Source organism: Oncorhynchus nerka, linkage group LG21 (genome assembly GCF_034236695.1).
Source record: "Oncorhynchus nerka isolate Pitt River linkage group LG21, Oner_Uvic_2.0, whole genome shotgun sequence".
NCBI classification, from domain to species: domain Eukaryota; kingdom Metazoa; phylum Chordata; class Actinopteri; order Salmoniformes; family Salmonidae; genus Oncorhynchus; species Oncorhynchus nerka.
In genome coordinates this window covers 19,263,891-19,552,248 of record NC_088416.1, presented here as the reverse complement: position 1 = coordinate 19,552,248, position 288,358 = coordinate 19,263,891, and the positions used below count along the sequence as shown (strand labels likewise).

At 42.9% G+C, this 288,358-nt stretch overlaps 8 protein-coding genes, 1 long non-coding RNA gene, 1 other non-coding gene and 1 pseudogene across 19 annotated transcripts; 4 read left to right on the top strand and 7 right to left on the bottom strand.

Annotated features, from left to right (window-relative positions):
- Positions 1-4,199: 4,199 nt before the first annotated feature.
- Positions 4,200-5,186, top strand: LOC115103589 (interferon beta-like). The gene is made up of 5 exons (XM_029624429.2): positions 4,200-4,325; positions 4,422-4,508; positions 4,641-4,790; positions 4,876-4,968; positions 5,071-5,186. Exons 1-5 carry the CDS (start codon positions 4,200-4,202, stop codon positions 5,176-5,178), a joined length of 564 nt encoding a protein of 187 aa, XP_029480289.1. The 3' UTR covers positions 5,179-5,186.
- An 8,090-nt stretch (positions 5,187-13,276) lies between these two features.
- Positions 13,277-25,918, bottom strand: LOC115104033 (RAD52 motif-containing protein 1-like). The gene is made up of 5 exons (XM_065006720.1): positions 25,848-25,918; positions 24,336-24,424; positions 22,914-23,077; positions 21,794-21,919; positions 13,277-16,798 (listed from the first exon to the last, which is right to left on the bottom strand). Exons 1-5 carry the CDS (start codon positions 25,916-25,918, stop codon positions 16,712-16,714), a joined length of 537 nt encoding a protein of 178 aa, XP_064862792.1. The 3' UTR covers positions 13,277-16,711.
- A 1,496-nt stretch (positions 25,919-27,414) lies between these two features.
- Positions 27,415-30,846, bottom strand: LOC115104032 (somatotropin-2). Its single transcript, XM_029625179.2, has 6 exons — positions 30,769-30,846; positions 30,159-30,298; positions 29,904-30,020; positions 29,303-29,458; positions 28,192-28,338; positions 27,415-27,971 (listed from the first exon to the last, which is right to left on the bottom strand). Exons 1-6 carry the CDS (start codon positions 30,776-30,778, stop codon positions 27,909-27,911), a joined length of 633 nt encoding a protein of 210 aa, XP_029481039.1. The 5' UTR covers positions 30,779-30,846; the 3' UTR covers positions 27,415-27,908.
- Positions 30,847-45,407: 14,561 nt separating this feature from the next.
- On the bottom strand, positions 45,408-84,334 carry LOC115104030 (sodium channel protein type 4 subunit alpha B-like). Its single transcript, XM_029625177.2, has 23 exons — positions 84,250-84,334; positions 83,907-84,035; positions 82,185-82,276; positions 81,496-81,792; positions 79,858-79,921; positions 79,533-79,674; positions 79,107-79,319; positions 78,613-78,837; positions 77,816-77,936; positions 77,148-77,386; positions 76,784-76,957; positions 74,441-74,797; positions 73,155-73,631; positions 59,338-59,464; positions 58,018-58,172; positions 57,747-57,920; positions 57,449-57,571; positions 56,883-57,164; positions 50,430-50,483; positions 50,189-50,326; positions 49,929-50,033; positions 49,278-49,548; positions 45,408-49,141 (listed from the first exon to the last, which is right to left on the bottom strand). The coding sequence occupies exons 1-23, from the start codon at positions 84,327-84,329 to the stop codon at positions 47,841-47,843; spliced, it is 5,340 nt and encodes a 1,779-aa protein (XP_029481037.2). The 5' UTR covers positions 84,330-84,334; the 3' UTR covers positions 45,408-47,840.
- LOC115104421 (U7 small nuclear RNA) lies at positions 70,563-70,616 on the bottom strand. The gene has a single exon (XR_003859726.1). It is a non-coding gene; the product is annotated as a U7 small nuclear RNA (small nuclear RNA).
- Positions 84,335-87,207: 2,873 nt separating the features above from the next.
- Positions 87,208-107,258, bottom strand: LOC135563585 (sodium channel protein type 4 subunit alpha B-like). The gene is made up of 4 exons (XM_065006416.1): positions 106,801-107,258; positions 88,780-88,920; positions 88,425-88,562; positions 87,208-88,128 (listed from the first exon to the last, which is right to left on the bottom strand). Exons 2-4 carry the CDS (start codon positions 88,909-88,911, stop codon positions 87,871-87,873), a joined length of 528 nt encoding a protein of 175 aa, XP_064862488.1. The 5' UTR covers positions 88,912-88,920; positions 106,801-107,258; the 3' UTR covers positions 87,208-87,870.
- LOC135563586 (uncharacterized) lies at positions 106,305-110,038 on the top strand. Its single transcript, XR_010460398.1, has 2 exons — positions 106,305-106,860; positions 109,028-110,038. It is a non-coding gene; the product is annotated as an uncharacterized LOC135563586 (long non-coding RNA).
- Positions 110,039-126,093: 16,055 nt separating this feature from the next.
- Positions 126,094-131,484, top strand: LOC115103489 (myosin light chain 3-like; annotated as a pseudogene).
- A 7,206-nt stretch (positions 131,485-138,690) lies between these two features.
- On the top strand, positions 138,691-182,136 carry LOC115104029 (microtubule-associated protein tau-like). 6 transcript variants are annotated; one of them, XM_065006410.1, is made up of 14 exons: positions 138,691-138,843; positions 158,537-158,737; positions 159,973-160,059; positions 164,267-164,296; positions 165,774-167,060; positions 168,627-168,670; positions 169,123-169,302; positions 169,579-169,669; positions 170,122-170,357; positions 170,790-170,882; positions 173,904-173,985; positions 174,175-174,281; positions 178,073-178,240; positions 178,834-178,923. In XM_065006410.1, exons 2-13 carry the CDS (start codon positions 158,554-158,556, stop codon positions 178,229-178,231), a joined length of 2,580 nt encoding a protein of 859 aa, XP_064862482.1. In that variant the 5' UTR covers positions 138,691-138,843; positions 158,537-158,553; the 3' UTR covers positions 178,232-178,240; positions 178,834-178,923. The 6 variants fall into 6 exon arrangements, with proteins under 6 accessions (XP_064862482.1, XP_064862481.1, XP_064862483.1 ...); XM_065006409.1 differs by lacking the exon at positions 178,073-178,240 and having other exon boundaries at positions 178,834-182,136; XM_065006411.1 differs by lacking the exons at positions 159,973-160,059; positions 178,073-178,240 and having other exon boundaries at positions 178,834-182,136.
- A 167-nt stretch (positions 182,137-182,303) lies between these two features.
- On the bottom strand, positions 182,304-262,318 carry LOC115104028 (KAT8 regulatory NSL complex subunit 1-like). 4 transcript variants are annotated; one of them, XM_065006408.1, is made up of 16 exons: positions 262,234-262,318; positions 260,984-261,433; positions 229,433-230,809; positions 195,518-195,659; positions 194,864-194,956; positions 194,159-194,265; positions 193,201-193,396; positions 190,453-190,624; positions 188,957-189,145; positions 187,910-188,092; positions 187,391-187,551; positions 187,134-187,258; positions 186,738-186,795; positions 186,336-186,448; positions 185,296-185,593; positions 182,304-185,051 (listed from the first exon to the last, which is right to left on the bottom strand). In XM_065006408.1, the coding sequence occupies exons 3-16, from the start codon at positions 230,713-230,715 to the stop codon at positions 184,779-184,781; spliced, it is 3,393 nt and encodes a 1,130-aa protein (XP_064862480.1). In that variant the 5' UTR covers positions 230,716-230,809; positions 260,984-261,433; positions 262,234-262,318; the 3' UTR covers positions 182,304-184,778. The 4 variants fall into 4 exon arrangements, with proteins under 4 accessions (XP_064862480.1, XP_029481027.1, XP_029481028.1 ...); XM_029625167.2 differs by lacking the exon at positions 262,234-262,318 and having other exon boundaries at positions 260,984-261,829; XM_029625168.2 differs by lacking the exons at positions 260,984-261,433; positions 262,234-262,318 and adding an exon at positions 258,667-259,098.
- A 1,040-nt stretch (positions 262,319-263,358) lies between these two features.
- Positions 263,359-286,587, bottom strand: LOC115104026 (cell division cycle protein 27 homolog). Of its 2 annotated transcripts, none has more exons than XM_029625165.2 (19): positions 286,368-286,587; positions 284,944-285,019; positions 284,259-284,406; positions 283,854-283,979; positions 282,975-283,072; positions 282,547-282,716; positions 278,973-279,190; positions 277,847-277,958; positions 277,493-277,611; positions 277,108-277,207; positions 274,851-275,055; positions 274,377-274,549; positions 272,315-272,467; positions 271,885-272,093; positions 266,469-266,586; positions 266,149-266,277; positions 265,936-266,010; positions 265,317-265,479; positions 263,359-264,955 (listed from the first exon to the last, which is right to left on the bottom strand). In XM_029625165.2, the coding sequence occupies exons 1-19, from the start codon at positions 286,392-286,394 to the stop codon at positions 264,867-264,869; spliced, it is 2,508 nt and encodes an 835-aa protein (XP_029481025.1). In that variant the 5' UTR covers positions 286,395-286,587; the 3' UTR covers positions 263,359-264,866. The 2 variants fall into 2 exon arrangements, with proteins under 2 accessions (XP_029481025.1, XP_029481026.1); XM_029625166.2 differs by having other exon boundaries at positions 263,359-264,952; positions 286,368-286,585.
- Positions 286,588-288,358: the final 1,771 nt, after the last annotated feature.

Here is a 288,358-nt window from a genome sequence, read left to right as displayed (position 1 = left end):
GCCCATGTCTCCTTGCTTAATAAAGGGTTATATTTTGTGCCTACAACTCAGTGCAATGATTTTGATGTTAAATTAAAGATCCAGGCAGCCTCTCGTTTTAACAATCATTTGTCGAGGTCACCCCCTCTCATAGGGAGGGTGACATGTTCGATGCCAATATAACGTAGAGACGAAATCGAGTGGTTTTCTTCCAACAAGTGGGCCGCAACTGGGTGTCTAGTTTTTGCACCTAATGGTGCTCCGAGATACGTACTTTTAATTCGCACTTTGTTTTACCCAGATCATTTTTACCACAAGGACAAGTTATAAGATAAATAACTGTCTAAGTGGAGCCCGTGATGACTCCTTTTGATTGGGATCTGTTTCCCTGTTTGGGGGTGTTTTAAAGGATCTACATTTATAAGTGCCGTTGCATTGAGCACAGCCATTGCACTTGTAGTTTCCATCCAGTAGGGGAGCAAATAGACGTTGTGCAGGGATATCTTGGGGTGGTAAATCAGAGTTTAGATATTGATCGCTGAGATTTCTGCCCCGCGAGAATACGACCAAGGGAGGGTCCTAAAACACATTACTATCATCGGATCTTTGAATGTGCCAATGTTTATGAACGATTGTTCAGAGCACTTTGAATAATGGGTAGTTAGAACGCAAGAATGAGTCTTTTTGCGAGACTTGACCTTGAAAAAGGTCATGTCTCGTTTTGTTTAGAATTTTCTCAATGGCAGTATTAATCTGTCCATTTTTGTACCCCCTCTCCTTGAATCTGCTTTGCGTCTCAGCCATATTTCTGTTGAAATCTGATTGTTGTTTTTTTTCAAGGGAAGTGGGTGACAACTGTCAGCCCTCAACAAACTGTTACGATCAGTAGGTTTCCTGTAAAGATCAGTGTATAAAAGATTATCTTCACACAAGGTCAGAAGATCAAGGAAACTGATTTGATGTGTATCAGATTGCATAGTAAATCTCAGATGCTCAGAACAGGAGTTAAGAAAAGCATGGAATGCCTGGAGCTGTTTTGCATCACCCCTCCATAGAACAAAAATATCATCAATATACCGTTTCCAAATAATAATGTTACGCTAGAAAACATTTTTGAGAGGATTGAAAATGGACTGTTTCTCCATGTAACCCACATACAAATGAGCATAGTTGGGAGCCATGGTGGATCCCATAGCAGTACCCTTCGTCTGAATAAAGAAATCATTTAGAAACATGAAGTAGTTGTGTGTGAGTACTATTTCATGGATGCACTGGAAGGTAGTTCATTAGGGTCACGTTGCCGAAGAAAATGTTCCATCGCTTCAATACCGACCTCGTGTGGAATATTTGTGTGTAACGACTCAACATCAAAAGCAACTAACAAAGTATTCTCAGGGAGGATCAAGAGATTCAACAATAGAGATCATACTGCTGGTGTCCTTTAAGGACTGACGTTTCTGATTGTAAATCAAGCAAAGGTTGTTTTTCATCCTTAGGTAAATTATGGAAAGATATGTTTGTTCTTAAGGAAATGAACAAGATAGTTTTTCAACGAGTCTATTATGTCTCAATAGAGTGATTGCGATTGGCTGGAGTAATAAAATAACTTACTTCTTAATGGAGTCGAAGTATGTGCAGGTGAGCAACCTACATTTTCAGTAGAAATATCACGATTGGGGGAGCTAAAGTATTCCCTTAAAAGGATGTTTCTTTAAAAAAACTACCTTAAAGACCCTTGCTCCCTTCGGTCTCAACGTAGACTTTGATCTGAAGCCATTCTTGTGATTATTGTGATTTCGCCTATTGTAAATGTTTGTAGGCTTATGTAGCCAAATGGTATCTATGATCGTATGCTATCCATTTCTGTTTTTTGTATGCTTTTTTAATATATGAGAATTAACCAACGATATCAGGCCACACCCGGTCATGATTATAGGCACCTGTGTGTGTCCTTTGACACTATATAAGCTAGTCACCCCGCAGTGTTTGTCATTACAACCTGATGAAGACAGCTTGTCTGTCGAAACGTTGGTTATCAGGTTATTCAATTATTGCATCTGAGCTCCTAGAGTGTGCGGCTCTCTTTTAATTTTTCAAGCGTTCTACTCCGCTAGCCAGCACCTCGCCTAAATAGGTGTACGTTTCTTTCGCCTCTAGATTGTACACTGAGTTGACCTGATACCCCTCTTCTTAACACACCTCTCCCATCCCTCCTTTTCTACCCCTTTACCTCTCTGCCATGCAACTGCACGCACAGGTTAAGGTTTGAACGTGTATTGAATAACTTAATATACGTAATAAATCTTGTAAAAATATAAGGAAATCCCTAGGTAATGTCTGTTATTTAGATTTTTTTGCTGGAAAAATCTTTATTTTCACAACCAATAATAGTTACATTGAGAGTAAATTTTTGTAATATTATGATAGTTTTCTGTTTTCTAGCTTTATTTTGTCATCAATTAAGTAGTTGTGTCTGTTTTTTATCTGACCAATTCTCTATTTTCACAAATGATACCAGTTGAATTGAGAGTAGTTTTTTGTAATATTATGACAAATGTCTGTATTTTTGTGTAACTTTGGCATCAATTAAGGAGTAATATCTGTTTTTTTCGATGAACAATTATCTAGTTTCACAACTGATGCCAGTTAGATCAAGAGTAGGTGGTTGTAATATTATGACAATTATCTGTATTTTTGTGTAACTTTGGCATCAATTAAGGAATAATTTAATTCATTTAGACGACCAATTCTCTGTTTTCACAATTTATACCAGTTATATTGAGAGTAGTTTTTTGTAATATTGTGACAAATATCTGTGTTCTAGCTATATTTTGTTCAGGAGTAATTTCTGGGTTTAAGCTGTCTAATTCTCTATTTTCACAACTGATAACAGTTCGATTGAGAGTAGTTTTTTTTGTCAAAAATTATGATCATAATCTGTGTTCTAGCTATATTTTGCCAACAATTAAGGAGTTCTTTATGCTTTTTAGCCGGCCAATTATTTATTTTCACAACCAATACCAGCAAAAGAAAAGAGGACTCAATGTAAAAAAATAGGAGTTCATGTCGTAAAACTGCAGCAATAAACTTTATTTGATGGAAAGTAAATCACCGTTTTTATACAGATTATATATGTTAATTTTTAGTCTGTAGTTTTACAGTCTATTTCCGGCACCCATGCTGCCAGACTTTTACCGTATATTAACAGGATGTTTTTTTTTTACGGTGTAGCACGTCCAGGAGGATTGCATGTTGTAGTAGGCCTATTAGAACGTTTTAAATGTTTTACGTAATTTTCTGATAAATCTACGATAAGGTTATCGCAACACACTGGCCAACTGGTCTATTTAGATAAGTAACGACAAAAAATATATAAAAACATGTTCATGTTAACGCAGAGATTTGGTTCTAGTTTGCCGATATTATTCCGATGATTAACGACATATAGAGGTCTACTGTGTGGATATTCTCTCTTTCTCTCTCTCTCCCTCCATCCCTCTCACCCTCTCTCTGTTTTAGCAATGTTTGAGCCTTCGCAAGGCTGATGAGTGACATTGTTTAGACCTAGCCTACTGAGTACATATTAGGCACATGATGAGAGAGAAGTCTTAACGCTAAATTGTAATTATTTCGCCTCTATGGCCTATGTATTGCCTTACCTCCCTTAATCTTACTACATTTGCACACACTGTACATAGATTGTTCTATTGTGTTATTGACTGTACGTTTGTTTATGTGTAACTCTGTGTTGTTGTTTTTGTCGCACTGCTTTGCTTTATCTTGGCCAGGTCGTAGTTGTGAATGAGAACTTGCTCTCAACTGGCCTACCTGGTTAAATAAATGTGAAATAAAATAAAATAAATAAAGTGGAGGATGCGAAAGGGAAATCCGGTAGGCCTATTTGCGGTTTTGACTAGGCCAAACGTTCCCAAATTCATTCATTTTTTTTACTTAAACTTAGTGAAAACCCCTTTCACTATTTGTACATCCTTTAAATTCTTACAATTTAAATGAAGCCGCAGATATGGGCTCAGAACACAAAAAACAAAATTATGACTCTATCAGAAGACAAACGACATTCTGAAATGTGTACTATTCTGGCAACAGGTGAGTCAGTATATCATTTGATCATTGCTTCAGGTTTCAACGAATGAATCATTTTCAGGATTATATTCAACTAACAATGACCATCTGCTGCAGATCGTCTAACTACCCTAAGAATGGCACATCAGACTATCACTTGGATGAGCGCCTTCCTCTGCCTCGCGCAAGTTTTCTCGATGCCCATGCCTTGCCAGCTACAACGACATCTTGTGGGAACAACCTACAACCTACTGAGAGACATGGTAGTTTTTATAAATGACTTTTGACTTGAGATGTATTATCCAACTATGTTTAACTGAATAGCTCAACGTGAAAAATGTGTTTTCTCTTTCTTTCAGGGGGGTCATTTTCCACTGGAGTGCCTGCAGGATAATGTCTTCATGGCATTCCCAGCCACTGCTTTCGCATCCTCCCGCGAGCCACAGGTAAGCGCATGGGCGCATATCCAAGTGTCCTTTACAGCATGAAAGAGTATTTGCAACCGTTAGGATTAGAAAGTAGACAGGCAACTTTACGATGCCATTTATGTTATTTGAAATTATTGTTGTCCGTTTCAGTTGAGCAGCAGTGGTGCTAAGGCTATTTATGAAACATTGAAGAACATCAACACATTGTTTGGAACTGACGAACTGCCGACAATGTGGGACCAACAGAAGTTGGAGTATTTTCAGAACATTATCTACCGTCAGATTGAAGAGAGCGAGTGTGTGAGTACCTACCTATGCCAATACAGATAGCTTAACTGTTTAAGAGTGGTAGAGTGATGTTTGAATTATTTTCTTCTTGTGTCAGATGATGGGGAGTGTGGATACACGTGATTATCTAATCAGGGCAAAGATGCTGAATACACACTTTAGGAACATCGCGGCTGTCCTAAAAGAAAAAGTAGGGTACAAGCAAATACACTATAATGGAAAAAAATGTTTAGATACTATCTCTGTCAAAAAAAAACTACATTTCCTTAACAGTACATTTTTATTTTCACAGAATTTCACTTACTGCGCCTGGGAAGTGGTTCGAAAAGAACTCCTGTACACCCTAGAATTCATTCTGATACACCACTCTGACAGCCTTCTGTGGTCCAACAGAACATGAATTTGAACTTGCAGAACTGATTTATATACTGTACTTGATTCTGATAGTCTACCATTCTACAATTATGTAATGTGCCATGTCAAACTGCAATATAAGACATGTATTTATTTGTCTTTCAAGGTTATATATTTATTTACATATTTATTTATTTGACAATCGTGCCTATTGTTGCTGAAAGGCTGGTCATGGCTCACATCAACACCATTATCCCAGAACCCACTCCAATTTTCATACCGCCCCAACAGATCCACAGATGAGGCAGTCTCTATTGCACTCCACACTGCCCTTTCCCACATGGACAAAAGGAACACCTATGTGAGAATGCTATTCATTGACTACAGCTCAGCGTTCAACACTGTTGTGCCCTCAAAGCTCATCAATAAGCTAAGAACCCTGGGACTAAACACCTCCCTCTGCAACTGTATCCTGGACTTCCTGACGGGCCGCCCCCAGGTGGTAAGGGTAGGTAATAACACATCCTCCGCACTGATCCTCAACACAGGGGCCCCTCAGGGTTGCGTGCTCAGCCCCCTCCTGTACTCCCTGTTCACTTATGGCTGCACGGCCAGGCACGGCTCCAACACCATCATTACATTTGCCAATGACACAACAGTGGTAGGCCTGATCACCAACAACAGCGAGACAGCCTATAGGGAGGAGGTCAGAGACCTGGCCGTGTGGTGCCAGGACAACAACCTCTCCCTCAACATGATCAAGACAAAGGAGATGATTGTGGGCTACAGGAAAAAGAGGACTGAGCATGCCCCCATTCTCATCAACGGAGCTGCAGTTGAGAGCTTCAAGTTCGTTGGTGTCCACATCACCAACGAACTAACATGGACCAAGCACACCATGACAGTTGTGAAGCGGGCAAGACAAAACCTATTCCCCCTCAGGACACTGAAAATATTTTGCATGGGTCCTCAGATCCTCAAAAGGTTCTACAGCTGCACCATCGAGAGCACTGGTTGCATCACTGCCTGGTATGGAAACTGCTCGGCCTCCGACCGTAAGGCACTACAGAGGGTAGTGCGAATGGCCCAGTACATCACTGGGGCCAAGCTTCCTGCCATCCAGGACCTCTATACCAGGCGGTGTCAGAGGAAGGCCCTGAAAATTGTCAAAGACTCAAGCCACCCTAGTCATAGACTGTTCTCTCTGCTTACCACACGGCAAGCGGTACTGGAGCGCCAAGTCTAGATCCAAGAGGCTTCTAAAACAGCTTCTACCCCCAAGCCATAAGACTCCTGAACATCTAGTCAAATGGCTACCCAGACTATTCACATTGCCCCCCTCTCCCCTCTCCACACCACTGCCACTCTCTGTTGTCATACATACTACCTCAACTAACTGGTGCCCCCACACATTGACTCTGTACCGGCACCCCCCTGTATATATTATTATGTTTTACTGCTCCTCTTTAATTACTTGTTACTTTTATCTCTTATTCTTATCCGTATTTATTTTAACTGCACTGTTTGTTAAGGGCTCGTAAGTAAGCATTTCCCTGTAAGGTCTACACCTGTTGTATTCGGTGCATGTGACTAATCAAATTTAATTTGATTTGGATGAGCAATGGCTGAGCGGCATAGGTAAGATGCAATAGATGGTGTAAAATACAGTATATACATATGATATGAGTAATGTAAGATATGTAAACATTGTTAAAGTTACATTTTTTTAAGTGACTAGTGGTCCATTTATAAATAAAGTGGCTAACGATTTGAGTCTGTATGTAGCACTCTCTGTGCTAGTGATGGCTGTTTAACAGTCTGATGGCCTTGAGATAGAAGCTGTTTTTCAGTCTCTCGGTCCCAGCTTTGATGCACCTGTACTGACCTCATCTCCTGGATGGTAGCCCCTGGTGATGCGTTGTGCGGACCGCACCACCCACTGGAGAGCCTTGCGGTTGAGGGCGGTGCAGTTGCCGTACCATGCGGTGATACAGCCAACAGGATGCTCTTGATTGTGCATCTGTAGAAGTTTGTGAGGCTTTTAAGTGACAAGCCAAATTTCTTCAGCCTCCTGAAGTTGAAGAGGCACTGTTGCGTCTTCTTCACCACACTAGCTGTGTGGGTGGACCATTTCAGTTTGTCCGTGATGTGTACGCCGAGGAACTTAAAACGTTCCACCTTCTCCACTACTGTCCCGTCGATGTGGATAGGGGGGTGCTCCCTCTGCTGTTTCCTGAAGTCCATGATAATCTCCTTTGTTTTGCTGACGTTGAGTGAGAGGATGTTTTCCTGACACCACACTCCGAGTGCCCTCACCTCCTCGCTGTAGGCTGTCTCATCGTTGTTGGTAATCAAGCCCACTACTGTTGTGTCGTCTGCAAACTTGATTGAGTTGGAGGCGTGCAAGGCCACGCAGTCACGGGTGAACAGGGAGTAGAGGAGGGGGCTGAGCACGTGCACTTGTGGGGCACCAGTGTTGAGGATCAGCGATGTCGGGATGTTGTTTCCTACCTTCACCACCTGGGGGTGGTCCGTCAGAAAGTCCAGGGGTTCTCATTTATCAACGTTGCGTAAAAAGCTTCTAAAATAATAAAAACATTTGCAAATACAAAAAAGTTGGTATTTATCAATTGCTCATACGCTTGATTTTACACGCACTTGTAAGTATTTTGCCTTGATAAATCAGACACATTCTAAAATATTGTGCTAGTGCAAATGAAGTCTCAATTACATAAAGAACCACCCTAAATGACAATTTATGGTCACAAACCTTCCTCTTAAAGCTGCCAAAAAAAAATCAATTGGGAGCAGGTTAGAGCTGTGGTAAATTCTGCCTCATCTGAGTGCAGAACAGTTAATGAAATGAAAAAGCAATGACTCTTCACTGTTTGCTATGGACCAGCGCATTTACAGCATAATTGGAGAGACCTCAGTGTCTGGCATCATTTTTGATGGTGACACTAAGGACCCTCTCCCAGACCCTGAATACCAGACACACCAACTGATGGTGAGGCAATCTTTATTTTCGCAACCATATTCAGACATGGACCACAAAAATAAAAAAAATCTTGACAATAAATAACAAATATATGACAAAATAAATGTAACAAAATTAATAAAAATGAAAACATGAAGTCGTCACAGATTTGGGTGATTTGCCTGGCCCCTCAGCCATCCTCAGGCCTTATCAGAGATGAAGGTAAGACCCAGGTGCAGACCACGGCGGATAACCAATAGTTTAATAATCCCAGAGGGGCAGGCAAATAGACAGGTCAAGGTAAGCAGGGGTCAATAGTCCAGAGAAGTGGGAGAAAGGCACAAGACGGCTCAGGGTCAGGCAGAGGTCGGTAAGTATGGCAAAGGTACAGGACGGCAGGCAGGCTCAGGCAGCGTGGTCAGGCAGGCGGGCTCAGAGATAGGACATGCAAGGGTGAAAACCAGGAGGGCGAGAAAAGATTGACTGGGAGGAAAAGCAGGAGCTGAGACAAACCGCTGGTAGGCTTCAACAAAGAAGACGATCTGGCACAGATAGACAGAAAACACAGGTATAAATACACAGGGGATAATGGGGAAGATGGGCGACACCTGGAGGAGGGTGGAGACAAGCACAAAGACAGGTGAAACAGATCAGGGTGTGACAGGCCTACCAGAAGGGTGTCCTCGTTGGTCGAGCGCTTCAGCTGCGCCGCATATTTTGACTGACGCAGTCATGAAAAAGCAAGAAGAGATCAACACATCAATTCCTGGACCGAAAAAGCATCTGGAGGATGTATGCAACGGCCTGAGAGAGATAAATCAATCATTGAAAGAACTTGTTGATTGTGTCAAACATTTACATTTACATTTAAGTCATTTAGCAGACGCTCTTATCCAGAGCGACTTACAAATTGGTGCTTTCACCTTATGACATCCAGTGGAACAGCCACTTTACAATAGTGCATCTAGGTCTTTTAAGGGGGGGGGGGGGGGAGGGGGAGAAGGATTACTTTATCCTATCCTAGGTATTCCTTAAAGAGGTGGGGTTTCAGGTGTCTCCGGTGTGAGACAATTAAATCTGGTGCAATGTAAATGTGTTTTCCTTGTCGATTTGATTACAATATTTGGAAGAACAGATACTTAAAACCATTTATTGATATTGACTGGTCGTCAGTGCCAGGGCTACGGGTGGTGGGAAACACTCCCTGTCAGGCATGGGCTCATCGGGTCTGGGTGGATCATTCAGTGGAATGTCATTTTTGATTGCAACGTTGTGGTGCACATTGCAAGCCTTCACAATGTAGCAAACCTAAAAAGGAATTTTCACATTGTATTACATTCATGTAATGGCATTTGAAGGAATGTCATTTCAGAGGCAAACCTTGCTAGGCTGGTATTGATTTCAGTGTGCTTCGTGTCCTAGACAAGCACAGCCAACGCCCTTTTCAGCAGGCCTATGGTGCGCTCCACTGGGCTTCTTGTGCGTACGTGCGTGGGCTTGGTTGTACCTTGAGGGGTTTGTGAGGGGAGCCCTCAGCCATGTTTTTAATGGGTCGCCCCGGTCTCCTGCAGTTATGAACACAACGTTCAGATATTGTTTCCCAGTAGAGGTCAAGCATGGCAAATAAAACATAAGTCACTTACCAATAAGCCATCCATCCTCAACAGCTCCTTCCTGGAGGTTAAGGCCGACTGAACTGTTCTGCACAATGAATGAATCATGTGTCCCACCTGGCCATTTGGCCACTACATTCAACGAAGCCAAACGTGAATCACAGATGACCTGCACATTGACCGAATGGAAACCTTTTATTTTGACGAAGTTGACTGATTCGTTCACTGATGGTGCTTTTACTGCGATGTGGGTGCAGTCAACTGCTCCAATGACAATGACATCCAGCTACGGTATGGAAATCCCTTTTCACTCTGGCCTGTTGCACAGCAGTGTACGGACACTGGATGTATTGTGGGGGTCAATGAAATAATGCCACGAAGGACTGCAGGCAATATTCGGCTCCTGGTTGGTTGTGAAATGCCAGACCGATCCGCAATCTCCCGTTGGAATGATCCAGTGGCCAAAAATCCCAGGGTGGAGAGGGTTTGTGGATGGAGAGGGTTTGTGGATGGAGAGGGTTTGTGGATGGAGAGGGTTTGTGCGTGGAGGGTTTGGGTTTACACTGGGATGTCATGGGTGCGTTTCGTCTCCCTTTCTAATACTGGAGAGAGTTGGATGCAGAGACACAATAAAATATGCCCTGGAAAAGGAAATCTACTTATAAGCCAAGCGTCGCTCTCAGTAAAAAAAATCTGCACGCTCATTGAAAACACGCTCCCTGCTTAATGCAGCTTGTGCCAGATCCTCCATCAATGCAACATTTGTATTTTGGACAAATCACAATGCCTCAGTGTTGCCTTATATATTATTTAACTGGTTTAACTAAATTGCCTCCAACTTACAATCAACTCTCTTTCTAATTGACTTTATTATTCAATTAGGCTTAAATGGTTTCATGTTCATGAATTCAATAAAATAAACTATTCATGTATTATCTTTTTCTCTTCATAGTTTATGATTTGGTCCAGTATGTCAATCCTTTCTCCATTTGGGTGGTGGTATTTCATTCGCAGTTTGACTTTCCTACCACAAGGTGCTGTGGGTACGCATGGTCCGAGGTGTGCTTCAATTTACGCACATTCTCAAGTATAAGTACAAATGGATAAATCACACACTTTGCTTAGAAATGATCACACGCATGGTTTCCGAACATTTCTGTTCCTACTCAACATTGATAAATGAGGGCCCAGGACCCAGTTGCTCAGGGCGGGGTTGAAACCCAGTGCCACAAGCTTAATGATCAGCTTGGAGGGTACTATGGTGTTGAATGCTGAGCTGTAGTCAATGAACATCATTCTTACATTCACGGCTGGCAGTAGAATTTGGCCTATAGCCTAATAAACAAGTCAGATGTAACAACTCAGACTATAGTTAGGCTATATTACAAGCCTGCCTTCAATGAGGATAAGTAAACGGGTTTCAGCATGGCTCGCCTGTTTTGGACACAGTACTTTGAGCTCTTACGAATTCCGTTTCAACTCCCTCCATGAAATTGCATTCCACAATAACGTAATCAGAACAATATTCGTTGAATAGAAATAACAGACGCATAGTGAATTCACAAGCAGTGAGGAATAACAGTTTTCCCTACTGTTTCCTTTTCCACTTTCAGTTTCAATTTCCATTTCCTCAGTGTCTTCAGGAAGTATTCACACCCCTTGACTTATTCCACATTTTGTTGTGTTACAGCCTGCATTTGAAATTGATTAAGTGCTATAATTGTTTCCCTCACCTATCTACACAAAATACCCCATAATGACAAAGTGAAAACATGTTTTTAGATTTTTACTCAATAATAATAATAATATGCATAACAAAAACTAAATATTTTAGTTCTCAGTGTTTATCATGATTTTAGTGGCAAAGCAGAATAAAAAAATATATATATGAGGTAACCTCCCAGCAGAGCCCCAAGTCCAATGGATATATCCTCTGGCGTGTTGATGTTAAAATGTTGATATTCTTCGTACCCATAGCCAGAATGATTTTGCAGTTTGTGGTGATGAACAGGTTTCCTGTTATATTCATTACATTTACATTTAAGTCATTTAGCAGACGCTCTTATCCAGAGCGACTTACAAATTGGTGCATTCACCTTATGACATCAGAGGTGTGGGGAGGGTGAAGTCTGTGAATCCCAAACATAGTAGTTATACAGATGATTAACAACATGACAGAATTCATACCAACTGACATACCTTTGTTTGCCTCCTCGTCTGTATACCAGCAGACACAGACACAAAAGAGAGCAGTTCAGTCATCTGCACCCAATACATCTAGCCTTCAACATAATTCTTATAGCCTACATAGTCTTACCATTTTGATGATTTGGATCTATTGAATTGTGTCCATTTTCTGTTTTTTAGAAAGATTTGCACAAAAACGAAACGATAGATGGTATCATCATAAAACAACATCACTTTAGACCACACAAGGGGACAAACCTTACCTTAACCCTCCTGTTGTGTTTGTTTCATGTTAATGAATTCTGTGTTCCCGGTCCAAAATGACCACCCCGTTATAGCTGATTGTAAATCCATAATAATACATATATTATCACCTAATGTTGTGTTAGATCTTTTTAACAATGTAAGTTCTTGTGAACATTACAAGTTTTGAACTTCTATTTGCTGTTTACCTGAACTCATACAACTAGTTTTTGAGTCAAAAAAGCATAATGTATGGATTATTTTGACCAATACTCAGATGAGACATATTGTGCTATTGTCCTATAAGGGGGAGGTGTGTGTGTGTGTGTGTGTGTGTGTGTGTGTGTGTGTGTGTGTGTGTGTGTGTGTGTGTGTGTGTGTGTGTGTGTGTGTGTGTGTGTGTGTGTGTGTGTGTGTGTGTGTGTGTGTGTGTGTGTGTGTGTGTGTGTGTGTGTGTGTGTGTGTGTGTGTGTGTGTGTGTGTGTGTCCAAACACACATGTATGTGGGGGTCTGGGAGAGGAAGCGTGTCCATCTAAGTCCATCTAATGAATGGGCATGTGCCTGAACTCAATTTTATACACTAATTGTAGTTTCACCCATTCATTTATAATGACCAGTCATTTTTGACCAGGAACACCACAGTTGTACAAAAGTTCATTAAATGAAAAATGAAAAATCATCAAAATGTATTTTGTGTGTTCAGATGCCCTGTATAGACAAAGTCATAGAACCTTATGACAAACAGATTAAATGAACTACATTTTCCAGAGAGAAAACCTGTAAATCAGTCCAATTCCACCAGAACACAGCAGGAGGTTAAATTGAGGAGATCTCTACATTTTTCAGTTAAGTGCCTGAACCTGCTGTCCTTTCAAATTCAAATCCAAATGTTCCAGTTGGGCAGTTAGGTTCCTACAAGAACCCCCACCAACTAAGGAGGTTCCTCGATGAACCCCACCTCCTATGGGGTTCTTGGAAGAACCTTTTGGGGCCAAATTTCAGTGCCAAGAACCCTAAGGTTCTTAGAAGAACCTTTGTCGAACCCTTCATTTTTAGAGTGTACTTATTGACTCGAGACATTTTAGCTTTTCATTTTTTATTAATTTGTAAAAAATGTGAAAAACATAATCTATTTTGACATTATGGGGTATTGTGTGTAGGCCAGTGACAAACAAAACATCTAAATGTAATACAATTCAGGCTGTAACACAACAATAAGGAATAAGTCAAGGGGTGTGAATACTTCCTGAAGGCACTGTACATGCATGTAACCTATTGCTGTAGTGTTCATGTCAGGTTACAGCCAGGTGTAGTCTGATCAAATGGTGAGGTTTGACTGAGGGCCCGTTGAGCTTATTGAGAATCAAAGGATTTATGTCTAGTGGAACCAGACGGGTAAACAGAATGACACACCCTGCACCGCTCGTTATGTAAACCTGAAATAGAAACATGGAGGTGAATCATATTTTATAGTATATGATTCACTGACTTGAGATTGAAACCGACCTATATCAAAACACCACGGTTAATCAACAGGTGTCAAGGTGTTGAAGTGTTATGATTCACCACATAGACGTACATTATCACAGGTCTGATTTTTAAGCACTGCTGGCTAAAACAGAAATATCTCATCTGATTCACAGGGGATCATTACTGTAGAAGTTCATGAAGGGGCTATACATGCTGTGGTACATCTGTATGAGAACTACACCCTAGAATATGACAAGTTGGATGGGTCTGACACTGAATTAGGGCCAAAAGTCAACATTTGACAGAATATTGCTATTCACTAAACAAAAGTTATTAACTGTTCGTTTTTCATCTGGCTTTTTCTCATCATCACTTACCATTACATTTTGATTGACAATTAAAGATTACATTTAAATGAATAGCCTTGCGCTATTGCAGTAGTAACGTTTTATTTTTTTTTAAAGTCAAAGTTATGGATTAACCTTAGCACAGCTCATTTGACTCAATCATTCAAATGCTAAAATATATGATTGAGGTGGAAAAACGTTCACAAGGTCAGGAAACAGCGTCTGGTTTTGTAAACCTCAGTCTCTTATAGGGGATTTATTCATCTTCTTCTGAGGTCAAGTATTACTCATCATCTTGGCCCAATAATTGTCTTTAAAATCCCGCCAGTCTGCCACATCCACAGAACGTGTGTTATTAGTCGCTATTTAGCAGAACTAGTGCTACGAAGGTAGGTGTGAGCTGTGAAGTGACTCACGGCTTCAGCCCACACCTGTGACACCAACAAGGTAACCCTGGAAGATACCACAGACCTGTGGCTTTAGGCAGCCGACAATAAACCACTTCTTTTCTAATTCTCAAATCAAAAAGGTGCTGGCCAATACAGCCAAGTCCATAATTATTGTCACCCTTGATAAAGATTAGCAAAAAATACTGTATATAAAATACAGTAAATAATTTAAATACTGAGCTACAGTATGCGAAAAGAAAAATGTGGAAATTATATTGTTTTATACTCATACAATTGCTCAGAGAAAGAGATCTGAGAATACGTTGCGAGGGATCTTAGATCATTCCAGACCCTTGATCTCCTTTGTCTGCTCTGATGGACTGCCCCCTCAGGTTTGAGGTATAATGTAGGTATGAGGTACTTTTCTGCATATGCTTCCATTTTTCGGTGCCAAAGAGCTCTATTTTTATGTCATCTGACTATCTGGAGTTCTATAAACGGCATTGACACTTTGATTGGAACCGGTGCTATGGTCAGATGACAATAACATTTGAGCTCATTGACCTTGAAAATGACCTTATACCTACAGTAAAATATGGTGGTGGATCTTTGATGTCATTTGGATTCCACTGGTCCTGGAGCCCTTGTTAATTGACCACAAAATCAACATTTTGCAATGTCCATCTCAGTCTCTGTACTTGAACCTCATTGAAAACTTGTGGTTTGAATTGAAGAGGGCAGTCCATTCTGAGCAGAAGAAGGAAAGATCTGGAAAGATTCTGTGTGGAGGAATAGTCTAAGCTCCCTCCCAACATCCAATCTCATAAAACATGTAACCAAAAAGGCTCACTGTTGTTATCCTAGAGTATTGAAAACAGTGCCAATAATGTTGATCCCCCCCCCCCCCATCTTCAACAAAAACAAACGCTACTTGGTAAACAACATCTGTTTCTCTGAGCAATTGTATTAGTATAAAATTATATAATTTCCCATTTTATTTCTGAGCACACAACATAGCTCAGTATTTTGATTCAGTATTTTTGCTCATGTTTATCAAGGGTATCAATAACTATGAACCTGACTGTAAGTCTTCTCCCAAACCATCCATGGTTGTCTGGTTATTCTTCATCATACCAGTGTGGTTAAGTCTGAAGTCTAATGCTGACTAATATAGATTACGGTAAACTTTACAGACAACAGATTGAAACTCCAACTTTTGACACATCCTTCCCATATTGGGCTGCCAAAATGGGTGGATGGTTGCCTGGTTACATCTCCTCATTGGATTCCAATACTAGGGCTACTGCTCATCATACCGGAGTGTGGAAAAGCTATGATACAAGTCTAATGCTGACTAATACACATTACTGTACACTTCATGCCAACAAATTGAAACGTTCTATACCTGGTGTTTGGCTGTCAATCACTAAAACCTGCTAATCAAGAGGGAAAACGTACTACTACTAGATGTGTCACTGACTGCACTTCGTTGTAATTCAAGACCAAAACCATGACAACTTCAAATAAAAAATGTTTACACTTTCATCCGACAGTAACAGAGTATCGTAAAATGACGGATCCGCCACAGTGACTTCCAGTCAAACAGTCTGCCGTGCACTCATACACTTCTGATGACACAGAGGCAGATTAGAATAGGGAGGGGTTTGGTATCCATGGCTGCAGATGTTTAGATTAGAAAACGAATACCAATGAAAGGCAAAAAACTAAATGAAAGAAGAAAACTCCCTTTGATACATTGTGATATGATCTCGTGGCATGACATACAGTAAATAGCGCTGGTGAGATTGGCAGCGGCTTGAGGAAGCTAGCTTCCCTGGGGCGGGGCACACACACACGAGCCAATGCTCAGTGCCTGCTGGCGGATTGTGACTCCTTTACTGCCTCATTGTCATAAATCATCCACTTAGATGATTAAGCACATTTTACCACAAAACATAAACACACTGACTGGCTGCTCTAGTTCTCTCTCTCTCTAAGAGACACAAACACTTGAACATAATAAAAGGAAAAAACCACTTGTGCTTTCAATAAGACATTGAATTGTCAAAAGTTCATAAACATTTACAGAATTTCAAAAGCATGTTATATGCAGTAGTAGTACGTCAAGATATACCGTTTTACAAAACATTCCATACAATTTTTCCAGTTACATTCTTTAAAAAGTAACAGGAAATGTCAAGTTGTTGTTTGGCACCAACTTGAACACAGTAAGTGCAGGTGAACACAGGTGAATTGTCTCCAGGTACATGTCACATGTTGACACTGAGTTCCCACGGTATATCCTCATTTTCCTCCTGGTCGTCACAGGGTCAAATTGTCTCCAGGTACATGTCACATGTTGACACTGAGTTCCCACGGTATATCCTCATTTTCCTCCTGGCCGTCAGGGTCAAATTGACTCCAGGGTATGTCATTCACCTGACAAAGAAATAAAAAGAAAAGATGTTGATTCCTGAGATCAGATTTGATTTAGATTTCATTAACGCTTGAGTTCAACAAGACTGTTATGCAGAATACACAATGACATAAGCAGTCACATAAAGTCATAAAGTAGAATACTAAAGTTAATATTACATACATTTTACACCAGTGACTGTCCAGTGAAGTTGCCAATAATGTAAACTGCACTTTTTGTAAATACTACAATGGCCAAAATACATAGACTAAGCAACCCATGTGGGTAGAAAACAATTAAAAGAATACAATGGCAATCCAATGTGTGGAATAATTGCTGTAAGAGAACAGTGTGGTACGAGTTCTTCCAGATCATCATCCTGTAAGACATAATCTCGCTCCATCCTGCATCCAACGACAACTTTCCCATTGCCTGGAAGACAGACTTTTTTTGTGTGATTACATTTGTATTCCCTTATGGCAGAGAATATCCCTGCCTATGCCTCTACTGTGCACCTAGAATACATGAAAATATGCTGAGCTGATATCTTCAAAATGATTCCAATGATTAGTTCACTTAGAGTTCAGGGCCTTGTTTCCCAGAGCCTTTGTAGCGTTAAAATCCTTTTTAGAACCATTTTAGTAGCCAATCTGTTTCCCCAGAGCCTTCCTTAGTAACGATCTTAAAAACCATTGCACATCTACAAGTGATCCAGACCACTCGTAGAGTAGCCAAAGTGCATCGTTAGATGTTTTTTGCCCTTCCGCGTCACTTTATTCACAGAAGATATCTGCTAAACATAGAATCAAGATGTTGAGGCTAGTCATCTGTCTGACATTGACCACCAAACTACAAATACAAAGTTGCCAAAGTATTTCCAATTGAAAGATAAAACCATCGACAGGGCTGTAGTGGAGCGGGTCGGGAGTTTAAAATTCCTTGGTGTCCACATCACCAACGAACTATCATGGTCCAAACATATCAAGACAGTCGTGAAGAGGGCACGACAAAACCTTTACCCCCTCAGGAGACTGAAAAGATTTGGCATGGGTTCCGAGATCCTCAAAGGTTCTACAGCTGAACCATTGAGAGTATCCTGACTGGTTGCATCACCGCCTGGTATGGCAACTGCTCCGGCATCTGACAGTAAGGCGCTACAGAGGTTGGTGTGAACGGTCCAGTACATCACTGGGGCCAAGCTTCTTGCCATGCAGGACCTATATCATAGGCGGTGTCAGAGGAAAGCCCATAAAATTGTCAGAGACTCCAGTCACCCAAGTTCGACTGTTTTCTCTGCTACCGCATGGCAAGCGGTACAGGAGCACCAGGTCTAGGACCAAAAGGCTCCTCAACAGCTTCCACCCCCAAGCCATAAGACTGCTGAACAATTAATTAAATCGCCACCGGACAATTTGGGGGGCATGCAGGTGGGCTGCAGAAGACAATACAGTGGTATAGAGCAACACGGGTGGGGCATGCAGGTGGGCTGCAGAAGACAATACAGTGGTATAGAGCAACACGGGTGGGGCATGCAGGTGGGCTGCAGAAGACAATACAGTGGTATAGAGCAACACGGGTGGGGCATGCAGGTGGGCTTCAGAAGACAATACAGTGGTATAGAACAACACGGGTGGGGCATGTAGGTGGGCTGCAGAAGACAATACAGTGGTATAGAGCAACACGGGTGGGGCATGCAGGTGGGCTGCAGAAGACAATACAGTGGTATAGAGCAACACGGGTGGGGCATGCAGGTGGGCTGCAGAAGGACTAACAGTTCTTAGCAGTTCTTCTGGAGAAAGTTCAACATATTTGCCTTCTCTGGCAGAAGTCAGGACCTCTCCTGGCTTATCGTGTTCCCTGCAGTCGAAACTACCCTCTCGCTAGGGGTGGAGGAGACTTGAGCACAGAGGTAGCTTGTTGCAATGTTTGTGAGGAGGGGCAGAGTAGCTCTATTCTCCCACCACCACATCACAGGATCTTCAGCCATGGGGATGGGAGGCAGGCCTTTGTAGAGCTTGACCTCTAGCCCAACACGCTCACTGAGGGACGAGGTGTCCTGTTAGATTGTCAACCTCAACTCCCTCTCAACTCTGAGAACATCTCCTCCAAGACACTGGTTGTTTTGTACAATGGAGGGACTGTCTCCTCCATTTCCTCTCCTTCAGACTCCTCCTCCTGTTGCTGGTGCTCTGTTTTAATCTGCTCCGGCTCCTCTGACAGCCCTGGTGTTGCTCCTGTCACATTGGCCTCAACAGTTGCCTTCCTCAGCCTGTCCCAGGTGGCGTCACTCACCGGCCTCCCTTTAAATCTGGGGTCCATTGCTGTGGCCTCATGCAGGAAGGCTTGAATGTCCTCATCCTGATAGCGCTCGGAGAGGTTCTCCCATACCTTCTGTTTGATGGTTGCCACAAACGTTGTGTCTTCATGCTTCACAGTGAAGTGCTCTTCCAGTTTTTAGAGGATGGGTTTGATCTGTCCACAGGTGGCATTCTTTTCACATGACACAGTGTAGACGTATAGAGGATTCTCATGAGCTGGACAAACTACTCAGCCTTATGGAAGTCCTCGTCCTTCAGACGGTCCAGGTTGTCCTTGGTCATTGCTGTTCGCAGTCGTGGGTCCAAGGCTGCTGTTTGGTTCTCTGGATACTGCTCCATGAATCTCTCATTAGATAGTGAGTTCCATTTGGTCTTGACATCAGGCCTGCTGCTTGGTTCTCTGAATACTGCTCCATGAGTCGCTCATTAGATAGAGTTCCATCTGGTCTTGACATCAAGGATGAGTGAATGTTGCAGAAGGCCTGAAACAACATATATTTAATTACCGCACACATGAATATTGAATTAAATAGTTAAACGTGGGAATTTCTAAATAATACTTTAATAGATTGAACTGGCTTCTTACCAAGGAGCTGCTGCTTTTCCTTCTAGACTGTTTTGGACATCAAGGATGTCTTGAACCACACGCTCACTGCTCTGATTCGGGCTGTCCATTTATCAATGGAAGTCATTTTGTAGATTTTCTGTGCTGCCAGATTCAATTATTCAATTATTATTTTTAGGATGTGTAGCCTCTTGATGGCAACATCCAGATTGCCAGCATTATCAACAGTCACAGCTACAATCTTGGTCGGCTATATCTCCTCTGCCTCTACTCCGCCAGTTTGCGATTTGTACACTGCCCTGGTGTGGATGACCTTCTGTTTTACACTGCCGTGGTGTGGAGGACCTTCTGTTTTACACTGCTCTGATGTGGAGGACCTTCTGTTTTACACTGCCCTGGTGTGGATGACCTTCTGTTTTAAACTGCCCTGGTGTGGAGGACCTTCTGTTTTACACTGCCCTGGTGTGGAGGACCTTCTGTTTTACACTGCCCTGGTGTGGAGGACCTTCTATTTTACACTGCCCTGGTGTGGAGGACCTTCTGTTTTACACTGCCCTGGTGTGGAGGACCTTCTGTTTTACACTGCCTTTGTGTAGCGGACCTTCTGTTTTACACTGCCCTGGTGTAGCGGACCTTCTGTTTTACACTGCCCTGGTGTGGAGGACCTTCTGTTTTACACTGCCCTGGTGTAGCGGACCTTCTGTTCTTCTTGCTCATCTCTGGAGGGAGGAGGGTTGAGTGCCTTGCTCATCTCCCATTGGCCTTTTCAACACCTACAGTAAAGAAAATATAGTTTTCATGCGTTCAATTATCATTATTGAATTGTTGTTGTTGTGTATTGTATTGTGGAGTGATGCAACCCTTTTATACTACTATATCCTAAAAAGTAATACAACTCAATAAATACTGACAGACTGTTACCTAAAGCCCTTGGACTCCAATGTTGTGCAAAGGGGTGTAGGCCTTTCACTATGAACTTGGTCACGGCTAGGTGGCACTCATTCACCCTCTCCTCAGTCATCCTCCCACTAGCTGACAGCGTGAAGGGACTTTGGGCTTGTCTTTGCCTTGGACCAGTGGTATTAGAGGGAGGAGTGGGATGGATCATTGCAACTGCAACTTTAACAAAAAAGTTGCAAAATCTTTACATGGGTGATTAAATTTATGAACGCACCCATAGCTAAACAATCAGCTGGCTAATGGTTACTTTTGATCATGAACCCATGTTCGCATAAATGTTGTAACTCCGTGTGTGGGCTCTAGGCTGCTAGCATACATACATAACGTAGATCGGGCAACGAGAGATGAACTACGAGCTAGGCAGTCGAAAATTGTGCATTTCTCTGTCTGTACATGGACAGATTGCTTGTGAGGGCGGAAACACGAGCAAAAGTCTTGTTGCACTTGTAGCAACGAGCATTGTCAGCATCGACTCTGGTGAAGTGTAACCACACTTTAACGTGTAGCTCTCTCCACCATCGTCACTGATTAAGAGCAGCGTGCTGTAACGTGTGAGAGACGCGAGAGAGAGATCTCTTCTGGGTTGGAAAAAGCATCATAGACGAATGTCTTAATTTTTATTGCAAATTAGAAACGGTGGGTGAGATAAAATGTGCAAGATAACGTTTATGTAGCAATAATAAATAGTAAATGTATTTTCTTAATGTATCCAGTACCGAAAGCAGAACCGATAACGTCGACGCTTATCGATACTACGGCCTTTCATAATTTAGCCCCGGGGCCCGTTTAATACCTGGTTTCGGTGTCATCCCTATTCCTGAACCTATATATTGAAATCATATTGAGTGTTATTTTGCCACTAGAATACGATCACATTTTTGCCTCAAAGTGTCACGAATGACACGATGTGCCCAATCAGCCGTATGGGAAATACTCAAGTGGTGGCGGGAGCTTGGACTATCGTTTTCGCGTTCTCCCCAATTTAAATGAAGCTTTACTCACATTTTTTTTAAACAAAAATACTTTAAATGTCTTGCTCACACAAAGCTAACTAGCTAGCGATTTCACATTGGCTACACCCACCTAAACAAACAAATATTGTATCTGTTGTATCATAATATAACATTGTATTGGAACATAAAAGAGATCAATCTGGGGGCATTGCTGCTCCTTACTGTAACAATGTGGGTGCGCCATCCATTAAATCCCATGTAGTGATTGGCAAAGTCCTGACACTTGCTATGGCTCAGTGGCTTGGAGTTGTGAAGGAAGTTTGGGTACTGCTTTGTGCTCAGCTTTACCTGGAGAACAGACAGAGAATGTACAATCAGTTGTAAATGTCAATCATTACAATGGTTATAACTTCACCGTGAACAGTGGTTAGGGCAGAAAGTGCAGCAGAGCAGAATCAACTAGCAAGAGGCCGGTCTACAAATCATCATGGAGTGGTAAGACATTGCCATCTACAGGTCAAGGTCTGGTATTAGTTATTGGTCAAGTGTTAATGTGATGGTTCACAGCAGCTTATGAGAAAAAGACTACTCAGGGGCCTCGAAGTTGTTTTAAAATGGGGAAAAAAGTGCTTGGTTGAAAATATACACATATGTCACATAAGCAATGGTCTTATGAAATATGAAATAACACAATTTAATCAAATCAATTTGGAGAGTATTTTGATATCTCTTTGGAATTTATGTTTGATAATCCGTGCTTCTACACCTGCATTGCTTGCTGTTTGGGGTTTTAGGCTGGGTTTCTGTACAGCACTTTGAGATATCAGCTGATGTAAGAAGGGCTATATAAATAAATTTGATTTGATGAGCACTACAAGCACTAAACTGTACAATAGAGTACCGCAGTATGAGTCAATACTCATAACATAAAGTGGTAAACAAGGAATCGTTTTCCCACCAATTTCTCCCATATTGGAGAAATATGGGATTTTAGAAATACTTAAAATAAGGGCTGTGTTTCGTGTAAGCTTACCCTGGCGAGACAATTTGATAACCGTGTCAATCTCTCTAGGACAAGGTGACTTTTATCAATATATTTGCCTGTATTTAACCCCCAAAAATGAAATGCTAATTAGCTGCTAATGTGGCTATCATAAAGAACTACAAATGATCTGGACAAGACTGACTTATTTTAAGGGTTTCTAAAATCCACTATGGGATAAACGAACAGTGGATAAACCATTTTCTCGTTTGACCGCTAGGTTTTATGGGTATTATGACACCTCCACTGTGGGGCTCTATAGTCTACAGCATGTGAGTAAGTTTCTCTCGGTTCCTTTACCTTCAAAGGAGAGCTCTGTAAAAAGCCTCTTCCGTGTGTGGCTCTCTGTGCTTTAGATGCCTTGGCTGCGGAAAAGTACTTGACTGGAGCATAAAACCCTGGCTCGACCAAGGCAGCATTGGGACACACCTTTACCAGATACAGTGGTCCAAAGTTACAGAAGATGCATATAACGCACCCACAAGCTACAGGTGGCTGAAAACACAACCATAGAACGAGTGACAAATTTCCGGCCAAGGGTGGTCCGTTTAAAAAACATTCCTTCCTCCCTCGCGCCTTTGTTTTTTATTTGTATTTTTTAAATTCATAATACATAAATCAACAACTTACATTGCTACAACAAACATGTCTAACAAAACAAAACACAGGTATTAACAAGAAAGTACTAAAACATACAACAAATATCAATAAAATAATTTCTATAAAATTTAAAATTCTAGTTGTATTCACTATAAAAAAAATCTCATTATAATGATTCAGGAAGATGTTATTCTCGTTGTTGTTCATTAGGGATAGTGTCTTAACAAGATCATTAAATTCGATCAAAAATGTGTAATTTTGGTATAGAATTCTGGAATTTTTGTTTGTGTATAAAGTATTTGGCAACAAGAATAAAATCACAATCATTTTAATGGTCTTGTTATCATTGCAAAAGTAACATATTATATACTTCATGTCAAAAACATGGGTAATGTTCATAATGGTAAATAAGAATTCTGCTCCGTGGTCCGGGTGATTCCGTGATCATAGCTAATACAATTGTTAACAATTGTTAATTTTTTAGTAACTACACACAACATACATTAGCCCAGACCAGTGGGCAAATAAAGGACCAACAGTCACTGTATTGCCGTCTTTTGTGAGGCTTGGATATTCCGCCTACTGTTGTCTTTCTGTCGTGTTCTTCCCATTCAACTTGACAAAAACAAACTCTAAACTTGTTCTATGTCGCTAACACAAGTAGTTTCAACATTGATAGCCAATATTAGACTGTTAACCACCTAACCCTCAAAATGTTGCTTTGACGAGCGAGAAAACACTCCCTCACAGCAACGCCATCTTGGCTCCCCTCCCTCGCCCTGCAAGTGTATACTCGTCAGACGTCATGTAACGTCAACAGAAGTGTCCACTTAATTTGAGGGCTGAGGGGATAGGGTGTGTCTTTTAAGCGTTTGGACCGCACACTAGGTATTCTACCTTGCTCTCCTATCAAAGATTTTGTATCAAAGTTGCATTAGTGTTCTGCAAGTTAATTGTATAATGGAAATGTGTCCAAAACAAAGTCTTAGATTGATTTAATGTCACTGTATGTAATGATGACAAATAAAACAGTCTCACTCGTTTTTTTCTGAATTAAAAGTGTGGCGATGCTCAAAAGTCATTAACTAAGCTAGATAACTACTGTATTAATCACTAGCAATGCATTAATGAGACTTACGTAAATAAAAGCTTCTGAAAATGTGGATAGAATATTCCAGACAAAAAGTGTTTTGATATTTTCAATAGGTACCCTGAACTCTTACGTCCATCTCGACCTCCATTGCAGTAGTGAATTCTGGCTAGAGCAACATTAATGTAGGCTACTGCTATTCTCTGCCAACAGTGTTGCACGAAATGTTGCAGGTTGGTGTTAATGCCCCCCTAGTCAAGTCTTTTCGGGAGGATATTATGAATCAATCTATTGCAGACGCTTTGATATGACGTTCATGTTTACGATGACTTCAGCACAAGAGCCTCTGATAAAAAAAAAAAGAGCCTCTAATTTCCCCGCGCTGAAAACGTCATTTGTTACGCAGTAGATTTTTTTCTTCTTCTATGCTATTATGGCGGTCCGCAAACACACAGTAGAGGTGCATGCCGCCACCTACTGTATGGGGTGAAAACTGGGGAACTTTATGCAGCAAAAGAAAGGTTGAAAAAAACAATGTTTCCGCCGTGAAGTCCTGAAGATCCAATAACCTTTTTGCCGCTTTCACAATGATATCCAGTTTCTTCTATTTTTTTTATTAGTTTGTCCTGTACAATTAATCACCTGCACAATGAATGGAACAAAAATCCACCTTCTTCACCATTAGTATTTCAGGATCTTTTATCTGATGAATGATATCAATAGGCCGCTTGCTTGTCATCCACTGCCAAAGCTTCATCATCTCTACTCTCTCCTTCAACAATGTTCACTGTCTCCACATAGGAGACCTGATTGACAGCCTTGAGCCTCGCTACTTTGACCTCCTTCACCCTAACAGGGCACTCAGGGAACTCTGGAAAATGCTTTCCATCACATTTGCAGCATTGTGTATCCCCAGACTCTTCAACACTTATATTCCATCTGCAAATACTTGACACGTGGCCAAAGATGTTACATGCATGACATTGCTGTTACTTTTGTACATACATTGGCACTGCACATCTCATGTATCACAGCTTTACATGGGTCAGGAGAGACTCTTCATCAAACAGACTTCTCCTCCTTCTTTCCTTTCACAATAAGGGTTAAGTGATGTGAAGCCTCGATATCCAGCGAGATGACACCTTTCTTCTGTGCCCTTCTCTTGAAAATCACAACTCTCCACTTCGTATGTTGACAGTTTATAGAGCCACAGAGCTGTCTCCTTTTGCTGTTTTGATACACATGAAATCACCATCATACCGCTCCTGGTCACTCTGACTGACTCCGCCTTTCTCAATTTGTCCTTCACCATCTTTGTAATCGCAAACAGGTCTCCCAAAAATAAACATTATTATTCATGAATGGTACTCCAACCAGAAACTGCTGTTCATTTTCAGCTTTAGCTCTTTTAGCTCAATTCTTCTTTATTACCGTGGTCCAGTCATTCTTACCAACCTTACTCGCGCCAACAGAATCAAACATTGCATCAGCTTCTGCCCTTGCACGACCTGTCACCACCGGGCCAGATTCAAGTTTGTCCACACCTTCCATATTCCTCTACTCCAGAAACCCTCATCCTTCTCGTCCTCTCGTTGTATCTATCTAGCATCTCCATTCCGTCCAATATTGTCCTCACTTGGCGCAACCAACAAAATAGTTAGACCACCGAACAGTTGATATAGCTGTAAATGTTAAACAACAGTTTATTAATTGAAGAATTTGAGAAAGCTCTGACTTTACCCCTACAGCAGATTTTCTGTACCCAACACAACCAATGAGCTCGAGCACGGGGCAGTGCTTGCAGCTGCGTAACTAATGAAATTGCGAGTGCTGGGACACTCCTTCATCTGGTTAAAGTTTGTTGGGGCCACCAAAAGGGTTTGGAGTTGCCCATGATCGAAGACCTGAGGAAAGTAAAATAATCTAATCGTTTTAGCTCACAATTGAAGTCCCTTAAATACCTGTAGAACCATAATTGACTCAATATATTCAGAGGTTGGTAGGCTAATTGTCTGTTGGCAACAAGGTCAAATGTTCCTGTGGTAAAAATGTTAACATTAGCATCGCATTCTATTTCCCGCCCCCTGGCTATGCAATTGGTCTTGCTCGTACCTTGCAGGGGAGCCTCGTGAATCCACTGTACGCCACTGCTAATGGCATTGACGTTAACGATGAATGGTAAATTATAACACAGCTACTAGTACTGAAGGTAAGTCCATAGATTTAGTTATGGTGGGAGTTGATGTGAGGTGGTGTGGTGCTTTTGTAAATATAAGATTCTGGTACTACTAAGACTCAACTCACTTCATATAACACCGAAATGTTCATTATGTTTAATGCATGGAACTTGTTATTCATGATGCACCGACGCTATCCCTCTGACATCCTCAGCGCGCAAAACTCCATTGCCAAAACCTGAAAGCTAGCTTCACATCCACTGTGTGTCATGAATGTTGAATAAAATTCCATTTGAACTTACTCTGACAATTGTCCATGGGTTTGGTTTTTGTATAGCGTGGAATTTGAGACAAAATATCTGAAGGAACATGTCAATAAACAGGTCTGCTGCATATACCCATCTTCCTCTCTGTCAAAATAAGTCTGGCACAAGTTATCGCTTGCTTGCACTTGCATGACTTTTGTTTTGACATGAGGTGTTTTGACATATTAGGCACCTGCAGGAGACCAGCCTTTTTATGTATGTTCCTTTGGCTATATTTTCTCAAATTCCGAGCTATATAACAACCAACTCTATGGACAATCGGCAGACAAAGTTCAAATTGAGCTTTATTCAACATTCGCAACAGACAGGGGATATTTATGTACAATACGAATGTACGTGACTATGGGCTGTTTTCAATCTGTATTGCCGAAGAACAGCGTAACATCTTTAAGGTCATTTCCCGAACGAGCCTGACATATGCAGCGTTTGCGGTGAATGCCGTCTCCACGAACGCAGGGAACACTGTCTTGACATTTCAATGGAGCATCTGCGATAAGAATTAAATCCAGCCTTAAGTTGTCCAAGGGACACAATAGGAATGTTGGGGCTAGAAACTTGTAAAAAAAATGTTGATTTGAAAGATAGCAAATAGTAGCCAAGAGATCATATACTGCAGAGAAGTTTATTGAAAACAAATCACTATTCGTTTCAAACAGTAAGATAAAGGAATGAAAATACGTTTATATTATCCATCTGTGGACATACCTAAAGATTGGAGCTCTACATGTTCCCATCTCACCCCTAAATATTAATTTATACATAAATGGCACCACCACCTTGAATCATATATCTAAATAAGACATATTTATAAACCGTTTCTATAAATGTACTAATCTAAAATGTCCATGGATCAGTGGTAGCTCCGAGTAATGGAGTGAAAATCATAGAAAGTTGATTTCAGAGAACAAAAATGCAAAATGCTTGAAAACCCCTGGAGCCAGGCTCTACCAGATCCAAATGAAATCTACTCTAGACTAAAAAAAGCATGCCTAATGGAGAATCCCAGTTGAACATGCTCTTCAGTGCAGGGCAAGGTCTCATCTGTATCTGGGGAACCGAACCCTGGAGACAGGCTCTTGCTGGCTGCCACTCCGGCCCACGTTTACAGAGTGCAGTTGGCCTCCAGTGACTTCCTGCACTTAGCGACGGTCAGGTAGGTCTCAACCTTGGGACAAGAAGAATAGGTTATTAGTTGACACATTTTAATGTGCATGTTCTAAGTCACCAGGACTTTCTCGAGACCAGTCTTGATCAATGAACAATAATAGTAATAACATATGGGTTGAAGACTCAAAGATACTTCACAATAGAGATCACAAAAAAAAACAATGCACTGTAGAAAATATAGGAAGGCACATGCAATTGAAGGCAACATGATCTTCCACCTTATGCATGTCCTTCTTGAAGCAGGCCAACAGTTCGTAGTTCCTCCTGACGTTGCCGTCGCCCCCCAGGTTCTGGTAGTAGTTCCCGTAGGGGGGCAGATGCTGAGAGTCATTGTCATCCAGGCTCAGTATGCCTTCCTGGCTCCCCTGTGGGAGACAGAGAGAGATGCATGGTGGGGTGGATGTGTGCATATCAATACTTGTTTATTTGGCCATTCTACAAGCACATATAGAAAAAGACACATGCATTTTCTAACTAGGAAAGCATAGTTGTATTTCACTTTCATGTCAGTGGAAGATAATAACCACATTGTAAACCCCAATATGCTGTCATTACTCAAAACTTTTGAGGAAACCGTTGCACTTAATATACAGAATCTGACTACAGTCACTTAAAGTGATTTTTATAGTCATTACTCAAACCTATAGAGTCGCCCTGTAGAGGGTTGAGATTTGAGTGGTATCAGCTTGACATTTTTTAGTAATGCCCCCACTAAGCCATGTCTCCAATATAATTTCCAAGTGTGCCTTGCCTTTTGAGTGAATTGTAGAGTTATCATGTTTGTTGTCATTAATTTTCAGTCCTGTGGCCTTCAAGTGATTTTCTAGGCAAATATTATCATTATAGTTAAACTCTTTATAACAATATATTACATATCTTATAAGGCCTTATTTTGAGGTGTAGCTTTACCCAAATACAGTGGCCTGAAACTCATGGTTTACAGGCCACATCAGGCCTGCAAGTAGGTTTGCAAAATTCCAGTACCTTGTATGTTATTTATCTTTGTGAAAATGTAGAAAAATGTACGTTATATATCTGTGTGTAGCATAAGATGAATGAATGAATCAATCACTCAATGTACTGTACATGCAAAAACACAGATATTAAAAACAATTCCAAAAAATCTACCTGTAGTAGAGCGTGCTGGGTAAAAAGTTAATTTGTTATAACTTTAAAAAATTGCATTGATGTGACTCATTTAGATTTGAGCCAGTACCACATAGACATTTGAAGTAATAATGACTTTTCATTGACTGACTTCAACTTACTAGAAGTATTTGAGTTAAAAATGCACAAAGTGCGGCACCACAAATGGAAATTGACCATTACCTCGATGAGCAGGTTGATGCCCACTTTGAGGTCGCTGAGCTTCTCAGAGATCTGGTTGGAGTTTCTGACCATTAGGCTGTTGGAGATGGTCAGGGTCTGGCTAGGGTACTCCCAGGATTCAATCAGGCGGAAAGAGATACGGAGCAGCTTCAGGACCTGTGTGTGTAGATGTAGAGAAACCACAGATTATTAGAAAATGAAGTTGAGTTGTAATTGTACAGCTTGAGATGCCATATCATTTACATGACACATTGCTGGAGAATGTAGACGTAGAGAAACCGCCGATTAGAGAGTGATGGGTTTTACTTACAAGGACTATGACATGTGGTTGTTTTTGAAGGCACTGAGGTATAGCAACATTTTCCTGCCGATTTTAAGTGTACAATTTAAAACTCCCTGTCATGGCTAGATTTAATTTCTACCATGCATGATGCTGGTTCTTCTTATCTACAGTATATATTTACCCATGGAGTTTAGACAATCGGGGATCTGCTTGCCCAATAACTAATGACTAAGTTGTATCGATTGTTCAACTTGAGATGCCCTATTATTCATGTTGGAATTGTGCATCATGGAGGATTGTCTCAGCCCGGTAACTTACTGAACTCTTCTGAGTCTCCTGCTTGTCGATGGGGCTCACGATGGAGTCAGAGTTACAGAAGTCCAGCAGGAATATCTTGTTCAGCTGTCTGCGTTCATCAGACAACAGGGTGCCTTCCTGCACAAAATCACAAAGACGGGAGAGAGAATGTTTTGCCGCTCGGTTTGCGTGAAGAGGACACTTGTCTACAAAGAAGAGGAACCACCTCTGAAACATTATCTGCTGTGTCAAAAGAAGATTCAAAAGCTGTCTTACAAAGTCGTTGAACATTTTCTGAGCCAATAGGTGGAGGTGTTGCACCCGGTTGACTGCGATGTTGAAGAGCCGTTGGTTTTCCATCGCCGCCCCTTGACTCAGGAAACAACTGACCAGTAAGACTGGCATCAGCAGAAACACTAAAAGAGAGATGAAAGAAAATAAGAAATGTATAAAAACGAGTAAGTCAAATTATGTTGCGACATGTTAGTAAGACATTCTCAGCCTTTGTACATCAATAGCCTAGTGATTAAGAGCGTTGAGCCAGTAACTGAAAGGTTACTGGTTTGAATCCCTGAGCTGACTAGGTGAGAAATCTGTTGATGTGCCCTTGAGCAAGGCACTTAACCCTAATTGCTGTAAGTCGCTCTGGATAAGAGCGTCTGCTAACTAACTCAAATGTAAACCTAATAGATCACGTTGTTAATTAAAGGAAGTGGTTCTGTGTAAGTAGATTATACCCTCATGGCAGTACATTACTATTAGTAATTATTAGTTCACTCTTTCTCTGCCTTGTTGGCTCCTGCCTCAGTGATTAAATGTTCAAGTTAAATGGTATTAAATGGTACACTGACTTCCCACTTAAAAAATAAAATAACAGCTGGTTTACCTTGTCCCATTTTCTCTCTTAATTGCCAAGGATGATTTACTTCACTTGAAAGTGTGGTGGTCGGTTCAGTATGTTGCCGCTTGTTTGGGGCCACTGTTTTTATAGATGGGGAATACATGTTTTAATGTATCAACAGGAGGACACATGAGATTTTCTCCATGTACCACCTCTCGCCGATGGGACCTGTTTTTGTATGTGACTATGGAAGAATCAGTATAATGCGTCAAATCAATCATGAATTTTTCCATGAGTTCGGGAAGAGGTGACTCCTAAAAACAACAACGTACTCGATGACTTGACAAATGAGGGGCAAAACACATACGACACAAACCTCTGTTGTCTAGGACATAATGAATGAACAAAAGTTACACTCAGTCATACAGACAGACACAACCCCTGTAACTTGACAACAACGCCGGTTATTCTGCCGTCCCGCTGTGGTACTGTAGATGACAGGCATTATTTGACAAATATATTATATTGCTTCTTTATTAGCAACAATATTTGATTGTTTAATGTCAATTGAATGTCCTATGGTATGAGCACAGACCTCAAGGTAGACACACAGAGAAGGACCTATCAAGGACTTGAGACGCACATCTTACAAAGTATGTCTTTTGTTCGTTTACATAACATAAACAGCCACTTGATCAATGCCCGTTTTGTCTTTTTGTGTGAGAGCCTTTGTTATACCCGACGAAGCCCAATAAAAGCGATCTGTTGGAGCAAGTGTGTAGGCCCTACTTCATTGATTGATTGATTGATTTTGGGGTAAAAAAAAAATCGATGTGCCTTTAATTTAAAAAAAAAGTACACATCTCAGTGGATAACACGTGAATCCATGCAGCCTAGTAGCATGTGCGCTTGACTACACAATGCTACTAGCCCAAAGCCTTCGCTCTGTTTGTGCCGCACAACCTTACTGTGTTGATTTGATGCGACACGGGTAGGTGCAGGTGTACTGTGTCTTGACACCTGCAAAGGTCACCTGGTCAATAGTCATGACTGTAATGAGATCATGGTTGATGCGTGGCGTTGTGGCATACGGGGAGAAGACTGATACGTTGTGAACGAGGTCCATATTCAGTGTTCAGGACACGGAGACGTGCTGAATGTCAGGCTAGGCCCAGCACTGTCCTAATCCCTTCCTGGCGAAAACAGAAATCGATCTGTTAACCTGCATCACTTTTTTGGACGGGCGGCTGCGAGTGTATTTACTGTCCACATTACCTTGTTGAATATGTGATAGCTGGCATTTAAAAGAGCATTATACAATGGGTAGTTTTGGCCACGCTATTTGACTGGATGTAGTGATGACTTGTTTTTGATAGTCCAGCAAATCAAAAATACTGTATGTACTGCATGTATCAATAAAGATTTTATTCCATCAACCAACGTCTCATCATCTGGCCCCATTGCGGGATATGTATTGCCAGTAGCAAAATGTCAGAAATCACTCAAAATGTTCAGTTGTTGTTTAGCTTTAGTCATACTGCATCACAGTGGTTCCTAAACTTCTCTTTCCTTCATACCCTCATTGACCCTTATGCAACATCCACTTCCTGTAACCTGAAGTTGCAAGTTGAAACCCCCGAGCTGACAAGGTAGAAATCTGTCGTTCTGCCCCTGAACAGGCAGTTAACCCACTGTTCCTAGGCCGTCATTGAAAATAAGAATTTGGTCTTAACTGACTTGCCTGCTTAAATAAAGGTAAAATAAAAAATGTAATCCCTTGCGAAGTGTTCCAAAAACACGTGATCACGTGATCTTATGGGAAGTTAATGTGATAACACGCGACAGCATGTAAAGTAATATGTGTGAAGTGTTCCAAAAACACGTGATCACGTGATCTTATGGGAAGTTAATGTGATAACACGCGACAGCATGTAAAGTAATATGTGTGAAGTGTTCCAAAAACATGTGATCACGTGATCTTATGGGAAGTTAATGTGATAACACGCGACAGCATGTAAAGTAATATGTGTGAAGTGTTCCAAAAACATATGATTTATTTTCCACGTGTGAAATCACGTGTTCTTTCTCTAAGGGGAGCCTCACCAACTCTCTCCGTTATGTTATTTTACTCAGTCGGCTGTATGGCCTCATACCCATTTATGTTTTAACATGTTTCAAATGATCTGGATTAGCCCATTTCCAAATGAAGTGGAAATGATTCTTGAACGTTATTATCACGCTTATAGAAGAAAGATATTCTATATTCCAGAAAATGTCCTGCATGGGTAATGTGTGATACTGTTTTGAGCAATACATACAGTTGAAGTCAGAAGTTTACATACACTTAGGTTGGAGTCATTAAAGCTCGTTTTTTCAACCACTCCACCAATTTCTTGTAAACAAACTATAGTTTTGGCAAGTCAGTTTGGACATCTACTTTGCATGACACAAGTAATTTTTCCAACAATTGTTAACAGACAGATTATTCCACTCATAATTCCAGTGGGTCAGAAGTTTACACACACTAAGTTGACTGTGCTTTTAAATAGCTTGAAAAATTCCAGAAAATGATGTCATGGCTTTAGAAGCTTCTGATAGGCTAATTGACATCATTTGAGTCAATTGCAGGTGTATCTGTGAATGTATTTCAAGGCCTACCTTCAAACTCAGTGCATCTTTGCTTGACATCATGGGAAAATCAAACAAAATTGTAGACCTCCACAAGTCTGGTTCATCCTTAGGAGGAATTTCCAAACGCCTGAAGGTACCATGTTCATCTGTACATACCATAGTACGCAAGTATACACACCATGGGACCAGGCAGCCGTCATACCGCTCAGGAAGGAGACGCGTTCTGTCTCCTAGAGATGAACATACTTTGGTACGAAAAGTACAAATCAATCCCAGAACAACAGCAAAGGACTTTGTGAAGATGCTGGAGGAAAACAAACATATCTATATCCACAGTAAAAATGAGTCCTATATCGACATAACCTGAAGACCGCTCAGCAAGGAAGAAGCCAATGCTCCAAAACCGTTTGGCCATAACGACCATTATCATGTTTGGAGGAAAAAGGGGGAGACTTGCAAGCCGAAGAACACCATCCCAACTGTGATGCACGGGAGTGGCAGCATCATGTTGTGGGGGTGCTTTGCTGCAGGAGGGTCTGGGGCACTTCACAAATAGATGGCATCATGGGGAGGGAAGATTATGTGGATATATTGAAGCAACGTCTCAAGACATCAGTCAGGAAGTTAAAGCTTGGTCGCAAATGGGTCTTCCAAATGGACAATGACCCCAAACATACTTCCAAATTTGTGGCAAAATGGCTTAAGGACAACAAAGTCAAGGTATTGAAGTGGCCATCACAAAGCCCTGACCTCAATCCTATAGAACATTTGTGGGCAGAACTGAAAAAGCGTGTGTGAGCAAGGAGGCCTACAAACCTAACTCGGTTACACCAGCTCTGTCAGGAGGAATGGGCAAAAATTCACCTAACTTATTGTGTGAAGCTTGTGGAAGGCTACCCGAAAAGTTGGCACAAGTTAAACAATTTAAAGGCAATGCTACCAAATACTAATTGAGTGCATGTAAACTTCTGACCCACTGGGAATGTGATGAAAGAAATAAAAGCTGAAATAAATGATTCTCTCTACTATTATTCTGACATTTCACATTCTTAAAATAAAGTGGTCCTAACTGACCTGAGACAGTGAACTTTTACTATGATTAAAATGTTAGGAATTGTGGAAAAAATGAGTTTAAATATATTTGGCTAAGATGTATGTAAACTTCCGACTTCAACTGTATATTATTGATTTACGTCTATAACACAACATGTAGGGAAGTGTTCTACCCATCAAGGTTCCCTTGGCTTAAACCTACCAAATTCTTTGAACACGTGTGTCATGACTGAGTGTATGAGGTTCATGTTAAATTAGTGTGTGCTCCTTTAAGAGTGCACAATATTTATAGGCTACGGGAGAGATAACCAGAGCAAGAAATGGAATATACAATGTAAGACTATAGGACAGAATGTAAATAAACGAGCCCAGGATTCACATATTCCTCACACTGGATTCCCCTCTTATTACTAAGAACAGCTACACTAAGTGCAGTATGTCTATGTACAGCAGCATGTGCTTATGGGGTTATCACAAATCACAGGTGTGATGTGGTTATAACTCACTCCAACTCTGCCTGGGCCTCTATGCCACATCACACTGACCTTATAAGTAGGAAGTGTAATGGCACACTATAATACCTCTCTGTGAAATGAAATTACGCTGAACCAACCTGAACTAGAAGTTGAACTGACGTCTGTGCCCACTGGGTTGTCTTGTTCCACTTACCGAGATATAGCGCTTGTATTTACATCAAGGGGATAGAGGTGAGCTACCTCTACACTGTTCTAAGGAATGAAACTGCAGCCAGGTGCCAGTGGGTGATTATATCACTCAGTTCAGCCTCAGCTGCTCAACACCAATGAGCGAGGTACACGACCCACCGTCACTCTGTGTCAAACAAGCCTGAGACCCTGAAGCAATCAAAGGTGATATGCACATCCGAAACTTGAACCTCAAACCCTGACAATGACTTGGAGCGGAAAAGCCCATGGCCCCCGTAGCAAACACCAATACTCCCCCACCCTCGCATCCCCTGGCAAAGAGCGGTCCTCCCTGGCCCCTAGAGTCTCTCAGTGTTTGGTCCCAGGCCAAGATGTCTTCATGCCTTCTATGCTATTCAGTCCGCTGTGCCAGAGACTGTAGCAGGAGCTACATGAAGGAGAGAAAGAGAGGATAAGTGCATGGTCAGCAGGCAGGGTTTTGCCTTGTGAGTACTCTTATGTAAATCAAATGTCAGCTCCTGATATTGATTTGTAGTTTCTGTTCTTGACATATTGAGTTGTTCAGTATTTGTATACACTACATGGCCTAAAGTATGTGAACACCTGCTCGTCGAGCATCTCACTACAGAATCATATGGAGTTGGTCCCCTCTTTGCTGCTATAACAGCCTCCACTCTTCTGGGAAGGCTTTCCATTAGATGTTGGAACATTGCTGCAGGGACTTGCTTCCATTCAGCCACAAGAGCATTAATCGGTCACTGATGTTGGGCAATTAGGCCTGGCTCACAGTCGGCGTTCCAATTAATCCCAAAGGTGTTAATTGGGGTTGAGGTCAGGTCTCTGTGTAGGCCAGTTAAGTTCTTCCTGACCGATCTCGACAAAAAATGTCTGTATGGACCTTGCTTTGTGCACAGGGGCATTGCCATGCTGAAACAGGAAAGGGCCTTCCACAAACTGTTGCAACAAAGTTGGAAGCACAGAATCGTCTAGAATGTCATTGTATACTGTAGCGTTAAGATTTCCCTTCATTGGAACTAAGGGGCCTAGCCGGAACCATGAAAAACAGCCCCATACCATTATTCCTCCTCCACCAAACTTTACAGATGGAACTATGCTTTGGGGCATGTAGCGTTCTCCAAACCCAGATTCGTCCGCCGGACTGCCAGATTAGGGAAGCATGATTCATCACTCAACAGAACATGTTTCCATTGATCCAATGGCGGCTTGCTTTACACTACTTCAGCTAATACTTAGCATTGTGCATGGTGATTTTAGGCTTGTGTGTGGCTGCTCGGCCATGGAAGCCTACCACTTCGCGGCTGATCCGTTGTTGCTCCTAGAGGTTTCCACTTCACAATAACAGCATTTACAGTTGACTGGGGCAGCTCTAGCAGGGCGGAAATTTGACAAACTGACTTGTTGGAAAGGTGGCATCCTATGACAGTACCACGTTGAAAGTCACTGAGCTCTTCAGTACAGGCCATTCTAATGCCAATGTTTGTCTATGGAGATTGCATGGCTGTGTGCTCGACTTTATACGCATGCAACGGGTGTGGCTGAACTAGCCTAATCCACTAACTTGAAGGGGTGTCCACATCCTTTCGACCATCTATTAGCCTAAATCATGAGATTTGTTTTCATCCTGATCAAATGTAGCCTATTAAACAAAGAGTGAATGTCAAAGATAATGTCCAACCTGAATTTTGATTCTTCACAACAGTGGTGATTTTAGCATGTAAATCTTGGTGGGGCAAACACCTTTTTTGGGAGGAGGGGGGGGGGGGGGGGGGCAAAGCCATTACACAACACAACACTAAACAATACATTAATTGCACTATATTCTGAATTTACAATTCTGAGTTGGAGGAAAGTTCAAAACGTATTTTACCAGTTGTAGCTCGTTTTTCCCGAGTTCCCAGTTGTCTTGAACTCACTCAAGTCAGATTTTGCAGTTCCAAGTTAACAGTTATTCTGAGAGCGGTACAAATCATGCTTCATTGACAGCATGGACAATGTTGATTGTTTATAATTTTAATAAGGAAGGAGACCCTTAATCTTAGACCTGGGACCACACAGCCACTCCACTGAATAGCAGGCTAATGATTGCTTTACAATGCTTGCAGTTAGCCACTGATTCCTTCTGTCATGTTCTGACCTTAGTTCCTTTTTTATGTCTCTGTTTTAGTTTGGTCAGGGCGTGAGTTGGGGTGGGCATTCTATGTTTTTGTTCTAGGTTATGTATTTCTGTGTTTGGCCTGGTTCCCAATCAGAGACAGCTGTCGATCGTTGTCTCTGATTGAGAACCATATTTAGGCAGCCTGTTTTCCCACTATGATTTGTGGGTAGTTGTTTTCTGTTGTGTGTCTGGACCAGCAAGAACTGTTTCGGGCATTCTCTTTGTTGTTATTATTATTATTATTATTATTATTATTATTATTATTGTTATTGTTGTTGTTGTTGTTGTTGTGTTCATTAAATAAATATGGACACATACCCCGCTGCACCTTGGTCCTCTCCTTCCAACAGCTGTTACACCTTCCAAACCACTCATTGTTGAATTTGCGATTTCCAACTTCTTGTGTAATGTTAATGTCCAATGGCCAATGAGCACTGATACGTTTTCTAAGTATTTTTTTCTTCATTATTTCTCTTCATATGACAATGATTCGTAGATTGTCAACTTGATTCATGATGATGTCCAATCAAAGCTATTGTTGACATAATTTTATGTATTTTTATCTGTGGCCAATGACCTTGAGCCTTCTTGGATGGGCACTTCTAATGTAACTCTATGCAGCACCGAAGGGGCTTGAATTTTCTAGCTCTACCCTTAGACTTGGCGGTGACGTAGTGTCCTCATGAGTGACAGAACACTGAGCCAATCACGGCGCAACGCTCTGTATTTTCTGGCGACTTGCCCTACCACCACAGAAAGCATTGAGCTAGGCTGAAAAGCATACATTTTGGAGCTGCCTTACTCAAGAAAACAAGAGACCATGTTTGTATGCGGTTTTATTAACTCAATGATATATTTAAAAAATTACATTGTTTGCAAACTGATATGTGACACGTATTAATGCCAAACATAAAATGCAAAATAGGCAAGTCCCCCCAAAATTGCTAAAAATATGGGTCTCAAAACAGGTGAGACTCTGTACCACTTGACCTGACGGGTCGCCACTGCTTCACAACCACCATGACTTCTATCACCACCTTACGTCTTGAACTTTGATTAAGATCTTTCAGCAGAATAGAATATGAGGATGTGATACTATAGAATCCCCTATCGAAATCTAGACAGAGAGCTGAGGAGCAGCAAGGCAAGCAGTAGGTCATTAAAATTACAAGATCTATATAGAGACGCCTGTCAGAGAATATGCTTCCGCTGCTCAGTGCTCACTGTCACCCTCGGCATCCTAAGCGAGGATACCATTCAAGGGCGTATTTAAGTTTGGGAAGACTACCAGGCTTCGGTATTTGCTGGCACATGTCCAATGTCTTCCAGGGTGTTCTGCAGGTTCCAGTAAATGTGCTGTGATACCCTGCGAGGTCTCCTGTCCCCATACTCTGTTATCCAATCAATAAACATGTTGGTTGGTTGATGGACAGGAACGTCACCAGGATTGGGCTTTTGGGGCTTTAGCCCTGAATGATTTTTAGTCCGTCCCAAATCTTTTGCGCTGCTGCTGAAAAAATAAATAATATATATATATTTACTGAATGTGTTGCTTAGTTCATAGAACCGTGGTTAGGTGAAACTCCCAAAGTCATCCAATCGTTATAATAAATGTAAAGCAATTGCCGTGTGTGGTCAACTAGATGGTAAGTAGATGGTTTGATTGAGACAAGCATGGGAGTTTGCCTTTATAAATCAATCAATGGCAACAACAACAAAAAATCACTGAATCTTCGTTTGGATATTTGGTTACAGTTAGGCCGGGAAATGTTAGCTAAGTTGAGTACTCATGATCATTCGTCTAGCAAATAGAAAGTAATGCAGATCTTCTCTACACACACAATTAGGCCTATATAGCCTACTTGATGAGCTTCCCTAATGTTTTCCTGAACATTCCAATATTTTTCTGATGCATTTCAGTCACAGCCGGTTTCGAAAACACATTTGTACACTTTTCCCATTGGCTATTCAAGTCATTTGTCATCTTTTCTTATTAGCCTTATGAACATAGCAACCAGTGGTGTAAAGTACTTAAGTAAAACATACTTTTCAGTACTACTTAGGTATTTTGGGGGGGTATCTGTACTTTACTTTACTATTTATATTTTTGGCAACTTTTACTTTTACTCAACTACATTCCTAAATATAGTAATGTACTTTTTACTCCTTGCATTTTCCCTGAGACACAAAAGTACTCATTATATTTAGAATGCTCAAGCAGGACAAAAATATGGCACCTGTCAGTATAACACTTTGTTATCCCTACTGCCTCTGTTCTGGCAGACTCACAAAACACAACTACTGTGTTTGGAAATTATGTCTAAGTGTTGGAGTGTCCCCTTTCTGTCCATAATTAAAAAATAATACAAAATAGTGCTGTCTAGTTTGCTTAATATAAGGAATTTGATGTATAGCATTTACTTTTACTTTGTATGACAATTTAGTACATTTTCTACCACTGTACTTAAGTACATTTAAAACCAGATACTTTTAGACTTACTTTTACTCAAGTAGTATTTTACTGGGTAACTTTTACTTTCTGTTAATTAAGATATATTTACTTTTACTCAAGTATGAAAATTGAGTACTTTTCCCACCACTGATAGAAACTGTGTTACAATGGTTAAAAAGTTCATAAGGCCTACATCGTTTCTATAACGATTTAGCTGAAGCCACTATTGGCTCAACAGGGAAAAGCAGTGATTAGATAAAAACATTTGTTCATTTATTTACTGAAATTGTAGGCTGCTTGCTGATAGACTATTTTAAATATTATTGTAACAGTACTGTAGGCCCGCCTATGCAATAACCTCATATTTCGTTACTGACCACAATCCATTGAATTAATACCAAGTGCTGAGTATTTTGCATTGGGTAGTGTTACATCTGCGCCTGCCACTCCCTCTACTGCTCATCCTGTGTCTCCCTAACCTGCTTTCCCTGGCCTGCACTCCATCTTCCCCCTGTTTTTCAACAAATACCATGGTTACCTTATCCCAGTCTCCTTGTCTGAGTCTGCTCTTGGGTTCACCTGCTCCGCACTTCGTAACAGGTAGAGAACAACGCATGGAAGAAAACATAACTGTGGTAAGGGGTTCTAGAAGTGCTGCAGATACATTATATAAATGTTCCTAATTATATAATTACTCCTGTCTGTACAGAAATAAATGAAATCATTGAAAACACTACACCAAAGAGCATAATTTAGCTACAGATGATCAATAACTTCTTTTTTTAAATGCTGTTGATTGTGTTTTGTTACATCATCAGCTCATAAAAGCCTACAGTTGGGAATCCGGCAATTGGGCAGCCTGCGGGAAATATCAAACACCTGATTGTTGATTTGTGGCTGTCAATGTGACTGTCAAATGAACAGAAGGCAGCAGTTAAAGGTCTTTCACAATATTTCAAAATGCAAAAAACTGTGTATGAGTGAGTGCCACTGGAAAATTGGTGGACTATAATTTCCTCATATTGTACAATCTGTGCCTCTATTTTCCCTTAGCCTATATGCTATTGGTTGCATTTAAGACAACCTGTTCGTTTTTATTTTTTTTATTGATCTCAGTATGTCAGAGTGGCCTATTTAAAAACACACTTGTAATGTCTCCATGTCATGTAAAATTATGTAGAATTGCATGAAATTATTTTACAAAATGCCATTTTTCTCGAACCTGCAAATACAATGATATGCAATGCAAGGACTGAGCCCCGAATGTTATGAAACTCTGACGCCACTGTTGGTGGAGCTGGGAGTGAGTCAGTCACGTGGTAGAGTAGGAAGCTAGCTAGATAACCACCCAGGCATTTCCTTAACAACTAATGGGGATTGCAAAGCAGCGGGAAGAGTTCAGTGTCATTCCATGTTAATGAGTGGTTATGTTTCCCTTACCACGCCACAGGGGTGTGTTTTTCTAACTCCTTCTATGAATAGGAAAGGGGGGCGTGGGGAGGGGTAGAGTTGAATGATCCCGATTCCAGTTGTCTCTATTACATGCACCATCACCCACCCATCTGCCCACCTTCTCCTGAAAGTGCAAAGTTAATGTATAGTGCCATGTCGTGTCCCTTTTAGAAGTGACTCCAATAACTATTTTAGACAACTATCAAGTATCTCTCCTATTAACATTGGAGACTGTTAATTTCACTCCTTTTACATGGTAATACAAAATTTAAGTTTACACACTCCCAGGAATGTCATATATGATGGATCATTAGCTTATACACTAACTTTCACACATCTAGATGGCCGGGCAGGGTGGGTGTGGAGCCAGAGACAGCAGGGGTTCAAACTGTAGATCCCAGTTCCTACATTTGTAAATAAAAATTGATTTTCTCAAACAAAACTATGCTACATTTTATCTCTGGGACCCTCAGGATGACAAGTCAGAGCAAGATTACTGAATGTAAGTACATTATCTCAGAGGTGAATGTATCAAACCAGTTGCCATGATAAACGTGTTTTGTTGTCTCCTCAAACAATAGCCTGGCATTTTTTCACTGTAATAGCTACTGTAAATTGGACAGTGCAGTTAGATTAACAAGAATTTGAGTTTTTTTGCCAATATAAGACATGTCTATGTCCTGGAAAGTTTGCTGATACTTACAACGTCATGCTAATCACATTAGTGCACATTAGCTCAACCGGCCCGGTAGAGGGACACAGACCCGTAGAGGTTTTAAGCTAAAACATTTTGAAGTAGCTTACATTTTTGCTACATTTGTAACATCTGTCCCCTACACTAGAACAAGTTGTGACTCGAGAAACCCTGGAGATCCTCAAGGAACCTCTGGAGTTCGTAAAGGAACCATTGTTAGTAAATGGTTCATATTTGCGCCGTTGTTTAGTTGAGGGTGTTCTTGGGAGGAAGCTTTAATGGTTCAATGTAACAATGGGTTTCTGGAGGAACCCTGGAGTGGGGGAGTGGCTTAGTAAGGGTGTGGATTTTTGGGGGGGAGCACCCGTTAGAGTAAATGTCATTCCTGTTCATCTGTTCAGTTGTATTGTCATCACATGTTAAGGTTGAACACTGACAACTTTGTAGCTTCAATAAGTTCCTCAAGAGCCTATGCAAATCCCAAAGTTGTAATAGTTACTACTTTATTACTGTATGCAATCATCAATGTTAATATTATTCATGTTATATCACAATATGTAACATGCATAAATATTCAAGGAACATTTACATTTGCAGTGTACAAACTTAATATGATGAACAGGAATGACATTTACGCGGGCGATGATAAATAATTATCTGAAAGCCCACCTCTACAATAAATGATTAAAAAGGAAAACATTTTTACCCCTCCCATCACTAAACCCAAAAGTTTCTTCCAGGCACTTTTACTTCTAAGAGTGAGTGTAAGGTATTTCATAGCTTCACTCCACAAAGTCAATTGTTACTGCACTAAGTATTTTATACTTTCTATATATTTTTTATATTTGCCCCTAATTCGTAGTAGACATGTGGTTGGGTTTTAAATGGTGTCATGTTTTATGGCTGCCATTTTTACGTCTCATCAGAGCGGCGGAATGGTACCTACAGTGTGTACCATGCACTAGCTGGTTGACTTCTGACCCTAATTGCCATCGGAGATCTAGGACTGGGCACCAGCTGGTCCCAGAGGGGACATACCCTCGTACCCTCTCCTCTGATCCTCTCACCCCTCCTCACTAACACCCCCCCACCCCCACCCTCTCTCTCTACCCCTCCCGACTATAACTCACATTAGAACGCTTGATCCCTTTCGCTTTCCCTCTCCACACGCTAACCTTCCTCCCACTGGTCTGCCCCTTCCTCGTTCCCTCCCCCTCAGTCTTACATCAAAACACCTGTCTCCTCTCATATTGCGACTCCCAGGAAGCTGCTGGGACTCTGGTTTGGAGAAGATTCCACGTGTTGACAGGACAAGCCCTGCCAGTGCTTCACTAGTCTCACTACATTGGGCGAAATCCACGGCACTCTCTGGCTATGTTATCCCCCCCCAATCACACACACACAAGCATGTATACACACTTACACACACACACACACTTACACGTCAGCGTAACGCTATAAAAACGTAAAGTACATCGGTGGGGCCGTGCTCCCACCCATCCAGGAGACCTACTAAAACAGTGCCATAGGAAGTCCCGCAGCATCACCAAGGACCCCACACACCCCAACCACAAGCTGTTCACTCCCTTATCCTCGGGGAGATGGTATCAGAGCATGAGGTCTGATACCGACAGGCTCAGAGACAGTTTTATCCACAAGCCATCAGACTGTTGAACACTTGAACTGACCATCTGGACTCACTCTCCACACCCTTAGCACACAATGCAATCACTCGCACACGCATCACAATTGTGGTTACCAACCTCTTCTATCGCACAGACTCAGATTTAATACTGCACAATTTAAACATCCCCCCCAAAATCCCTTCCTTCTCTCATACATGTGTAAATGTTGTACTGTAAATTGTGCATTCCTGTATTATACTTACGCTAAAATATTTATTATATTCTACTGAGCCATTTACTTTATGTTTGTATTCTTGTCTTTTGTTATTTCTTATTCTTGTTACATTGTCGAGAAGGAACCTGGCCATAAGCATTTCGTTGGATGGTGTATGCCATGTTTATTCTGCACAACCCACTAATAAAACTTGAAACTAAACCTTGTCCTAAGTGAGTGTAAGGAAAAGTCTCACAGCTCAGTGACTGTGAAGTGAAAACATATAGACTACACAAACAAAAGTTACACTGAAATGGCTTTCTCTAACCCTTTATAGAGCACTTATACATGACACATCTTGCAATTGATTCTTTAAATTAAATGATAACATGATAATGGCACCATTTGTTTGTATTTTGAAACACATTTATGACACTATCAGATAGTTAGACTAGTAAGTTATATTAGCTGGCAGGTGTAATGTGATATAATTTGAGTGAGCCTCTATTTTGCTCATTATGGTCACCACACCCAAGCCCCTTCCCTCCAGTCATCACAAGCATGTAGATAACATCTGTAGCTAATCTCCTTGACCTCCTGGTCGGTCATAGGGCCAAGCTCGGCATGTGTACCAGGGATTGGTCAGTCAGTGTGAGGAGTGAATGGGTGTAACATTATAGTCGTGGTCCCACTCCTGGTCTTGCAAACTAAAGAGAGACATGTGGAACACACAGACCCTCGCTGTCTTAAGGTCGTTACGCACCGATGACCCCTGACTTGTGCTGTATGCTTGGAACTCGGAGAGGAATAGTCCGGCAGACACTTCCAGCCAGAGGCCCCATTGCCCCCACCAGTCTCCTAAAGGAAGGGCCTGGTTAGAGAGAGAGAGAGACCAAAAGAGAGAGTGTGTGTGTTTGTGCGCTTGTACATGTGTCTGGGGAAGAGGGGAGGGCAACTGCTCCAAACCCAACGGGTTCTGATTACAGTACTGCTGCTGCTGCAGTCATATGCCTGCTGGGTGAGACGTCCTGAAGGCACAGCTTAATGTTTTTCATGTGAAGTGAACACAACCAGAGATCAGCACTTGGAACACAGCGTTCTATTTGGTTTTTGAAACGTAATGCTGCATTGATAGTGTTGGCAGGAAACCAACTAAATGTTCTACCACTGTTTAATTATAAATTATGTATCTCTTGGGTTGAGTTATACATCCATCATATGCATAAGGGATTTTTACAACATTTAGTGCATCCCGTATACTGTAAGTCTTTTACAATGACAGATAAAGCTATGGTATGGCTGTGAGAACTATCTAATCAATGTCTTTGAGGCACGATAATAAGGTGAGAGTATTTATGGACTGTAAACTAAGTCCTAACACTATAGGTTTAAATAGATATCTGACTGCTGGTTAAGCACTGCCCACAGGAAATAGAGAAATGAACTAAATCTACAAAATCACAAATGCCTAAGGGATTACATATATTCTTGTACTCCAGAGGAAAAACGTCACATCTGGAAATTGCTAAGGATCGTAACCGGGAACAAAGATGTCGTGACTCGTAAAAGTGAGATAACTGAAAGCTACTCGTGTCAGGCAGTCAAGTTGTGACATGCATAGCTCTCCAGCAGATGGCATATACAGTGTGCCTGTGAACAAAGACATCATAAAGATCCCTCCCAAAATATTTTAGAAATACAATGCAACTGGCAGAGCACCCAAACCCATATTTCTTTTTTTATTTGAAATGTATTAGAATTGTTAGAAAGTAAAGCTTTAAAGCACAATATGTACCGCTGTGTATTTGCATTTATAGTTTATCATTACATGAATGAAATGCTCTTTATGTCGATAACACAATCTACAAAAAACTCCACAATTGAGTATTGAACATACAATATTTACAGGCAACGCTGACAGCATATTGCATTCAGCCTCAGGAAGAAAAAAATACAATATGACATCCTTCTCTATTTCTTTCACACAGTATTAGTTTTTGTAAACAATGGTGCATGATATATATGTCATTTACATTTCACAATTCCAAGGTCCTCTGCTTGAATGTTCACACTGTGCATAGAACCTGATTTAGAGGCAAACCCCTCTCACCTGTGGATGAACTGCTGTTGTAGGTAGCACTGACATATAGGCACACTTGGCTTAACAAACATGGAAGAGCTTGTACAAAATGTAAGCAGTTGCTAACTTAGCATGTGTCCTTAATTCAAACTCAAGACCCCCTTGTAATGAAGTGCTAATTGGTTAGAATGATTGGATCACTGAAATAAATAGGACATGTATATATGTGATCTAAATTGTCCTCCACACGCTGTTTTCAAAACGCAAACGGACACACATTTGATCGTGCAGTTAGGAATTGTAGTACTAACTCAAGCTGGTTCCATGCATGTGTAATTAATCCATGTGTTTCTCATACAAGTCTCCAAAGAAATCGCAGTGTGCTTGATTGCGCTAATCGGAGTGTATTAGTATCAATAGTCAAATGTGCCTCTCCAAACAGAGATTGTGTAAGATACTGTACACACATTTAGGTGAGATTGATATCAAAGTATCATTAAAAAGTAGTTAACATGACACTTTTTAATGAATAAACTGCATTCCTAACAAGGCTTCATTCTATAGTACAAATTATGTTGCAAGGTGCTGTCCTACTGCATTCCCATGATTAAGACATTTCTGTGTTAAGACTTGTATGGTCATTTTAGCTGAAGCTTTTATCCGGAGCAACACAGTTAACACATATAGTATGTGCCCCTTGTGAAAATCAAAACAACAACTCTGGTGTTACAAAGCCCCATGTTCCAATAAACAGACCAGTACATTTTCAGCATGTGCACCTATTGTGAATATATGTAATTATTCATTTCTATCATCATACTGCTTAATACCATAAATAATTGCAGATTAAAAACCGAACACTGTTAGTAGTACTTGTGTTAGGTTACTTGTGTTACTACAATGAGAAAAAATAAAGTAAATTACCTTAAAAATCAAATCAAAGGAAATATACAGAAAATTAAGAAATTCGACAATAAAAGAAAAATGACCTTGTAAAAATTTGACACATTAAGTGTTATTCAGCAGAATTAGTTGATTATTGCAAATGCTAATTATTTCTCCATCTGTTTTCTAAACCTTCATCAATTAAAGTGTTTTCTCATTTAATATGTTAAAGGCACAGGTCATATTTATTATTAAATATATTTTGGGTAAAAAAAAATATAAAATCCTTTGTATATACTGTACATCCTAGTGTGAGTATTTGCTTTAATACCTTAAAATTAACAGACAAAAGTTTTGGCCAAATACGTCAAACCAAACAAATAATAACTTTTCAAAATACAATTGTATTCACTGAAAAATATATTGAACATTTTTATTTGACATTCTTGTACAGGTATTTGGGAAATGATAGGGCAGAAATAAAAGTTTTGGTTAAAATGACAGAGGTACCAAAAGTCATAATTTCATATGAAAAAACTGCAATACATTTTGAGAATCCTGTTTTTGGAGTCATATTTCAACATTGAAGATACAGCTGAGAACATTGTTCGCCTTTTTTTGTTGCAATTGAACACTGCAAAGTGCAGATTTGATTGGAAGAATACATCTTGAATAAAAAAAAGGCATAAAAATATGAAAAGGAACATATTTATTAAATTACTTTCAGGGGACTGAAAGGTATATTTTTGCGAGACGGAGTTTTATAGACTTATTGTTATCTTACACATTGCTACCTATCTCTTAGGCTATTTCATTCTCAATTGATCTCAACTATATATTACAAGGGGTCTGCTTCCACAATTGGGCTTACATCCATAAATGGGCCCAAAACTTTCAGCTCAGGCTTTGGTGATTGTCTTGCCAACAATAGCTATGATTTCTCAGTCAATACATTCCAGGTTATCATCATCAACATCAATTAAATTGACTGCTATATTTGTTCTATCATCATCTCTTTGATTAAGTGGGCTGGGCTCAATGTGTCCCTCAGAGTCTTAGTTAGCGAGAACCCTGTCTCTGACCCAAGCCAAACATACCAAAGTTGGACTTTGGAGATGAACAAGCAGTCTCATCGTCAAAGACAGAAGACCATGATGATGCAGTGTTTATCCATTGGTTGCACTAGCTTTTCAAACATGGGACTCTTTCAGCTGTGAGATACGGATTGAGGCCGGGATGACAAAGGGGGCAGAGTGCAAGATGATCTCGTTCTGAAGCTCCACAGGCAGCGGCTCTTCAGTAGTCTCCACAGGCAGCGGCTCTTCAGTAGTCTCCACAGGAGGTTGTGTCTCTGTCAGTTCTTTGCTCTCCCGTTTTTCATGAGAATCCATATCTACAACTGTTTCATCCACTCCGAGGGATTGTTGGCTTCCATACAGTTTGTTCATCCTGATGGCAATCATTCCCTCCGTCTCTGGCGGCGCTTCGTCCTCCTTGGTTAACGCTTTCTTCTCACGGTACTTGTAGGAAGCGAGTTTCAATGAACGTCTCAGCAGATGCTTACGATAGGCTCTCTGAATAACAACAGCTGCTACCTCCTCCTGCTTTCGCCTCAGGGTGGTGGTGATTGGCTCGTATGACACTTTAGAGGGGTTGTTGGCCATGAACTTCTCCTCCATGCTTTCTTTCATGGCATCCATCTCCGCTGACTCTCCCAGCACCTCTGTGGTCAGCGCCAGCAGGATGTCCAGACAGTGGATCTTATCCCCAGGGACAATGGGAAGGTCCATGGTGATCAGCTTGATTGCGTTGGGTTTGGGGATCCTGAGCGGGTCTTTAAGCGTGTCACAGAACTCCGACAAAATGTCGTAGGCGATGAATTGTGACGCGTCAGGGTCGAACTTCTCCCAGGTCTCGTAGAACATCTCGAAGTCTTCCTCACACAGGGGGTCGCCACTCTCCTCTGTGGCCACATTGAAGTTCTCGAGGATAATGGCAATGTACATGTTGACCACAACAAGGAAACACATGATGATGTAGCTGCAGAAAAAACAAATTCCCAAACCAGGGCTGCCACAGTTGCCTCTTACATCTGTGCCAGGATTTTCCACGTCCGGGTCACAGTCCGGAGCTCTACTATTTAGAATGGGTGAGAGGAGACCATCCCAACCGGCTGAGGTTGTGATCATGAACAGACAAATTATACTGTTGCCAAAAGTTTCAAAATTGAACATATCGTCTATCCCGGCCTCCTTCTTGACATACGCAAAGTTTGACATTCCGAAAATGGAGAAGATAAACATGATAAGGAAGAGCAGGAGCCCAATGTTGAAGAGAGCAGGAAGTGACATCATCAGGGCAAACAACAGTGTCCGAATGCCTTTAGCTCCTCGGATGAGTCTCAGAACTCGACCAATCCTGGCCAGTCTTATGACACGGAAAAGGGTAGGTGAGACAAAATACTTCTCTATGAGGTCCGCCAGCAGTAAACCTGGAATGGAAAGGAAATAACAACATTTTAGTTTTCACTGTAATTACTATGTTCTTCAATCATGTTTCGTTTCAGAAAAAAATTAAGAATTCTGTAGCTACATGACTAATGAATACAATAATTTCTTCATATTTACCAACGATGGAGAGAATGACGACGACAAAATCAAAAATATTCCATCCGACGGAAAAAAAATATTGTCGCAGTCCGATCAACTTGAGGATACACTCTGTGGTGAAGACGATGATAAACACCAGGTTGATGAGGAAGAGTATATCCTCCTTCTCCTTGCTCTGGCCGTCCGTCTCCACCATCATCGTTACCATGTTGAGGCAGATCAGCACCATGATGAAGATGTCGAAGAATTGTTGGGTGATTAGGTCGAAAATAAGGCCTGCAAATTTGTTCTTCAACCACCAATCAATAGAGACCAAGAGAAGGAGAGGGTAAAACAGACTGAATTAGAGGTATGTTAGGTCAATGACATGCACATGAAAATAACAGTATGTCTCTATACTTTGGAAGGAAAGATATTGTCATGGGGGAGGAACAGAAGCGGACAAGAGCAGATAGTGATAAAGTCTGGGCAATACCTTCTCATTGAGTGGTATTTAGCTGGATGTTGTCCTCTTCAACATTGGTGATGATACACTTGTATTTGAACTAAGAATACTGTCAATGAAATGACGTGTCGGGGTGGGTCACGTACAGTAGTACAGTAGATGCTATGGAATATACATTATTTTGTTCTTAAGGCAATTAGCCAGTAGCCCAAGAAGATGCTTACCTGGGGTCTAGGAATGGGTTTCTGTGGCTTCTTGGAACCAAGCTTTTTCATGGCATTGTAGTATTTCTTCTGTTCCTCTGTCATGAAAATGTCTTTCCCTCCAAAGTATAGAGACATACAGTTATTTTCATGTGCATGTTATTGACCTAAAATATTAGTGATTTATACGTGCATCATATTGTTGTGGTAATGTGTTTTAGAAATGTATTTCATGCTGCGTTTGGTATTTAGTGATATTAGGCTGTAGGACAGCTACTTATCTTTTTTTTTTGTTGGTTGAAGTTGTCGATAATGACACCAATGAAGAGATTCAGGGTGAAGAAGGACCCAAAGATGATGAATATGACAAAGTAGATGTACATGTAAACATTATCCTCATATATGGGCTGGTCTTCCACCTTGTTGGAACAGAGAGTATACAATCATAATAAATTAGTTGGTTTTCATACTCCTTTCAAAGTGTATAATTATTATTACAGGATTAAGAAGGAAGTGTCTTACAAAACGTGAATCCACAGCGCCATACATTATATCCATCCATCCTTTAAACGTTGCCTGGACATGGGGAAAAAAATGTATGCTGTAAGAAACCGCAGTGGTGTAAAGTACTTTAGTAAAAATACTTGAAAGTACTACTTAAATCATTTTTTGGGGTATCTGTACTTTACTTTACTATTTATATTTTTGACAACTTTTACTTCTACTTCACTACATTCCTAAAGAAAAGTATGTACTTTTTACTCCATACATTTTCCATGACACCCAAAAGTACTTGTTACATTTTGAATACTTAGCAGGACAGGACAACGGTTCAATTTGTGCACTTATCAAGAGAACATCCCTGGTCATCCCTACCGCCTCTGATCTGGCGGACTCACTAAACACAAATGCATCTTTTATAAATGATGTCTGAGTGTTAGAGTGTGCCCCTGGCTATCCGTACTTTTAAAAAACAAGAAAATGGTGCAGACGTCTTTGCTTAATATAAGGAATTTGAAACGATTTATACTTTGACTTTTGATACTTCAGTATATTTAGAACCAAATACTTTTAGACTTTTACTCAAGTAGTATTTTACTGGGTGACAGCAGCTTTTACTTGGGTAACATTCTATTAAGGCATCTATACTTTTACTCAAGTATGAGAATTGGGTACCTTTTCCACCACTGAGAAACAGTAGGTTATGTACAGTGAGGGAAATAAAGTATTTGATCCCTTGCTGATTTTGTACGTTTGCCCACTGACAAAGAAATTATCCGTCTATAATTTTAATGGTAGGTTTATTTGAACAGTGAGAGACAGAATACCAACAAAAAAAATCCAGAAAAAACGCATGTCAAAAATGTTATAAATTCATTTGCATTTTAATGAAGGAAATAAGTATTTGACCCCTCTGCAAAACATGACTTAGTCTTGGTGGCAAAACCCTTGTTGGCAATCACAGAGGTCAGACGTTTCTTGTAGTTGGCTACCAGGTTTGCACACATCTCAGGAGGGATTTTGTCCCACTCCTCTTTGCAGATCTTCTCCAAGTCATTAAGGTTTCGAGGCTGATGTTTGGCAACTCGAACCTTCAGCTCCCTCCACAGATTTTCTATGGGATTAAGGTCTGGAGACTGGCTAGGCCACTCCAGGACCTTAATGTGCTTCTTCTTGAGCCACTCCTTTGTTGCCGTGTGTTTTGGGTCATTGTCATGCTGAAATACCCATCCACACCCCATTTTCAATGCCCTGGCTGAGGGAAGGAGGTTCTCACCCAAGATCTGACGGCGCATGGTCCCGTCCATCGTCCCTTTGATGCGGTGAAGTTGTCCTGTCCCCTTAGCAGAAAAACACCCCCAAAAGCATAATGTTTCCACCTCCATGTTTGACGGTGGGGATGGTGTTCTTGGGGTCATAGGCAGCATTCCTCCTCCTCCAAACACGGCGAGTTGAGTTGATGCCAAAGAGCTCCATTTTGGTCTCATCTGACCACAACACTTTCACCCAGTTGTCCTCTGAATCATTCAGATGTTCATTGGCAAACTTCAGACGGGCATGTATATGTGCTTTCTTAAGCAGGGGAACCTTGCGGGCGCTGCAGGATTTCAGTCCTTCACGGCGTAGTGTGTTACCAATTGTTTTCTTGGTGACTATGGTCCCAGCTGCTGTCACGACTCCCACCGAATGTGCCTCCCCTGCCTGTTCGGGCGGCGCTCGGCGGTCGTCGTCGCCGGTCTACTAGCCGCCACCGATCCCTTTTTCCTTTTCTGTTTGTTCTGGTCTTATTGGTTGCACCTGTCTCTTATTTCTTCATTTATGTCTATTTAAGCCTGTTAGGCCCGCCTATGTTTGTGCGGGATTGTTCCTCTGTTAGTTTGTGGATGTGCATTTTGTAATTTATTTTCTCCGGACTGTTTGGGTCCTGTGTTTGGGCCGGTCAGTTTTATGCGCCTGGTGTATTGGCATGACTGTTTGTACCGGAATACAATACGATGGAACGGCGGCTGGGTGCCAGGGGTTCCTACTACAGCTGGAGCTGTACCTGGCTACCGTTTGTCCGACTCCCTCGGCGGAGGAGAGCGTGAGCGTCCTCGTCTCCTGTCTGACGGGTCGAGCCCTGGAGTGGGCCAACGCAGTGTGGAATGGCCCAGAGTTTACCCGCCGGTTCCAGGCCGCGTTCGACCACCCACCGGAGGGCCGAGCGGCGGGTGAACGGCTGTTTCACCTGCGACAGGAGACGAGGAGCGCACAGCACTTTGAGCTGGAGTTCCGGACCTTGGCCGCCGGGGCGGGTTGGAACGACAGGGCCCTGATGGACCACTATCGCTGTAGCCTCAGGGAGGATGTCTGCAGGGAGCTAGCTTGTTGGGACTCCACCCACTCCTTCGACGAACATATTGACATGTCCATCCGACTGGACAACCTGCTGGCTGCCCGCGGGCATCCAGAACGGGCCCTGTTGGTTCCACATCCAGGCCCTCCCGCTCCAATCCCCATGGAGTTAGGGGGGTCCACATCAAGGGGGACCTGAGGAGGAGGCTCCTCCTGCACCAGGTGTGGTCAGAGAGGACACTGCCGATCGGTGCTGGAGGAGCTTGTCTGGGAATCGGGATGGTAGGCAGAGCACTCCTCGTTCACCCCAGGTGAGTCAGCACCAGACTCACCCAGAGCTCCCTGTTGGTCATATGTTCTTACTAATTTCTTTTTCTGAGTTTTCTCCCTCTCTACAGCATAAGGCGCTAGTCGATTCAGGCGCAGCTGGGAACTTTATGGATCGTGGGCTCGCGTTAAGGCTAGAGATTCCCCTGGTGTCGTTAGACCAACCTTTCCCCGTGCACTCCTTAGATAGCTGAACATTAGGGTCAGGGCTGGTCGGGGAGGCCACGGTTCCACTGGACATGGTAACACAGGGGGGTCATAAGGAGCGGATTAGTCTCTTCCTTATTGATTCACCTGCGTTTCCAGTGGTGCTTTGGATTCCCTGGCTGGCTAATCACAATCCTGAGATTTCATTGGCTCTCCGACGGTGGTCAGAGGAGTGTTCAGGCAGGTGCATAGGAGTTTCCATCGGTGCGACGACGGTGGAGAGTCCAGTTTCCCGCTACCTCTCATCGCCACGGCGGTGGAATCATTTCACGGGGCGCGTTTCTTCGCAAAACTGGACCTTAGGAGTGTGTATAATTTGGTGCGTATCCGGGAGGGAAATGAGTGGAAGACTGCGTTTGGTACCACATCTGGCCATTATGAGTACCTTGTCATGCCGTATGGGTTGAAGAATGCTCCAGCCATTTTCCAATCTTTCTTAGACAAGATTCTCAGAGACCTGCACGGGCAGGGTGTGGTAGTGTATATACTGATTTACACTGCCACACGCGCTGCGCACGGGTCTCTGGTGCATAGGGTACTGGGGCCGACTGCTGGATCATGAACTGTACGTCAAGGTTGAGAAATGTATGTTCTCCAAACAAGCCGTTTCCTTCCTGGGTTATCACATTTCCACCTCTGGGGTGGTGATGGAGTGTGACCGCGTTACAGCCGTGCGTAATTGGCCGACTCCGACCACGGTAAAGGAGGTGCAGCGGTTTTTAGGGTTTGCCAATTACTACCGGAGGTTTATCCAGGGTTTTGGTAAGGTGGCTGCTCCCATTACCTCACTGCTGAAGGGGGGGCTGGCGAGCATGCGCTGGTCAGCAGAGGCGGGCAGAGCTTTCAGTCGCCTGAAGGAGCTGTTCACCGACGCTCCCGTGCTGGCTCATCCGGACCCCTCTTTGGCGTTTTACGATTTCCTATCGACCAGGCTTCCTCAATACGAAGGCCGACGCGCTGTCCCGCCTATATGACACCGAGGAGCGGCCCTTCGATCCGACTCCCATCCTCCCAGCTTCATGTCTGGTAGCACTGGTGGTATGGGAGGTGGATGCGGTGTCACACCCTGGCCATAGAGAGGCTTTTTATTCTCTTTTTTTGGTTAGGCCAGGGTGTGACTAGGGTGGGCGTTCTATGTTCTTTTTTCTATGTTTTTGTATTTCTTTGTTTTTGGCCAGGTATGGTTCTCAATCAGGGACAGCTGTCTGTCGTTGTCTCTGATTGAGAACCATACTTAGGTAGCTCTTGCCCACATGGGTTTGTTGGGTAGTTGTTTTCTGTTTTGTGTTGCTGCACCTTACAGGACTGTTTAGTTTTTTTATTGTTTCTGTTCCTAATAAATAACATGAGCACTTACCACGCTGCGCATTGGTCCGATCCTCGTCAGAAAAGGAGGAAAATCGTTAAACGCGGAGATCGAGCGGGCGTTACGGTTGGAACCTGCACCTCCTCAGTGTCCAGCAGGTGTTCAGTACGTGCCGCTTGGTGTCCGTGATCGGTTGATTCGATGGGCCCATACACTACCCTCTTAGGGTCACCCTGGTATCGAGAGGACAGTGCAGAGTCTTAGGGGGAGGTACTGGTGGCCCACTTTGGTCAAGGACGTGAGGTTTGATGTCTCCTCCTGCTCGGTGTGCGCTCAGAGCAAGGCTCCTCGACACCTGCCTAGAGGGAAGTTACAGCCCTTCCCCTCTCCACAACAGCCGTGGTCGCATTTGTCGGTGGATTTTCTCACCAACCTTCCCCCGTCTCAGGGAAAAACCACCGATCCTGGTTGTTGTGGATCGGTTTTCTGCCGTCTCATCCCATTGCCCGGTCTCCCTACGGCCCTACAGACTGCGGAGGCTCTGTTTACCCATGTCTTCCAGCACTACGGAGTGCCTGAGGACATTGTTTCTGATTGGTGTCCCCAGTTCACGTCCAGAGTTTGGAGGGCGTTCATGGAATGGCTGGGGGTCTCGGTCAGCCTGACCTCGGGTTTCCACCCCGAGAGTAATGGGCAGCTGGAGAGAGTGAACCAGGATGTTGGTAGGTTTCTGCGGTCGTATTGCCGGGACCGGCCTGGTGAATGGGCGAGGTATGTCCCATGGGCGGAGGTGGCTCAGAATTCCCTCCGCCACTCCTCTACTAACATCTCACCATTCCAGTGCATGTGGCATCAGAGCCAGAACGAGGCTCTTGCGGTGGAGGAATGAGTGCAGCGCTCGAAGGAAACCTGGAGAGCCGTCCAGGAATCATTAAAACAAGCTAGTGGAAGGCAGAAGAGGAGCGCTGACCAGCACCGCAGTGAGGCCCCCGTGTTCGCACCGGGGGACTGGGTCTGGCTTTCGACCCGAAACCTGCCCCTCCGCCTGCCCTGCCGGATGCTGGGGCCTCAGTGTGTGGGGCCATTTAAAGTCCTGAGGAAGATAAACAAGGTGTGTTATAGGTTACAGCTTCCTCCTTACTATCGTATTAACCCCTCGTTTCATGTGTCTCTCCTCAGGCCGGTGGTGGCTGGTCCCCTGCAGGAAGGCTCCTGCCTGTTCGGATGGCGCTCGGCGCTCGTCGTCGCCGGTCTACTAGCCGCCACCGATCCCTTTTCCCTTTTCTGTTCGTTTGGTCTTATTGGTTGCACCTGTCTCTTATTTTGTTTCTGGATTTATGTCTATTTAAACCTGTTAGGCCCGCCTATGTTTGTGCGGGATTGTTCCTCTGTTAGTTTGTGGATGTGCATTTTGTCATATATTTTCTCCTGATTGTTTGGGCCGGTCAGTTTTTTTGTGTGCCTAGTGTTTTGGCGTGACCATTTGTACCAGAATAAAATACGATTGTCCAAACCCTCTGCTCTCTGCGCCTAACTCCAACCCACTTCTCCTAGAAGACGTGACAGCTGCCTTGAGATCATTGGCAAGATCATCCCGTGTAGTTCTGGGCTGATTCCTCACCGTTCTCATGATCATTGTAACTCCACGAGGTGAGATCTTGCATGGAGCCCCAGGCCGAGGGAGATTGACAGTTATTTTGTGTTTCTTCCATTTGCGAATAATCGCACCAACTGTTGTCACCTTCTCACCAAGCTGCTTGGCGATGGTCTTGTAGCCCATTCCAGCCTTGTGTAGGTCTACAATCTTGTCCCTGACATCCTTGGAGAGCTCTTTGGTCTTGGCCATGGTGGAGAGTTTGGAATCTGATTGACTGATTGCTTCTGTGGACAGGTGTCTTTTATACAGGTAACAAACTGATATTAGGAGCACTCCCTTTAAGAGTGTGCCCCTAATCTCAGCTCGTTACCTGTATGAAAGACACCTGGGAGCCAGAAATCTTTCTGATTGAGAGGGGGTCAAATACTTATTTCCCTCATTAAAATACAAATCAATTTATACAAATTTTGACATGCATGTTTTTCTGGATTTTTGTTGTTGTTATTCTGTCTCTCACTGTTCAAATAAACCATACCATTAAAATTATAGACTGATAATTTCTTTGTCAGTGGGCAAATGTACAAAATCAGCAGGGGATCAAATACTTTTTTCCCTCACTGTACATGTAACCCAGGCCAACACCCGTATTACCACTTTAAACAACTTCAACTATAGAATGGTAGCAACCTGTTTTGAAACTCACTATTTGCAGGAGGGAGAGGTAGCCCATGCCCACGTTGTCATAGTTGACCTTTGCATTCATCCAGCGCACGTCATCATTACCCTCCATTAGTTGATAGCATTCGGTCTTGTTATTGACAACGTCAGCAGAGAACCTCTCCTCAGACGTGGTGTTGAAGCAGTAGTAGTACTTCCCAGCAAACAGGTTTACACCCATGATGCTGAAGATGAGCCAGAAGATGAGGCACACTAGAAGCACGTTGAAGATGGAAGGAATAGCCCCTACCAGAGCATTCACCACCACCTGTGGAAAGGTTTAGGGTTCATTTTTAGAAAACCTACACATTTGAGGAAACCTACAAGTCAAATCCCTAGTAAAAGAAGAGCTTGTACAGTATGTGAAAAGGGATTCATGTTGAACAGCTGAGACCCATTGGAGTGAAATACTCTTTGGATTGTTGATCCATTCTCGAAAATGTATCAGCAAATGCATTTCATTTCTAGGGCCACTGATTTACATGTTTGGGACTCAAATACACCAGCTCTCCTGTTTCGGTTTTCTCGACTTATGAAAGACTACTCACTCACCCTCATTCCCTCAAATCTGGACAGGGCGCGGAGGGGCCGCAAGGCCCTTAAAGTTCGAAGAGATTTGATCGGTCCAAGTTCAGCATAGCCCAGGATGTTAGCCGTTAAGCTAATCAAAGACACCTAGGAGATTTGGGACGTGACAACAACATGTGAAGATAAGCTTTCTCAAATTAACTGAAATATTGCTCATTTATATTGATTAAATATGACATATAAATGTTGATAAAAATAAAATATAGCTTATTATGACGAGGATGCACTACACAGATGGGCTGGGGTTAATACTTTGACTTACATCCACAATGAGGAAGTCCAGCCAGCACCATGCGTTTGTGAAGTAGGCCTGGAATCCGTAAGCCACCCACTTCAGGAGCATCTCAATAATGAACACGTAGGTGAAGACTTGATCAGCATATTCCAGGATTATTTTTATGGTCCTGCGCTGCTCAATGTATATGTCTTCAAAGGCCTGTGAAGAATGGAGCAAAATATTATGGACAGCTGTTTCAAAATACCGTATGTCGGTTAGTTGCGTTGCACTGAAAGAAGGCATCAATCGATCTCACCAAAGCGCCGCTGCTCATCAGGATCATGAAGATGATGAAGGTCTCAAAGTAGTTGTGCTCCACAATGAGGAAGCATGTCTTCCTGAAGTTCCACCAAGTCTTTCCTTTGCCCGCGGTGATGTCAAAATCAAGGCACGGGCATCGTCCAATGCATTCTACCAGAGATTTGAGGAAGGAGAACATATTAGTAAGAATAGGCAAAACAATCCTCGCACCCCATCTACCAGTACTATCCACATTGGTCAAATCAGGGATTTCAGAACTACAATCAGTGCAGGTGAACAAACACATTTAATTAAAGGAGATGAGTGGGGTGCTAATGAATTCATATTCACTTAAAGTGTTTTCTACCATTTGAACCATACAGGGAACCTCCATTTAAATAGGCAGTATAGCCACTGTCATATCAACCAGGGAAACGCAACATGACTCAAACAAATCTACACTAAGTAAGCGAGCCCTGCTCTCCCTCCCTCCCTCCTCCTGGATAACTAAGTAAATCATTGGAGGCTGATGTAGCTGAACTACAGTATACTGAACAAAAATAGAAACGTAACATGGAACAATTTCTAAGATTTTACTGAGTTACAGTTCATATAAGATTAACGGCACGGCAATGGGCCTCAGGATCTCGTCACGGTGTCTCTGTGCATTAAATTACCAACGATAAAAGGTCATTGTGTTCGTTGTCCGTAGTTTATGCCTGCCCAAACCATAACCCCACCACCACCTTGGGGCACTCTGTTCACAACGTTGACATCAGAAAACCGCTCGCCCACATGATGCCATACATGCGATATGCGGTTGTGAGGCCAGTTGGACAATTTCTCTAAAATGACATTGGAGGCAGTTTATGGTAGAGAAATTAACATTCAGTTCTCTGGTAACAGCTCTGGTAGACAGTCCTGCAGCCAGTATGCCAATTGCAAGCTCCCTCAAAACTTGAGACATCTGTGGCATTGTGTTGTGTGACAAAACTGCACACATTAGAGTGGCCTTTTATTGTCCATGTATTGTCCACAGCATAAGGTGCATCTGTGTAATGATCATGCTGTTTAATCAGCTTCTTTATATGCCACACCTGTCAGGTGGATGGATTATCTTGGAAAATGAGAAATGCTCACTAACAGGGACATAAACAAATTTTGTGCACAACATTTTAGAGAAATGTGGTTTTTGTGCATATGGAACATTTCTGGGATCTTTTATTTCAACTCATGGAATATGGGAACAACACTTTACATGTTGCGTTTATATTTTTGTTCAGTGGATATTGACTCCCATGGCAGCATCAAGCCTGTAAGAGGGAGATCCTCTTACTCTCGGTCCAGCAGTTCTCAGGGTTGGTGGTGTCTGCCTCTTCTTCCTCCTCTTCTTCCACTTCAGGGGGATTGTCCACTGTGCTGCATATTGAAGAGGCATTGTCCGGTGCAATAGGTTTCTTTAACTGTAGTGGGAGAGACATCTGTATTAGATAATATGCGATATCCCATATGTAGCTAATCTTATAGCAAAAAATAAATAAAAAACATAAAATGTGAACAATCCCTTTAAATAAATTGTATCTTGAAATCCGAGGTTAATCATGCCCACTGGGTTGGACATTAAATGTAATTCTATATCATCAACTTAGTAAGTGACCTTTATGACCTTTATTTACTCACTGTTTTGAGCAGATTGTATAAAGATCTAGACGCTTTTGCTGAGACACAGCACAAAACGATTTGGTTTAGTAAGAGGAGGAATGACTTAAGTTACCTATGTGTCTATAACTCTTTGCCCAGTCACAGATTCATATGGTATCTCTCTTTCACATACAGTGCCGCTTGTGACATTAGACTAATGAGTAAACACACTGTGGGAAAGAAGTAGGACATAGCAACTGTTGCCCTACAGTCTCTTTAAAGTTTGTAAACATGTCAGCTCCAAAGAATTATTCAACCCCTGCACTTGAGAACATAAAATGTAACTCAAAACGGAAAAAAGACTGGCTTTGTTTATTTATACCGTGCGTCAATATGCACTGTCTGATAATTTGACAAGATGTGGTGTCTTATTTCATGTTTTGTTTATGTGATCAAACTATTTATTTACCCTTTTATAATTTATTTACACCATATTCTGAGAAATGGGTCTCAGCTGGGGTAGCTAAAGCAGAGGTCAGAGTTGAAATGCCATGGGTTTAGCCGTAAGCGGAGCTGTCATGTGAAACATGTCATTTGATCCATTTTAGAGGCACGCCAAAGGTATGCATTACTCAATCGTTCAGGCTTTAGCTCCTGAATGAAACAAATGTTATATGATTTGGCCTGCTGAGGAACTGACAAAGGCATGCTCTGTATATACAAGACACTGAAACAAATATACGAGGTATATATATATATATATATATATACATATATATATATATATATATATATATATTTACCTCGTATAATTATATACAGTACCAGTCAAAAGTTTGGACACACCTACTCGTTCAAGGGTTTTTCTTTATTTTTACTATTTTCTACATTGTAGAATTATAGTGAAGAAATCAAAACTATGAAATAACACATTTGGAATCAAATACAGTACATTATACATTTGAGATTTTTCAAATTAGCCACCCTTTGCCTTGATGACAGCTTTGCACACTCTTGGCATTCTCTCAACAAACTTCATGAGGAATGCTTTTCCAACAGTCTTGAAGGAGTTCCCACATATGCTGAGCACTTGTTGGCTGCTTTTCCTTCACTATGCGGTCCAACTCATCCCAAACCATCTCAATTGGATTGCGATCATGTGATTGTGGAGGCCAGGTCATCTGATGCAGCACTCCATCACTCTCCTTGGTCAAATAGCCCTTACACAGGCTGGAGGTGTGATTTGGGTTATTGTCCTGTTGAAAAACAAATGATAATCCCACTAAACCCAAACCAGATGGGATGACGTATCACTGCAGAATGCTGTGTTAAGGGTGCCTTGAATTCGAAATAAATCACAGACAGTGTCACCAGCAAAGCACCCCCACACCTCCTCCTCCATGCTATACGGTGGGAAACACACATGCGGAGATCATCCGTTCACCTACTCTGTGTCTCACAAAGACACGACGGTTGGAACAAAAAATCTCAGATTTGGACAGATTTTCACCGGGCTATATTGTACTCGTGTTTCTTGACCCCAGGAAGTCTCTTCTACTTATTGGTGTCCTTTAGGTTTCTTTGCAGCAATTAGACCATGAAGGCCTGATTCTGAACAGTTGAGTCTCCTCTGAACAGTTGATGTTGAGATGTGTCTGTTACTTGAACTCTGTGAAGCATTTATTTGGGCTGCAATCTTAGGTACAGTAAACTCCAATGAACTTATCCTCTGCAGCAGAGGTAACTCTGGGTCTTCCACTCCTGTGGCGGTCTTCATGAGAAACAGTTTCATCATAGCGCTTGATGGTTTTTGCGACTGCACTTGAAGAAACGTTCAAAGTTCTTGAAATGTCTTAAAGTAATGATGGGCTGTCATTTCTCTTTGCTTAAGTCATATCACATCCACCTTACATCATATCACCTCCACCTTACCGGCCACCCTAGACCCACTTCAATTTGCATGCTGCCCAAACAGGTCCACAGACTATGCAATCGCCATCACACTGCACACTGCCCTATTCTATCTGTACAAGAGGAATACCTATGTAAGAATGCTGTTCATTGACTATAGCTCAGCATTTTATTTTTTATTTTTTCACCTTTATTTAACCAGGTAGGCTAGTTGAGAACAAGTTCTCATTTGCAACTGCGACCTGGCCAAGATAAAGCGTAGCAATTCGACACATACAACAACACAGAGTTACACATGGAATAAACAAAACATACAGTCAATAATACAGTAGAACAAAAGAAAACGTCTATAAAAGTATACAGTGCCTTGCGAAAGTATTCGGCCCCCTTGAACTTTGCGACCTTTTGCCACATTTCAGGCTTCAAACATAAAGATATAAAACTGTATTTTTTGTGAAGAATCAACAACAAGTGGGACACAATCATGAAGTGGAACGACATTTATTGGATATTTCAAACTTTTTTAACAAATCAAAAACTGAAAAATTGGGCGTGCAAAATTATTCAGCCCCCTTAAGTTAATACTTTGTAGCGCCACCTTTTGCTGCGATTACAGCTGTAAGTCGCTTGGGGTATGTCTCTATCAGTTTTGCACATCGAGAGACTGACATTTTTTCCCATTCCTCCTTGCAAAACAGCTCGAGCTCAGTGAGGTTGGATGGAGAGCATTTGTGAACAGCAGTTTTCAGTTCTTTCCACAGATTCTCGATTGGATTCAGGTTTGGACTTTGACTTGGCCATTCTAACACCTGGATATGTTTATTTTTGAACCATTCCATTGTAGATTTTGCTTTATGTTTTGGATCATTGTCTTGTTGGAAGACAAATCTTCGTCCCAGTCTCAGGTCTTTTGCAGACTCCATCAGGTTTTCTTCCAGAATGGTCCTGTATTTGGCTCCAACCATCTTCCCATCAATTTTAACCATCTTCCCTGTCCCTGCTGAAGAAAAGCAGGCCCAAACCATGATGCTGCCACCACCATGTTTGACAGTGGGGATGATGTGTTCAGGGTGATGAGCTGTGTTGCTTTTACGCCAAACATAACGTTTTGCATTGTTGCCAAAAAGTTCAATTTTGGTTTCATCTGACCAGAGCACCTTCTTCCACATGTTTGGTGTGTCTCCCAGGTGGCTTGTGGCAAACTTTAAACAACACTTTTTATGGATATCTTTAAGAAATGGCTTTCTTCTTGCCACTCTTCCATAAAGGCCAGATTTGTGCAATATACGACTGATTGTTGTCCTATGGACAGAGTCTCCCACCTCAGCTGTAGATCTCTGCAGTTCATCCAGAGTGATCATGGGCCTCTTGGCTGCATCTCTGAGTCTTCTCCTTCTTCAGTCTTCTCCTCCAATTTTAAGTCGCTCTGGATGAGCTGAAAGTTTAAATGTAAAGGGAGCGGCCAGGTCTTGGTAGATTTGCAGTGGTCTGATACTCCTTCCATTTCAATATTATCGCTTGCACAGTGCTCCTTGGGATGTTTAAAGCTTGGGAAATCTTTTTGTATCCAAACCGGCTTTAAACTTCTTCACAACAGTATCTCGGACCTGCCTGGTGTGTTCCTTGTTCTTCATGATGCTCTCTGCGCTTTTAACGGACCTCTGAGACTATCACAGTGCAGGTGCATTTATACAGAGACTTGATTACACACAGGTGGATTGTATTTATCATCATTAGTCATTTAGGTCAACATTGGATCATTCAGAGATCCTCACTGAACTTCTGGAGAGAGTTTGCTGCACTGAAAGTAAAGGGGCTGAATAATTTTGCAGGCCCAATTTTTCAGTTTTTGATTTGTTAAAAAAGTTTGAAATATCCAATAAATGTCGTTCCACTTCATGATTGTGTCCCACTTGTTGTTGATTCTTCACAAAAAAATACAATTTTTATATCTTTATGTTTGAAGCCTGAAATGTGGCAAAAGGTCGCAAAGTTCAAGGGGGCCGAATACTTTCGCAAGGCACTGTATATACAGTGAGTGCAAATGAGGTAAGTTAAGGCAAAACATAGGCCATTACAATATAGCAATTAAACACTGGAATTGTAGATGTGCAGAAGATGAATGTGCAAGTAGAGATACTGGGGTGCAAATGAGCAAGATAAATAAATACAGTATGGGGATGAGGTAGGTAGATAGATGGGCTGTTTACAGATGGGCTATGTACAGGTGCAGTGATCTGTGAGCTGCTCTGACAGCTGGTGCTTAAAGCTAGTGAGGGAGATTTGAGTCTCCAGCTTCAGAGATTTTTGCAGTTCGTTCCAGGTATTGGCAGCAGAGAACTGTAAGGAAAGATGACCAAAGGAGGAATTGGCTTTGGGGGTGACCAGTGACATATACCTGCTGGAGTGCGTGCTACAAGTGGGTGCTGCTATGGTGAGCAGTGAGCTGAGATAAGGCGGGGCTCTACCTAGCAGAGACTTGTAGATAACCTGTAGCCAGTGGGATTGGTGAAGAGTATGAAGCGAGGGCCAACCAACGAGAGTGTACAGGTCGCAATGGTGGGTAGTGTATGGGGCTTTGGTGACAAAACATATGGCACTGTGATAGACTGCATCCAGTTTGTTGAGTAGAGTGTTGGAGGCTATTTTATAGATGACGTCACCAAAGTCGAGGATCGGTAGGATGATCAGTTTTACGAAGGTATGTTTGGCAGCATGAGTAAAGGATGCTTTGTTGCGATATATAAGAAGCCGATTCTAGATTTAATTTTGGATTGGAGCTGCTTAATGTGAGTCTGGAAGGAGAGTTTACAGTCTAACCAGACACCCAGGTAGTTGTCCACATATTCTAAGTCAGAGCCGTCCAGAGTAGTGATGCTGGACGGGCCAGTAGGTGCGGGCAGTGATCGATTGAATAGCATGCATTTAGTTTTACTTGCGTTTAAGAGCAGTTGGAGGCCACAGAAGGAGAGTTGTATGGCATTGAAGCTCGTCTGGAGGTTAGTTAACAGTGTCCAAAGAGGGGCCAGAAGTATACAGAATGGTGTCGTCTGCGTAGAGGTGGATCAGCGAATCACCAGCAGCAAGAGCAACATCATTGATGTATACAGAGAAGAGAGTCGGACCGAGAATTGAACCCTGTGGCACACCCATAGAGACTGTCAGAGGTCCGGACAACAGGCCCTCCGATTTGACACACTGAACTCTATCAGAGAAGTAGTTGGTAAACCAGGCGAGGCAATCATTTGAGAAACCAAGGCTGTCGAGTCTGCCAATAAGAATGTGGTGATTGACAGAGTCGAAAGCCTTGGTCAGGTCGATGAATATGGCTGCACAGTAATGTCTCTTATCGATGGCGGTTATGATGACGTTTAGGACCTTGAGCGTGGCTGAGGTGCACCCATGACCAGCCCTGAAAGCAGATTGCATAGCGGAGAAGGTACGGTGGGATTCGAAATGGTCAGTAATCTGTTTGTTAACTTGGCTTTCGAAGACCTTAGAAAGACAGAGTAGGATAGATATAGGTCTGTAGCAGTTTGGGTTTAGAGTGTCACCCCTTTTGAAGAGGGGGATGCCACGGCAGCTTTCCAATCTTTGGGAATCTCAGACAATGCAAAAGAGAATTTAGTAATAGGGGTTGAAACAATTTTGGTAGATAATTTTAGAAAGAGAGGGTCCAGATTGTCTAGCCAGGCTGATTTGTATGGGTCCAGATGTAGCTCTTTCAGAACATCAGGTATCTGGATTTGGGTGAAGGAGAAATGGTGGGGGCTTGGGCGGGTTGCTGTGGAGGGTGCAGGGCAGTAGGGGTAGCCAGGTGGAAAGCATGGCCAGCCGTAGAGAAATGCTTATTGAAATTCTCAATTATAGTGGATTTATCGGTGTTAACAGTGTTTCCTAGCCTCAGAGTAGTGGGCAGCTGGGAGGAGGTGTTCTTATTCTCCATGGACTTTACACTTTACTAGAACTTTTTTTGAGTTAGTACTACACAATGCAAATTTCTGTTTGAAAAAGCTAGCCTTAGCTTTTCTAACTGCCTGTGTATTTGTTCCTAACTTCCCTGAAAAGTTGCATATCACCACAGTACCCTCCAAGCTCATCATCAAGCTGGAGGCCCTGGGCATCAACCCCGCCCTGTGCAATTAGTTCCTAGACTTCCTGATGGACCGCCCCCAGGTAGGAAACAACATCTCCCCCTCGCTGAGCCTTAACACTGGGGCCCCACAAGGGTGCGTTTTCAGCCCCCTCCTGTACTCCCTGTTCACCCACGACTGAGTGGCCATGCACGCTCCAACTCAATCATCAAGTTTGCAGACGACACAACAGTAGTGGGCTTGATTACCAACGACAAGACAGCCTACAGGGAGGAGGTGAGGGCACTCGGAGTGTTGTGTCCTCAAAACAACTCACTCAACGTCAAAAAAACAAAGGAGAATGATCGTGGACTTCATGAAACAGCAGAGAGAACACACCCCTATCTACATTGAAGGGACAGCAGTGGAGAAAGTGGAAAGTTCTAAGTTCCTCGGCGTTAACATCAACAATAAACTGAAATGGTCCACCCATACAGACAGTGTGGTGAAGAAGGCGCAACAGTGCCTCTTCAATCTCAGGAGGCTGAAGAATTGTGGCTTGTCACCCAAAACCCTGACTAACTTTTACAGATCCACAATCGAGAGCATCATGTCGGGCTGTATCACAGCCTGGTATGGCAACTCCTCCGCCCTCAACCGCAAGGCTCTCCAGAGGGTGGTGCGGTCTGCACAACGCATCACCGGGGGCAAACGTCCTGCCCTCCATGACACCTACCTCACCCGATGTCAGAGGCAGGCAAAAAAAGATAATGAAAGACAACAACCACCCGAGCCCCTGCCTGTTCACACCGCTACCATCCAGAAGGCGAGGTCAGTACAGGTGCATCAAAGCTGGGAAGAAGAACAGCTTCTATCTCAAGGCCATCAGACTGCTAAACAGCAATCACTAACTAGAGAGGCTGCTGCCTACATGGACAACAAATCACTGGCCACTTTAACAAATGGATCACTAGTCACTTTAAACAACATCACTTTAAATAATGCCACTTTAATAATGTTTACATATCTTATATTACTCATATCATATGTACAGTATATACCTGTCACGTCCTGACCTTAGTTCCTTTTTTTATGTCTCTATTTTAGATTGGTAAGGGCGTGAGTTGGGGTGGGCATTCTATGTTTTGTTCTTGTGTTTATCTTGTGTTTCTATGTGTTTGGCCTGGTATGGTTCCCAATCAGAGGCAGCTGTCTATCGTTGTCTCTGATTGAGAACCATACTTAGGCAGCCTGTTTTCGCCCTTGAGTTGTGGGTAGTTGTTTTCTGTTTCGTATCTGTACCAGACAGAACTGTTTCAGTTTTGTTTGTTCACGTTGTTGTTTTTGTATTTTTCAGTGTTCTATTAAAATAATTATGAACACGTACCACGCTGCACCTTGGTCCTCACCTTCTTCCACCAACGACAACCGTTACAATACCGTATTTTCTACCATCTATTGCACCTTGCCTATGCCGCTCGGTTATCGCTCATCCATATATTTCTATGTACCGTAATTGCTGGACTATTAAGCGCACCCGAATATAAACCGCACCCACTGAATTATTAAAAAATATGTATTTTGTACATAAATAAGCCGCACATGTCTATAAGCCGCAGATGCCTACCGGTACATTGAAACAAATTAACTTTACACAGCCTTTAAACGAAACACGGCTTGTAACAAAAATAAATAGGCTTTAACGAAACACGGCTTGTAACAAAAATAAATAGGCTTTAACGAAACACGGCTTGTAACAAAAATTAAACAGTAGCCTACCAGTAAAGTCATTGGTCACTATCTTCCTCCTCTTGTGCACTGAAACCACTGAAGTCATCTCCTTCGGTGTCGGAGTTGAATAGCCTCAGAATTGCTTCATCCGATGTTGGATCGTTTTCATTGTCGCTCTCGTCACTTTCATCCGGAGGCAAATACCCTGCTGAGCTCATGCTGCCCCTTCAACACGCAGCAGTCCAGCCTTTCGAAACCCGTTGATGATAGTGGATTTTTTGACAATGCTCCACGCTGTCAGGACCCACTGGCAGACTTGACCATAAGTTGCTCTTCGCATGCGGCCCGTTTTAGTGAAGGATTTCTCCCCACTTGTCATCCAAGCCTCCCACTGAACATGGAGCGCCACCTTAAATGCACGATTTACACTGATGTCGAGTGGCTGCAAATACTTTGGGTCATCTGCTTTTCTTCCCTCTGAAAGGTTTGTTGTCTTTTTGCACTGAGTCAGTTCCTCACGCTTCTGTTTACAAAGTCTTATAATCGACTCATTAAGGCCAAGCTCCCATGCAGCAGCTCTATTTCCTTTTCCAACAAGCCAGATCGATCGCCTTCAACTTGAAAGCTGCATCATATGCATTTCTCCGTGTCTTTGCCATGATGAGGGTGACAAAATTACTACCGTAATCAGAATGATGGGAAGTTTGAGCGCGCGCGATTTACGTCACATTATGTGACGGTGCTCAGTTTTTTGGTGGCATGAATCTTGTGAAAGCGGGAAAAATCCATAAATTAGCCGAGTCATTGTATAAACCGCGAGGTTCAAAGTGTGGGAATAAAGTAGCGGCTTATAGTCCGGAAATTACGGTACATGTTCTCATTCACCCCTTTTAGATGTGTGTGTATTATGTAGTTCTTGGGGAATTGTTAGATTACTTGTTAGATATTACTGCACTGTCAGTACCAGAAGCACCTGCATTAAGCTACACTCGCATTAACATTTGCTAACCATGTGTATGTGACCAATAACATTTGATTTGATTTGAGCTGTTCTTGCCATAATATGGACTTGGTATTTTACCAAATAGGGCTATCTTCTGTATACCACCGCTATCTTGTCACAACACAACTGATTGGTTTAAACGCATTAAGAAGGAAAGAAATTCCACAAATGAACTTTTAACAGGGCACACCTGTTGATTGAAATGCATTCCAGGTGACTACCTCATGAAGCTAGTTGAGAGAATGCCAAAAGTGTGCAAAGCTGTCATCAAAGCTACTATGAAGAATCTCAAATCTCAAATATACACTGCTCAAAAAAATAAAGGGAACACTTAAACAACACAATGTAACTCCAAGTCAATCACACTTCTGTGAAATCAAACTGTCCACTTAGGAAGCAACACTGATTGACAATAAATGTCACATGCTGTTGTGCAAATGGAATAGACAACAGGTGGAAATTATAGGCAATTAGCAAGACACCCCCAATAAAGGAGTGGTTCTGCAGGTGGTGACCACAGACTACTTCTCAGTTCCTTTGCTTCCTGGCTGATGATTTGGTCACTTTTGAATGCTGGCGGTGCTTTCATTCTAGTGGTAGCATGACGTTTGGCATTTGCCAGAGAACACCAAGATTGGCAAATTCGCCACTGGCACCCTGTGCTTCCTCACAGATGAAAGCAGGTTCACACTGAGCACGTGACAGACGTGACAGAGTCTGGAGACACCGTGGAGAACGTTCTGCTGCCTGCAACATCCTCCAGCATGACCGGTTTGGCGGTGGGGTGGCATTTCTTTGGGGGGCCGCACAGCCCTCCATGTGCTCGACAGAGGTAGCCTGACTGCCATTAGGTACCGAGATGAAATCCTCAGACCCCTTGTGAGACCATATGCGGTTGGCCCTGGGTTCCTCCTCATGCAAGACAATGCTAGACCTCATGTGGCTGGAGTGTGTCAGCAGTTCCTGCAAGAGGAAGGCATTGATGCTATTTACTGGCCCGCCCGTTCCCCAGACCTGAATCCAATTGAGCACATCTGGGACATCATGTCTCACTCCATCCACCAATGCCACGTTGCACCACAGACTGTCCAGGAGTTGGCGGATGCTTTAGTCCAGGTCTGGGAGGAGATCCCTCAGGAGACCATCCGCCACCTCATCAGAAGCATGCCCAGGCATTGTAGGGAGGACATACAGGCACGTGGAGGCCACACACACTACTGAGCCTCATTTTGACTTGTTTTAAGGACATTACATCAAAGTTGGATCAGCCTGTAGTGTGGTTTTCCACTTTAATTTTGAGTGTGACTCCAAATCCAGACCTCCATGGGTTGATACATTTGATTTCCATTGATCATTTTTGTGTGATTTTGTTGTTAGCACATTCAACTACGTAAAGAAAAAAGTTTTGAATTTTTAATAAGAATATTTCATTCATACAGATCTAGGATGTGTTATTTTAGTGTTCCCTTTATTTTTTTGAGCAGTGTATTTTGATTTGTTCAATACTTTTTTGGTTACTACCATATGTGTTATTTCATAGTTTGGATATCTTCACTACTATTCTACAATGTAGAAAAAATAAAGAAAAACCCTGGAATGAGTAGGTGTGTCCAAACTTTTGACTGGTACTGTATATACAGCATAAAAATATCTAACTTTCACAGATTTTTATTTGTACCCCGACACAGTAAGAGTATGAGTGGTGTGAAGTGTTTCCTTTAGGAGTGTGTGTGAGCATGCAGGTAGCTGTGTGTGTGTCAGGTTTGCTAAACATGCTGCGCTGGTCTTCTTTCCCACGCTCCGTCTTACAGTCACATGGTCTCTCCTCTCTTTGCAACCAGACGATCAGAGATAGATGGATGTTCTCTCTGTAGCAGAGGCAGTATGTGATCTTTATGAGCTTCTATCTGGGTCTGATGACACTGATCCCAGTAAATTGTTTTGCAGTCTTTACAGCAGTATTCACTGAAGTGTTTTTGTGGAGCAAAGTCTGCTGAAACTATACAGTGAATACTGTAGTGTATGCAGTTAACTATAATATAATTAATGTAGTTAAAGAAAACTGTAGTATATAGTATAGTAATTTAATGTAGTGTTTTTGCGGATTGTAGTATACTGTAGTATTTACCGTAGTGTTTTTGATGACTGTAGTATACTGTAATATTTACTGTAGTGTTTTACTTTTATCTTTAACATAGAAGTGAAGGCCTTCTCCTTTAGGAAACCTACTGGAGAAATACTAAAAGAGCAAATTTCCCATAACCTGCAGGTAGGTCGGTAGGACTGGGGTCTGAATGGATAGTTCAGAGCTTCTGCTCTTTTCTATAACTTATAGGGAACATAATATATGACCTATACTTGGCATGTAGGTTTCTCACTTGTCACAAATTGGGATATGGGGGGAGGGGAATGGGTAGGGTATATGCAAATTAAATACTGTAGTATTTACAATAGTCGTGTTTTTGCGGACTGTACTGTTTTTGAGGACATGACTGGAGTATTTACTATTTGGGATCCACGGTATATCGGTGAACATATCGGAATCGGACGATATTAGCTAAAAATGCCAACATCGGTATCGGCCGATGTTAGAAACCTATGTCAAAGCTACCATGCATTCCTATATGACGTAGATACATGACGTAATAATGCCACATAGAATTTGGCGCTACACGTGCAACACAGCATTCCTAACCTAGCCCACACAATGCCTGCTGTGCGGATCGAGCAGTCAACAAGCGAGACAACTCAAAGGCGAAATCCATTAAAGATAAGATAATGGAATTCATTGCCCTTGAACGGCAACCATTCTCTGTCGTGGGTGATGTTGGCTTTCGCCGACTGGTCGAGCACCGGTACACAGTACCAAGTGCGCTATTTTTTAAATGTTGCCCTATCGGAGTTTCACAATAATAGCGTCACTGCTATTAGCTTCACGACATACATACTATGGAATGCCGTTTGGGTCTTTGCATGTTAAACAAAATACAGTAGCACTGTCAAAGCTGTACAAAAAAGTCTGCAAACAAGCAAACACCGGCCACAAACGATGTGTTTACAATACCGCTTTGGTAATAAAGCATCATTTGTTCGAACGCAACTTCTGGGGTATCTAGCTTTAGCTTGGTATCTAGCTAGCACTAATACAACCAGCCTGAAAACAATGACCAGTAGAAACTGCAGTCATTTTGATTATTCTTAGCAATGATTTAGGAATCTTTGTGAGTAATATTAGCTAGGTTGCCGCTAGCTGGCTGCTTATAATGTTAGCTTCGGGCAACAGGGTTAAGTAGCTGGCTAGCGATTTATTTTCATGAACTGAAGTTCAATTTCAATAGGCGAACAACATCTGGCTAGTGAGGCTCAACCAGACAGGGTTATGTGTTGTGAAGCTAGCTGCAATAATGATTAGGAACAGTAGTGGAATTTGCGGTTTGCCTTCAAAATAAAATAATGTCATTGACAGTGATGCAAATAAATACAAATAGTAGAATTATGCCATACTTTTATTTTGAAGGCTAATAGATGGGTCCGACCACCATTAATCAAATAAGATCTGTCTTATAAATTAGGGTTATTTTAGATGATGACACCTAGCTATATAGTTAGCTAGCTAACTATAGTTACTGAAACAGATGCCGTGTCATTTGACAAGTCAAAAACTGTTATTTGACGTGTATCTTTTTTGACACAGAAAGACCCAAACGGTGTTCCATAGAAATCCTGGTTGAGAATGAAAAGACTGAACAAATGAACAACGAAGCAGCACAGCAAGTAAGTGAAAGAAATTGGTTTTGATTATGTTTTACTGCTAATGGGGAAACACGCAAATGCCTCAAAAATAACTTCTTGGTCATGTGGTGTGTGTGTGTATGTGTGTGTGTGTGACCTTTACAGCCGAATGTGAAACAGCCTGGATTCGAACCAGGGTCTGTAGTGACGCCTCTTGCACTGAGATGCAGAGCCTTATACCGCTGCGTCCATGTGTGTGTTAACTATTTCACTGTACTAGAATGCTTAAAAGGCCGCAAAAATTTAAAATATTGGTTATCGTAATCGTAATTGTTTTGTTTTTTTGGCAAGGAAAATATTGGATTTCGGTATCGGACAAACATGTCATATCGGTGCAATATTGTAGTATTTACTATAGTTTTCTACAGTATACAGTGCTACAACATTCTGTAGTAAGTACTACACATGATCGAGGGATACTACAGTGTGCAGTACAGTATTCAACAGTATAATACATATTACTACATAATTCTATAGTAAGTACTGTAGTATTATATAGTAAACTGTAGGATTTTTTTTATGTGGGTAGTCTACCCTGCATGTCAGCAGCAGACATAATTATTTTGATTGTCACAGCAGAACAAAAATACTGTAGTTTGCTTCAGTGATTTGGCTATAAGAAACCAAAGACCCCATAAAACGTACCAAAAGGAAAATGTTCTTTATCTTATCCACATTACAATAATACTGATACTGAATAGAATAATACTAGTACTAATAAAATTGGCAATTGATAACAATATATGATGTGCATATGCTTGTATATTGGTTATTTCTCTTGTCAGTATGAAGCCTTAGTCTTGATAACTCTCTATATTGCTTGTAATAAACGCTCAAAATATAACCCACTGGGCACAGACATCAATTCAACATCTATTCCACGTTGGATCAACGGAATTTCATTGAACGGACATGGAAACAATGTCGATTCAACCAGTGTGTGTCCAGTGGGAACGGATGTCTGTGTCATGTTTTACTCATCAATAATGCAAAAGGTCTTACCTCAGTATCCTCTTTAGCATCTCCATTTGCACCTTCTCCTTCTTCCTCTTCAGAGATGTCATCCTCATCATCATCCGACTCCATTTTGGCAATAGGTACATCCAGGGTCAAATTGTCATTTGTAAGAAATCCACTTGGGTTAACATCATCTATCCAAACGTCAAGCATTGTGAGCTCCAAATCAGCCTTTGGGTTGTCACTGGAGATTATATTTTTCAAAGCCAAGCTGCCCTTTGGGAGGCCGTCCACATCCCCATTACTACCCCCATTACCGTCAGCCCCGTCTCCATCCTCCTTAGGCTGCTTCCCTATGATAATGCAGAACTGCTGGATGACGTAGGCCTTGGCCCAGTCGATGCCTCTGGTGATCCTGCCGGTGGCGATCTGCAGGTTGTTCATCTCCCCGTCCTCATCTGGAGCCGCCAGGTTGTCACCGCTGAATGAGCTCAGCAGCAAGGCCAAGAAGAGGTTCAACACCTGGATGGATAGTTAGAACAACTGGCATTATTTTTTTGTTATTATTGTCCCCCATGCTCTTGAACCAGGGTAGTGAAATGATAATTTACCAAATTATTTTCTGGTTAATAGTGTTAAAGGTTTTCTAAAACGTTTTCCAGAGGTCAGTCAGACAGTGACTGTGTAACTTTACCTCTCAATAGTATCTAACAGTGGTATTGGACTGACCTCAAACGCCTGTTACATCATCAGTAGACTTAAGGCTGCCCCCTCCATGATTCCTGTAAGCCCTCTGCTATTTTCTCTATGCCACCTGCCCCAGTGGATCCCCAAACACCCCAAGGTCAGAACTGCTGGCGAATATCATGGAGCTAATAATAGCCCCTCCATTGAGTGAATGGTGTGTATCCTATTCGATGCCCCTGTTAGTCTATGGGATTCTCCCGGGAGTTCAGACAGAAAGCCCTGTTTGTCTTTGGCACATCGTTTGTTGTCAGGCTTTCGCTACCTCAACTGACATAGCTATTTCCTCTCTTCGTCCTATGAATAACCAAAGAGGAAACACAACCAGTTTCGTTTACAGTGAAGTACCGCCTGGTATCCATCAAAAGAATGGAGCTGGCATAATCGACTCAACATCTCACAGCAACATAAGCGCTGCATCTGTGGTATGTGCACTGTACGCATGGAGCGCTCCACCGAACACGCTCCCTGATCTCTCATTGTGTGTATATTACACCTTTTGAGAAATCCATGAATTAACTAAACAACAAAATAGTTCAATGCCCAACCTCCAGTGCCCACATCCCATGGTTCAATGCATCACTCACCACTAGGTTACCGATGACCATGACCATCATGAAGACAACGAGACACATGCCCTGTCCGGCCACCTCCATGCACTCCCACATGGTCTCGATCCACTCTCCGCACAGCACCCGGAAGATGATGAGAAAAGCGTGAAAGAAGTCATGCATGTGCCAGCGAGGCAGCTCGCAGTCCAAGGAGATCTTGCAGACACACTCTTTGTAGCTCTTGCCGAAGAGCTGCATGCCCACCACGGCGAAGATGAAGACGATGATGGCCAGAACCAGGGTGAGGTTACCCAGTGCGCCCACTGAATTACCGATGATCTTGATTAGCATGTTGAGTGTGGGCCAGGATTTGGCCAGCTTGAAAACACGCATCTGCCCCCAAAACAATCAGAGACATTATTAGGTTACATCGGGCTGGTTTCCCAGAAACTTGATTTTCCATTGAGCTGTGTCCAGAAAACTGGCCAATAATTAGGTTTGTAGAGTTAGTATCACTGCCTAATGTGATGTTAATCTTGCATAGGGTTGCAGAGGGAGGGCATATTACGGGTCACTTTTAAAGTTTACCAGTATACGACCAACGTTTTTTGTAACTTTCTAGTTTTTTAAAAGTTTTTTTAAAATCACATGACATCTAGTGATCTTTGTGGGTACTTCAGATTATCACAGATGTCTGGAATTATCTATGGCCCTCTGTGTGGCTTTATCACATGTAAACTATTTACTGAACAAAAATATAAACGCAACATGTAGTGCTGGTCCCATGTTTCATAAGATGATATAAAAGGTCTCAGAAATGTTCCATAAGCACAGATTTTGTGCACAAACTTGTTTACATTGCTTTTAGAGAGCGTTACTCCTTTGCCAAGATAATCCATCCACCTGGCAGGTGTGGCATATCAAGAAGCTGATTAAACAGCATGATCATTACACAGGTGCACCTTGTGCTGAGGACAATAAAAAGCCACTCTAAAATGTGCAGTTTTGTCACACAACACAACGTCACAGATGTCTCAAGTTTTGACGGAACATGCAATTGGCATGCTGACTGCAGGAAAGTCCACCAGAGCTGTTGCCAGAGAATTTCTCAACCATAAACCACCTCCGATGTCATTTTAGAGGATTTGTCAGTACGTCCAACCAGCCTCACAACTGCAGACCACGTGTAACCATGCCAGCCCAGGAGCTCAACATCCTTCATTCTTCCTCTGTGAGATGGTCTGAGACCAACTACCTGGAGAGCTGATTAAACTGAGAAGTATTTCTGTCTGTATGTAATAAAGCCCTTTTGTGGGTAAAACCTCATTCTGATTGGCTGGCCTGGCTCCCGAGTGGGTAGGCCTATGGCCTTCCAGGCCCACCCATGGCTGCGCCCCTGCCCAGTCAATGTGAAATCCATAGATTAGGGCCTAATTGATTTCCTTATATGAACTGTAATTCAGTAAAATCATTGAAATTGTTGCATGTTGAATTTATATATATATATTTTTTTACAGAAGATTTAAAACATGCAATATACCTGCAATGAAGCCTCTCAACAACTACATCACATTAGTAATCTAACAGACTCACATCCAGAGCGACACACAGAAGCAACCAGGGTCAACTCCCTGCTCAAGTGCACGTCGACAGATCTCCCAAAAGGTCAAAAACGGGCACCCGAACCAACGATCCATCAGCAACCAGCCCAATCTCCCAACCGCCAAGGTCACCAGCCCGTTTATATATTTTTTTGTATATATAAAATAATAAATAATCAAAAAAATGTAACGACAAAGCTGCAAAACATGATCCTAAATATAAACCATCAATTTAGTGAATGCAATTGGTGTTTGATATGAGGGTGGCAATATGTTTACAAAAGATTTTCACACCTATTTATTTGACTGTCAATACATAGTGTTTTACTATGTCTTTATTGTAAATGTTGTAGCGTCAAACTGATGGCAGTTGTGAAAAAAGGTCAATAGTTGGAAGTGTTGCAGAGTTGACTAAAAATAATGCCATTGTTTATTAGACGCTTCTATCATTAATTAGGCTCTTTTCTATTCAACCATATAGTCTATCCACTAGACATTAATGGACAGTATGGACACAGATATACAAAATGAGTCATATGAATACATAATATACATGCTATTCAAGTATAAATGACCAAAGTTACCACAGATTGCCATAGATGACCTGCTAATTACCCAAATTACAGAAGATTCCCGTAACTTTGGTAAATTACCCAGCAGTTTGCAACCCTACTCTTGCAACTATTTTATGAAAATGCTTTGATCTATCGGGATCCATTCTCACTGCACAGTTACACTGAGAGAGAATGTTCTAAACTTTGGGTGGAGTTACTCTCACCAGGCGGAAGGAACGTAGCACGGATAGACCTTCGACGTTGGCCAGCCCCAGCTCCACCAGGCTCATTGTCACAATGATGCTGTCAAAGATGTTCCACCCGACCTGGAAGTAGTAGTACGGATCCATGGCGATGAGCTTCAGCACCATCTCTGCTGTGAAGATTCCTGTGAAGACCTGTACAAGAGATGAGAGAGGGGAGCCTCGTGACTTATATTGAAAACTGTGCCATGTGTAGATATGCAGATTCTGCACTGTGAACCTGCATTTTTAACATGATCATTTTGAGCGAGAGATTTCTAAGGTATCCCTGTCATGGCTTCAGAAGAGGTGAAGTGGAAGAGCATCATTAATGAAGGTAACTCACCAAGTTCCCCACACTCAGCACTTCTTCAAACTCTGGCGTCATGGGGTAGTGCTCCATGGCCATGAACATGGTGTTGAGTACAATGCAGATGGTGATACCCAAGTCCACGAATGGGTCCATCACTATGAAAAACATCCACTTCTTGAAAGTCACCCAGGGCACACAGCAGTTCCATTTCAGGAAGATGTCTGAACACTTGTACCAGCAAGGCGGACAAGGTCTCAGTTCCTCCTCCAAATCTGTTGGAATGAGGGTAAAGGAGGAGGGTGTTAGTTATTTTGTACACAACCCTTCACGATAAGGATTTTTTGAATGGGTTCATGATTTGTTTTCAACCTTTATTTATTGTTTGCAGCACCTAAAGTTCAAAAATATTATTAAAGTCTATGTAGGTCTTGTAACGTGTAAGGCCTTGGGTTGTAGGTCTTATAGCTGAAGAAGCTGACACAATACGCCATCAGTGCATTAGATGGGAAACTTTGATGCTGAAACTCTGCATAACTCATAAAATAATATAAAAGAAACCCTTGCTCTAACACAGTGGCCAATTGGAACACGGGTATTGGTGGATATCACAGTCCTATACATCACATTCCAGTCCCACACAAGGATTCCTTAGGACATTTCATTTCGCGTATACAGATCCATTGCGATTTGTGACAGTTTACCATCCATGTCATCTTGGCTGTAGACACTGGATGAACTGGGCGTCTTCTTCTGGAGGCCTACTACTTCCAGCTGGTCCTTACTCCCCTTGGGTCCACTGGCCCTCTTCAACACAACAGCAGACTGTAGAACAAAGAGAAACAAGACACACTTATCCATCAGGCGCATAGCAACACACTTTTTAAAAAAATCTGTGTTTTACCCCCTTTTTTTCTCCCTAATTTCGACCTTGTCTCATCGCTGCAACTCCTCAACGGGCTTGGGAGGCGAAGGTCGCGTCATGCGTCCTCCGAAGCATGACACGCCAAACCACGCTTCTTAACTCTCGCCCGCTTAACCTGGAAGCCGGCCGCACAAATGTGTCGGAGGACCTGACGACCGGCCCGCCCCAAGGAGTCGTTAGAGCGCAATGAGCCAAGAAAGCCCCCCCGGCCAAACCCTCCCCTAACCTGGATGACGCTGGGCCAATTGTGCGCCGCCCTATGGGACTCCCGATCATGGCCGGTTGTGATACAGCCCGGGATCGAACACGATACAGTGCCTTAGACACTGCTGCGCCACTCGGGAGGCCAGCAACCCACTTTTTCAGAGCCAAACCGAACCTCACCAAACCAAACTGTACTGAGTTGGTTACGCATTCATTGATTATGCATTCATCATTGTTCCTGAAACCGCCCTGAAAAGGAAAATGTGAATAAACAATATCTGAGCCAGCGCAGTTTGGTTCAGGTCGGCACATTACTGTGAAAAGGGTCATAACATCAAGAGCACAGCAACCCATCTGAGCCATGCAGCTCACCTCCTGGTCTGTCAGGACCTTGTTGGCGTTGGCACTGATCATTAGGCCTCCATTGGAGTCCTTTATAGCCTCGCTATAAAGGCTGGAGGACGTACACGCCTCATCATCAGCAACCTCTTCATCTGTCTTTTCACCTGTCTCTTTCTTAGATGTTCTACCGGACAGTGACGTCTGACTGCCAGCAATTTCAGCATGTTCATGGTGTTCATGATGCCTGTCATGTCTCTGTCAGTCAAATAACCAGAATCAAACAAACCAAGGACGAGAACGACCAACATGAGCAATAATCTGCAAATTAACACTTAGTATGATTACTAGGTATTTTTTGAATTCATCAAGTTCGTCAGACATTTGAATTGACTAACGAAATCTTTCTCTATCAACCATCATCTGATCAAAGAGTGCAATTTATTGTTTGTTGATTGGATTTATATATAGGGCCTTTTCTTCCCAGATGCTCAAAGCACTTTACATACATAGTAAGTTGATCACACCTCTTTGACCTCTGCTTCTCTCCTTTCCTTCAGCTGCACCATGATCATGGCATACTCCTCCTCCTTCTCCTTGGCCTCGGCCATGGTGGCCTCGTTCTGCTCGGCATACGCCATGGCCACCACAGCCAGGATCAGGTTGATCAGGTAGAACGAGCCCAGGAAGATCACCACCACAAAGAAAATCATATAGGTTTTCCCTGCTGAGCGAAGAGTCTATGGGTAAGGGGAGGGGGAAAGGCCAGTTAACTCACCAGGAAACCGAGTGAGTACTCTTTCTGTATCAATATCCCTGATGACACATAAGATTGCAATCTCTCAAATTCAAACCTGGTCTACCGGCTGATGTTACAGATGTAAATTTCAGGAAATGTCAGGAGCAAATACAGCTCTATGTCGTTGTCATCGAAGCACATGACGTATACGCACCAGCTGGAATAGATTTTCCCAGAAGTCCTGTGTCATGAGCCGAAATAGGGCAAGGTAGGCCCATCCAAAACTGTCGTAGCTTGTGTATCCATAGTTGGGATTCCCTCCGGCCTTCATACACGTGTATCCTTCAGGGCAATTTCTGTCAAAATGCCAATGAAGTGGCACAACAAATTGAATGGGACTTATGATCTTCAGCATTCAAAGATATGTTATATTTGAACTATGTTGAAATAATTTACACCATATATTGCATTATCAACAGAGACAAGGCAAGGCTATATAGCTACCCATATGCTCAACTCTGATATCCCCAAAAACCTACCCAGCATCAGAAGCGTTTCCACAAAGAAGAGGGTCTAACATTCCAGGAAGGAAGTAATGGTTCACTGGGGTAAAACAGAGAAGGGACCTCCATTAGAAAGTGCACCAAGTTGATATAACGCGCATTCGGAAAGTATTCAGCCTCTTTGACTTTTTCCACATTTTGTTAATTAACTTACAGCCTTATTTTAAAATTGATTAAATTGTTTTTGTTCCTCATCAATCTACACACAATATCCCATGATGATGAAGCAAAAACAGGTTTTTATATTTTTTTGCTAATTTATAAAAAAATAAATATATATATATCACATTTACATAAGTATTCAGACCCTTTACTTTGTTGAAGGCCCTTTAGCAGCAATCACAGCCCTGAGTCTACTTGGGTATGATGCTACAAGCTTGGCACACCAGTATTTGGGGAGTTTCTCCCATTCTTCTCTGCAGATCCTCTCAAGCTCTGTCAGGTTGGATGGGCAGCGTTAATGCACAGCTATTTTCAGGTCTCTCCGGAGATGTTCGATCGGGTTCAAGTCCGGGCTCTGGCTGGGCCACTCAAGGACATTCAGAGACTAGTCCCGAAGCCACTCCTGCGTTGTCTTGGCTGTGTGCTTAGGGTCGTTGTTCTGTTGGAAGGTGAACCTTCGCTCCAGTCTGAGGTTCTGAGCACTCTGGAGCAGGTTTTCATCAAGGATCTCTCTGTACTTTGCTCAGTTCATCTCTGCCTCGATTCTGACTAATCTCCCAGTCCCTGCCGTTGAAAAACACCCCCAAAGTATGATGCTGCCACCACCATGTTTCACCGTAGGGATGGTGCCAAGTTTACTCCAGACATGATGCTTGGCATTCAGGCCAAAGAGTTTAATCTTGGTTTCATCAGACCAGAGAATCTTGTTTCTCATGGTCTGACAGTCTTTAGGTGCCCTTTGGCAAACTGTCATGGGCTGTCATGTGTCTTCTACTGAGGAGTGGCTTCCGTCTGGCTACTCTAGCATAAAGGCCTGATTGGTGGAGTGCTGCAGAGATGGTTGTCCTTCTTAAAGTTTCTCCCATCTCCACATAGGAACTCTGGAGCTCTGTCAGAGTGATCATCGGGTTCTTGATCACCTCCCTGACCAAAGCTCTTCTCCCCCAATTGCTCAGTTTGGCCGGGCGGCCAGCTAAAGCAAGAGTCTTGGTGATTACAAACTTCTTCCATTTAAGAATGATGGAGGCCACTGTGTTCTTGGGGACCTTGAATACAGCATAAAGGTTTTGGTACCCTTCCCCAGATCTGTGCCTCGGCACAATCCTGTCTCGGAGCTCTACACACAATTCCTTCGACCTCATGGCTTGGTTTTCATGTAATCATGTAATCAAATCATCAGAGCAGCTCACAGATCACTGGACCTGTACATAGCCCATCTGTAAATAGCCCATCCAATTACCTCATCCCCATACTGTATTTCTTATTCAAATGTGTATACTACTTATAGAAATATATATACTTATACAGATTTACATACTTTTTTAAAACTATCAGTAAGTAAGTAACAGTAAGTGCCATGATAAATTCCCAATTAATATAATGTAATGGTTCATTAGGCCACTATCAACTCCCCTTCCACACATCAATGTGCCATCATAAACCTGTCAATACCTTTATCGTCGATGTATGCCTTGAAGTCCCACGTACTGTTGCTGCTGTTTGTGCCATTGTAGTCCATAACGTCATTAAAACCACTGGTGTCGTTGAAGGCCATAGTGATGTTGTCCATGTTGGTAGAGTTTAAACGCCATTCCACAGGGGGCCAGTAAACACACTTCTGCTTCAGGTTTCCCATGAACAGTTGAAGGCCGACCAGAGCGAACACAGCCAGGCAGAACACTGTTAGGATCATCACGTCAGCCAGCTTCTTCACTGACTGGATCAAAGCGCCCACAATGGTTTTCAGACCTTAAAATAACCACAAAAAAAACATTCAAATAATCTGTGATCTGAAAACTATTTGTCGAAGAATGAATAACATATCGTTGAGAATATTTGATTGTGCTTGATATCCTTGTTCTCTGTATGGTGTCATTAATAACCCATTTTTTATTGTGTAGCTTGCGGAGCATTGTGCTTATAATATAATAATAACAGATGCAATTTAGCAGATGCCTTTTTTCAAGGTGACTTACAGTACAAAACAGTGCGGGAATACAACCCAAAACAACCCTAGGGTTGCTAGCACCACACACTTACCAACTGAGCTACACAGGACCCAAAGCAGGTGTTCAAAAGCAGGTGGTGCAGTAAACAAACACACCCCAGTGGGATTTTGGACCTTCTTATGTGACACGTACCGGGAATTACGGTGATTGTTTTAAGGGCTCGGAGCACACGGAACGTCCTGAGGGCAGACACGTTGCCCAGGTCAACGAACTCTGTGAGGTACCTGCCGAGCACAAAACATGACAACACAACCAGCACATTAGAATAGAGGAGTTGACAGTTGATGTGTCAGTTGAACAAAAAAATCTGTTCAGATTCATGGACTTTAAATGTACATTTAATTCAATACCATTGGCTCAGTTGTTATTCCAACATAGAGGATCAGAGGGTTGCTATGGTAAAAGATATGGTTTAGCGGAGGATATGTTTAGCTCGGGGTAACTGTCCACTTCTAGAGCCAAATGGCAGTGTTATCTGTAAACTGACTGCAGAAGGCAGGCGTGCGACTAGACCAGTAAGACACCATATGGAGATTTATTTATGAAGTGGCATACGTCATGATGTGGCTGGGACTCACCAGCAAAAGTTTCAATGTTTGAAGGAGGATGACACTTACAAAAAAGACATTTGAAAGAAACTAGATCACATTGGGCTCCACAGAAACAAGGTCTGTTTCAGATTTTGATAGCAGGATCCTTAACCCACTTCTATGTACAGTAACTCAAATATTTGTAATATTTGATTTACATGATTGAAACTAGCTGGATGAACTGTATGGTGTTACTTTTCATCGGGGCTCCAAGGCCATATATAGTACAGTCACAGTGCAGCATTTTGGACCGCCACAGAACTTCAGCCATTTGGTACTGGGACAAACAAAGCCCGGAAGGAGGTGAGCACCTATAAATAGACCCAGAGTGTGGTGTGTGACCGTCCTTTGCAAGTGGACAAATATTTTCATTCATTTGGGGCTCCATGATAAAGCGAGGCAAGTGGTGTAGAAGGGCATTATGGAGAGAGAAAGGGATGGAGAGATATATTTTATATTTATATTTGAGTCATTTTGCAGACGGTCTTATCCAGAGCGATTTACAATTAGAACTCCTTAGCCAAACAAAAATGAAAACTTAGCTGCTTTAAAGAAAAGGAAATACATGCAAGCTTTTTACTGTTTACAAAAGACTAGTCGATCTGAGTCACAGAGTTCACACTTTTAGCAAACATCTGACCCTGGACGAGACACGGGGCAGGGAACATGTCCACAATAATGACAGGGAAGTGTCATGGTGGCAGACAGTTCCATTTCAGTCCAGTCATTTCAGGAAATGGATTGACATTCCCGTCATGAATTAAACGTTTCCCAATATTTCAACTTTGGTGAATAATGAATTTCACCTCACATTCTGAATTGACTGAGTTGAAATAGGACTCGACCTAAGGTGAGTGCACAGGTGTGAGGATCGGAGGCAGGGAGGACTAGCCCTTTCTAGGTGGTTTTGAGCGAATAAAGTTGTATTCTAGGTGGTTTTGACCAGGTCGTGGACGTGGAAGTCATCATCGTCGTATTTGATGTGGTAGACAGAGGGTTTAGAGAGGGAGTGAATGGGGAGAGAGAAAAAGTACATGGGGTGCTGGGGCCTGGGGGGAGGAGAGATAAGGAAGCAGACAAGGCCAGGGTCAAACTCATTAAGCCATTGGAGATGTCCTTTGACCTTCCTGACCTTTGACCTTACTCCTTCACTCATGCACACAGACACACAAAGAAACACAAATACACACACACTCTAACACCTGCCCCCGTGTCTAATGGTACTGCGCTGACGACTGACGGCAATCACTCTCCAAATACTCACGCCATGCTGATCACCATAAAATCCAGCCAGTTCCATGGATCTCGAAGGAATGTGAAATCTCCAACACAGAAGCCTCTGGAAAACACTTTAATTGTTGCCTCAAAGGTATAGATACCAGTGAAAACATATCTGTAATGCAAAAAAAAGGGGAAGAGAGAGAAGCTTTATAAAATAGCTTTTGGGGAAACTTTGTAGTGGTCAAAATGATTCTCAATAATGTTATGACCAACCTTTTAAATAAATACAAAAAATCACTGATATTTATATGAACATTTACATGTTTTTTTTTTATGTGCCCCCACCCCAAAACATTAATAATCTCCTACGTAGGTTTGAAACTTACTCAACAGTTTTACTCCATGCCGGAGGGTCACTCATCGTCATGAACACACAGTTGGACATGATTGTTAACATGATGAACATGCTAAATAATGTACCCATATTAAGGAAATAACATGGCATTATAATGGTATTCAAATCTAATTCTATGGACCAATTTAATTAGTTCATTTTTTAATAACAATTTTTATTTTATTTACATAAATTCATATGAATATAGTAATCGGTAGTCGCTAATGGGTGACATACTGGATTGTAAAAATCTTTAATATTACTAAAATCACATTATAAAATCACTACCTTTTCCCATCGAATGGCAGCTTCTGATACGAGTAGGGGGAGAGGTATGTTTCCTCATCAACAATTCACGGTGTTCCCGAAATTGAAAGCATCTCGAGCTCCTGTTCACCGGACCGGTAGTTTCTGATGCTAAAACTCATTCTTAATTAGATCAATTAGGTGTGTTGCAACTGTTGCCAAATAATGACATTAACATATATTGCTAAGGACGTGTGAGTAGGGTGACTCGCCTAGGTCTCAAACCCGAGCCACCAGCGCCAATGACGAACACCCTAACCACTGTCCCAAGAAGGGATATCTCTAAGGAATGTGCTTATTGGGCCAGTATAGTTAGGCCCTGTCCAGAACAAACCCTAACTCCTCCTCCCTACGTACATCTGAAAGAACTTAATATGCATAAATAACAAGGTGAATGCACTTTGAAGCAAATCTCATCTCTGTTAAAAGTACACCCAAGACAAACTTTCATTGATCCTAGTGATTCCAGAGTATCCTTAAAACAGGTCAATATGCCCCAACCAACATCAGACAGCTATGCAGAAAACCCTTACATTTTGAAATAAGTCAATCAAATCAATAATGAGAGAATAGTCAAATTAACTGATAACTGACACAGACATGATGGTGTAGCAGGAGTGACAGTGAGTTCAAATTCCAGGTGTTGAATAATAATTACATTATACACTGAGTGTACAAAACATTATGGACACCTGCTCTTTCCATGACATAGTCTGTCCAGGTGAAAGCTATGATCACTTATTGATGTCACTAGTTAAATCCCCTTCAATCAGTGTAGATTAAGCGGAAGAGACAGGTTGAGTGGAGTATGTTTTGTGGGACATTGATGGAAAATTCTCCAAACCCTCAGAAAACTGGACACTCAAACACTATGGGAACATTAAGGGTAACATTTCAAAAACGGTCTTTCTCCCTAGTATTGTAAACTGGGATGTAACTAAAAAATATCTATGATAAGTACAAAGCCATCCCCCTTCCCCACTTCAGCCAATTAGATCACGTCTCTCTGTTCCTACTCCCTAACCTACAAGCAGAAACTCAAGAGGGAGATACCAACACAGAGAATAGTGGGGCGCTGGTCAGCGGAGGCAGACTCAATGCTGCAGGACTGTTTTGAGAATGCTGATTAGAATATATTCAAAGATTCATCCACTCAGGACTCATCCACTGACATTGAGGAATATACACTGCCTACTCATTCAAGGGTTTTTCTTAATTTTTTTACTATTTTCTACATTGTAGAATAATAGTGAAGATATCAAAACTATTAAATAACACATATGGAATCATGTAGAAACCAAAAAAGTGTTAAACAAATCAAAATATATTTTATATTTGAGATTCTTCAAATAGCCACCCTTTGCCTTGATGACAACTTTGCACACTCTTGACATTCTCTCAACCAGCTTTATGAGATAGTCACCTGGAATGCATTTCAATTAACAGGTGTGCCTTCTTAAAAGTTAATTTGAGGAATTTCTTTCCTTCTTAATGTGTTCGAGCAATCAGTTGTGTTGTGACAAAGCAGGGAGGTATACAGAAGATAGCCCTATTTGGTAAAAGTTCATATTATGGCCAGAAAAGCTCAAATAAACAAAGAGAAATTAAGTCCATCATTGCTTTAAGACATGAAGATCACTCAATCCAGAAAATGTAAAGAACTTTGAACGTTTCTTCAAGTGCAGTCGCAAAAACCATCAAGCACTATGATGAACTGGCTCTCATGAAGACCACCACAGGAATGGAAGACCCAGAGTTCCCTCTGGCGAAGATGATAAGTTCATTAGAGTTACCAGCCTCAGAAATTGCAGCCCAAATAAATGCTTCCCAGAGTTCAAGTAACAGACACATCTCAACGTCAACTGTTCAAAGGAGACTGCGTGAATCAGGCATTCATGGTCAAATTGCTGCAAAGAAACCACTACTAAAAGACACCAGTAAGAAGAAGAGACTTGCTTGGGCCTAGAAACACGAGCAATGGACATTAGACCTGTGGAAATCTGTCCTTTCGTCTGGGGTCAAAATCTGAGATTCTTTGTTCCAACTTCTGTGTCTTTGTGAGATGTGGTGTGGGTTTATGAATGATCTCCGCATATATACATTTCCCACCGTAAAGCATGGAGGAGGAGGTGTGATGGTGTGGGGGTGCTTTGCTCGTGACACTGTCTGTGATTTATTTAGAATTCAAGGCACACTTAACCAGCATGACTACCACAGCATTCTGCAGTGATATGCCATCCCATCTGGTTTGGGCTTAGTGGGACTATCATTTGTTTTTCAACAGGACAATGACCCAACACACCTCCAGGCTGTGTAAGGGCTATTTTATCAAGAAGGAGAGTGATGGAGTGCTGCATCAGATGACCTAGCCTCCTCAATCCCCCGCCCTCAGAGTGAAGGAAAAGCAGCCAAAAAAGTGCTCAGCATATGTGGGAACTCCTTCAAGACTGTTGGAAAAGCATTCCAGGTGAAGCTGGTTGAGAGAATGCCAAGAGTGTGCAAAGCTGTCATCAAGGCAAATGGTGGCTATTTGAAGAATCTCAAATAGTTTTGATGTCGTCAGTATTATTCTACAATGTAGAAAATAGTAAAAATAAAGAAAATCCATTGAATGAGTAGATGTTCTAAAACTTTTGACCGGTAGTGTACATCGTCAGTCACAGGCTTCATTTGGAAATGTGTTGATGATGTTGTACCCACAGTAACAATCCGGACATACCCAAACCAAAAACCCCAGATGAACAGAGATATCTGTACCATGCTGAGTGTCCATACTGCAGAATTCAATGTCAGCAAAACAAACCCAGATGACTTGGTGGCTTGCGACACGTACAAGGCAAGAAGATAAGAGCTCCACAAATCCATTAGGGAAGCAAATAGACAATACAGAATCAAAATGGAATTGATGCTTGACAACTCACATGTGACAAGGACTAGACTATCACGGACTACAAAGGCAAATCCAGCAGTGTGGTGCCCCCCGAAGCCTTCCTCCCAGATGAGATTAACACATTCTATGCTTGCTTTGAGACAGACAATACCGAGCCTTCCAGGAAGAGTCTAGCTGCTCCGAACGACCAGGTGCTTTTGCTCTCCGAGGCTGACGTGAGGAAAACTCTCAAAAGAGTGAATATTCTGGCCCAGATGGCATTCCTGGGAGTGTGTGCTGACCAGTTGACGGGTGTCTTATCTGACATCTTTAATCTGTCCCTGTCCCAGGCTGTAGTCCCCACCTGCTTCAAAGAGAATTCCATCGTCCCCTTGCCCAAGAAAAACAAGATAAAATGCCCAAATGACTATAGTCCCATCACGCCTTTGCACACATGCACACACGCACACACGCACACACACAGTAGCACATTTCTTGGACTCTGAACATTAAGCAAGATCCTAAGTTATATTTATGTATAATGTAGATCAGTGAGATATTTATATTGAAAGGATATGAATGTATGAGAATTTTGATGGATCCTCTCCTGAGAATACTGAAGGGTGTTAGAATATAGCAGGCAGGCTCAGCATTGAACCTGAAGATTGTATTCCCTTTGGTGATGACGATAAAGGTCTGAAAAACAAGAAGTAAAGATCAGTGAAGAAATATTTGAAGTCCAATATTATCTGTACTTTAATTGAATGTATTGATGTTTGTCTCAAGGATATTAGCAACATAGAGTGTGTAGTAATTGTTGTAAATCAGAGGGCATTTACCCTCCGAATAATAACAATATAATAATATTATTTGGAATGTGTAAATCCACCTCTGATTTGAGCTCAGTGTAAAGGAATTGACTTTGTGATGTTGTCTGGTTATGTGGACACTCAGCCCTCAGGCCACTAAGGGACATGGGCTGCAGTGCTCACTTTGTGTGATTTGTAGAAAGGATCCAGTTCCTCCAGAGGCGTGTTGAACAGCTCAGGTGGCGGGTCTCCGTAGATGAATGGCAGGGCCTTTCCGGCCTCCAGGTCGACGGCTGGCTTTGGCAGGTCCTCCTCTGCCACCTCCGGAAAGGATTGAAAAAAACATGATTACAAACACTTTACCATTTCTTACGAGCACTGATTTTGCGGATAGCTGCTATTTTGAAAGCAAGTTTAACTTGCAATGGCTTGACTGTGATATATGGACATTTGAATTACCTCACTTAAATCCACTGATTGTGAAGTCACTCTGGAATCTGGATAAGTGTCTGCAAAATGACTGAAATGTTAAATGTACCTCAATGTTCAGGGCCTTTTTTCTCTCCTGCTCCTCTGCTTCCTCGGCCATCCGCCTCTCGATCTCCGCCAGCGACTCAAGGGTGAAGCGGCGAAACACTTCGGTGCCTGTGGGAGGGAGCAGGGCGACCATCTTGGCATTCTGCTGGGCGAGAAATGCAACCACACCGGGGTCTCTCAGCAGGTTTTTTTTAAATGAAATGTAACCTTTATTTAACTAGTGTGCTGTGAGTTGGAGGGATGGATCAGGAAGATGAAAAGATATTAGGCATGAAAATGGAAGTTGAAAAAATACATCTTTAAAATGCATTATTTAAAACATGTTTTGGCATATTGTTTCATTGGGGTATTTCATGGAGAGGGACAGGTACAGGAAAAGACTGGGTGAGGACACTGTGCGGCAGCTTCAGCTGAAATGTGAACTCAGACATGTGGGTCCTTTTCTGTGTTTTTGAGCAGCCAAGCCTTCATCTGCACTTTTTACAACAATCCGTAGCCTTGAAACCACTTTACAGAATCCTCTTCCCTTTCGTCAACGGAAGCTCCTTTACAATGACAAGACAACTTCGAAATAATATTATTTTGACCGTACCAAGGCAGTGTGGCTGGTGGCTCCACAGGCATGCATGCCAGCGGTAACCAGTCATTCAGGGCAGGACTGGCTTTGAGTCCCACATTTTTTGCCAAATGTTTTTCCCCCCAAAAAATATAGACATTCTTTGGGGGGGGGGGGGCTTGCCTGTTTTGCATGTTATTTTAGCATTCATCCGTGTCAAATATCAATTTGCAAACAATGTAAAATATATATACAGTGGGGCAAAAAAGTATTTAGTCAGCCACCAATTGTGCAAGTTCTCCCACTTAAAAAGATGAGAGAGGCCTGTAATTTTCATCATAGGTACACTTCAACTATGACAGACAAAATGAGAAAAAAAATCCGGAAAATCACATTGTAGGATTTTTAATTAATTTATTTGCAAATTATGGTGGAAAATAAGTATTTGATCAATAACAAAAGTTTATCTCAATACTTTGTTATATACCCTTTGTTGGCAATGACAGAGGTCAAACATTTTCTTCACAAGGTTTTCACACACTGTTGCTGGTATTTTGGCCCATTCCTCCATGCAGATCTCCTCTAGAGCAGTGATGTTTTGGGGCTGTTGCTGGGCAACTTTCAACTCCCTCCAAAGATTTTCTATGGGGTTGAGATCTGGAGACTAGCTAGGCCACTACAGGACCTTGAAAAGCTTCTTACGAAGCCACTCCTTCGTTGCCCGGGCGGTTTGGGATCATTGTCATGCTGAAAGACCCAGCCACGTTTCATCTTCAATGCCCTTGCTGATGGAAGGAGATTTTCACTCAAAATCTCACGATACATGGCCCAATTCATTCTTTCCTTTACACAGATCAGTCGTCCTGGTCCCTTTGCAGAAAAACAGCCCCAAAGCATGTTTCCACCCCCATGACCAGTAGGTATGGTGTTCTTTGGATGCAACTCAGCCTTCGTTGTCCTCCAAACACGACGAGTTGAGTTTTTACCAAAAAGTTATATTTTGGTTTCATCTGACCATATGGCATTCTCCCAATCTTCTGGATCATCGAAATGCTCTCTAGCAAACTTCAGACGGGCCTGGACATGTACTGGCTTAAGCAGGGGGACACGTCTGGCACTGCAGGATTTGAGTCCCTGGCGGCGTAGTGTGTTACTGATGGTAGGCTTTGTTACTTTGGTCCCAGCTCTCTGCAGGTCATTCACTAGGTCCCGCCGTGTGGTTCTGGGATTTTTGCTCACCGTTCTTGTGATAATTTTGACCCCACGGGGTGAGATCTTGCGTGGAGCCCCAGATCGAGGGAGATTATCAGTGGTCTTGTATGTCTTCCATTTCCTAATAATTGCTCCCACAGTTGATTTCTTCAAACCAAGCTGCTTACCTATTGCAGATTCAGTCTTCCCAGCCTGGTGCAGGTCTACAATTTTGTTTCTGGTGTCCTTTGACAGCTCTTTGGTCTTGGCCATAGTGGAGTTTGGAGTGTGACTGTTTGAGGTTGTGGACAGGTGTCTTTTATACTGATAACAAGTTCAAACAGGTGCCGTTAATACAGGTAACGAGTGGAGGACAGAGGAGCCTCTTAAAGAAGAAGTTACAGGTCTGTGAGAGCCAGAAATCTTGCTTGTTTGTAGGTTACCAAATACTTATTTTCCATCATAATTTGCAAATAAATTCATAAAAAAATCCTACAATGTGATTTTCTGGATTTTTTCCCCCTCATTTTGTCTGTCATAGTTGAAGTGTATCTATGATGAAAATTACAGGCCTCTCTCATCTTTTGAAGTGGGAGAACATGCACAATTGTTGGCTGACCAAATACTTTTTTGCCCCATTGTATATATATATATATCATTGAGTTAATAAAGCTGCATACCAACATGGTCTCTTTTTTGTTTTCTTGAGTAAGGCAGCTCCAAAATGCAGGTTTCAGCCTAGCTCAGTGCTTTCTGTGGTGGTGGGGCAAGCCAGCAGAAATCACGGAGCATTTTTGGCTCAGTGTTCTGTCACTCATGGGGATACTACGTCACTGCCAAGTCTAAGGGTAGACCTAGAAAATTAAAGCCACTTGGTTTCTGCCATAGAGTTACTTTAGAAGTGCCAATCCAAGAAGGCTCAAAGTCATTGGCCACAGATAAAATGACGTCAAATCACGTTATATGTACAGTAGCTTTGATTGGACTGATCATGTCAACATCATACTTTCAAAATCTTAGCTATCACTCATCATTATGAATCAAGTTGACAATCTACTGGCAAATCCTTTCTATTCCTTGTCATATGAAGATAAATAATTAAGAGAGATTATAGATAAAACGTATCGGTGCTCATCGGCCATTGGGCACAACAACTTGGAAATCTCTAATTCAACAATGAGTGGTTTGGAAGGAATCAGTGACAGTGGCTAACTCGGCAAGTATTGCTAAGTAATCACTAGCCTGCAATGCAGTGGAGTGGCTGTGTGGTCCCAAATCTGGGATTAAGGGGCTCTTTTCCAAGTTTAAAATTATAAACATTTGACATTGTTTAACAACTGTTAACACGGAACTGCGAAAACTTGACTTCAGTGAGTTCAAGACAAATGACAAATCAGGAATAAACAAGCTCCGACTGGGAAAATACGTTTTGAACGGTCATCCAACTCGAAATTGTAAATCTGGCATCTTTCTAGAGCTACGGCCTGAAGATCAATGACGTCATCATGATTGGACCTTGTTTTTTCAGAGTTCCCTGTTGTTTTGAAACCACCGTAAATCCAGAGAATGATAGACTTTGATGACAAAATTTGCACGAAGGACCGCTGTGTCAACTTCCTGATCAAGTGAGCACAGCACAAGAAGGTGACTCCAAAAATGTATTGTATGCTGCTGAATAAATGATGTAATATACCAGGGAGATATGTATACTGTAGCCAAGAAAGTAATACTAGGTGTATGTGTAGTACGCTGTTAGTAGCCCATGTGCCTCACCCTAATAATTTGGTATATTTTCACCTTTTAATTTCGCCTACTGTTTTGACTTGGTGGTGCACATGTAGCCTATAACCTGTTTTAGAGAAATGTAATCATTGAATATTGTAAGAGCTTTCATAGTCTGTTTATATGCCCCCTTTATTTATCCTACGGTTCTGACTTGTACAGGGAGAACACTGTAAGAACAGCCCATGTTCTGAATTCTGTCGCTGTACATTTCAAAAGTGCTAAACAAATAGTTATATATTGTCCATCCTTAGCTCGCAAATTAATGTCTTAATCGAAATGACGGAATTCCTCTTATTCGCTTGTCGTCCCGTTATGCCATAGTTTGTACATCTCAATTGTCATTAGAAACCACATTCGTTTAAACAAGTCAGCCATATCTGCAATGTTTTTTTAAAAGGCAGTAAATGTGGCTGAATGAAGTGTTTCGCTGCCAGACAAGGCTCCGCTGATAGCCAGGTGTAGCAGTAGTGAGATGTTGGGACTGCTGTTGGGACTTTATGTAGGCCCTAGCAGTTTGTGGATATTGTTTGTCACTGTTATAGTGCAATTAATGTATTGATTAGTCTTGTGTTGTGGCTTTGCTGGCATGCATCCCTCTTTTATTTTTATTATTTGCTCCACCAAGATTTACAGTTGAAGTCGGAAGTTTACATACACCTTAGCCAAATACATTTAAACTCAGTTTGTCACAATTCCTGACATTTAATCCTAGTAAAAATTCAGTCTTTGGTCAGTTAGGATCACCACTTTATTTTAAGAATGTGAAATGTCAGAATAACAGTAGAGAGAATGGTTTATTTCAGCTATTAATTCTTTCATCACATTCCCAGTGGGTCAGAAGTTTAAATACACTCAATTACTATTTGGTAGCATTGCTTTTAAATGGTTTGACTTGGGTCAAACGTTTTGGGTATCCTTCCACAAGCTTCCCACAATAAGTTGGAGGTAAGTTCCTCCTGACAGAGCTGGTGTAACTGAGTCAGGTTTGTAGGCCTCCTTGCTCGCACACACTTTTTCAGTTTCAATGGGTTTGAGGTCAGGGCTTTGTGATGGCCACTCCAATACCTTGACTTTGTTGTCCTTAAACCATTTTGCCACAACTTTGGAAGTATGCTTGGAGTCATTGTCCCTTTGGAAGACCCATTTGTGACCAAGCTTTAACTTCTTGACTGATGTCTTGAGATGTTGCTTCAATATATCCACATCATTTTCCTATTTTGTGCACTAGTCCCTCCTGCAGCAAAGCAACCCCACAACATGATGCTGCCACCCCCATGCTTCAGAGTTGAGATGGTGTTCTTCAGATTGCAAGCCTCCCCCTTTTTCCTCCAAACACAAAGATGTTCATTATGGCCAAACAGTTCTATTTTTGTTTCATCAGACCAGAGGACATTTCTCAAAAAAGTACGATCTTTGTCCCCACATGCGGTTGCAAACCGTAGTCTGGCTTTTTTTTGGATCAGTGGCTTCTTCCTTCCCGAGCGGCCTTTCAGGTTATGTCAATATAGGACTAGTTTTTACTGTGAATATAGATACGTTTGTACCTGTTTCCTCCAGCATCTTCACAAGGTCCTTTGTTGTTGTTCTGGGATTGACTTGCACTTTTCGCACCAAAGTACATTCACCTCTAGAAGAAAGAACGCGTCTCCTTCCTGAGCGGGAAGACAGCTGCGTGGTCCCATGGTGTTTATACTTGCGTACTATTGTTTGTACAGATGAACGTGGTACCTTCAGGCATTTGGAAATTGCTCCCAAGGATGAACCAGACTCGTGGCGGTATACAATCATTTTTCTGAGGTCTTGGCTGATTTCTTTAGATTTTCCCATGATGTTAATCAAAGAGGCACTGACAGTGAAGGTAGGCCTTGAAATACATCCACAGCTACAGCTCCAATTGACTCAAAGGATGTCAATTAGCCTATCAGAAGCTTCTAAAGCCATGACATAATTTTCTGCAATTTTCCAAGCTGTTTAAAGGCACAGTCAACTTAGTGTATGTGAATTTCTGACCCACTGGAATTGTGATACATTGAATTATAAGTGAAATAATCTGTCTGTAAACAATTGTTGGAAAAAATTACTTGTGTCATGCACAAAGAAGATGTCCTAACCGACTTGTCAAAACTATAGTTTGTTAACAATACATTTGTGGAGTGTTTTAAAAACTAGTTTTAATGACTCCAAACTTCCGACTTCAACTGTACATGCTAAAATCTCCACTGATGCACGCACACACACAGACGTCACGCTAGGTTACTGAACAACAACAACAACAAAAAATGTAAGTTATGTTCCAGTTGATTAATCAAGGAAATACAAATTTGTATCATATGATTTCTCAAAACTTCCAGTTGCAATAATTGTAAAATAATGTGTTAAAGATTGTAAAATAATGTGTTAAAGATTGTAAAATAATGTGTTAAAGATTGTAAAATAATGCGTTGAATATCTGCTTTGCTTTACTCATCACAAAATCCAGGATAAAATCATCACAATAGAATATATGTAGATAAAATGTTACTTAGCACAACAAAACCTGTCGACTTTGGCTGAGACAATCAAACCCATTTCCTCTTGCATACAACCACCAATGTGGTCCATTCAATTTAGGACATTATTGGCAATTGAATTGTTTTATTTTATTAAAGTTATTTTCTGAGTGTACCAACCATGTCGATAATCGAGCACTGACTACCATCACATCTTTAAGGACAAACAGAGAACTTCTAACTCGCAACCTAACATTGAGACTGTGGAACCCCAATCACCACCCTCCTCCTTAAATGTGAATATCCACAAGGGCATCTTTTCAGGTCTTTAGCTTTCTTCCTCAGAAAGGTCTTGTGCCTCTCCCAGGCTTCCAGTAGTGTTACCTTTCGGGTCAGCATGACTGCAGAGCCCTCCGCTATACATTCACTCTATGGTTGTGCCTTTCTTTACACATAGACCGGTTCTGAAGGAACCCCTTTTTAGACTGCTGGACATTTTGCTGGATTAAGACAAAAGTTCCACCTCCAGCCCCATACAGGTCGGAAAAAAAGTTCACATTCTAGTTGCACACCCGCCCCCATAGTCTAACTTCTCTACCCGAGTGGATGTGTCGTAGCAGGGGGCACAGGGACATTTTTCTACTGAATGGAGCCACTTCATGATGGGTAGTTCTTAGAGAAATGAAGGCCAGTGGATCACTGGGTTACAGTCAAGTCACTGAACAGACACAGTCTGGAATGTAAGGAGTGAATTGTTGCAGAAAGCTTCCTATATTATGGCTAGTTAAGTTGTCTTTGATGTTTATTACTGCAATTACTATTTATGTTAATTGCAGCTGCAAGACTTATTGGACATGGCAACAAAATGTGTATAAAATCTCAATATTATCTAGTTCAAGGGAAAGTACATGTTCACGATCGCAGCACTTCGAGGTGACTGTATGAGAAGTAATTACAGAGCTGTCAGACTGTCCCATATTGTCCACAACTCGAGGACAGTGATTTTGTCCTTACTTGGACTGTCCCTAATACTTCCTATCGACTTCACAAGTACGTGATTCTATCCACACAAGGGCTGTGCTCAGTGTAAAAGCCTGCTCTGCGCCAAGCTCAGCTTTGGATCACAGGAGGATCAGAGATCAGAATTGCAACACTATTGGGCATGAGGGATTGCCTCGATGAGTTAAATCAGTCAACTAATTATTTTATGCAGTTTGCATAGCTATAATGACGGATGATGAGCTTGTTCTACATCATTATTCTAATAGTTGTTTTATGTATAATCTTTAGACTACAGACTGATGATTTGATTATCTCCCCAAATCTATTTACCAGTAAGCATGTTAGGAAGATAACAATTGTGTGAGGTTAAATCCAAAGCCCCAAGTCTTTGCAGAAAACCTCAATGATAAGATTCTGTCCCTCTGCAACAGAGAGGCTCATGGTCCCCCTGCCATCGAGCTTTTACAGGATGAACTGACGTGTTATCCACCCAATCAAAGGATCAGAGAATGTCTAGTACTGACAGCATAAGATAAAGCTAGCTAGCACTGCAATGCATAAAATGTGGTGAGTAGTTGACTCAAACAGAGAGAAGGACAATAGTTTTGAACAAATGAATTTCTTCCAAAATTAAGGTGAAGCAAGAGAGAGAGGGATAGAGAGTTAGCTATATTTCGTAGTATATATACACTACCGGTCAAAAGTTTTAGGACACCTACTCATTCAAAGGTTTTTCTTCTACATTGTAGAATAATAGTGAAGACCTCAAAACTATGAAATAACACACATGGAATCACGCAGTAACCAAAAAAGTGCTAAACAAATTTGAGGTTCTTCAAATAGCTAGCCTTTGCCTTGATGACAACTTTGCTTACACTTGGCATTCTCTCAACCAGCTTCACCTGGAATGCATTTCAATTAACAGGTGTGCCTTCTTAAAAGTACATTTGTGGATTTTCTTTCCTTCTTAATGCGTTTCAGCCAATCAGTTGTGTTGTGACAAGGTGGGGGTGATACAGAAGGTAGTCCTATTTGGTAAAATACCAAGTCCATATTATGGCAAGAAAGGCTAAAATAAGCAAAGAGAAACAACAGTCCATCATTACTTTAAGACATGAAGGTCAGTCAATACGGAACATTTCAAGAACTTTGAAAGTTTCTTCAAGTGCAGTCGCAAGAACCATCAAGCGAGATGATAAAACTGGTTCTCATGAGGAACACCACAGGAAAGGAAGACCCAGAATTACCTCTGCTGCAGAGGATAAGTTCATTAGAGTTACCAGCCACAGAAATTGCAGCCCAAATAAATGCTTCACAAAGTTCAAGTAACAGACACATCTCAACATCAACTGTTCAGAGGAGACTGTGTAAATCATGCCTTCATGGTCGAATTGCAGCAAAGAAACCACTACTAAAGGACACCAATAAGTAGAAGAGACTTGCTTGGAATAAAAAAACATGAGCAATGGACATTAGACCTGTGTAAATTTGTCATTTGGTCTGGAGTCCATATTGGAGATTTTTGGTTCCAACCGCTGTGTCTTTGTGAGACGCGGTATGGGTGAATGGATGATCTCAGCATGTCTATTTCACACCGTAAAGCATGGAGGAGGAGGTGTTATGGGGCGGGGGTGCTTTGCTGGTGACAGTCTGTGATTTTTTTAGAATTCAAATTAAACTTAACCAGCATGGCTACCACAGCATTCTGCAGTGATACGCCATCCCATCTGGTTTGGGCTTAGTGGGACCATCATTTGTTTTTCAACAGGACAATGACAAAACACACCTCCAGGCTGTGTATGGGCTATTTGACCAAGAAGGATAGTTATGGAGTGCTGCATCAGATGACCTGGCCTCCTCAATCCCTCAAGACTGTTGGAATAGCATTCCAGGTGAAGCTGGTTGAGAGAATGCCAAGAGTGTGCAAAGCTGTCATCAAGGCAAAGGGTTGTTTTTGAAGTATCTCAAATATAAAACATATTTTGGTTTGTTTAACACTTTTTTGGCTACTACATGATTCCATGTGTTATTTCATAGTTTTGATGTCTTCACTATTATTCTACAATGTTAAAATAGTAAAAATAAAGAAAAAACATTGAATGAGTAGGTATTCTAAAATGTTTGACCGGTAGTGTATGTTGTAAACTTTCATTCGTGGGCTAGGTTGTAGAAACCTCATGATGGGTATAGGGAAAATTCAAGCATTGAGCTGGGTGAATGGAATATGAATGACAGTCATCCAATATGCTGTAATAGAAACAGCACCGACCACCAATGGTTGGGATGTTGTCATGATGAGGGTGAGTGACTATCCAGATTTGCATGATTTTTTACCCCTGAGGTCAATGTAGGGACCTCACGTTAGAGGATGGAGTGGGCCTGCCTGGATCATATCATGGCTGGCCTAGGAAAGTAAATGGTTCCAGGGGAGCGTGGTTCTTCTACCAGTACCCTTCTCTACATGGTGGCTGCCCAGCTGCTACAGACAATCATGGTAAGGTGTCGGGTTACAGTACCGGCGATGACTCTGCTCATTCCTAGCTCCTCACCCGCTAGCCCTCCGCTCCCTCCCTGCCTTACATCGTGCCGATAAACAGGCCGTTGGCATTCCGGCTCAGAGCTTTCTGACAGCTCAGAACTCTGCCACATTCTATTTCGCATGGGGTTAAAATCCTATCCACTCTGTTTACACGTTCTAGCCCCCTCCACCCCCTCCACCCCCATTTACCCCTGCCCCTCTCCTAGCACTTGACTGCTTCCTTCAACACACACACATGCCAACCCCTCCCTCCTTAATGTATGTGCCTGGCCTGTGACAACCCCTCTATCCTCCCCTCCCCTCCTCCTTCCAACATGTCGCTCCCAATTTGTCTTGCGTTTATCCTGGCAGAGATGGATGGCTGCCTCTGGTTTCCCACAACTATCAGGCTCCATTCTGGTCCTGGTCTACTGCTATGAAACAGGCCACTTCCAGATCATTCACTCCTGTGAAGTGTGCAGCACGCACCCAGCACAGCAACAAGACATTTAACATAATCAAATCAAACATGCTTTCTAAAAGAGTCCTATCGGTCTGTGGTTCTGTCTGTCTGCTTGCCACCCTGTCTGTCTCTGTTTGATTCTGTCTGTCTGTCTGTCTGTCTGTCTGTCTGTCTGTCTGTCTGTCTGTCATTCTATGGAGCCTACAACACACACTCTGCACCCAACCAGACCTTTAAATAATTCAAATCCCGTTTTCATACAGAGGTCTGTCTGTCCGTCTGTTCATCTGAGAACGAGCAGAACTGATGTAAATCGTGTGAATTTTTTCCCAGTCCCACGAAAACCGCAACGATGCACCTATGCAAAGCCCTCACTCTGTCACTCAGATACGTATTCCAGTGTCTGCCTGCCAGCTGAAAATCCTTTCCAGCATGTGTGATTGTGTAGGCTACCTGCACCTTCCAACCTCTCTCGCTCTCTTCCCACCCACCAAAGTTCAGCCGCATCTGCGCCCTGCACTTGTCTTTCCAAAGCATGTAAACATCTATAGCTTGCAAGCTCCATAGCAAGCTGCTCGAAGTAATTCATTGTCAAGCTAAATGTAAAACAAAGAAAGTTTTAAAAGGAACAGAGAGGAACGATATAAACCATAACTTTTTTTTTAGTTTGAACCAGTTCAGAACTTATTTTTACTGGTCGGAACATTGAAACAAAAAAAAATATATAATTTTGGTTCCAACCCCTACTACATAGTATTACTTTTGACCAGAGCCCTATGAGCCCTTTCTGTGTCAGGAGGCCTCCTTCGCGGAGTTGTTAACATGTGTAACTACCCTTTAGTTGTAAAGCCCTGGGCCCCAATGTGTGACCTGCAGCCAGGGGAAGGGGCGGGGGGCCGTAGACGAAACTGAAGTCATCCAAACTGGGCACTATTTGATACCACAACATTTGATACTGTATGTAACAGCCGAGCAACAGGCAATAAGACAAACAGTGCAAAAACGTCTCTGCCGCTCAGCATCAGTTATCTGGGGCCGTCAGCATATGCTATAACAGGAAGAACAGGCACCTTGCAGAGAGCTTAGACTTTGTGTTCTACAGGGTGGTATTTATGCTTGAGTCAGCCCAGTACTCTAGAGATGCGCTTGTATGAAGTGTTGTGTCTCTCTTGTTGTGAGGAGTGTTTTGTCCTATATATATATATATATATTTTTTTTTTATTTTTTTTTTTTTTTTTTATGCCAGGCCCCCGTCCCCGCAGGAGGCCTTTTGCCTTTTGGTTGGTCGTCATTGTAAATAAGAATTTGTTCTTAACTGACTTGCCTAGTTAAATAAAGGTTAACTAAATAAAATACAATAAATTAAGGGAGATGTTTACACCGTTAGCCAAACACTTGCATGCTCTCCATATAGTCCCTCAAATAGACTCAAGATTACAGAAACCAATTTTCCATCCAACTATTTCATGCGATCGAATTACCTGACGCATGAAAAAAGTCATGACGGGGCCGAAGAAACTATTTTATAAATGCTGACAGACAATTTGTTCGACATGGTGGGATATTTTTGTGTCGGTAAAATGTATTACGCAAGAAATGGCGTGGAAACACCTTTATACGCAAATATTGATATAATAACCATCAGAGTCACGCGATGATATGTTGTGTGGTCCTCCCACTACGGCTCAGGAAACCATGCAGTTTATTAGGATACAGATGAAATAAGTTATGATGCGCTTCATAGGATGGTGAATGTGCAAAGTGATGAGCTTAATGCTCCTTTCCAATAAATATCGAGGGTCTTATTCTGCTGACATGACGATGGACGCTTGGCTGCCATTTGACAAATAAAAATAATATTGCTTTTATCCATAATAATCTCATAATGTACATAGCCTACTCGCACTGTATCTGCGAGCTGTTGGCTAGAGCACATGTGGCAAGACCAGAGTGGGCACGTTTGCTATATAACGCAATAGTGATGGTAGTTTACTGGTAAACGTCAACGGTTTCCAGTAATATACCCTCCCTTTGCAACCCTAGCTGCATACAATGGATGTCATAGGGTGAACGCACCAATTTGTAAGTCGCTCTGGATAAGAGCGTCTGCTAAATGACTTAAATGTAAATGTAATACAATGTGGCCTATAAACTACTTTCAAGCTAAGAAAATGTACGTAAATGTGTAATTTGAATATCACCCCTTTAAGATATTCTACACCCTAAACGTCATCTCAAGCATGGGCTAAGCACGGAAGTTTGCCTAAGCTATTATATAAACTTCATCTCAAGCATGGGGCTAAGCAGTATGCACGGAAGTGCACTATACGTTGTGCATGTCAACATGCCGCGGTCTACAGGAATATTCTGACAAGAGACATACCAGAGGGATAGAAGCGGGTGGAAGAGAGGATACAGAGACCCGATGTGTGTTACACTAGCCAGCCAGGGAATGCAGAGTGATGGTATTCCTATCCGGAAACTAAGTTACACAGCTTTAGGCTTCTGGCTCCTGCGCAAAGATAATTTGGTAGACATTAAAGGCTGCCGGCGCTGACACGCAAGAGCGACAGGGGTGGGGGAGAGTGGGGGAGGCGCTCTGGAAGGACTGGGTACATATCCATGTTTCTGAGGCACGGGAATCAGGGTCAACTTCAACCACGTCCAGAAATATCATCCACCAGCCGAAAAAGTTTGATGTTTTCCTCAGGAGCAGCGACTGACCCCTTTACCCCCTTAATACCAAGAAAACATTTTGTTAACATTTGAATGGACCAAATGCAGAAGACACTCTCCTAGCTTTTGTCTGTCCTTCCTAACTGTCAAGCGCCAAGTCATCTCATGGCACCCACTCCAGACCCACGAGCCCTCGCCACGCCAGATAATGCATGTGAACTCCATGAGATCATGTCGTCCCCGTTGTTCCACCGCGTGATATGAAATACAGCAGGACCGTCATCTCACAGGGGGCCACTCGTCACCGACATGTCAGAAATACACTTATCGCTGCGATAAGGGACGCCACACACCATGCCGGGGAGCGTGTCGTGTCGGCCCAGGCTGTAAAGGACACAAACACTGGGAACTATGTTCCTTCTCTCTGTCCTCATGGCTGGCTGGTAGTACTCCCCCCAGAGGGTACACAGCACAGGGGTGGCGTTTCCTGATTCCCCCCCCCCCCCCCCGCCTGTGAGTTTCTCTTTCTTTTCTCCTGCTCTCATGGGGAGCCATATCTCATACCTCTCGTCCCTCTCTTCAACGCCCTGTCACCCACTAGTCAACCCCACTCAGCCTCCTCACTCAGCAGAATGTGTTCATCTAGACTAGATGTAGCTGAACGACCAGCTCCAGCACACTCAGGCCAGAGGACACTGAGGCAGCTGCGTGCTGTTCTCCAAGCCCTTGCCCACCAGGGATTTTAAGTCCCTTCTGGCCTCTTTAATAATTCTGTACTGTACTGTATAGTAATACCTGAACTGTTCTGTGCTGGTTCAGACATGATCTTTTCACATTTGCCTTTCCAGCCTGTTTCCAGCAAATCTGACGCATGTAAAAATGTGTAATAACATTTAACATTTAAGTCATTTAGCAGACGCTCTTATCCAGAGCGACTTACAAATTGGTGCATTCACCTTATGACATCCAGTGGAACAGCCACTTTACAATAGTGCAACTAAATCTTTTAAGGGGGTGAGAAGGATTACATAACCCCCAAACAGGTATCACAGTCATAAACAGAACATACACACATCAAAAAGAATAACGAGAATAGCACATGGTTGAGTTTGCAAAGTAGAGCCATGATGTGTGTGTAGTGCACATTATGCTGAAGGAGGAGCTATGCATAAATAGGTACAGTAGGTGTGAGGTTTAGACCTCGTCTTCAGTTGGTAAACCAATTCTCAGATTCCCCTTTTTCTATGGGGAGCTGACCAGAAGAGAAAACTGATTCCCTAACAAACTCTCACACACTCTGGGTCCAAGTGTACATGAGGCATCTGCCACTCTCCATGGCGCCTGCCTGCCTCTCCTGTTACCCCCTCTGACCCTCATCCTCCACCCAGGGGACACACCCTGTTCCCACTACTGAGCTGAGCCAAACCAAGCTGTACTGCACAAGCCTGGTTATGCATCTACCATAGTTGCTGGAACCATGCTGGAAAGGACAATGTGAAAGAAAATATAATCAAGCCAGCACAGTATTGGTTTGGATTGCCATGAAAGCACGAATTGCGTAAGTAATTTTTCTACTCTATCCCACAACAGAGACCAACAGCTATAGGAACCTTAGAAACACATCAGGTTATCCCCAAAACCCAAGTACCCCATACCAGCACAAGTCAGATGGCCTTCTTTAACTGTCACACACAGCCCACACTCAACAGAGAACAAAAAGTCCCCCTTGGCCCTCCTCGACTCCACAAGTGCCAAATAGTTTTCCCTTACAAACTGACAAAAAACTCCATGGATCCCCACAGGATCCTCTTGCCTCCGTCAGTGACCTCCAACAGGAAAGCCGCCAAATGACAAAACGACGTGTTTTTGCCAACATCGTCCCCTGGAGGGAAGGCGAACAGGAGGATGGCGCAACACAAGAGGCAAGGCCGTAGGACAAGGCCCAAGGCCTCTCCACCAGCAATGTGACTTCAACGGAGGGGACAGTGCTGACAGTTAATAATACAGAAAAAGAGTTACAACCTGATCTACTGTACATGTCTAATGAGGGCAATCGAGGAGCGGCGCAAGGCCCCCGGAGACGTGCCTCCTCCGTCTGTCTTGGACGCCAGAGGCTCCGATTTGCATGGTTTGGCATAGAGGGCTGGAGGAGCAGCGGTCAAAGCTTAGACACACGTATGCAGCATCTCTTCACCCCCCTCCCCTTGTGGCTGGAAATGAAGCCATCATCTCTATAAATAAGACAACTGGGCCTAGAGGGGCAGGTGAGACAGGAGCCAAGCTGGGGGAGACAGGTGCAGGTGTCCTCTAGGCCCCCCCAACCCCCTCAACACCTCCTCCTCTCCATCACATGTACCTGTTTGTGGGGGCATCCCGCCAAGCACCAGAGACTTCTGAGAAGATCTTACTCACCCATACCAACTTCTGACACTGTCATACTCACTCATACCGCACGCAGACATTTTGTGCGTTTTCATCTTTGAATAACTCTGTCAGACAGACACACACACGCTCGTGTATGCACACACGCTCGTGCACACACACACACACACACATACAGACAGACAGACAGACAGACAGACAGACAGACAGACAGACAGACAGACAGACAGACAGACAGACAGACAGACAGACAGACAGACAGACAGACAGACAGACAGACAGACAGACTCTAGCCCTATACACTTAACTTTCACATCTAACTCTTTTAACCTGTAGCACTGGCAAAGAATCACTCTCAATTTCACTTGCTGTTATCACTCTAAGCCATTGCTGTCAAAATCACTCAAACCCCCACACATATCTTCTGCCTGTAACAGAAGTACTGCACAGCACTAACACACAAACACAGTCTAATATGTGCCTCCCTCTGACACCGATGCGATGCACCAGCACGGCAGCACGGTGGGCCGCAACACAAAACCAAACCACAGAATGCCCGGCAAACAAAGCCAGCTGAGAGGCATTTCCCCTGATGCAAATAGCACCACTGATATGGACAGAGATTGGATACAGGGTTGTCAGGATATAATGGTATCATTATCAAAGGGAATTCCCCTCCAACCACACACACACACACACACACACAGTGAGATCCTCCAGCGAGATGAGATACAGTGTCCTGTGCTTTTAGTGCGCTCCTCTCCCTTCTAATCTGAGAACACACACACACACACACACACACACACACACACAGACAGACAGACAGACAGACAGACAGACAGACAGACAGACAGACAGACAGACAGACAGACAGACAGACAGACAGACAGACAGACAGACAGACAGACAGACAGACAGACAGACAGACAGACAGATATAGGCAGACATGTCTCCTTCTCCTTCAGTCTGAGATAAAAATAATAATAATAATAAATCTGATGGAGCGCCTACGCAAATAAAGCCCAGCTAGCTGCCTACTGCAATAGGATGAGGCGTTAAAGACTTCAAACGACGGACACTGTGTTCTAATGTTCAGCTTCTGCTTCCATCTTTCACATTGCAGAAAGAAACGCGCATGTGACAAATTGGGATTATGCTGTGTCCTTTGACTCCTGACCTGTGAATTTGATAAGGCCTTGATTGTTTTGATAGAGGCTCCCGGCCAGGGATGTGTCATTGAATTCAAGTAGAGGAGATTGAAAAGGAAGTAGACATTTTAAATCCATTTTGATGATCTATACCAGGGGTATACCCTATGAGGCCCGGAGCCTGCTAGTTTTCTGCTGATAATTAATTGCACCCACCTGGCGTCCCAAGTCTAAATCTGTCCCTGATTAGAGGGGAACAATGACAAAAATTTGTTGGAACTGGCTTCGAGGTCCAGAGTTGAGTTTGAGGGATCTATACTATACTGGAAGTTCCGAATCACAATGTGGCATGCACTCATCCATCATCTATGACGTACTCTGTAAAACAAAGGTGAAAACCTAACAAACGGTACGCGCTCACCATATGCGAGTTAAGATGCACTCTAAATTGACCATGGCTGGCCAGACAACGTTTCCACCATTGCCTGCTCTACCTCACGTTAAAGGGAACGTTCTGGTTATTCACTGACGCCAATCTTGATGCTTTTCACACACATACCAGTAGTAAACGCCTAATTCATTTTCTGTAAGGGACATACACAGTTGTCCCCTGTGTCACAGCAGTGGCTATTGCGTAAACGCCGTGCTATGTCCATGGCATGTTAACCTGCTGAGCATGCCATTTCTACAACTCACATCTCACAGCAGCCAGTACAGTACTTGTGTTATGGTATCGATACTTTGATCCAAGTTAAGACGTCCCAAATGAGTGTGTGTGTGTGTGTGTGTTGCTGTATGTTTACATCCAAAGGGAGATTTGTCTTCCTGGTAAATGAGAGAAACTGCAACAGAATCTCAAATGACGGATGACTTACGGAACGGACAGAGAAAGATGGTTCGTTCATGCAATTACCAGCAAGTGTAGGCTATTGCTGGAAATTCTTGGCTAAATCCAAAAACCTCTGAACGTTGTGCCATTTGGCTTATAAGAGAGAACCTTGTGTTGTATTTTTGATAACACAGTCAACTATGACACATGTTGAGAGAAAAAAAAACACGATCAAGGATATATCATAGTCTTAATCTTTGTTGATATCCACGCAAGTGGACCAAAAATGTCCATATATCCAGTATACAAAACGGTGTTGGGAGGACCTCCTGATGACAGCTGAAATACCATGAAACACATCAGAAGACTATGAAATTACATCACAGAGCAAACTTATACTCCGTAAAGTCCAATATGGTTTCACCCCATGCTTATAAACTTGTGTTCACGATATCCCATAATTAACCAGCAACTGCAGCAACATGGTTAGGCTATGAAGCACTGGGGAAGTAATGACCCGTGGATGACTCCTAACGTCTTTAGGAAGCTTAATAATATACATGTTCAATATAAATGACCAATGTGTCAGTAATTTAAATCATGATATCATAGAACTGGATCACAAGACGAGTAAACTAATCGACTGTAGCCTTTCTTGGGTGAGACAGGTGTAGGCTTGGCTATGCAGGAAACCGGCAATAGCCAAGGCACTACACTTGTTTCTATAGATAGGCTATAAAAATAACTTCAAGATGTCAGTGATTCAATTATTTACTTGGCAGGAATAAATTCAATCTTGTAAAGCCACCGGCCATGTTGTCATGATCGCACCACACTGTAAACATAGCAAGAAGATTATGTGAAGTTCAAAGCCCCAACTGACAGACTGACTTCAAAAAGTCCAACGCAAACGAACCGTGCCCCACCGCGGCGCTAAAAGATTACGGACAACTCGGTGTTTTTGTTTACCCAACCTGGTTTACCTTGTCCTGTCAACAACAACAACAAAAAATGTATTCCCACAAAAGCCAAGTAACCCGGTGGTAAGTCTTCTTTCAAGCCTTCGCTGATAACCTTTCCTCCTTCTCAGAGATCGTCCACGCTGCAGGACAGCTGTTGCTGACGCATGGTGTGTCTTGAATGAAACCCGAGAGTTCGTTCAGGTAGGATCATCACTTAGTCCAAACTTCTCACACTTTTTAACCGCGGCTCGTTTCTCGTGCTTGAGTAAAGATAGGCTAATGCACTACGAAACGTTAATTTTAGTAATTTTATATACAATTGAGGACATGACAGCAACATTTCCTACAGGAATAGTTAAATAGTAATGCAGTCATGACTTGAGGAGTATTTAACCCGCTCTTCCAAAACGTTGTGGGATGCAAGAGAACATTCAAGACTATCCATTTCTGAGGTCGTCATTTAAATATATATTTTTTTAAATTAAAACTCTACAGGCGAGGAATATGCTGCTGCCTACCACTCTGACTGGCCTGATCTGCTTTTCCTCTAGAGTGGCCTAGATAGATTGTCAATGCCAGTTTTCAAGTGGTAGTCTTTCTAAAGCTCTCTCTTTTAAAAAAAAAATGGTGTTATACAATTTAAGGGACATTTGAGTGCCTGGCACTTGAGTTAATGCAATGTTATAACCTACACATGCATGCATATAGGCTACCTGCACTCTAACCTATATAAAATAGCACATGCAGTCAATCACTGAATCCTACATTACACAAATATTATAGAGATTTCGTAAAATGTTATTAATTTTAAGAAGGCATTATATAACTTTGAGAACGGTGTAAGGCCTAAAACTCTTCAAACGAGGGAGCACTTGTAAAGGCATCTCCCCGTAGTTGCTATCTGAAAGAACGACTGTCTTGTTGTGAAGTGTGTCTGCCTGGCTGGGTACACAGTGGGAGCCATAGCCAGGCCTAAATTAATAAAACTTTACACTCTGAGCTTGCTTCAGATGGCTGTCATTAAATCTGAAGGATAGCTTTAGTTCCCAGGTTTTGTATAGCACACATTTTGAATAATCATCTTAAATTGTAGTTAATTATATCAATTACGGCATGTCACATTGTGCATAAACACATGTTTGACTGTATGAATGTACATAAAGTTGCTTTATAAATGTACTCAGAATGTCATCAAAGTCCTGATTAATTAAATATATATATATATATTTTTGTCTATTGCACAAGCATGTTTTTCCATATTGCTAGCATGGTAAATGAGTAGTTTGAAGATGCAGTCTTTTTCTGTGCAAACAGATAGTATTTAATCTCGCGACAAGACAAAGTCACATTGTAACATAGCAATTATCACCAAGCAATCCAAAAATTATGACATAATAATCTTAAACCAGAAATCTAAACATAATATTTATTTGGATCGAGTTGATTTATAAGGAGTCTATTTGTGGATATGTTCTTTGGCTTACATAAATCCTTCTGGTTTGTCAATAACCAACAACTATTCCCTTGGTCAGTACAACTCCAGTAATATGATCTACCAACATTCGGGTGAGAACATACCCAGTTTCTCACCCAAGAGCAAGACAGAACAAAACCATCAATGGACCTTATAAAAGAAAGCAGTCCAGATACATAAATGTCAATGACACATTTTTATTCCATTTATTCCAAAATAATTATGATTACTAAATGTTACATGAATTGTAAATATGAAATATCAAAACCAAATGTACACCCCTTTGTTAATATGTATTAGCAATAATTAACTAAATGGAAATATGTGTAGGTGATTTGAGTCATGCTTCTTCAGTATTGGAATAAAGACATTTAGCACTTGAATGTTGTAAATAAATACTGTGATGTAGGATTGTTCAAAAAAATTGATTATATGACTGTCCATATTTACCCTTAACCTGTACTGTGTCAGTACTGTGCCAGTATTCATCCCATTATCATTCTCCTTGTGGATAAAAACAGGATTGAGACAATTAGTATGAGAGAATAGGGTGCATTGTAAATGGACTGGATGAATTCCTTCACATGGATAACATGTATAACCCATGTATGGAATCAGAACAGGGTGCCTCATGTTGTTTTCTCTTCCAACTGAAAAGTCTTTGAAGGTCAAATGTTATCTGCATCTCACTATCTTTTAATGTAATTCTCTCTCTCTATCTATCTCTCTCTCTCCGTCTCTCTGTCTCTCTCTCTCTCTCTCTCTCTCTCTCAGAATCTTTGAGAGTGCCAGAATCTTCCCCCGGCTCCTGCCACAGATAAAGCAGCTGAGCAGAAACGTAATCCTGCCCACCATCTCTCCACATCTGATAATGTTGCCATATCGTAACATAATGAGCACACATATTCTCAGAAGGCCTGGAGCGTTCCTGCATTGACACTTGCTCCTGAAAAGACAGACTCTCTGTGTGTGTGTGTGTGTGTGTGTGTGTGTGTGTGTGTGTGTGTGTGTGTGTGTGTGTGTGTGTGTGTGTGTGTGTGTGTGTGTGTGTGTGTGTGTGTGTGTGTGTGTGTGTGTGCGCGCGGGCGCGCGTGCGTGTCTGCTGACTCTCTGCCTCTCTCTGGTTGCACAAAGCTGCTGCAGGCATCATGTTCCGAAGAGTAACCGTCTGGCGTCGTGTTGAATACAGACCCATGTATTAGATACAGGCAGACATGTCCACAGGAATTGTGAAGCTGTCACACTACTAGCTGAGGGGTGCTGATTGCAGAGATTTATAGAAAACAATTTTAAATATTATGCCTATTGCTTTAAGTTAGGAACATGACTAACAAGTCAATCCGGTTATGCTACATGTGTGTTAATCTCATTCAAAGTTGCATCATTGCAATAGGGAAACTTGTTAGAGCAGCTTACAGCACAGACAGATCATACTCAAAATAGCACAACTCACTGGTGACATTGTAAAGTGCCCTCAAAAAATATTCTAATCAAAGCAGAGAGAAGTCTCGAACTTTCAGTTGCATCAGATCCAATAGGTTAATCATACAGATATTTTCTGACTCACTATTACAGGTAATAGATTTAAGCCTTTACATTTAAACCTGATTTCCTACTTCCTGTTCATAGCATATATGTCTTTCTTGTTTAGAAAGTAATTTAAGTCATATAAAAGTCATTGTATACATCCCTTTCCTGCAGTCGATCGCCCTCTAGTGGCCTCATAGGTGGAATGTTATTCATATTTTTCATAATTAATAAACTATGTCGAACTGTTGTGTTATATTTCAGTCTTCTGGGATGTATATAAAGTATACTATTGGGATGCAAAGTCAAAATTTTTAATACATTTCAACTCTATATCTGACATGGTACAGGTGTCTTCTTGTTTTAAACCCATAACCATGTGTGTGAGATGTATACTTTTGTTTCAAAGTAGATTTGTTTAAGACTACCAAGGAACACTCTGTATGACCCTGATTTAGCCCACTGCAGTAAAAGGTTTAACCAACTTTAATCCATTAACTCTGATGGAACAAACATGTCGCCCGGATAAACGCTGGCCCATGGTGGGTTGAAGCATGGGGCTGGGCCCGGTGGGAGATTTATGGAAATTTACGGTGAATCACATTGCTTGGTGTCTCCTGGGATGGCCCGACACGTCCGCCCCGTTACTGGCCTGTTACCTGGAGCTGATCCCAGAACCAGCTGGAGGGCCAGATCTGACACAGAGCCCACATGCCAGGACCCCAGGAGCCAAACAGAGGCTGAGTCTCAAATAGCACACTATTCCCTACATAGTGAACTAAAAGTAGTGCACTATATAGGGAATAGGGTGCCATTTGGGACTCACAGAGAGCGGCAACTGGTGCACCCCGACCCTGCAAGCCGGATAAACAGATGGCTGGATCTCTCACACCTTCCATCCCAGCGGGTCAAGCAGACACGCACACAACCTTTAAAGAGAGCAGAGAGCGGAGATCAGCTCTGTCCCAAACATCATGCAATGAGAGGAAACCATTTAAGAGTATTGGCAGGATGGTAGTCATAGTTTCTAATGATCATGTGAGATATTTAGGAGCCACGAATGGAACAAATTCCATATTGAGTGTAGTATCCCTTACGGAAAAACCACATGAATTTCACGTGATCATCATGTAAAAGCACATGTGAAAGTGCAAATTCGATTTTCACAGTGAATGTTTTTCACAGAGGAAAATGCAATTCCACAGGAGAGTTAGGTTTTCACGTGAAAGTTCAATATTTAAATTCAATATTCATGTGAAAATTGTTCACGTGACGCTGCAAATTCCATGTGAGTCTGCAATTCATGTGAGGTGAAAACATGTTATTCTTCTCACATGAAAATTGTGGTGTTAACATGTGAACTCTAGATTGAATACATGTGAACACGGTTTAACATGTGTAAAGATATAATGGCGCCAGAGGGGATGGCTGCCGATTTATGGGCTCTTAAACAACCGTGCTATTTTGTTAGTTTTTTTCGCATTGTTTGTAACTTATTTTGTAGATCATGTTGCTGCTACCGTCTCTTATGACTGAAAACAGCTTCTGGACATCAGAACAGCGACTACTCACCTTGAATTGGAGGAAGAATTTTGATTTAATGAGTCGGAAGAGAGGGATTTACTCCAGACACCCGACGAGGCCCTCATCCCCGGCATTCGCAGGAGAAAAATACGGAGATATCGCGGAAGGAGATCGGGGTGCCTTGTAAGGATCCGGCAACGAGTGGCTAATCTGCCTTCGCCATCAGTACTATTGGCCAACATACAATCGCTGGTTAATAAAGTGGACGAACTACAAGAACGTATATCCTACCAACGGGACATTAAAACATTAATATCTTATGTTTCACCGAGTCGTGACTAAACGACGACATGAATAACATACAGCTGGCGGGTTACACACTGTATCGGCAGGATATATCTAAGGAAGTCTTAAGGTTTTGCTCGCCTGAGGTAGAGTATCTCATGATAAACAGTAGGCCACACTACTCTACCAAGAGAGTTTTCATCTGCAGTTGAAGTCGGAAGTTTACATACACTTAGGTTGGAGTCATTAAAACTTGTTTTTCAACCACTCCACAAATGTCTTGTGAACAAACTATAGTTTTGGCAAGTCGGTTAGGACATCTACTTTGTGTATGACACAAGTAATTTTTACAACATTGTTTACAGACAAAAGTCAGCCAAGACCTCAGAAAAATAATTGTCGACCTCCACAAGTCTGGTTCGTCCTTGGGAGCAATTTCAAAACACCTGAAGGTACCACGTTCATCTGTACAAACAATAGTACGCAAGTATAAATACCATAGGACCACGCAGCCTTCAATCATTCCCAGAACAGCAGCAAAGGACCTTGTGAAGATGCTGGAGGAAACAGGTACTATATCGACATAACCTGAAAGGCCGCTCAGAAAGGAGGAAGCCACTGCTCCAAAACTGCCATAAAAAAAGCCAGACTACGGTTTGCAGCTGCACATGGGGACAAAGATCATACTATTTGGAGAAATGTCCTCTGGTCTGATGAAACAAAAATAGAACCTTTTGGCCATAATGACCATCGCTATGTTTGGAGGAAAAAGGGGGAGGCTTGCAAGCCGAAGAACACCATGAAGCACGGGGGTGGCAGCATCATGTTGTGGGGTTGCTTTGCTGCAGGAGGGACTGGTGCACTTCACAAAATAGACAGCATCATGAGGCAGGAAAATTATGTGGATATATTGAAGCAACATCTCAACACATCAGTCAGGAAGTTAAAGCATGGTCGCAAATAGGTCTTCCAAATGGACAATGACTCCAAGCATACTTCCAAAGTTGTGGCAAAATGGCTTAAGGACAACAAAGTCAGGGTATTGAATTGACCATCACAAAGCCCTGACCTCAATCCTATAGAAAATTTGTGGCCATAACTGAAAAAGTGTGTGTGAGCAAGGAGGCCTACAAACCTGACTCAGTTACACCAGCTCTGTCAGGAGGAATGGGCCAAAATTCACCCAACTTATTGTGGGAAGCTTGTGGAAGGCTACCCAAAACATTTCACCCAAGTTAAACAATTTAAAGGCAATGCTACCAAATACTAATTGAGTGTATAGAAAGTTCTGACCAACTGGGAATGTGATGAAAGAAATAAAAGCTGAAATAAATAATTATCTCTACTATTATTCTGACTTTTCACATTCTTAAATAAAGTGGTGATCCTAACTGACGTAAGACAGGGATTTTTTTTGAGTTTAAATGTATTTGGCTAAGGTGTATGTAAACTCAACTGTATTCTTCATTGCTGTCTATTTACCACCACAAACCGATGCTGACACTAAGACCGCACTCAATGAGCTGCATACGGCCATATGCAAACAGGAAAACACTCATCCAGAGGCGGCACTCCTAGTGACCGGGGACTTTAATGCAGGGAAACTTAAATCAGTTTTACCTCATTTCCACCAGCATGTTAAATGTGCGACATTTGGAAAATCTTACCATAATTCTATCCTCCTGATTCCTGCTGACAAGCCAAAACTAGAGCAGGAAGCAAATCAAACCATCAAATCAAATCAAATTTTATTTGTCACATACACATGGTTAGCAGATGTTAATGCAAGTGTAGCGAAATGCTTGTGCTTCTAGTTCCGACAATGCAGTAATAACCAACAAGTAATCTAACTAACAATTCCAAAACTACTGTCTTATACACAGTGTAAGGGGATAAAGAATATGTACATAAGGATATATGAATGAGTGATGGTACAGAGCAGCATAGGCAAGATACAGTAGATGGTATCGAGTACAGTATATACATATGAGATGGGTATGTAAACAAAGTGGCATAGTTAAAGTGGCTAGTGATACATGTATTACATAAGGATGCAGTCGATGATATAGGGTACAGTATATACGTATGCATATGAGATGAATAATGTAGGGTAAGTAACATTATATAAGGTAGCATTGTTTAAAGTGGCTAGTGATATATTTACATAATTTCCCATCAATTCCCATTATTAAAGTGGCTGGGGTTGAGTCAGTGTCAGTGTCAGTGTGTTGGCAGCGGCCACTCAATGTTAGTGGTGGCTGTTTAACAGTCTGATGGCCTTGAGATAGAAGCTGTTTTTCATTCTCTCGGTCCCAGCTTTGATGCACCTGTACTGACCTCGCCTTCTGGATGATAGCGGGGTGAACAGGCAGTGGCTCGGGTGGTTGATGTCCTTTATGATCTTTATGGCCTTCCTGTAACATCGGGTGGTGTAGGTGTCCTGGAGGGCAGGTAGTTTGCCCCCGGTGATGCGTTGTGCAGACCTCACTACCCTCTGGAGAGCCTTACGGTTGAGGGCGGAGCAGTTGCCGTACCAGGCGGTGATACAGCCCGCCAGGATGCTCTCGATTGTGCATCTGTAGAAGTTTGTGAGTGCTTTTGGTGACAAGCCGAATTTCTTCAGCCTCCTGAGGTTGAAGAGGCGCTGCTGCGCCTTCTTCACGATGCTGTCTGTGTGAGTGGACCAGTTCAGTTTGTCTGGGATGTGTATGCCGAGGAACTTAAAACTTGCTACCCTCTCCACTACTGTTCCATCGATGTGGATAGGGGGGTGTTCCCTCTGCTGTTTCCTGAAGTCCACAATCATCTCCTTAGTTTTGTTGACGTTGAGTGTGAGGTTATTTTCCTGACACCACACTCCGAGGGCCCTCACCTCCTCCCTGTAGGCCGTATCGTCGTCGTTGGTAATCAAGCCTACCACTGTTGTGTCGTCCGCAAACTTGATGATTGAGTTGGAGGCGTGTGTGGCCACGCAGTCGCGGATGAACAGGGAGTACAGGAGAGGGCTCAGAACGCACCCTTGTGGGGCCCCAGTGTTGAGGATCAGCGGGGAGGAGATGTTGTTGCCTACCCTCACCACCTGGGGGCGGCCCGTCAGGAAGTCCAGTACCCAGTTGCACAGGGCGGGGTCGAGACCCAGGGTCTTGATGACGAGCTTGGAGGGTACTATGGTGTTGAATGCCGAGCTGTAGTCGATGAACAGCATTCTCACATAGGTATTCCTCTTGTCCAGATGGGTTAGGGCAGTGTGCAGTGTGGTTGAGATTGCATCGTCTGTGGACCTATTTGGGCGGTAAGCAAATTGGAGTGGGTCTAGGGTGTCAGGTAGGGTGGAGGTGATATGGTCCTTGACTAGTCTCTCAAAGCACTTCATGATGACGGAAGTGAGTGCTACGGGGCGGTAGTCGTTTAGCTCAGTTACCTTAGCTTTCTTGGGAACAGGAACAATGGTGGCCCTCTTGAAGTATGTGGGAACAGCAGACTGGTATAGGGATTGATTGAATATGTCCGTAAACACACCGGCCAGCTGGTCTGCGCATGCTCTGAGGGCGCGGCTGGGGATGCCGTCTGGGCCTGCAGCCTTGCGAGGGTTAACAAGTTTAAATGTCTTACTCACCTCGGCTGCAGTGAAGGAGAGACCGCATGTTTTCGTTGCAGGCCGTGTCAGTGGCACTGTATTGTCCTCAAAGCGGGCAAAAAAGTTATTTAGTCTGCCTGGGAGCAAGACATCCTGGTCCGTGACTAGGCTGGATTTCTTCTTGTAGTCCGTGATTGACTGTAGGCCCTGCCACATGCCTCTTGTGTCTGAGCCGTTGAATTGAGATTCTACTTTGTCTCTGTACTGACGCTTAGCTTGTTTGATAGCCTTGCGGAGGGAATAGCTGCACTGTTTGCATTCGGTCATGTTACCAGACACCTTGCCCTGATTAAAAGCAGTGGTTCGCGCTTTCAGTTTCACGCGGATGCTGCCATCAATCCACGGTTTCTGGTTAGGGAATGTTTTAATCGTTGCTATGGGAACGACATCTTCAACGCACGTTCTAATGAACTCGCACACCGAATCAGCGTATTCGTCAATATTGTTATTCTGACGCAATACGAAACATGTCCCAGTCCACGTGATGGAAGCAGTCTTGGAGTGTGGAGTCAGCTTGGTCGGACCAGCGTTGGACAGACCTCAGCGTGGGAGCCTCTTGTTTTAGTTTCTGTCTGTAGGCAGGGATCAACAAAATGGAGTCGTGGTCAGTTTTTCCGAAAGGGGGGCGGGGCAGGGCCTTATATGCGTCGCGGAAGTTAGAGTAACAATGATCCAAGGTTTTTCCACCCCTGGTTGCGCAATCGATGTCTCTGATGTCCCTCTGGAATGCTACCCTTGCTCGGATTTCATCAACCTTGTTGTCAAGAGACTGGACATTGGCAAGAAGAATGCTAGGGAGTGGTGCACGGTGTGCCCGTCTCCGGAGTCTGACCAGAAGACCGCTTCGTTTCCCTCTTTTTCGGAGTCGTTTTATTGGGTCGCTGCATGGGATCCATTCCGTTGTCCTGTTTGAAATGCAGAACACAGGATCCGCGTCGCGAAAAACATATTCTTGGTCGTACTGATGGTGAGTTGACGCTGATCTTATATTCAGTAGTTCTTCTCGACTGTATGTAATGAAACCTAAGATGACCTGGGGTACTAATGTAAGAAATAACAAGTAAAAAAACAAAAAACTGCATAGTTTCCTAGGAACGCGAAACGAGGCGGCCATCTCTGTCGGCGCCGGTGCCTGGGAGACTCAATCAATAAAGTGACTCAATCAATAAAAAAGTGGTCAGATGAAGCAGATGCTAAACTACAGGACTGTTTTGCTAGCACAGACTGGAATATGTTTCAGGATTCTTCCGATGGCATTGAGGAGTACACCACATCAGTCACTGGCTTCATCATTAAGTGCAACGATGACTTCATCCCCACAGTGACTGTACGTACATACCCCAAACAGAAGACATGGATTACAGTGTCGTGTCTTTGGCTATGCCGGATTAAGTGATATGACATGCTATTCTATAAAATAATTTCTCCTTAATTAATATTACCTGATTGAGCTAATCATGTAAATGTAATTAACTAGAGAGTCGGGCACCACGAAATAATATTTATAGAGCTGTTATCTTCCGAATAAACTCTTAAAGACCTCGTAGTATTTTACACCAATAGCAGTCAATATTAATCGTCATCTTAATTCAGTCTCATCTGAAAGTTGTAAATTCTTGGTTATCTGCACGAACCCTGGCTAACAATTTGAATCAGCAATACAAAATTGGGTTTAATCATTTATTTACTAAATACCTAACTAATCACACAGAATTACACATACACGTAATTAAATCATAACTTGATTACAAATGACATCATAAAGGAAAACGTCCCTAGCGGGCGGAAGAGAAATGACAGCTTGTTACACAAAAGACAAGGGTCTGGGTTTGAGTGAAAGAGCGGGAAGACTGAGGAACAAAGGCCGAAGCTGTGCTATCGTAAATACAGTATCTTATGCATTCTAAATTACCGGCCATTTGGAAAAGGAAAATGCAATAAATATTTACTCTGAGCTGCGCTTCGGTAGGTTGGTGGTAGATGGAAGGCCGTGTTGCCCAACCGAGTCCTTTGAAGAATGTCTCTGGTGTTCAATTGGGTACGTTGTAGTAACGTCGTTGTGTGGTAGACGGGATACTCTGTCTGTTCCTTCCTAACCTGTGTTTGCAGCTGCTGTTGCTAACTCAACGGCTAGGAGGTATCCCTTGAAGTGACATTACGAGGACATCCTAACGACTTCTTGATTGCAGGGAATCATGTGAAATGTTATGTGATTACGTGAAGTGTTCCAAAACCAAATTTTACGTGACAGGTTGTGATCACGTGAAAATCCAAATGGTTTTGGAACACATGTGATGATATTTCACGTGTACAAAACATATGGACATTTCACATGTGAAATCATGTGATTTTCCACATGTGAAATCATGTGGTTGTTTTCTGTACGAGAGGGAATAGTTCCATAGGTGACAGGCCTTGCAAAACGAGACATTGTTGTATTTCAACAAATACAACTGGTTTCAGTGATGCCCTGATAACAATGCAACAAAACCAGATTCAGTGATATTCAGGTTTATGCATGAATATTTGTTTCACCTGTTTTATTTTGTATTATTAAAATAAATATGTCACTTCAAGGGATCTAGTTAGTAAGCAGTCTAAAGACCAAGGTTACTCCAGATAGCTTTGCTCTATAACTGGGTAACACTGTTCCTCACAGATGCAGTGCTCTCCAAGGTGCTGGAAAATGCTTCTTCCAGGCATCACTTTCCTTGAACCTTTACTCCAATTAACATCTCATACAAAATGAATGACAGAATGTTGAGTTTCTTATCGATCCTCACACAGCAGCCTCCCACCTAGAGGGCAGAAACAAAACATTAATCAATGTGAAATATTGGTCTTACAGCACCACCTTGTGATGAAAGATGTTCAGTCCAAAAACGAAAGCGCCAACATAAAGTGTCTTAGGGTGTTGGGCCACCACGAGCCTCCAGAACAGCTTCAATGTGCCTTGGCATATATTCTACTTAGTGTCTGTAACTATTGGAGGGATGCGACACCATTCTTCTATGAGAAATTCCATAAATGTTCAAATGGATTAAAATCTGGTGACAGACAGACAGACAGACAGACAGACAGACAGACAGACAGACAGACAGACAGACAGACAGACAGACAGACAGACAGACAGACAGACAGACAGACAGGCAGGCAGGCAGGCAGACAGGCAGACAGACAGACAGACACACATTTTTTATACATGGGCCTGATCATGATGGGATGTTAATTGTTTGTTTAATTAACTCATGAACCACACCTGTGTGGAAGCACCTGCTTGCAATATATACTTTGTATCCCTCATTTACTCAAGTGTTTGCTTTATTTTGCCAGAACCTGTACGTTGTACTTGAAGATCTTCGAGTTGTACAAATACAGTGAGCTCCAAAAGTATTGGGACAGTGGACAATTTGTTTTGTTTGTTTTGGCTCTGTACTCCAGCACTTTGGATGAAATGATAATGACTATGGAGGTTAAAGTGCAGACTATCAGCTTCATTTGAGGGTATTTTCCTCTATATCGGGTGAACCATTTAGAAATTACAGCACTTTTTGTACATCCTCCCCCCCATTTTAGGGGACCAAAAGTATTGGACAAATTCACTTATATGTGTATTAAAGTAGTCAAAAGTTTAGTATTTGCTCCCATATTCCTAGCATGCAATTATTACATTAAGCTTGTGAATCTACAAACCTGTTGGATGCATTTGCTGTTTGTTTTGGTTGTTTCAGGTTATTTTTTTGCCCAATAGAAATGAATGTTAACTAACTTAATGCCAAATTAGAGTCAGTTTTATTGTAAATAAGAATAAAATATGTTTCTAAATGTTCTATGTGAATGTGGATGCTACCATGATTAAGGGTTATGGATAGGGTAAGGGTAGGTGTTAACATTAGGGTTTAGGGTAGTGACTTCCCAAGGACCTGTATAACACTGACCCTAACACATGGGCTGACAGGAGTTTATAGTTACTATGAACACTCTACTGGTAGCATACTTTCTAGTTTCTATGCACTTGGTGGACTTAAGTGACTCAATTTAGAATCAGCTGTGTACAGCAAGACCACAGAACCTTTCTCAATCCTCTAAAATGAGCATACCACAGAGAAAACAGTAGGTATAAAAGTAAACTGTTCTCTCTCACCATAAAGGTTAGAGGTCAGATATCAGAGTGATGCTGTCCCCCTGTCCATCAAAGCTGCCACAAGAACACTGTATTGAGTAATGTCATTCTAGATAACAGACTAGTTATAATCTACAAACCTGATTGCTTGGACAGTGAATGGGGATTCCAAGACCTTCACATTCTCTCCAAAGGGGGAACTCAAAGCCTGTTGGATTTTCCACCAGATGGCAAGAACACAGCCTTTTGGGCCGGGGGCATGGTAGTGGGAGTGGAAATTCTTTTTGTCTTTGAATTGTATTGTTTTAATCAAATAATCACGTTAATAATAGAATCAACGCAGCCCTGAACAATGCATTGGTTTAGAGCTGAGACTCTAGGTGTCACGTCCTGACCTTAGTTCCTTTTTTATGTCTCTATTTTAGTTTGGTCAGGGCGTGAGTTGGGAGCGTTCGTAAATTCACTCTGGCTATCTACTCCGATATCAGGGCACACTCTTCTGAGTGTGCCAGAGCGCAGAATAACTGATGAATTTACGAACGCTCAACACGGGTTGAATATGGCCGGTGTCAGTAAATGTCAGCAAAAAAACGTAATTACATTGTTGCCAGCAGCACGGTTTACAGTCACCAACGCTCTGGATAACATGATAACAACGTTTGTTTTGATATTTCAACCTGAGTGTCCTGATGGTGTCTGGTTTGGGTGGACAAAATCAACATGAGCGCAAGCGGTCTGGTCAGCATGTGTAAGGATCAACTGTCATAACAGGCTGCCTCTTACTGCCAAGTGTCGACCGCTAACGTTATAGCTAACGTACAATGGTCGTGAGAAGCCACTGGTTGGGGTATAGAGAGAGGAGCTAATAGTTTGAATGGTAGGAAAATGCTAACATTTCTATCAAAATGTTTAAAATATATACAGTTGAAGTCAGAAGTTTACATACACTAAGTTGACTGTGTCTTTAAACAGCTTGGAAAATTCCAGATAATAATGTCATGGCTTTAGAAGCTTCTGATAGGTAATTGACATCATTTGAGTCAATTGGAGGTGTACCTGTGGATGTATTTCAAGGCCTACCTTCAAACTCAGTGCCTATTTGCTTGACATTATGGGAAAATCAAAATAAATCAACCAAGACCTCAGAAAAAAAAACAACATTTTAGACTTCCACAAGTCTGGTTCATCCTTGGGAGCAATTTCCAAACACCTGAAGGTACCACATTCATCTGTACAAACAATAGTACGCAAGTATAAACAGCATGGGACCACGCAGCCGTCATACCGCTCAGGAAGGAGACACGTTCTGTCTCCTAGAGATGAACATACTTTGGTGCGGAAGGTGCAAATCAATCCCAGAGCAACAGCAAAGGACCTTGTGAAGATGCTGGAGGAAACAGGTACAAAAGTATCTATATCCACAGTAAAACGAGTCCTATATTGACATAACCTGAAAGGTCGCTCAGCAGGGAAGAAGCCACTGCTCCAAAACTGCCATAAAAAAAAGCCAGACTAAGGTTTGCAACTGCACATAGAGACAAATATCATACTTTTTGGAGAAATGTCCTCTGGTCTGATGAAACAAAAATAGAACTGTTTGGCCATAATGACCATTGTTATGTTTGGAGGAAAAGGGGGGGGGGGGCACCACCGTGAAGCACGGTGGTGGCAGCATCATGTTGTGGGGTTTCTTTGCTGCAGGAGGGACTGGTGCACTTCACAAATAAATGGCATCATGGGGAAGGAATATTATGTGGATATATTGAAGCAACATCTCAAGACATCATTCAGGAAGTTAAAGCTTGGTCGCAAATGGGTCTTCCAAATGGACAATGACCCCAAGCATACTTCCAAAGTTATAGCAAAATGGCTCAAGGACAACAAAGTCAAGGTATTGAATTGGCAATCACAAAGCCCTGACCTCAATCCTACATTTGTGGGTGGAACTGAAAACACATGTGTGAGCAAGGAGGCCTACAAACCTGACTCAGTTACACCAGTTCTGTCAGGAGGAATGGGCCAAAATTCACTCAACTTATTGTGGGAAGCTTGTGGAAGGCTACCTGGCCCAAGTTAAACAATTTAAAGGCAAGTACTAATTGAGTGTATGTAAACTTCTGACCCACTGGGAATGTGATGAAAGAAATAAAAGCTGAAAGAAATAATTCTCTTTACTATTATTCTCATTATTGGTTAGACATTTCACATTATTAAAATGAAGTGGTGATCCTAAATGACTTAAGACAGTGAATTTTTACGAGGATTAAATGTCAGGAATTGTGAAAACTGAGTTTAAATGTATTTGGCCAAGGTGTATGTAAACTTTCGACTTCAACTGTAAGTAGTGAGTCACAAACAAAAGACGTGCTATGCAAATATAGAATGCAACTTTTAAATAAACTCAGTCTGTAAATATGCCCATATAGTTTCACAAACATATGCCATGATCCAAAAGCAAAAGTGTCCTCATTAATAGATTTTACGTCTGGTTCCTTAGCATAAACATAACAATAAATGTGACTAATACTTTTTTAATGTACTTGCGCAAATACATTTTATAACGTCACTATTACTATTGTACATAGTCCCCCCCCCCCCCCCCCCCCCCCCCCATTTTGCGTAATTTACAGTTATTTAACTCTCTCACCAGTGTAAATAAATGTAAATATATATGACATTTAGTTAAGGATCCCTGATCACCGTAAGGACAGAGAGGAATTTGTTGCTTTGTTACTTTCTCGGACTGAGAGGATCAACTGTCAACAACCGGCTGCCCCTTTCTGCCAAGTCTCAACCGCTAAAGTTACAGCTACAACAGTCGTGAGTAGCTACAGTACTGCTTGTGGTAAAGAGAGAGGAGCTACTAGTTCAAATGGTATGGAGATAGATTTAAATCAAAATGATTCAAATATATAAGCAGTGAGTCAGAAACAAAGGTTTCGCAAATACAGAACGCACCTTTTAAATAAAACTCACAGTCTGTAAATATGCCCCTATAACAACTTTCACAAACATATGCCATGATCTAAAAGCGAAGGTGTCCTCAATCTCCCTAGGGGGGACTTTGAGAGGTTCTGGACCGGTTACAACTGACATTTTGGTGTACAAAACGTATGTGAACGCCAAAGGGCGCCTTATAGTGGCAGAAACCCCCATCTGTCTCTGCTCTCCGCTCCAACTCTCTCAGCAGAGTTGACTTGAAGTGTCAGGTTTCGGACCCTACATTTGCATGGGGGAGACGTTTCAAATGATTTCCCGTGCCTGTAAAATGGAAGAGTCTACTCTAGAGGATGCAACAATAGTAGTTTCATCTCGCTGTGATTTTCATAGCCAGAATTTTCACAGCCAGCTAGAGCTCTCAACATAAAAAATACTTGATCATTTCGTAGAATTGAAGCAAGAACACTTTATCTTGGTCACTGACAGACAGAATCACAATATGCTTAAAGCTCAAGCTGAAGTTGTAACAAGTTTGAATGGCATCTCGGCATCACTCAGCAATGTTAGGGAGAAAATTCTCTGTCATCAATTATATGAAATAGTGCCAATATTTCATGTTTATTTACAATTATAAGACAGGGGATATCTTATAGTAAGTTGTTTGAAGCTGAAGAAATTCGGCTTGGCCCCTAAGACCCTCACGAATGTCTACGGATGCACCATTGAGAGCATCCCATATAAGCCTACAGCGCACCAAGACCCATATAAGCCTACAGCGCATTTTATTATTCAAAGACATGACAAAACACTGTGTAACACAGTACGTTATGAGAGTCAAAATATTTACTATGTATTTACAGTAACTGTAGAGTTTAGAGCATTCAAATGCTTATGCTTCGGTGCCTACCAGGCCAAGAGCTCAGTCAGTTCATTTCAGTTCACTGAGCACACCAAAGGCCAGGCCATTCCTTCCCTCATTATCAGTGTCTCCCTCCTCCGTCCTTAGTCAGCTGTTCAGACTCTGCATCTGCCCTCCCACAATTCTTCCCCCTCTCCAACCCCAAACAGTCCCATCAGGCCTCTCCCCCCATCTCTCCCCCTCTCTCTCTCTCTCTCTCTCTTGCTCTCTCTTTCTCTCTATTGGGAGTTGTGGGCAACTAAGTTAAGAGAGGAAGATAGTTTAAACATCTTTAAAAAGACCCCTTCCTCCATACTCCCTTGAGTAATGTCCTGCTTCTCTAATTGTAGCTAAGCCACTGCCCCTCCATACCCGACAAACATACTGAGAGGGAAATAATACTTACGGCAAAATTGAACCCACCAATTCTGGATCCAGAGGAGCCCAGGAAGCCCGAATTTGACCCCAAAAGCATTGTGTCCAACTCGTAGAAATAGAATGCATGTTGTGATTTCATGGTCTAACCTCTCTGAGTCTTTGCTGCCATCTCCTCTCATCCACCTGTGTTTGTAGTAGAACTTATGACGGTAAGTATGAGAGAAGAGGATGCTATCCTTAGTTGACGAGTTAGTGCTGTGTTAGTTGTACAGGGATGTCTGTCAAAAGTTGAGGAAATTGCCTAGTGAAAAAACCCATTGTTGTATTAGTTGGCAACATTTCTTGGCGTGGCTATCCTCTGAAAATAATTTCACATTTTCAGTGATGTAACCTTTCAGGTTAGTTATGTTCAGATCATTAAACCATCTCTGTTTTGTACAGCATTACCTGGTCTTGCTCCTACCTATCTCTCCGATTTGGTCCTGCCGTACATACCTACACGTACGCTACGGTCACAAGACGCAGGCCTCCTTAGTGTCTCTAGAATTTCTAAGCAAACAGCTGGAGGCAGGGCTTTCTCCTACAGAGCTCCATTATTATGGAATGGTCTGCCTATCCATGTGAGAGACGTAGACTCAGTCTCCACCTTTAAGTCTTTATTGAAGACTCATCTCTTCAGTAGGTCCCATGATTTAATGTATTCTGGCCCAGGGGTGTGAAGGTGAATAGAAAGGTATTGGATCGACGAACCGCCCTTGCTGTCTCTGCCTGGCCGGATCCCCTCTTTCCACTGCGATTCTCTGCCTCTTACCCTGTTACGGAGGCTGAGTCACTGGCTTACTGGTGTTCTTCCATCCCGTCCCTAGGAGGGGTGCGTCACTTGAGTGGGTTGAGTCACTGACGTGATCTTCCTGTCCAGGTTTGATGCCCCCCTCGTGTTTGTGCCATGGGGGAGATACTCGTGGGCTATACTTAGCCTTGTTAAGGGTAGTAAATTGGTGGTTGAATATATCCTTCTAGTGGTGTGGGGGCTGTGCTTTGGCAAAGTGGATGGGGTTATATCCTGCCTGGTTGGCCCTGTCCGAGGGTATCATCGGACAGGGCCACAGTGTCTCCCGACCCCTCCTATCTCAGCCTCCAGTATTTGTGCTGGCGTCCCTCACGACGCCAGGACAGCGGAGTCAATCACCACCTTCCGGAGACACCTGAAACCCCACCTCTTTAAGGAATACCTAGGATAGGATAAAGTAATCCTTCTCACCCCCCCCCCCTTAAAAGATTTAGATGCACTATTGTAAAGTGGCTGTTCCACTGGATGTCATAAGGTGAAAGCACCAATTTGTAAGTCGCTCTGGATAAGAGCGTCTGCTAAATGACTTAAATGTAAATGTAAATGTAAATGCAATAGTTTATGTGTCGAGGGCTAGGGTCAGTCTGTTATATCTGGAGTATTTATCATGCCTCAGGACTACCTGGCCTGATGACTCCTTGCTGTCCCCAGTCCACCTGGTCATGCTGCTGCTCCAGTTTCAACTGTTCTACCTGCGGCTACGGAACACCTGTTCACCGGACGTTCTACCTTGTCCCGGACCTGCTGTTTTCAACTCTCTCACTCTATCTCACCTGCTGTCTCTAACTCTGAATGATCAGCTATAAAAAGCCAACTGACATTTACTCCTGAGGTGCTGACCTGTTGCACCCTCTACAACCACTGTGATTATTATTATTTGACCCTGCTGGTCATTTATGAACTTTTGAACATCTTGGCCATATACTGTTATAATCTCCAACCGGCACAGCCAGAAGAGGACTGGCCACCCCTCAGAGCGTGGTTCCTCTCTAGGTTTCTTCCTATGTTCCTGCCTTTCTAGGGAGTTTTTCCTAGCCACAGTGTTTCTACATCTGCATTTCTTGCTGCTTGGTGTTTTAGGATGGGTTTCTGTACAGCACTTTGTGACATTGCCTGATGTAGAAAAGGCTTTATGAATACATTCGAAATGTGATTGATTATTGAAGATATCTGAATGATGTTATGTAGGAGGTACATCAAAGTATATTATAAGCGTTCCTAATCAATGACATATTTTTTTTCATTTTCTGTTCCTTTGGCCTTGGCAAACTGGCCTTCACCGTGCGCTCAAAGACTTGTTGGCGTAGCAGTACACATCCAACAAAATTTTCCAGACACAAATGGGGTGTCCACAGCTGACCTTGTAGGTCTTCAAAGAACTCCCCTCATGTCATGTACATACACGCCTTGGATGCACCTCATCGTTCACAGTAGAATTGCTCAAATGTGCTTACAGTGATGAGCTGGGCAAAACCAGTAGCAATATTCTCACTATTGAAGTGTTCTTTTTTTCTATTTCAGATTGAGTTCACTGCAGACCAAGTTGCTTGCTTTAAAAATCCAACATTTTTTATGTCAATTTTACTATTTGTTATGGGGAAAGTTTATTGGATGACCTGACCTGTTGATGGCTTGCTAGTTTCCCCAGCTAACCCTAATGATCTGTGTGCTTCCCCAGAGTTCAACGGGGCCTCCATGTTTTTCGACAGGACCCCTAAAAGCGAGATGAAGATCTCTTACGCCCAGTGTGGTGACGTGATGAGGGCGCTGGGACAGAACCCCTCCATCGGAGAGGTCATGAGAGTCCTAGGGAAACCCAAGAGCAAAAAAGTAAACAAAACAATATGGGGATGAGGTAGGTAGATTGGATGGGCTATTTACAGATGGGCTGTGCACAGCTGCAGTGATCGGTTAGCTGCTCAGATAGCTGATGTTTAAAGTTAGTGAGGGAGATACAGTGGGGAAAAAAAGTATTTAGTCAGCCACCAATTCTGCAAGTTCTCCCACTTAAAAAGATGAGAGAGGCCTGTAATTTTCATCATAGGTACACTTCAACTATGACAGAAAAAATGAGATAAAAAAATCCAGAAAATCACATTGTCAGATTTTTTATGAATTTATTTGCAAATTATGGTGGAAAATAAGTATTTGGTCACCTACAAACAAGCAAGATTTCTGGCTCTCACAGATCTTCTTTAAGAAGCTCCTCTGTCCTCCACTCGTTATCTGTATTAATGGCACCTGTTTGAACTTGTTATCAGTATGAAAGACACCTGTCCACAACCTCAAACAGTCACACTCCAAACTCCACTATGGCCAAGACCAAAGAGCTGTCAAAGGACACCAGAAACAAAATTGTAGACCTGCACCAGGCTGGGAAGACTGAATCTGCAATAGGTAAGCAGCTCGGTTTGAAGAAATCAACTGTGGGAGCAATTATTAGGAAATGGAAGACATACAAGACCATTGATAACCTCCCTCGATCTGGGGCTCCACACAAGATCTCACCCCGTGGGGTCAAAAGAACGGTGAGCAAAAATCCCAGAACCACACGGGGGGACCTAGTGAATGGCCTGCAGAGAGCTGGGACCAAAGTAACAAAGCCTACCATCAGTAACACACTACGCCGCCAGGGACTCAAATCCTGCAGTGCCACATGTGTCCCCCTGCTAAAGCCAGTACATGTCCAGGCCCGTCTGAAGTTTGCTAGAGAGCATTTGGATGATCCAAAGAAGATTTGGAGAATGTCATATGGTCAGATGAAACCAAAATATAACTTTTTGGTAAAAACTCAACTCGTCGTGTTTGGAGGACAAAGAATGCTGAGTTGCATCCAATGAACACCATACCTACTGTGAAGCATGGGGGTGGAAACATCATGCTTTGGGGCTGTTTTACTGCAAAGGGACCAGGACGACTGATCCGTGTAAAGGAAAGAATGAATGGGGCCATGTGTCGTGAGATTTTGAGTGAAAACCTCCTTCCATCAGCAAGGGCATTGAAGATGAAACGTGGCTGGGTCTTTCAGCATGACAATGATCCCAACCACACCACCTGGGCAACAAAGGAGTGGCTTCTTAAGAAGCATTTCAAGGTCCTGGAGTGGTCTAGCCAGTCTCCAGATCTCAACCCCATAGAAAATCTTTGGAGGGAGTTGAAAGTCCGTGTTGCCCAGCAACAGCCCCAAAACATCACTGCTCTAGAGGAGATCTGCATGGAGGAATGGGCAAAAATACCAGCAACCGTGTGTGAAAACCTTGTGAAGACTTACAGAAAACATTTGACCTCTGTCATTGCCAACAAAGGGTATATAACAAAGTATTGAGATAAACTTTTGTTATTGACCAAATACTTATTTTCCACCATCATTTGCAAATAAATTCATAAAAAATCAACCACAACTGGTGGCTGACTAAATACTATTTTGCCCCACTGTATTTCTCCAACTTCAGAGATTTTTGTCATTCGTTCCAGTCATTGGCAGCAGAGAACTGGAAGGAAAAGTGGCCAAAGGAGGTGTTGGCTTTGGGGATGACCAGTGAGATATACCTGCTGGAGCATGTGCTACGGGTGGGTGTTGTTATGGTGACCAGTGAGCTGAGATAAGGCAGAGCTTTACCTAGCAAAGACTTATAGATGACCTGGAGCCAGTGGGTTTGTCGATGAATATGTAGCGAGGGCCAGCCGACGAGAGCATACAGGTCGCAGCGGTGTGTGGTATATTGGGCTTTGGTGACAAAACGGATGGCACTGTGATAGACTGCATCCAGTTTGCTGAGTAGAGTGTTGGAGGCTATTTTGTAAATGACATCGCCAAAGTCGAGGATCGGTAGGATAGTCAGTTAACGAGGGTATGTTTGGCGGGTGTGTTTGGCGGCCACTTCTACACTGTATAGTAGAAGTGGTCACTGGTTACATGTTCACACAGACAAAGACATCAATTTGCTCTGCAAGTGTGTCCATCAGGAGCAACGTTTTAACTGATGGCATCACAGTTTGTAGACGAATCTGCCTTTGGACAATGACTCCAGCCTTTGAACATGTGCATGGCCACACCATTGCTTAAGACGCCATCTTTCCGTTATCTCTTCATTCACCTTGAACTCTGTAGAGGCTTGTATGTTGATGGGTTGGGTTGGTTTCATTGAAAGGAACTCCTTCCCTTGCTCACCGTGCCACTATAGAAATTAACACCAAGCTGATTGGCTTTGAGACCTTCCTACCAATGTTCCAGCACATCTTCAAGTCCAAAAACCTGGGTACCTTGGAGGACTTTGTGGAAGGACTGCTTGTCTTTGACAAGGAGAGTAACGGCACCGTCATGGGCGCCGAGTTGCGTCACACACTCGCAACTCTTGGTTAGTACCCATGTTCTATGTAGCTATAATCTCATGTTTATGATGTGATTATAGATGTGTAATGTATGATCTATGAAGGTAATGTGAAGCCCCTGAGGGTATCTGAAAGGAGGATTGGTTTGGGGTTTGTCTTCCCTTATGGAAAAACCACATGATTTCACATGTAACATTTAATTTCACATTTGATGATCACATAACCTTTCACAAGTGGATTTATATTTTCACATGTGAATTATCTTCACATGAGATTTCACAAGGGATGCCCTTCAAACAAAAATCAGTCGTTAGGATGTCCCGGGAAAGTCAAACATTGTTTTTGACTTACATGTTTGGCACACTTTTGCATACATTATTATAAGATTTATTTATCAGGTAATTATTACTCAACATGTCCTCACCTGGGATTTGAACTCACAACCTCTTGGTTCACAGCATTCAGATCTTCTTGCTATGCCAGCATTTCTGCGTCAATTACTGACTTCACCTGTATTCCTACACTTTGGACTTCAAAGGAAATCGTTAAAAATACACGTTAAAATTACACTCAAGAAAAACTATTATATTTATCATAGTGATTGAGGACTAACATTAAAACAAAATAATATTGCACCATATACAGAAATACAGAAAACCCTCTAACTGCTGAAGTTCTGAGCAGGTTATAGACTTCGTGGCGAAAAAGATCAGCATAACCTAAATCCAGAGATTCTGCGTTCAGATTTTCACATTTAAAAACTGTCACATTTGAAAAACATTTCACGTGAAAATCTAATTTGCAGTTTTACATGTAGTTTCATGGTATCACATATTGAAATGTTGCATCCTCGTGTTGTCACATTTATTTTACGTGAGATCATGTTTTCACGTGTAGTTTCATGTTATCTATCACATGTTTCTTTTATATATTGTCATATTATCACATAAGTACACGTGATCACATTATGTTATGTGAGATCACATGTGAAACATTCTCTCAACCAGCTTCATGAGGTAGTCACCTGGAAAGCATTTCAATTAACAGGTGTGCCTTCTTAAAAGTTAATTTGTGGAATTGATTTCCTTCTTAATGCGTTTGAGACAATCAGTTGTGTTGTAACAAGGCAAGGGTGGTATACAGAAGATATCCTTATTATTTAAAAGACCAAGTCCATATTATGGCAAGAAAAGCTCAAATAAGCAAAGAGAAATGACAGTCCATCATTGCTTTTTTAAATTTTTTAAATTTGACCTTTATTTAACCAGGCAAGTCAGTTAAGAACACATTCTTATTTTCAATGACGGCCTGGGAACAGTGGGTTAACTGCCTGTTCAGGGGCTGAACGACAGATGACCTTGTCAGCTCGGGGGTTTGAACTCGCAACCTTCCGGTTGCTTTAAGACATGAAGGTCAGTCAATCTGGAAAATTTCAAGAATTTTGAACGTTTCTTCAAGTGCAGTCGCAAAAACCATCAAGCGCTATGATGAAACTGGCTCTCCACAGGAAACGAAGACCCAGAGTTCCCTCTGCTGTAGAGGATAATTTCATAGAGTTACCAGCCTCAGAAATTGCAGCCCAAACAAATGCTTCACATTTTCAAGTAACACATCTCAACATCAACTGTTCAGAGGAGACAGTGTGAATCAGGCCTTCGTGGTTGAATTGCTGCAAAGAAACCACTACTAAAGGACACCAATAATAAGAAGAGACTTTCTTGGGCCAAGAAACACGAGCAATAGACTTTAGACCGGTGGAAATCTGTCCTTTGGCCTGATGAGTCCAAATTGGAGATTTTTGGTTCCAACTGCTGTGTCTTTGTGAGACGCAGAGTAGGTGAATGGATGATCTCCACGTGTGTGGTTCCCACCGTGAATCATGGAGGAGGAGGTGTGATGGTGTGAGGATGCTTTGCTGGTGACACTGTCTGTGATTTATTTAGGATTCAAGGCACACTTAACCAGCATGGCTTCTACACCATTCCATCTGGTTTGAGCTTTGTGGGACTATCATTTGTTTTTCAACAGGACAATGACCCAACACACCTCCAGGCTGTGTAAGGGCTATTTGACCAAGAAGGAGAGTGGTGGAGTGCGGCATCAGATGACCTGGCCTCCACAATCACCCGACCTCAACCCAATTGAGATGGTTTGGGATGAGTTGGACTGTAGAGTGAAGGAAAAGCAGCCAACAAGTGCTCAGCATTTGTGGGAACTCCTTCAAGATGGTTTGAAGAATTGAGAGAATGCCAAGCGTGTGCAAAGCTGTCAACAAGAAAGGGGTGGCTACTTTGAAGAATCTAAAATCTTTGTTTAACACTTTTTTGGTTACTACATGATTCCATATGTGTTATTTCATAGTGTTGATGTCTTCACTATTATTCTACAATGTAGAAAATAGTAAAAACCTTCAATGAGTAGTTGTGTCCAAACTTTTGACTGGTACCGTATGATCACTTGAAGTTAGTGTGTTTTTTCCAAAAGGGTAGTGTCTGAGGATTGTTTAACACCATTTGAAATGTCTCACACCCCTCTGTTACACCTACAGATAGAGAAGATGACAGAGAAAGAAGTCGAGGTAGTGATGGAAGGACAAGAGGACGGCAAAGGCTGCATTAACTACGAAGGTGCGGCAATAGACTACTTTATGCAGTGTGCTGTGGGCACCTATTGTTCATACATTTTCTGTTTCTATCGCTCTATTTCAGCCTTGGTGAAACACATCGTGTCTGGGTGAATGATCAAGTGAGTACAGTGTTTTAACCCTAAAGTACATGACCTTTTTGCCTGCACCCTGAGTCCTGCATCAAAATGTTCGAACTGATGTTAATGATAGGCGTCTCTCTCTGTTGCAGAATTCAAGATGTCGCTGACCTGAATCTTTATTTTGTTCCTCTCCCCTTTTGTTCAAATCTTTGTCCTCAATGTGTGTGACTCATTCTGTCTATGTGTGTGTGAGTGGATGTGTGTGTCACAACGTTTTTGACAATGAAAATAAATGTTCAGGGTCAAACATCTAGGTCCAAAGCAATGTTAATCTTTATTTCCATGGTGTGGTTGAGTGACTGTTGCAAAGTGACAATATTGAGAGATGGTAACTATGTCCTATATGGTGTGCACTTCCTCTGAAATAGGAGTGCGGTGTAATACCTAAAGTGGGGGAGATCCTCTCCTTCTTTGGTGGTCCCATTGAAATCCATTACGTAATGGGTCTCTAGCGCATTCTTAGGTTTCACATGTCAAAAGCCTGCGTCTGTCACGTACGCATATTTAGACTAGCTAATGGAGCGATGACTTGATGACATTCCAAACAGGTGAGTGACAACTGTGCTTCTGTTTGTTAACTCCATATCTGTGAGGGTTGAGGATTTAGAGGGCGGGAGGGAGAACAGCCTATTATGTTGCTAAATAACTGTTTTCTACTGGTTGAACATTAAATAGAAACAATTACTTTGTATCTACGTAAATTCAGTCATATTAGCATGATATGTTATGGGACCTCATTTAAAACTAAGCACAATTCATAACACTGAAACCATGAACCAAACTGATTATTGCCTCAATGGTAATGCGAACTGGCACCAGAACAGTTGAAGGGTGTAGCTACTGTAAGTCAAAGTAAATTAACAATAATTGGAAAATCCCGAGCCTTGGTGGGAAGATGGACTGATTTGGAGGATTGAGAGGATCTGACCCTATACACAGAGGATGAGACAACTATTAAGAGCTCTCCCTATTCAGTGAGTGATGCCAGAGCCATTGGGTGCAGCTGCTGTTGACCTAAGCTGGAGCTTAGGGACTGTTGTACCGTCCGACTTAACACTCAAGTATAAGGATGCCCAGCCCTGCAGACGCAGAATCGTAAAAGCTGACACACACACGCACATACACACACAAACACACAGACACATTTTCCTTAAACAAATATGTTTTCATGATCTAACTTCTCATTAAACGTCCTGTCTGTCTGCCTCCCTCCACCTATCACCTGTTGGTTATGATGAGACACCCTTTTTGGCATTTTTTCACATGACAGTAGCTAATCCACATCAGCTGTTATTTTCTCTTTGTTACATGTAAGGGTTAGATAATATGTCATAGTGTGTGAGTAAGATGTGCATACCGACACCTCTTGTCTTTACCCATTGTATGAAAGAGGAATCTGGAGAGGGAGGGGAGAGGGGTCTGTGACAACACAAGTCTGGAGGGAGGGTAGGAGGGTAACCTTCCTGTATTCCAGTGTTTTACTTGCTATATTGTATTTACTTTGCCATCATGGCCTTTTGTTGCCTTTACCTCTCTTATCACACCTCATTTACTCACATCGTATATAGACCTGTTTCTATGGTATGTTTGTTTTACTCCGTGTGTAACTGTGTTGTATGTGTCAAACTGCTTTGCTTTATCTTGGCTAGGTCGCAGTTGTAAATGATAACTTGTTCTCAACTTGAATACCAGGTTAAATAAAGGTGAAATAATTTTTATTTTATTTTTTAAAGTCTATCATTGGTTGCCAGATAATCTTCAGGGACAATAGCCTTGGCCGGTAAACAGTCCAACAGCCGCATCATCTGCCCACCCAAAATACACCCTTGACCTCTCCCTGAAGACTGGGCTAGGCTTGGGCCGGGAAAGGAGAAGACAGACATCTTCCTAGCATGGCTAGTCAGTTGGTGTAGCACTCTCCGTTTTTTTTTTGTTTTATAGCAGAAAAGATGATGGGATGATGTGAAGAGTTTGAGTCACTGACCAGTAGGACTTCAATGCAGTAATGCTAGTGCAAAGTATTGAGTGTCACTAATACACTATGGTTAGTATGCATCTGTCAGGGTTTTCCTGTGGTGAAGTAGAGGACCAAAATGCAGCGTGGTTATATTGACTCATGTTTAATAAAAACAGATAAACATGAACACTACAAAACAATAAACATGGAAAACCAAAAACAGCCCTATCTGGTGCAAAACACAGAGACAGGAACAATCACCCACAAACACACAGTGAAACCCAGGCTACCTAAGTATGATTCTCAATCAGAGACAACTAATGACACCTGCCTCTGATTGAGAACCATACTAGGCCGAAACATAGAAATACCCAAATCATAGAAAAACAAACATAGACTGCCCACCCAACTCACGCCCTGACCATACTAACTAAATACAAAACACAGGAAATAACGGTCAGAACGTGACAGTACCCCCCCCCAAAGGTGCGGACTCCGGCCGCAAAACCTTGACCTATAGGGGAGGGTCTGGGTGGGCGTCTGTCCGCGGTGGCGGCTCTGGCGCAGGACGCAGACCCCACTTCACCATAGTCTTAGTCCGCCTTATTGTCCGCCTCCGTGGCTTTCGAACCATGGCCACCCCTCTCAATGACCCCACTGGACAGAGGGGCAGCTCGGGACAGAGGGGCGGAAGCTCTGGACAGAGGGGCAGAAGCTCTGGCGGGAGACTCCGGCAGCGGCGCCGGGCAGGCGGGAGACTCCGGCAGCGGCGCCGGGCAGGCGGGAGACTCCGGCAGCGGCGCCGGGCAGGCGGGAGACTCCGGCAGCGGCGCCGGGCAGGCGGGAGACTCCGGCAGCGGCGCCGGGCAGGCGGAAAGCTCAGATGGCGCTGGGCAGACAGGAAGCTCAGATGGCGCTGGGCAGACAGGAAGCTCAGATGGCGCTGGAGAGGAGGAAGGCTCCGGCAGAGCTGGACAGGCGGAACGCACTGTAGGCCTGATGCGTGGTGCTGGCACTGGTGTTACTGGGCCGAGGACACGCACAGGAAGCCTGGTGCGGGGAGCTGCCACCGGAGGGCTGGTGTGTGGAGGTGGCACTGGATGGACCGGACCGTGAAGGCGTACTGGAGATCTTGAGAGCAGGGCTGGCACCAACCGCCCTGGCTGGATCTTCACCCTAGCCCGGCAGATGTGGGAAGCTGGGGTGTAGCGCACCGGGCTAAGCACGCGTACTGGGGATACCGTGCGAACCACCGCATAACACGGTGCCTGACCAGCACCACACCTGCCACGGTTAGCACTGCTAGGAGCACTGTGGTGCTGAGATGGCACAGGACATGCAAGGCTAGGGAGATGCACAGGAGGCCTGGTGCGTGAGGCTGGCACGGTCTTCACCAGACCCCTAGCACACACCTCAGGATGAGTATGGAGAGCTGACCCAGGTGCCATTAAATCCCTGACACGCTCCGTCGGGCGAATGTCGTGCCTCATGCACCAAACCAGCAACTCCCTCATATCTCTCTCCTCCAATTTCCCCATTAACTCCTTCACAGTCTCTGCTTCGCTCACCTCCAACACCAGCTCTGGTTCTGAGCTCCTCCTTGGCTCCTCACGATAAACGGGGGAGTTGGCTCAGGTCTGACTCCTGACTCTGCCACACTCCCCCTGTGCCCCCCCCCAATACATTTTTGGGGCTGACTCTCGGGCTTCCGTCCGCGCCGCCGTGCTTGCTCCTCAATGCCGCCTCTTTGCTTTTGCTGCCTCCAGCTCGGCTTTGGGGCGGCAATATTCCCCTGGCTCTGCCCAGGGTCCTTTCCCGTCTAGAATCTCCTCCCAAGTCCATTTCTCCAAGTAGTGCAGCCTCTCCCACTGCTGCTACTGCTGCTCCTGCTGCTGTTTTTGCTGTTGCCCATCACCACGCCGCTTGGTCCTGTTGAGGTGGGTGATTCTGTCAGGGTTTTCCTGTGGTGAAGTAGAGGACCAAAACGCAGCGTGGTTATATTGACTCATGTTTAATAAAAACAGATAAACATGAACACTACAAAACAATAAACGTGGAAAACCAAAAACAGCCCTATCTGGTGCAAAACACAGAGACAGGAACAATCACCCACAAACACACAGTGAAACCCAGGCTACCTAAGTATGATTCTCAATCAGAGACAACTAATGACACCTGCCTCTGATTGAGAACCATACTAGGCCGAAACATAGAAATACCCAAATCATAGAAAAACAAACATAGACTGCCCACCCAACTCACGCCCTGACCATACTAACTAAATACAAAACACAGGAAATAATGGTCAGAACGTGACAGCATCAATGCATGTAACTGTGGTAAACCACACAAAATACTTATACGAATACTCTACAACTGTATGTTGTTTAGTACATTACTAGCAGTAATGCTAGTGCAAAGTATTGAGTGTCGCTAATACACTACGGTTAGTATGCATCAATGCATGTAACTGTGGTATACCACACAAAATACTTATACGAATACTCTACAACTGTATGTTGTTTAGTACATTAATTTATCAATTATCAAAAGTTACAGTAAAATGCATGATTATAATAATTAATGATAGTACGCATATCATTTAAACACATTCCTCATCCTTACATATGGGACAGCCCCCCTCTGACACATTGCACAGAAAAATGGTTCAGGATAATGAAGATGTCCATCTCTCTCATCCTTTGTACACCACTTGCAACGCCTTCCTTTTACAACAAGGTTTGTGTACATGAACAGCCATTAGAGTCAGGTGCTGGGCCAAAGACAGGAAAACCCTTATTTAATATGTCAGTTAAGAACAGAGTCTTATTCTATATGACTGCCTAGGAACAGTGGGATAACTGCCTGTTCAGGGATAGAATGACAGATTTGTACCTTGGGGATTTGAACTTCCAACCTTTCGGTTACTAGTCCAACGCTCTAACCACTAGGCTAGCCTCCTGCCGCAAGATAGTCATGACAAGCATATCCTCCTCCTGGTGTAACTCCATATAGGCAGTTTGGGTTTCCAAAAGGACAGTCAAGTGGTCCTCCAAGAGCATTGTATGCTTTTCCATATCTATCTGTATATTGTCCAGGAGCCCCAGGCACAGGGTTTACTATCACCGGTGGGTTGTAAAATACCTATCGCCATCTGTTTTACTGCAGTTTGAAGAGATTTCAACAAAGGTAGGACACCGCAAAAAAAAAAAACATTTCCCATTGCCACCAGTGGACCATTCTTGATAAACTGTTTGAGCATGTGTAAACCGATGCGCCTGGCACCTACTACAACACCCTGTTTCAATGGCACTTAAATCTGTTGTCTTGCCCATTCACCCTCTGAATGGCACACACACAACCCATGTCTCAATTGTCTCAAGGCTTAAGCATCCTTCTAGGATCTAACAGGTGATTATGGCTTTCACCTGGATTAACCTGGTCAGTCGATGTCATTGAAAGAGCATACTGTTTTGTACGCATTGAGTAAGTCTGTACTGGGGGATGTTATCCAGAGAAAGAATGCCACCCTGTGGCAAAAAAATCAAGGAGCTTTTTCTCTGTTCCTACTTGACTGCCTTTAGTTGAAATCTAACATAAATCGGTCTCACGTGCCTAAAACTAAACTAGAGCAGAAAGACATATTCTGTCTTCTTACACTTACAGTGATAGACTAGTGTCTTGTCCAAGCTGCCTCACGCTATAGAAACAGCCAGGGCTAATGCAAGGCTACTTACTTACTTACACTAATATGGCAATTAAATATTGCAATTAAATGAACAGTGCCGTACCATAGCCTACACACTATTATGCAAAGCTATATGGCATAGACAGAACTATTTCAAACCACACAACTGCAGATGGGTTTTATCTTATTGTGTTTGGCTTTGAAAGACCTTAACCAGTAGTAAAATATTAAGATTTATTTCAGGGTATGTTAAGACCAATTGTTATATATCGTTTACAGTTTAAAATGAGGAACAATGTCAAATCACCTACAATAAAATGCAGACCAAACACACCATAGTAATTTCAGACGTGTACCATCTGCCTCTTTCTCACCCTCTCCCTCCTTTGTCCCTAACTGCAGAATAAAATGCATGCTTTTTCTCGAGTGGTCTGGTTGCTAAGCAACTCCAGGGGCTAACCTCAACCCTGCCTCATGGTTAAGACTTTGTCGATAAAATGTATGACACAATGCAATGCTTTCTGGCAACACTCTGTATGCAACATGTATTACACATGCAAACCCTTGCTTTGCAAAATATCAGTATGTGTTTCTAGGAGGCTCTATCTCCTAATAAACATACCAGACCTAGGGTGAAATATGCCAAATATGTTCATATAATACACTTGAGATGTGCTTGATTTAGCTTGGGGTTTGCACTTTGGGGACTATTCCATTGGTTCCATAAGGAAACAAATTATATTCCATACACTGTACGTGTATGTGTAGTCTAGTTACACGTAATTACACCATTGTAACCAATTACTGCCCTCTATGGTTGGTTTAGTATGGAGGAGTGTTAGATCAGTCAGTCTGCCAGAGCAGTAAAGGCCTATAGATGTTTAGAGGTCACTAACAGTGGCAAGCACAGTGCTTCCCTTGTTATACCCCAGCCACAGGTTTTACGGCAAGGGGGGTATTGCCACTCCAGATCCCTCTAAGCAGATTTTACAGTAATTCTTATATAATCATTGGTAAATTGACACTAAGCCAGGCCTAGAGGAATGGAAATTCAAATATATTAGATTAGATGAGACATTGGTTTAATGTGAGAAAATAACAAAAGGTGGCCTATTGGTAAGAATTGTGTCTGTCACCTATTACATAGGACAGAAGGCTATTTAACAAGTTAGGTCTACCATTGTGTCATTCGGTTGGGTAAGCATTGTAGATCATCTCTGAAGACCTGCAATTTGTTTATATCAGCTAAACTAGTTTTAATGTCATTATCTTCTAACACCATCTTATCAACAGATCAGACAGAGGGGGCTGGTGGGAGGAGCTATAGGAGGACGGGCTCATTGAAATGACTGGAGTTGAATAAATGGAAAAGGTATAAAACACATCAAACATACGGAAACCACATGTTTGACTTCGTTCCATGAATTCCATTCCAGCCATTACAATGAGCCCGTCCTCCTATAGCTCCTCCCACCAGCCTCCTCTGAGATCAGTGTCGGCCTACCTACACACAAACCTCTTTAATTCCAAGCATCAGTGCAGAACGCTCAGGAAGAATTTCAGAACAATCTCTGCCTGTACTCTGGCGCCCTCCTCCCCTTAAGGCCGCCTAGCGAACTACTCGTCTCTGTCGGGTGTCCACTGAGTGACTGCAGCTGGAGAGACAATAACTGTCTGCCACACAGGTAAGAGAGAAAGACGCTTTATCTATTTTTAGCAAACCTAGTACATTCCGCAAGTCATCGCTCCTAGGTGTCTTCGAATGATGAAGAATTCGAGCAGTTGGCTTTTTTTTCCGGGGCAAAACAAAAGCGCCATTCATGCTTGTCATGTAGCTTAGAGGCACCGAGCGTATCCTTTTTTCCGGTTGCCTACTGTAGGTCTGGGTGTGAGGAGAGGTCGGGCCTGGGTACTGTCTTGCCTTGGCAAGCAAATTCATCGCACCAGGCAGGAGCCCCAAACAAGCCATGTGGATAATTGGATCAGAAGTGGCTAAATGGATTTGTCCATGAACATGCCCTTTGTAGTTTAATGTTATATATTTTGACTTTTACATTCGTTATTTAAATATGACAGTTGTCATGATGCGTAAACTGAGGCTAAGCTAGCTAATTGATGTAGCCAAGGGGTGTAACTTAGCTTGCAAGCTACAAATGATCTAGCAAGCTACCAAACCTATTAGCTGAGCGTTAGCTATCTAAACTCGCCAATTATAATGGCCACGGATTTTTAGCTATGATTTTAAGATAGTGGGGCCCTTCTGTTTTTCTTACTTGGGGCCTGTCTTTACTTTGGGTAGCTTGTCTTGCTTGAGAAAACTGAAAGAAGAAATCACACAGTGTTCCTTACAGGATAGTTTAAAAAAAGCTTTTATATAGTATATGTTTTGATCCATGTACAGACGGTAGCAAACTTTCATAGCTACATCAACACTTGTGAATCATAGGCATTAGCATTGCCTCTGGAGCCTATGAAATTGGATTTCCGCAGCTGTGCTTTCCGCTGTCAGTGGTGCTGATGTTGGCTTATCAGCTCACCACTTGCACCTTATCACCAGGCCACTTATTGTCAGTGGCTTGCCTGGCTGTAGTTACTTGCTGTCCCACTATAGAAATCCAAAAGTAGACTGTGAAATGTTATTTCACCTGCGTATTACCTCATTTGCTAACTAGCTAATTATTCATATTTCAGGAATGATTTGTAGCCGCACCTCCCTTTCCAGGGATGCATGCGATGTAAAGTATTGCTATTGCAACTTTGTAATCAAGTAGTAGGCCGGGTATTATTTTTAAGCCACTTTGTTAGAAAAATGTAGGCCTCTATATCTTGGCTCAAAGTCCAATCTAATTTTTGAGGAGATGCATTCCGCGTGCCCTTGCCATGTGGTGCTTTGTCTGAAACAAATCGATTCACTGTATCATCGATACACCCTTTTCCCGTACTATTTCGATATTATTCAGCACATTTGTAATTTTCATATTGAGGTCTATTTTTGCCAAACTGAGCCATAACATGATGGCGTTTTTTTTGTCGGTGTTTTCTATGTTGCAGACACGCCTCATTCTCGCTCTGCTCTCCGCATTTTTTCATAGCTCTTGTGCTTTGAGTTGCAGTGAGAGATGAGCATGCATGATCTCACTCCGATTTCGCTACTTGCCGATAGGTCTGTACATTTGTTAGATGAATCAACACTCTCCATTATCCCTCGACTATTTTTGCTCGAGGTCGAAAATCATAGGTAGAGTCCATTTCAAAGGAATATCGAGGGACAAAGGCTTATCTCAATCTCTCTCCTATCCAATTCCTCCTCCACGCCCATCTTGTTAAACGGGTCCTGGAGAATGCTGTAAGAATTGTTCTTCCCTGATCTCATACGTTGGAAATCTGTAGAAATGATGTTGTCCTGTTTGAGTAACACTTTGAGAACTAGACCTAATTTTCATTAACATTGTATTCTATGCTCATTAGTATTGGGATATAGCCTGACTTAAGAAAATAAGGTTTATTCCTAGCCATCATTTTATGGGGGTTTTTTAATACAAAAAAATGCTGACAAATGGCCCTCTGCTCTCTGACAAACCTTTTAGTTTTCAAATTTACATGCATAATTTGATTGGACCGCCCAATTAGGGAGCTCTGTAAAACATATCTAAAGCCTAATTGGATGAGCTGGTCTGCAGGCTACATGCTACTGCAGTGTAGTATGATAGTCATACTATATACTATAATTAAATTATGCCCCTAATTTATGGCGGTGAGTTGTTGTTCTGTGTTCTTGGCAGGGAATTTACATCTGCACTCATCCATTTTGACCTCACTGAATGGGATCAGAGGCAGGGACCATAATTCAGTTAGCCCTAGTTCTACAACGTAGCCCCAGTAACAATGCTTTTAGGGTTCATTTTCAAGTTAAGATTAAAGACTAAACTAAATTGACAATCGCATAACTCTTTATATAAACAATGTCCACAAAACTAGAGTGCATCATTGTGATTGGATGACGAAAAAGAGATCCTAGCCAACACTAATTGGCATTGGTCCAATATTTAGCCAAGGTACTCCTTACTTTCTGCACTTCTACACATGTCAGGGTGCACTATGAATCAAAGAGTTGTCTCAGAGACCCATGCTGAGTGCGTTAGCATAGCCTGGCGTAAGCTGCTGCTGGACCCCAGCTGTAGGGAATAGGGTGCCATTTGGGACGCTGTCTGTCTGCCTGCCCTGCCACAAGCAGCTGTACACATGCCTCTGTGCAGTCATCAGCGGTCCATGCCATCAGATGTCTCTCACACTCAACCCCTAGCCAGATGAACAGGACATGACTTGTTAGCGTAACGTGATCTCTCGCACCCGTGAAATAAACCTGAAATCTCATACACGCCAGTCCATTATTCTTAAAAGGACATTGGGTGTAGAGGAGACCAATGTTACCAAGTATGTCATGATTGACAACTCTTACGAGCTGTTGGTTGCCTTTGAGGGCATGATTAAGGGACTTGGTTTCAAAGCTGTCTATGTCCTTGCTTTCTCTCTTGCACTCTGTTATAAGATGTACCTACATATAGGATTAGTATTGCTGTTATTTTTCCTCGGGGACATTTGCAGTACAGGATATAGGTAAATGCCAGACATTCTTTGAGGGCCACTCTCACTGATTCCCTGCGCCATGAGCCTCTGACATCTTAGCATATAAATACATAATTACTTGCATGTGCTAGCTAGGGCTGGGCGATATGACGATATATATTGTGTGACTATATGAAAAACGTCTATCGTTTTCACATTCTGCTCTATCGTTTATTTCGTTGTGTCGCAAATCACACTCTTTACGCAAAGCAATTGGATGTTGCTTTGCGTTCTTCCACACATGCCGTGTGGAAGGAAATTTGCAACACAAACAAACATGGAGGAGAGCGAACGTGACACAGAGCATGGAGATCGTACCTAAAAGAGGGGCTACTTCTGTCACATGGACGTGGTTTGGGTATGAAAAGTCTGACACGGACCAGAAAACCGACCTCTGCAAAATATGCCGCAGGCCGGTCCCGACAACAGGCTCAAACACCACTAACCTCTTTTACCACCTACGCAAGAATCATGTGAAACAGTACGGAGAGAGTCTACGGCTGAGAACCCAAAAAGTATAGTTGAGTGCTCAAAACAAACCCCCGACTCAGACGTTGCAAGAGGCTTTTGCCCGCGGCACAGCATATGGCAAAGAATCACGAAGATGGAAGGAGATAACAGCTGCCGTTACAACTTAACATCTGCAGAGACAATGCCCCAATTTACACGGTCGAGAAACGGGTGTTTTGTGAGTTGGTGCTAACACTTGACCCAAGGTACCAAATGCAAATTGATATGTGACACATTAATGCCAAAATAACATGCAAAACAGGCAAGCCCCCCCCCCCCCCCAAAAAAAAGAATATATATATAATGTATATATAGATATATATTTTGTTTGCAACTACGTGTTTTCTATTTACCATTTTAGATTTTACACATTATTTTATATTTTGTTACATGCTTTAGTTGAAAATTTGCACAAAGGTTCAAAATAAAAGGAGAAATAATCAAATATGAGTAAGTACCTTTTATTTGTTGAGTATATTTCAAAATGTAATAAGAAATAATCATTTAAAAAAATGTCATGTGGTAATTTTATCTAAACTATTTATTTATTGAATTGACAGAAAATGTGCTATATCGTGATATGTATCGTTATCGGGATATTAAATGACTCATATAGGGATATGAGATTTTGACCATATCGCCCAGCCGTAGTGCTAGCTTTAAACAAACTGGAAAAGCAGGTCCACCCTTATTTATACAGTCATTGGATTCACCTAACGTTTGAGAAAGAATAGGCTACATACATTTTAGCCTGCATTTAATGTGCAATACAAAAACCTAGCAATAATATTGACTCAAGTACTTGAGGATACCTTTAGCCTAATTAATGAACCTATGTCTCATGCAGGTAGGTGATCTCCAGAGCAGATGCTAGGTCTTGTCCTGACTCTCTTTTCAGATCTCAAGGCCACGCATACTCTACTGTAGCACAGGAGGTTGGTGGCACCTTAATGTGGGAGAACAGGCTCGTTGTAATGACTGCAGCCGATTAAGTGGAATGGTATCAAACACACAGCTTCCATGTGATTGATGCCACTCCGTTCGCTCCATTCCAGCCATTATTATCAGCCGTCCTCAGCAGCCTCCACTGTACTGTAGTGTGCTATAGTGTAAGGATGGTATTAGGTAGCAAGGTCACTGAGCCACAGCACTGCAAAGAGAGAGAGCCCAGATGAGCTTCCTTTGGTTTGGCTGGCTCTCTACTAATCTGGGATGTCTTGGCCTCGTTGTCATGCTGATTCTTTGAGTTGTGGTTAAACTCTGCCTGTCGGGATGTTAGGCTGCCTATTTCCTCTTAGTTGTTTTGAGTGAAAATACTGAACGAGGCCTAATGTTATTCGACGGTATTCATTCTCCATCACCACTCATCACGTTTGTGCATTGAGGAGATGAACATTTCCTAACGGTAGGATCAAACACACCCATGAGTAGAGGTCGACCGATTAATCGGAATGGCCGATTTAATTATGGCCGATTTTTCAATCAGAAATCTGTATTTTTGGACACCGATTTGGCCAATTTTTTATTTGATCTTTTATTTGATTTATTTAACTAGGCAAGTCAGTTAAGAACACATTCTTATTTTCAATGAAGGCCTAGGAACGGTGGGTTAATTGCCTTGTTTAGAGGCAGAACGACAGATTTTTACCTTGTCAGCTTGGCGATTCGTTTTTTGCAACCTCCCGGTTACTAGTCCAATGCTCCAACCACCTGCCTTACATTGCACTCCACGAGGAGCCTGCGTGGCAGGCTGACTACCTGTTACGCGAGGGCAGCAGGACGCCAAGGTAAGTTGCTAGCTAGCATTAAACTTATCTTTATAAAAAACAATCTTCACATAATCACTAGTTAAACTAGTAATATCAACCATGTGTCCTGCGTTGCATATAATCGATGCGGTGCCTGTTAATTTCTCATCGAATCACAGCCTACTTCGCCAAATGGGTGATGATTTAGCATTGTCGTTGCACCAAACCTAACCATAAACATCAATGCCTTTCTTTAAAATCAATACAGAAGTATATATTTTTAAACCTGCATATTTAGTTAATGTTTCCTGCTAACATGAATTTCTTACAATTAGGGAAATTGTGTCACTTCTCTTGCATTCCGTGCAAGCAGTCAGGGTATATGCAGCAGTTTGGGCCGCCTGGCTCATTGCGAACTGTGTGAAGTCCATTTATTCCTAACAAAGACCGTAATTAATTTGCCAGAATTGTACATAATTATGACATAACATTGAAGGTTGTACAATGTAACAGCAATATTTAGACTTAGGGATGCCACCCGTTAGATAAAATACTGAACGGTTCCGTATTTCACTGAAAGAATAAACGTTTTGTTTTCTAAATGATATTTTCCGGATTCGACCATATCAATGATCAAAGGCTCGTATTTCTGTGTGTTATTATGTTACAATTAAGTCTATGATTTGATATTTGATAGAGAAGTCTGACTGAGCGATGGAAGGCAGCAGCAGGCTCGGAAGCATTCATTCAAACAGCACATTCGTGCGTTTGCCAGCAGCTCTTCGCAGTGCTTCAAGCATTGAGCTGTTTATGACTTCAAGCCTATCAACTCCCGAGATTAGGCTGGTGTAACCGATGTGAAATGGCTAGATAGTTAGTGGGATGCGCGCTAATAGCGTTTCAATCGGTGACGTCACTCGCTCTGAGACTTGGAGTAGTTGTGTCACTTGCACTGCAAGGGCCGCTGTTTTTGTGGAGCGATGGGTACGATGCTTTGAGGGTGGCTGTTGTCGATGTGTTCCTGGTTCGAGCCCAGGTAGGGGCGAGGAGAGGGACGGAAGCTATACTGTTACACTGGCAATAATAAAGTGCCTATAAGAACATCCAATAGTCTAAGGTTAATGAAATACAAATGGTATAGAGAGAAATAGTCCTATAATTCCTATAATAACTACAACCTAAAACTTCTTACCTGGGAATATTGAAGACTCATGTTAAAAGAAACCAGCAGCTTTCATATGTTCTCATGTTCTGAGCAAGGAACTCAAACGTTAGCTTTCTTACATAGCACATATTGAACTGTTACTTTCTTCTCCAACACTTTGTTTTTGCATTATTTAAACCAAATTCAACATGTTTGATTATTTATTTGAGACTAAATTGATTTAATTTATGTATTATATTAAGTTAAAATAAGTGTTAATTCAGTATTGTTGTAATTGTCATTATTACAAATACCTTTAAAAAAAAAAAAAAAAATCGGCCGATTAATCGGTATAGACTTTTTTGGGGGGGGGGTCCTCCAATAATCGGTATCGGCGTTGAAAAATCCTAATCGGTCGACCTCTGTAACTCCCTTCAGTAACCACGAGCACAACCGTTCCTTGATTTTAACTGGCGGCTTTATTCTGTAGTTTTAGTCAGAATTATCACCTTCCGTGAGAACTATAAAGTAAATGAAAAATACAGTTAAGCACACTCTTACAACCTTATCTTACGAGTGACTTATTAGCTTGGTATAACTCTGAAGTGCTTACATACATAACAGTTTAACCGGCGTTATAACGGGTTCAGATTAAACACATGAATAAAGGAACAAATACCTCATTGGCTGCTTATTACAGAAGGGAGGAAATCAAACTTCACACTTATTATTCCTGGCATGAATTCACACTTCATCCTAACATACACTCTTCAACCTTTATGAACTACACCCGATGACATGAAAACTTAGCTAACGCAGCGCAGGATTGCCTTCCCTCCAAAAGTGCGTTGCTACAATAAGGATCCCCGTTACAACAGTATTAGCTACGTAGTTCCGCTTGTATTATCATTTCCCCCGCACAGCGGACACATAAACAATTCAAACAAAAGACAACGACATAACCTGTAAGTCTAACTGTCAGTTACAACCTCTACCCATGAGTCCTGATTCAGCACTGGGCTAAGCCTGGACGTCTGGGCAGGAACAAGGTCAATGTTTCTCATGTATGTTTTAACCTTGGGACTAGCTGGTTCTCTAGCTCTGAGGAGTGGTAGCCTAATGCTGCACGCATGAACGGTTTGTATATCCATTTGCAGTGGCACTCGGAGAGCATCTCTGATATGTTTCTAGCAGATACTGATGTTTCCAGAGGAAGTCGGCAGCACCAGCTCTCTTTCTCGCTCAAACTCTCTTTTACTTCCCCCCCCTGCCTCTCTCTCTTCCTCATTACTCTCTCTCATCATGCTGCGCTGAGCAAAGAGCCCTGTGCTTCCACCGACACGTCTGTAGTATGAGACCAAAGTTCATGGTCCACACGGATGCCGTTGGAGACAGAGAGGGGAAATAAAGGGAGAGAATGATAGAGACAGAGAGAGAAAAGGAAAAGAGAGTGTGGTGAAGTACTGCCTCTATCCCTTCCTTCCCTAATAGTAGGGACTGACTGGAAACTAGGTCAGATCCACTGACTGAGGCAGCCAACTGTGAGTGGAGCGGGCAGGCAGGACTCCTGGAGTGGGTGACCCTCTGTCTGTAAAGACGAGCACATACAGAACACACATACACACACACACACACACACACAGTCCCATAACCCCCTAGCCAAAACCTCAACTATAAACATAAACGACTCTATGATCTTGTTTTTACCGTCATCTTTACTCTTACAACATAATTGAGCTGATTCATGGTTACTCGCAGCCTTAAGTCGCATGTATTGACGTCATGCAGCCTTACTCTGTTTGCAGACTCAGCACGGTAACAATGTTTCTTAATATGTCTCTGGGTCTTGGGCTGTTAACTGCGTAATGGAGAGGCTGCTTGTTCTATAAGTGTTCTATCTGTAGCAGACTCGACACCTGTCGCAGACTGGCCAATTAATTATGGTTGGCCTGGGCTTAAACGTGCAGACATGTCAAGGTGTGTTTATTGGTCAACATCCTGAGTAGAAGATTCAGACCCAGCGGGCAAAACTGGTTGCGATGATATCATTCCAATGACTTCATAATGACGCAGCTGCAACCAGCTTTGCCCGCTAGGGAGTAGTTAGTTTCTCTTGCACTGTGAGGGTGTCCTAGACCTAACAGTAGAGTGTGTCCAGGCGTTTTGGCTAAATGGGTGCTGCTATATTTAGGGGGGGGGGGGGGGGGGGGTGATGACTACCTTGAAATAGATGGTTCACTTTGAGTCCATGAATGTCAATGGACTCGCCGGAGCCGTCCGTTTATTTATGGTCGATACTCTGTCACGTCACGGTTGACTTGACTGCGCCCTAGTTATCCTCCTCCTCGGTGATTGAATGATAGCTAAACCTTTTTAGGAATCAGACTGAAGTTCAAAAAGGAAGGAACCCTTGTCAATTTGTGTGTTAGGAATGTTGCCTAATCCCAGGATATTCAACCAGTTGCATAAACCAGGCTGAATGGAAAGCAGCTGTCTTTGATGACTTCTTCTCTGTCTGCGTCCTTAACAGATTCCTTTCATGTCCTAATCTACTGTCGACAGAGAGCACACAGGCCTGGGCCTTGTTTGAAACATGTAATATGTATGTTTGAGGTTATTATTGCTTATTGTAATACATTGCAATGTAATATATTGTAATACAGTGTGGTAATGATACTCAATATCACTCTCAATAGTATTCCTGTTACATCAATTTCCCACGTTTTCATTTCGGCATACTCAGAAAGTGACCAAAACAAGGTTCAAAATAGAGCTGGGATGATAGACGGAAAATGTCCGAAATTGCCTTTATCTTACCGAAACATTTAGCTTAAGTCAGTAATTCTAAGTGATTTTGCTACACAACGCTCCTGTAGGTCAAGGGTACTCAAATACTATTTGAGAAGGTTCGGTCAAACACATTTTATAGGTGTCAAAGGTCTGGATTGATAATATAATTTATTTCCTGCAATTCTACACGTTTTGCATGAGGACTTTTTGTTGTTGCGGTTTTAAGGGAAGTTCCTGCAATTCTACGCATTCGTCCATGTCTTATGTATGTTTATATAAAACCTGACTATTGGATGTTCTTATAGGCACTATAGTATTGCCAGCCTAATCTCGGGAGTTGATAGGCTTGAAGTCATAAACAGTGCAATGCTTGAAGCACAGCGAAGAGCTGTTGGCAAACGCAGGAAAGTGCTGTTTGAATGAATGCTTATGAGCCTGCTGCTGCCTACCACCGCTCAGACTGATCTATCAAATCAGACTTAATTATAATATAATAACACACAGAAATACGAGCCTTAGGTCATTAATATGGTCAAATCCAGAAACTATCATTTCGAAAACAAAACGTTTATTCTTTCAGTGAAATACGGAACCATTCCGTATTTTATCTAACGGGTGGCAACCCTAAGTCTAAATATTGCTGTTACATTGCACAACCTTCAATGTTATGTCATATTAATTACGGTCTTTGTTAGGTAGAAATGGTCTTCACATGGTTCGCAACGAGCCAGGCGGCCCAAACTGCTGCATATATCATGACTCTGCTTGCACAGAATGCAAGAGAAGTGACACAATTTCCCTAATTAAAATAAATTCATTTTAGCAGGTAATATTAACTAAATATGCAGGTTTAAAAAATATATACTTGTGTATTGATTTTAAGAAAGGCATTGATGTTTATGGTTAGGTAGACATTGATGTTTATGGTTAGGTACACGTTGATGTTTATGGTTAGGTACCCGTTTGGCGAAGTAGGCTGTGATTCGATGATAAATTAACAGGCACCACATTGATTATATGCACTGCAGGACAAGCTAGATGAACTAGTAATATCATCAACCATGTGTAGTTAACTAGTGATTATGTTAAGATTGTTTTTTTATAAGATAAGTTTAATGCTAGCTAGCAACTTACCTTGGCCCCTTGCTGCACTCGCATAACAGGTAGTCAGCCTGCCACGCAGTCTCCTCGTGGAGTGCAATGTAATCGGGCCATAATCGGCGTCCAAAAATGACGATTACCGATTTTGTTATGAAAACTTGAAATCGTCCCGAATTAATCAGCTATGCCCGATTCTAATCGGTCGACCTCTAGTTTGTAGTGAAGTCAACATTGGGGCCCGCATGCCCTGAACCTCTGGAGAGCTGAAGTGAAGGGGGGATGAGGGTGTGTCCTGGAGGACATCACCGACATCAGTGATGACTGACAACAATGTCTTCTCCCTGACCCCCTGACCTGAGGGAGTGTATAGAGCCAGGCCTAGTGACGGAGGAATGTTGAGAAGCATGTCGGTCAGTCAGCTGATGGGGGCGTGATCAGCATGGCTGGAATGTCCCCTCTCCTCGCAGCACAGCTCATAAAGTAGATACTTCCTTTGGCTTCTGTCACCACAGTGAAGAACACAAGAGCTCACAGATTAAGACCGTGCCCCTTGTAGAAGATACAAGACCTAGCCTACTTTTGGGTATGCGCGTCATCGTCCACTCCTGAGTCACTGAAAATAATACTGTTACTAAGTTAGTATTTTGACGAATGATGGGCACTCTGTGTCGGGTCAGTAGGTCTGAGTTCATGGGGTATTTTTATGCCTCCGTCAGTGGCAGCAGGTCTGTTGCCCTAAATTAAAGGGGAAGTTCACCAGAAATGACATATTGGTTTCCTTACCCTGTAAGCAGTCTGTTGACAAGGTATGACAGCAATCCATGCTTTGGTTTAGCTTCCCTAGCACTGTTTCCAAATGCTACAGTTTTAGCATATGTGGCACAAATCCCAGTCAAGTCATGGTATCGATATTAGCATTTTTCGTGCATCTACATAGACTGCTTACAGGGTTGTAGTGGGGTAATATTTGACATATGCATATTATACACTGTTCAAAAAAATAAAGGGACACTTAAACAACACAATGTAACTCCAAGTCAATCACACTTCTGTGAAATCAAACTGTCCACTTAGGAAGCAACACTGATTGACAGTAAATTTCACATGCTGTTGTGCAAATGGAATAGACAACAGTTGGAAATTATAGGCAATTAGCAAGACACCCCCAATAAAGGAGTGGTTCTGCAGGTGGTGACCACAGACCACTTCTCAGTTCCTATGCTTCCTGGCTGATGTTTTGGTCACTTTTGAATGCTGGCGGTGCTTTCACTCTAGTGGTAGCATGAGACGGAGTCTACAACCCATACAAGTGGCTCAGGTAGTACAGCTCATCCAGGATGGCACATCAATGCGAGCTGTGGCAAGAAGGTTTTCTGTGTCTGTCAGCATAGTGTCCAGAGCTTGGAGGCGCTACCAGGAGACAGACCAGTACATCAGGAGACGTGGAGGAGGCCGTAGGAGGGCAACAACACAGCAGCAGGACCGCTACCTCCGCCTTTGTGCAAGGAGGAGCAGGAGGAGCACTGTCAGAGCCCTGCAAAATGACCTACAGCAGGCCACAAATGTGCATGTGTCTGCTCAAACGGTCAGAAACAGACTCCATGAGGGTGGTATGAGGGCCCGACATCCACAGGTGGGGGTTGTGCTTTTACAGCCCAACACCGTGCAGGACGTTTGGCATTTGCCAGAGAACACCAAGATTGGCAAATTCGCCACTGGCGCCCTGTGCTCTTCACAGATGAAAGCAGGTTCACACTGAGCATATGTGACAGACGTGACAGAGTCTGGAGACGCCGTGGAGAACGTTCTGCTGCCTGCAACATCCTCCAGCATGACCGGTTTGGTGGTGGGTCAGTCATGGTGTGGGGTGGCATTTCTTTGGGGGGGCGCACAGCCCTCCATGTGCTCGCCAGAGGTAGCCTGACTGCCATTAGGTACCGAGATGAGATCCTCAGACCCCTTGTGAGACCATATGCTGGTGCGGTTGGCCCTGGGTTCCTCCTAATGCAAGACTATGCTAGACCTTATGTGGCTGGAGTGTGTCAGCAGTTCCTGCAAGAGGAAGGCATTGATGCTATGGACTGGCCTGCCCGTTCCCCAGACCTGAATCCAATTGAGCACATCTGGGACATCATGTTGCACCACAGACTGTCCAGGATTTGGCGGATGCTTTAGTCCAGGTCTGGGAGGAGATCCCTCAGGAGACCATCCGCCACCTCATCAGGAGCATGCCCAGGCGTTGTAGGGAGGTCATACAGGCACGTGGAGGCCACACACACTACTGAGCCTCATTTTGGCTTGTTTTAAGGACATTACATCAAAGTTGGATCAGCCTGTATTGTGGTTTTCCACTTTAATTTTGAGTGTGACTCCAAATCCAGACCTACATGGGTTGATAAATTTGATTTCCATTGATAATTTTTGTGTGATTTTGTTGTCAGCGCATTCAACTATGTAAAGAAAAAAGTATTTAAGAATATTTAATTCATTTAGATCTAGGATGTGTTATTTTAGTGTTCCCTTTATTATTTTGAGCAGTGTATATACCTCACATGAGGCTCGTAATAAGACGAAGCAATTAGTCTATTAAAATGTTTTTCTGAGTCCATAAAATATAGTTAAACCATGTGCAATCAAGTATTATGTGTTTAGCTGACTAAGATCAAGGAATGATCATGAGGAGCAAATATCAACGCAAATATTATTTAATAATGTTGTCAAACGAATGGACTCACATACAAGGCAGAAAGCTTAAGGTACAAGGCAATACTGACATTAACAAAGCATCATTCTAGACATAAACACTTAGTGTACGAAACATTAAAGGACACTTGCTCTTTCCATGACATAGCTTTCACCTGATCAGTCTATGATCCCTTATTGATGTCACTTGTTAAATCCACTTCAATCAGTGTAGACGAAGGGGAGGAGAAAGGTTAAAGATGGATTTTTCAGCCTTGAGACAATTGAGACATGGATTGTGTATGTGTGCCATTCAGAGGGTGAATGGGCAAGACTAAACATTTAAGTGCCTTTGAATGGGGTATGGTAGTAGGTGCCAGGCGTACCGGTTTGCGTCAAGAACTGCAACGCTGCTGGGGTTTTCACGCTAAACAGTTTCCTGTGTGTATCAAGAATGGTCCACCACCCAATGGACATCCAGCTAACTTGACACAACTGTGGGAAGCATTGGAGTCAAAATGGACCAGCATCCCTGTGGAAATCTTTGTGGAGTCCATGCCCTGACGAATTGAGGCTGTTCAGAGGGCAAAATCCACGTGTCAATTGTCTCGAGGCTTAAAAATCCTTCTTTAACCTGTCTCTTCCCCTCATCTACACTGATTTGAAGTGGATTTAACAAGTCACATCATTAAGGGATCAAAGCTTTCACCATTACAGGCAGAAACGGATTGAGATTATGACGTCATTTCAACCAGTTTTGCCCAGTATTTCCCCGCTGGGTCTGGGTTCATGATCCGCATTATCCCCAAACAATACCGGCTTCTCATCGAGTCAGGATAATGCCTGCCTGAGTTGCACAAACGGCATCAACATTTTCATTCAGGCATCTGAAAATAGAGCCAACGTTAGGGTTTTTTGTTTCCGATCACCAGAAACCTTGTTTTGAATTTAGCCTAATCTTCTCTGTAATTACAAGAAAGAAGGCCATAGTTTCCTCTTTGGGGAGAAATCAATGCAAGGCTTTTGTGAACTAAATTGTGTAATACTGTGGGGTAATTTCAGAACAAACCTTTCTTCTGTTTTACATAAAAACTGGTCTGCTTTCCCCTTAGCCTTGCAGCTTCACCCTCTCGACCCTCCCAAGAGGGCAGTCTTCCGGGGCTGAGTTACATCACAGCTACTGTACAGACGGCCCCGGCCGGAGCCAAACAGTGGCAATGTTAAGAGCGGACACTCAGAAGGAGGGCCCCAGAGAGGGCAAGGTGGATGCATTGCAGTAGCCTTTCTGGGCTCTTTTTTTCTTCCTCTGGTATTTTCTGGGACAGTGAAAGCAGGAAACCCCCAGTACAGCACATTAGAAAGAAACATCCCACTGTTCCATATTGTATCAGCTTGTTTTCCTGTTTCTGCATTCCATCTCTGTCCCACGCCATTCTCCTCCTGACTCTCCCCCTCTGTTTCTCAGAGTGAATCGGCTGAACCAGCTGTTTTTGTCAAATGTTCCTTGTCATTCTGTGCGTCCCAAATGGCACCATATTCACTATAGGCACTGCTTTGGACCCTGGTCCGAAGTAGTGCGCTATATAGGCAATAGGGTCCCATTTGAGACGTCGTGTGGATCTGCATGGATGGGCAGAGAACACTCCGAGCCTCAGACTACAACCGCTCTCCCTCTCTCCTCTTTAAAATTCTGTCTGACTGTGTCCTGTGTTCCAGCTGCAGACCTCGAATGACACCTCGAACTCTACGGTTACACAACAGTCAGGTGGACTTCTCTTAGTCGGCACGTTCTGCTTTACTCTGTTGTCACACAGAGGAGAAAGTGAATGTCGAGGAAGTGGAAAGGACTCTGCTTTCAATGCAGTCCGGCCTGGAGTCGCCTATTTCAAGAGCAGTATTCACTAATCAACAATAGTCTTGTAAGAGTTTAGTTGGTTAGGGTTACGTAAAGGGAGGAGAAAACTGTTTGTTTTGAAAGGGCGTAGCTTTAATCAAACCCCAAATCAGATCATTAAGATCATCTCATAAGGTTCGGCCCCCCCAGAAACGGCTCCTAAAAATATTCTCAAAAACGGCATGTGTTATGCTCAAATCGCCCACGTACTTGCCTCTAGCCTAATTTCACATGGATTTACATGGTATGCTGAAACCAATTCAAGTGAAAAACTGAAGGCTGCGTCTAGCCTAATCTGAGAGGAAAGCGTCTAGGCTATTCTGCAAAAAATTGTTATTGGAAACAACACCAGAGGAGAAATGTCTCTAGTTCATCTTTAAAATGTCTCTAGTTCATCTCTAAAATGTCTCTAGTTCATCTCTAAAATGTCTCTATTTTATCACTGTATCTACCGTCTGACATTGGGGATGCAGGCTAGATTGAGAGCCAAGCATTAGAAGACTGAGGAGAGTTCCTCCATTTCTTCTCTTTTGGATTCTGCTGTATCATGCCGCTGCATTGGGCTGGGCGTGTGTGTCCCGGTCTGAGCATGCGCCAGCTTTCTTTCTGCAAGGACCAGAGGCTTTGCAGGCGCACCTTCCCTATCCCTCCCTTCCTTCCTTTCCCTCTCCGCTCACTCTTTCCCTCTCCCTCCCTTACTCCTTTTGCCTCTCCTCTCGCTCTCTTTCCCTCTTCCAGCAACAGTCTCATTCCCCTTGTGCCCTTCCTCTCTAACAGTCTCCTTCTCTCTCCTCCCTGTCAGTATCGATCTATGTCTTCTATTCTTTCACTCCCATTCCCTCTCCATCTTTTTTCTCCTCTCGCTCTCTTTCCCTCTTCCAGCAACAGTCTCATTCCCCTTGTGCCCTTCCTCTCTAACAGTCTCCTTCTCTCTCCTCCCTGTCAGTATCGATCTATGTCTTCTATTCTTTCACTCCCATTCCCTCTCCATCTTTTTTTCTCCCCTCGCCCTTTACCGCCCCTCATCCCCCCTTAGACACAGTCCCTCCCTGTCTCGTTCTCGTTGTGTCGTCTGCTTTCCTTCTCTCCCCGCTCTTTCGTTCTCTCCTCTCCATCGTTGAATAAACTGAAGGAACCTTTCAGGTTTCGTGCAAGAAAAAGAACAAACAACAATATTATCAGAGAAAGCTTTCAGAATATTTTTTTTTATAGGTGAATTTATAAGAACTGCAGATGATATGATCTCTGCAGACTGCGCTCAAGGCTTTCAAATATCTCACATTGCTAAATCCCACGCTGCATACTTTGTCCTTGCTGTGTTCTATCTGCTGCTCTGATACTTTCCCCCTTTAGCTTTAACATGCCTTTCTTACAGCAAGGCAGTGGGGGTAAGGGCTGGGTCGTCTCTGACGCGATCGTGTTTAGAGTGGACCCCTCCCCCCTCTCCCTCAGATTGCCCCTCTCTCTTTCCTTCTCTCTGCTTGCTGCAGCGACTGCTGATGAATGTTAAAGAGGAGCGAGAGAGAGAGAGGTTTCCTTTGGGCGCTGCCTGGCCATTCAGCAGGCTGGCAGCTCTCTCTGAATGCAGCGCTGTTCTAGCTCCACCCACCAGCGCACTCCCTGTCTGCTGATGTATAGTTGTGTGTTAGAGAGAAGTCCTATTCAACGAGTAGCTCTCCAGGCTGACAGAGCTCCAAATCATCTCAGCCATTGTATTCCTCCCGCTCTTTAAAACTGCAATATGTAACTTTTTGGGCATACCTGACCAAATTCACAAATAAATGTGAGTTCTTGATCTGTCATTCTCATTGAAAGCAAGTCTAAGAAGCGGTAGATCTTTTCTATGTGCCCTATTTCTAGCCTTCCCGTTCTTAAGTTTAGTTTTTGCACACTAGCTTCAAACGGCTGAAAATACAATATTTTAGATTGTGAAGAAAAAAAATGCAGATTTATTATACAAACGGAGGGAAAAAAACACGGTGACACTAAGCAAGAGCAGTGTGGGTGTTCCTTCTTCTTTCTCATCTTATTCAACTGTTACCAGGCACCTGCAAAGAAAAGATAGCTCAGACGTGCGAGTGCCTTTTGAATTTTGTCACATAACCTGAAATTAGGGGAACTTTTAGAATTTTAGCAACCAGGACATGGCGTACCAACTTCTGCATATTGCACCTTTGAAGTATTACAGAAAGACAATCCACAGAGGAGAAGACATGGGATGAGAGACTGGGGAGTTTTTAGGTGACAGTCTAACCTGCTCTGAGATTTGACCACTTTTTATGTCCTGGACTAATAGAGACATTGGTTAACACGTCTAGTCCCGATGCTTGGGTGTAAAACAATAATCAGGACCAACAAATCAACAGTCACATAAACGGGGTGTAGGCTAGGCTCATCGTGTCAAACATGGAGAAAATGTTTATCCAGGCCTAGTGCTTTGCCTTTGATGACATGTTCCTTGACTAGGGGTGTGAACGATTAAAACGTTTTAAAACGAAATTGGGATGAATCCCTAAAGGAAAAACGATGTTTATTTTGTTGGGGTTTTCTTCTCCACAAAACATTAATCACAGTGCAGCCTGGGTAGCTTGCTCTTTCTCTTCGCTAATGATGCGAGACGAGTGCGTTCAGTCTTCGGTCTGTTGTGTGTAGAATATCCTAGCCTATTCATTGATGTTTGGCCCTGCTTTACACAGTTGTGTGTGTTGGCCTGGCGTTGGAGGGTGCTCAGCTAAGTGCGGGACAAAGATTAGGTGTAAACGCCCGTGGGATGTTCAACAAAGAGGATTAACATGAGCATCCATCTGCCCCTCTGGCATTTCAGATCCAAAATCATATCACCAATTTGGTCTCCTCTCTCCCACCGGTTTTTGGGCAGTTGCCTCCTTTCTTTGTATCTCTCCAACTAGCTGAATGGAGGCATTCAGTTGTACAACTGACTAGGTATCCCCCTTTCCCTTAAATGGGGCCCTGCTCCCTCCTCTTTAACTGAGTGAGCCTATTTGCAGTTAGCCTACGTCTTTCCCCGCACCTCTTTGTTCGAGCACTAAGGTAGGTAGCCTAATTGCAGTAGATTGATAAGGAGGGCTGTGGTTCTGGTACACACCGGGCTGTGATGTGATGTTCTTTGTGACTGCTCTGTCTGTGTCTCTCTCTCTCACACACACACACACACACACACACACACACACACACACACACACACACACACACACACACACACACACACACACACACACACACACACACACACACACAGGTTTGGGGGCTTGACCAGAACATGGTTTCAACCCTTCCCCCTTGCCCAGTACACCCATCCCCCCATTCTGTCTAAAAGATCACTGTAGTCCAGTCGTTGTTTGTTAAATGCTGTGTGCCAGTTCAGTTTGCCTTCTCCTCCTGACTACGTTTTATCTACTAACTTCACCAATATCATCTTGTACTATTGATCCAGGACATAGGCTAGCTAACAGTTGCCAAGTGCTCCAAACTCACAGATCTCAACCTCCTTACTATTGGCCCATGCCTATTCCGAGTGAGGTGAGGTCATCTAAAAAAAAATACTCTAAGATGATGTGGTTAGCTTTTTTAAGCCAGTACAGGGGTCCGAGGCAGGTCCGATGTAGGTTCGAAGCAGGTCCGAAGCTGATTGCGTTTTGGTCAGAAACTCAAAAGCCATCCTCTGTGCGGCATCGCTAAATGACGCAGTTCTAAGGTCTTGTAAAGGCAGTCCAGAAAATGCACACATGGAAGAAGCCCACGTCGTCAAGTGACCCCCAAGCATGACAGAACACAATCACCCTCTTAATAATAAACACAAAAACACACCCCTCATAACCCAAACCATACCGCTGGACTTAAAGGAAACAGAAACAGGATACGCCTGGCAGGCTGCCGTGTGTATTTTGAGAGGAACTTCCCCTTCGAGAAGACAGGAGGAACCCCCCCCCCACACACACACACATTAATAGGACCCTATTATTGGTGCATCTGATCTTGTAGTCTCTATGAGTTGCAGTGCAAAGCTGGTTTCTGCAGGAAGAGGAGGGGCCCGCGTCAGACAAATGTTTTTGGAATTTCATCTAACCCTAGCCGCCAGTTCGTTGTTGCACCACGTCTGCCTGCGTTAGCAAAGCCGACTACCCTTTCAGCTCCCAAAGTCCTTACATAACGCTTATGTAAAGTGAGGGGGAGACAAAGGAAAAAGTCCCGATTGTCCCCATCAGTCCCTAATGAGGGGGCGACATAGAAATCGCAGTGTTGCAGCCCGTTGGTGTGACAATGGCAATATGAGATCTGGGATCAACAAATCTGGGATCAGGCTAGGGCTGCCTGGGATGAGTGGACAAATCCGTTGCGGTTCTTGGGTTGGTGACTAAGACCTTTGGGCCGGAATACACTGCATAATAAAACTGTGGGAGAATTCAACAGTGCGCTGGTATCTGTCTGTCTTTAGCTCTGCAGCCATATCCCTCTCTGTGGGGAACAGCAGAGGCCCAACAATGCCGGGTGTCGATTTGGAATAGGTGTCAATGACTTCCCGTTCATCTTCACCCTTTGACATTGTAGCCTATTACGGAGATCCCGACAACTTTGGTTGGTTCTCTCAGGCCTCTGCTCCTCTGACACACTTTTGAAGTAAGCCGACAACAACCGCAAGGTTTAGAATCTCGGTTCAGTCTGTGTTCCGTGCAGTCTGAAAATGCGGAGCCCCCCCCCCCCATCTAATTTTTCAAGACATTATTGAAAGCAGCAATGATCTGTCTCCAACTGCCCAAGTAGCTTGTGTGGATGACATCAAAACGAAGGTATCCAAACTGAATGGAGCGTTAACTCGTTGTCTTTTTCTTCTTCTTCCCTCCGTCTCCTCTCTCTCCTCCCAGCCTGAACTCGCTTCGCCATGGATCAGCATCAGGACTTCAACTCGAGCATGGACGGCCACGCCGCCCTGCAATTCAACTCTGGGGAGACCACGGCCTCGGCTGCCCTGGCCAACATGACCCTGAAGGAACCCCTGGACCAGCGGGAGGTTAAGAAGCCTAACGGGATGCCAGACGCACACATGGGACCTGGGGACATGAAAGGTCAGTGATGGACTAGGTCACTAGGACTGTAGATTTTGACAGCGGGGGGGGGTTATGGAAAAGAGAGAGCATCAGATACACAGATACACATTCTTGGAAAATACGTTTCTTAGAATCTGGTCAATCTGTTTTAGCATTTCTTGTAGACCTTAATAGTAAAAAGCAGACTGTGGCGATCTGTTTCATCCAGACAGATAGAGGTCAAGGATGTTATTGTTGGCTGTTCTCTGCAGTACCCTTCCTTATATTGCATGGTTAAATAACCCTACAAACGTGTGTGTGTGTGTGTGTGTGTTAACAGTAATCCAGGCATTTGGGTCAGTCTCTCCTCAGACAGACATTCTATCCTTTATTATACAGTCCCGACACTCTCTTCCAGAAAACAGGATTCAGATGGTGAAACAAATAATCCTGACAGGCCACAAGAGCAGGGAGAGGGAAGCGTATGTTGATAATATTTTGGTTTTTACTGTCATCTACAGAGGATCTTAAAGGGATACTTCGAGGTTCTGGAAATTAGTTGTTTTCTACGTACCCAGTCAGATGAACTCGTGGATACCATTTGTATGTCTCTGCGTGCAGAGGTAGTTTCAACCAGCCAATGCTAACTGTCGTTAGCGCAATGACTGGAAGTCTACAGGTACAGTAGCATATGCCCGAATTTCCGAGTGTCCCTATAACGTACAGTATTTTGCCCAGTTCTATTGGATGACATGCACCAGCTGTCCCAGCGTTTTAGGTTTTGGTTACTGTATTGTAGGCCGACAGTATGTCAGCGACCATATTATGTTATATTATATTACATGATGGAGTCTATCTATACCTAGAAAAGAAAGGAATGCATATTCCATCAAGGATGTTGCTTGAAGTTCTCCATTCGGGTATTTCGCTTCATGTAGAATATTTCCTCTTTAGGGCGCAGAAGGGCATTTCTACCACTCGTATTGTACAGCTTTACACTACACCACTGAAGAACAAAAGGAACAACTTCTAAAGCAAGGCGTCTTGTGTTTTGAGTTGGAAATGTAGGGCAAACTGGGACTGGGGGCTGTTCTTTTTTTCAAAAATATATTCCACTGTACATCTTAAATGCCTCACTGCATCCTCAATATGTTCACCTACCTCAAAAATATAGGCTAGCCTGCTCTTTTGTTCCAACTAACCTGATGTGATGACCGCTTTTTTTGTTTTCTCTCTCTCTCACTAACTAATCATCTTGCCTCTGTCTCACGTAGAAGATTTGCTGGAGCTGTCACCTGAACTGAAATCACAGCCTCGAGCACCAGTGTCAGAGGTGTCTGTGTCTAAGAGCGACCTCTCGGGTATGCCGCTCCTCACATCCAAACCCCTTTTTTTCTATTAGGGGCTGTGTGAGCTGCAGGGTTGGGCTCAATTCCATTTTGTTTAGTGTCCATTCACGATGTGTTTCAGGAATTGACTCATGAATCAGAAATACTTCATAAACTAATCATAAATTGATCATGAATAGATTATTGTGAAATGGAATTGAGTCCACCGCTGGTTGCGATTGTGCCTCTTGTTTGTGGCTTCAAAAGCAATTTGCTCATTTGGTTCCATTTGGCCTCTGCCTCTTCGCGAATCATCATCCAGCTTCTTGTCACAACCTCAACAATGCATTTGTTTTAGCGTCTTGCTTCACAGCTGCCTGCTTCACTTTTCACAGATAACCCCGTAACACCTGGATTCTGAGTGCCTTTGTATCCCCCAAAATAATGTGCTGCTGACCTCTCTTTTCCTCTCTTCTCCCCCTCTCTTTTCCTCTCTTCTCCTCCTCTCTTTTCCTGTTTCTTCCTCCAGTTTTCAGTTTACGTAATCAGCGCCCAGTGCTTCTTTTTAATTATTTGCAGAGACCAATGCTTCTTTTGAATTAGTTTCCGCTCTGTCTCTCTGTCTGTAGGAATGAGAGAGAGGTCAGTTCTTCAGAGGGCATCTGCCTTTCCTTCCTAATGCATTTTTAATGAAATCTCCTGTCGGATTTGAGGATGATTCTGCTGTTCCCCTGTTGCTGGCCTCGCAACAATCCATGATATTTCCTGCTTCTCTTCATAAATTGCATTTATTTTTATTTTTTATGATTAATTATTAATATTATGCTATGCTTCTGAGTTCTGTTCTGAGTTCTGTGTGGGTGAACTATCTTGTTGTTTGTAGCTGTTCAGAGCACTTTTCATTCAGGTCACACTGATCGAAAAAGCCAACCCCACCCAGATCGTAGCATCGTGCATCAAGGCCTGGAGTTGTGGCTCCCGTATTCACGATTGGGATGTCAGCATCCCAACTGTTAGCATGAAGTGTTAGGCTCTCGTCAGGACAAAGCCGGTGAACGTAAGCTTCCTGTATTTATAGACAATTGTCCCGTCGGCGGTCAGTCAGTTAAGAACCGTTGTGGTTTTGAATCCTGAGAACGGCGTTGCGTAAGTGGCACTCTGCAGTAACATGCTCTCTCAACAGTCACGGCCAACAGGCCAACCTCAGAATAAGTGAAAGGGGGGGGTTCTGAGCTAATGGGTCAATATAGTCCCCACTTAACCGGTGCTGTGGCCTTGGTCAGCACGGTGGTGCCATGGTAACAGAAGGCTGAACCTCACGGTCCATATAGAGCCATAGCTAGTCACCCCCAGAGCATTTTAAACATGACTCGTAGGATTGATGTCATGGACTTCATTCATCCTCATACCCGGTTCATTTACCACAGGAAGTGATGGTCACTGGGCTCATAATGCTTCGTATAATCACGTCCTCAGCGTTATAACCCCTTTAGCTATTAGCACACTCAGTGACTCCAGGTCTCTCAACTGTCAGTGGGCCTTTATTCAACAGTGATTTGTGGTATTGCCAGAAGGACAAAAGGCATGTTGGCGGTGGTGTTGTTATCTCAACAACAGCCCACAGCTAAAGATACCACAGTGCCAGCTTTGGCTCTAACCCCTGTCCACGAAAACATGAAAGATTTAAGCAATGTCCATGAATGGAACTATGTGCGTAGTGTAATTAGTTCCAAACCTTCCTTGAAACACTGGCATGAGCAATATACCGCAGGACACAACAAGAGAACACAAGGCTCGATCTCTCTCGAATTCAGGCCTACATTGTAGGAACTCGTGTTCATTTCCCCTGTGCGTATTGTCGATCTACTACCAGCCATAAGTTGCACTTGTCAATACAGGATAGCCAACTGTAATACAAGGGCCATGGCCATGATGCATGTGTCTGGTACTTTTAGATGTAGGCAAAAATAATTTATAACCGACTTAGATGACGCTGAGCTCGCAGACGGAGAACTCTTAATGGTTGACATGGAGAAATCATCAAGCTGTCCTTAAATCGAAAATGGCTGATAAGCATTCCTTATTAACACCTATGCTACCCCCCCTCCCCCCACCCCCCACCCCAGAAAATGTTAGGTACAATGCCTTTGTGAAGTAATTAATATCCCTTGATTTATTCCACATTGTGTTATGTAACAGCCTGAATTCGTCCCTCTACACACAATAGCTCATAATGACAGTGAATTTCTTTTGTTGGATTTTTTTTTGCAAATTGATTGAGAATGAAATACAAAAATATCTTATTTACAAAAGTCAGTCTCTAATAGCTTTCCACACCAGGATTGTGCAATATTTGCCTATTATTATTTTCAAAATTCTTCAAGCTCTGTCAAAGTGGTTGTTGATCATTGCTAGACAATGTCAAAACTGTAACTCTGCCACTCAGGAACATTCACTGTCTTCTTGGTAAGCAACTCCAGTGTAGATTTGGCATTGTGTTTTATGTTATTGTCCTGCTGAAATGTGAATTCATCTCCCAGTGTCTGGTGGAAAGCAGACTGAACCAGGTTTTCCTCTAGAATTTTGTCTGTGATCCCTTGTTTATTTTTTATCCTGAAAAACTCCCCAGTCCTTAAAGATTACAAGCATACCCATAACATGATGCAGCCACCACTATGCTTAAAATATTGAAAGTTGTACTCAGTAGTATGTTTGGGGCAAATCCAATAAAACACAATACTTTGTATTCAGGTAAAAAAAAACACGCATTTGCCACATTTTATGCAGTATTAGGTCTACTTTAGTACCTTGTTGCAAACAGGATGAATGCTTTTGTAATATTTTATTTTTTACAGACTTCCTTCTTTTCACTCTGTCAATTAGGTTAGTATTGTGGAGTAACTACAATGTTGTTGATCCATCCCCAGTTTTATCCTGTCACAGCCATTAAACTCTGTAACTGTTTTAAAGTCACCATTGCATGGTGAAATCCCTGAGCGGTTTCCTTCCTCTTCGGCAACTGATTTAGGAAGGACGGTTGTATCTTTGTAGTGACCGATATTGATACACCATCCAAAGTGTAATGAATAACTTCACCATGCTCATCAAAGGGATATTCAGTGTCTGCTTGAATAATTTTTTTTTATTTTTTTTTTTACATTTACCCATCTACCAATAGGTGCCCTTCTTTGCGAGGCATTGGAAAACCTCCCTGGTCTTTGTGGTTGAATATGTGTTTGAAATTCACTGCTCGACCAAAGGACCTTTACCTTACCTTGTGTGGGGTACAGAGATGAGCTAGTCATTCAAAAATAATGTTAGCTATTATCGCACACAGGGGGAGTTCATGCAATGTATTAAGTGACTTGTCATGCACATTTTTACTCCAGAACGTATTTAGGCTTGCTCCAGAACGTATTTAGGCTTGCTCCAGAACTTATTTAGGCTTGCTCCAGAACTTATTTAGGCTTGCTCCAGAACTTATTTAGGCTTGCTCCAGAACTTATTTAGGCTTGCTCCAGAACGTATTTAGGCTTGCTCCAGAACTTATTTAGGCTTGCTCCAGAATTTATTTAGGCTTGCTCCAGAACTTATTTAGGCTTGCTCCAGAACTTATTTAGGCTTGCTCCAGAACTTATTTAGGCTTGCTCCAGAACGTATTTAGGCTTGCTCCAGAACTTATTTAGGCTTGCTCCAGAACGTATTTAGGCTTGCTCCAGAACTTATTTAGGCTTGCTCCAGAACTTATTTAGGCTTGCCATAACAAAGTGGTTAAATACTTATTGACTTATTGCATTTTTATTGAATTTATAAACATTTTGAAAAAACATAATTCCACTTTGAGATTATGGGCTATTGTGTGTAGGCCAGTGACAAAACAATCTCAAATGAATCCATTTAAAAATTCAGCCTGTAAATGCGGGAAGAGTCAAGGGGTGTGAATACTTTCCGAACACATTGTAGATCAACAGATAGACAGTGTGGGCAGTCGTGCCCCTTCATTGCCCACACTTGCGCACGACCGAGAGCAAGTTAGTGGTTTTAGCGAGCTTTAGACTAGAGGATTTATTTCAGCAGGTGGCGTGTGTGTGTGTGTGTGTGTGCTTGGTTAAGTTTGATCATAATTGTGTGAGTGCTCGCTGAATGTTGGGAGATCAGCTTACCGGTGTACCTGTAGAAAGTCTAATGAAGTCCTCTTTTTCTCCTCTTCCTCTCCCATCGAACCCTGGACCGTGTGCAGCTACCGGAGGGACGACCGCTACAGGTCAAGGTATGACTACAATACCCATCTGACATCTCTCTTCCTCAGACTACACGTAGCCATGAGGAAGTAGAGTTTCTGAGACCAACTACCGTCCATGCATATCCATATCAAATCATCCTCAACGTCTCTATTTTCAACTACTCATCCCAGTTGCTCATATATACCTAGTGGAACCAACGTTGGGTTTACCATTGAGTGTAATGGACAAACTTCTGCATTGATTTGAACCACAACTCATCTCAATCCTCATTATAGTAGTACCACGGCGTGTGCATTATAGAACAGAGGACACTGTCTGATTGTAATCTGTTTCACTATATAGATTCACAATTGTATATTGATCCCTTGAAATGTAGTTATCTTAAGTGGGTAAATGGAGTTTGATTTCATGAGCAAAGTTGATCCTTTTCAAGGATGTCAGAATTGATCTTACGCTGAATTGTTACCACACCATAAATAACTATGTTTTGTTTACATGTAATTTGTTTAACGTTACAAACATTGGAGTTAAAACGAGCTTATTTTGGGTTCTGATGGGATATGACTGTCGAACTAGATCTCGAAGGCAAAAGTTATATTCTTCAAGAATCAATGAATGCATATCATTCATTTCTAAGTTATATTCTTCAGGAATCAATGAATGCATATCATTCATTTCTAAGTTATATTCTTCAGGAATCAATGGGTACATATCATTCATTTCGAAGTCCAGAAATGGACGCAGCAACTGCAGATTTCCACTTTTAAAAGGAAGAGAACCATGATGTACTCGTAAGTGAGGCGGGCAGCCAGAAAACCCACTGCAAAGCCCATTTGCAAATTGGACAGTGCGGCATTGATTCATCGCCATTGCAATTTCATTTATCACGTGGCTTTTCACAACAACCCACGAGAGCGAAAAATACAGCGCTGTTGCATCATTGTGAGTACTGTGTTGAATGAGACAGTTTTCGGTATGGACGTGATACGGCTTGGCTTTGATTTCTGCTGTGAATTTGGTTGATGGCAGAAGTTGATGGTTTAGTGTTTGAGCTGTAAGGTGCTTTTTATGAACCCATATTTGCGTACATAGTTCATGGCTCTCATTGCATATAGTCTACCCATCTTTTCTGCTATAAACATGGAAGCAAAATGTTTGCAACTGCAAACTGAGCTTCTTATTAAAAAAAAAACCTACAGCTCTCAACGTTTTAGGTAAAAAAACGATCCAGATAATTGTAGTTTATGCATTTTGATGTTTCATTGTTGTTCCTGTTGATGCCAGCAAAAAAAAAGGTTCCTTTGCCCTTTGTTTTGTGTACCTTCTCCTTCAGTGGTTCTTTTCTTTCCTTTCGACTCTTTCTTTTCCTTTATTTCTGTTCCTTTTGTTGGGTGTTGAATGTATGTCTCTGAGGAGGAGGTAAGTGTCTCTAACACCACAGTCCTGCTGTGGATCTATCCCTCTGTCCCTTATCGTTCTGCTTCCCGGTTCCCACCACACCAGAGGAGCTCACCGCGTCGCTCAGCCCCACGCCAGGAGGCCTCAGTCCTGCCACAGAGAGCGGCCGCAGCAGCAGGTCCGGCTTTGCCAACGGTGGGAGCGAAGATGGGGAGAGAGCTGGGTCGGTGAGCCCCCGGGCGTCTCCTTCAGCCCCTGAAGCCCCAATCGAGAGGGACACTCCAAGGCTCTTCTCCCCAGACTCGCTGGGGTCTGAGCTGAAGAGGAGCCCGTCTGACAAGGTCTCTGATGTCTCTGTGGGCCACAGCTTGAGCGGCTCTGGGTCTGAGGACGAGGATAAGAAGGACGTATGTGAGAGCAAGGAGGCTCCTACCTCGGCCTATGAAGACATGATCAGTCCTGAGAAGCCTCAGAGCCCTCTTTTCACAGAAAAGGAGGGGACGAAAGAGCAGGAGGATGAAGAAAAAGAGGAGGATAGCGACGAGGAAGAGGATGAAGAAGAGGAAGAGAGAACCGAGGTGTCAACAATCCGCAGGAGGCCACGGCGTGAAGCCAGCTCAGAAGAGGAAGAGCAGCAGAAAGATGAAGGTCGCGCCCCTGTCATTCCTGTTGCCATGACCCCGGAGGAAGCCAAGCAGCGCGTCTTATCCTTTGACTACACAGAGCCTGAGGGACACCCCCCTGGTCAGGGCATCCCTTCAGGGTGGCAGAACGGAGCAGACAAGAGCCCCCCAGGGAGCAAGAGTCCTGACTCCAACAGGGCCGACCCTGGATCTCCCTTCTCCCCTAGCACTGCAGCCGACCAGACCCAGGACGAGTCTCCTCTCATCGAGCACCAGCCAGAAGCCCTCGACGAGGTGGAGCAGGTGACTGAGGAGCAGGTGACTGAGGAGGAGATGCAGGAGGAAGAAGAGGTGCAGGAGAAGGTAGCTAGTCCCCTGCCCATGATTGCTGTGCCCCAGATGGAGGTTGAGCCCGTCCAGATGGATGACGAGCCTGTGAAGACCTCAAAGGAAACTCAAGGCCAATACCTGGAGTCTGCAGATGAGGCCGGCATCGCAGCGGTGACAACAGCTCAGTCGGTGACCAAAGCCAAACCTGCAGAAGCCAAACCTGCAGAAACGAAGCCTAAGGCTGGCAAGGCTGCTAGTGGCCTCAAAGGAGATGCCAAAGGAGGTGCTCCCACAGCAGCCAAAGGCCCGGTCAGGAAAGATAAGAAAGTGACCGCTACTGCTGTTGCCCCTCCCACCGCCGGTAAAGCTCAGAAAGCACCCCCAAAAGATGCCGCCCCACCGGGCAGAAAAGTAAATGTTCCAGGTGCCCAGCTCAAAGGTCTGTTTTCCGTTCTAGTTTATCAATCCCACCTCTCCACCACCTCCTTTCTTTTCTCTCACAGATACTTTTTTTCTTACTTGAGCAACACAGTAAAGCAGCACCCTTTCTGAAAAACACGCACAAAACGCAAAACATGAACGTGTTCGGTTGATGAAACGGACTGCTTGTAGCCACCACCACCGGTTTCTTTCTTGTGTCTCTTCTTTGTTCACTTCGTTCTCTTTCGAGCTTTATCTTCTCTGTGTTTGTGGTCTGTGTTCTGTCTGTGTTTCCAGCCCCTGTTTATATGTCACTAACCCTCCTGTGCCCAAATTATTTTTGCTGGCAATGTTTTCCACTGGTCAGCCCCTTTTGCATGTCACTTGCATGTTTGTTGGGTGTGCAACATCACATCATCGTGACTGTGTATTTATGGGTCACCTTCCCTTCCACCTCCCGTCTTCTGAAACACACACACACACACACACACACACACACACACACACACACCACACTCTGACTACTGTTTCCTATCTATCTATCATATTACTAGAAAAGTGTAAGTCAGCACAGTTTGTCAGTGTACATGGATGCTTACATTAAACCGACCTCCCCCATCAGTAGTGGTATTTGTTACACACTACCACTACTAATCAATAGATGGTTCACTGGTTCTCTTTATGCTAATCAGGTTGCCTAAATTGCCAATTATCAATAATGATCAGATGATAGCTGATAAGCACACGATATGATAACAAAATGATTCCTGTTTCAAATGGTGCATTTTCTGTAAAAGCTTTTTTTAAATGATTACTGGACTCCCAAGAGTAAATAATGAATCAGTTGAATGGGAACCACCCACTCTATCAATACAGCCCTGTCACTCACTCAGGGTCCTAGTTGGACTAATGGGGTCGTCTATTGATAGGAGAGAAACATTATTGCCTGCCTAACTAACCATTTGCAAGCACCACAGTCACCACGGAGACCCAATTTCGTGCTTATCCAATAACACGCAGGCTTGACGTTAACTAAAAAGGACAGTTTCTAAGCTGTTGTCTGTACCACATTCATTGGCCCTAAAACTAATTTAGTCCCCCCCTCAAATGATTAGCTTAGTCCCAGACAGTGTATTATGTTCTCTGAGTGGACTGATTAGGGGGATAGAAATCAGGCCAAGAGGCTTGAAGTCATTTTTGAGAGTCTAGTTTTTAATATAGACGACTTAATGTGCTAAAACCTCCCCATGCAGTGTAATGTCAATACACAGATTAATTGCGAATCTGGGGCAAGTTTCAAATTAAAGTTCAATAAGAGTTTATGACAAATTTACTTTCTGGCAATTCATTTCATGGTGCTGACAATTACTATGAAATCCAAAAGCAACTTTAAAGCATCCGGATACAGCAACTAGAGGAGTTAACAACACGCATCGTCTGTTAGCATTTTCATGCCTGGCATGAATAGGCAATTTAGCATCAGAGAGTTAGCCTAGCCTAGCACAGCGAGGTATCAAAGTTGCTGATGAGACAGGACTATGATATTAGCACTGACTCAGTCCCGTTCTTTGACCCTCTCTTGCAGCCAAGGCCGGTGCAGGGGCTGGGAAAGAAGCAGCTGAGAAAAAGGTAGGTGATAACTGATGTGTGGACCAGAGGTCTGACCTCTGGAGTGACCTTGCGATACAGCAGGCATCAATATATCTCAGTGCTTTACTTTACAGCTGCAAAGGAGGTTCCAAACATGTCGGCTCAAATTTTACATGAACTTTTGCATCAACCATCTGTCTTCAACTGAATGCCCTAAAAAACGGGTTTTGCTCTGCAATTGCAGTACAGCACATCTGCATGTAAAGCCATTCACCAATCACAAACAGTATTTGACATTTGATTGATTTAAAGATTTTTACTGTTTACATTTTTTTTTTAATTGCTTAAATTGGTTTTAATTGTTTAAGTCTATATCGCTTATAGCTTTTTGTTAAGTTCCACCATCGCAATGCATTTCTTTAAATGTTTGTTTTCACTTTTGTCTTTTCCTTTGTGTTTCATAACACTTTTTTACCACCTTTGGTCACAAGACACCCAACGCCACCACACCTGCCAAAGCATCCACCCCCAAACGACCCTCCTCTGTCCAAACCACCCCCAGCAAAAAGCCTTGGTCCTCTTCCTCTGCCCCAGCCTGCAACACTAGCAGGCCCAGCTCAATATTTAAACCCAGTCCAGGCAGTGCAGGATCCAGAGAACCCAGGCCAAGGGTAAGTAACACATGGACAGGCCTCAACTTTGACCACTATCCCAGACCCAGGCCAACTTATCCATAGGCTCATAATGGTCAATGGCATTATGACTCGAATACTTCAAAGTTCCATGGTGTTTGAGGATCTTATGCAATGCCTCTCCTAAACCCGTAACACTCAGTCAGTTCTTTCCCAAATGAGTCAGGAGTCTTTTGGTTCAACACAGGTTCATCGCTTGTTGTGTAGTTTCTAGTTTTTCCCATTCTAGAAGTAACCGTGCTGTTTGGTTTCCAGACTGGAGATGGGAAGACCGCCAGCACCAGGACACCAGGTGCTAAACCCCAGGGTGCTGGGACCAGGATGCAGACCAAGACCACTGCAGGAGGTCAGTCAGTACTCAGGACATGTTCAACAGATGCTCAACTCTCAATGTGTTCCTTTATCTAAACTCGTACAGCAGCACTTGCAACGCGAACAGATGCAATCACCATAAATCCATTGAGAGTTCCCCAATTCGAGAGAGGTTAACAAATGGAGTGTGAACAGAGATGAGAGAGCATGATAAGGATATGGTCAGACTCCATATCCCCATTGAAAAAGGTTCACCTACATTTGCCATCTCCAACACGTGGCAGCTTGACTACATTTACATCCCCAGCATGTGTTTGCTGTGCTCTCTTTGGAATGGAGTGATGGAGAGGAAAATGTACCTAGAAGAGCAAAACACCTAGTTCAAATAATTGAACTTTTGCAGGTCTTGTTCCTGAAAACTTATTCTCAGGAGTACAACAGATTGGAATAACCTCATCCAAGATTATGTTTCTCCTAACCTTGTAGTGGATTCCCCCAAGACGCCCCAGAATCGTAGTGGCTACAGCAGCCCCAGCACACCCAAATCCCCCGCCAGCCGGGAGGTGAAGAAGGTGGCGGTGGTGCGGACCCCTCCTAAATCCCCTGGGTCCATGAGGGGGCGCAGTCCGGTGCCCCTGGCCGCCCCCATGCCCGACCTGAAGAACGTCCGGTCAAAGATTGGCTCCACGGAGAACATCAAGCACTCGCCTGGTGGAGGACGGGTAAGGGCTTGAAACCATTTTCTTTCGTTTTTATGATATGTAGGTTTGAAGAATTCCAGAAACCTTCCCAAAGTGTGCAGGTTTTTCAGAAACCCAGGTAAGAGGGAAGGGAATCTGCCAACAGAAAATCCTCCAACTAGGATTTCTGAAAAACCCATGAACTTCTGAAAAGTGGCCTGAAATGTACAACCCTAGTGCTGTTTTTCTTAGCTATCTTTCCCCCAAGCTTAAGTTGTTTATCACAGGCCGGAATCCACGTACTACTCCTTAACTCCAGTAATTGGCCTTTCAAAGCTTTTGTTCGAGTTGTGATCACAAATGGCTTTACGGTATATGTTGAATATGTCCAGAACAATATATTTTTTTGTTTTGTTCTGTATTAGTTCCTTGGATGTTGTAAGGACAACGCTTTCTCCCTCCTGACTCTTTCAGGTGCAAATAGTTGAGAAGAAGATGGATTTAAGTAACGTTCAGTCAAAGTGTGACTCCAAAGCCAATCTCAAGTATACCCCAGGAGGTGGCAATGTGAGTAACACAGACGGCATGGCGGTCAAGAGACTGCAGACAGAGACATTACCCATTTCAGGACTCCTACAGTACACAAACCACAAACTTCCATAAAGACTGGTCACTTGATCATTGATCTGTAACTATTTTGAGATCGGTGCATGTCAGATATCCCTGACCTGTAAAATAAGGACATTGCCACACGCCTGTAACTTCTGAGTGTGAGAAACCTAGTACCTGCAGTGCAGACACCAACCATGAACTCTGAGGCTGTCTTGTAGATAATCTGGTCTAAATCAATTGTAAAATAGTAGTTAGCAGCATGGTCCACATCGCAGCCTTGCAGCTGCTGCATCAACCTGCCAGAAAGATAATGTTATTTTCGCCTCTCCTCTACCTCTTCCAGATGCAAATTTGACATAAGAAGATCGACGTGTCTAGTGTTCAGTCTAGGTGTGGCTCCAAAGATAATCTCAAGCGTGTCCCCGGAGGTGGTAACGTGAGTAATTTGGGGATGAACTCATGGCTTGGTCTTAAGTCTTCCTGCAGTTAGGACCAGATCATGGCTTTGGCCAGGACATAAAGGCTATTCCTCCTCCACTCTCCGCTCCTCCTATACTTAAAGGAAATGAGGACTTCAGTAGTTTATAGCTAGATAAGTAACTATCATTCTGTAAACTAAGTTTGAGGAGTTTACAGGCTGATAGATTAAGTTTGTGTTTCCTTCATTTTTGTTCAATTTACTCTCCAAAATAGAAGAGTAGCAGACTAGAGTAGCATCTGAGGCTAAATCTTACTTGCTTCGACTTTCTGTAGAGGGCAACAACAAAAAACACCCAGAAGGCCAAGATAAAGACCTAATCAATCTCGTTTAAAAAAACGTTGATTTCATTAAACTGCAATGGGACACTGGTTTAAGGTTAGGACGTGGCAGGGACAGGTGCGTAGTACCTCGGCCCCTTTGAGTCCCTGAAAACGGATGCATGAGTAAGGCATTACAGGGGGCAGGGCATCCTTGCCTGGAGATGCCGTTGCCAAGTTTGTGTTTTTGGTCTGTCTGCCCTAGATCTGTCTCCTCAAATGTGTCTCCAATAACCCGTTTGATGCACCCCCAATGGCTCTTGTAGTCTCAAACTCTCCAAGTCCAATATACGGTTCAGCGTCTTGAGCTGAAAACCTCGACATCAGTGCTGTTGTTACCTTGCATGACATGAATGCAGTAGTGATGTGACAAAGTAGAATGTTATTGTCGTCGGTGTGTCCGTCCATTGACTTATAATGGTGGCATGGTTCTCCAGGTTGGTGTATGACCGTGAGCATGCAGTCCCAGCGGGCAAAATTTGGGACGGTAAATCCAAATGACGTCATTTTCTGGTTCTAAAAATGTCTGATTACAGACAGTTAAAATCAAATCGTTCATGACAATATCAAGATGTCTGGGAAAGAGGTCATATTTTGGTTATCTGGTCAGATAAATGCATCTTTTAGCTAAAAAAAGATGTCTACACACATTATTACAATCAGAATACAACCTGACCATGATGTCACAAAAGACAGAATGACGTTGACCATTACAACCAGTTTTGCCCGTTGGGCTCAACCTGAATCCTGTCAATTGTGATATTAACCTCCAACTCATTGTCCCCTCCGCCACCACCCATCAACATCTGTCAATCAATACTGTCTGTACTATATAATCTACAAATCAAGACCGCATGGCATTAGGAAAACCACTGTATAACTATGATGTATTTGTTTATATAGGCCATAACTAGTGAGCTCTGTAATACATTGCTGGTGCTGTCTAAGTAGATATGTAAGATTCAACTCTTACAACATAAATGATGAGGCCAGTTTGTTTATAGTGGTACCGGTAAGTGGCTAGTGATTGGGCTGCACTAAGCTGCACTGAGTTGGATGTGGCTGCAGCGTTGCAGTCCTGCTGTCGTTGTGTCTACTTGGAGAAACAGGGCTGGGCTTCTGTTCAGTGTAGATAATAATGTGATGAAAGCCTGGCTCTCTATGCAGCAATGGCACCACCATGTGTCTGTACTGTGTAAATACATGTTCAAATTGCATTCCAGAAAATAGCTGCATGTTTGGATGTGTATATGTTTGTGTATGCAGACAAGTGGGGTATGGTTGAAAAAAAACAACAGAAATATTCATTAAAAAATATAGGCATATTGTTTATTTTATTCAAGAGAGTTTCGCTTTGGGGATTTGATTTTGTCTAGATTGTTGTGTAGACTTCTTTTAAATCATGGATGGGGTGATTTTATGAGATCATTTTAATTTTAATTTCATATTCATGTATTTTTCTTGTATTATTTAGCAATTTACTTCTATAAACACTGGATCAGATTATAACATTGTTGTTTTCATGAATGCCATTCATTTTGTGATTACCTTCATCCTCCTGATAATCAGGTATCCTGCCTCGTTTCTCAGGAAGAAATAAGTGGGGGAATGTGTAGTAGAGAATATTCCTGTGAAAAATCAAATGAAAAAAAAAGAAAAGGTGAAGGCCTGGTAATCCAATCACCTAATCAAATATGTATCCTTACTTACAAGACGTGGGTTAAACTGGGTTAGAAAACAGCATTGTATCGTCATAGTTTCTAGGGATGTAACGAAACATCTCTGCAATGTACCCAAGAGGGCCTTTGCAATCCAAATTTGAGACCAAGTTGTCTCATTTAGATTCAAATTTCATCAATATGGCGGGATTTTTGATAAAGCTGACTGAATTCCCTGAAATATTCTAGCTATCTTTTCATTTTTAAGGAATTTCTCCATGTGTGGGTGCAATCGAATAACCCCTCTTTCCCTTTTCCAACCAACATCTATTAAGGACAATGCTAGAAGCAAGTCTATTCAGGAAGCCATTCATGGCAGTGTCCTTGTCCTTGCATGTGACTGATGCTGACTCATTCTATTCTGTCTCCTCGCATCGCCCAACAATGACCACTCCTCTGGTCTAATTCTATCAGTGGTCTGATGATCTCCTTTGTTGTTTCTCCCCATTGCCATATCTAGGTTCAAATTACTCACAAAAAGATTGACCTAAGCAACGTACAGTCAAAGTGTGGATCGAAGGCCAACATTCACCACAAACCAGGTAACTTGCGTACAAAATACAACCTTTAGTGACTGAAATGAAAAAACATGCAACAGATGGTCTATACTCAGCCATATCAACAAATATATAAAATAATTGTTTTATGTGCTCCCTGACGAATGTGAAATACAGGAAAATGTGTTGAAAATACCCTTTGTCAATCTTTACCACTGCAATGGTCTTCATTAGGTGGAGGCAATGTGGAGATCAAATCTGAGAAGTTGGATTTCAAGGTTCAGTCTAAGATTGGATCAATGGACAACGTTGGTCATGTGGCTGGAGGTGGCGGGAGGAAGGTAAACAAACAGACTCACTATCTCTAATGTCCGAATTGACACACTTCTTTCAAAACAATACTTTCATGTTTCAATCGTTAAAAAAACAACTGTACAAACCTATTACAATCAATGACTAATTTCTATTCTGAAATACTGAATTATTCTGCCGAATTCTGGAGTCCGCACTCTCTCTGTCTTCAAATCTCGGAAATCTAAACTAAATGATCAAACTCCTCTCGCTTGGCAAACTCTTCCTTAGCAAACTGAGCATGCTGTGAGACGTGCTTGTACACATTTCTAAAATGTGATGCAAAAGAGCGATTAACACAGGGTCACATTGATTACTAAGTAGGCCTGTCTCTCTGCATTGCCAATAGGCATACGCCTAAGTTTGTCATTTACTTGTCATGTACTTACAAAAAGGTTATTTACAAACATTTTTTTTAAATCAATATTTAATATAAAGCATAACAATAGATCATAAATATATTTGATTGCAAATAGACTTCCCTCAAGGTAACTGATCCCTGTAAAAAAAAGAAAACTCAACCTCATATAGTACATGAAGGCCAATTTTAAAGTCAATACAGTAAAACGCTGAGGTAGTATTTTCCCTAATCTTGGTACCCAGAACCAAATGAGATGCTCAATATTTGAATTGTTAAGCCTATGACAAGAGATGATATTTTCCCTACTCTGGCGACCCATTCTCCTGCTCTCCTTCTTCTTCTCTTTGCCCAGCATGTTTGGGTGGCAGCAGCTCTTCTCATTTAGCCTGTGAACCAGTCTCTTTAGCTAATACACTCCATGTTATGTGCCAAAAGAGTGGCCTTTCTGCCATATTCAAATATGATCATTCTATCATTAATGAGCTCGGGGAAAACGGAGGATTTGATCCTGATTCGTTCACCCTTAGAGCTATCCTCCAATCACAACTATTGTGCAAATATTTGAACTTTTTTTTTCTCCACAGAACACGTGAGTAGGGTCTATCTGCAGACCGGGTACTACATGCCACGCCCACTACATGCTGCGCCCACAACGCCCCACTTACTACATGCCACGCCCAATGCCATTAAGGACGTTTCTAGCTAGCTAGGAGACCGGCAGTTGAGAGGAACGCGCTTGTTAGAAACGGAAAAGCGTCGTGGTAGCTATTGATGAAGAAAAACATCAAGACAAAGTAGCTGCTTTACAAGTGGGATGCACTGTTGAGCGCTACATCCCAAGGGGTTCGTGCTGATTGTACGGAGATTATGACAGCCGGTTAAATGGCGTCCCTTGACAAGGCTAGAACAAGATGTGAGGAGAAGTGCACTATTGTCATAAGGAGATACTTGGAATATGGAGGGAAAAAGAGAGGCAGAGGAGAGAGAGAGGGAAGAAGAGGGTGACCTTGAGTTGTTTAAAAATGGCGGGGAAAAAGGAGATGGTTGGTTAAAGAAGAAAGTTAGAAAGTGTAAGCAGAGTGAGTTGAAGACCGGATGAGAAATGGAAGTGAATGAGGGCAAAGTATCGGAGGTGGTAGGTGTGATTAAGTTCTCAGAGCCCGAGGCTTGTACCGAGGGTCAGGATAAAGATGAGTCTGTGACAGTAGGAGTGAAGTATTTGTTGTAATTTTTTATTTTATTTTTGAGAGAAAAATCAATTCAGCTGAGTATAAGGGAGTTATACCCCAGTCTAGTAGGTGGCGTTAATGCAACATTGATTGGATGCCAACCAGCAGTTATTTGAACATTATGGCGAGGATAATCACTACCCGGTAGTGCTTGGTGAGTGGGGGAGAATGACACTGTACCAGTGTTCTAGTCAGCTAGCTAGCTACTTCCCTCACCATATCGTTAACAGAACTGGAGGAAAGCAGAGCTCGGCAGGCGGGGTCGAAGGACACAGTGTACCGGCCCCCTTCTTAGGTGGGGGTTTCCGGTGGATGGCATCCAACGTTGGTGCATTACCGCCACCTACTGTGCTGGAGTGTGTAACAGAGACAGCGTTAGCAGCCGCAATGGCAGTGGGTGTGGCATGTAGTAACCGCAGTCTGCAGATAGACATTATTGGAACACATTGGTATCCAGTCTCTTTGGCAATGAGAGTGCCAAGGAGTGGAATGTTAGCTAAAGAGACTGATACTCAGACTACCTCTCTCTCTCTGATTCCAAGTTGGCACTGCAGACCAATCTCTTGCTCAGCTCATTCAACTACAATTTTTCTTTTTAGTTGTTAAAGAACTTGCATGTATTTTTTTTGTACAGACTCTTTCTTTCTATATATATATATATATATATATACACACATATACACACACACAGTTGGAAGTCGGAAGTTTACTTACACCTTAGCCAAATACATTTAAACTCAGTTTCACAATTCCTGACATTTAATCCTAGTAAAAATTCCTTGTTTTAGGCCAGTTAGGATCATCACTTTATTTTAAGAATGTGAAATGTCAGAATAATATCAGAGGGAATGATTTATTTCAGCTTTTATTTATTTCATCACATTCCCAGTGGGTCAGAAGTTTACATACACTCAATTAGTACTTGGTAGCATTGCCTTTAAATTGTTTAACTTGGGTCAAACGTTTCAGGTAGTCTTCCACAAACTTCCCACAATAAGTTGGGTGAATTTTGGCCCATTCCTCCTGATTTTCCAAGCTGTTTACTTCAGTGTGAAAAGGGCAAATAAATCCCAGAACAGCAGCAAAGGACCTTGTGAAGATGCTGGAGGAAACAGGTACCAAAGTATCTATATCCACAGTAAAACAAGTCCAATATCGACATAACCTGAAAGGCCGCTCAGCAAGGAAGAAGCCACAGCTCCAAAACTGCCATAAAAAAGAGCAGACTACGGCTTGCAACTGCACATGGGGACAAAGATTGTACTTTTTGGAGAAATGTCCTCTGGTCTGATGAAACAAAAATAGAACTGTTTGGCTATAATGACCATCGTTATGTTTGGAGGAAAAAGGGGGAGGCTTGCAAGCCGAAGAACACCATCCCAACCGTGAAGCACGGGGGTGGCAGCATCATGTTGTGGGGGTGCTTTGCTGCAGGAAGGACTGGTGCACTTCACAAAATAGATGGCATCATGAGGCAAATTATGTGGATATATTGAAGCAACATCTCAAGACATCAGACAAGAAGTTAAAGCTTGGTCGCAAATGTGTCTTCCAAATGGACACTTGACCCTAAGCATACTTCCAAAGTTGTGGCAAAATGGCTTAAGGACAAAAAAGTCAAGGTATTGGAGTGGCCATCACAAAGCCCTGACCTCAATCCTATAGAAAATGTGTGGATGGAACTGAAAAAGCGTGTGCGACCAAGGAGGTCTACAAACCTGACTCAGTTACACCAGATCTGTCGGGAGGAATGGGCCAAAATTCACCCAACCTATTGTGGGAAGCTTGTGGAAGGCTACCCAAAATGTTTGACCCAAAAGTTAAACAATTTAAAGGCAATGCTACCAAATAATAATTGAGTGTATGTAAACTTCTGACCCACTGGGAATGTGATGAAAGAAATAAAAGCTGAAATAATATCATTCTCACTGCTATTATTCTGACATTTCACATTCTTAAAATAAAGTGGTGATCCTAACTGACCTAAAACAGGGAATTTCTACTAGTATTACATGTCAGGAATTGTGAAAAATGGTTTAAATGTATTTGGCTAAGGTAAGTAAACTTCCGACTTCAACTGTATATACATACATTTAATTTATTTTGTTTTATTCCTTTGTTATGTTTCATTTATTTTGTTTAACCTCAACGCATGTTTTCCATCCAAACTGGATATGGTATCCATCCATAGAGAGAGAAGGGGAAGGAAGCTGAGGGGGTTTCTGGAGAAGGTGACACCTCCCTAAATGGGGAAGGTCCTAGCCCCAGCCCTACTGGCCTCTCCACTGAGCCCCCTCAATCGCCCTGTTCTGAACACAGCCCAATCGAGGGGGCATCCTGGCAAAGCTAGAAGTCTCCAGTAAGTACACGTCTTACTTCAGACCAAAGTCGGCAAAATTGTCCAAGCAATTGGATAGATGCAGCCACAACATAGATACTCATCCTTGAAATGAAGGCCTAAATTCCCCCTTTAAAAACATGCATGCACCCACACCTGTGCAGCCAAATACACAGCATGTCCATAGGACTCCACACACTATCAAGAGGGAGATTTGTATATCTTTAACCAGAAGAGGGCATTAACACAAAGTCAAGAGCCTTTCAAACAACAGCATCACTGGTCCTGTGTTCAGTGATATGCACATCCTCTGTTCGCTATACTACATTATGATGTCATCACATAGAAAGTACAATACTGGATTTGTTCTGATTTGACTTCCACTCATCCCAGATGCAGATTAAGCCTAGTCCTTGACTAGAATACATTTTTAATGGAAATTCTCCATTTAGAATACATTTTATTCTATGACTAATCTTAATTAACGGGAAACTTGGCCCTGAAGGTTTACACACATACAATCCATGAATGATGCATAATTACACATGGAAGATCTCGCTCATCACTCCAGGTGCCCATGATTGCCATTCACATCTAATTTATCACTCCTGCAGATTGAAAGCCACAAATTGAGTTTCCGTGAGACGGCGAAGGCCCGTACCGACCACGGAGCAGAGATTGTCCCCGTGGAGATCATCACAGGCGGCTCACCCGCCCATCTTCTCAGCAACGTGTCGTCCCCCGGAAGCCAGAACATGACAGAGACGCCGCCGCTATCCATGCTTGCCGACCAGGTCTCCGCCTCCCTCGCCAAGCAAGGCCTGTGATTCGACCACGTCCCTCCCTGAAAAAAAAGCATTGTAGGTTACCAAGGGAACCAACCGCCAGATAAAAAAAGAGAAACGAAGAGAAAAAGAAGCACCTCACTCAGTCTCTCCCTTCTTCCTTGAAATTCAAATTCGCTCGCAGGATTTTGCCGACATGGGATATCAGTCAGGGCAAAGTGCTCCGTTTAATGAACAGCTGTTTATGGTCTTGATAGTTAGGTAGACACAGGTCATGAAAACATATACGTGAAAGAAAAGCAACATTATTATATACCCATAAACTCGCAGCCCAGTCTTCTTATAAAATACATTTGCCCTACTTTCCATTTAACAGTGCAATTAATTGGGCTGCTCAATTTGAACAAAAAGGCTCGCATGAAAATATTGCGCATTGCCACCCTGTGGATGTTTGAATATGCTAATTTAGGCCTTCAAAATGTGAAGTAGCCAAAGACTCGACTCTTTTCTCAACTAGAAAAGGTCAGCTAAAGTAAAGTGACACCGTACTATAGCATTCAAACGATGTCAAGTGCCAAAAAGACCGCTGCCCTTTCGTGCTTAAATCACTGACATTCCCCAGTTGAGAAATCCGCGAAGATGTATTTACGGCATTCTGAAATTCGAACGTTGTCGTAAACAGTTGCTGTGATGTAATGAATGGAGTGCAAGTAAAGGCACATTGACTCTGCCTTTGAGATGATTAAAATAGACATCGTTTGTGAAATTATAAAATAAACTGTTTATGAGAAAACACCCAAAGTATTTGACTTGGAGTTAAAGACCATGTCCTGTTCAAAACATTTCAATGATCCCATTGCTGAGCAATTGAAAGCAATGAAGTAATCAATTAATTATGATTTAATGGAGTAATTAGGCTACATGGTGCATACAACGTCAATCAATTGGATAAGATTGCTAATTTTGAAGTTGAGTTTTGTTTGTTTGTATGGTATAGTCTACGTGCTGGTATGTTGGTGGTATATCATCAATCCTAGGTTTGAGAAATGTATAAATGCATATTGGGAATATATGGACTGATTCCTTATCATAAACAGCTCAAATTTGCCACAGAGTTCAAAATAATAAAAAAGTGCCTAGCAATGGCTTATAAATTCACTGCTCATATCTAGTCAACAGAATAGTTAACGGTACATCCGTACACCCATAACAATTACGGAACATTCATAACAAATTGTGATTATAGTATTTAATGAATGCATAAGAAATGCTTGCCTGGCTACCCAAACTCCTTGCTCCTGCCAAACGTCACGCCCATATACATTAGTTTCTTCTCAGCAGTGAGTCTGGATTTGAGTAACTCTCCGATTTCTAGAATGGAAATCCATTCTAGACCATCTGATTGGGCAAGAGCCAGAACACACCTGGGTATAGGGTCGTTTTGAAGATTCGTCATTGGCTTTGAAACTGATTGGTTAGAGATGACCCAATCGCCGATGACTTTGTTTTGTACAACACCTCTTGATTTTGTCACCACAAACGACTTGAATGATGGCCGTCTCCGACTGACGTATGTAGGAACGATAGAGCAGAGGAAGAATTCAGTTTGAGTGGTCAGGCAATCGAAATGCCACTGCATACCCACAACACACATGCCTAGACAATAGTCTTGATTTTCCCTGCATGAAATTCTAAAGCCGGACATAGGTTGCGCTCCAAACCTCTACCCTACTCCCGAAGTGTGCACTTGCACACTCCCTCTCTCTTGTCCGAGATGATCAAATGATCCCCTACCTACCCACAGCGCACTACTTACGTAGCGAATTTTAACTAAAGTAAATATTTCTTCTCAATGATCGAGCACCATTTTTTTTAGTAGATCAAAACTTATGTTGCGCACTTTCTTTCCTACTAGTAGCCCTTTTATGTGGATGTAAGACATATTAAACTGATATTTACGAATGCTTGTAGATGCACCTGCTGACACCCACTGTTATTCTTTATTTTTTTTTACTCCAGACCCTCACGATGCATTCTTGTTTTTGCAAGGTATTTTTTACACATTGAAGTTCTCAAGTTGACCACTACTACATGTGTGGCAATGATAACTGGATGGCTTTCCTCCTCATGGTCAACATGAACAATATGTACTGTGCTGAACACATATAAAGTGTGTTAAGCGGATTATATTAATTGTTACGATTGAACAAATCTGTTCAAAGTAAGACATGTTTGCATATTAGCCCAAAAATACTCAAATCAAATGTTATTTGTCACATACTTCATAAACAGGCGTAGACTAACAGTGAAATGCTTCCTTATGAGCCCTTCCCAGAAAAATAAAGAATAAACACACAATGAGTAACGATAACATGGCTATATACACAGGGTACCAGTACCGAGTTGGTGTGCAGGGAGGGGTACAAGGAAATTGAGGTAGATTTGTACATGTAGGTAGGGATACTAAGACTGATATTCACGTTAGTCCACATATCCTTTTAGACTGTTTTAGGCGATTGTAGAAAAGGTACCATAAAACAATCCTATGCTCTTTGTGTGTGGTGAATGATGTTACGCAAAAGTGTAAGGCTGTTTTTCCCCAAATGAGTCTTATTTCGAAGCTGAAATTTGAAATGTCATATCACTCTTCTAGTTTTTCCAAGTAACCGCAAGTGAATCTGAAGGAGTGGTTTACTCTTCTGAAAGGACGGCATAACCTCAAGTTTATAACTCATTTAACGTTTTCTTAAAAATGACTGACATTTTAAGCAAACTGATAATTGTACTGCAGTTAAATATGCCGTGACAAGAGGGGGAGAAAGTTGGTGCAAAGGGTGTTGTAGGCCTAGGACTTAATGTCAATTTAACTTAAGGGAAAGGAAAGAACGTGGAAAAGACAGGATAATTTGGGGCTTTTTCAGTGCAGTAAAAAAAGGGAGCAATGATACAAGTTATCTAGCTTCTCTCCATGATCCCATGTCCTGTTTTTGTTTCTCCTTCTCTGCCGAGTTTGCAGTTTTATCTTGACAGTCGTGATTGTCCTTATTGTGATGTGCATTTTATTAATATTTGGTTTACACTGATAACTTGTTGCTGTAAATGTTGGATTAGGAAATAAAGTCAGTATTGGAAGAGCAATGTTAAAGGTTTCTTCTTTCCATTACATTTGTGAAGACACTAAGGAGTGCTGGTGTTTCAAAGAATGACAGGGGTATTTCCTGTCAAACTGACCTCGTTTGTGAAACATGCGAGGGCTTTCCACGTGTCGAATTTCATAGGGAACACAAGGACACAGTTGATACAATATAATTCACTTTTATTTTGAGAAGCACAAACGCTGCCTGCCCGTCGGATTCATCAATCATACACTTTTTTTGTTTGTTACCTCTGCATAAAGAAAAGTTCAATATTTTGTACTTGTCGTGTCTTCTCCCTATACAATCAGGACAGCTACAGCCTGAACGTCAAACAGTTAAGTTATTTACAAAATATACTTTTTGTACAAACTATTACATGCTAAAGGATATACCAGACTCACCCACCCCCACACACCACGTTGGAAAGTATGAAAATAGCCCAGACAATATCTGTTTAACGCTAGTCAAACCTTCTTGTACATCGAAACAGTTTCTGGTGAGTCCTCTGATCCCCACTCTCAGACAAACCATAGTTGATCATGATTCATGACGGGGACTTCTGTGAGGAGAAATAAGGGATAGGGACAGGCATCGATGGTCCCTAGAAATTGCGTCAGGTTTGTCTTTTGGTCAGTCTGTCTGGACCAACCAAGAGTAGACTTATGGGAGAATGATTCAAAGGATTCACCAGTGAAGACCTCACATTACCTCCTTGCAATGACAGACAGCAGAATCAAGGAAGCAGGTGGAGACAATAAAGGCTCAAATGAACAGTGATCTGAAGGATCCCCCCTCCCCACACATTCTTATTTTTTTCCTTAGACTCAAACATGACATGATTAGCAGTAATTGGAACAAGAGCAGGGTATTGGTTGGGGCGAACATGTGGTTTTAACTTAAAGTGACCAAGTAGAAACGGCCAGGCGGCGGGAGGGTTGGTGAGATGGGCATGGTCAAAGTGACTCCACAACTGATAAATCCCCACATAGCCTCCTGTGTGTGTGATGGCCACAGCCTTCTGACTTAAAGTGACTCAAACATAAAAAGCCTTTTTAGATGGAGAGATTCGTCTAGAGGCTTTCTGTACAATGCTCCACTTCATCTGATGGGAGGGACACAGCAGGGGGTGCTGGGAACTAGGGCAGCCGACTGGGCCGTGTTCAGTATGCACCAAACGGAATATAATGGGCAGGGACTACCTGGACTTAAAAAAAACAAACATTACACAACATTTTCCATTTGTCTGCTCTAATGAACAACCCAAACTTGGAGTTTTCTTTTGCATTGTTACATGAAAAGCATTTGACATTTGAACTCCCAAAAAGATTTTAATCCAATTGTGGAACTGCATTGACAATCCAACATTGACATTATCTGCCTTGTGCAATTCCAAAAAACAGTGACACAGGAACGAGATTAATTAGGTACATTTACATATTTTTCCCTAATTTGTCTCATGTTCTCTTTTACTCTACCAAGTGACATGCAAATTGCATGGCAATTATGCATTACAAGCTGGAAACGTTGCATCGGATGTGAACTACGGCAACCCGTGTCAATAGCTAGGGTACAGAAATTTAAAATAGAGTGAATAATGAAGGGCCTTGAGTCAAGATAAAGCCAAAATACTACATTCAAAAACATACAAGCTTTCTTTGTAATTGGAACCTGACTGCACGCTTTAGTGATTTCTTGCACATTCTCCAAACCAATCAGAAAAGCGTGAAATAACCGCACGCACACCACAAAGAAAATGAAGACAAATTCAATATGCACACAGTTGAACACTCATATCAACTCCCTCCATTTCTATAGAATCATTCCTATGTAGGAGAGGTGATGCATTTTTTTTCCTGTCGTTAAATTAGTTCACATGATTATTTGTTTCACTTTGGTTTATTTGATTGAATGATTTATTCAAACTCGTGTAATATCATATTGAGGGTGGTGTTACTTGCCGTGCTAAAATGATTTTATACACCGCCCACAACCACTTGTTCCATCAGTCTATGTGACGGGGTTGAAAGGAAATATCTTATTAAACAACTATACCAATGCAGACAAACAGATGAACGAAAAGCACAGACAGACGTCAAGGAAAATGGCAAACTCAGATTACTACAACAGCTCTGTGAAACAAGTGCTGAAAGGAACATTGCAGGTTCACACCAATTCTCTGGGGAGGGACAAATATTAGGTTGATTCAAGGTGACACAACATAACAAGCTATGACAACAAAGCATTGCTGTTTTTTGTTTTACTCCATTTTAAAACTGACATGGGGCGGGGAAAAGAAAGCTACAAAGGTACACACACTGCCTGAGTGGCTGCTTAGCCCTCATCCCATTGGCCCAGAAACAGGAAGCAACTCTATATGCCCTGCTCATCACAAATTCAGCTTTCAGTTTAATTGCTCTCCTTTTTTCATTCACTTTTATATATATTTATCCATTTCAGTGAGCAAGAAAAGAACAAAACGGATTTCTGACGGGGGGCTCGGTCTATGTTCACTAAAAACTGTGAAAGAATTTGACTGATGTTTGAATATCAAACAACAGGAGTCCATTATTCCATTGTTGATGTAGTTCTTGTGAAAGAAAAAAAGTGTTGAGTCCTTTATGCAGTGAGAGCCTTCGTTCATCGGTGGGAGGGTCTGGTGAGAGTGGTGGTGAGGGTGGTGGTGGAGGAGGGGGCTTTCTGCTTGCTGCTGTCGTCAGGGGGAAGGAGCGGCGAGGGGGGACCCCCGGTGTCGGACTCGGACCTGGACGAGCCCGTCTTGCAACCGGAGATGTAGCGCATGGTTCTATAGGGGCGCTCCTCGGCGTTCCCTGGCTGCTCCTCGGGCTCCGGCGGCGGGTCGCTCTCCAGGGGGAAGCTCCTCCGGTCCCACGGATGTACTGGGATGGGAACCTGGAGCGGGAGAGAGGAAACTCCCATCAGAGACCACACCACTTAACACAGGGCTATCACCCACTTATCACAAAGATTAAATCGGTCTGTCTGTGTACATTTATCCCCAAAAGGCCAGGTGTCTTCTCATATATCCTCTACAATCTGCCACGGTATTCACAAAGACGGCATACACACTGATTAAACAGCTGAAGTGTGTGAACGCGTGTATAGTGCGGAAGTGTTTGCGCTATTGGGAGCCTACCAGTTCTTCGTAGGTGCCTTCAGGTGTGGAGCAGCGCGTGTCTTCGTTGGAGAGCAGGCGGTGGGAGTCCCTGGAGCCTATAGGGGTGTAGGAGTACCCTCCCGCTGTGTAACACCCTGGGGTGTAAGGGTAGGATAGCAGGTCGGGGCTGGCCGGGGAGCAGGGGGAGGCGGCACTGCCGTAGTCCTGCAGGGCGTGGAAGTGGGCTGTGTCTGGGGAGGAGGGCTGCGGCGTGGAAGGGTTGGTGCTGCTCAGTAGGGGAGTAGTGCGACCATCCAACCGTCCACTGACATACGAACTGGAAGGGGTTTGGGGGGGAGAAAGGGGAGTTAACTTGACATGGAGAACAGAAACAAAGTCTTCAGCTAGACCTCAATTGAACAGAAAGGAGAATAGCCTTAAGTAGAGAAACCTATCATCTAGATTCTAGAAGGCCAAAGGTCAAATAGGTGCGGATAATATTTGTCCTGTTTCACCTAATGTACAAGTGGGTAACCTGTATGAGTGTATGAATTGGATTTTTTTTAATGCATATCCCAACTCCTCGAGACCCTAGGAGAGTGGGGTCAAGGCCAGGGAAAACGTCGACGCTCAATGGCACATCGGCAGATGTTTCTCCTAATCCGCCCGGGGATCTGAGAACCAGCGACCTGGCCCAGCACTCTTAACCGCTAGGCTATTTGCCAAGGTGTTTCCTGTGCTGCACTGCAGTATAACGTGCTGGATCTGGCTATTCTAGGTAGAAACGACAGTGCAAAAATGTCAAGTTTCCGAGATACGAGAATCACAATCAATATGCAGCTCAGAACCTCATCTCTGCTACAGATCACACCAAAAAGACTGGTTCCTGGATTAATAAACAAATGAGAAAAACCTTCCACATACACTGCTTATTGGAAAAACTATGGGGAGTGGGTGGATTGGGGCAGACCTTGGGGGTCTTGTATTGGGGCAGCCCATTTTGCAGGGGTGTCTTCTTGCAACTCATAATGTGGGTAGGGTGTGTCTTGTTGTTGGGGGTTTTGGTGTGTGTTACTGACCGGCTGCCTCTCCTCTTGGCGATGGCGCTGGCCGTCCAGCTCCAGCGGGAACGCTCCTGGTCCTCGCAGGGCTGGTGCAGCTGGGAGAACGCAGTGTCTGTCAGGTCCTCAATCTGGGAGGGAAGAAGGGAGAGAGAGAGATCAGCACTCCAAGTTAGTGCTGTAACACTTGATGAATGCGGCTTGCAGTCAAACGTTGGTTTGGTTATTACCGTTAAATGTATTGCATCAGAGCTATACGGTGAAAAGCGAGCAGTTATTTGGGGGTTGGTGGCAGCTCTACCTAGATGTTTGACATCTTTGGACAACACTGTGCAACTGAATCATACTTCTGGTCTGCATCGGTAAACTACGCCAATTGAGATTCTGAAAAGGTCATACCAAGAGAAAATCTTTTTTTACCTCCTCAATGTCAGCCTCCTCAGCGATAGGCTTAGCACAAATGTCAACCTCCTTCCAACTGCAAAATGGAAGCCAGATAATTAATACATCAGTAATTCACCACCCACGTGTTTGTGTGTTCAAGTGAGAGTACAGCTGATGTGCGTAGCTCTGGGCATTCTCTCTTAGGCACAGATTTCGGATCAGCTTACAGACCCCCAAATCATATCCTAACAATTGCTATTTGCCCTTCTGGACATATCTAGGATCAGCATTACAGTCCCATATCCTAACCGTTATTAATCTATTAGATGGGGGAAATAACCAAACTATCTTTGGATTTGTGATTAGTTTCCTGACTCGAGGCAACTTCCTCATGCCGAGGTAGGCATGGCGGCCATTTTGTGTCTTGTGTACCTGGGGGTGAGGATCTCCTTGTACTGCAGCTTCTCCACGCGGGTGGTGGCTGCCACAGACATGGGGATGACGATGTTGTTGATGTCAAATGAGCTCTCTCCCCTCCTCCTGCGGATGGGCTGATGCTGTACGGGGTAGAAGGGGAGCAGGGTCAGTCACCGTCAATCCAACTTCTACAGACTAGTTCACCATTACTGTTCCAATCAATCACACAGTACACAGTTTTAAAACCAGATGTGTGTGTGTGTGTGTCGTACCGGGGCGCTGTTGTCCCTCAGGCTGCTGTTGAAGGAGGTGAAGTGCACGGAGCAGGTCTCTGAGGAGGCTGACAGCTGTCGGAGCAGGGAGCTGTGGGCGGGGAGCCCAGCAGATAGAGACGGGCACAGACTGCCCCCATCCAGGTACAGCTTAGGGGTGTCTGAGAGAGAGAGAGAGTACGGGGGAAGAGAGCGAGAGAGAGTAGAGGAAATCCTATTAAATACACCTGGAATCCTCCAGACTGATTGATATACATCCATCTGTCAAGCTTTCGAGCCTTAACAATTCAGTAAGTGACACGGGATAAAAAGGATACGGAAAATAAAGATGGACCTTCTAAAAAGTTTAAGTGATATGGAAAGGGTCAAAGGTAGAGTGAAAAAATGGTGGAAGCGGTGTGACAATTACCCCTCAGAACTCATTTGAGCTGCTCAAGCTATGAGACAGGTGCTGAGGGCGGAAGAGGGAAAGATGAGGCAGAAAGAGAGAGAGGAAAATAAAGACTGTAGGCAACTTACTGTCCATACTGTCCAGCGACAGCGAGTGTTCTCGGGGCCTCTTGCGTGCGTGGCTCTTGTCGTAGGGCCTGTGCCCCTGCTCCCCTCGGTAGTGGGGGCGGCCCTCCAGCTTGGTGGACCCCAGCAGGCTGTCCAGCTGCTGCCTGTGTAGCTTCTCTGAACGCACCTTGTGGTGGGACAGGCCTGGGGAGTGGGTAGAGCAACATGGGGGGTTAGGCAGTGTGTATCTTTTGCGCACACACACATATTTCTGATTTTGTCCAACAGTGTTAATTGGCTGTAAAAAAAAAAAAGTAGACCCCACCACGTCACTAAAGCGGTCATATTTTCGGCAAGGTCTGTGAGCGAGTGGGTCTGCGTGAGAGTACAAATGCGAACAAAACTGGCTTAGAGATGTACATTTTAACATTGTGCTGCAGAACTCTGGAGAGCACCGAGCATCAATTATGTAACTTCGTAATTAAATTATTAATCGGTGTCTCACGCTCCATCCATCCGTCTGTGCTCTCTGAATAGGGTCCATGCATTCGAAGCTGAAAACTACCTAGGCTTCTTTATCAATCACACTGAGAGGAAAGCGCTTTGTCATTTAGACAGCTGAGTCACTGTATTTACCAGAAAACGCTGGGCCACACACTCACACCTGAATACTACAGAGTACACCAAACAAAAGAAGCGCTTGTTAATGTAGGGCTGTGAAATTTCAGGCTGGTGGGGCCTCGTACGTTTGCGCGTTGTTACACAAGTATATGAACCGCCAATACTGATCATATCTCTAAGAGCTTTGCAAAACTAAGAGATCCTTCCTATACGTCACCTTACAGTGTACATTTGGGTCTGTTGCGTTACACAACATTTAAGGTGTAGAAAATGAGCATGCTTAGGAACAAATGGCTATACGAGCCTTCCCTACTGGGAGGCAATACCCCATTGCTTGGCTTAAAGTCTAAGGCTTTTAGAGGTGATGAGCCTTTATCTATGGACTGTGGAGAGGAGGGAGTTGGTCATCTTGTGTTTGTCTTTGGAGGTGAAGGAGGCTTTACTTACGGACTGTGGAGAGGAGGGAGTTGGTCATCTTGTGTTTGTCTTTGGAGGTGAAGGAGGAGGGGTCGTGAGGGCGTCCCACGGAGAGCTTGTGTTTCAGGGAGAGCTTCTTCAGGGGTTTCATCTTCTCCAGGGGCCGGCTGTTCCAGTGGGACTTCAGGACGCGCTGCAGGTGCAGACTCATCGTCACGTCTGCATAAACACACGGGGGGGTTGTGGTTAGCAGCAGATAATAACGTTGTTTTTTCCCTAATCATCTTTACAAGCTCTTGGCAGGAGCTCTCAAACTATGCTGTTTATGACTTATGCTTTATTGATAATTCATTGTTCATATAGTTCGGCTGATCATTGTGTTTTACATTGTATGACATCAAATGTTATGTGTGTTTCTGCATATGTACCAAGATGTTCAAATAAACCTACACCTAAACAGAGCACATTGGCCCGGCAAAATAGAAACAAAGCACTGGTCAGGTATCGAGAACTGTATAGGCCGTAGATTCTAGAGGGACTACAGATCAGATCAAACTTAGAAAAACGACAAACCCCATCAACCGTGCACTATTAGAAAGGCCAACGCCACTGTGTGTTCCAGCTACAGCAGGTGGTGGGCCCTCGCTTCAGACAGACAGTAGCATCGCATGGTCATAGACTGACTGCATTGCCTTTTCAACCACCAACTATCCCCTCTCTCACCAGTTGACCTACTTGACTGCACCATCCATCTCCAGCCAGTCCTTTATACCTCATTACGCTGCAGACTTTTGAAGCTTTCACATCTCTCAGGCCTAGCTAGCTAGCTCCTCTCATGTGGAAAAGGCACATCTGGGACTGTGAGAGAGGGGGAGGGTGGATGCATTGAGCAGCAGTGCTTTGACAGAGCGTCAGAGTGGATTTCTCACTCAATCCACCAGGGGGAGGACTTCAGCAAGTCCAGAATGGAAGCTCTAGAAGCCCCTCCACCCCTGCTGACCCCCCCGAGGATTTGGCCTGCTTTCATCCTTCTTTCTACATCCTACTGGCAGGCCCACATTTACAGGCCCTTTACTAAAGCAGTAGAGAAGTGTGGGAGGGAGCCCACTGGTGGAAATCAGAGTCATAATGAAATACACGCTACATGATATGTATGGAATAATGACCCTTGATTGGATTGAAGCTGGTGGTGCTGCAAGTTGTTGATACGACAAAGCTACAGCTCAAATTCTGCCTAGAAAATAGTCTATATAGTATTCCATACTGGATCCTTATCACTTATAAACCAACTATGCTGCTCCTCTACCCAGCAAGCACAGGATGGCACAGCCACCCCTGTCCCTTGTTAGCCAACCCTTGACCCAGGGCATGACGAGGTAGGAGCTACTTACAACTGTGAAAGAAAAGATGTGGTGCACGTAGCTACTAGGCTTACCCTGTTTTAATGCAACGTTGTCTCCGGCTGGAGCGGGTGTGAACGCTCAAATCAATTCAAATCAATCCATCAACAAACCAATCAATCTTACCGTCTGAGAGGGAGAGGATGGGGTGCACGCAGGGGTCGAACTGGGACAGCCTCTCCAGTAGAGGGCGCTCGTACTGGACGTCAGAGGAGGAGAGGGTGCGGCCGCCACACGTCATACACTGGGGGTTGACCTCGCAGCCGCAGCGAGGACCCTGTACGCACAGCCTCTGGCCCTGGAGAAGAGAGGGAGGGAGGGAGGGGGAAGGAGAGTGGGATGATTCAACATATTTAACCAGGTAGGCCTGAGTAATCGAGTCGGAGTACAAATTCTCAATGCAATAACAAGCGTGTAATATCGACAGGGGGAACATGTAAACAACAGAGGGAAACAGTCTCTGACGGAGATCGGATAGAACTAGTCATCCTATTTCTGTTCCAACAACAACATACCGTTGCACAATAGCAACACTTGCTTCTAAAGTCAAAAAATGAAACCGCCGCAAACATGGGTACTTTCTACAATGCCTGCCTTCTTGTAAAGGGAAAATCAAAAATCGGACCATGTTCAAATTGTTTCAGAAATAAAAACATGCATAGATAGCACCATTAGCTTAGCTCTGCCTGCCAATAGCATAGGCGAAGCCTTTGAAACTGCGGCTGTGCTGGTTTAATAAGCCAGAGTTCCTGTTTAGTTTATGGCTTTAACAACGATCTGAAATACTAGGGGCTGAGAGGACAGCTTGTTCACAGCGGGTTCCCGTTATGGCCGCGTTTCCTGTTACTGAACAGAGTAGGAGTGTTGATCTAGGATAAGTCCGTCCCCACCCCGTCCAGCCAAACCTTTTTGAATTGTGGGTTTCTGTCAGCCAGCTCCTCCTAGTCGGGAAATATAACAACACGTCTGCTTTTAATAGAACACGAGGCAGCAGCACTCAGCCCTACCTGTGTCGTTGGAAACTAGCCACCTGTTCCAAGGCCACTTCGCATGAAGGAGTCGACCTCTTTGGAGAATGCAGAGGTAGAAGACATGTAGACGAAATACACACACCGAGGGTATGAGAGTTCTAATGCAGATCCTTAAAATGTACTGGCGTGTAGGCTGGTGGTCACTCATCACAAACCCATATGCTGTAGTTTGTTAATGTACTAACACGTGCACTCCCCACATGTAATCACACTTACTGCTCGTACAAACACAGATGCTCGTGTGTCCTTTCACACTTGTAACTCAAGACACATACAGACCGGCATACATTCGCTGGTTTTTTGTTGTTGCCACTTGTCCTTTGGACAAGTAAGACTGATTTTGTACTCATCAGAAAGCTCAAGTCACTTGTCCCCCAAATAATGATGGTCTGTAACACCATGGGCCAAAAGGATGACTTGATGCAAAGGAATCACTTTACAAAATACAATTACCATTATTATTACCACACAGAGAATCACAAAAATGTAGGCTACCCTCTGCCAACAGGCTTATTTGCATATTCAAGCCTGTTTGAAAATAGAACACTGCCCCTTTAAGGCTCTCCTGGAGGATGGTTGGCCTTAAACATACTACAACTAAACACTTTGTCTTTATAACATACTTTACTAATTTAATGAATCAGGGATCAAACGGCTAAGGTTGGCTACCTCAAAGCAAGGTAACTAACAAATACATGTTTATTTGCATTGTAAGGCTAAAACATTCAGGTTTGAGAGGAGATCTATTGACAGCATTGGGAATAATTTGTCATTTGGGCTAGGTCAAATCATACACATACTTTAACGCTGTCAGAATGACATGGCCAATGCTTAATATAGCTTTTCAAATGTGTCAAGATTTGTTTCTCAACTCCCAATGTCGAGTGCTTGAGAGGCGGTTTCACAACAGGAGTATTATACCCGTTCATTATTCACGACGAGTGCTGGTGGAAAGTTTTTGTTTTTTTAGGACGTCGGACATGACAATGACATTAATAGATGTAGCTTTTAGATAAATATTTAACTGCTGAGATAACTAGCCCGGCAACACGATATGTTTTGAATTGGCTCTCTAGTTTAATTGGTTGTCTATCGTTATTTCATAGAACTACCTGCTGCAATGTCGCCCCCCCCTCTCTCCTCGGGCCCAATCAAACAGGCACAAAGCAGGTGATGCCCACGCCATGACTTTTCAAGGATTTTCATGACCATACGAACCCTGTTTGCGGACCAAAAACGAGCTATACCTGGGAAAATAACTCACTAACTAGCAAGGGATACGAAGAAATGCGCAAACGTGGCTACATGCAGCTCTGATCTCAAAAGTGATTGACATACCCCGCCGTTCAATGCAATATAATCATATTCTGATGTGCTCTGCATAAATTGGGAGAACAGTGCACAACAACGCATGTGGAGGATACTCTGGTCCAATTCTGATGTGAGTAATTGCTTGATACTGTGTTACTTGATACTTTTTTACTTGGCCATCCGGACAACATACAGTATTCTATACTCTGCTTGTCTCACATACCGGACAAACGGACAAGCGTTAATGTCGAGCAGTGAACAAATATACACACACACCAATCCACCACCCATGTGTAAAAGGACACGCATTGCAGATAGCATATCCATATAAAACACACACATAATATATAGGCTATACACAGACAAAATCGGCCAACCACTCTGTAGTTCAAGGACACTGACAGTCATACTAGCAAACAATACACTACCCACTACCCAGTAAACAACAAAAAGAGCTGAAAACACACAGAATGACAATGTAGCAGTGAAAGCGTACCAACACAAAGACATTACAACACACGCACACACAAACCTTGCGGTTGAGGTTTGTGACGGTGCTCGGCCTGACGAGGCGTCGTCTCTTGCAGCTGAGGGGGCGTGTGCGGGCCGCCACACACGTGTCGTCCTGAGGGGAGCACGGTAGCTGGGGCTGGGACGAGGGCAGGCTCTGCTGCTGCTTCCTCAGCTGCTTCTCCAGGTCAGAACACTCTGGAGAGCCAGGCCGCAGGCTGGAAGGGAGGGACAGTCACTCATCAATACTACGCTACACGAAGATGCTCTCTATATCCCCTCACAATCGCGCATTCTTCTGCCTCTTCCCGAGCAGGCATAAAAGAAACCGAGACCGGACAAGTAGACGTACAATGGATTATGCTCATTGTAGTTAATGGAATTCAAATAATTGAACCGATGTGGTCAACTAGTTTAAAAAAAGAAAAATAACAGAACATTTGGTTAGTCACTCAGCACTAATAAATATGGACAATCTATGTCTATGACAAAAGCTGGAGGGAAGATTGCTCATCAACACTGCAGTACATGACTCTATATATTGCTACTACTACTATGACTGATAATATTCATAATGATAATTCTGGATTTGTGTTTTGACTGTCCATTGAGTGGCTTATTTAGTAGGTCTCAATGTAACAGTATGGGGGAAAACTCCGATCCTATTTATAATGAGTGTGAATACGTATTACTCGGTGACAGAATGATTATCCCATTCACAGTTCTGCATTCCACTAGAGGAAAACAGAGGTTGCAGAATGAACACATGTACGTACAAGTTTGTACAGTGCTGCGTGTACAAACCCTGTAGTATGTTTGGGAAGTAGAGTGAGCAGCTGCAATTCCCACATGGATCATGTCCCCTCACACACACACACACACCCCTTTGTTCAGACGGAGTGGTTGGCATAGAGGCCGCCTTGCTGAAAGGACACACACCTACTGAACGGGTAAAGAGGGATCATTCCATTGCGTCGTACCTGTTGATGATCCCATTGACCCGTCTCCCGGGCGCGCAACCTTTCCTCAGGCCCGTTTCCACGGAGACCGTTCCGGGACCTTCGGCCCCACCGTCTGAGCCGCACTCCTGGAACCAAAGACAAGGTTGGCACGGCTAACATGGAACCTCTTCAAAACTCTTCCAACCCACCCTCCTCAACTCCATTCCACTACAGCCTAGCCCAGAACAGTTGAATGACCTCCTAGTGAATTCCTCGGGCCACAACTGAATGGATAGAAAGGTCAACACGACTTGGCATGACAAAACAAAGACCACCACTGTTTTGGGACCTCCCCCTCCTCACCCATTCTCTTCCCGAGATAGTAGTCTCTCCCTCCCAAGTCCCGGGGGCTGGTTGGGGTTCTGTGGGCGAGTCTTGTTCCCTTCTCTCTATTTTGGGCACAGTGCCAGGGTGCCATGTTGAGCGGTGTATTCTCTCCCTCCCTCTTTTCTTTCTCCCCTGAACTGGTAGGGAGGCACCACACTAAGTGGAAAAGTCACATTTGATTCTTTCTCTATGAAAACAGCACATCATACTACATGACTTAAGAGGATGTCAGCACAACCCTGAACCTATTCGTCTAAAATTAGGGCATGTTTAGGATACGCGAGTTGTTGTCTAAGAAATGAAGACACCGGCTTGTTGAGGATCTGATTGGACAGTTACATCGTCAGACTCATTTACCTGTATTACCGGGCAACCAACAGGCTCCGCCTTCACCTCCCCGTCCTCAGGTGACACGTCAAAGGGGGAGGTCTCTGCCAGGATTATGGAACCCTACGAGAGCGCAGATATGCCAGGGTGAGCTCTTCAGTCCTTCTGATTCATAACACCAGAGGTAACAGTGGCTAGGCACCAAAGTAACTGGCTTTGGTGTAGCCACAGACAGGGGTAAGGGGCCCCATGAACAAGCTACACATTTTTACCAGGAAGGCTATGATATTCCACTGGGAAATGACCGTTGGATGGATGAAGTGAGAGAAAGAAAGAAATAAAAAAGTGGGAGAAGCAGAGGATAAGAGTGGGGAAGAAAATGAGGGCTAAAAGCAGACAGACATGTCAGATGTATCGAGGCAACATACTCTTGATAAGAACAGAATAGAAAAGCGCTCCCACTCTTCCCATCCGTAGTTGAGGCGTGAGCTAAGCTACCTTGAGCGTGGGGATCGAGCGACACGTTAGGTCACGTGACCTGCTTCTACATCCCCCATCTACCAATGACACGGCTTTCAACCGGTCCGCCCCTTCCCTTCCATTCTTGAACTTGTTGCCAGTGCCACCCAGGTGGCTGAGACTGAGGGTGCAGTGTTGTGTGTATGGTGTGGTGGCGGTGCTGACCTTGTTGGAGCGGAGCTGGCGGTAGATGTCCGTCTGCTGGCGGATGCGGTACTCCAGGTCAGACACGTGGGCCTGCAGCCAGTTCCAGTGGCTGACTATGGAGGCCCTATCCACCGCGTAGCGCCCCTCCGCACGTCTCCATCTGTCGGGCAGAGCGAGGAGGAGGACAGGGTCAGAGCAGAGGCAGGCGAGAAGGGAGTGTGCGCGTCGGTGTGAAAGAGCGATCGTGTGTGGGAAGTGTGACTGCTTGTTTGGAGGACGGTCCGTGAGGGCTCCGAGGTCAGTGACAATGACTTTTGGAATGAAGTAAAAAGGGGGCGTCAAAAATAACACTAATGGGGGGAGCCTCAAAAACATCCACCCGCCTTCATTCACAACACTAGCCACAGACTTTTGTTATTACATCTAAGCCACCACACACACACACGGGATGGGTGTGGTTATTCGAACGGGCGTTAGTATTTGGTTACTTACAAGTTCATAAAAAAAATATGTAAAAGGCTTGGTCTAAAATTTGATTTAATTATCTGTGACATTGCTTCATTCTAGGACCGACCTTGCCACTCGAAATGTTTATGTAACAACAGTTCTGACATTTCGTACCAATACACCCCATAAAAAAGATGCACCAGTAGCCTAGACACTTTTCACACGTCTAGCTCGCTATTGTCGGTCAATCAATCAATCAATCAGCGAAGCTTTACAGGCAGAGGCTCCATGTGTAGCAAGTGAATTGGGACATTTCTAACCGATGGAAAATCCCCCTCTCTCCAACAAGCAAAGTGCACCACCTCTCCTGAGTCACGTGAGCAAGTTGCCATTGAAGTAAAAAAAAAAATATATATATATATATATACACTCATAGTATTTGAATAGTAAAATCAAATGCCCATGCTTAACACACACACACACTTCCAGTCCCCCAGTAACTGATTACCTTTAGACTAATCAAATCGACACTTTCTCTTGGCTCCCCGAGCTGCTCGACTTTGTTTGTGTTTCTTACGTTTCAATAGCAGTAGCAGCACAAAACTGTAGTTGCCACATTTCCACTGAATCCCCTTCTCATGTGTTCTACACCTGGGCCTGCATGCCTAGTAGTTGCTTCCCCAACCCTGAATGAGCTGTGTTCAAGCCAAGACTTCGACATGATGGCGATGTGAGCGAAGGACATTTTGGGAGGTCTGTGAAATGACTCAAGATTACCCTCGATCACACTCTGTCGCAGAAAGAGGGAGAGAGGGAGGGAGAGAGAGGGAGAGAGGGAGGGAGAGAGAGGGAGGGAGAGAGAAAAACAAGGGTGGGAGGGGCGACAGAGAAGACAGGGACAGTGAGGGCAAGAAATCAGTGCAACGGGGTAAAAGAGAGGGTAGGGAAAAGAGAGATGATCAGAAATGGAGAAAGTGAAGAGAGCGAGAGAGAAAAAGAGAGGGCTGCTATGTTCTTTCTGTAGAGCCAACATTACATAACCCACTTTCCTAGCAGTCTGGTGAGATGGCTGGAGACCAGTGAGGCCTCTGCTGCTACAGGCCCTCCTCCTCCTCCTTCCCCACCCCCTCATCTACTCTGACTGGAATTTAGAGGACAACCTCTCAACACACACTATGTGTGCGTCCCGCATGGCACACTATTCCCGATTTAGGGCACTCATTTTGACCGTGACCCATAGGGCTCTGGTGAAAAGTGGTCGACTATATAGGGGATAGGGTATCATTTGGGACAGGACCCGCCGGTTCAAGACTCGCCCAAACACCCATCCCCCTACGGCTCTCATTCTCACTCATTCTCTTTACAGCTATCAACAATAAGTACAGACCAACCGAACAAGGTCACTTTTGGCTTAGAAGGGGCCGTGTTCTCTCTTTCAGAATCTCTTAAACCGACAGAGACTAGTATAGCAAAACATGCTGTTTTCAGAACGTGGCAATGTAAAATAGAAAATGTCTTTCCAAGAGTCCGAGATTTTATGTCACACATTCAGAAGAAGTTTCCAAAGTTGTGCCTGTCTACACGGGCACAAACACACACCGTTTCATGACGGCTGGATATAAATACACCCTTCTCTTCACAGTTCCCTTTCGGAAAAAGGCATGATAAAATGGATGTGCACGAGAACATGCATGTATAATCCCTCTCTTTAGCACAATCACACATGCAGACTAATTAACACACACACAAAACTGTAGGAAAAGGCAGCCTCCCATTTCCATTGTTAGTGTGATATAGGAAAAGGAGCGTGACGTGGCCAGTTCCATGAAGGTAGCCCAGTGAGCAACAACATATGGGAGGACTTCAGAAGACTGAATAATCAGCTACTCAGAGATGGTGTATTTTATATTCTGATGAGTAAAAAGGACACACGGACTTATAAAACAAGGCCATTGCGGGGCGGGAGGTGGTGGGGAGAGAAACAATTAACTCCTCATGTCTAACCAAACAAACACAAATCTGAACCAGGACCCTTGAATCCAGTTTTTCCTGTTCATTATAAATTAACAGTGCTGTTTTCTACCCCTAATCTTCTTCTTTTTTTTCAATTAAAAGAAATTCCACATGGGATGTGTTGAGTGTGGGGGAAGGGCAGTACTGTAGTAGGCCAAGTACTGCAGCACTACAGTCAACCACCGGGGGCAGTGGATGGGCAAGCGACTGAACCATGTGTTGTAGGGCTATGGCGAGGAGGGAGAATGATGTGTGTAGGAGGGCTGTGGAGAGTGAGGGTGAGAGAGCGGAAGGGACAGAGGGAGGAGTTTTGGCTGCTGCTTGCTGCTGTAGCGACACAATGAGTCCCCCCCGCTCCTCTCTGTGATCCACATAGGAACAGGAAGCAGGCAAACAGGAAGTAGCCACAATCACAGACAGACAAGACACAGACGGACACACAGACGGACAGACAGACACACAGACGGACAGACAGACGGACAGACAGGACAGTCTTGAATGATGTAGAGGTCTTAATGTCACACTCCAGATGGAAACAATTACACTAGAGCTACCATTAAAATAAAACACTGGCGACCTACTGGTGTAGGGGTTCGTCTCAGTGGAAAAGCACCAGTACAGGGAAAACCAATAACACCGACGTTCACAGAAACACCCACACAATCTAAAAAACAAATGCCAGGACAGGAGCTCCGACAAGAAGTTGCTCTCACACAAAACATGAAGTGCGTGTGTATAATAACAACACTCTCACAGAGGGCACGTGAAGTGCCCCTGCTGACTTTCAGAAATCCAGATGAGGTTCTTTAGAAATAACAAGACATTTAATACATTTTACATTTAAATAAGTGCTCAGAGGGCGTTCGGCAAAAACAGGCCTCTTCCTTAACTTTCTGACAATACCATAATACAATTCTCTGTGGGAGTGTGACGGCCATCGGGAAAAACCAGTCACTCTTCATCTCTGACTAGTGCAGTGTAGCTGATATTCACTAAACACACACACAGTTCCGAGATGGCATAGCAGTTCAGACGTCTTTTGTCCTCGTCTTGTCGTGTCGTGTATATATATATATATTTACAACTTTTTTTCACATACATTTTATTTTTATTTTCCATCAACTCATCTTCAATACACTCTCCTGCAACCTGCCTCACCAATTGATATGTATAAATACGTATTATTTACCTCAAATCTGCAATCCTCCAAGAAGCTAGCCAGAAGCTAGCCAGAAACTCCAAGAAGCTAGCCAGAAGCTAATCAGAAGCTAGTTAGCTTCTTTACTGGCAACTCGTTAGTATTCAGCTAACCACGGTTTGTGGTCATCAGCTATCCTTTAACTCGAAAATCTATCGCCAGTTTTGTACGGCGTAGCGCGGCTCGGAACGGAACATACCGGACCGATTTTTCTCTCCATGTCCCTGGATTTCAACTGCTCTCTGGACATTCACTCCCGGATCTCACAGCTAGCTGGCTGCTATCCGTGTGTCTATCTGCTTTCGTCGATTCCGGAGCAAACATCAATTACTCCGGAGCTAGCCAGCTCCGTCAATCACTCCTGAGCTGCAGTCACCTATCCGGACCCGTTTTACTGCCTACGCGGAGCCCCACCGGGCCTTCACAACTGGACTGCCGACGTTATCTACCCGAAGGAGATCCGGCTGGCTCCTCCGTCGCGACGTTACCTGAACGCCCATCTGCGGCCTGCTAACCGTTAGCTGTCTTACCGGCTTCTCTCAGAATAGACAATCGGACAATTTATTTATTTTTATTATTATTATGTTTCTTCTTGGGCCTCTATAACTATATATATTGTTTTTATTTTTTTGTTGTTGTGTGATTTGGACTAATCCCCTCTACAACACGGAACTCCACTAATCTACTGACGGAACGCAAGAGGTGGCTAACAACAGACCTCCATCCTATGCTAGCTTGCTACCGATGTCCTGGCTAGCTGTCTAAATCGCCGTGACCCCCAAACCAACCTCTCCACTCCCTGGACCCTTTTGATCACTCGACTAAGGATGCCTCTCCTTAATGTCAATATGTCTTGTCCATTGCTGTTCTGGTTAGTGTTTATTGGCTTATTTCACTGTAGAGCCTCTAGTCCTGCTCACTATACCTTATCCAACTTATTAGTTCCACCACCCACACATGCAATGACATCTCCTGGTTTCAATGATGTTTCTAGAGACAATATCTCTCTCTTCATCACTCAATACCTAGGTTTACCTCCACTGTATTCACATCCTACCATACCTTTGTCTGTACATTATACCTTGATGCTATTTTATCGCCCCCAGAAACCTCCTTTTACTCTCTGTTCCAGACGTTCTAGACGACCAATTCTTATTGCTTTTAGCCGTACCCTTATTCTTCTCCTCCTATGTTCCTCTGGCGATGTAGAGGTGAATCCAGGCCCTGCAGTGCCTAGCTCCACTCCTATTCCCCAGGCGCTCTCTTTTGATGACTTCTGTAACCGTAATAGCCTTGGTTTCATGCATGTTAACATTAGAAGCCTCCTCCCTAAGTTTGTTCTTTTCACTGCTTTAGCACACTCTGCCAACCCGGATGTTCTAGCTGTGTCTGAATCCTGGCTTAGGAAGACCACCAAAAATTCAGAAATTTTAATTCCAAACTACAACATTTTCAGACAAGATAGAACTGCCAAAGGGGCGGTGTTGCAATCTACTGCAAAGATAGCCTGCAGAGTTCTGTCCTACTATCCAGGTCTGTACCCAAACAATTTGAACTTCTACTTTTAAAAATCCACCTCTCTAAAAACAAGTCTCTCACCGTTGCCGCCTGCTATAGACCACCCTCTGCCCCCAGCTGTGCTCTGGACACCATATGTGAACTGATTGCCCCCATCTATCTTCAGAGCTCGTGCTGCTAGGCGACCTAAACTGGAACATGCTTAACACCCCAGCCATCCTACAATCTAAACTTGATGCCCTCAATCTCACACAAATTATCAATGAACCTACCAGGTACCCCCAAAGCCTTAAACACGGGCACCCTCATAGATATCATCCTAACCAACTTCCCCTCTAAATACACCTCTGCTGTCTTCAACCAAGATCTCAGCGATCACTGCCTCATTGCCTGCATCCGTAATGGGTCAGCGGTCAAACGACCTCCACTCATCACTGTAAAACGCTCCCTGAAACACTTCAGCGAGCAGGCCTTTCTAATCGACCTGGCCGGGGTGTCCTGGAAGGATATTGATCTCATCCCGTCAGTAGAGGATGCCTGGGTATTTTTTAAAAATGCCTTCCTAACAATCTTAAATAAACATGCCCCATTCAAGAAAATTAGAACCAGGAACAGATATAGCCCTTGGTTCTCCCCAGACCTGACTGCCCTTAACCAACACAAAAACATCCTATGGCGTTCTGCATTAGCATCGAACAGCCCCCGTGATATGCAGCTGTTCAGGGAAGCTAGAAACCGTTATACACAGGCAGTTAGAAAAGCCAAGGCTAGCTTTTTTAAGCAGAAATTTGCTTCCTGCAACACTAACTCTAAAAAGTTCTGGGACACTGTAAAGTCCATGGAGAATAAGAACACCTCCTCCCAGCTGCCCACAAGATAGGAAACACTGTCACCACTGATAAATCCACCATAATTGAGAATTTCAATAAGCATTTTTCTACGGCTGGCCATGCTTTCCACCTGGCAACTCCTACCCCGGTCAACAGCACTGCACCCCCAACAGCAACTCGCCCAAGCCTTCCCCATTTCTCCTTCTCCCAAATCCATTCAGCTGAAGTTCTGAAAGAGCTGAAAAATCTGGACCCCTACAAATCAGCCGGGCTAGACAATCTGGACCCTTTCTTTCTAAAATTATCTGCCGAAATTGTTGCCACCCCTATTACTAGCCTGTTCAACCTCTCTTTCGTGTCATCTGAGATTCCCAAAGATTGGAAAGCAGCTGCGGTCATCCCCCTCTTCAAAGGGGGGACACTCTTGACCCAAACTGCTACAGACCTATATCTATCCTACCATGCCTTTCTAAGGTCTTGAAAGCCAAGTCAACAAACAGATTACCGACCATTTCGAATCTCACCATACCTTCTCTGCTATGCAATCTGGTCTCAGAGCTGGTCATGGGTGCACCTCAGCCACGCTCAAGGTCCTAAACGATATCTTAACCGCCATCGATAAGAAACATTACTGTGCAGCCGTATTCATTGATCTGGCCAAGGCTTTCGACTCTGTCAACCACCACATCCTCATCGGCAGACTCGACAGCCTTGGTTTCTCAAATGATTGCCTCGCCTGGTTCACCAACTACTTCTCTGATAGAGTTCAGTGTGTCAAATCGGAGGGTCTGCTGTCCGGACCTCTGGCAGTCTCTATGGGGGTGCCACAGGGTTCAATTCTTGGACCGACTCTCTTCTCTGTATACATCAATGAGGTCGCTCTTGCTGCTGGTGAGTCTCTGATCCACCTCTACGCAGACGACACCATTCTGTATACTTCCGGCCCTTCTTTGGACACTGTGTTAACAACCCTCCAGGCAAGCTTCAATGCCATACAACTCTCCTTCCGTGGCCTCCAATTGCTCTTAAATACAAGTAAAACTAAATGCATGCTCTTCAACCGATCGCTACCTGCACCTACCCGCCTGTCCAACATCACTACTCTGGACGGCTCTGACTTAGAATACGTGGACAACTACAAATACTTAGGTGTCTGGTTAGACTGTAAACTCTCCTTCCAGACCCATATCAAACATCTCCAATCCAAAGTTAAATCTAGAATTGGCTTCCTATTTCGCAACAAAGCATCCTTCACTCATGCTGCCAAACATACCCTTGTAAAATTGACCATCCTACCAATCCTCGACTTTGGCGATGTCATTTACAAAATAGCCTCCAATACCCTACTCAACAAATTGGATGCAGTCTATCACAGTGCAATCCGTTTTGTCACCAAAGCCCCATATACTACCCACCATTGCGACCTGTACGCTCTCGTTGGCTGGCCCTCGCTTCATACTCGTCGCCAAACCCACTGGCTCCATGTCATCTACAAGACCCTGCTAGGTAAAGTCCCCCTTATCTCAGCTCGCCGGTCACCATAGCATCTCCCACCTGTAGCACACGCTCCAGCAGGTATATCTCTAGTCACCCCCAAAACCAATTCTTTCTTTGGCCGCCTCTCCTTCCAGTTCTCTGCTGCCAATGACTGGAACGAACTACAAAAATCTCTTAAATTGGAAACACTTATCTCCCTCACTAGCTTTAAGCACCAACTGTCAGAGCATCTTACAGATTACTGCACCTGTACATAGCCCACCTATAATTTAGCCCAAACAACTACCTCTTTCCCAACTGTATTTAATTTATTTATTTATTTTGCTCCTTTGCACCCCATTATTTTTATTTCTACTTTGCACATTCTTCCATTGCAAAACTACCATTCCAGTGTTTTACTTGCTATATTGTATTTACTTTGCCACCATGGCCTTTTTTGCCTTTACCTCCCTTCTCACCTAATTTGCTCACATTGTATATAGACTTGTTTTTTTTTTTTTTTTACTGTATTATTGACTGTATGTTTGTTTTACTCCATGTGTAACTCTGTGTCGTTGTATGTGTCGAACTGCTTTGCTTTATCTTGGCCAGGTCGCAATTGTAAATGAGAACTTGTTCTCAACTTGCTTACCTGGTTAAATAAAGGTGAAATAAATAAATAAAATAAATAAAACACACACCGTGGATTTAATAGCTGCCAAACTGAGTCACTCGCTTTTCTCTTTCGACTTTTAGCTGACATTCTCGGTTGCGTGCACGCGGTCTCCAACTTGTCGGGGAGAGGTTATGTGCCATCCTCTCTGGTGAGGCTCCCTCATAGATCCATCCATAACACACTATCTGCATTGACCCTTTTTGTTAACTTTTTTATTTAAACTCATCACTTACTCTGTTTCTACTGTTTATTATCTATCCTGTTGCCTAGTCACTTTATTCCTAGTTATGTGTACATATCTACCTCATACGCCTACACATCAACTCGGTACTGGTACCCTGTGCATATAGCCAAGTTATCATTACTCATTGTGTGTTTATTACTACGTGCTATTACTAGTCTATTATTTCTCTCTGCATTGTTGGGAAGGGCCCGTAAAGTAGGCATTTCACGGTTAGTCTAGACCTGTTGTTGACAAAGCATGTGAAGAATAAAATTGATTCCTGTGTCTCTGTGAGAGGCCTGACTTCAGCGACACATAAAGAAGGGTCACAGAGCTCTTGAAACAAGCCATGGTGGAAATATAGGGATACACTGCCTGGCATTGAGAGGAAATCCAGAGTAATGTCAGTAAGGAGTATTACTGGCTTTGTGGTAGGAAAGTGTGTGTGTGTGTGTGTGTGTGTGTGTGACCTTGAAGCGTGGGGTCCTGTCCTCTCACCAGGGATGAGTCATTCACACCTGTCTCTACTCCGCTCTCACCTAGGAATGGTAGCTGTTTTGCAGGGCCGAGACGATACCAGTATCAAGATAGTTGTTAGTATTGTTGCAAGGAAACAAAACACAACGTGGATTTCACTTTTGTAAGAGACCAGCACCGATGTTGGAAACAAACATCATTAGATGGTTATCCATAGTGACTTTTATACATTTTACATACAGCAGGTTTTTAAAAAGGACCAAAGAGTGTGATCTGCATCGCATTATCATTTTTGGCATGGACATAATATTGCGCTACTGGTATCGTCACAGCCCTACTGTTTTGTAGTGTGTGTGTGTAGATAGACAGTAGTAATGTCCATAATAAAGGAATACCAGACCACAAGATGATGGCTGGCTGGTAAACGACAGAGAAATAAAACGGAATCTTATGCTCAATATAGCAATGATAACATCAAACTAGCCCACCACTCCAACGTCAAACCACGTGCCTTATGATTTATGTAAAAATCTAACACTTTGATTAATATTCCAGATATTTTCAGAAGTCAGTCAGTAGTGTACACATACACACAAACGAGAAACCCGCCCAACCAGGAAATGAACGCTGCGAGCAGTGAGGCAAAACAAAAACACAGGATATAAAAGGCTGGGTGGTAATCGTCATGGTCGCTGAGGTAACAGGGACTGAACCATCAAAGGAAATAACATCTGACTATTAAAAGGGTAAAGGAACGAGCGCAAGGGGAGAAAAATAATCCACCCTTCTTTAAAATACATTAGCATATCTAAATGCCATTAGCAGTGTGGGATGAGCCAGGAGCCTCATGCTGCTTTTAGCAGCAACAAAAGAGCGAGGGAGGGTGGAAAGATAGGAAGAGAGAGTAGCTCTTCCAGTCAGCCTGTGTGTGTGTGTGTGTGTGTCTGTCTATGGGCGGGGTTTAGTGGAGAACAAAGGGTTTGATGTGCTGGGAGAGAGAAAAAATAACGATCCCACCCACCTCCCGTCACATGACTAGCCTTCATGGCGCAGCAAAGACGGCACGAGTGAGAGAGACGAGTGAGAAGGCGGGAGTGAAAGAGAGGCGAAAGGCAGAGGCGGAAACAATTGAGGGAGAGGGGAGTGAGGAGCCGAGAGAGAAGCTGGTGAAAGAGAAGAGGGCGAGGAATGGAGAAGTCTGGGAAGGGCATTTACAAACCCATTCCATTCCTGCTGGAAAAATACAAGGAGATAATCAGGGCTCTTCTGAATGGTGCGACTCCAACACCATTATTGAGTTTGCAGATGACAAGGCGGTGGTAGGCCTGATCACCGATGACGATGAGAGCCTACAGGGAGGTGGGTCAGAGACCTGGCAGTGTTGTGCCAGGACAAAAACCTCTCCCTCAATGTCAGCAAGACAAAAGGAGCTGATCATAGACTACAGGAAACGAAAGGTAAGAGCACACCCCCATCCACAGGGCTGTAGAGGAGCAGGTCCAGAGCTTCAAGTTCCTCGCTGTCCACATCACCAAGGAATGAATTATCATGGTCCACACACACCAACACAGTCGTGAAGAGGGCATTACAACGGCCTCTTCCCCCTCAGGAGGCTGTAAAAAAAATTGTTATGGACCTTCAGATCCTCCAAAAGTTACACAGCTGCACCATTGAGAGTTATCTTGACTGGTTGCATCACCGCTTGGTATGGCAACTGCTTGGCATCGAGCCACAAGACGCTACATAGAGCAGTGCGTACGGCCCAGTATATCAATGGGGCCGAGCTTCCTGCCATCCAGGATCTCTACACCAGACTAAAAATGGTCAAACTCCAGTTCTCTCTGCTACTGCACATCAAGCGGGAGTGATGCATCATGTCTGGAACCAACAGGACCCTGAACAGCTTCACCCCCTAAGACATACATTTTATTTGACTGACCGACTAAGACAAACATGCCACAAGCACTGACAGGGAAACATGGTTTAAAGGGGCAATATGTGTTTTAAATGAATGATATAGGCCTACATCCATTAAAACAGTGGTGGGGTGACCTGCTTTGTTGTTTGAATCCCAGATTGCCACTTCAAAACATGTTTTATAATGACGCCAGATCAAGGGTGGGCCAATCCTCTACAATGGCTTACAATCCTCAGGCCTACAGATTCCTCTACCATAGTCCTCTACTATGTAAAAGTGTGTTTAGACCAAGTGATGGAGGACAGATATCAAAGGCCCTCGCTAAATGCTACTATTAAAGATGAAAGATTATGTCACCGGCCTACAATTCATTAAAATTGAAAAGCTGAAATGTCAGTAAGTATTCAACCCCTTTGTTTTGGCATGCCTAAATAAGATCAGGAGCAAATATGTGATAAACAACTCGCATAATAAATTAATGTTGTAGTGTGCAATAGTAGTGTTTAACATGATTTTGGAATGAATACCTCATCTCTGTACCCCACATATAAAATATGTAAGGTCCCTCAGTCGGGCAATGAATTTCAAACACAGATTCAACCACAAAGACCAGGGAGGTTTTCCAATGGCTCACAAAGGGCACCCATTGGTAGGGTGTACAAAATAAAATATTCCAAAAACATGCATCCTGTTTGCAACAGAGCACTAATGTAATACTGCAAGAAATGTGCAAAGCAATTCACTTTTTGTCCTGAATACACGGTGTTGTATTGGATTTGCCCGAAATATGACACATTACTGAGTACCACTCTCCATATTTTCAAGCATAGTGGTGGCTGTCGCAGTCGCAAAAACCATCAAGCACTATGATTAAACTGGCTCTCATGAGGACTGCCACAGGAATGGAAGACCCAGGAGTTACCTCTGCTACAGAGAAGTTCATTAGAGTTAACTGCACCTCAGATTGTGAAGCATTTATTTGGGCTGCAGTTAAAGTAACAGACATCTCAACAACTGTTCAGAGGAGACTACGTGAATCAAGCCTTCAGGGTCAAATTGCTGCAAAGAAACTACTACTAAAAGGTCACCATTAAGAAGAAGAGACTTGCTTGGGCCAAGAAACACATTAGACCCGGAGGAAATCTGTTCTTTGGTCTGATAAGTCCAAATGTGAGATTTTTGGTTCCAACCGCTACGTCTTTGTGATTCGCAGAGTAGATGAACGGATGATCTCTGCATGTGTGGTTCGCACCATGAAGCATGGAGGAGGTGGTGTGTTGGTGGTTTGCTGGTGACACTGTCAGTGATTTATTTAGAATTCAAGGCACACCTAATCAGCAAGGCTACCACAGCATTCTGCAGCGATACACCATCCCATCTGGTTTGCGCTCAGTGGGACTATCATTTCTTTTTCAACAAGACAATGCCCCAACACACTTCCAGGCTGTGTAAGGGCTATTTGGCCAAGAAGGAGAGTGATGGAGTGCTGCATCAGATGACCTGGCCTCCACAGTCACCAGACCTCAACCCAATTGAGATGGTTTAGTATGAGTTGGACCGCAGATTGAAGGAAAAGCATCCAACAAGTGCTCAGCTTATGTGGGAACTCCTTCAAGACTGTCGGAAAATCATTCCTCATGAAGCTGGTTGAGAGAATGCCAAGAATGTGCAAAGCTGTCATCAAGGCAAAGGGTGGCTACTCTGAAGAACCTAAAATATATTTAGATGTGTTTAACACTTTTTTGGTTACTACATGATTCCATTTGTGTTATTTCATAGATTTGATATCAATGTAGAAAATAGTAAGAATAAAGAAAAACCCTTGAATGAATAGTTGTGTTCAAACTTTTGACTGGTTCTGTATAAACAATGTTTTGATGAAAATAAATAAATGACTTCTTATAGCCCATACAAACACATTGAATAACAGAATCATGACATGGAACAACAAATCGTCCCCAAAAAAAAGATTCTCAAATTTTGTGCACAAATTTGTTTACATCCCTGTTAGTGAGCATTTTTCCTTTGCAAAGATAATCCATCCACCAGTTTTCAGCTCATGAAACATGGGACCAACACTTTATATTTTAGTTCAGTGTAGTTTGTAGGCCAAACCGTTTTGTGCAGATGCGGTGGATTGAGACACATCCAATTACAAAAAAAATGAAGATTTCTTTTATTATGCCAATTAGACATTGATCTAAGGGCGTTAATCCCACTTTGTAACAACAAAATGTGGAAAAAGTTCATGTGAATCACTGTGTGATTAAGACTGTCTGTGAATCAGAAGGGGTTTATGTGACAACGGTAAACTTGTGTCCTGCATACTGCAGCTTCTTGTCATTTCAGCTTCTCTACAAGGACAATAATGTTCACAATCGAAATGCAATCAAACAGTGGCATTGTCTACATTTCAACAGAAAATTGTCTACATTTTCCCCCATACACGATATTCCCCCTCCCCATCCCTCCCCCATTCTACTCTATCCCCTCCCACCGTCCTCTATCCCCTTCCACAATACTTCTTTCCCCTAACCCCCCCCACCCCACTATTAGCCCACTGGCGTGGGAGATAAGGCAGTAGAACCCAGTAAATCACGCCTGTTGAATGATGGTGGCCGGCCGGCCAGGCTGAAAGGCTCCTCTCTGGGTCCCCTGATAACATACCTGATTCTATAGACACCATGAGAGACGTAATCACCAGCCAGCCAAAAACCTGGTCTGCATCCCAAATGACATACGTTTGATGTTAATAGTAGTACACTATCGAGTGATAGGGTGGCATTTGAGATGCAACCCTGGCCCAGTACATTCCACAGGTTCTAAACATGGCCAGATGGGAGAGGAGGAGTGACTGGTGTCATTCTTGACCTCGCTGCAATGAAGGTCAATGTCTCGCAGAGAGGAGATAAGTCGGGAAGAATAGCAGAGTCCTGCATTTGGAAGTCTTGTAAACAATTGTGGATGTTTTAACTGGGGCACAGACCCAGACAAAAACAACAAGGCTTGTTTTTACAACCCTACCAAAAAAGGTAGAACACATCTGGTTTACATATTTGCTAGGTTCATAACACATAATTCTTTGATTATTCAGACAATGGATTTTGCATATGATTTCCTTTTTTTGCACACTGTTTCTTTCGGGGGCTGACCTCGACTGGAAAATAAATAAAATAAAGGTTGAGGATTCCTTCCTATCTGGGGAAGGAGACACATCGAACCCCTGAAGGTCACCCCCCCCCCCCCCTGTCTGTTCTGCTGTAACCAGGCAGCTGAGGAATGCTGGAACACAGATTTAAAACTCTCATGGTTCTGGAATATGTTGTCAGGATTCTGTAATATGGGGCAACAGGCAAGGGTCTTGTGTTCCCAGCGAGAGTTACTTTGGGAAAATTCTAGAAAGGAACAGGAAACTAAGATTGACAAGACATGATGTCGCAACCCAATTTTTCATGTTTGTGTTTATGTTTGTCTTTTAGCGCCTGGCTTCCTGGAAAGTATTTACTCTCTTTCTCTGCTAATAAAACACACATGGAAGCTTCAATCCATACAAAGAGAAGCACAGCTGCTTTCCAGGGGAAAAAAAATACCGATAACTTGATGCAATACCCTGGCAACACACACAGCGTTCTTTGAAAGGGGTAGGACTATACTGCAATACATTTGGGCCACAGATGATTCAAAGCAAACGGTTCAATGGGTGCAGACCAGACGGGGATAAAAGACTGTAGGCCTGTATTCCCGGGGCCTTCTCTGTGCTCTGTGACGTCCCCGGCCGGCGTCTTGTTTCTAGGTGAACGGAGACACAGAATGTGTGCTAATGGGACGCCAGACCAGACTGGCCTGGGCCCAAGGCGGGGGGGGGTCCTACAGCCCTGCTGCTGAGACTTTAACAGGGTTAAGTGGGGCTGGAATGTTGTAGTCATTACATAAAGACAAAATAATGAGCTAGAGAGAAGGAGTAGGGGAGAGTGAAAGCAGAAGAAAGAGAAACTAGTAATAGAGATTTTACTAGAGATATGTATTAGTAGAGATATGAATTAGGGTGAGAGTTGAAGAGGGAGAACAGAGTGTGAATAAAGAGTGTGTGTTATGAAAATTGTTGTGGGTTGGTATTGGGAAGGATACCCGGGTGGGAGGATGGGAAAGGGGAAAATGACGTGTTAGTAATAATATTGCGTGTCCGATTGCACAACCCACAGGGGTTAGGCAGGAACTCAGATACCGGTTTGAGGCTCCACTCCCCTGCATGTTCCAATTCCACACGTCCCTATTGGCTCAGGCTTGTCCAGAGAAACATCACCATGCTGTCCAGAGATGGCCGGATAAGAGATCATGAGGGGCATTTAAATCCAGTCCGGATGAAAATATTGAGCTAAATAATATATTCTGTTTACAAATATATATAATAATAAAATATTAGGCCAGGGATGTTAGCCGCAGACGCACCAGGGTTGGGGCCAATTCCATTTCAATTCAGAAAGTAAACCAAATTCCATTTAATTCCACACGTTCCTCATTTAATACCATTTTTATTGAGTTTTAGTGCACTTCCTGAATTGACTAGATTTTATCTGGAATATCCCCCAACATTGCACACCACTCTTTTTTTGTCCTAATCCACAGCATATTCCTTCATGGGTTCCCACAGGGAGGCTGGGCAGCTGCATGTTATGATGAATCTTTCCTTAGCAATGCAACACCTTCGTAGAGTGGTGCCAGCCATCAACAGAGGAAGACATCTTGCCTTTAGCTGGTGATAGGTGGAACAGGAAGAGTTTCAGGTTCGGCTCCATGTGAACGTATTTCAGTGCCAACGACTTCAAACTACTTGTCCTGACAGCACACTGCTCTCTCTCTGCAACGGCTTCGATAGGGCTGTGACAGCCTGGCACCTATAATTAGGCTGTTTTACCTTTAGTTCATCTTCAACCTATCACGTTGGCGCTACCATCGTTGTTTTCCTGTCATCTCCCGTCAACAGACTTCTCATTAATCAAACCATGTTAAGTCTTACGTATTGTGACATTTCAGTTTTGTTGAATGCTGTAACATTTACAATCAAATTAAGAGAGAATTGATATACTGATGTATACTACTGTTGATGGGTGGTAAAATCAAGTAGGCTGTCAATCTAAGTCGTGATGGGTGGAAAGGTGACCCTCTAGATTGCTGCACAGGGGAGGTTTCAAGCCAGTGTTGCATGCTCTACCATTCACCTTTGGCCCATATAGGTCAATGAAAGCAAAATACAAAAAAAGGACAATTTGAATATTCAAATCGAAAAGCTAGATTCGTGAACTCTCAATACAACTACCACCGAAGGCCAAATGCTCTCTGTTCCTTGGCAACCAGACGTATTAATATTTTAATCGCAATAGGAATTTGCTTGACAAAAATCTCCCTCCTCCCAGGCACTGTTAGGGTCGTATTCAACCTAGGTTACATGCTGCTTCATAAAAACATTAGGTGTAATTGAGAGTAAGGCTTAGTATAGCCTATCTACCTGCATAGAATACAACCCAAACATTACTCAAAAGACTCACAGTACACAGGCCTTGAAAACCAGGGCTACCTACAGTGTACTATACTCCCATTGTTCACCTCCTGCCTGTCTGTCAGAGAATATAACAACAACAAAAACATGACCCAGACAGAGCTGAGCAGAGCAGGGTAGAGAGGACACCGTGCTCCGGTGAGGGGTACTTGTGTGCTACTAGCTTAATTACCACAGTGACGCTGGTGACAAGATGGGGCCAGCGACAGGGACGGTGACGTCACCCAGCAGAGCAGTGACTCTGTTGAACGGGAGGGGGAGGGGAGGGCTGTGCATATTACAACAACAGATGGGAGCAGCGATCAAAGCAAGCCACATCAAAGTAAGCCAGGGCTCCTAGTCTACGCTTAGACAACAAACGCCGTACACAACCAAGTCTATACTAGCCATATAAGCAGACAGACGCAGGGACGTCGGCCCTATTCACATACAACCTTGAAATATAGATGTCAACACTAAGAAATACATAGGCCTAGATAGGTCAAAAAGAGGTGGTGTACGAATCAATCTTACCAGCCATCCTTTATTTGTTGTATGAAAAGGATGACAGAGCTTACAGAACTAAATCTGTTACGGACATTAAAATAGTGGCTCACACAATAATCCATTATAGATTTTCAGAAGGACAAAACAACCTTGCGGTGGAGTTAATATCAGAATCAGTAATACAAATTGCCTCCATAGGTTGTAAGCTATGACTCGGCTAGCCTACCCTTTGAACATCTTTTGCCACACAAACCAAGCGCCTATTCCAGTTCGTGGAAGGCCTACACATTACATAAATGTCTTCAATAGAAGCGGGAGCTGTGAGGGCTGGGCTGCTGTCTCACAGACGGGCGCTAGGCTCCACTCCTCCTCCAGACTACTGCACCATCTGACCGGCAGCAGCTCTCCTCTATGTATTATTGAGCAGGCCAGACAAGGCAGGCTGCTTGGCTGCAGCTAGCTCACCGCAAGGTCCGGGCTGGGCCCTCCCTCACTCTAGGCTTAGCACCAGCCCTGGAGGAGACCGGCTCAATGTACCAATCCTAGCCTCCTCTCTGTGTCGCCTGGTTTTGTGTCTGATTTTGGCAAGGGAGATGACCAATTGTTTGTTGCCTGGGCTTGTATCAGTTGCCAATGTAAAAAAGTGTGGACAAAGACTAGCACATTACAAACACATAAAGGGAAAGAGTTGTGTACCGATGAAATAGAATGATCGAGAATAAAACATGTTTTAAAAAAATGTTTTAAGGCAATTCAGCGGCTGAAAGGACTGCGGTTGAAATAAGGATTGGGGATTAAATGTAAATGAAACTAACCCTAAATCAGTAGCATTCCAAATGGCATCCCATTTCCTATATAGTGCATTACTTTAGCCGTGGACTTTTGCCATAGGACCAACAGGGAAGGGAGAAACCCAAGATGACTCTTAGTGTTCCTAATGGCATCCCATTCTCTACCGCAGACTCTGGTAAAAAGTAGTGCACTATATAGGGAATAGGGTGCCATTTGTTAAGTAGCCTTTGGCTGTTGCCTGGATATAACATCAGTCTGACTGCCGGAGAGTCTCAATCAGCTGATTGGGTTAGTTAGCCTAGTGGACCATGTGAACTGCCAGTATTCTACTCGGCCAATCTGGTTGGCTGTTGATGCTGAAACAGGAAGAGGAAACAGAGCGGCCTGTGTGTGTGCGTGCGCGCGTGATGAATGAGTCTCAGGCCTTGGTAGAAGACTAGGAGTGGGCGTTGTGAATGAAATAAATGAGTTTCTGTGTAACAATTGGAAAAAGTGTATGGGTGTCGATGTTCTCATGCCTTGTTTTGTGTGTGTGGGAAAGACTGGTACGTATCCATGCATTTTGATTTCGGTCTATGCATGCACCATGTCCAGTACCCACGCTGACTAATATACTCGTAACAAGTTGTCAGTAGTTCCAGTTGATTTTGCATGAGTAGACCTAGCCAATACCAAATGTGTGTGTCTTCTTATTCCACCTCTGAGCATCCAGTCCACTTTCTAGGCTGTTGAATGAGAAGGGACAAGGGGGCTGAGGAGGGGGGGGAGGAAGGCCGAGGAGCCCGAGAGTCTGAGCTTCTGGCAGGGCCAAATCCTTACCACGGCAGTGTTAGGGCAGGAATCCTCTTTCCAAACAAACCCTGAGCAGAGCACAGTAGACTGCTCTCCCTGCCCCGACTCCCAGCATCTGTCCTGCCTGCCGGAAAATAAACTCAACAAGAATCCAGTGGCTTCCTCCATGGCACAGCCCACCGGTCCAGGAATGTGTATTGTTGTCCACAGACAATGTCAGAAAACAACAAGATTATCTCCAACGCATTAGTGCCTCCTTGGAATTAACACAAACACATACTCAGTGGAAAGTGTATTAGGTACACCACACCGTTCACAGAAATGGTTTGGTCCTACAGTCAAGTGGCCATGGCTTGCTATATATCTATATATCTATTATAGCAGGCAGACAGGCATCAAGGCATTCAGTTTCTGTTCGATTGAACGCTAGAATGGGCAAAACGAGTGACTTAAATAACTTTTGGGGCGGTATAATTGGCGGTTCCAGTATCTGCGGAAAGGTCCGGCCTCCTGGGCTTTTCACATACGACAGTGTCTAGGGTTTACCAAGAATGGTGCAAACAAACAAAGAACATCCAGTCATTGGCAGTCCTGTGGGTGAAAACAGTTTGTTGATGAGATATCGAAGGAGAACGGCAAGAATTGTGCAAGCTAACAAGCAAGGCCTCAAAACGGACAAATAACAGTTGTGTTCAGAAAGGCATCTCGGAACGCACAACTGGTCGATCCTTGTCACGGATGGGCTGTTGCAGCAGACGACCTCCCTGGGTTCCACTTCTATCAGCTACAAACAAGAAGCGGCTCCAGTGGGCACGTGGTCATCAACACTGGACAATTGAGGAGTGGAAAAACATTGCCTGGTCCGACGAATCCCGGTTCCTGTTGCGTCATGCTGATGGCAGAGTCAGGATTTGGCGTAAACAGCATGAGTCCATGGCCCCACCTTGCCTGGTGTCAACGGTACAGACTGGTGGCAGTGGTATAATGGTGTACGGAACGTTTACCTGGCACACTTTTTTACCTGGCACACTTTTTTCCCTTGATATCAATTGAGAAATGTTTCCATACCCTGAAGAGTTCAGGCTGTTCTGGAGGCATAGGGGGGTCCGACACAATACTAGCTGGGTGTACCTGATAAACTGTGTGTACATATAGGCCTAAGCACGCGACAGGGGAAGGAGGCTCACGCAGGGAGCATCAGGGCTTGTAGCCTTTAAAGCGCTTTCAACAGGTTTAGGATTACATGAGAATCTTAAGTAAAGCCTAATTCACAGACAGATTGATACACTACCCCCGACCCCACTGAGAAAATATGCAAATATTGAGTTATCTGCGGCCCCATGACTGATGATGTCATGCTAATATGGTTAACATACATGGTTTGTTGACTTCCTTTTTCTCCGTAAAATGACATGCTATTTCAAATGTAGTCCGGAGTTGTTGTTAAACATACAATGGTCTAAGAGAAACCACGTGAGGGTGTCAACTTGAGGAAAACATAGCGAGACGTCTTAAAATCTGATGCCAAAATCCTGTCCACTTACACCCTTTTGCTTTGCTTTTGTTTTCACATTTTCCACTTTCTCACGTGTAACCTTTGAATTACACCATTTATAATGACATTTTAATAGTTGTATTGTGTAGCAGTGTGTAGGCCTTTAGTTTAGTGTATATTTCTAGTGTGTCAAATCTGCCAACCTCCAAGTTTGGAGGGCACAGATGTCTAGCATGCAAAAATCAATTGGTTTACGGCCTGGTCTTAAAAAAAAGGACTCAATAGCATTGTAATTCCTTGGTCACAGCGCCCGCCTGCCTCCATTTTGTAATAAACCCACTCCTAGCTGTGAGGTACAATTACGGGGGTAGTAGCATACAGCAAATAAATATCCACTGCGATATGAGGATGTTGTGTTTCTAGAGGATTCGAGCCTGGGGTGGTACAGTTTAGTGGACCATCGCGGTGCAGTCCCCAGTGGTCCTGAGGCAGCAGATAGCCTGAGCCCCAACCAGCCTGTCTTCTCCTCGCTCTCGGCCCTGTAATCTCATTTTCCATCCAGCAGACCTTTCTTCCACAGAGCAGCAGAAACAGGACTCATTTGGCCCAGGGATGAAGCATGCTCCTGGGGGACTGAGAACGCCACCCCTCCCCCTTAACTATAATAATACTTGAGACTAAGCGATATGGAGACCAAATTAATAGCAGCGTCATCTCTTTTATTTTTAGATCATTGTAACAGTCAGTTCCTCAACCCCCACCATTTCCAACTGAAACCGAGTAAGTTATTAAAAGTCAGTGTTTTCTAAAACAACAAAGGAGGGAACAAGTACATTAGACATTAAAATGAAATAGGCCAAGACCACCATGCGCAGCAGAAGACAATATATACACAAACCTTGCAAACTACACCCATTCACAAGCAATCAGAAAAGTGCCATATAGGCATGCGAGCACAAACACACTAGGCACATTAGCCTTATTCACACTGCCACCCACACACTGGAGCCCTTTCATTATGGGCCCGGCTCTGCGGGCGCTGCCAGTTACAGATGATGGGGTGGGAGAGAGAGAGAGAGAGAGAGAGAGAGGAGGGAGGGATAGACGGGACTATAGGAGGAGGGAGGGACTCTGCTGCAGGTACTGAGACAGCACACAGAGACGGGATGAGAAGAGCTCGTCACACACACACCGAGCTCGGGCTAAGCCTATTGGGATAGGGGGAGGAGAAGGAGGCGGGGCAGCAGCACTCTCTAAATGAAACCAAGGGTGTGCTGCAGCTACCAAGAACTGACCAGGAACTGATGAGCATACTAGCTCACACCTCCGCTGTGCCTCCAAGCACTTTATTACTAAGGTAGGCAACCGTAGCCGAAATGTTGACCGCATCCAACCCTATCCAGTACATCCATACAAACAAGCACGTGCTCCATTGAACCGTAGGTCGTCTCAAATAGGCCTCGCTACTCAACGTCGCTACTCGCTACTCAACGTCGCTACTCGCTATACAACGGAATAAATTGTCGTAGAGCTTGTTCAGCAGAAGATCACTTTGACGAATGCCATGCAAAGGGTAGGGAGACAAAGCCCAAGGCTGCTAGGTTCTGAAAGACTGAAAAATGGAGCAATATAGAGCATCCAAATGTCATATTCCATCAACCCTTTGTCTCGCAAAAGGTCAGAGGAATTCTCGCCGATAAAGCGTTAATCAGACTGATGTCGCAAAGTAATTCTGTAGGACCTGAAGAATCTGATAAGCAGAGCAAGAGAGGACATGCTGCTTGGCCTGAAATAGAAAATCCACATCCTTTTTAAAAATGTATTTTTTATAATAATATAATAATAGAGGTTGATTGACTAATAAAGGCTCCATTTTGTATGTATGGTAGCACTGTCCCTGGTTAGCTTATCTATGCTCGTTTTTATTTTTTTACCAAGGTGCATTGGGTAGTCCAATGGGTATACGCTGTGAGTCACATGGGCCTTTATTAGCCTGGGGTGAAGAAATATTATCATAGATGATCACGTTACTATAAAATGCTCCCACTGGACTAGTAAGGCCTAATAAAAACAGAATATCCAAACACAGAAAGAAACCAAGCGAGCGTAACATGGAGGAGAGAGGCGCAGGTCAACAAGAAATCTAACCCTATGGGTAATGATACACCGCAGTTCACAATGGCGGCACTCCTTCCTTTTCTCAGCTCCCAGACACACAAAACTGGTCTGTCAGCCACCTTAGCTCGACTGGAGTGTGATGCACAACAGGAAACACATCGCCACACGCACATACATACCCACTTCCTGTATCTGTTAAAGAGCGGGAGGAGAAACTGAGAAGGCGATGCAACATCTGGTTTGTTGAACGAACAAAGCTCGCTAGGTCTCTGCGCCTCTGACTCAAAAACACACTGCCCACATGTCGCACAAAAACACACACGACGACACAAACAAAGTGGCTCACATTGACAGCTCCGGAGTAGTGCACAGAGGGAGCTGCCCTTTAAAACAAGTCACTCTCCTCTCTCTGCTGCAGGCAACAGGATACCTGAGCAGCCAATCTATTCTATTTACACTGAATACCACAGCTACTTCTCACACACAGGCTCTATTATGTACTGTGTATGAGGGAGGCTTCACTTTACTTGGTTAGAACTTTTCTTTCTCCATAACATGTGGCTACAGCGTCACACGTTAGCCAGTTCATCCAAACCAGACACTAAACACGCCTAACCTTTCATACACACAAAAGAGAATATGAGCTGTGGTATTTGTGTTACAATAGAGCCGAGACCAGCTATGCTGTTATCTTGTTCCTGATACTGTGACAGATGTTTTACATGTGTGACCTGCTCCCCTCTAGCCGACCCCTCCTCTTGAGCACACACACCATCTAAGGGTTCTTCAATTCCTTCTCGAGCAGCAGCAGAACTCATTTCACAGTGACATGACCAGGTTTTATAACCACTAACCAGTTCCCCTGCTGTCCCCAGCATCTCTAACTGTAGACCTAGGAGCTCCTCTTAAAAGGGAGGTACGGTAGTAACCACATGTTAATATAAGTAGGTGGGGGTGGGGAAACCATCCACAGTCCACACTTCCCTTTAAAATTGTCCAGCAGAGGGACATTTGACCAATCAAATGGCTTAGAGGTCATTTATATGCAGAATGCAGACTCAGGCAAGGTGTTCACCTGCAGCCACAATGAATAAAGCGCTCAACCATGAAGGAACACACACGTTTATTTTGAAAATAAGCACTGTCCACTAGAAACGCAATCCAGGTTATAACCTCTGAAGGGGAAAGAAACTGGTCAGGTTCGGATAACTTATTTCTAACACATGCAGGTGTGGATGAGACACTGGCACACACACACACACACACACACACAGAGTGATGGGATGTTCTGCTGATCTTTTCTGCTGATCTTTTCGACTTGTTCGGTCAAAATAACTACTCTTTCGACTCATTTAGTTCATTTGAGTAAGTCATACCCAGAGCACGCGGGACCCCCCTACCGGTGAACGATGAACAGAAAACACACAAACCTCTTGGTCACAATAAGGGGATTTGTTCGAGCTGTAATACGTGACAGACTTGTAAAAGCGTATGCTTAAACAATTAACATTTGTTGATTGCTAGGCATAAAAATAAGAGCATTTCTTGGTACATTTGAAATACGGTCTAATTATGGCCGCAACCAGACGAGTTTGTGAACAACTGCTGGCGGATGCATTGCTTGACTGCCGTGAGGGTGATAGGCACAATATCGTCCGCGAACTACAGCACCTCAGAGGTTGTTGAGCAGAGGTGGTGTATGTTTTCGTTCTACAAAGCTGTGTCCATCGTAACATTCAATAATCAATGAATTGAATTCATTCTTGCGCCACACAATCAATTATCAGTTTTAAATGCCTGCAGCAGTATCTATATTGCCTGTGTGCATATGGGTCTTTCTAAAAACTAGGGTACCAGTGAGGATTTACTACGCTGGACAACTTGTTACAACTGTTGATAAGTTATTCACTAGGTCCCCCCGTGTGGTTCTGGGATTTTTGCTCACCTTTCTTGTGATGATTTTGACCCCACGGGGTGAGCTCTTGCGTGGAGCCCCAGATCGAGGGAGATTATCAGTGGTCTTGTATGTCTTCCATTTCCTAATAATTGCTTCCACAGTTGATTTCTTCAAACCAAGCTGCTTACCTATTGCAGATTCAGTCTTCCCAGCCTGGTGCAGGTCTAGAATTCTGTCTCTGGTGTCCTTTGACAGCTCTTTGGTCTTGGCCATAGTGGAGTTTGGAGTGTGACTGTTTGAGGTTGTGGACAGGTGTCTTTTATACCGATAGCAAATTCAAACAGGTGTCATTAATACAGGTAACGAGTGGAGGACAGAGGAGCCTCTTAAAGAAGTTACAGGTCTGTGAGAGCCAGAAATCTTGCTTGTTTGTAGGTGACCAAATACTTATTTTCCACCATAATTTGCAAATAAATTCTTAAAAAATTCTACAATGTGATTTTCTGGATTTTTTTTCTCATTTTGTCTGTCATAGTTGGTGTACCTATGATTAAAATTACAGGCCTCATCTTTTTAAGTGGGAGAACATGCACAATTGGTGGCTGACTAAATACTTTTTTGCCCCACTGTATATACACACATATATATATATATTTTTTTTACCTTTACCTAGGCAAATAAACAGAGATAGACCATAATGAGTGGGCTGGACATGCAGAGAGGTGAGTTTGGATTGATCTGCCATATAGCACGCGTCTGTCTATTTGAGCTGGTCAGTATGTCTAGGTAATCATGTCAAACGTGTTTCCCCCCCTCAAATGTATCGCGTAGTAAAACTGCACAAACCTAATGTCAAGTGTACTGTTAGCTAGCTAACGTTAGCTGGCTGGCTCGCTAGCTAACGTTATGTGTATGCTCTCCACTCTCTAGAGGACAGAGTTTTGATATCAGTGGAATTCGAGAATGGAGAAAACACCGGTCTGGATTACATCGTCAAAGGGCAACCATGCATGGCATCAGACAGGAGATGCGTCCAACCATGACGTAAGATAAGTCTATGATAAGATAGTCTAGCTAGCTACATTTTTAGATATTAAACATTTAAATTTAGACAGAAACTGGTTTTATTTCAAGTGTGCTGTTAGCTAGCTATTGTTAGCTGGCTGGGTCGCTAGCTAAGGTTATTTGTATGATCTTATTCTTCGTATCTCAGACACATTTGCTTGACTAGTCATAGCCATAGAACCTGGTTAGTTTGCTACCTGCAGATTCATGCAGGGTAATAACATCATGAGTTGTGATTATGGTCCATTGTTTAGCTAGCTACATGTCTTCTACATAACTTTCTATGGCTGCAGGGGCAGTATTGAGTAGCTTGGATGAAAGGTGCCCAGAGTAAACGGCCTGCTCCTCAGTCTCAGTTGCAAATATATGCACATTGTTATTTTTTCTCCCAGAAAGGTAGAAATGTCATGTTTTAGGTCATTAAAATGTACTGCGACTGTTGTTTCTCCTAATTGAACTTTTTTTCCACAGATTCTCTGTTTGAGAGAACGAGAGGTTTTTACCAACATAGCACAGCCCACATGGATATTTAATAATATAGATAACATGGGTGGTGGCGCACATAATGTCATTAATTTGGAACTGTTTTCCTGTATGTGGGTGGCAGAAATATTCACACATACATCATATTGTTACACTGTGCACATCCTCTGCATTTATAGCTACCATTTGGAAGAGGGCGTAAAAGAGCCTGGCTGATTTTCTTTTGTGGCTGGACCAATTATTTTTGGCATGAACCAATTTATCGCGTAAATAAAACATGCCAGTGTTTCTTGACCGCATCTCCCACTTTTTGTGAGTTCAAAGTATATGTAGTTATGAACATTACAGTGTTTTTTAGCAGGTCTATTTTTTAGAAGTTCACCTTGTGTTTTCCCCAATGCCAAATTAAGAGCTTCATCCACACATTGTGGAGAATAGCCTATTGGGGAGGAAGGGGGGTTTCACACCTAGCTCGGCAATTTGACAATTCTTTAGTAAAGGTTGAATTGTCTATTGTTCAGCTAATAGCCCATCCTGCTACGCTTGTGAAAAACTAATAATAATATTTTTCCCCTTTCCACTTGATAGTGTTCCACTTGATAGATTCCAATTGATAGTGTTTTAGCCACAATCGGTCCCAACCCCAATTAATACCTTTGGGCACAGTCGATAGCGTGCTGGACTTCGGGCTAGAAAGTTGAGGGTACAAAACCTGGAGGCCAGGTCATTTGATGCAGCACTCTATCACTCTCCTTGGTCAAATAGCCCTTACACAGCCTGAAGGTGTCTTTGGGTCATTGTCCTGTTGAAAACAATTGATACTCCCACTAAGCACAAACCAGATGGGATGGCGTATCGTGGAAGAATGCTGTGGTAGCCATGCTGGTTCAGTGTGCCTTGAATTCTAAATAAATCACAGACCATGTCACCAGTAAAGCACCCCACACCATCACACCTTCATTATTCACGGTGGGAACCACACATGCGGAGATAATCTGTTCACCTTCTCTGCGTCTCACAAAGACACAGCGGTTGGAAACAAAAATCTCCAATTTGGACTCAGACCATAGGACAGACTTCCACCCGTCTAATGTTCATTGCTCGTGTTTCTTGGCCCAAGCAAGTCTCTTCTTTTTATTGGTGTCCTTTAGATGTGGTTTCTTTGCAGAAATTTGACCATGAAGACCTGATTCACGTAGTTTCCTCTGAACAGTTGATGTTGAGATGTGTCTGTTACATGAACTCTGAAGCATTTATTTGGGCTGCAATTTCTGAGGCTGGTAACTCTAATGAACTTATCCTCTGCAGCAGAGGTAACTCTGGGTCTTCCTTTCCTGTAGCGGTCCTTACGAGAGCCAGTTTCATCATAGCGCTTGATGGTATTTGCGAATGCACATGGAGAACCGTTCAAAGTTCTTGAAATTTTCCAGATTGACTGACCTTCATGTCTTAAAGTAATGATGGACTGTTCTTTCTTTTTGCCTATTTGAGCTGTTCTTGCCATAATATGAACTTGGTATTTTACCAATATCTTCTACCATCCATACCTTGTCACAACTGATTGGCTCAAACGCATTGAGGAATGAAATTCCACCAATTAACTTTTAACAAGGCACAGCTGTTAATTGAAATGCAATCCAGGTGACTACCTCATGAAGCTGGTCGATCGAATGCCAAGAGTGTGCAAAACTGTCATCAAGGCAAAGGGTGGCTACTTTGAAGAATCTCAAATATATTTTGATTTTGTGTCCAAACTTTTGACTGGTACTGTATGAGAATGCAAAGGAAATATTTCTTTTTTTTGGACACACGCAACTCAATATTAGGAAGGTGTTCCTAATGTTTGGTACACCTAGTGTATTTAACCCCATATTTTTTGGGACACAAAACTACCTCCATACGTTCATTCGTTTGTATGGGTTACCTTCAGACGAGGCCTCGGACACTTGTGGGGGCCGTAGAGCAAAACGGAGAACACCATCGTCTTTGTGAGTCACCCCCTTTCCATTGTCATTCATTTGTAGCTCAAACCATTCAGACGCCACACACGTTTTTGTGAGAAGACTGATTTTCGGGATGTCTTGTGGTCTAAAACGCCACTGTAGCTCTGCCACCTTCTCACAGAAAGTTTCAAAAGAGAGCACCAAATATAGGCCTACTCTGTCTTCTGCACAAACAACTCAATCTGACCAAAAAAAAAAAAGATTTACATGAAGAGGAGCCTCTTGTTGACATGTTTTCCAATCCCCCTGGATTGTAAATAAGACTGATGTCATATCATATAACATTATATAAATGGAGACTCCCCATTTCATTCATTTCAGAAGACAGTCTAAACCTAGTAGGCTACCATGCCCTGAAACCACACATGAACATGACCGTCTGTACCCCATCCATCTTTCAGGGGTATTCTTCCTAGGCTTTAAGTTATGCTGGTTTTCTAAGAGTGCCTCAATCATCTTTGGACGGGAGGCTCGGAGCCAGTACGGTTCCCTTGACTCCAGTGGTGAAAAGCAAACACAGCGGTGAGAGAGACAGATGGTGAAAGAAAGAGTGAGAAAGAGGGTGAGGGAGAGAGAACGGCTATGCTTCAAATCATTGCAGTCACATCGCCACAGGCAGAGACATGTGTGGTGGTTAACTAGTATTTGTATGGTATTTTCCTACTACCGCAGAGTGTGAATGACTCTGGACAGCACTACTGCATACACAGTGTCATCGTGACTGCAAAAACACAGTACGGAGGACTTGACCCCCATACCAATTTGAACATTAATAGATTAATGCATTTTTAAAAAGGGACTATTGCCAGGTAATATTAAAAAGCCTGGTTACCATCTACCATCCTGATGTGTGCCAAATCCCAAGGGCACATCCCAGAAGTATTCACGAGGCCAACATTATAACAGACTCCCAAAGTGCACACTGGGAAACCCTTGTTTCAAATGTAACAGAGAACAAAGAGATCCGAGGCCAACCTCCCCGGAGAGCAACAAAAATTACTTAATGCCATTGTCTGCCTATGCATGGCTTGCTCTTTGAAGTTTGAGGCTGGTATCTGTATAGCACTTTCTGACAACTGCAGATGTGAAAAGGGCTCTACACATACATGTGATTGCATTTGAGTAAGAATGAGTCTTACAACTACTTTATAATTTCACTCTGTAGCTATTTCTTCCCATTGTCATTGTGTTGTGCAGCCATGCTGTGGGTGTGTTACATAGCAGGTTCCATTTTCAATGAATCATAGGAAACATTAACGAGCCAAGAACAAGACATTTCAATGCCACTTCAGGCGTGTCTTGTACCCGTGAAAGGACGAGGCCCACCGGCTTATTTAAACTAAACTATTTTTCTGGTGGTTGCCCTAGCGAACTATTCAGTCAATGTGCTTGGAATTGTTTTAGTAGAGCCCAATATAAATTCCCAAACCAGTTATATTGATCTATCCGGTAGCAATGGAAGGCACTAGCATCTTGTCCTCTGGCCCTGGGATAGGCCTAAACTTGGTCAGATGCATTGGCACATCCTTGCAGTAACATCAGTTGAAACATTCAGCTGGGTTGTGTCCATCAGGCACTAAATGGAAGAAGTGAAAGAGGAAGGGACTACCTGGACTTAAACGCTCATGTTCATTTTCTGTTGCAAAACATTTTTTTTCTTTCTAAATCAACACAACCCTGATGGGGGGGGGGGGTGAACCATATCCAACTTCAACAATAAGCTACATAAAGCCTTCCTGAGAAGGCAGGCGTGTTGTCATTTCAATCCCAACCCATTAATCTAGTGGTGGTGGTGGGTGTCTGCTAATCCAGCATGCTCGTAATCTCCAGACTGATTAAACAGACAGTCTAATGCACCATGTGCTACCCAACACTGCCTTCTTTTTACATCAAGATTTGTTGGAAACCTTCTGGTTTGATAAGAATGATGAACAATAAGAATGATCTATAATGAAAAAATGTGGCAAACAGTAGTATTACTGTTGTGGCAAAAAAAAAAACGATTTTGTAGTGTACCCTTGCTTTGGGGCGAGATAACATGGTCATTACGGACATTACAGATAGACCTGTAGTGTGTGAGAGGAACAGATGAGGGCCATTTGAGACGCCACATTACAGTTGAGCACTGAGCAGCTAGAGTCAGTCCGGGTGGGTTTTTTCCATTCACTGCCCTGGGGTGCAGCTGAACAACAGGACCCGGGATATGGCGACATGTGGTGCGGACTGCAGAGAGGACACGTTGCATGGAAACGTCTAGAAAAGGGCTAACGGGGCCTGGCGTCAGGCTGAGAGACTGATGAACAGATATACCAAGGTGAACGTATCAACACAAGCCAGGGAAAGAAGAGACAAAAGGAAGGCAGCAATAAGAGAGAACAGACGGGACGGACATAAAGACGAGAAGCACCCACGCAAAGAAATCCAAACCAACCCACTTGCTTCGAGGATCCTGCGAGCTAAATGGCTCGACTGGAAAGCCAGCGGACAGGTCAGCAAGCACAGAGGAGCAAGGACGCAGTGGATCCATTTGTAAATGAGCAACTCGGGTCCTTATATCACACGAAGGAGTCTTGGCACAGCCCTGTGAAGCACACAGAATAATTGAAGGACAGGGCACATAAGACCAAGCCTGTTGTTCCATAGTTTGGCTAAAAGGAGCTTAGTTCCTCTCATGCTAACTAGCCTAATGTAGGCCTAGGCTACAGTTATGTGCCAAACGGCCATGAAATAAAGGAAGCTGAGCGAGCATGACAGGATAAACAAACTGCTACAATTATGGTAATGAAACAAGAGACTGGGAACCAATCGGGACTAAGCTCTCACATACTAGTAACAGAAGGAAGAGGTCGGTAAAGTGCTTGAGGGCTTTACTTATTTAAAACCTTGACACACCTCAAAGTCATCTCTCCCAATTTCCTTGCCATTGTTTTGGTGCAGAAGAATATAAAATACAGTTTTGCACTTAAAGGAAATTGGGACGCCAAAAGTATTGGTACAAACGGATCTCACACTCATTTGCATTAGGTCAACACTCACATGCCCCACCGTCACTCAATATATTTCACACCGAGTTTAACATCAGTTGGAGGAAGGATAAGGACCTATTTCTCCATATTGCATTTGAAGGGATTGAAGGAAGAAAGGTATTGCACCACGACAGTACATTAATACATGAGGCTTTGTGGAGATTCTCCTTAAGATGAAGAGGAGCCTGTGAGAGGTGAGCACAGACGAGGAAGAGAGCGAGAAAAAATAAATAAACACTACAAAAAATATAAACATCCTGTTAGCAAAGGCAGTGGGTGTGCATAATGGATGCTTGGCTAGTCTCAGGCTTTGAGACAGACAGCTGCTACTTGGGCTGATAGGAGGCGCTGGTCTCTGGAAGAGGCAAAAAAAAATGGATCGGACAGTGAAATGCACCAGAATAGGCCTATCATTATCCTGAGTCAGTGCACTGCAGCACTAAAGCTGAAGGAGGAGAACATCAGAGCACATTTCCACAAAGCGTCTTAGAGTAGGGAGTGCTGATCAAGGATCGGTTTTGGCTTGTAGATCATAATGAATAAGATTATATGGACAGATCCTAGATAAGCACTGCTACTCAGACGCTTTGTGGATAAGGGCCCAGAGCCTACTGGGCCATGTTGATCGGACACTTACCTGCACAGGTGACCTGTCCTGCATTTCAAACATGCTCTCCAGGAGCAAGATAGGTTTGCCTGGGGGTGTTTTGACATGGAGAAGGGGTTCACGGTGAGAAGAAAGGTCACCAGAAAGCACATGATTCTCAAAGCAACAGTATTTCACAAACACATTGAGCCTATGAATGAATAGATATGAATCTAAAAACAACTCCTGTTAGGTAGAATTGAAAGCAATAGAAAATGAACATCGGCCACCTGCCAAACAGGGGTATATTTTGGCACTGGCGGGTAAGAATGTCTAACTCAACAGCCATGTTGGCACGTGGTAACACTTTGGACTCCACAGTGTGAGTGCTACATAAAAACAGTCAAGTATGGGTACAAGTGCGAGTTGTGATTTTTGCAAAATAAATGCTGCAGTAGCAGTTTTCAAAGTATTTCTGTCGTTTGGTTTCATATCTGGTAACGCACAAAGAAATCTTAATCCTAACGTTATAGCTATCCCACCTCGCACAGCAACACTGCCTGTCTGGAGGGCTGTGAGCACTGAAAGATTTGTTTATAGAAGCAATGGGCACAGGCATAAAAGTTGGTCTAATTTACTTAAGTCTACCACTTTGTCCTTGTGTTTCTTGGCTATTTACATAGTTTTGTTCACAAGCTCGGTTGCTTTTCAATGTTTGAGTTTGCTCCCACAGCTAACAAAAAGAGGCATCGTTGGCCTCTACTAGTGACATTGTCACAGGCACATGTGATGACTTGAGTGGCCCTGTTACCAAGTTACCCTTAAAGGGGCAACTAAACATTTGTTAAAATACTCCGGTCACAGAATATTAAATCGAGCAATATACCACATTACTTCTTACAAGTAATACATTACTTGTTTTAGAAACATTAAGCATGTTCATCTGTTTTTCTTTGTGTAATTATGGTAAAATTGATATTTTGGCTGGTAAAAAATCAGAGTGGTTTAGTAAACCGCTACACCCCTAGTGTAATTACGTGTGGGTCAGGACAAACACCTCGTGCAGATCGACATACAAGACATCACACAAATCAAACTCGTCCTCGGGGGATTGCTCAGAGCTAAAATGACCTTACTGTGGCTGCATCAACACCACCATAGCGACATCAACTGGTCTGGAAAGAACAAGCTTTCCTTACACAAGACACAACAGACATCCAGACACACACACGACATGGTGGTACCATCAACGAGCTTGCCAACCTAAACTATGAAAAGCAGGAATAGGTCTGTCTGTCTGGTGAGTTTAAGTGTTTGCAAACATGTTATATCTGTTCATCATATCCACAACATTCTATGAGTCATGTACAAGAAAAAGAAAAACAAAGTCCCCCTCCCTCTTTGCAAGAGGAGTGCCCTGTCACTTCTTAAAGGTGCAGGCGCCCCTATTCTCTTCTCCCACACAAACAGCCAGACAAAGACTATAAAAAACAGCAGCGGTGTCATCGTGCTCCCTCGCTCTCTCTCACTATAATCTGCCTGGAAGTAAGCCTATTTGGTCTTACGCAATTCGCCATGTGACCGACCAACTGCCTTCATCGTGCCTGAATGTAGGTTATCCCTCATGCCGTCGGTCCGTCTTTAGCTTTAGTTCACAACATTCAAACAAGGCCTCTGTGACTCTGACCCAGTCAGGCTCACGTGGAGTCCCAAATGGCTCCTTATCCTCTACATGGTGCACTACTTTTGATCCTAGCCCTACGAGCCCTGGTCCAAAGTAGTGCACTATATAGATTGATGAGAATGCCCATGGGCCACGCACTACACTCAATAACCAGTGGGCCTTGTGGAGCTGGATTCAGAGGAAAGCTGCAGGGCTGACTATAAAAAGATCCAAACATAGTTGAATAACATGTGGGCACTGAGGATCATAAAGAAAAGGCCAATCCAACTGAATAGGAACATCTAGCATAACCAGGAAAAGCTAGCCAGCGCTATTCAAAAAGTTAACATAGGACCAATACTGAATACTTGAGGGTGAAATGTCAATCTACTCCTACATCTGCATGTAAAAAAAAGAGATTGAAACACCCTCTATAGGTTAAAATCTACTCTTATGTTGATCACATTAAGTGACTCATCCAATGGAGTCAACAAGGCAAAGGATCAGCAATATCGGACATAAGATAACAAACCGCACTGGAATTAACCTAACCTGGGGCCATGCCAGCTTCTTCTGGATATCTCTGCCTTCACTTCTCTGAAAAAGGTGGTTTCTTTCTCTGGTAAATGCCTTAGATCCAGGCTTATCCCTGAAGACAAAAAAAAGTGTGTTTGAAGCAGAGGACAGCACTGCACCGCAGCATCAGAACACAACAGGGGTTTCACATTCACTTTCATTACCCATCACTTCCATCAGGGTGACCTTCCACACAAAGGAGGGTGAAAGCCACATCCTCATGAACACAGGACCAGGAAGATGTAGCGCACACACACGCGCGTTTATGTAACATGAATGGGCCTGGATTGGGCTTACTTTCAGCAGCAGAGAGTGGTAAACTGGAGATGAACCCTGAAACTGGCAGTGTGTTACTGCTAAAACAAGGCTACAGATCCCCAGTGGCTAACAAACCAAGCCTGGATGGAGTCCCTCCCTGTCACACACTCTAGCATCGTTGTATTTTCCACTACTTCAGTCGCTGACTCACTGTCTGCTTTCTCCCCATCCTAAATTCCAATTTAGTAAACATTCCCCCATTCAAAAAAGCCCATTCCACTCTGTCTTTATCCAATTCATTTTCTGTTTTGCTGAAAAAAAATACCTAATAAACATTTTGTCCAGGTATTAGGTACTTACAGAGAGATGTGTCGCTGCTCGATGTCCACCTTGGTGAGCTCGTCCTCCTCCACGTCAGTCTCTCCTCCGGAGCTGCTCTCTGTGGCGTCCGAGTCGAAGGCGCTCTCCGTGGACCTCAGGTTGGTGGTGCCGCTGAGGGACAGGCGCTCCAGCTCCGCCGGTACAGAGCCGTCCTTGAGGAATCGCCCAAGCCCCTCCCTCTCCTGCAGGGTGAGAGGGGCGTCCTGGCCTCCTCGTCTCCCGCCAGTTCGGAGGGCATCCAGTGGCCCAAGTGTGCTCTCCAGGAGCCCACCCAGCTGCTGTTGGACGTGGTGCTCCACCTGCTTGGCCTGAACCACCTGGAGGCGCTTCCTCAGGCGCCGTAGACGCCCCTCAATCTCGCCCTGCCGGCTCTTGCTCTGCTGAGACCGCTCCTTAACATCCACTCCAAGGCTGCCCATACCCAGAGAGGTCTGTCGGTCCGTTGGGGAAAGGGATGATGTGTCCGTGGCCAGCGATGGTGGCCGTTCGGAGGGTTTGCTGTCGGGGCAGTCCATAGGGGTGTTGGTAGAGGCTGCGGGGGGTGCTGGCTGTTCAGGGTTTAACGCAGGGTTGTAGGACAGTCCTGTGGGCCGCTGGTGCTCCCCACCCCCATTGATAGGAGAGTTTCCTCTAGAGGCAGCCGTGTTGGGTTGGGGCACCGGGGAGTCCAGTCCATGTCCAGCAGGAGGCCTGGTATTACCTCCATTGACCGTTGTCATACTGTCCCGGTCCGGTCCGTTTTTGGCAAACTTCTTAGCCACGCCGTTGACCGGTGGCAGTGGGCTTGACAGGGCAGGGGGACCACCTCCTCTGCTGTTACTCATGATGCTCTTGAGCTGCTCCTCTGAGAGCTCCAGTGTCTTGTGTTTCCTGGGCAGGAAGCCGGGCAGAAGGCCGTGTTTCTGCAGCAGGACGCCTTGCAGCTTCAGTGACTCCTTGGTAGAGGGAACGGACGTCACCGTCACGTCTGAGCACAGGTACGACGCCACCAGCGGCTGTAGTTTCCCAAGAGGTGTGGGAGAAGCCTCGTTGCTTCGCGTCAACTCCTCCTTCCCCTTACCTGTGATGGACCCCCCGTGGGGACCGCGCTCTTCAGAGGCCTTGCGCTTGACAGCGCCGTTGCTGGAGACGAGGATGTGACTGGTGCCGCCGTTGCTCTCCACGCCGCTCGGGGAGAGGTTGGAGGAGGGCGGAGCCAGTTTGAAGCGGATGCGGTGAGCTTCGGCCGGCGCATCGGTTAGAGCGGGCGCCATCGCAGCCATGCAGCACAGGGGGGAGGGGGGGCGGGCGAGGGGGCCTCTCCCGGTGCCGAGGCCAGCTGCACACCACCCACCTACTGCCTCGCCAGAGGACAGCCTAGGAGAGGGAGGAAGTCGGAGAGAGGGAGAAAGAGGGGTAGAGAGAGTTTGTGTCAGAGATTTACATGAACACAGCACAGCATCCGTGTGCCATTTCAAATGTTCAACCTTGACAAATCATCATTCAGGGTCATCCAAACCAGTCTTACACCACACCAAGATGATTCTGTGTGATGCCTCAAATTTGCCTATAGTAGTCATAATGATCTGGCCCCAATACCACATTACTACTCTGCAAGAAAACCGGTTGCTGAAGCTTTGAATACATATGAACCCATCAGATATCACTGACATGTTTCTGGAGCATAGAGGAGCAGGTGCGTAGATGAAACCATAGCTGGAGGATAGAGAGTGAAGTGGGGGGGAGGGGGGCATTTACCAGCAGAACTACATTGAGAGGAGCTATGCAGCTTAATTTATGTCTGCATGGGACACAAGAGGCAACAGCTGATCTCACCAAATGTAGGTCAGAGCCCTAGCTGGAGCAAAGGCCTACCGAAACGCATCCAGACAAGGGGGATTTCAGCAGCCAAGCAGTAGACTAACGGTGGGGGGGGGCGCGTGTGATGGGAAAGTACCCTAGCAGGGGTCACATCTGTATTTTCAAAGTATTCTCGTGGAGCTCAGAGGGGGCTTTTAAGACCCCGTAGCCACGCTAAGCTCACCGTTTCAATGTGCAATTTGGTTAAATGTTTGGCAGGCTGCCTGGCTAATGTAATTCAAGAACAAGGGAGGGTAGACTGAGAAGGCAGGTAAATCCTAATGGTGGAAGGAAAAATATGTAGGTGGCTGGCTAGCTTCACAAGTGCAAATTCTTCTTACATAACTGCTCAATGGAAAAATCCAATATTGCTAAGAAATGTTCAGTCATGAATACAAACAGGCCAGGCTGACAAGACGCTACATGAAATCACTATTCATTTTCTGAGAAGTAAACTAAGAGGGATAGAGAGAGAGCAGATTGGTGTGTTATTATGCTCTGAAAGGGTGCCGTGCTGTAAAACTGCAGCTCCGAAGGGTGTGGTGATGGATGACACAGGTGTTGGGTTACATTGTGCAGCTGCATAATAGGATAGGCTACATGCTCCATCATTTCCTATTAGATTAGGGCTAGGCTTAAAAATCACAAAAAAAGGCAGTGTTGTGTTCAGCTTCATTACATTTGTCAACAAAGAATGCAATAACGTAAAGAAATGCAATAATGTAGAGAATCACGTAGGCTTGTCTTATGCAATCGTGTAGCCTACGTCTTCATTACAAGGCAAAAACAATGTCCCCATGTTTCATCTTCAAGCTAAATGCAAAGCATTTGCTGGGCTATCGAACAAGTACATCAAAAACCAGACATTCAAACTATTCCTACTTCCTAGATGTTAAATTCCTTTTTCCAATTTGACTCAAAACATATATGTTGCAATAGTGATCGTTTCTCAACGGGGGTGTTTTCTTAACAGTCACAAGTAAATGAGGAAATTGACCTATCGATGTGTCGCTGAGCAGCTGCAATATTTTAAGCAACAGCGCGAGCAAGCAGAAAGGCAAGAAGTTCCCAAAAAGAAACTGAAAATGCAAATGGCAACACCTTCAAAATAAGGCCAGCTGCTAAGAACTGACGAGGGGGGGAGGGACTTGTCATATTCATCCTAATCTTGTGATAATGTTTTACTCAAAATGCCTTGCATGTGACAGCCATGGATAGGCTGGGACGAGGAGTTACTGCAGTAGGGCGGTGGGGAGGTGTGAGGAAGCAAGTTGTTCCCCCTCTGGCCAACCACATCTTATTGACAGCAAAACACTGACAATCAATCGAAGCTGAATGACAGTCAGTGCAACCAATCAGAAAGCTCTGCACGATTGGTAGGTGGGGAATGTTGAACAGCAATGCAGATCAGGGCATATCTCCTCACAAAATTGGGGGAAAATGTAAGGGAGAGAAAGAGTAAAAGAGGGGGACGGGAAGGCCCGAGTCATTTGAGTTTATCGAAAGCCATTTCTGGAAGCACTTTTCAGAAATGCTCTTTGGTGAGTTTTCCTACGGCTGTTCCCTTATGTTGCTGGTTGAGTGGGGAGACGGCTTAAGTAGTGAACAGATTCTAGAACATTCTGGAGGTGTATGTTTACCTGACATGCATGAGAGGTCAACTTAACCGTGCTAATCTGAACCCATCATCTGTGCTGCTGCTAGCATATGTTGAGGGGTCAGGTGGGGATGGAAGGCCCCACTTTAACCTTTTTGGGATAGGGGGCAGCATTTTCACTTTTGGATGAATAGCGTGCCCAGAGTGAACTGCCTCCTACTCTGTCCCAGATGCTAATACAGTGGGGCAAAAAAGTATTTAGTCAGCCACCAATTGTGCAAGTTCTCCCACTTAAAAGATGAGGCCTGTAATTTTCATCATAGGTACACTTCAACTATGACAGACAAAATGAGGGAAAAAAATCCAGAAAATCACATTGTAAAATGTTTAATTTATTTACTTGCAACTTGCACAATTGGTGGCTGACTAAACACCCCCCCCACTGTATATGCACATTATTATTAGTATTGGATAGAAAACACTCTGACGTTTATAAAACTGTTTAAATGAGGTCTGTGAGTGTAACAAAACTCATATGGCAGGAGAAAACCTGAGAAAAATCCAACCAGGAAGTGGGAAATCTGAGGTTTGTAGTTTTTCAACTCAGCCCCCATTGAAGATATAGTGGGATATTAGTTATGTTTCACTTCCCAAGGCTTACACTAGATGTCAACAGTATTTAGAACCTGTTTTGAGGATTCTACTCTAAAGGAGGGGCTCATAAGGGCTCTTTGAGTGAGTGGTCTGGCAGAGTGCCACAGCCTCGGTCTGGCGCGCTCACGTGAAAGGTAGCTACGTTCCACTTCATTTCTACAGACAAAGGAATTGTCCGGTTGGAAGATGAATTAACTTTTTATGTTAAAAACATCCTGAAGATTGATTCCATACTTAGGTTGGCATGTTTCTACGGGCTGTAACGGAACTTTTGGTCCGACGTTCGGCACGACCTGAACACGCTTTTGGATTTGTTTACCAAACGCCCTAAACAAAAGAAGATATTTGGACATAACTGATGAACATTATCAAACAAATCAAAACATTTATGGTGGAACTGGGATTCCTGGGAGTGCATTATGATGAAGATCATCAAAGGTAAGTGAATATTTAAAATGGTATTTCTGAGTAATGTTGACTGCCTAATATGGCGGGTATCTTTTTAGGTGCTTTGTTGTCAAAAGGCTGTACTCAGATTATTGCATGGTTTGCTATCTCCGTAAAGTTTTTAAAAAATAAATCTGACACAGCTGTTGCATTAGGAAGAAGTTTATCTAAAAATTCCATGTATAATAGTAATATCTTTATCAATGTTTATTATGAGTATTTCTGCAATATCACCGCATGTTTTAAAACTACTGAATGTAACAGGCCAATGTAAACTCAGATTGTTTAAAAAAATTTTTTTTTTAAAATATGAACTTTATCAGACAAAACATACATGTAATGTAGTGTGTAAAATGAAGTCCTATGAGTGTCATCTGATGAAGATCATCAAAGGTTAGTGATTCATTTTATCTCTATTTTTATCTCCATTTCTGCTTTTTTCTTTGGCTGGAAAAAATGGCTGTGTTTTTCTGTGACTTGTTTTTCTGTGACCTAACAATTGTTTGTGGTGCTTTCGCTGTAAATCCTTTTTATATTCAGACACTGTGGCTGGATTAACGAGAATGTTATCTTTAAAATTGTGTAAAATACTTGTATGCTTGAGGAATTTTAATTATGAGGATTTTAGTTGTTTTCAATATGGCGCCCTGCACTTTCACTGGCTGTTGCGGGGGGGAGACTAATCTGAGGCCTGTGGACTAGTAGGGTGCAGGATTTAGATATGTTTATGCTTATAATTTCCAACATTTTGGTAGGCCATGTTAGTCAGCTTGTCTATAATTGGATACATGTTGTTTATCTTCTGTCATTACACAGTATGTTGCCCTAGAATACTAAATAAACCATTGCTTACCAGAATATCATAAATCGATAGAGTGAATGCTTCAATCTAGTTGACGTCGGTAAAGTTCTCTGTCATCTCTGATTCTTCCAAGGAGCAAAACCTTTTAGGGACCAGGGAGAAAATTAAAATGTCCAAATGACATCAGTTTGACCGATTGTAAGGAAACAGAAAGCTGTGAAAACAACCTAACATGTTTCTGATAAGATTTCAGTTCCTTTTGGATTTTGTGGTTGAAATACTATCAGCTTTATGATGCTGATAAACATAGACCGTCTGTAAAGGTGCTAACAGCGCATTTTCATTCTCTCGATGCTGAATGAAAGAGATCATATTTCTCCACTCCTGTTCCCAAGTCAAAATGTGGCCTACATTTGGTTTTATTTTACTGCAAGAAATGCCTTATTCTGCAGGAATTAATATTAAAGTCTATGTGAGAGGTTATAGACCAACAGTTGGTGTGCAGATTTCAGTTTCCATTTATCCCATCTGAACAGTAGGCTACAACTCCCTTGTCGTGCCATAGGCCTATTTGAAGTCCCTGTCTTGTGCCTGTTGAATTTGTATAGCACCTCACAATCACCACATACCCAAATCGTTCCCAGACATTACTTTTCTGCTCCCCCCCCTCTTATTTTCAACTCTCCATTTCACAGCTTCAATGTAGCCTATAGATATAAATTGCACAAGAATAATGTTTTCCCTTTATTCAACCCACCAGCCTCCACCTTGCCCTTCCTCCACACAACATTTCATGACCATAAACACGACCGAGCCACAGATGTAACAGCGGGGACTGCGGGTTATGAGTCAACCCAAGCATCTCTTTAAAGAGGAGTGTTACTGTAGCTTGGCATTTAGTCACGTCACACTAGAACCATGCAGCTGTGTCAAATATCAACTGAGACAATAGCCAGAGCCCAGAGCCAATGAAATAGCAGCACCTAGCAAGAGCAGGGCAGACATTAGGTCTATTTAAAGGTGAAGGAAATGATAGAAGATGTTTAATACACGCATGATTACCAAACACACACACACACACACTCTCTCTCTCTCTGGGGATGGGCACGGCTAATCAAATATCCGGATATCCGAACGGACGGTTCGTATTAGAACAATTGAGAGTATTCCATTTTTGGAGATCATTTTTAGGCCTATTTTAACAATGAAAAAGCTTAATCTAAATTATATTGTCAAAGTTACATTGTTACACACAAGGACATACTATGACATTTGAAATGCTTAATCGAATAAAACAAAACTTTATAATGTAGTGTTTACTTGAGGCTCGTTGAGCTACTGCTGCTTCAGACGCAACGTGGTGTTGACAGTCATTGTTTACAGTTGTGCACTGTAAATGTAGCCGACAGTTCTGAGGACTCACAAAGTAATTGCTTTATTTTCAAGCTCATTTTCACTCTTATGGGCTATGGGTTGCATTTTACATGAAAAGGTATTTTTATTATCATAGTGCATGAAGCCCTATGGTCAGCCCTGACAACTGTAGGCTATTTTCCCAACTTCAAATAGCAATTAGCCTACAGGCACACACACCAATGGTGAGTCCTCAAGACCTGCTGGCAGATCAATACAAAAAAAACTTGTCAGAATTTGTTTATTTTTTAAAAACAAAATCAGTTTTATGATGGGAAACATCAGACTTCTCTTTCACCTTTGTTGTTAGCCTAGGCTACTCTTAGCCAAAAAAAAATGTGCTGCTATAGCACCCTGGAAACACCTGCGCACTGTCTGAGACGTATTTATTACATTATGTTGCAAAACATTTCCTAGATGGAAACAAACGTAACGAAGCGGGAAGGGACCTACCCGAATTTATCCAATAGAAACTATTGTTTTGGCTAATTATTAGCTTATGATTACACCTCAGCTGTTTGCATCAATGTGATTGGTCAATTTTGTTTATTGTGAATATCAGGAAAATAAATATTGATAGTATTTGAACAGTGAATTAAATCTCCTGCCCAAGTCACCCACAAAATTCAAATCAGCCTGCTCTCTCTTCGCTAATGATGTGAGTGTGTGTTCAGTCTGCCTGTTGCATGTAGAACATCCTAGCCTATTTAATGACGATAGGCCCTGTTTTACTAAAGTTACGAGGCAAGAAATTGCAAAATTACAGCACACCATTGCGAGATACAACTTTGATTGCCGATAGATAGAAACAGAACCCTGCACTATGCCTATCTAAACAGTGCCCCTCCTCTCTCTCACAGTCCCTTGCTAGTTCACTTGTGTTCGTTTGTGTTCTCGGAAGTACAAGTAATCAGTCACCTCCATTCCAAAAATACAAAATCTTAGGAGTCAATTCCACTGAATGTCTTGGTAAGTCACTGTATTTAACTAACTTTGAGGCACTTTTTTTTTAGGAGAGAGCGGTCTGCACAGGCAGCTCAAAATTATTTGATTGACAGTTCTGGTTGTCTAGAGATAGACATGAATTCCGCTTCAGAAGCGGCATTACTTTACAGACAAGTAAAAATGCCCTTAGTGTCGGCATTTAAAAAGCTGTAGTGCAACCTTACAAACAAACACGCCGCAGAGCTATCAAGTGTATTTGTATAAAAATTGAGGTAGACATAATTTCATTGCCCGACCCTAGCGGTCATACATATGCAGTGCTTGACTTGGACTGGAATAGATGCCAGTACTGTTTATATTTAGGTACAGGAGCGCCACAATACTCTTGAGATAATATTCTTTAAAAAGGTGCAGGAGCTCAAGCAGTAGAAAATGTGAAGTGCCGGTACTCGCCTCCGGTGAGCTCCTGCCCAACTCAAGCACTGTACATGCATAAGAGGACCATTATTCTGCATTGTGAATTGGTGTGGAATGTTATGAATATTTCTTGAAATTTTAATGGAAAACTGATTTTTTTTAAAAACAGCAGTTGAAACTAGAGGTCGGCCGATTAATCGGAATGGCCGATTAATTAGGGCCGATTTCAAGTTTTCATAACAATCGGAAATTGGAATTTTTGAAGCGCCGATTTCTTTTTTTAAATAATAATTAATAACTGACCTGCCTAGTTAAATAAAGGTAAGAACACATTCTTATTCTCAATGACGGCCTAGGAATGGTGGGTTAACTGCCATGTTCAGGGGCAGAACGACAGATTTACACCATGTCGGCTCGGGGGATCCAATCTTGCAACCTTACAGTTAACTCGTCCAACGCAATAACGACCTGCCTCTCTCTCGTTGCACTCCACAAGGAGTGTTACGTGAATGCAGTTAGCCAAGGTAAGTTGCTAGCTAGCATTAAACTTATCTTATAAAAAAACAATCAATCATAATCACTAGTTAACAACACATGGTTGATGATATTACTAGATATTATCTAGCGTGTACTGCGTTGCATATAATCTGACTGAGAATACAAGTATCTAACTGAGCGGTGGTAGGCAGAAGCAGGTGGGTAAACATTAATTCAAACAGCACTTTCGTGCGTTTTGCCAGCAGCTCTTCGTTGTGCGTCAACCAATGCGCTGTTTATGACTTCAAGCCTATCAACTCCCGAGATGAGGCTGGTGTAACCGAAGTGAAATGGCTGGCTAGTTAGCGCGCGCTAATAGTGTTTCATCACTCGCTCTGAGCCTTCTAGTAGTTGTTCCCCTAGCTCTGCATGGGTAACGCTGCTTCGATGGTGGCTGTTGTCGTTGTGTTGCTGGTTCGAGCCCAGGGAGGAGCGAGGAGAGGGACGGAAGCTATACTGTTACACTGGCAATACTAAAGTGCCTATAAGAACATCCAATAGTCAAAGGTTAATGAAATACAAATGGTATAGAGGGAAATAGTCATATAATTCCAATAATAACTACAACCTAAAACTTCTTACCTGGGAGAAGTTTTAAATTAAAAATAAATCGGTATCGGCTTTTTTGGTCCTCCAATAATCGGTATCGGCGTTGAAAGAAATCATAAATCGGTCGACCTCTAGTTGAAACATTAAGCAAAATATTAAATTTGTCACATAGCTAGTCAGATCTTGCTCTGTAAAGTGGTTCCTTCTAAATATGTCCAGGCACACAAACTCAAGAAACATTTACAGTGAAACTCAAAGGATATGCACCGACTGGCACCCTATTTCCTAATGGGCCCTGGTCAAAAGCAGTGCACTGTATAGGGAGTAGGGTACCATTTGGGACCCAGACACAGCCTGTCTGCCTAAAGGAGAAGCTGTGTGTAGGGAGGAGCTAACCCAGCCTCCTGCTAGTAGCACATTACTAATACAGCAGCCAGGTTCAATCTCAGTTCACCAAACCTCAATCAAATAATCCACTACAGTAGAAAACAAGTAGGCTACGGTACAACCCCTCCCTGTTCAATGTATGTGTTCACAATCCCCTAGTAAACGGGGGGGGGGGGTGAATGACAGATTGATTCAAGTAGGGCTATATAAATTGAATGTACCTCGCAAAATTAAGATGCATACATGGCCCGAGTTACATAGGACAAATCAGATTCATCTTAGCCTAAAACTGTGTGACAAGAACAACTTGGTACATAGTCTACCAGAGCTGCCAGTTACCTCTTGTATCAGCTACTGCAGCCCAGGGTTTCTTAATGGGTGCTTTCCCAAGTGTCTCTACATAGAAAAGCCTTTCATCAACTTAAGCCTTTGAGAGTCAGCAGGGAGGGACAGAAATTAGGGAGTTAGGCTGTCTGGGGAAGTCCCGTCCTACACTCTCCAAACGAGGTTATAGTTTGGATGACTCAGCACAACCTCACTCTACACAAGGCACCAAGTAGACTACAGAGAACATTCTGGAGGATGTTTGATGCAGCCAGGGTCAAAAGTAATGCACTGTGGCCTATACTACGGACATAGGGTCCCAGTTCAGACGTAGACCAGGGTTAGGGAGGAGGAACAGAGCAGTCATACACCACTGATTCCAGACACCTCTAGAATGTTCATTCACAAGGTGATGTCATAGAGCAGGAGAGAGAGAAACCACGAAACATTCATAGCACACATTTACTCGTGACTTAGGCTACTTCCTTTGCATACAGTATAGCATGTTTTTAACCTCTGGTCCTTTCCATGTAAAAAAAAGGCCCCATGAGCACCAACATGTGAAGTTCATGTCAAATCTGGTGCCAAATAAAAGCTAGGAGTCTGCATTTTTGAGAAATGAAGGCATACATAACTTAAAACCATTTTCCATCCTCAAAATTAGGAATAATCAAAGGCTTTGGTTTCTGGTCAAACAGACAGAAAAGTCTTAAAATGCATTTGAAATATATCAAAACATAATAATGCAGAAGTAAAGACACTGCCAACTAATATCAACACATATTTTGTTTAATAAACATTGGCCTGTGCCTTAATTATGTTACCAAAAGCCCACATATCTTTAAGATATTTTCTAATTTCTCTCGCTATTGAGGGAGGATATTGAAAGTTCACAGAAGTAACCAGGTAGAAACCATATCTATTTGGTTTCTTAATTATTAAAAACTTGAATTTAAACAAATTGGTAACAAAATTTCCTTAAAATCAGTAAAGGAATTACTGCAATTGAAATGGCTACAATGGGAAATCAGTAGTCACAAACCAGTCTTCCCTTAAATTGGCATATTATTATGTTAAACGCTGGTGGTCAAAGCTGGCTCTCTCCCTCTCGCAAATACAATCAAAAGTGAACTAAACAATCAAAAATTAACAGTAAACTCAAAGGTTTCAAATGAATCGACATTACAAAATGTCATATGGCTATGTATAGTGTTATAACGGGCAAATAGTTAATGTACAAAGGGGAAATAAATAAACACAAATATAGGTTGTATTTACAATGGTGTTTGTTCTTCACTGGTTGCCCTTTTCTTGTAGCAACAGGTGACAAAATATTGCTGCTGTGATGGCACACTGCGGTATTTCACCCAATATATATGGAAGTTTATCAACATTTGATTTGTTTTCGAAATCTTTGTGGGTCTGTGTAATCAAGGGAAATATGTCTCTCTTTCCTTAAACTTTCCTTAAGGTCAGTCATAGTGGTCAGGTATTCTGCCACTGTGTACTCTCTTTCAGGGCCAAATATCATTCCAGTTTGGAAAGAATTTAACAGAAAACAGAGTAATGTGTCAAGTAATTATGTTTTTGTTTTCTCGTGATTTGGTTGGGTCTAATTGTGTTGCTGTTGCTGTCCTGGGGCTCTTTTTGTGAACAGAGCCCCATGACCCACTTGCTTAGGGATTCTTCTCTAGGGTAATCTCTCTGTATGTGATGGCTTTGTTATGGAAGGCTTGGGAATCGCTTCCTTTTAAGTTGTTGTAGAATTTAAACGGCTCTTTTCTGGATTTTGATCATTATTGGGTATCGGCCTACTTCTGCTCTGCGTGCATTATTTGCCGATGTACGTTGTACACGGGGGGGGGGGGGTTTGCAGAGTCTCAATTGGGTGTTTGTCCCATTTTGTGAATTCTTGGTTATACGATCTCAACCATAAAGGGCAATGGGTTCTATAACTGATTCATCTAGAGTGGGGCAAAAAAGTATTTAGTCAGCCACCAATTGTGCAAGTTTTCCCACTTAAAAAGATGAGGCCTGTAATTTTCATCATAGGTACACTTGAGAAAAAATTCCAGAAACTCACGTTGTAATTTTTTTTATTAATTAATTTGCAAATGATGGTGGAAAATAAGTATTTGGTCAATAACAAAAGTTTCTCAATACTTTGTTATATACCCTTTGTTGGCAATGACAGAGGTGAAATGTTTTCTGTAAGTCCTCACAAGGTTTTCACACACTGTTGCTGGTATTTTGGCCCATTCCTCCATGCAGATCTCCTCTAGAGCAATGATGTTTTGGGGCTGTTGCTGGGCAACACAGACTTTCAACTCCCTCTAAAGATTTTCTATGGGGTTGAGATATGGAGACTGGCTAGGCCACTCCAGGACCTTGAAATGCTTCTTACGAAGCCACTCCTTCGTTGCACGGGCGGTGTGTTTGGGATCATTGTCATGCTGAAAGACCCAGCCACGTTTCCTCTTCAATGCCCTTGCTGATGGAAGGAGGTTTTCACTCAAAATCTCACGATACATGGCCCCATTCATTCTTTCCTTTACACAAATCAGTCGTCCTTGGCCCTTTGCAGAAAAACAGCCCCAAAGCATGATGTTTCCACCCCCATGCTTCACAGTAGGTATGGTGTTCTTTGGATGCAACTCAGCATTCTTTGTCCTCCGAAAACGACGAGTTATGTTTTTACCAAAATGTTATATTTTGGTTTCATCTGACCATATGACATTCTCCTTCTTCTTCTGGATCATCCAAATGCTCTCTGGCAAACTTCAGACGGGCCTGGACATGTACTGGTTTAAGCAGGGGGACACATCTGGCACTGCAGGATTTGAGTCCCTGGCGGCGTAGGCTTTGTTACTTTGGTCCCAGCTCTCTGCAGGTCATTCACTAGGTCCCCCCGCGTGGGATTTTTGCTCACCGTTCTTGTGATCATTTTGACCCCACGGGGTGAGATCTTGCGTGGAGCCCCAGATCGGGGGAGATTATCAGTGGTCTTGTATGTCTTCCATTTCCTATTTTTATTTTACCTTTATTTAACTAGGCAAGTCAGTTAAGAACAAATTCTTATCTTCAATGACGGCCTAGGAACAGTGGGTTAACTGCCTGTTCAGGGGCAGAACGACAGATTTGTACCTTGTCAGCTTGGGGATTTGAACTTGCAGTCTTTTGGTTACTAGTCCAACGCTCTAACCACTAGGCTACCCTGTCGCCCCAATAATAATAATAATAATTGCTCCCACAGTTGCTCCCATAATAATTGCTCCCACAGTTGATTTCTGCAAACCAAGCTACTTACCTATTGCAGAGTCAGTCTTCCCAGCCTGGTGCAGGTCTACAATTTTGTTTCTGGTGTCCTTTGACAGCTCTTTGGTCTTGGCCATAGTGGAGTTAGGAGTGTGACTGTTTGAGGTTGTGGACACGTGTCTTTTATACTGATAACAAGTTCAAACAGGTGCCATTAATACAGGTAATGAGGGGAGGAAAGAGGAGCCTCTTAAAGAAGTTACAGGTCTGTGAGAGCCAGAAATCTCGCTTGTTTGTAGGTGACCAAATACTTATTTTCCACCATAATTTGAAAATAAATTCATAAAAAAATCCTACAATGTAATTTTCTGGATTTTTTCCTTCTCATTTTGTCTGCCATAGTTGAAGTGTACCTATGATGAAAATTACAGGCCTCTCTCATATTTTTAAGTGGGAGAACTTGCACAATTGGTGGCTGACTAAATACTTTTTTGCCCCACTGTGTTTTTAGACAGATCCTAATTGGGATGTCAAATTTACATTCCTTTGTCCTTCTTACCTTGTCTCAGATCGTTCACAGCTTTGTGAAAGTTACCGGTGGTGCTGCTGTTTAGGCCTAGGTAGGTGTCGTTTGTGTGCTCAAGGACAACGGTGCCTAGACGGAATTGGTATTTGTGGTCCTGGCAACTGGACCTTTTTTTTGGAACACCATTATGTTTTGTCTTACTGAGATTTACTGTCAGGTGCCAGATCTGACAGAAGATCTAGGTGCTGCTGTAGGCACTCTTTGGTGTCTCGCTCACACACATACACAAGCCCCCTCTCTTTCCATTTATTGTAACCCGCATCTAAGCACCAACCAACACCGGACGTCAATGGAAGTTGAAAAGTGAATGAAATTTGGTCAGTCGGCCCTGGCCTTGATTTCAATGTCCAAAGAATATGTTTTTGATAAGATCTGGGCCGGCATTAATTTCAATGTCCACCGATGTTTATTTTTGGTCCAGTCCAGCCTTGATTTGGCCCATACATAGACATCCATGATTGGTTCAAATCAATCATAGACGTTTATGTTTTACACGTGTTAAGAGCACCGTACAGTAAAGATCTTAATTTTTTTTTAAAAAGTTGAGTATAGTTCAGTACAGTCCTGTATGGTACAGTACTCTAGAGTTGAGTATACTATAATTTACTGCATTGTACTAATCCATTAACGGCAAGAAATTGGAATTCATTGCCCTTGACAATCAACCGTTCTCTGTCATGGATGATGTTGGCTTTCGCCAACTGGTCCAGCACCATGATCCCCAGTACACACAACCAAGTAGGGCGCTATTTTTCAGGTGTTGCCCTACCGGATGTTACACAGTATTGTTGAAACGCATATCCATGAGCGTCAATGCTAATAGCTTCACAACTGACATTTGGGTCAGCCATGTCAGCCCCATGTGCATGCGGAGTCTGACAGCACAGTGGGTTGACAAGGATTTTGTACTGAGGAAAGCCGTATAGAATGTGCTGGTTCTCATACCGCTGCTGCCATGTCAATGGCATTTGAGAACATGAACACACTCCTAGCTCCATTCGAACAACTGACTCGATAAATAAGCTCACCAGCTGCGTCTGCAGCAGACATCATACCCTCTGTCATGGCATTGAAACGCCTGCTAAATAAAACTGCCGACACAGACCGTCGGGTTAAAACTTGCAAAAGTACTCTACTAGAGGCTCTGAACAAGCGAGTCGGTGGTATTCTCTGAGCCTTTACTGTGTCGCCACCATGCTTGATGCTAGGTACAAGGACCGCTACTTCGAAACAGGGTTTACGTGAAATGTTACAGACACAGATGGACAAGATGGAAACGGACACAGTGACAGTTGGCACCGAGGAAGAGGACCCACGACAGAAGAGGCAACAGACAGAGATGAAACTTCACTGCTTGGCATGTATGAGGAAATCCTGGGTGAAAATTAAATGACTGAACCATGAAACAGCACAGCAAGTGAAACAAAAATCTTTTGGTCAGTGTGTGTGTTCCAACTATTTAACTGTACTATAATGCCACTCAAATTCTAAATATCAGTTATCGGTATAGTGTTTTTTGGCAAGGAAAATATTGGATATCGGCCAAAAATGTCATATAGGTGCATCCCTAATTCTCACCGTTGAATTTGACATATTTATTCCACCTATACAACCAGGCAAGCAAGAGGGGCTCTCTAACACACATGCGGTGATACAAACAAATCCACATTCTCATGGATGACCCTGAGCCATATTGCTCGCCAGGCATGGCGGTGTGGAGCAGAGCGCTGGAAACAGGACTCCTGTTACAGAGCCCTTTAAGACCAACCCTCCCAGTCTAACCAGTTGCAGGCATATAAGAAGCTCCACCCAGCCCGCGATACCCTGTCCAACCAACCGCAGGCTCCGTTTAGGACATGGCACGAATTTCACACAATCACCTTATTCCGATGAGGCCCCTCTCACCTAGTCATGATGCGTATTCTACGCCCATCACCCTATTATGCACAGAAGTAATTAAATTAGGTTAATCTTCAGTGGAGGCAGCCTTCGCAGAGGTAACACCAGTAAAACCTGAAATGGATCAACCTCCAGTACAGAGGGAAAAATGTAGGCTGTGCTAAAAAAGGTTCAAATTAGAAAAACAGGCTAGTAATTTTGTCATAACACAATATACTGTACTTACCATTTATGATGGTTAAGCATAAAGGCCTAATGTTGGTCAAAAACATGCTAAATATGTCACAGGAAGGCCAAAAAGATCATCAAGGACATCAACCACCCGAGCCACTGCCTGTTCACCCCGCCATCATCCAGAAGATGAGGTCAGAATAGGTGCATCAAAGCTGGGGCCGAGAGACTGAAAAGCAGCTTCTATCTCAAGGCCATCAGACTGTTAAAACAGCCATCACTAGCACATTAGAGGCTGCTGCCAAAAGGCATAGACTAGGAATCACTGGCAATGGTAATGTTTACATATCTTGCACTACTCATCTCATATGAGTATACAGTATTCAATAGTATTCTACGGTATCTTAGTCACTTAATGTTTATATATCTGGCATTACTCATGGCATGTGTATATACTGTTTTCTATACTATATCTTAATTCGTTCCGCTCTGACATCGCTCGTCCATATGTATATAGTCTTAATTCATTCCTACATAGATTTGTGTGAATATGTTGTGTAATTTCTTAGATATTAATTGTTAGATATTACTGCACTGTCGGAGCTAGAAGCACAAACATTTGGCTACACCCACAAAAACATCTGCTAATCACGTGTATGTGACTTGTAAAATTTGATTTGAAATAGGGTCTATCGGTAAGAATTATATATACAGTTGAAGTCTGAAGCATACAGTAAAAATTCCCTGTCTTAGGTCAGCTTGGATCACCACTTTATTTTAAGACTGAAATAATAGTAGAGAACATTTATTTCAGCTTTTATTTCTTTCATCACATTCCCAGTGGGTCAGAAGTTAACATACACTCAATTAGTATTTGGTAGCATTGCCTTTAAATTGTTTAACTTGGGTCAAAAGTTTTAGGTAGCCTACCACAAGTGTCCCACAATATGTTGGGTGAATTTTGGCCCATTCCTCCTTACAGAGCTGGTGTAACTGAGTCAGGTTTGTAGGCCGCCTTGCTCGCACACACTTTCAGTTCTGCCCACAAATTTTCCATAGGATTGAGGTCAGGGCTTTGTGATGGCCACTCCAATACATTGACTGTGTTGTCCTTAAGCCATTTTGCCACAACTTTGGAAGTATGCTTGGGGTCATTGCCCGTTTGGAAGACCCATTTGCGACCAAGCTTTAACTTCCTGACTGATGTCTTGAGATGTTGCTTCAATATATCATTTTCCGTCCTCATGATGCCATCTATTTTGTGAAGTGCACCAGTCCCTCCTGCAGCAAAGAACCCCCACAACATGATGCTGCCACCCCCGTGATTCACGGTTGGGCTGGTATTCTTCGGCTTGCAAGCATCCCCCTTTTTCCTTCAAACACAACGATGGTCATTATGGCCAAACAGTTATATTTTTGTGTCATCAGACCAGAGGACATTTCTCCAAAAAAGTACGATCTTCGTCCCCATGTGCAGTTGCAAACCATTGTCTGGCATTTTTATGGCGGTTTTGGAGCAGTGGCTTCTTCCTTGCTGAGCGACCTTTCAGTTTATGGCGATATAGGACTCATTTTACTGTGGATATAGATACTTTTGTACTTGCTTCCTCCAGCATCTTCACAAGGTCCTTTGCTGCTGTTCTGGAATTGCGTTGCACTTTTCGCACCAAAGTACGTTCATCTCTAGGAGACCGAACGCGTCTCCTTCCTGAGCGGTATGACGGCTACGTGGTCCCATGGTGTTTATACTTGCATACTATTGTCTTGGCTGATTTCTTTTGATTTTCCCATGATGTCAAGCAAAGAGGCACGGAGTTTGAAGGTAGGCCTTGAAATACAGGTACACCTCCAATTGACTCAAATTATGTCACTTAGCCTATCAGAAGCTTCTAAAGCCATGACATCGTTTTCTGGAATTTTCCAAGCCGTTTAAAGGTTCAGTCACCTTAGTGTATGTAAACTTCTGACCCACTGGAGTTGAGATAAATGAAATAATCTGTCTGTAAACAATTGTTGGAAAAAATACCTGTGTCATGCACAAAGTAGATGTCCTAACCGACTTGCCAAAACTATAGTTTGTTAACAAGAAAGGAGTGGTTGAAAATGAGTTAATGATTCCAACCTAAGTGTAGGTAAACCTCCAACTTCAACTGTATATATATGCACATTTCATTTTTACATCAAAACAATATCCTACCTATTGACTGAGAAACATCAATGACTCTCCCTCACCTGGTCCAGTACCAGGTAAATCCATCAGACTCTGCAGCTACTCAGATTGCAGCTGAAGGTCATAACCTTTATCTATGCCATCCGTGGGAACCATCCACAGACTCACATTAAACCCAGCCCTTGAATGCGATAAGGATTTCTCCAGCATGCAGCAGTTAATGTGTCCGGATCAAAGTTCCCAGGCTACACTGATAATGACTGTGTGTGTGTGTGTGTGTGTGGAGCAGTTCAGCTGTTGGAAGCTCATGGAGCGATGCGCAATGCTAAAACCTGCTCTGCGGTCAAGAAAGAGAGTAAACTCCCGCTCCAAATCCACACCATTCATTAAAATCACAATTTAACCAACACCCATCTATTTTTGTGACTACCAATTGGTTCAAATATTGAAACCAAACCATACGGATTTGAATGAAAAGTATTTGAATAAACTTGAAATGGTGAATGTAAGAAGCGAACATCATTTCAGATTAAACAGCATATAAAACACTAAATAGGTCAGGAACCAGACAGAGAGCCTAAGGAGGAACAAAAAGGAAGTATTTAAATCATTAGGCTGGACAAAGTTCAACTACTGTTTAACGGATGCCCAGCCTCACTTTTCTCCACACACAGGGAAAAACATGAAATAAAACTGATGTTATTTTTTGGGCCAATATACGCGGCTATTTGTTTATAATCCACTGTCGGCTTTCCCAAATTGATGCCCAAGAGACCAAACAGCCTCAGATCACACGCTCAGATCATGTTCAAGCCTTGGATTGGACAGTGAAACACACACACGCTCGCACCTGCACTCGATGTGCAGTCATGGCTGAAGCCAGCGCAAATTCCTACTATTTATGTGTCCAGGTTAAACCGGGGACATCCCTCATACAATTCATGGTATTGCATAATTTTCAGATCTATCAGAAGCGATGAATAGACAAAACAACAATGTAATTTATAGGGATGCACGAAATATCGGTGAACACATCGGAATCAGACGATATTAGCTAATAATGCCAACATTAGTATTAGCCGATGTCTAGATTAATGCCGATGTACAAAACCGATGTCAAAGGTTACGTGCATACCTATATACAGTGGGGTAAAAAGTATTTAGTCAGCAACCAATTGTGCAAGTTCTCCCACTTAAAAAGATGAGAGGCCTGTAATTTTCATCATTTTCTTCAACTATGACAGACAAAATGAGAGAGAAAAAAAATCCAGAAAATCACATTGTAGGATTTTTAATGAATTTATTTGCAAATTATGGTGGAAAGTAAGTATTTGGTCAATAATAGAAGTTTATCTCAATACTTTGTTATATACCCTTTGTTGGCAATGACAGAGGTCAAACGTTTTCTGTAAGTCTTCACAAGGTTTTCACACACTTGCTGGTATTTTGGCCCATTCCTCCATGCAGATCTCCTCTAGAGCAGTGATGTTTTGGGGCTGTTGCTGGGCAACACGGACTTTCAACTCCCTCCAAAGATGTTCTATGGGGTTGAGATCTGGAGACTGGCTAGGCCACTCCAGGACCTTGAAATGCTTCTTACGAAGCCACTCCTTCGTTGACCGGGCGGTGTGTTTGGGATCATTGTCATGCTGAAAGACCCAGCCACCTTTCATCTTCAATGCCCTTGCTGATGGAAGTAGGTTTTCACTCAAACTCTCACGATACATGGCCCCATTCATTCTTTCCTTTACACGGATCAGTCGTCCTGGTCCCTTTCCAGAAAAACAGCCTCAAAGCATGATGTTTCCACCCCCATACTTCGCAGTAGGTATGGTGTTCTTTGGATGCAACTCAGCATTTTTTGTCCTCCAAACACAACGAGTTGAGTTTCTACCAAAAAGTTATATTTTGGTTTCATCTGACCATATGTCATTCTCCCAATCTTCTTCTGGATCATCCAAATGCTCATAGCAAACTTCAGACGGGCCTGGACATGTACTGGCTTAAGCAGGGGGACACGTCTGGCACTGCAGGATTTGAGTCCCTGGCGGCGTAGTGTGTTACTGATGGTAGGCTTTGTTAAGTGTCTTTTATACTGATAACAAGTTCAAATAGGTGCCACTAATACAGGTAACGAGTGGAGGACAGAGAAGCCTCTTAAAGAAGAAGTTACAGGTCTGTGAGAGCCAGAAATCTTGCTTGTTTGTAGGTGACCAAATACTTATTTTCCACCATAATTTGCAAATAAATTCATTAAAAATCCTACAATGTGATTTTCCGGATTTCCCCCCCCTCATTTTGTCTGTCATAGTTGAAGTGTACCTATGATGAAAATTACAGGCCTCTCTCATCTTTTTAAGTGGGAGAACTTGCACAATTGGTGACTGACTAAATACTTTTTTGCCCCACTGTAACGTAGGTACATGACGTAATGACGCCATGTAAAAATGTTGTGCTACAAGTGCTGCACAGCATTCCTAACCTAGCCCACAATGTCTGCTATGTGGATTTAGCAGTCAACAAGTTGAGCAGTCATTTGAAAGAGTAAGACAATTTCAGCGAGACAATTCAAAGGAGAAATCCATCAAAGCCAAGATAATGGAATTCATTGCCCTTGACAATCAACTGTTCTCTGTCGTGGGTGATGTTGGCTTTCGCCAACTGGTCGAGCACCGGTACACATGACCTAGTGTGCTATTTTTCAGATGTTGCCCGCCGGAGTTACACAGTAATAGCGTCACTGCTATTTACGACATACATACTATGGAACGCCGTTTGGGTCTTTGCGTGTTAATAAAGATACAGTAGCACTGTCAAAGCTGTACAGAAAAAGTCTGCAAACAAGCAAACAGCGGCCATGATCGATGTGTTTACAATATCGCAATGGTAATAATAAAGCATAATTTGTTTGACCACAACTTCTGAGGTGGCTAGCTTTAGCTTGGTACATAGCTAGCACCAATACAACCAGCCTGAAAACAATGACCAGTAGAAACTGCAGTCATTTTCATTATTCTAGACAATGATTTAGGAATCCGTGTGAGTAAGTACTAGCTAGGTTGCCACATGTTCACCTATTGAAATTGAACTTTAGTTCATGAAAATAAATAGCTAGCCAGCTACTTAACCCTGTTGCCCAAAGCTAACGTTATAAGCAGCCAGCTAGCTTCATCTGGCTAGTGAAGCTCGACCGGACCGGGTTATGTGTTGTGAAGCTAGCCACAATAAGGATCAGGCACTAGGGTTGCAGACTTGGAAACTTTCCGGGAAATTTTGGGAAATTTTCCATGGGAAGTTAAGCCCGGGAATTTTGCTTAAATTCATCAAAAAAAGTTAGCTTATAACAGTGAACCTTTTTTGCGGGATACACAAGGCAATTCTAGGACTTGAGGCATATTTTGGTTAAACTATCCCCAATTCAATGGAATTGCAACCCTCTGCATGCACAGTGCATTTTCCCATCACATGTACAGCTGATTCTCAAGATCTTGCACACCAATGAGATGCTATTGAGCCCATACTATTACACTTTCTGAGCCAAGGACTACATGCTTTCTGGTAAGTTTTGATTACAATACTGGGTGGGGTGAATATATTTTATATGACATACATGATTTTTTGTTAACTAGTAAATATTAGCCTACAGAAAAGTGTGTTTAAATCATTTCTAACTTGTTCATTTCTGCTAGTTAGTTTTTGCTACCATGTGGGTTTTAGCTTGCTTGAGCCTGCTAACTGAGGAGTGTTAATTATGTTTCATTTTAAAACATTTATCTTACAAAGGAATTGTTTAATCTAACTGCTTAACTATTTATCTGTACATGGAATTGTATTTGTCTTGACTAAAATCTTTACAGGAAAATGCCACGGGCACTCTCTGATGTGTGGAGACATTTCAAAGCAGCTAATGTAGAAGGAAAAGCTGTGCACATTTGCAAATACTGTGCCAAATCACATGTGAAGAATGCAACAAAGATACAGAATCATCTGGCAAAGTGCATTAAGTTCCCCCAGCACTCACAACAAGCAACCTCTGACAAAAAGTCCCTCTACCTCTATTCGAGGTGAAAATGATGAATCAGACACCTTATGCATACACAGACAGCTATGTATGTAACTGGTTCACCTCTGATGCTCACAGGCAATGTGTATTGGAAGAGATTTCTGAATGTTCTTTGCCTAGCATACACCCCTCCAAACATACATGCTTTATCTATTCATTTGCTGGATGCAGAGTTCAACAGAGTTCAATTGAAGGTCAAGCAAATCAGAGAAAGCAGACTGTATTGCAATCATCTCTGATGGGTGGTCGAATGTTGTTGGGCAAGGAACAATTAACTACATCATCTCCACCCAACCAGTATTCTACAAGAACACAAGGGACAACAGACACATCGCAGATGAGCTGATGGCAGTCATCAATGACCTTGGACCGCAGAAGGTATTTGCACTGGTGACAGACAATGCTGCAAACATGAAGGCTGCTTGGTCTAAAGTGCAGGAGTCCTACCCTCACATCACACCCATTGGCTGTGCTGCTCATGCATTGAATATGCTCCTCAAGGACAACATGGCACTGAAAACAATGGATATACTCTACAAGAGAGCCAAGGAAATAGTTAAGTATGTGAAGGGTCATCAAGTTATAGCGGCAATCTACCTTACCAAGCAAAGCGAGAAGAATAAGAGCACCACATTGAAGCTGCCAAGCAACACCTGTTGGGGTGGTGTTGTCATCATGTTTGACAGTCTCCTGGAGGGGAAGGAGTCTCTGCAAGAAATGGCCATATCAGTCTGCTGATATGGACAGCCCCATCAAGAGGATCCTCCTGGAGGATGTATGGGAGAGTGGTAAGCAGCCTGAAACCTATAGCAGTAGCCATTGCACGGATTGAGGGAGACAATGCCATCCTGTCTGATGTTCAGACTCTGCTTGCGGATGTAAGAGAAGAAATCCGTACTGCCCTTCCCACTTCACTGTTGCTCCAAGCAGAGGAAACTGCAGTTCTTTCCCTGTTGCCTCCATCATCCTCCAAATCCCACCAACATCAACCGCCTCAGAGTGCAACTGGTCCATGTTTGGGAACACACACCAAAGCATGCAACAGGCTGACCAATACAATGGTTGAAAAATTGGTGGCCATCCAGGCAAATTTGACGGTTTTTGAGCGTGATAATGAGCCATCCTCAACAAGGTTGGAAAGTGACCGTGAATATTAGGCCTCAGAGTCTGATGTTCAAGAGGTGGACATTGAGGAGGTCCAGGGAGACGACATGGAAGCCTGAGAGGAGAGCTTTAGTTTAGACTATCATTTTACAAATGTATGTTGAAATTTTTTGGGGGAGATGCGATGGATCATTGTGGATCATTCAATATTCCCTTTCTTTTGTTGTTCAGTGAAATCATCCCATGTGAAGAGTCAACTCATTTATTCAAAAGTTAAATTCGTAACCAAATAGTTTTTAAAATGTCTTTTGGAAGGATTTAATCATTTGCAATTATGTCTACTTATGATAAGGTAAAATGTTTATGTTTCTGTCTCCATATGATACGGTAAATATATCCAATGTAAAAAAACATCCACATTTAAAGGGTATTAATATTAATTTGCATATATTTCCGTTATTCCCACGGAAATTTCCACCTCTGAATATTCCCCAAAATGTGCAACCCTATTAGGCACAATAGTGGAATTTGCGTTCAAACTAAAAGTATGTCATGTCATTGACAATGATGCAAATGAATACAAATAGTAGCAGAATTATGCCATACTTTTATTTTGAAGGCTAACCGCAAAGTCCACTATTGTGGCTAATCCTTATTGTGGCTAGCTTCACATAGATGAGTCCAAACCACCATTAATAAATTAAGAACTGTCTTATAAATTAGGGTTATTTTAGATGACACCTAGATTGTTGTTATGCTATGTTTTTGGGGAAAAACATTGTTTGCATCCATGAGCTAGCTGAACAAATGAACAAAGAAACAGCACAGCAAGTAAGTGAAAGAAATAGGTTTTGATTATGATTTACTGGTAATGGGGACATACGTAAATGCCAACAAAATAACTTTTTGGTCAGTGTGGTGTGTGTGTAACACTTATTTCACTAGGCAAGTCGGTTAAGAACAAATGACAGCCTACCCCGGCCAAACCCGGACGAAGCGGAGCCAATTGTGTGCCGCCCTATGGGAATCGCAAACACGGCCGGATGTGATACAGCCTGGATTCGAACCAGGGACTTTCGTGGCTCCTCTTGCACTGAGATGCAGTGCCTTAGACCGCTGCGTCCGTGTGTGTGTGTTAACTATTTAACTGCAATATAATGCTTAAAAGGCCATAGAAAAATGTTGATAATCGGTATCGGGTTTTTTGGCAAGGAAAATATCAGATATCGGTGCATCACTAGTAATTTAATCAATTGACTGGCCAGAAATCAGGGCATTCATCAGCAAAGACACAGTGCAAGCTGACAGTACTTTGGACAACCAAATTTAACTCAAAATGATTGATGAAATCACATTCTGTCAGCAGTATGGTGATTTGTGATTCCTAACTTACATTATACCGGTACTACCAGTAGTAGTAGGCCAATCGATAACACCACGACGGAATGCGTTTGAAGTGATGATGCGCCGCCGAGAACAGCTAGCATGTCCAGCAAAGTACATTGCCAGTGGCACGCACACACTTCATGCCGATCAGCAGGTGGGGGCTTTTAATTGAACAGTACAAACAATCAGAATGGAGAAAGACCCATTAAAATCACTTAAAATGTATGTGTTGCTACCCTTGGGCCACACAATACTCATAAAGCATATTTAGAACTTGTATTATTCAAAAACATACAATACTATCAAAAATCCAACACTTTTTTTAATACCATGAAATGATCTTTGGCCATGTCGCCCAACCCTACTTCTACCATGGGCAAATACCTAGGCCTAGATACATTTTTGTTCAAATCAAAAGGGGTGAAGTCAAAAAAGTGATTGAAATCACATGGAATGACCCAGAGAAGAAGGGAAGCATGTAGTTTTGTGCAGTTTTAATTGGGCCATTAGGCCATCAGGGAGCACAGGCCACAGCACAGTGAACTTTAGACTATAGGTCGGGTTCAACCCATGGGTATACTCACTCCTCTCCTCATACACAGTACAGCGCACCTGGTTTTGTAAACACTGTGCCAGTGGTTTCTGCCTTTGAAGTCTCTTAATCGTTCAGGTTCCTCCACGACAAGGGAAAAAAGCTACAGAAATACACAACAGAAAATGGGAAAAACACAATTGGGTTTGAAAAGAATTCAGAGTTTCCTCTGTTCCTCTAATCTCAAACGTTGAGATTTCAACCAGCTGTCTGAGGTACTACCAAGCTGGAGCAATTAGTTGACAGTAGGGATGTTGTTTTTTTTAAACACAAAAATAAAAGCCAGTGTCTGAATAGGCTAACTGGCATAGAGAGAAGTAAAACTCTGAGGAACCAGCAAACCAGTGGTTTGTTTCTGTGTTCCACAATTCACTCAATGATATATGATGCATATGGTTCAACTTCCAGACTGGTTTGGTGGCTTCAGCACAGGAGCGAATGGGGCCCATGTGTCAGTCGAGCCACTCCCTGCTGAGACTGCCAGAGGTCAGGCTTCCTCTCGACCCTGTCCTGACCTCTAGGATCTGGGCAACTCGCTTGTCTGAAGTTAGGCCTGGAGGGGTGAAACACTTTGGCCTTTAACATCCTACTGAGGAGCCATGACAAGTTCAGGCAGGAGTCCGGTAAATTAGCCCATTGCCCTTGTCCTTAGCCCATCTTCCCCCCCCTCCCTTTTTAATCAAAGTTTATTTGGAGATTTGTAAGTAATTTTCTCCTCTGGATTCTCTTCAGGCCATGTACATTGTTGAAGGGGGTCGATTTTTCCTGCTTCTCCAATGTGGCTGGCCCATGGTCCATGTTTATCTTATGTGAGGGGGTGGTAAAAAAAACATTCAGGAATGGAGCATTCTGGGAGGAAAGTGAACAAAGGTATTGTTTCAGGTGTGTTCCAAGCGAGGTTAAGTTCAGAGGGAGGCACTGCCCCTTGGTTTGAGATGGGGGAGAGATGGATTGAGGTGGAGGGAGGGGATGTTGGTTTGAGGGCATGAAACGGGAGGGTGTGTGCATCTGAGTGTACTTGGCCTTGGCAGACTAGGCTTACACTATCAAAACAGCCAGCAAAGGTGTTGTTTTAGTCAGCCAAATGTCACCCTTCAGCTCTTCCTCCAGTCAGGATTCCAGGAAAGAGACTAGTGTGTGTGTGTGTGTGTGTCCACATAAGCGACAGCTCAAGTATATGCCAAACCAAAATGTACAATACCTGCAACCCGAAAACATGAGCAACAACAACTGCTTCTACAGAAAACCACAATAGCAGATCATTTAGATGTATGAATAAAGCTGTGATTGCTCAGACAGATTTCAAGTGTCTGACTGGAACAGATTATTCATCATGAGCTGAAGTCTTCAGAGAAGCCAGACATTAACCGCCTGAGGGGGTCTGAACAATACAAAGTAATAACATCAGTAATACCAACAGGTTCTGCTTCCATCTCGCCAACTCAATAGTCTGACAGGATAAATCCCAAACCCAGTGCGCCTAAGAAAACACACTGCAGATCCGTACATATAGATTTGCATAATCATCAGAAATAGGCCTCTATTTAGGCCTAACCAGAGAAACGGATGTAGCTTTATGCACATTATGGTCTGTAGCCTACAGCAGTAACCAGCCATACCTCTATTGGTTGTTTCCTGTTTTCCTGGCAACTTGGCCTCTATATTGATTGGTTAGATGCAAAATTAGGAGATAGAAGGATCTAGAATATAGGCTGAGGAAATTGCCATATGCTCCAAGTGGCTAGGTGCTAGGACAGCCTAAATCAAGGCCAAAAATGTATACACATACCTTGGTAATAACTTACAGCAGGACTATTTCTTAGTCCACAATATGGTCTTACATAATGCAACATTTCCTACTTAAAATGCAACCAGCAAACCATAATCATGTCATACTTTCAGTTGGCACTGGCAGTATCTAACATTTGCAACAATGAGCCAATTTTCTTGGAGTGGAATGCCCTGGAAAACTGAATAAAGTGGGGCACCATGCCCCTAAAATAATATCATTGCTGGGAAGGACAAAAATCTGAGTGGGTGGCTTTTATCCATTCATGTTATTGAAGGCCCTGCCCTCCTCTGGGTCAACCTCCAAATTCATAAACTAGATAATTGTTGTGTTAGCCTCCTTCTAGGGTTGCGCCAATACCACACACATATGTCTGGAAGAGGGCTGATAGGATTCCACAAAGATCTAAAGCGTCAATGGGGGGAGGGGAGGTCTTGCTTTGTCAATTGTGTGGCATATCAAAACAAATAGGAGTGAAAACAGGCAGTGTGAGGATTCACACTTTCAGTAGCACATTCTCCCAGTCCTACACCATATCATACAGGCTAGAGACAGGCCATGTACTCTGAGTGAACAGCTCTCCATTAAATTGGGTATAACATGGACCCAGGCCTGAGCTAGCCGAGCCATCGGTCCAACTCAGCAGCAGACGGGGCGCTCATCACCCTCTATTCATAAAATGTCTCTCTGACTCCAACATGTGGGCTGCAATGGGGACAGGGACGTGGGGGACCCAGTCGGGCCAATATGTGCAATCAGTAGGCTTTTTTCTCTCTACGCTCCAGTCAGGGCTAGTCCCGCTTGTGTGTATTTAACCTCCTGAAACCATTTCCCAAAAAGCACGTCACCCAGACCCGGAACTCTCTTGAAATTCAGTCAATGGATTTGCAATCTGCAGAGGCCCCAGTACAGCAGCAGAGCAAAACAGTCAAGGCCTCACTAGCTCAGCTACACCAAGAGTGTACTGTGTAGAGTACCCACCCATAATGACAGCAAACAATCATCAGGAAGATAAACTCCCCCTCACCACAAGACAAACACTGGTGAGATTATTTGATCTTAGAGCAAGTTCACACATCAGAAAATGACAGCATTGAAGTGCTGAGATCACATATGATGCAAGGATATGCAATTTAACACAATATATAATGGAAACCTACAGATCTTGTAACACACTAACCGGGGATTGAGCAGGTTAGTGTGCAATTAAAGGGATTCACATAAACACCGTTCCTTGTTGACAAATGGATGGGACAAAATTACAGTATCTGCACTGACGTTAGACAGTGTACAAGCACATAGGAGACGGTTCAGATCATGGCATGGCAAAACCTTGATGTGTTGATAATGAATACAATGATTATATTGTTCATTGTTTGTTTTTTTATCTAGCGGCCTTGTGTATATCGCTAAATCACAATTTAGGCTAAATTAAAATGTTACTATTATTTAGCAAACTAGCTTGGTTGGTTTATGCTAAAGAAAGTACATTATTTTGATGAAACAATTAGTAGAAAACGTCGCGCCTGCAACTGCCAGTGCCTGCGCCATTATGAAAACCTCGCCATAAATGACTACATTGGAAATGTATCAAAAATGATTACAATGTAATCTATGCGACAACGCATTTTCTTGGTTAACGTTGAAGGATTACGAAAATGGTTCCCCTCTCACACGATTGCGATCATTCGATAGAATTGCCTGGGTGTGTACATTATGCACGATTAAGTTTAGAATGCGGTGGCGCAGAGATGCATTATATAGTGGGCAATACAGCAAGCTTGCAAACTACGTTTTTAGACGGCCTATGCCAATAGACTGACTAGGGATAATTTGGATACTCAATCAATTGCTTCGGTGAATAAGGCTTGACATTGACACAATTCTATCTGGTACAGTTGAATGTTATTACCAATGTTTTATGATTTTCCCTCGCACTCTCCCATAATTTACGAATATCATGGCTCATCTTGACTGGCTAGTTGTAGATTACTATAATGGTGTACTTGGCAGCAGAACATTCAGCTAATGCAGTAAAATAGTAGCAAACCTAACGTTACCAACACTGTCTGTAACTGACGTTGGAACTTGGATTTGAAATTAAGGTAGACCCGGCTATGGAACATAAAATAAAAAAAATCACAAAGAATGTTGTGCATTTACTACGAATGCGAGATAACTGGTGTGTAGGTTACCTAACAAGTTAAACGTTAAATGATGTTACACGATTTCAAAGTTATTTTTTACTACGGAGTTAAAAGTAACAAAGAAAAAAGGAGGAACCTACCACGTGATGAGGAGCCGAGTCCGGGTTAATTTTTTTTTTTTTTTAGAAACAAATCCCGCACTTTGATAGTAATTTCATCAAGGAAACAAAATATGTGGGAAAACAAATAATTCGAGAATGCCCCTTCACAAAATCCGTCTCGTGCGTTCAAATTGGGTAACCCCGTGTTGCTCCCGGAATCACGAAATGGGCGAAACAACGAGTAGTTGAGAAACGGAGTCAGCTTGCTCTCTTCTCTTTGCAATTATTCAATCTAGTTTATTTCAAAGGCTGTTTTATTCAAATCGAATTGGTCTTGTCAAATTTCCCAACGCCATTTATCGACGACTTGTTATGTATTTCCCCCGATAATCCGTTTTTATTGTTGCCGTTTTAGGGAGAGCGTCACACAGAAAATGGCGGCTCGCTCCTCTCCCTCGGATTTCAAGTCTGACAAAACAGAACCCGAGAGCAAAGCCGCGGCGGGAGACATTCCTCACACTCGCCACTAGTGGAACGTCAGCATGTCTCCGCTAGAGGGAGCCAAAGTCATGCGTTCCATTTTCTACATGTCTGAAACTGGGTTGCTGTGTCTTCCATCATGGCTCAATTAAATCGTGACTTGCAGTTATTACATTTCACGCAAGAGCCGGAATGGATACAGTTTCATTATAACTCCGAATCAAAACATGTGATTCTGGAGGATTTAGAGAAAGTGAATGGTTATGGGATCATAACCAGGACAAGGACACACTGTTAGTTATAAATATCTATGATTTACTACCCTGCAATATGATAGCATGTGCGTCAAAGCATTCCCCTATGGGAAACACTCTTTTCACACCAATTCGATACCAAAGTGACTTTTTCATAGCAGGTTAGGAGAACTTACACAGCAGGCTAGGATAATTAATGTAGCAGGTTAAGGTTAGGAAAATAGTTTGAGAAAATGGTTTCAAAAATCACCTTGTATCTAAGTGTCATTAAAAGAGTGTGTACCATTCCCCTCATAGAGGAAATATATGGGTGTTGTATAGAATTATAATGTAATAATGCCAGGGGGAACCGAAGAACACAACACCATTTCTGCAATGCAACAGAGGGCACAGACGGGCAACATAGCTGACCGATTCTGTTGCAAAACCTTTTGCAACAGAAATTGTTTGCTCCAAACGAAAACTAGAGTTTCTTCTGGAAAAAATCAGGTAGGTATCTCCCAGTTTGGTTCGGTTTGCTTCCGTTTGGTTTTTAAACAGTAAACCATTTCTGTTGCAAGACAATGAATACACCCCTGCCTTCTCAACAAACCCCAATATGGAACAAAAAAAACCTTCCCCTGGCCCCGTACCATTTTTGTTTGCAGATCTGAAGGTAACAGATTGGTCACAGTTACATGGGTAGCCTATAGAGAGCAATAGTTATGGCATCACTTTGTAGGCACTAACTCTGCCATGGTTCATTGGACAAAATCTGAGTTTTGTAGTTTTTTTTGGATAAACCCAGAAAATTAGGTCTGTGGTATGCTTAGGAGATCTTATACATTTTGTTCTATGAGAATCTATAAGCTAACGTCACTTTTTGTGAATTTTGAAGAATTTACGATAATAAATTTTAAAAAGCATAAAAAAGGCTTCATAATTCATAAAGGTCATGTTAACTGACTGATATTATCTCATATAACAAAGATCTCCTAAAGCCTGTGTTAACCTCATACCTTATTTTCAGTGTTTATCCCAAAGCCTTATTCTTTACCCCATAAGAATGGCTGAATGAACCAGAGGTAACTCATTCCTGGTTTTTAGGACTACAAGCTGGCGATCTCTATATAAGCAAAGGATGGTCCTGTGACCTCTAGGAAAATCTAATTTACAATTCTTCACTATATTACTTACAAATTCCGTTCCTTTCATTTGGCAAATGCAAAACTACTTACGGTTTCAGACAACAATCAACATCTATATAAGGATGTCATATCCCCCCTGCCTTATGATCACCGCCATTGATATTCCACCTGTTCTGCAACTGTTCACTCTACTAATGTGCTATTCTGCCATCTAGTGGTCTTTAGTAGAGTTAACACCCCCTATATTGGATAAATCACCCCTCCGCCTGTGTCAGCACCTGACTCCAGCACCATATTTCTGTAGCAGTCTTTAGGTTGCGATGCCAGACAGTGACACCATATTATAGTGATACATCATTTCAGATTATAGTGAAATGTCAACATAGTCATTTATGGAACAATGCACAAACCAAGCTCTATGCATGAAATAGTTCTATGCATGATGATGACACATAATCAATACTATATCATGAAACACATGTTGTGTATACATACCTTGCAATAGCAAAGTTCACCTCCCACCAAATCCATCCTTAGGGGAAAAATATCCACTGTGTATTCCAGGTACAGTGCATTCAGAAAGTATTCAAACCCCTTCACTTTTCCACATTTTGTTGCATTACAGCCTTATTCTAAAATGTATTAAATCGTCCCCACCCCCTCAGTCTACACACAATACTACATAATGGCAAAAAAATGTTTTTAGAAACTCTATTTTTTGTAAGTTTATTTGTATTTTTATACATTTGCAAACATTTCTAAAAACCTGTTTTCACTTTGTCATTATGGGGTATTGGGTGTAGGTTGGGGGGGGATGATTTAATACATTTTAGAACAAGGCGTAACAAACGTAACAAAATGCGGAAAAGGTGAAGGGGTTTGAATACTTTTCAAATGCACTGTAACTTCCACAAGGTAATCCCTCCAGTTCTTTGTCCAAGGGACCTGTACACACAGACAAATTGCATTATAAATCAATAATATATAATAATATACCTAAAATCATTTGACTGACACAGGCCTACTTGGTATGGCACTACAAAGAATGTCTAAAAACACTATTTGTACAGAACATTGATTTATTTTTGTTCTGAGTCTATATGACAATCATTATATTTATAGAATGACTTGGCATTGTGCCATATTCTAAAATTATTCTGCAAATTATCTTATTGAATTTTGGTGAACATTTACGTGCGGCTACAGTAACACTAGACTAGGGCACAATCTCCCACAGTCTTTTAAATGAAGAATAAACTGTATTGATTTCAGACTCAATACTCTTGTTAGCTTGACTGATTTTATTGTGGAAACGGGCTGTAGCCCATAATCAACTATGTTGGCTAGCTAATAGCTAGCGAACTGGCTAACAAACTCCACCGCCCTTGTTCTAAGTAACTTAGCTAGCGCGGCTAGCATAACTTGCTAGCAATCCTTGCGCTAAAATCTATTACTACTTTATAAACGTAGCAAACCATACACAATATCACGCACTGTGACTTACTGTGCGAAATTATAATGTAAATGTTTCACAATGTTATCACAATTATTATTTACTATATAGTGTATATAATCTTGCAAGTGTGTGTGCCTACTGTACGACACCCGAAGTACGATAGCTAGCTAACGTTAGCTAGATACACTATTTGGCCTGTTGACTGCAACCCCACAGTAACGTTCGCAGTTTTACCTTTGCATTTCAAACTGGATCATTAAATAAATCAATAACATACAAGATAACACACCTCAATCCCATCTCTATTCATTTTGTCTTCTAATATAATCCGTTTTGTAAAATTGCCTAAAATAAACTGAGTTTTAACATGACAGAGTCAAGACTTCATGTTCACTTACCTGCACAACTCAACCAGTCTTGAACCGGAATTACCCGCCTGCCTAGCCCTGTGATTCGTCAATTTGGTTATGCAGCGATGGCGATTGGTTTATTTATCTTCTAGTCTGCACGGATGGACGTCCTGTTGAAAGTAAATAAATGGAAGTTTACCAGTTGTTGTCGTCAATATACAAGCTCAATAACTGCAATACTTTAAAATACAATTATTTGGTTAGACTAAATAGTTAGCCAATTACTCTTCAACGTCAATTTGACCAAATGATCCCGGTCTCCACCAAATCATTTGCCACACATTACTTTGTATTTAGTCTCCAAATTTCAATCCATCAATTGGCTAAACGGATCATAATTTGTACCTAGTAATAGCCACTGAGAACAGTCGAAGCTTTTTAAGCAACCTAATACGGTGTTAGATGTGTTGACAAGCCGATGCTGGGTCACAACTGAATCACTGTCTTTTGAAGGGGCTTTTCTTCAGGCTGCTGTAGTGTAATATTACATTGCTGGACTAAAATGGCATTATCCAGAGATAATGGTGCTAGCCTATGTGGTTGTATAAACTAGCCCCACTCGCAGAAGTCTTTCTGTCCTACATGACAAGACTAACCTTAAAATAACCTTCCTAACCTACATACACTGGTTCCACAGCAGATGCTCATCCCAGTTCTTCTCTGTTCCAGGTCCTCAATTGTGAAAATATCATCCCACTGCCGTCAGAACCACTGAGTTATCTTGCTTCTTCTCCTGTCCGGAAACAATCTAGGTTTCCCCCACTTATAAATCATGAACTAATCATTAGTGTTCTCAATGCAATTCATTATGAGACTTGTGATATAAATCCATACTTCAAATTTTAACTAGGCTACAAACTGTTGTTCCAATCATTAGCCAATCTGATCAGCATCTACTAAAATACATGGTCTTATCAGGTCTTTGTAAAGGCAGATGCAGCCAATAAGTCTTATATTTACTGACATTCACATTTTGGGGGAGTACAAGGCAGTCAAACAGAGCACATGTTTAAAGTAGTTTATTCTATCATTTCAAATATCCTTAAAATGAATAGCACATATATACATGAACAGACATTATCCCCAAAGACAGAACACATTTTAAATTAAGACCCCAACGCACTTGCAAAATGAGAACATAATATTTTGACCTGGCTGTGCAGAGGACACATTTTAAGTTACACGTATCCATACACTATGCCTTAGAAAAAATTATCAGAACTTTAGGAAAGGCATTTCAACTCCTTGATATGGGGCAATATTTCTGAATGTGGCATTGAGATTTTTGCCTTTCCCAACTGTACGTTAAGCACATCAAGAAACATTGTATACATACACACAGAATCAATGTGAAATTCCCCAAACACACATTTTGATATTTGTGTGATTAATTCTAGGGGATCACATGCATCCAAATATTGAAACTGGGCATTTAATCCCCATCATCATACCTTGTATTAATGCAGTCAGTGAGAACCAACCTGTGTTAGCCTTGTCCCAGATCAGTTTGTGCTCTTTCCAACTCCATTACTGTCATTGTCAAGCCAAACATGTTTGGCACGACGATGAATGACAAGTAGTTGGCATGATGGCACAAACAGACTGGCACTCAGGCTAAACCTGTGGATGATTATCATATTTTTGCACATTTGTTTCTAGAAGTATTTCATGATGAATCACATCAAAAGAACTGCACATTGAATCTTGTTGACAGGTTGGATGAACCACTGGCTTTTCACATCGTTGTCAATGAGAGGCACTTCTAAAACAAACATGGTTAAATATGTCTCTTATATTTATTTATCTGTGATCGAGACATCGGTCATTGCTAGATCAATGAAACTCGCCGGGCCATAGCCATGGTTGGAACACCTTGGACGTCCCAACGCCTCGGAGAAAAGGCGAGAAATGTGCTTGTCCTCAATCCTCTCCCATACATTTACTCACGGACCAATCAGCAGAGAGGAACCAACAAGTGTTTATTCAGGGTAAAGCTGATAAAAAAAAAACATTTAAAAAACTAAACATTAAGACATGAACGCCCATGAATGTTTGTTGCTTATTTTTCTTCCGTGGGCATGAACGCAGTGCTCCAAACCTAAAAGAGAAAATTATGTCTTTCAATGAAGAGGGGCGGGACATTCAAAATCAGCACTGATGGGGCGATGTGGTGCTGATGTGGTATTCTAGGAAAAACAAACCAAAAAATAAAAAAATAACATCCACACATGGCTGCATGGGACCTGACGATAATGATAAGCCAGTGAGGACTAAGGCATGACAGGAGAAGGACGAGGATGGTGGGAGTTGGGGGTAGAAGAAAACAAAACCAAGAAATAGCAGAATTTTTTTTTTTTTTTTAAACAATCGGAGGTACTGTATTAGCAGCAGTTTGTTTTCCTTTTTTTCCTCTTCCTCTTTAATACTGGAGTCCAGAGGTTGGCTCCAGGTTGGCATGGTTTTTAAGTCCAAAGGAGGGGTCTGTGTGAAGGGGTAGGGTCTGGGGGGGGGGTTACAGGACCTCATCGCTCTCAGCGGTGTGGAGCTGCGTGTCGTCTGCGTCGGTCATACTGCTCTCCTGCGACTCCTCCACCTCAGCTGCTGGGGACAAGGTGGAGGTCAGAGGTCAAAGCATGGCTCCTGACAGTGACTTTTCAGCTTCCTTCTTGAAGTAACAGACAGAAGCCTGACCATATTGGTATTCTCGCCCTAAAATATGTACTTCAGTGGTAGGCCACACCTTTCTGGAGTGTTTCACATATACTATTCAAATTCAGAAGAATATTAACTCAAAATGACTTAATACTAGTACTCAATGTTTAATTTTAAGGCTGTCAAATACTTTGCATTCATAAATGATCATGTAGCGCATAACAAATGTACAGGTCATTGCTGTCATTAACAGGGAACTAAATGGTCATAGCTATGCATCCGTCTGTTATGGCAGTCACAGTGGTTGTACCTGAGTCATAGGGGTAGTCCTCAGTGACAGGCTCCTCGTCATCAGGGAGGTACCTCTTGTCTATGGCCTCTTTGATCTGATTGTTGGCTCCTTTGGGATCCAGGTCCATGGCCCAGGAGAAGTTCATCAATGCCAAGTGTGTCTGACCCAGCTTCTTATACACCTGAGGGGAGCAATAGGGAGGAAAGCATATGATTAGAGCAGGACACACCACCCATATGAATACATTCGTAAACTGTCTCAACTTACCCATACACATAGACTCGGTACCGGTACCCCTTGTATATAGCCTCGTTATTGTTATTGTGTTACCATCTCTCCTTTATTTAACACATTTCTTACTTTTTTTTAAACTCTGCATTGTTTGGTTAAGGGCTTGCAAGTAAGCATTTCACAGTAATACCGGTTGTATTCGGCGCATGTGACATAAAATTTGATGTCATAAACATCTCATAGCTATTTAGTGCATTGCACAAAGTCAGACGTATGATATTTGAGAGGTGAATGTAAAGTGGTCTATTATTGAGTATGAATATCAAAGTGACAGTAAATTCTTCACTTATAGTCGACTCCTTTCCTCGTAATCCCCACAAAGAAAATAAAGTTTACGTTTGCTTACCTTTCCTATTAAAAAGTAAACAAGGGACTCTTTGGGCACTATTTGTTTCAGCTCTTCAAGCTCTTGTAGAGCCGCCTGAAAAGGGAACACAAAAACCTTTTCTTAGACTTAACCAGTAGAAAATGCAGTGAATAATGATAATATGGAAGAAGAGGAATTGTGCTGAAAAGTAGGTTAGTCAGTGTTCGCTTGTGAAATGCCATATGGACCTACCTTGTACTTTTCATTAGCGAAGAGGATGGAGGCCCTGTGGAATTTGCATAGAGGGTTCTTGGGGTCTATGTTGATCGCTCTATTCAGGGTTTCCAAAGCATGGTCAGACTTCTTCAGTGCATGCTGAACCTGTGTGGAAACAGGCAACATGGAGCAAGATAATGTGCCATAAAGAACATTGGAAATATGACTCAAGTACCAAATGTAAAACACTACAGGCTTTGAAAATAGTAAGAATAATAATAAATATGATTCATAAAGTATTTTTGTAAGTGAGCTGACTGAGTGAGCTGAAAGAGACAGTGTAGCAGGCCACTCACCACTCCGATGTGGCAGAGGAGCACAGAGCTCTGAGGGTTGATGCTAAGTGCCTTCTTGAAGTGAATCTCTGCCAGGTTGAATTTCTCCTGCTTATAGTAGATCATCCCCAAGCCATACCTGGAGATGGAGGGACGAAGAGAAAACAGAATAAAAAGATGAGGTAAGTGTCTCCCATAATCATAAATTATTCAATATCATCAAAATATGAGGTTTAAGCTTTAATTCCTTAGAGACTTTAGATTAAGGTAATATAGTGTTGTGTTCGGGAATACCTAAAGCGCGACCAATTCAAGACCGGATCGAGTCCGAGTCAAGACCGGAGAGGGCCCGAGACAGAGTCAAGACCAGAAAAAAATGTGAGTCTAATTCAAGACCATGATTGCAATTGTCAAATCATCACCATAAGAGGTCAAAATGTCCAGTATTTTGGGGTACATATTTCAGAACATATGGATTCTTTAGACATTCAGAATAGTGAAAAAATGCATGCTGAGGAAAAATAGAGCCATTACAAATGATTACTAACCCAAACACAGTGGGGAACAACGGGCCTTCTACACCTTCAGAGAAGGCTAAGGATTAATAAAATAATTATAATATTTTCAATGATGTTCTGATTTAACCGCTTCAGTTTTTGTTGTAAAGAAAAAGGTTAACGCTGCCGGGAAAAAAAAAGATCCAACCAGGATTTTTCTTTGCTGGTCTCTGAGGAGATAAATGTAGCTAACTTAGTCAGCCATTGTCTAGGCCATCAGAAGCTAGATAAATGCATCTGCCATTCAACTGTAATAGGGCAAAATTTGGAGTGACAGTAAAATCAACCAATCACATTGACTTAATGAGGTGGGCCCGTTTTTACAAAAACATATAGAAACTGCCATTTTTTTTTTTAAGGCCAACAGCAATAGCAAGCAGTAGATTTCCCACGGTCTAGCTAGCTAGCTTTTGTTGTCTAGTTTGCAGCGGCTGCAGCAGGTGTTATATAAGAGCATGTTGTTGTTAATTTGTTAGCTTCTCCCTTTTCAAGAATAACTTAAAACAAGTTACGTTTCAAATAATCATTCTCTGGTGAGTGGAACTGTTTATTGCAGCGCACTCGCTGTTAGCCAACTCTTTGAAAATAACTTGTGTTTTTATTTTTTATTTAACCAGGTAGGGTAGTTGAGAACAAGTTCTCATTTACAACTGCGACCTGGCCAAGAATAAACTAACATACAGTCAATAACACAATCGAAAAAAAGTCTATGTACAGTGTGTGCAAGGGAGGTAAAGGCAACAAATAGGCCATAGTGGCAAAATAATTATAATTTAGCAATTAAACACAAGAGTGATATGTGTGCAGAAGATGAATGTGCAAGTAGAGATACTGGGGTGCAAAGGAGCAAAATAATAAAATAATTAACAGTATGGGGATGGGCTATTTAGAAATGGGCTATGTACAGGTGCAGTGATCTGTGAGCTGCTCTGACAGCTGGTGCTTAAAGTTAGAGAAGGAGATAGCTGGAGTCTCCAGCTAAGTGATTTTTGCAATTCGTTCCAGTCATTGGCAACAGAGAACTGGAAGGATAGGCGGCCAAAGGCGAAATTGGACGCATTTTAGCAATATGAAATCTTATATAAATCTGTTCATATACACAAAGTGGGAAAGCGGCCGTGCGTTTAGACAGACCGGTGCGCAATAGCCAATCAGAACTACAGTAGACCTTTATACAAACAAGCCATTTGCCACATGGGCCTGCAATCCTTCACTTTGAACTGGACTGTGTTTACAGGCAGTTGTAACAGAGCAATTTTAGATCATTAGAACACATTCGCGAAAAGCCACAAAATACACCTGAATGGATTTCTGCAAATATGTAAAACATCACGGTCATAACGTGGCATTTGGGAACTTTACATTTTTATTGATCAAACAACCATGAAAAGGTGGGCTCTCTCTACCTCAGTTATGCACATCAACAAGAAAAACAACTACTGCTAGCCTGAGCAAGATAAAATCTAACGAAGGAACATTAGATAAACACTCTCAAACTTTTTCAGCTAAACAAATGGGGAATTGTGCCCTCGTCCTTCTGCACCTTGCCAGCCAATGCATGCTTGTACCAACCAAGCACCTAAGCACACCTCACTGACCATTTTACTCAACGTAGCAGAGCTGATTACATGTTATCTAGAGTGTTCTTGACTAACTATTAGAGGTCGACCGATTATGATTTTTCAACGCCGATACCGATTATTGGAGGACCAACAAAAGCCGATACCGATTAATCGGCCGGTTAAAAAAAAAATGTGTTTGTAATAATGACAATTACAACAATACTGAATTAACACTTATTTTAACTTAATATAATACATCAATAAAATCAATTTAGCCTCAAGTAGATAATGAAACATGTTCAATTTGGTTTCAATAATGCAAAAACAAAGTGTTGGAGAAGAAAGTAAAAGTGCAATATGTGCCATGTAAGAAAGCTAACGTTTCAGTTCCTTGCTCAGAACATGTAAAAGCTGGTGGTTCCTTTTAACATGAGTCTTCAATATTCCCAGGTAAGAAGTTTAAGGTTGTAGTTATTATAGGACTATTTCCCTCTATACCATTTGTATTTCATTAACCTTTGACTATTGGATGTTCTTATAGTCACTTTAGTATTGCCAGTGTAACAGTATAGCTTCCGTCCCTCTCCTCGCTCCTCCTTGGGCTCGAACCAGCAACACAACGACAACAGCCACCACATCGAAGCAGCTTTACCCATGCAGAGCAAGGGAAACAACCACCCCAAGGCTCAGAGCGAGTGAAGTTTGAAACGCTATTAGCGCGCGCTAACTAGCCAGCCATTTCACTTCGGTCACACCAGCCTCATCTCGGGAGTTGATAGGTTTGAAGTCATAAACAGCGCAATGTTTGACGCACAACGAAGGGCTGCTGGCAAAACTCACGAAAGTGCTGTTTGAATTAATGTTTACGCGCCTGCTTCTGCCTACCACCGCTCAATCAGATTATATGCAACACAAGACACGCTAGATAATATCTAGTAATATCAACCATGTGTAGTTAACTAGTGATTATGATTGTTTTTTGTAAGATACGTTTAATGCTAGCTAGCACCTTACCTTGGCTTACTGCATTTGCTTAACAGGCAGTCTCAGGCGTTGGACTAGTTAACTGTAAGGTTGCAAGATTGTATCCCCCGAGCTGACAAGCTGAAAATCTGTCTTTCTGCCCCTGAACGAGGCAGTTAACCCACCGTTCCTAGGCCGTCATTGAAAATAAGAATGTGTTCTTAACTGACTTGCCTAGTTAAATAAAGATTAAATAAAAGGTGTAAAAAAATATATATATATATTTTTTAATTAATTCGTTATATCGGCGCCCAAAAATACAGATTGTTATGAAAACTTGAAATCGGCCCTAATTAAATAGGCCATTCCGATATTCATCAGGTGTTGTGCGTTCGTAAATTCAGTTCCGCGCTCTGGCACACTCAGACGAGAGTGCTCTGAAATCGGAGTAGAAAGCCAGGGTGAATTTGCAAATGCAAGAGATATATATGCTAAGTCATTCAAGTTCTTGCTAGCTAACCAAAAGACACCTACATCTCTAGCTTTGTATAGCCACAAAAAAACGATGAGGGACAAAAAATTCTCACTCAATCCTCCGATGGCATGACATCCTGCTAGCTAGCTAACTAGCTAGCTAGTGTTCGGCTCAATGTTTTTAGCTTGCTACATAAATAGATACGCTAGCCTATTAGCCACGTTATGAGTAACTTGTGATCCTTGCTGGTTTGATTATATTGACATTCCCAACCTTAGTTACATTCATCCGTTTTCATATTGATTCATTGAAACAATGCATCCCAAATGAAGGCAGCAAACAATGTACCAGGCCAGCTGTGATTTACAGCCTGATAAAAAGTTTTGGGATTATCAATAATTGCATTGGTGAATTATATGAATCATGCATTGAACTGTATCCAACTATTCTGCCAACAATGCCTTATTTGACTGAACATTCCATGATGTAAACTATAACATTTTTTAAAACCTCTTATACAGTTGGTTTTGAAGCATAAACTGGGAATTTGATATTTTTGACTGATATTATGATTGTTTCATATCTGCAAAGTAGTTAAAACGCTGTCAGTCCCCTTTAAAAACCTTAGGTTAACGGTTGGTTACTTTGTGTGCTAAACATGAAATGTTTTTTTGCAATGGGAAGTAGTTGTTATACATTTTGATTGAGAAATGCTTAAATGGTTGTGTTTTTGTATTCTTATGATTGGGACCTACTGGCTTATTATGTCCGAGGTTATAGACTGCTTATCCTTTAACATCATGCTGTGTGACTGCTGTCTTTCCATCGGCCCTATGCAGTGTTGTAGTGGTGCCTGGAGAAGTCAGTATACTCCAATTTTGACAAAATGTTCCCAAATGGCCCACCCAGTGAAGGAAAGGCTCCCTGTGTGAATAGTCCTGTTTTCCTATAATAGGCCTCTGACAACCCAGGCTCATCCATGTCTACTCCCCCGATGCAAACAATTGCGCATCACAAATAGTAAACTAACCAACACTTCAGACTAAAATTTTCAATACCTGGTTTACATACCCATTGTTGCCTTATTTAGCATTTACTAGTAGTTATGTTGAAACGTCTGTCCTACACTACCGGCTACCAATATCATTCTTCTGTGAGCTACTCCATGCCAAAAGCAGTTGACAGCTTCACACTCTTGATGCCTGCAGATGATATTCCTCTGAAATTTGGCGTGTGCGGCACGCATGTGAATATATTTCACGTGCTTTGCGATTGTGTAGGCTACTTTTTGCATGATTTCTCTATTATACTAAGTCTTATATCACCACTACACTACTTTGATACGCATCAGTAGGGATTAAGTAGTGAGTATAAGCAATTCCCACTTAAAAACAACTGGGTATAGGGTTTAAACCTGCCTATACCTTCCACTACACCACTGGCCCTTTGTGTGTACAAAAAGTGCTATAATATTACAGTTGCTGTCCTTTCAGAATCACGAACCTGTCACACACTGAAGGCCTATAGGTTCGCCACTGCTCAAACATGTCTATAATAAAGGCTGTTAAGATATTAATGTTGGCCTGGCGAAGCGGTTTTATGCGCTAGCTGAACGGAAGCTGATAATTATGAGTGTTTTACTCTACTGGTCTTGGGAAGAAATTACGGGTCCTCACTGTCCGAGACAAGACCGAATACAAATGTATCCAACACAAGAACTCAACATGTGGTCTCGAGACCGGACTGGAGTACTACGATATGGAGGGAATAAGATAACATAGTATGGTAATATAATAAACATAAGAGAATTTTCATCTATTACGATTGTAATTCAGATTTTGTCACATCCACTATCACTCCAAGGTTGTCCACTAACTCACCAGGCATTGTAGTGGCGTGTGTTAACTCTGATGGCGTTACGGAAGCAGGCCAGAGCCTTCTCCAGCTCCTCTGTGAGGACAAACTCATGGCCTAGCAGCGTGTAGGCGTAGGCAAAGCCCGGGTTCACCTGGATGGCACGCTGGAAGAACTTAATGGCTATGTCATGCTCCCTCTGCAGACTGAAACAGTTACCAGCCACGCACCATGCCTAAGACAAAAATAGAGAGTGTTGGGGAGGAGGGAGGGAATATAAGGAGAGAAAAGGGTATGAGTAATGATAGAAATAGGAGCAAAAGGAACAAAATTAGAATCACTTGTTAGCATTTCCCAATGGAAAAGTCTCAATTGAACGTACTTTTTAGTCCAGGACTAGACATGTGGATACGGTACATGCAACGGTTTGTCCCAGTGTGTTAGTTAACTATGTACCTCTGGTGAATTCTTGTCCATGTCGGTGAGGTCTTTGGACAACGCCGACAGGGCCACGTCCTTCTGCAAGTGCCACAGGGTGGTGGAGTAAATCTCCATGCCCTCCACCCGGTAGCTCTCGATGCGCCGCACCTCCGAGAAGATCCTCTCCGCCTGCAGGAAGGGGAAAGGAGACAAAGAGTGAGAAGTTTCTAATTGAACCATTGAGAAGTGGCAAAAGCCACCATACACAGCCATCGACCACTCTTTGCATCCAATTGACAATCTTAACCCTGTGAAATTGTAGTAAGGACAGGAGGACATCTAGCTTCAGATGCCCACAATCCGTTTTAGGTATAATAAGAATGGCGCCGAAGGAGATGGCTGCCGTTTTACGATCCCGTTGCCAATTGTGCATGTTTTTTTTGCGTCATCTGTTACTGTTATTTTGTACATAATGTTTTTGCCACCGTGTCTTATGACCGAAAAGAGATTCTAGATATCAGGACAGCGATTACTCACCCCGTACTGGAGGAATATTTTTTCTTCAACGAGTTGGACGGGAAGGATTTACTTCAGACGCCCGACAAGGCCCTCGTCCCAGTCATTTGCAGGAGAAAGAGACGGAGGTATCAAGGACGAAGGTCCGGGTGCCTTGTAAGGATCCGTCGCCGAGAGGGTAATCTACCTTTACCATCAGTCCTATTAGCCAACGTACAATCAATCGATAATAAAATAGACGAACTACAATCACGTATATCCTACCAACGGGACATTAAAAACTAATATCTTATGTTTCACCGAGTAGTGGCTGAACAATGACATAAATAACATACAGCGGGTGGGTTTTAAGCTTTTTCGGCAGGATAGAACAGCGGCCTCTGGTAAAATAGGGTTGGCAGTCTATGTATATTTGTAAACAGCTGGTGCACGAAATCTAAGGAAGTCTCAAGGTTTTGCTCGCCTGAGGTAAAGCATCTCATGATAAGCTGTAGACCACGCTATTTACCAAGAGAGTTTTCATCTGTATTTTTCGTAGCCGTCTATATACCACCACAAACCAATGCGGGCACTAAAACCGCACTCAATGAGCTGTATCCAGCCATAAGCAAAAAGGAAAATGTTCATCCAGAGACGGCGCTCCTAGTGGCCGGGGACATTAATGCAGGGAAACTTAAATCCGTTTTGCCTCATTTCTACCAGCATGTTAAATGTGCAACCAGAGGGGATTTATTTTTTATAACTCTACACCACCTTTACTCCACACACAGAGACACGTACAAAGCTCTTCCTTGCCCCACACTTGACAAATCTGACCATAATTCTATCCTCCTGATTCCTGCTTACAAGCAAAAACTAAAGCAGGAAGCACCAGTGACTCGGGCAATAAGAAAGTGGTCAGATGAAGCAGATGCTAAGCTACAGAACTGTTTTGCTAGCACAGACTGGAATATGTTCTGGGATTTTCCGATGGCATTGAAGAGTACACCACATCAGTCAATGCATCGATGACGTCGTCCTCACAGTAACTGTACCCCACCAAAATGCCATGGATTAAAGGGAAACATCCACACTGAAATAACGGGTAGAGCTTCCGCTTTCAAGAAGTGGGATGCTAACCCGGAAGCTTATAAGAAATCCCGCTATGCCCTACAACGAAACAGAGGCAAAGCGTCAATACAGGACTAAAGGCTTCTTGACAGCTTCTACCCCCAAGCTATAAGACTCCTGAACAGCTAATCAAAGGGCTACCCAGAACCCTCTTTTAAGCTGCTGCTGCTCTCTGTTATTATCTATGCATAGTCACTAACTCTACCTACATGTACATTTTACCTCGACTAACTGGTGCCCCAGCACATTGACTCTGTACCGGTACCCGCTGAATATAGCCTCGCTATTGTTATTTTACTGCTGCTGTTTAATTATTTGTTACTTATATATATATATTTTTTTTTTATTGGACACTTTTTCTTAACTTGCAAGTAAGCATTTCACTGTAAGGTTGTTGTATTCGGCGCATGTGACAAATAAAATGTGATTTGATTTGAAAAGGTGAACCTAGCAAAAGAGGGTCCTCCCTTACCTGCATGTATTCGGCCAGCTCAAAGTGGGCCCTGCCGATCTGTCCCAGGACCCACCCTGTGTTGTAGTGATGGGAGGGTAGCTGGCTCAGGATGCTGATGGCCTCTTTACAGTTGTAAGAGCAGAGGGCCAGGTACCCCCGGCCGATGTCTCGCATCAGCGACATCAGGCCATCTGGAACACAGAGGGGAAAGAGGGGTTGGAGATGGACTTGTGATGGCATCTTTGTAAGGACATTGTTCCATTGTGTTAGTCATAGCTAAAGTATGACAAGGTGGCTAAGACTATAGAAATGTATTACAATTATAACAGAAACTCAAAAAAAGTCAAAACTACTGCATTACTTTGACATAATTTGTTTAATGGCAGTGTATCCCTACGTCTCAGCTCAACATCTTGATATGGTCAGGTAAAGAAGAATCATTGAATTGAAAGTCAATGTCTGAGAATTCATCCTAACAGTGTCCCAACTCACCTGCAGCAGCCTTCTGCAGACTGAAGGCCTGGAACTGAGGAGTGCCCATACTGACTTTCCCCTCTGTCATGGACGAGTCCAGCTTGAGGATCTCAATGCTCTCGTTCAGGTTGGATGGGGTGATGCCTCCCTTGCCAGTTTTTGACTTGGTCTTCCGGTTGGGGATTTTGGTGGGGAACTTCATTTTCAGCTTCTTGCTGTTCTCCTGTTGAGGAATGCATGTTTGTTCGTGTTTAGCATCTCAAAGACCTCTGCTAACGTCAAATACATGTCTGCCCCCCTCGCTTTTGACATTTAGTACTAACAGAGTACAAGGAAAAAATAACGTCTTTGTCAAGTATCTCACCAGCACAGTGCCAGTCTGTTTTGTGCCAAACTCTATTCTATATAGAACAAAATAATACATAACTGCAATCTCTGCTCATAAATATCATTACACTACTTAAATGCTAGACTTGAAAGCAAACTGATGTTTTTGTTTTCCTGGTTAAAAATATGCACCACAAATCAGTACTGTGCAGTCGTCTTCATCGACCTTGCCAAGGCTTTTGACTCTGTCAATCAACATATTCTTATCGGCAGACTCAGTAGCCTCGGTTTTTCTGATGACTGCCGTGCCTTGTTCACCAACTACTTTGCAGACAGAGTTCAGTGTGTCAAATCGGAGGGCATGTTGTCCGGTCCTCTGGCAGTCTCTATGGGGGTGCCACAGGGTTCAATTCTCGGGCCGACTCTTCTCTCTGTACATATCAATGATGTTGCTCTTGCTGCGGGAGATTCCCTGATCCACCTCTACGCAGACGACACCATTCTATATACTTCCGGCCCGTCCTTGGACACTGTGCTATCTAACCTCCAAACGAGCTTCAATGCCATACAACACTCCTTCCGTGGCCTCCAACTGCTCTTAAACGCTAGTAAAACCAAATGCATGCTTTTCAACCGTTCGCTGCCTGCACCCGCACACCTGACTAGCATCACCACCCTGGATGGTTCCGACCTTGAATATGTGGACATCTATAAGTACCTAGGTGTCAGGCTAGACTGTAAACTCTCCTTCCAGACTCATATCAAACATCTCCAATCGAAAATCAAATCTAGAGTCGGCTTTCTATTCCGCAACAAAGCCTCCTTCACTCACGCTGCCAAACTTACCCTAGTAAAACTGACTATCCTACCGATCCTCGACTTCGGCGATGTCATCTACAAAATAACTTCCAACACTCTACTCAGTAAACTGGATGCAGTTTATCACAGTGCCATCCGTTTTGTCACTAAAGCACCTTATACCACCCACCACTGCGACCTGTATGCTCTAGTCGGCTGGCCCTCGCTACATATTCGTCGCCAGACCCACTGGCTCCAGGTCATCTACAAGTCCATGCTAGGTAAAGCTCCGCCTTATCTCAGTTCACTGGTCACGATGGAAACACCCACCCGCAGCACGCGCTCCAGCAGGTGTATCTCACTGATCATCCCTAAAGCCAACACCTCATTTGGCCGCCTTTCATTCCAGTTCTCTGCTGCCTGTGACAGGAACGAATTGCAAAAATCGCTGAAGTTGGAGACTTATCTCTCTCACCAACTTCAAACATCTGCTATCTGAGCAGCTAACCGATCACTGCAGCTGTACATAGTCTATCGGTAAATAGCCCACCCATTTTTACCTACCTCATCCCCATACTGTTTTTATTTATTTACTTTTCTGCTCTTTTGCACACCAATATCTCTACCTGTACATGACCATCTGATCATTTATCACTCCAGTGTTAATCTGCAAAATTGTAATTATTCGCCTACCTCCTCATGCCTTTTGCACACAATGTATATAGACTATTTTTTTCTACTGTGTTATTGACTTGTTAATTGTTTACTCCATGTGTAACTCTGTGTTGTCTGTTCACACTGCTATGCTTTATCTTGGCCAGGTCGCAGTTGCAAATGAGAACTTCTCAACTAGCCTATCTGGTTAAATAAAGGTGAAATAAATCAAATAAAATATATTATTATTTTTTATTTTTTTAATCCTACTGTTCATCTCAAATCCCAGTATTTGGTTATTTGTTTAAAGGAAAAATCCACTCAAACTATATTTTGGTATTTGTTTCATTAGTCCACTGTTGATAATACCATAATGTTTTGAATATCAGCAGTCAAGTTTTCAAGATATTGGAAAGTGCCACTTGTCAGATCATCATGATGCATTTTGAAATGTAAAAAAAATGGCAAATTCCCAAAGGAGTCTTTGCTATGTTACCTTGGCAGTAGAGCTGGCACTGGTGAAGAGTCTGGAGCTCCGTCTGGGCTGCACGTTGGGGGGAGCAGCGATGGTGGGGCTCAGCACTTGAGGCGTAGTACTACAGTAGGCACAGAAAAACAGCAGAACAATGGTCATCAGGTCTTCATACTTAGACAACCATAAGCACAGAGAACACTAACGCCATGAGTGACATTTCACGTTTAAAGCACAAGACTTAAAACAAGTATGGATCACAATTTCATAACATTTACACAATTTCACCTTGCATGAATTCTCACTGAAAATGAACCAGTATTGTGAGTACAGCCGTCCTTTTTGGCAACATCTCTGCATTTCCATACTGTAAACATGGGTCCATATGGGCCTTGTAATGAGCACATACCTGGTCTGTGGGGGGGCAGTGGTCTGAGTCTGGTTGAAGGGGATAGGGATGCCCTCCCTGCTGTTACCACTCTGTGCAAACACCGACTTTGTCCCCACCTGACTGATTCTCGCTACAGACTGGAGAGAGAAGTGGGAACAAACTGTTAAAAAAATGTGCAACAAAACATCTGACTGCCTTCATTGTTCAATCCATCACTGAAATTAAAAGGAATCTCCTCTGAAGTTGAAATGTTTTCTATTCAGATTGCACAGATCCATTTTTATACACAGTAGGTTGCTCTTCGATCAACACTCCAAATAGGAGAGCCACATAACAGTTGTTGTCTTCATTATAGCGATGACGCGTGCATACCTTCTTTGGTGGGACTCCGGGAGGGGGCGGCTCCATCCCCGAGCCACTGTGAGAGTAGTTCTGAAGATACAAGGGTTCCCCTGGGCTGGGCTCCAGGGGCAAGATTCCAAAACTGGGAATAAGATCAAATGGATTCTCAGTATAAAAATATACATTGTTGACTTATTCAGCTCTGTATAATTTAGCCCATCATCCAGAAGTCCCCATGGACGCCATTTACATCCAGTTACAGTACCAGAGAAGCCTGTAACAGGTAGAAAAGACCACACAGAACAAAGCCGTCGTAGAGGACAAAGGCTGGAAAGCAGTAATCATTACAGTCTCCCTAATTACAGACTAGTGGACAATGGAGCTGGATGATGAGTAAATGAGAGACCAGTATGTACTGCAGCCAGGAGCACAATGTCAAATTATAGCCTAGATAATGTTACTTGACTACAATTTTCAAAGCCATGGACAAATTACTAGCGGAGTGATCGCTGATAATAGAATAATGTTCTGAGGAGAGTGCCAGTGCATATGCCTCTAATGTAGGGTGTCCAATTAAAAACTCATATTTTGAGCAATGGGTAAAATAACATTAATTGGGCATGTACTCATCTAAGAAAACTAATGCTGCAAAACGCATGTCTCTATCATAATCCATTCCAAAAAGTTATTGGCGTTTTCACCCTTGTAGATTGGCCAAAATTAAGGTGACTAAATCAATGGAGGCCAGATAAGTGGTCAAAATACAAGAAAATATGAATATGAATGAAGGCAAACTGAAAGACCCCACTGAAAGACTTAGAACATTAATAATCATATTTGTCTTGGTAAAATTTATTTTATATCATAAGTGAAATTTCATCAAAGCGTCTTTTCCTCCCACTCTGGGCAGAGTGGGTGGACACCCTACATAATGACACTGTAAACGTAGTCGAAGAAGGAAACACGTGGGAGTGCCTCAATACAAAGGGAATACACGCCACACTCAAAATACTGTGCCACACGACACGTATGAGCAGATTGACACAGGCATGCGTCATCTATCCACTTATGATAAAAACAGCCCAACGCAAGTAATAGCGCCTCTACTGAGAAAAAACACCTCATATGTGAGTGTACAGGGTGAGACCACCGGTACCTGGGTGTGAGGGGGCTGAGTGCTGCCGGTCCTCCCAGTAGACTGCGCCCACTCTTGGGCTTGTTATGCACTTGTTTGGATAGCAGGGAGCCGCCTGTCCCCAGAGTCCCTACGGTGTCCGGGGAGATGACGGACGAGTCGATGTAGGACATGGCGGAGTCTGTGTTCAGAGACGAGTACTTGGAGTTGGAAGACTCCAGGTTCAGTCTGTTTAATTCCTATAGGGGAGGGAAAGGGAACGAGACACGGGTTGTCAGATCTTCTGTGCATATTTGGTTAGACAGGTTATTGGGGGAGGGCTTTAATCGGCTCAACGCGCTCTAGCGATTCCTTGTGGCAGGCCGGGCGCCTGCTGGCTGACCTCGGTCCTCAGGTGAGCGGTGTTTCCTCCGACACATTGGTGTGGCTGGCTTCCGGGTTAAGCGGGCGGAAGACACATGACTCGACCTTTGCCTCCGAGGCCGTTGGGGAGTTGCAGCGACAAGACATGATCGAAATTGGAGAGAAACACACACACACACACTACAAATAAGAATTGGAGGTCCACAACAATGCTTAAACATCAGGAGACATTGTAGAATAATAATAAAAACATCAAAACCATGAAATAACACATATTGAATCATGTAGTAACAAAAAACGTGTTCAACAAATCAAAATACACTGCTCAAAATAATAAAGGGAACACTAAAATAACACATACTAGATCTGAATGAATGAAATATTCTTATTAAATACTTTTTTCTTTACATAGTTGAATGTGCTGACAACAAAAATCACACAAAAATTATCAATGGAAATCAAATTTATCAACCCATGGAGGTCTGGATTTGGAGTCACACTCAAAATTAAAGTGGAAAACCACATTACAGGCTGATCCAACTTTGATGTAATGTCTTTAAAACAAGTCAAAATGAGGCTCAGTAGTGTGTGTGGCTTCCACGTGCCTGTATGACCTCCCTACAACGCCTGGGCATGCTCCTGATGAGGTGGCGGATGGTCTCCTGAGGGATCTTCTCCCAGACCTGGACTAAAGCAGCCGCCAACTCCTGGACAGTCTGGGAATTGGTGGATGGAGCGAGACATGATGTCCCAGATGTGCTCAATTGGATTCAGGTCTGGGGAACGGGTGGGCCAGTCCATAGCATCAATGCCTTCCTCTTGCAGGAACTGCTGACACACTCCAGCCACATGAGGTCTAGCATTGTCTTGCATTAGGAGGAACCCAAGGCCAACCGTACCAGCATATGGTCTCACAAGGGGTCTGAGGATCTCATCTCGGTACCTAATGGCAGTCAGGCTACCTCTGGCGAGCACATGGAGGGCTGTGCGGCCCCCCAAAGAAATGCCACCCCACACCATGACTGACCCACCGCCAAACCGGTCATGCTGGAGGATGTTGCAGGCAGCAGTACGTTCTCCACGGCGTCTCCAGACTCTGTCACGTCTGTCACGTGCTCAGTGTGAACCTGCTTTCATCTGTGAAGAGCACAGGGCACCAGTGGAGAATTTGCCAATCTTGGTGTTCTCTGGCAAATGCCAAACGTCCTGCACAGTGTTGGGCTGTAAAGCACAACCCCCACCTGTAGATGTCAGGCCCTCATACCACCCTCATGGGAGTCTGTTTCTGACCTTTTGAGCAGACACATGCGCATTTGTGGCCTGCTGGAAGTCATTTTGCAGGGCTCTGGCAGTGCTCCTCCTTGCACAAAGGCGGAGGTAGCGGTCCTGCTGCTGGGTTGTTGCCCTCCTCCACGTCTCCTGATGTACTGGCCTGTCTCCTGGTATCGCCTCCATGCTCTGGACACTACGCTGACAGACACAGCAAACCTTCTTGCCACAGCTCACATTGATGTTCCATCCTGGATGAGCTGCACTACCTGAGCCACTTGTGTGGGTTGTAGACTCCGTCTCATGCTACCACTAGAGTGAAAGCACCGCCAGCATTCAAAAGTGACCAAAACATCAGCCAGGAAGCATAGGAACTGAGAAGTGGTCTGTGGATACCCCCTGCAGAACCACTCCTTTATTGGGGGTGTCGTGCTAATTGCCTATAATTTCCACCTGTTGTCTATTCCATTTGCACAACAGCATGTGAAATTTATAGTCAATCAGTGTTGCTTCCTAAGTGGACAGTTTGATTTCACAGAAGTGTGATTGACAGAGTTACATTGTGTTGTTAAAGTGTTCCCTTTATTTTTTTGAGCAGTGTATATTTTAGATTCGTCAAACTAGTCACCCTTTGCCTTGTTGACAGCTTTGCACACTCTTGACATTCTCTCAACCAGCTTCGACTGAAATGCTCTTGGAGTTCCCACATATGCTGAGCACTTGTTGGCTGCTTTTCCTTCACTGTGCAGTCCAACTCATCCCAATTGGGTTGAGGTCAGGTAATTATGGGGGCCAGGTCATCTGATGCAGCACTCCATCACTCTCCTTCTTGGTCAAATTGCCCTTACACAGCCTGATGGTGTGTTTTGAGTCATTGTCCTGTTGAAATGAAATGATAGTCCCACTATGCGTATCGCTGCAGAATGCTGTGGTTGCCATGCTGGTTAAGTGTGCCTTGAATTCTAAAATCACTGACAGTGTCATCAGCAAAGCACCCCCACACCTCCTTTTCCATGCTTCACGGTGGGAACCACACAAGCGGAGATCATCCATTCACCTACTCTGCGTCTCACAAAGACATGGCGGTTGGAACCAAAAATCTCAAATTTGGACTCATCAGACCAAAAGGACGGATTTCCACCGGTCTGATGTCCATTGCTCGTGTTTCTTGGTCCAAGCAAGTCTCTTCTTTTTATTGGTGCCCTTTAGTAGTGGTTTCTTTGCAGCAATTCGACCATGAAGGCTTGATTCACGCAGTTTCCTCTAAACAGTTGATGTTGAGATGTGTTACTTGAAAATGTGAAGCATTTTTTGGGGCTGCAATTTACAAGGCTGGTAACTCTATTGAACTTATCCTCTGCAGAAGAGGTAACTCTGGGTCTTCCTTTCCTGTGGTGGTCCTCATGAGAGTCAGTTTCATCATAGAGCTTGATGGTTTTTACAAATGCACCTGAGAAACTTTCAACATTCATAATTTTCTGGATTGACTTACAACTGAAATGCATTCCAGGTGACTACCTCATGAAGCTGGCTGAGAGAATGCCAACAGTGTGCAATGCTGTCATCAAGGCAAAGGGTGGAAGAATCTCAAAATCTATTTTGATTTGTTGAACAATTTTTTGGTTACTACATGATTTTACGTGTTATTTCATGGTTTGATGTCTTCACTATTATTCTACAATGTTGAAAATAGTACAAATAAAAGAAAAACCCTTGAATGAGTAGGCGTCCAAATTTGACAGGTCCCCATAAGAATAGGTTTACCGTTACACCCTGAGTGTTCACAGATCCCATTCTTCCACAGTCCCAACCCCTGACCAAACACCAGATCAAACACTCATCTTGGTACCAATGCAATGCAAGCCATCATTGTAAAGAGAGCCAAACCTAGCTGTAGAAAAATATTGATGACAGGAATACTGGGTTTAAATGGACTGAGGGAGGGAGAGTCGAAGGGACGTACTAAGGTGTCCTGGGGCGTCTCCATGAGCACTGTGTCCACCTGGCGGTGGGGCATGTTGTGGCTTGGCGTGTGGGCGGGGCTGATGGGGAGCAGGGAAGGGGCTCCACTCCCACCGCTGAAGCACTGCAGGGACGTCAGTCTGAAGATCTGCTCCGGGTCCGGACGATCGCCTGACAACAAAGATACAGGTTAATATAATCAGCAGGGGAATGGAATAGAGAGTGGATTTGAGCCTGAGCACTGGTCAGGGAATTAGATTTGGTTCTGCCATCATGCATGGGATTAGGACCCATGTAAATTTCCCTTTTTTTTTGTCTTACTATGACAAGTGAATCAAACTCTATTGTTCATGCAAATACATATTCTATCATCTTCACATGCATTATATAACTAACTACCTCCCCACCCTAGCTGATTGACTGACTCACCGATCTGACAGAGGGACTCAAAGGGAGACCACAGGAAAGGATTCATACTCAGGCTCTTCTGATAACATTCTGAACCTTTGGCCAGACGATCCGTTTTGCTGCACAGACAGGAGAAAAATGATTCTCGATATTGACTGATGCATATGGGTGACAGGCACGCACATGCAATCACACAACAAAACACATTGCACCTGGTCACGTTAATCTAATTTAGAACATTTCAGCTAATATCTTTGCCAGGATTAGCTTGTTTCTGTACCTCAATTCTAATGTATAAGAGGAAGCAACCACTCACTGGGCATTTATGAAATATACCAGAATACCACATTGTTGTTTAGAGTCTGATTTCTGAGATGGTTACACTTTAGAAATTGAGACAACAGCATTTTGATTGTGATTCATGCATGTCTAAATTGTAGCATGATGTTCATGACTAAGTGATAAATGCTCAGACAATCTAGCCCACTGGCTGAGCTTACATCATGTTCTAAATACGGTATCTCTGTAGAAAGGGACACATCCTCTGCTTAGGAGGCTGCTGCAGCCCCTTGCTGCATTCAAATAGTCCATTTGAATTGGCCACGGTAACATCCAAATATCATTAACTGACATGCCTCCTCTCCAATTCATTAGCAACACCATGGGAAGCTGAATAAACAAAGTTTTCTACGGGATACAATAAACGTGTCCATCTCAACAAACATCAAGGCACTGCTACGCCCAACCCTATTCACTAGGGTACAACGTTTATCACTCAGTTGCATAGTAAAACATTAGGTATTGCTATGTGATTGCTAGCACACAAGCAATCAGCTCTCAACATTCCCAGGCAATGCTTTAGATTGTTAACCAATGAAGCAATGAACATGGTTATCCTACCAATAGATTTGCCCCAAAAGGGATAATGTGAAACAGGCAGAGTCTCCAAACTCTGTGACAATGTCCTCCTGGCTCTTCTGTTTGTTCAGGACCCCCCCTGTCAGGATCTGCTCTCCTTCTGCGAGCCTGGGAAAAGAAGAGGACCGGAACACTGATGTGAGCATACTGGGGTCAAAGAGGAGGGGAGCTATCCAGGCCTCTTGTCCTCGGACTGGCCCTCTTTAATCCTTGTTTGAGGAAATATTGTAGTCAATTCTTGCATGACAGAAGAGCAAGACCCTAAATCCATTTGGCTGCATTATGCAGCATGGCCAAGAAAATAATATGTTGGCACTCTGGATTCAAAGCATGCACAATATCATAGCTATGAGGTCTAAAACATCAGAAACAAAATAACATCCTTACTTGCTCAGTTCTACACAGCACTTGGCGAGCAGGTATTTGCATTGTGGCGTTGTGCAGCTGTGCCCCTTGAGAAGGCGGTATGCCTTGTAGGCCTTTCCCGAACGATAGTAGCATGTGGCTAACAGAAAGAGGGCCTCCTCCGAATGCACTGTGAGGAGGATAAGAAATGCATCCAAATAACGCAGAATTTAAATTAACATACATACCCTGACACACACAATCTCATTCCCAGATGACTAGGAGTTATACATATAAATGCTATTCATTTGGCTCTGACATTTTCAGACATGCACTGACAGCATTAGATTCCTTTTGGCATGTGTGACAGCATTAGATTCCTTTTGGCATGTGACGAATGTTCATACTTGATGTGTTATTTTGATCGACTCATGTCTACGCTATAGCCTAATAGTCCACTGCAGTGTTGTGCGTTCCACATTAAAGCAACAGCAGTCGACAGGCTATTCTATAAGAAATGACAATGTCTTTGAAAACCTGTTTTGCATGTGTCAGTCAGGCCCCACAAGCCACCATCATGTCAAAACCTTTTAGGAGTATCTGTATGGATTAAAGAATTCAGATGGAACTGTACAGTTGTCAGCACAGTAAGCTGGAACACGAGGTGCTCAGGCGTGCTGCAGCATGGACAGGATCTTCTCAAGACAAGATGGATAGATTTCATTACCCTCAGCATAGAGTCTCTCAGCCAGGAACACAGCATCTCGGTAGGCATAGTGGTTTAGTGCATGCCAAACAGCAGCCTAGACACAGGGAGACAAACGAACACATAATGCCATGTCTCCCATTTCCCCTATCTGCATCTCTACATATTGTCACATAGCCTACTGTGATTGTCTGATCTGGTGGTGGCCTAATCAGTCAATAAGCACATGCGGTGATAACATTCGTTGAATACAAAGCTTGCAGCTTATTATAGCAGACTATTCCATATTATGGCTGGCTGTTAGCTAGATGGCTATGAAATGTTGACACAGCAAACAACCATATGCTAGCTACATTCGACTGGCAGGCAATGCTAGTGGGGGAAAAAATGTCTAGTTCTGGCGATATCCAGTTTTTCGTGGCAAGTGTCAAACATTTAGCTAACGTTATTTCATCGTTCGAAATCAATACCAACATCTGTGGCCATAGGATAACTTAGCAATGTAACTAACTATGTTAGTTGCGGTAACGTTACTTGGCTAGGTCAGATCTGATTATTTAAGGTTACGTTAGCTGGCAAGTGGCTAACGTTAGCTGCATCAAATGTTCAACAAACGCTATGTCAATGCAGGCAGCAGTTATCCATGTAGCTAGCTAGCATTGAGTAGTTAGCGAACTAACGTTAGCCAGTGGTTTTCAATATTTTAAATTCAGCTGTCAAATGACCATTTACTATACAACCTGAAATAACTGTTAAATGACATGTTAGCGAACTTACTAGTATCTAACTTAGATTAACGACTTTAGCGTTAGCTAATGTTATGCTGCAGAGAAAGAACGACATTGGAATAATGTTAAACATCAATCTGATCAGCTGTAACGTTTAGCTAACTAACTTATTTCATTTAGATAACGTTATCTTGAAAAACTCACTTTACTGTCATAGTTTAAGTTAGTAATTAGCTAACGTTAGCAAGTTATGTTAGTCTAACCATCTAATAGAGTTTGCCAGTAGCTAACTAGTTTGCTAAAATTAACAAGATAATTCAAAACAAACCTTGCTTAACTAACGTTAACGTTAGTGAGTTAACGTAGATAGTTAGTTAAATATGGCTAATGACTGAGCACCTACTTCAGTTAAGTTACCTGGCATCTACCGCCCTCTAATTTCGGATACCTGGCTGACAGTGGCAGTTCGAAAGAGTACCCCCTGTGTAGTAACGTTATATATTGAATAACAGGCACTAGTTTTTGACAACGAACCGATTTTGACAACGAAGCAACTATTCGGGGAATGCTAGCTGGCTAGGCCAAACATTTGTTTTCAGGCCTCGGTGTAGCAGTAGTGGATCTTTCTGGTAGGGAGGGAACAGTGCAAGCCACAATACATCCCTCTTGTCCTGCATGTGACAGTTTTCTTCTTGGTATAGCAAACTGCTTCGTTACCTGAACAGGTTCCTGCAGCACCGTCATTCCGTTGTCAGGCTCCTTCTCTCGTCCACTGTTTTGTGTTTCCCTCTTTCTTCTGTTCCTTTCTTAGTTCAGTATCCAGGCCAGAAGTAGTTCTGAAGATTTGAACACAACGACCGTTACCGAGCATGCCGAAAGCTCCCGAAAATACCCGAAACAGATGCGAAAGTATCAGCTTACGAATAGAATCGAAGACAAGCGTACATAACCGAAACAGTCGTTAGCCGAAATAGAAACTCGTTTTTATAGCTGTGCCATTGCAACATTGTGTCAGATAATTTCGTATTATTCTGTAAGTAAAACCGAGACACTACTTCTAGTATGATATGTTACGTTTCATAGGGTATGTATTAATTTGTGATGTCCATCATCCATTTTGTATGTTATGTTAAGAAATGAAAATCCTGCAATATGTCACAAATTGTAAATTTGTAAATGTATGATATGTTATGCATTCCAATTTGTTGTTGCTAACGTTAGCTAGCCTAGGGGTTGGAGTTAAGAGTTGGCTAAAAGGGTAAGCTAACATGCTAAGTAGTTGCAAAGTAGCTAAAAAGTCATTGTGAAGTTGCTAAAATTATAAAGTTGTCCATGATGAGATTCGGTCACACAACCTCAAATCAAATGTTATTTGTCACATACACGTGTTTAGCAGAAGTTAATGTGGGTGTAGCGAAATGCTTGTACCTTTGGGTTGCTAGAAATTCACGTTACCAAACACACTCCTTTCATTTTTGCCTTAACCGGGCTTGACATTAACTTTTTTAGCCACTTGTCTGAATGATCAATTCAAAAAAGGTTCTGTAATACCAGGGGCCAAAAAGGTAACTGAAAATTGTTGTATGATGCAAGGAACCACTTCACAAAATAACCTTCATTGTTATCACTGTTATTGATAATGGAAGGCTTCTGGTCTATGATACTATGTATTATATTTTCTGCAGTTGTGGCCTTGAGCAAGGCATTTAACCCCCCCACAAAGTAAAATACTGCACGGATAGGCTACTGTATAAAACACATGTGGTCCTTCAACCCTCCATCTGGAGAGCTACTTGATGTGCAGGATTTTTATCCAACCATGCTCAAACACACCAGATTTAGCTTATCAAGGTACCCGTTTTTAAATGTGGTGTCTTCGAGCAGGGCTGGAGCAAAAGCCTGCACTCCCAGTAGCCCTCGTGGACTCCAGGAGGAGGGTTGACCACCTTGCAACATTACAATTACAACCAAATACTTTTAATGTTTTTATAAAATAATTCCCTCATTCAATGAACCAGGGATCAACTTGCTAAAGTGGGTGAAGTAGCTAACTAAGGTGTTTATCTATTTGTAAGGTTAAAATATTCAGCGTTCAGTGGAGATCTTGACTAGAGGTCGACCAATTATGATTTTTACGCCGATACCGATTATTGGAGGACCAACAATAGCCAATACCGATTAATCTGCAGATTTAAAAAAATATATATATATATATATATATATCACACACACACAGTTGAAGTCGGAAGTTTACATACACCTTAGCCAAATACTTTTAAACTCAGATTCACAATTCCTCACAATTAATCCTAGTAAAAATTCCCTGTCTTAGGTCAGGTAGGATCACCACTTTATTTTATGAATGTGAAATACATAAATAGTAGAGAATTATTTATTTCAGCTTTTATTAATTTCATCACATTCCCAGTCAGAAGTTTGCATACACTCAATTACTATTTGCTAGCATTGCCTTTAAATTGTTTAACTTGGGTCAAACGTTTCAGGTAGCCTTCCATAAGCTTCTCACAATAAGTTGGGTGAATTTTGGCCCATTCCTCCTGACAGAGCTGATGTAACTGAGTTAGGTTTGTAGGCCTCCTTGCTCTCACACACTTTTTCAGTTCTGCCCACAAACTTTCTATAGGATTGAGGTCAGGGCTTTGTGATTCCCACTCCAATACCTTGCCTATGTTTTCCTTAATCTATTT

Bases quoted from the DNA above. Each gene is read 5' to 3' on its own strand.
- LOC115103589 (XM_029624429.2), top strand. From the start codon at position 4,200: ATGGCACATCAGACTATCACTTGGATGAGCGCCTTCCTCTGCCTCGCG. The intron at 4,509-4,640 runs GTAAGCGCATGG...TGTCCGTTTCAG, and splicing joins CATCCTCCCGCGAGCCACAG to TTGAGCAGCAGTGGTGCTAA. The intron at 4,791-4,875 runs GTGAGTACCTAC...TTCTTGTGTCAG, and splicing joins AGATTGAAGAGAGCGAGTGT to ATGATGGGGAGTGTGGATAC.
- LOC115104033 (XM_065006720.1), bottom strand. From the start codon at position 25,918: ATGGAGATGCTAGATAGATACAACGAGAGGACGAGAAGGATGAGGGTT. The intron at 24,425-25,847 runs GTGTGGACAAAC...GTAAGAGTTCAG, and splicing joins GGAGTAGAGGAATATGGAAG to GGTACCTATTGAAAATATCA. The intron at 21,920-22,913 runs GTAAAGGAACCG...TCTGTTCTCCAG, and splicing joins TACAGAGCTCTCCTTTGAAG to GTAAAGCTGAGCACAAAGCA.
- LOC115104032 (XM_029625179.2), bottom strand. The intron at 29,459-29,903 runs GTAAGTTACCGG...CTACACACACAG, and splicing joins AGGAGACTCAGAAGAGTTCA to GTCCTGAAGCTGCTCCGTAT. The intron at 27,972-28,191 runs GTGGAAGATCAT...TCTTGTCCCAAG, and splicing joins TCAAGAAGGACATGCATAAG to GTTGAGACCTACCTGACCGT.
- LOC115104030 (XM_029625177.2), bottom strand. From the start codon at position 84,329: ATGTTCATCATGTTAACAATCATGTCCAACTGTGTGTTCATGACGATG. The intron at 79,320-79,532 runs GTGCGTATACGT...CCTTACCCATAG, and splicing joins GGGAAAATCTATTCCAGCTG to ACTCTTCGCTCAGCAGGGAA. The intron at 59,465-73,154 runs GTAAGACCTTTT...CTCCCACTACAG, and splicing joins ATGCTAAAGAGGATACTGAG to TTAAAGAAACCTATTGCACC.
- LOC135563585 (XM_065006416.1), bottom strand. From the start codon at position 88,911: ATGGTCGCCCTGCTCCCTCCCACAGGCACCGAAGTGTTTCGCCGCTTC. The intron at 88,563-88,779 runs GTACATTTAACA...TCCTTTCCGGAG, and splicing joins AAAAGGCCCTGAACATTGAG to GTGGCAGAGGAGGACCTGCC. The intron at 88,129-88,424 runs GTGAGCACTGCA...CTTGTTTTTCAG, and splicing joins CTTTCTACAAATCACACAAA to ACCTTTATCGTCATCACCAA.
- LOC115104029 (XM_065006409.1), top strand. From the start codon at position 158,554: ATGGATCAGCATCAGGACTTCAACTCGAGCATGGACGGCCACGCCGCC. The intron at 169,303-169,578 runs GTAAGTAACACA...TTTGGTTTCCAG, and splicing joins CCAGAGAACCCAGGCCAAGG to ACTGGAGATGGGAAGACCGC. The intron at 174,282-178,833 runs GTAAACAAACAG...TCACTCCTGCAG, and splicing joins CTGGAGGTGGCGGGAGGAAG to ATTGAAAGCCACAAATTGAG.
- LOC115104028 (XM_065006408.1), bottom strand. From the start codon at position 230,715: ATGGCTGCGATGGCGCCCGCTCTAACCGATGCGCCGGCCGAAGCTCAC. The intron at 186,449-186,737 runs GTAAAAAAAGAT...CTTCCCTCCCAG, and splicing joins AGGAGGCTGACATTGAGGAG to ATTGAGGACCTGACAGACAC. The intron at 185,594-186,335 runs GTCAGTAACACA...AACCCCTTCCAG, and splicing joins GCCAAGAGGAGAGGCAGCCG to TTCGTATGTCAGTGGACGGT.
- LOC115104026 (XM_029625165.2), bottom strand. From the start codon at position 286,394: ATGACGGTGCTGCAGGAACCTGTTCAG. The intron at 282,717-282,974 runs GTGAGTCAGTCA...CTTTGTTGTCAG, and splicing joins TGAGTCCCTCTGTCAGATCG to GCGATCGTCCGGACCCGGAG. The intron at 266,587-271,884 runs GTGAGTTAGTGG...CTCCATCTCCAG, and splicing joins ACACGCCACTACAATGCCTG to GTATGGCTTGGGGATGATCT.